Below are 288,358 nucleotides of genomic sequence, written 5' to 3'. Positions count from 1 at the left end.
GCCAGGGCTGTTCTGGCTTGGCTGGCTTTTCCTCCCTCCTATTTTAGATATAGAGTGTTATTAAATCACACCCAACAATTCCCACCACACCTCAAGCAATTAACCCTATCCCAAGGCAGTGCTGGCTGGGGAAAGCCCTGGACAATGTCCTGGGAGTCCCATAAAGCTGAGAGCAGTTCTGCCACCCGTTCAGTGGGGAGAAGGCTGGGCTTTCTGCGTTTATTTTTGGAGCAGTAAGTTATTTTCAAAGAGCCTTTCTGTCAGGCTTAGCCGAGTGTGAGCTGCCAAGTGAGCTCCTCCAGCTCTGTGGGCACCATTAGCAGGGCTGCCCTGTGCTGAAGTGATGTCAGCGCTTCCATTACAGCACCTTTCCCCTGCTCCAGCTCCCTTATAAGTGGACATAAAAATCCACTTTTGGCAGAAACACTCGAGCCAGCAAGGAAAACAGTCACCGCTTTAACCTGATCCTTGCTAAACTTATCTGGCTGGGCGGAGAAAGCAGGGGTTTAAAATATATCTTCTCCCTCCCACGCCTAAATCATGAATTTTAAAATCCAGCTGTATTGCACTCAAATTACTCACAGGGAATTTTTTTTAGGTTGGGTTTTTTTTTTCTCGTAACTTAGCTGTGATAAAAGGAGAAGTGATCCTTTCCCTCCTCCGCCTCTTTGCAAGCCAAACATTTGATTAAAAGTTTCCATTGTCAGTCCTACTAATGAAGGCCACAGTTAATAGTCATTTTAATTGGGCACAAATCCATTGTAGTGTTAAGAAAAGAGACTGATGTCCTTCTCATCACCCTTGGTGACACACAGCCACCCAGGGTGCTGGGGCAGGAATTAATTTAGCTAACGACTCACCAGGAGCTTCCAGCCAGCTCAGCCCAGGCTGAAACCACCCTGAGCAGGGGCACTGCTGGGTTGTGAAAGAGCAGATGGGGCTGGAGGGAAGCAGGAATGCTCATGGAACATGTTTTCAATAGCTGGCTTCTAGATCAGCTGCTGCTCAAGGACAAAGCAGCCCCTTCTCTTGTGGAAATGCTTGCTATTGAGTGGCCGTGCTGTCAGCCAGATTCATCCAGGCTCAAACTCCATCTTTTTCCTTTTATCTTGATTTTTCAGCTGGATCGGTTCCATGAGCACTAGAGCCAGCACACACAGAGTGGAGACAGGGGAGTGAGACAGAGGAGTGCAAGATGCCTGCAGCCAGCAGCACCAAGGACTGGGGGAAGTTTGTATCTCTGAACCCAGCACACAGCATGTGCACCATGAAATCAGCAGGCAAAGAGAAAGAGCCCATAGCCTTCTCTGCATTGCCACCCCAGATGTTAGAGAAACTGCAGGAAGATAACCTGTAAGAGGGAGCCTACCAACTCTTTCACTCTTGGAAAGAAGTTACCCCACTTCTGGTTTCAGTATTTACACATTTTCTAAGCACAGCATTCCTGTGTTACCCCAAAAAAGGCAAAGCCTGGAAACAGCTCAGGCTCCAGCCAACAGGAGCTTGTTCTGGTGTGACGACATCTGCAGCTCCAGCCCTGCTGAGGATGTTTGGGAGATGCAGAAGGTCGAGGTTCTGTGGAGTCAGGTGAGACAGCAGCCAGCCCAGCCCAGCCCAGCCCTGCCATCCTGTTTTCCTGGGAGGGAATGCTGTGCTGCACGTTCTGCCAGTGCCTGCTAAAACACTTCAAGCTCCAATGCCACATCCAACTGCCCCTGAAAGACGTGTTTTAGAACTGCAGAGAAGTTTCTACGTGTCTCCTGAAAACTCCATTTCCCACTTGACCCCCAGACAGTCGGGGTAGGAAGCCTGTGAGCGTGGCCATCTGCCATCCTGCTCAGAGGCAGCTGTCTTTCAGCCTGCTCATTAGTGTGCATGTCATCACATCACACACTCTGTGCTTGCTGTGGGGAGGGATTCTAGTAATACAGGACACAGATTTACAGGAAATGAGCCTTCACTTCCTGCTCATGGAGAACCATGTCCCATGTGCCTGATTAATTCTGGAGGAATGTGCTAACGGGTGCACATTCCACTGCAGGACACACATGATGCCAAACTAGCACCCCTGAGAACACTTGAAAGTGAAAACTGCTATTTTGGCTGCTGTGCTGCATCTCGAGCCCCCAGCAGGCTGTGCTGGTGAATGGCAGCACCAGGGCTTGTCCTTTTCCACCCAGGAGCTGCAGTTTTCCCTGTGCCACCCACTGCAGTGCATGGGGCATTTGGCAAAGCTTTGCTATGACTTGCACCTGGCTAAAATTCCAGCTCCCCGGGGAAGAATGACACATTATCCCAAGTAAACAAAAACCCTTTCATGGAGAAATAAATGTCAATATCAAAGGTGGGTGAGTGATTAAAATTGTGCTCAGAGGATACTGGCTTTCCCCGGAGACTTTGATTTCACCTCTGATGCTGTGGTTTGGCTCAGCACTGGAATTTATTCCTGTTAAATATGTACCTAATGAGACCAGTGACCTCCTGGGACAGTTGCATCAGTTTTCATGCCAGCTGTTCCAGCTTCTGTTAGAGTTTCCATTAAAGAACTGGTTAACATGTGGCCCACTGGTCCCATTTCCTTCTTCTAGCTGGGTCTGGGACTGCTCCAGCCCCTGAACATTTACCTGCTGCTGGCTGGGGAGATTTGCACAGGCAGGTCCACACCTCAGTCCTGTTGTCACTGTGAAATGCTGAGGTCCCCTGTGTGCCTCATGGAAATACCTATGAAATACAGGGGGATTAAATCAAAATGAAATGCCATTTCTCTGCCATGAACTTTGTGCCCATAGCTGAGAGGTGAATGTGGCTCTGCCACGCTGAGAAACAAAACAAACCCAATGGTTTTCCAAATCTGTTTATGAGATTGAAATGTAAGTCATGGCTTTGAGGTATGTATTGCAGGCTTTCTTCTTTAAACACATAAATATTTTATCAGTGAATATTCTGTTTCAGCAGTCAGGCATGAGCTCACTCCAAAGGCTGTTGCAATTCTGAGTTGTTGCAATTTGAGTTAAGCAGTCATTCCAATTGTGCAATTTCCTGGTGTTTGAGGATATCCTAACAGGGAAGAAACAACAGAAAATGAAAAATGTTGTTTTCTTAATCAATTCGATACCAGTAGACTTAAATCCCTCCTGTTCTGAGCCAAGGATAAGGATTTTTTCAAGGATTTTCTTCTTAAAAAGGAGAAAAAAGAAGATCTGCTTGTCTGGCAATGTTTTCTGTCTAGCACCAACCACAACAGGGCAAAAACATCTGGTATATAGGGAGAGGTCAGACCTGAAACCCAGCCAAAACCAACACAGAGTGTGAAAAGGAAATACATCTTTGTCATGTACTGCTTTGTCCACAGCAGTAAATTGGAAATGAGACTTTCCTATTGCAAAGAAAAAAAAATTAAAAACCAGAAAAAAACCACAAGAAAAATAAAGTAATGAAAGGGCTGCTAAAATCTGCCTTATTCAGTGTGTTAACAGCCAGGAGAATTGAACTACATCAGACATTTAAATTAAATATTCAGGACAAAATATAGCAAAAAATATGAGAGAAAATCCAACTAAGCTCCCACAGATCCATTTGGGGATCCCAGAGGACAAAGGCAGGAGAGCCTTATTTTACCACCCAGCAGCAGCAGCGTGAAGTCCTTAAATCTGGGGCCTGCTACATCGAACCCTAATCTATTTTAACACCCCTAAATCAAACCCTAATCTACTCTAATGACCCTAAATGAAACTCTAATCCACTTTAACACCCTGCCAGTTGCATGGCAATGCCCTTATCAGTGACTGGAGTTAATCCCACCCACATCCTCACCCATTCCCAGCAAAGCTCATCCCAGGGGCCTCATGGAGCAGATTGAGGGTGATAAAGGGCAGCACTCTGGAGTGGCTGGAGAGCAGCTCTGCTTGGGGATGCTGGTGGGTGTGAGAGTGGATGTGGCAGGCTGGACATGACCTGGCCATGTGTGGTGGCAGCCCACAGAGCCAAATATACCCCAGTCTGCATCCAGAGGAGTGTGGGCAGCAGGGGATGGAGGGAAGGAGGGGATTCTGCCCCTCTCTGCAATCCCCACCTGCAGAGCTGCCTCCAGCCCCGTGGGCTCAGCACAGGAGGGAATGGAGCTGCTGGGGCGAGTCCAGAGGAGGGGACAGAGATGCTGACAGGGCTGAAGTGCCTCTGCTCTGGAGAGTTGGGGATGTTCAGCCTGGAGGAGCTTCAGGGAGACCTTAGAGCCCCTTGCAGTACCTAAAGGGGCTCACAACAAAGATGGGAACCAACCTTTCAGCAGGGCCTGTCGGGATGGGACAAGGGACAATGGTTTTCAACTGTAGGAAGGTCGATTTACATTAGATACAAGGAAAAGGTTTTTTATAACGAGGGTGGAAAAACTGGCGCAGAGGTGGTGCATGCCCCATCCTTGGAAACATGAAAGGCCAGGTTGGGTGTGGTTTTGAGCAAGCTGGTGTAGTAGAAGGTGTCCCAGACCACGAAAGGTTCCTTCCCACCGGTGATTCTATGGCTCAGAGCAGGGGCAGCTCCGCGGGAGCCGCGGCATTCCCGGGATGCGGCGCCTCCCTCTCCCGTCCCGCTGGAACCCGGCTGGAACCGGGCTGGAAACCGGCTGGGAACCGGCTGGAAACGGGCTGGAACCCGGCTGGAAACCGGCTGCTGCTGCCCCCGCGCGGCGGGACCGACCGGCACCGACCGGAGAACCGAGCACCGGCCCGGAGAACCGAGCACCCCTGCTCCCCTCCGGGACCGGCAGGGCCAGGGCAGAGCCCAGTGCGGGGTCTGACCCTGCCTGAGAGCTGTGCCTGTAAGCTCTGGCCTCAGAGAGCCCAAGGGTGTAAGGATGGATCTATCTATCTATCTATCTATCTATCTATCTATCTATCATCTATCTATCTCTTTCCTGCCTCCCTGACCACCAGAGCAGGATGCCAGGCATTGTGGGCCTTCCCTTCCCTTCCCTTCCCTTCCCTTCCCTTCCCTTCCCTTCCCTTCCCTTCCCTTCCCTTCCCTTCCCTTCCCTTCCCTTCCCTTCCCTTCCCTTCCCTTCCCTTCCCTTCCCTTCCCTTCCCTTCCCTTCCCTTCCCTTCCCTTCCCTTCCCTTCCCTTCCCTTCCCTTCCCTTCCCTTCCTCTCATCTTATCACTTATTTCATCTTATCACTGTGGCACTGTCTTGCACAGCTTTTAGCATTCTGTAAACTTCTTGAAATAAGGGAAATATTCCCACCTGCAGCTCCCTAAGGGATGTGACAAGTGTGCTCTCCCTGTCCAATGCCAAGCTCCTCCAAAATCTTTTGTGTGTGTGTGTGTTATTTCTTCTTGGACCAAATGAATGCACACCCCACATGGAAGCTCTTTTAAGTATTAGATTTATAGAGCGTCACTAGATATATAACCCCAAATCACTGCAGTTAAACAGCCTGTGAAATTCCTGCAAGCATATGAGAGAACACATGAGGACAAAATGGTGAGCACAGCTTTTCCCTGGCATTTTGAATGCCTGCAGCAGGCGTTGGTTCCCCAGCAGTTGGTGCAGAGAGAGCTCCCTCTCCTGCTGAAAATTCTCTTTAGCCCCTGTCCACTCGTGGGAGATGTTCTATTACCCAGCATTTGCAGGGAACAGACCCGTGGCAATGGGAGATACCATTAAAAAAACACATTTAAATCGACATAGACACAGCACTGAAAATTTTGTTCATCTCCTGTATTATTTGCAAGAGAAAAAGTAAGTTTCTGATGTTTTTTCCTACTGCAGAAGGACTATCCCTGTCAACAGAAATCATCCAGCCTGCAAACAATTCATCTGAGAGCCTGTCACTTCACTAAAAAAGCCAGAATAGCCTGGAATAATCACATTGTCTGCTGCAAGGGATCAGTGATTTGACAGTTTTAAGCAGGTGAGATGCTCCTGTCCACAGGCAGGTGACCCCGAGCAGTGCTGAGGCACCAGGTTTGCACTGCCAGCTGCAGCTGACACAGGGAGGATTTTCCAGGAGCATCCACGTCCAATCTCATCCAGAGTTTCACTGCTACAATGTCTCCTATAAATAGGGCAAATGCTCCTAATAGGTAGCAAAGTGAGGGGGATTTCAGAGCAGCTGGAGAAATAATTGAGCCTGCCTGGAATGGCTGTGTTACACCAGGCTGCACTAGCAATTTCCACTGGCTATTTATACTCCTCTGAAGACTTTGCTATTTCTCACTTTTTTTTTTCTTTTTCATTTGACCTGATTTGTAACTAATAATCCTCGTTTTATAAAACAGGAGGTGTTGACGTGTGGTACATTTATAAAGCTCTCATTTCCAAGTGTCAGAAACCCCTCCAGCTTGCCAAAACATAGCTATGGGTGTAAATGCTCCTCAATAAAGAGGAGGAGGAGTTCAGAACAGCAACTTGGGGGTAGCAAGAGACCTGATTGTAATTACAAGGTTTTCACTTCCTAGGGACATTAATAAGGAAAAGAAGGAGCCAGTGACAGTAACTGAATCAGGCTGGAAGGAAAATTAGTTGATTTTTTTGGTGTGAATCAGCAATCCAAGAAGAGGATGCTCCAGGGCAGAGCTGGCAGCAGCCCTCTGCCTCCAGGATGCAGCTCAACCCTCAGGCTGTCTCTGCTGCAATGTACAACAAAACAGAGATTTGAGAGTCCTGGGCAGGCCTGAATGCTCAGGGGGTGCAAACAGTGAGGATCCCATTGCTGTAGTGCAGAGTGAGATGCAATCCCCCAGATCCTTCTATCCCCTCTCATCTGAACCTCATTTAAAAAATCCAAAGCTCTCAGCCCCCTCAAGGCCTCTGCCACCCTGCTCTGTGCCCATAGCCAGCTTGCCCTCTGGGTAAATCCATATTTTAGGAAGTATTTTTCATGGATTTAACAGATGGGTGAGCTGAGATGGGGGTGAAGTGTGTCATTGGGGGCAGAAGTGCAAAGGGAGGTTTGTTGTCCCACTCCTCCATCATGACCACCCTCTCCATCTGTTGACACTTCAGCACACGATGCCAATTCCAGTGTGACTCCCATTAGTCTGCAGAGTGCTGCATGTTGATGCTGTGGTTTGTTACTTGGAGAGCTCTGTGAAGATATTTAATTAGACAAAATTAATTCCTTTGAGAGCAACCTTCTGGCATCATCTTGGAAAGTGCTAGGAAGCTTCTTTTGTTCTGACACTTGTTAAAATTGGCATTAGCCATTTCCTAATTTATTTTTGAAAGGACAGTCAAGCCACATTGCTTCCCAGGTCAAATGGGAGCTGTGACTTGCCTGCCAGGAGTGCTATGAGAACATGAGGTGCCAGACCTCCTCACCAAAAGTCACTTCCCACAGCTGTTGTCACCCTGAAAGGTTTCCCTTCTGCCTGAGTGGTCAATTCCCCTGTCCCTTTTTTGACACTTTCACAGTGATTGTGGGGTCTGATCATGACAAGACAGACACAGGAGGAAGAGGAGCATCAGTGGTGACCTTGCTGGCCAGCTCTGCAAGGTGACATCCCTCACAGCCACCTGATGGGGAGTGGGAGGTGAATGGGTCCCTCTCTGCCTTCTCCTGCAGTCACACTGGGATATCACAATTTCTTGTGGGACCATCTGCTGCTAATTCTGCAAACCTCCTACACATAAGGGCCCAGAAGGGCAAAGTCTTAATATGATTAAACTCCAGGAGCCACAGAGGTCTGTGGCTGCACCTGGTTTGGAGTGAGGAAGGGACTGGTACAGGCTGGAAGTACTGTGCAAAACACAATTTTAACCTGGAACAATCCCTGTAAGCCTCTTCCCTTTAAGCCTCTTCCCTTTCACACTGCACCCATGAGGCTCTGGCTACTTGGGCACAGTTACAGAGCCTTTGGGGGCTGTGTCAAACTGCACATCCTCTCACCAGACACCTTTTCTTGGATACCCATTTTCTGTCCCAGCTTCCAGTCTCTCCTCTTCTCCCTCCAGGCATCCACATGGGTTTCTCAGCATCTTGTCCATCAATGTCTGTGCAAAATAAAATTGCCATTTTGAGTATTTGATGTGCTTACACTGGGACAGGACATTCCATGGCTGCCTTGTAGGAAGTGAAGGTTTGCAGCAGCACCAGAAGGGATGGTGCTTAGCCCTCTCCTGACACAGCCTGAGCAATGCAGCAGCACAAATGATGTCCATTTTAGTCCCTCTCCTCACTTCCTTTAAATTTCCTCCTTTTAAAAAGTCCATTCATACCACACTATAAAGGAAGAAGGAACCTATAGTTAAAGACTTCATTAGGGGATGTGTGCAGAGTGCTCTGCAAATGGGATGGCACCAGAGTGTGCTGTGCATTTGCCACTTAAATATAGCTGTATACACACCCCTGGCCTCCTGAAAGGCTGAAACCCTCCTCCTAGCAGGTGATCACAAGCCTTTCTATAATTGAAATGAACTTAATCCTGACAAAAACGTAGCAGCAGCTGCTGTGAAAGCTGTGGCTGCTCTCCAAGTATTTCTTACATTCCCCTGATCTGTATATTAAAGCGAGACTGATTGCTGTGCTGCACAATCCTGCCACAGAGTGTCTCTTACAAGGGAGCTGCTGTGGTTTAGATTTAAGGGCTTTGTTGTCTTTTTCATAAGAATGTTTTTCCTCTTGTGTGATGATTGTCACAGGAGGATCTGAGCTGCTCAGGTATTAATTACTTAAGGCCTGCAACAACACACTAAAGTTAAAGGTAAATATAGATATTGCCTCTCCTTCTCCTGTACACACTGTAGAGAGATACATGGGTGTTGCCTGAGTGGTGGGATGAAGAAGCAGAGCTGATTTTGGAGGTAAAGTGAGCTGCCAGCCCAGAGGATGTGTGCAGGATGCTGAGGAGACAGCAGCCAGCTGGAACATACAAGAAATGACTGTAGCTGCCCTCCTAATTTAACCTTCATGCCACAAATCTCTGCCTGAATCCCAATGTGCTGTGGAGGAGTGGGACAAGGAGCAGCTCTCTCTGTAATTCCCGATTTCTCACCCTTGCTGATTTTTCACTGTCTGCCTTGGCTCCTTTGAGTCCTTCCTCCTCTCCTGTCCCTGGGCTTTGCTGAGTGCGACCTGGCATTGAAGCAGCACAAGCAATGAGCAACCATCCAGCAACTTCATGGCCTCAAAGATGAGCAGACCCAGGGAAAACAGCAAAAAAAAGCAGTGAAAACCCAGGGAAAGTGTGGCTCAGTGAGTGTGAGATGGATTGTGCTGAGCAGCACCGAGCCCCTGCTCCCTCCTAAGCAGCAAGGGGGTCACAGCCCGTGATAAATCCCCTGAGCATGAGAACAACCCCAGAACCAAGGTGCCTCACCCCAAAGCCTTGCCTGGGAGAGATCTGCCCATGGATTCCAGGGCTGGCCGGTCCCTGCAGAGCTGGATCGGGCTTCCCATCTGCTCTGCTATCGCTGCTTTATGGCTCCGACTCCCAGCTCGGAAAACATTAACTCAATCTTCTTCAAACTGTTCTTTAGCCCCGAGCTAGCCCAGGCACACGCTGCCGTTCGCAGCGTGACATCCCAGGCTGTTTGAAGGGCAGGACAGAAGATGGTGCTGCCGAGCCAACATATTTTAACAAGGAAACTTCCCGGAGCTGCTGGGTTTTTTTGACAGCTCCTGTTCCAAAATAATCTTTGTTTAAACTAAAGAGTTGTCAAGGAGATAAGTTTAAGCAGCTACACGAGCTACAGAGAAACATCCCACAGCAAGATCAGGAGCAGATGTGGTGAAATATTGATGGACCAGGATCCCTAATTACATCTCCTACTGAGGAGCTGGCTTGAAATCTGGAGCCTTCCTGCTTTGTATGCGGCACCGTTGGGATGAAGTGATGGGATCCCTCGCAGGGCTGCATGGGCAATTGGGCTGGGATGTCTGTGCCTAATGAACAGGCGTCAGCCTTGTGGGAGCTAATGAAATGTTCAGCACAAAATGTGTCACCTCCAGGTACCGTCTGTGCCTCGCTCCTGGAGTTTAATCCTCCTCCCCGCACGCTCTCCATGCTCCCTGTTTGCTGAATCTTCTCCGTGTAAAACAACAGGGGCAGCGGAAACAACAAAAAGCACCTCTGATCATCAAACTGGGAGAAATGGTGTGAAGCTCTTAGGCTTCGTTTTTTTTTTTTTAATTTTTTTTATTAAGACTTATGTTACCCAAAAAAGGCAAATAATTTCCATCCATAGTGCTGGCTGCTTATTTTTAATAGGGAAACTTTAGCTCAAACTGAGAACAGGTATAGGAAACTGGTTTATGTTTCACATCCAGGGTACCCTCATACTTCACACTTCACCTGCCTGGGAATTTCAGTGGTTTAGTGGAAAGAAACATTCCAAATTCAGATGCCTTTTCTAAAACCAATTTACTTGGCAGCTGTAAATAAAGTGTCTATAAAAGAAGGCACTGCCTCACAGTATTTAATTTCTAACTCACATGGCACCTGTGAATGCAGCTGACACAGGGTGCTGAGCATTGAATGCACAGTGGGACCATTTTCTGCTTTGTCCCTTCTAGCAGCCCCATGCTTGGGGAAACGTGTGGTTGACAGGGCTGGAAATGAGAATTCATGCTGCCCCTCAGCACATCTCCTTCTGACAAATGAGGCCTGTGCTGTGAATTCCTCTAGGAAAGGTGCCACATCCAGGCACACCCATGGCAGGAGCCCTCACTTCTGGCCTTAACACCAATTTTCTGGGTGAGCTCTATGGAGACACTGTGTCTTCTTTTTTTCACTTCTCTGGCTGCAGAGCAAGAATAATATTTACCAATTTTACAGGTCACACTGGAAAGATCAATTAGCTAATGCTCATTGAGTAGTCTGAAGACACAAAGCAAGAAATGCACATTATAAAATAAATAAGAGCAGTAAAATCCTCACGCATCTTTCTTCAATAAATGCTTATATGCTGTTCTCCTACATCTTCTATCTATCAATGCAAACTCTGGCACTCTCAATATAGAATGGTCTGGAATTGCCTCAGTTTCCCCATTATGTCTCCAGAACAGCATTAATTGGGATGATCACAAGCTTTCTTATTATTTTGTCCCAGCATTCCTGAGCAGGATGGGATTGGGTGTATGCAGATCAAACACAGAGACACCAGGCTCAGGGACCTTGAGACTGAAATCCAAAACCACTTAACAGGAGCCTACATTTGTTAAACAAGACCATCAGTCTTCAGCTATTCCTAGAAAAGCTGAAAGGAGAGGAAAAGGCAGTGAATCTTTCAAAACATGACAGCATTAGAGGCCATCTTTTCCTGAAGCTCCTGTATTTCTCTCAGCATTTTCTGTGCAGCAGGTCATTATGAATTACTAATTACCAGAGCAGGCCAGGTGGGTCTGTCTCACTGCCCTGCTGTGTAAGCTGGGCAAAAAAATGGGTCTGTCCCCTCTGCATTGACTCCCTGTAAAATATGTGCTCTGAAGAGGCTTGAAGCTTAATACAGGTCTTGTTAAGTGTTCATAAAAGACAGTGAAACCCTTAGATTAAGAGGTACACCAGAGGAGAATGATAGGGTTATAAAATCTATTTCTGCACATAACTCATATTTATATAGGGCCTTTCAATCTAACAGATCCCAAAGTTTTTTTTCAAGCATAACGCCCTGATATACTGTGTTCACTTCACCTACCAGTTCAAGGCAACCTCCTCTGAAGTGAAATGTGGCAGCTGTTTAAAAGCCCTGAGCAGTAGTAAGTTTAATAATAGGAAGGCATTTATATGGTCTGACAAACTTCAAAGAGTTAATTCTCTGCCCCTTCAGGAGGCAGACAAGGTTTATTATTCCCATTTCACAAAGGCAATATAACAAGAGTGGACAAGAGTGGAGGAAATCTGCACTCCCACAGATTTATAAAGCAAAATTCTGTGCATGAGCCTGAAGTGCTTTTAATCCCACATAGAGAAAACATATCAACATGTCTTATTAAAAAAAGAAATCCTTTTCTAAAAATAATGATGTGGAGAGAGCTCTGATCTGGATTCTAACACCTGCCACTTCTGGTGAAAGAAAACCCTCCTCAAGCACGTGTTGACATAGAAACATCATGGTCCACAAATGCTTCTGTGCCATGAAACAAATTGGGCGCTCAAAATACGCTGCCAGGAATCAGACAATCTGTTTTAAGAGGTTCCAAGAGTTACTAAAACCCTCTTGACATACAGCAGGAGAGAAAGCTGCAGCAGCCCCAATCCCAGAGGCAGACTGGCATTGTTCTTCCACTGCATGTGGCCCCTCAGTTTTCCCCAGCTGGCCTGCATCACATGGCAATGGTGCTTCCAATGAGCAGGAAAAATTCCTTCTGTTATCCCCAGAGGTTCTGCAAGATGGTCCTGACCTTGGGAAAAGGAAGTCACAAAATTGCATGGGTTTAACCACTTACTCATGGGGAACTGGAGTCCCCATCCCAGGTGATATCACTGTTCTCAAGCTGTTTCTTGAGCCCAGTCCTGATGCAGGATGCAGTAGGAGCTTAAAAGGAGCAACTGATGCCTGGGTCCCACCTTTTCACTTGGTAGCACAGAAGTATCCAGCTTTCATTCTTCCTAATGTTTCCCAACACAGATTTCCCCTATTGCAACTTCCACTCTTATTTGCAAAGTGAGAAACACACTCTTTTAGACCACTTCGATCCCTCAAACTCTGCTTGTCTCCCCCAGACTACATAGCCTGTGTATAGTCTCTGCAGCCTCTCTGCAGCCCTGGGCAGCTTTCAGTTGGGGCTGCCAAGCTGTTTTCAGCTGTGCTGCCCAAGCTCCCAACAAATGGATCTGGAAAAACTTCCATGCAAAAAGCCAATCCCCTTGGTGCTTTGAGTGAGTCCTACAGCGTGAGCAATGCTCAGGGCTGCTGCAGGGTGAGCTGTGAGCTCTGTGTCTGGCAGGATCTAGGACAGGGAACTGGGAGAGATGAACTGACCCATGCTGAGCATCATCAATCCTCCAGCAAAGTGATTTCCATCACGGGAACACATTTGCTACATGAATCACGTCCCATTCATCACTGCTACTGTCTGGATGTAGCTCTGCCAGCCAGGGCTTGGCCTCTCTCTCCAAAAAGCCTCTGATGTGCTGTACAGCAGCTTCACCCTGCAGGACCTGGGTCAGTGCTCCTGCCTGACTCACTGCCCCCTTCCTCACTTCTCAGGAGCTGTGGGAGCTGCTCCCTTTCACCCCTCTTGCTTCACAGTCCTGGATAAACTGAGCCTCCACAGTCCCACTGCAGCCTCTGCTGTGGGAGGGTGGCCAGGGAAGGAAGGGAGGATAGTCAGGGGAAAAAGGATAACTTTAACACTGTTGGCAGGTACTGTGCCCTCCATCACCTCCCTGGAGCCCTGCAGCTGAGGAAGCTGATCTGAGAGCAGCATGTTACAAAAAGCTGCTGCAGGACCCTGCCAAACCACCTGGCCTGAATTCACAGCCTGAGGCTGACACTCCTTTAGCCCACAAATGGGGATGTAGAGCTCAGACAGGAAGTGTGGGCCTTTCTGACACTCTGAAACTCAAACCCAAGAGCAAAATCATTCCTTACTGCTGTGGCACTGAGCTCACAGCACAGACCTCTCACCTTCCCTACCATGCAAGTCAAACATCACCAATCTAGATGATGGCCCAGGAGAGGAGTCTCCTTGGCAGATTTGATGTTTTATGAGACAATGCAGATATCATGGAGGAGATCCTGTGACTTTGCTTCCTTGGCAGCCTCAGTGCCAGGAGCCTGAACATGCCACTGGCTCTGTGTGGCATCCAGCCACGTTCATCCAGTGCTCCAGCCCCAGAGAGGAAGAAGCCCAGCCCTGCTGGTGGCCTTGGTGGTGACAGCAGCTCTGTGCTGTCCCTGTTGCATGTGCTCTGTGATGTCCCAGCTCTGCAGGCAGTGCTGGTTTTGCTCTCAGCCCTGAGGAATGAGGGTTATGAAATGAGTTCTGCCGGCTCTGGCTGACGACGTCAGTTGATTTCTCAGGCTGACAGAGAGATTTGCAAGCTTAAGATGGCTTACAGGTCCTTATTTACAGCTCACAGGATGGAGCCCAGATCTGGGCACCCATATATTTGTGCTCAGAGGTTGAGCAAGTAAAGGAAATGTTTACATATCTCTCCCTCCTCTTGATTCCCTGCCTGTGGATGACTGTCCATCACAGGTATGAGTGTGAGGATGGAGCTCCCATCTCTCCTTCACTGATGGCTCCAGAGAACCCCTGAATCCACAGCATGGTGGGTGAGTCCCTGTCCTTCCCATGAAGAAAGGCATGGCACAGCCCTAGCTGGCTGAAATGAGGGGACACAGGGAAGCCTATGTGATTCTGGCCATAATTTATGGCATGAGACAGTGGAGCACAGGCACAGCATGCTCCCAGTCTGCAGCTGGTGTTAAGTCAGCAGCCTGTCCCCACCTGAGAAGCAGAATTTTTCCATTAAATAAAACCTTGCAGCTCTTTCTTTCTCTTTCTCCCCTTCCCTCTTTAAATCTGAAAGAATCCCATTTAATCTGTAGGGAGCTTTTCCTGAACAAAAATCCCCACCAGGCTTGACCCTGACCTTTGCAAATGGAAATATGATGTAGTGAGAATTGAGAACTGAGAGTCAACTGGCATCTTTGCTTTTGCTGCTGAAATAGAGCAGGTCTTTTCACATTTCTATTATGAGCCTCAGATAATGGGGAAGAAAATTAGGTAATTCCATTTTTTGGATTAGTTGGTTTTCTTGTCAGCTGGGAGATGAGATCTGCTGTATGTGGAGAATGACTGGAGGCACAGGATGAACAGAACAGCTGGTCACAGATATTGTTTGGGATTCTATTTCTGCATGACCTGCTCCAGAGATATCAAAAGAGATTGTGGCTGTCTCTCCTGACAGTTATACCTGTATTCCAGTGCTGACTTCAAAGCAGTTGCTCTGCATTTGCCCACATTTGAACAAGATGAGAATCTGGACCATTGTTTAAAGATAGTCTTGAAACTTACCTAAGCTTTGAAATGCTTGAAAATGAGTTATGCATGGACACATGAAAATTAAAGTATGTCAGGAACCCACAGGCAATAGCAAGATGTGCAGGACAGGGAGCCTTGCCAGAGCTGACAGGTATTTATGGAGAGAAATAGAAGCTCTAGTTCAAAGCCTGCAAATTGCTCCATGAAAGCAGGGCCTCCTCATCACAGAGACTGAATTCTCCACACAGGCACATGTGAAAAGAAGAGTTTGTAGAATCAAGAGCAGTGTTAATAAAAAAAAAAGGAAAAAACCCCAAAGATCACTGCATGAAACATCAACAAGCACAGCAAGAAACATCAGGATACCAGGCAATTTTTAATCTGAGAGAAAAAAAGACACAAACCAAATGTCTAGAAATCAAAGATTGATTAAATTTAACAATAAGTATTTTAAAACAAAACAAAAAAAGGGCAATATGTGTGATTAATGAAGTAAAGTGTTTGATTTTTCATCTCATGGGGTCTTCAACTCTGGACATTCTGGAAGAGATGCGTTAGCTCACTCAAGGGTTGAAAGGAGCAGGTTTGATGTTCTCATGCTTCTTTCTGATCTTAAAAATCATTGAGCCTTTTTGGATTTGGCAAAGCACTTGATAACATATCACAAAACTTAGCTCTTTGGATGATCTGAATACAATAATCCATGGACCAAATCACAGCTGAGTGGCTGCAAAGAAGAATACTAAACAGGGAGTGATTCTGTTACAGAATTATGTTTATTAGAGCATCACAGAGATCAGGTCTTTTGGTCTTTACTGACATTTTTATTGATGACTCTAAGGAAGGATTAAACAAAAGGATGACAGGCATTCACACAGTGACAGGAAGTTGAAAAGGATCAAAAACACCAGGGTAAGCTGAAAGATAATGCAAAGGAATCTGGATAGACTAGACACTTGGGGCAAAAATATCCCAGTGCAGTGAATCTCAGACCTGAACAGATTGAAAGTTTCATCTCAGCAGATGCCTATAAGCTTTAAAGGGGATGCTCATTAGGATCATGCCATGGGGTAAAAAGCCTAAAAAGTGCAGTGTGTGGGGAAATGCTTCCTGTGAAGCCCTAGAGATGTGATACAGCGAGCCAGAAGGAAAACAGAGAGTCCTTTAGCATTTCTGGCAGGCAGGTCATTTAATAAACATGTCCACCAAGAATCTTCTCTAATAAAACTCCATGTGTCATTTCCATTCACTGAGATGGTGTCATGTCTGCAAACTGCACACAGCTTTGTCTCCTCCATGCATTAATTTCCATCCAAATGCCCAGGCAGAACCTCTATTAGCCACCTTTGTTGACAGGAGTGGATTATTCAGGGGAGCGTAACTAACTCTCTCTTATTTCCCTGAAATCTACACTCAGCTCCTCTGCTGGCAGATGAAAATTTACAAGTTAAAATTCTACTGTGTTTCCTTTGGTTTAGGTGTTTGGAGTTGGATTTAAGGAGGGATTCTAGAGATTCCAAACAGGGTTTAGGCCTTGGAACCTGCCATGGTGTGCAGGCAGTCTTGAGTTCCCTTAAACCATCTCCCAGCAGCTCTTGGTTGGAAGAGCAGGGGGTTAGGACAGGGACAGGACTCCAAGGGACATTCTGAACTGAAAATTAATCATTGATCTGTAAACCCTGTGGAAACTGGGCAGATTTAACCAGTTGGAGCAGCTCTTCTGTGCCTTGCTGTGGCATCCTTCCCTTCAGGACACTGCCAGCAGCCAGGGAAGGGCATTCTGGAGGAGAGGCAGGATGGAGCAGTGCAGGGAGCTGAGACAAGAGCATCCACTGCCAGACTGCTTGAGATGGCTCCAGAGCAGCCAGTGCTAAAGGGTTTGGAGTAGGTGGGAGCAGAGGAATGATGATTGCCTGTAGGGTCACACCACTCTGCCTGGCATTAGCTAAAGTCCTCTTGCCTGTGGAAAGGCTGTCTGCATGATTTCACTGTTCTGTGACCTACAGGCCTGTCCCACCTTGCCCCTGACTGACGCTGGTACAAATCCATGTGCACAGCATCCTGTGCCATCACTCCATCCTCCCCTGGCTGGCACTGCTGCCCAGTGTGCCTTTATCTCTGTGAAATAAAGGTCATTTTGGTGTTCTGCAGGTAGTGAAGGCTTTGAAGAGAGGCTTTGAAGTACACTATAGAAGTAGACATTATTACTCACTGCCCAGGGATTTGGAGAATGTTTAGTCTGATTAAAAAGACTTTGCATTCTGCTGGCAGGAAGCATGACATAAAGTGGAAAATTTTTCTGAGCTGAATTCAAATGAGTTGATTTTTCTATCAGCCCTTCTCCTAGAGAATGGGTATGCTGTTCCCTGCACTGGATGAGGCTTCATGCTCTAGCAAGGTTCACTCTACCAGCAAGGATTTGAATTTTGGACTGAAGTTTTAAGGGGTTGGATTTGAAATGAAGTTTATGGTACACTGGAGGACAGTAAGTACATCTGGCTCAGGGGAAGGGCTCATAGGGCTTTTGGTGTTCAGGATTTAGAGGCATGGCAGATTTGGCAGGGACAGGAGTTGGAGCAGGGACTAAATTAGCAAATCTTCCTAGCTAGAACCCCAGTGCATCCTAAGGGAGGATTATATGTTCTGTTTGGCTCCAAATATTGCTATCAGACTCCAACTTCATAAACACCACATTCTTTCACAGGTGTTTGGGCTGGGAAAAGAAAATTGGGAGAAACAGGATAGGCTGATGGACTAGACATCTTTCATCTGAACTGCAGAAAACCTCTTAGCATCCCACAGGTGAGGAAGGGTTTGTGGCACTCAGCTGATAACAGCACTGACAGCAGATGTTTAGTGCCAGGCAAATTCTTCACAGCCAACATCATTTGAAGCGCTGCTTCCAAAAATCATCAGCTGTATTTGGGGTGATGCTGAAAATATTTTAAATGGTGTTTCAGGAAGCAAAACAAGAGATGGGTAGAAATTGCAGCTCACAAAGGCTGCTTTAAGTGACAATTTGTGTGGTAGGAAGCGACATTTATTTGGTTGGTTTGAAGGGAAACAAATATATTTTTACACCCACTCCTCTTGTGTCAAAATTCAGTTGAAAAAAACAGGTTTGCTGCTGAAGAACTAGCAAGACATTTTCCCTTTCTGCTTTGCTTTTTAAAGAGAGTGGAAAATAGGTGTAAGGTTTTTTTCACAGTGATGAGGTACCTGAATCTTCTGAGCAGCTCAATTCCTATCCCAGGTGTCTTTCTGATATTTTAATTAAATAGATTATAACAAGCAACAAGTAAATTTTTGGCAATTTAAGAAATAATCCTTCCTTTCCTGATTGCTTATCTTTTAGTTTTGGATCTAGTAAAGTCATAATCCTACTATTTCTTCACTCATCCATAGAGACCCTCCAGCCACACAAAGATAAGGCTTCATGATGCTAAAGTAAAACCAGAAAAATCCTTCTCTGGAAATCACAACAGAAACAACTAAACAAAACCCCCAGTAACAAACCACAGGGTTCAGTCCTTTTAGAAAGCAACAAACGGCAGAGGAGAGCTCACAGATTTCCTGCTGTCAGCACACCTTTTGGTCAGCACACCTTCCTCCTGATATCCATCTTGCCACAGGACAGTCTGAGGTCTGGCTCACACTGGGGATTTGGAAGCCTGGCTGCAGATGTTAACAGATGTTTCCCCACTTTCCCCTGAGAGCGGGTGCCACTTGCACATCCATAATCCTCTATGAGCTGATCCCTGTAACAAGATGCCACAAGGATTTAATCTCACAGCTTCCAGGGGAGCTGCTTCACACAGAGAATTATTCCAGGCAACTCAAGATCACTGTCATTCCAGGGAGAAGGCTGGTGCTGGGCTGACAGTTACAGGCAGGGCTCAGTTAAGCCAGGATTTAAAGGGGGATATATTGGAGGATAAAGGGGGATATATTGTGCCTCACCCCTGCTCCCTGCTCTGCTGCGTGTTGGCATTCTTGGGACCTGCAAACAGATGCTTGGCCAGGTGTGTGACTCCCAACCACTCCCTCTTCTGTAGCCCTTTGGGGTGGTTCACAATTTACAGAAGAGCACCCAGGAGCTCCAAATCACAGGAACAGTGTGGGAGAGGGAGAGTGATCCCCTCTCCAGAGGCACTGCCAGGGTGAGGGGCTCTGTGACCGTGTTCACAGGGGTCTTAGGATGAAGGAAGAGATGAGGATCTGACTCCATGTTTCAGAAGGCTTGGTTTATTATTTTATGATATATATTAAAACTATACTAAAAAAAATAGAAGAAAGGATTTCATCAGAAGGCTGGCTAAGAATAGAAAAAGAATGATAACAAAGGCTTGTGACTGACTGAGACTGTCCAGACAGCTAGACTGTGATTGGCCATTAATTAGAAACAACCACATGAGACCAATCACAGATCCACCTGTTGCATCCCACAGCATCAGATAATCATTGTTTACATTTTGTTCCTGAGGCCTCTCAGCTTCTCAGGAGAAAAAATCCTAAGGAAAGGATTTTTCAGAAAATATCATGGCTACAGTGCTCCACGTGGGATGGACACGAGTGACAGGGCACCTCTGTGCCCTCCAGCCCTTCTGGAGACCGGCTGCACTGTCCAGAGGGATGTGTGCTGGTGAGGGCTCCACAGACAGCCCAGGCTGCTCTCACTGCAGCAATGACCAACACGTGTTAGAGCAGCATCCTGCAAGGGCTCAGCTGGATTCCCTGCTTCTTCTGCCAGTGCAGACCTCTGAGACGTGGGTAAGTAGGTTCTGATGGATGAGAAGCACTATCACAGCACAGATATTTCCCCTTTGAGTTGGTCTGACTGATTTTCCTGCAATGACAAAATAAGTGCCGTGTCTGACGATGGTTCAGCTGCACTGGGAGATAGTGTAGAGGTTAAATCCAATTCTGTTTATTCCATATCCCAGTCACTTGCAATTCTGGATGGAGTCCTGCTACTTGGCAATCACTTCAACATCATCAATGAACCTCTAAAACCATATCTGAGGCTGCAACATTAGCCACTACCACCCTGACAAGTTTATTCCATGCAGCTGAAATGAAGAAAACCAGTCTAAGGACATCATTTGCAAGTTATCTTAAAAAAAAAAAAAAAAAAAAAAAGAAGGCTTGAATTATTTGTCAATTTCCTTCAGGTTGCACTTCAGCAGGCCAGCCAGGACAGACTGCATGAATAGGCAGTGAAGCAGTGGGAGGCAAAGTCCTAATCGGCTTTTGTGTTCTTTGATTATTGTTATCCAAACTAAACAAAGATTTGTGGTTTACTGCTGTCCTTCCTTTCCCTGTTTTCTTTAGATTAACTGCTGCACTGCAACATTCTGTGTATTAGCAATATTGTAGAACCTGCTCAAGAGATAATCTCTGCACCCCAGCTTAATGACTGCACCAACCTCATTTAAAAGGAATCTGCTGCTTATCACAGACTTAAATTACAAGCCTTTTGCAGCAGTAACACTGGTATTTAATGTCTGCAAAAAGCCATAAATGTTTTAGAGGGTTATAGAAATAACAGTCTAATGTAATGTGCTAACTAGGAATGTGCAAAGACTTGTCCAAGTATATCTGAAGCTCCTGCTTGCTCTACACCACTGCTCTTCACTTAGCAATAGGACATTTGCAGCCCTTGGACCACACTTGATAGATGAGGCATTGCAGTTTTACTGCACTGCTGGTTGAGGTTATCTAGAAATAGTCACTGGAGGAATGATTAAATCTTGCAATTACCCTGTGCTCTCTTGTCTGACATCCAAGCTCAAACACTCTCTGATGGAGAGGTGATTGCTCCTTGAATTTATATCTCTGCTGGTAGCCTGGCTTTTTGGCTTTGAGATGCCAGAGGTGGGCTCATGGAGCACAAATATCTTACCAGCTCCATTTTATTTCCTTCCTTACTGGACCCTGGTATTTTCCAGGAGGTGTATTACTTCTGCAGCAAATCCTTGGGAATGTAGTTTGCCTCATTTTGCACACATTTCATTTCTCTCACAGCAACACTTATTTATTCCTGCAAATCCAGCTTGCCCAAATCTGACGACTGAGCCAGCTTCCACTCCTTTGCTTATTTCTTCTCTGCACAATTTCTTGCAAATTTCCCCCTATTCCGAGAGCTAAAAATACATCTGGGTGCTGCCTGGAGGCCATCTGAGAGCACAAAGGAAGGGACAGCCCGAGCTTCATATGCATTGCTAAGCAGTGCATGAAGAGCCTTCCCCACAAACAGGGCTGCTCCTGTATCAGGCATCCATAAATACAGAAATCTGCCATTCCCAGAAGCAATTGCATACAGAAATGCTCACTCCTTCTATTTAGCCAGCACAGGCTCTTCTACAGAAAGTGCAATTGCTACTGTGAGCTCCAACTTGTAATGACACCGAGCAGGTGTAAACGGGAAGAAAACTCAGCAGGGAGAAAAGCTGCACCAACTCCCAGCCCTGCAACCCGCAGAGCCTTCTCCTCCAGGAGAGTGTTTGTGTCAGGAATGAAACACAAGCTTCATCAGAGGGGAAACCAAATACTTTCTGCATTTTTTACTGTCTGAACTTCCTCTGGATTTCTCAAAGTCGTGTTCTTCTACCAAAGCTCTCGGGAGTTCTGGCTTTCACAGCCACCACTGCTAAGGGGGAGATGAAACCAAAATCCTTCCTTGTTATCCAAGTGGGACTCTTTGTCCTACATACATGGAAAACATGACTTACTAGGTAAAATCTAAACCCCACAAATTAGTTCAGATCCCCAAAAGATGACTGTTCAGATAAAATGTTTATTAGAGAAGGGCTGGTAAGCTCCCCTTGCTCTCATTTATTACTGCTGTGTTCAGAACAAACCACATGATGTCATTGAAGAACAGAGTTGCGAAATCCCACATTCCAGACTGGGACCCAGGAATGATTCCCAAATTAGGCAAATTACATGGGAAATATCAGTAAAGATCTGAGGAGAAAAAAAAATAAAAATAAACCTACAAAAAGGCCAAACCAAAACAAGAAATCCTGAAGCCACTTGAAACAAATTATGCTCTCCAAAATCGTGCTGTTAATGGCTCTTCACCTCCAATATATTCACTCAAACTGCAGGAGGTGGTTCTTGTTTTGGAAGTCCTTTACACATCTTCCCTCATCCTCATCTTCCCCCTCCTGCTCTGCCAGGATGAATGCCAGAGGGATCTGCCAGAGGCCAGCAGCAGCTGGCAAACATCTCAGAACAGGCAGGGCCAGCAACAGGGTCAGTGTTTACAAATGATAACTCATGTGAGCAGCGCTCACACCAGCATTTGGGAAATAGCCCGCACCACCAATCTGACCTCCTGTCCAGATGGAATTTTTACTGATTTTTTTTTTTTTTTTTCTGAACAGAAATAAACCAAAGCCCCGTGTTGGAAACTGGGAAACTGCACAAAAGTCAGCAATGAAATAAACTCGGAACAATGCCCAGTTCAGACGGTGTAGGGGGCCTTCTGCACAGTGTCCATGTCAAAATTTCCTCATGCAAAGAATTTCCTGCAAAACACACAGGATGCTTTTATTACCGAGTGGGTGGCATTTGATACAGCATCCCAATTGGCCAGAGAGGCCAATGAACCAGGCATTATTCCACTGCCACCTCTCTGGAGGGACACTGACTGCAGAAATACACCTCTGTCATCTCCTGCACGGCTTAGTCACACATATAATATCGATCATACCCTGCCCTGCCAGCCGTGAAGTGCAGAGCTTAATAGGACAGAAATCAGCTCTTTCATCTTCCCCCTTTGTTTCACATAATTTCAGTGCCAACGTGCTCTTCTCTCCACATACAATTATTTAGCAGCAATGAAGCTCTTGCTAATATTGAACATTGAAAGCAAAAGTTAGTTTCGGCTGTATTATGGCACAGGCACTTTGCTCCCTCATTTTCTCCTCACCTCGAACACTGTCTGCAGTTTTAGGTGGTACAACAAAAGAAGAATATAAAACCACTAGAGAGTGTTCAAAGGAGGGTTATGAAGATGGTGGAGGATCTAGAGAAGGGTGGTTGGTCACTGGAACAGGGCAGTGGTCACATCACCAAGCCTGACAGAGTACCAGCAGGATTTGGACAATGCTCTGAGGCACCAGGTGGGATTTTGGGGGCTGTCCTCTGCAGGGCCAGGAGCTGGGTGATCCTTGTGATTCCCTTCCAGCCCAGGATGTTCCATGATTCCTATAATTATGCTCCCTGCCTGGCTTGGCTGATGGCACCACTCACATGCTCAGTGCCCCAGGACTGGAGAAACATGGCTGAGATTTTCTCACATCTTACATTTTTAAAGATGTGAAAGACCTTACCCTGGAAGCAGAGCCCTGGTGATCAGCGAAAAGGCAAAAAGACATAAATCTTATGTAGGAATTGTTGATGTAGCAGCTGGGCCATGCTGACCCAGCAGCTCGGGAGGTCTGTGCCCTGTTTGATGGCAGCATGAACCCTGCGATTGTTTTGCAGCTGGGCCGATGTTGTGTGTTGCAATTAAAAGTGGCCGTAGAATCACAGAAACAGAGAGTTTTGTGGAGGGGACCCACTATGACCATCGAAGTCCAACTCCTGGCTCTGCACAGGACAGGCAAACTGTCCCACCCTGTGCCTGAGACTGTTGTCCAAATGCTGCTTCAGCTCTCCCAGGCTCGGTGATGTGATCCCTTCTCTGGGCAGCCTGTTCCAGTGCTCACCACCCTCTGGGTTAAGAACCGTTTCCCAATACCCATCCTAAGCCTCCCCGGACCCCCAGGTTCTCTTGGTCCTGGTCTCTGGTCACACAGCGCAGAGATCGGAGCTGCCCCTCCGGAGAAGCTGCAGCCCGGAATGAGCTCTGTCCTCACTCTCCTCCAGGCTGAACAACCAAATGCCCTCGTATGGCCCCTCCAGACCCTTCCCCACCATCGCATTCCCCTTGCATCCTCTCTGATAAGAGCTGTTCGTGCTGAGCGAGGGAGCAGCGCCGGCCCCGGCAGCAGCGGGGCCCGAGGCGGCGGCGAGGCCGCGGAAGCTCCGGGAGCGGAGCCTGCGGAGGCCCCGGCCCGGCCCCGGCTGTGCCCGGCCGCGGGGCCCCGGCGGCGGCTGCGGCGGGAGGCGGCGCCTCTCGGGGGGCGGGGGCCGAGCCGGGCCGGCCGGCGCTGCCTTCCGGGGCTCGGTGCAGCGCGGCCGGAGCCGGGGCAGCCGGAGCGGGCAGGATGCGCTCCGCCGCCGCCCCGCTGCCGCTGCTCGCGGCCTCGCTGCTGCTGCCGCTGCTCCTGCCCGCCGCGCCCGCCGCCCGCGGCAGCCTGGAGCCGCCGGCGGGCAACGGCAGCCGCCCGCCCGCCGCGCCGGGCCCCGGCAACCACAGCGGGGCCCGCCTGAGCCCCGTGCCCGCGATGCTCCGCGACCTCTCCGCGCTCAAAGCCGCCGTCATCGGGGCCTGCGTGCTCACAGCCGCGCTCATCGGCTGCCTCCTGCTCCGCGTCTTCAGGTGGGCACCGCCCGCGGCAGCCGCGACCCGCCATCGGGGGCACCCGCCGAGGGGCCGCAGGGGGGAAACCCCTCCTGTTTGATTGCTTTATTATTTATAAATATAATACGTATCTTACAGATAGTCATGTATTATATAACCTGCTAGTGATGCCCGGTGTGTGTGGCTGGTCCCTGGGGAGCCGTGCGGAGCTGCCGGCCTGGCACGGCCTCGCCTCGCTCCGCTCCCGCAGGAAACCGGGGCCGGAGCTGGGCTCCCGATGGGATTCTTCAGCGGGGCTGCACCCGCTGTGTGGGGCTGGGCTGCGCACGGAGCGGAGCGCGGGAGACTCCGCTGGAACATCGGGGAATACGCGGGGCTGTTGGCGGGGATGGTGGTGGGACACTGGTGCCCAGGGAGCCATGGGGAGCCTGGCCATGGAAACACACAAAGCCCAGCCGGAGATGGGGCCCAGATGGCCAAGTGTCACAGCTCGGTGTCACAGCTCGGTGTCCGGCTGCTGGGCAGGGCCAGCCGGAAAGAGACAGAGGGAACAGCTGGCGCTCGGCGCCGAAGCCATGGCTCAGGTGACAGAAGCAGTTAAACAAGTGGAGCTGGCACATTCTTCCTTGTTCTGTCTTCAGGCAGCTCCTTTGTGCATGGCTGAATGCTCTGCATCCCCTGCTTTGAGCTAATTCCGTGTAGGAAGGGCAGTGTTGACGATGGTAGTATTCCAAAGCGTGGTCTATAAACCGAAATGATCAGGGCTGGTACTTTCTGAAGAAATTGACATTTAACTGTATTCTGCTTAAGTGTGTGCAGCAGCTGGCACAGGCAGTGCAAATAAATGTGCTCATAAAGTGATGTGGTTTGGGAGAGCCCAATAAAATGCTAAAGAGGTGTTTTTTGTTTTTTTTTTCAAAATGTCTGCTTTGCAGCTGTACAGAGTTGTCACATACAAACACCAGAATTGGTAGAGATTATATGAGCTAGAATTAGGAAGTCTATAACTAAGGCTTTTCATCCTGCACTAAGTTTCTACTCTTAGTTCCGTGTGATCTTGAAGAGTTTATTTTCTTTGCCCCAGTTTCTTCTGAGTATAAAGCAATATCTTGTGTCAGGGAGACCTGGCTGAATATTGGTAGCCAAAGAAGGCAAGCTGATAACCTTTAAAGGCCTTCCCTATACCATTATCAGCAAAAACAAGTCCAAGTTAAAGTCACCTTGGGAAGGATGGATTTATTCTCCCATGCCAGAGTCGTCATTATACAGCTGATCAGAGTTAATGCAGCATTAAAGATATGTTAAACACCCTCTGAGATGTCATGTGTATCTTTGGTAGAACCTGCTGGGGAAGTGGAAAATGAAGCTATTGGCTTCTGAGAATGTTTCTTTATCTGACAGAGCACTTGTTTGTAAACAGTTATCCCAGTTGCAAACGAGGCAAGAATACCAACAGGTATGTTTGTACAGCGTCACACTTGTAGCTGACAACACAGATCAGTGGAGATTCTGTTGCAGAAGAGATAAGGGATTTACCCTCAATAAATGTAAAGCTTTTCTCCATCAGAATACAAGCTTTGTTCACACTTAGTCAAAAACATTCTGATTTTTTTTCTGAAGAGTCATGGATTCTTATTAAAGAGATTTTGCTGAAATCCAGTCTTTCATTAAACTTTCACTGTGAAATTATTCTGTATTGCTGGAAGTAAATTGTCCTTTTATATGAGTTGTAGAGATGAAGTAAACCAGTGATTGGCCAGATACTCGTCACAGGCATCAGATTAATATTTTATGCATTTTATTTTTTATTTACATCTCATTTTTATATATTTTTTTGTTGATATTATTTCCCTTTTTTGTTTGAGTAGGAATAGATATATTTCTCCCGCTTTCAGCTCAGTTGTTAAGGCAGCACTCAGAGATTCCTTTTCATTCCTTTTGGAAATGTTATGCTCTGAGTTCATCTGATGGTTGTGTGGTTCAGAATGTGGTGACACCCGAAGTGGTCTGAATTTCCTTTCTCTCTGTGGCTGCTGGGGTCTGTGAAGGCCAGCCAAGACTTTGCTATTTGTCTGCATGTGGCAAGCTCTAATTTGCTATAGTATTTATTTATTTATTCTTTTTTGCAAGCTCAGTCCTGGGTTTGCTTTCTTTCCTACACCCGTGGGCTCTGCATGCTCCCAACCCAAAACCATTTCCACAACAAACCAAATTCCATGTTATTCTCAAGCAAATAGTTGGGTAGTTTGCATTACCAAGAAACACAGTGTCTTGCAACAGATGGTGTGTGGCTAAATGCACTCTTTGATCTGAGTTTTGGATTTTGCTTTTTTACCTCCGTGTTCTGCCCTGTTTCTCTCCCCTGGTGCAGCTCAGTTCATTCAATTTCAATGCAGTTTTTGGGATCAGCTCACAAGAAACACAATTTTTCAGATGTGGCCAACTGTGCTGGTGGACCGTGTGCCTTCTAGGGAAATCTAATAAGTTACTTTTGCTCCAGTGGGCCAGATGAGAGCAACCCAAAGCTTTACTTGCAGAAAACTCTGCTCTGTAAGTGTTTGCATCATGTCTTGACCTGCCCTTGAACAGACAGAATCCAGGCTGAAAATGCTGCTGTATATCTAGATTTTTAGAGAAAAACTACCTGCTTCTTTTGCATTTCATTGTGTTGGTTTTTTCTTCTTGTTCAATTTTGATTTCTTCATCAAATACCACTTTAAGCTTAGTTTTCCAGTAATAGCAAAACTGGTATAAATGAGATTGAGGAGAGAGGTTCAAGCATATGATCATAAGATACAAGACCCTTTGTTCTGTGAGCTGGGCAGTTGCTCCAGGCCATCCAAGGCTTAACCCCAGAGAGTTTTACTGATTTAAAATTAATTGCATTATAACCAGTTACAGTACTCCAGCAAAGACAAGGCTTTATGTTCCTGCCTGCAACAGGGAAGAAAAACTCAAATTAAATTATATTAAATGGAGAGGAAAAAATCCCAAAATCAACCAAATATCCAACCTTAAAAAATATATATATATATATATATGTATATATATATATATATGTGACCTATGTTGAACGCCATGGGCAGGCGGCAGGATTGATCATGGAATCACAGAATCACAGTTGGGTTGGGAGGGACCTCAAAGATCACCTCACAGTAAAAGAATTTCTTCCTAATATCTAATTTAAACCTGCTGTCTTTTAGTTGGAAACCATTCCTCCTTGTCCTGTCAGTCCAGAAACGTGCCATCTCCAGAAAACACATGAGGGCTTGGCTTAGTGCTTCAGCTTTGTTGTGTACAGCACCATCCAGAGAGCAGAGATAGCCAGAGAGATCAACAGGAATGGAATATTGCTGATCTCATTCATCAGCTGGTAGGAAGCCTGGAGTTTCCTGAGGTTTTTAGTTCCTTTTTTTTTTTAACTTCTAAGGGAGTCCATTAACAGGAAATAAATTGGTCCTGATTCCATTCTGCATAGAACATTGCTGCAGTTCTAGGAGGGACTGGCTTAGTAAGACTTTCAGTAAGCACTCTACTTAGAAGGGATAAGCTTTTTTTTGAGTTATTTGGGGTTTTTTTGTTGTTTTTTTCTTTCTTTCTTGCTAGGGGATAGTGGTCTCCCTCTACATCTCTTAGCAGGAGGTAAAAAATGCGGAGACCTCTCTCTCTCTGGGTCAGGAAAAGAATAATCTTTGAATGTCAGGGTTGTGGACTAAAATAGATTAGAGGCGTAAATAATACAATGAACCAGTGAGTTGATTCGAGCACTTAGCCCACCACATGATGCCTCAGAAAGGAGGATGAAGTGCTGCATATGACTGGTGCTTGATCAAAATAGCCTCTGGTCAAAGTACAGCCACAAAGGCAGCGTTCTGCTCTCTGTGTGTCATTCCCTGCTGTCTGGAGAGGGATGAGGGTGGAGCAGGCAGACCCTGGTGTGCTGTGTGGTGCCTCAGCCCTGGGTCTGCAGTGAAAGGTTCATATCCATGCCCCCAGTTAGCCTGGGTTTTCATTCCTCCTCATAATTCTGGGCAAGACCTGTAGCACTCCCTCCTAATTACTGGGGGTGGCTGAATCAGCAGAAGCAACAGGATTTTTTAAGTGGAAGATGGTTTTCTGTGCTAAACTGCTCAGAACCACTTCTACCCTAGGGAGTGCATTGTCATTGTGCAAGGGCCACACTCTGCCCAAAGCTTCCAGCTTGCTTCTTTTTTGCTTAAAAAAAACCCCACAAAATGAATGTGGCTGGAAAGGAGATGCTCTGTTTGCCCATGAGGTCTGATGTGTCCTGATCCTGTCCAGGAGGTGTCCAGAGTTCATGAAACATTTGTGTTCTGTAGTTCCTGCCCTGTGCTGCTCTGCTGACTCTGCTGCCTGGTCCCACCTGCTGAATAAAGTGCTTTTCCTTTTTGTGCTGTCATTGCTGATGGTTACAGGGATCCCACTGAGGTTCAGGGGTTTTAATGGGAAACAGTTTCCTGACAGGCATGTAGGGAAACTCCCAAGGCTTTCCTGCAAAGCTAGCTCGGGTAATTCTGGTATTTATGAAGCCTGGGGGAGCTGTGCAAATGAGCAAATGAGAAAACGGACTGCTGGAAAGCAGATTAATGGCAAATTAGCTAGATAATCTGGGCTGGAATGGATTGAGAAAGGGGTGGGAGGGAAAGAAAGACCTTTCTGCCTTATCAATGGCAAACAACTGGTTGTAGCAGCTTAGCCAAAATCCAGCAGCCAAATGAGCTTCCTCCCTATCCTAGATGAGCACCATCATTAAGTGAGGTTGTGAGGATTAATAGGTCACTGTACAGTGAGTTCTTCTCCAGGTCCTCTTGAAAATGTAGCCCAAATAGACTAATTAATGGCTGGAGGCACAAGGATTCTAGTTTCCTATTTCTAAAAATATCTGTTCTGCAGTAATTTCTTCACCCACTACATTATTAACAGTTTTAAGATGAACTCTGTGGAACAAGTTACATTTTCTAATGGGAGGGAATGTGGGAGGAGGGGTCTCAGTAAAGTGGGCCTGACACTTGGGTAGGATCTTAAATGGAACCCATGGAAACCCCCTGTAGCCTGTGAGTGCAGTGTGGTAAGGCTGTGCTTGGTTAGTTCTGACTGCTTAGTCTTGGTCTGTGTTTAGGCTTCCCAGCATGAGTAAATATTTCATGTAAAAACAATGTTTTACTTGCGAGAAGAGTCCTCCCTGCGTCACTTTGCTGCTAGTTTTTAGCAGGGAAGCAGAGTAACAGAGAAGTGGTTTCAAAAGGATTTTGAAGTGTTTGGGTTAAGAGTCCTCCTGTACTGGATATAAAATCACTTGTTTCAACAACAGCAGTAAAAGAACAAACCACGCCGTGCTCTGCGTGCTCTGCGTGACACAGCAGCCCAGATAGCTCTAAAGATAAGACCAGGAGGTGACTTTCTCCTCACTCCTGATGCAACCCCAGCCTTTAGAACGGGGAGGAAATGCAAACTGCTTCATCCCAAGGGCTGGGACCTGTTTGTTCAGCCTTGGACTACTGCCCAAAAGCCGAGCTTGGCAGAGGTACTGAGATTTCCACATCAGAGCTGGTCACTGATTTAAATTTCCTTAACTTTAAGCTTGGAAGGGACCACTGTGGTGGAGATGCACGCTCAGGGCTGGAGTCCCAGTGTCTCTGCAGTGCTGTGGAACTATTTTAAAGTCTTCTTGAGGCAAAAGCTGTGCTTTTGAATCTGGCACACCTCACATGATGTGCCGGGGCATGGCTTCTTGATGGTGAAAGTGTACTTGGGGTGTGCTCAGAGCTGTGATTACCAAAACTCTGCTGGGCTGCTTGCTTGTGCCTGCACCAGCTCCCTTGTCATGCTTGGCAGGTAGCAGTTTTGTTTGCTGAGAGGTGTAGGGGAAAGTTCTGCATTTTGTTAACCAAAACCATCCACTTTTCTCCCTGAAGGCTGGCCGAGTACACATCAACACGTTCTTGAATGCATAATCGCAAAAATGCATTCATGCATGAGCAGTGTGACCTTCCTAGTATACATGAAAACAGTAGGTGAAGTAAAAAAAAAAAGGACCCTCACAATTCAAGCTCGAGGCGGAGAATACGTTGAAAAGCCACACACAAAGTGTTTATTAATTGAAAGTAAGTGTTGGAAAATAGATCTGTCAAAACTGTGGGATTTGCAGGTGTGTGAGTATCTCCATTTACAAAGGAAGGTAAGGCTGGCATCTGTGGGAGGAGAGGCAGTAGGCACAGTTAGCTTTGAACAATGGTTGATTATTTTTCATAGCACCTGCACAGATGGAGCCTGAAACTGCTTCAGGTGAGACTCAGGGCTGTTGCTGTGAGAGTCCTGAGCTTGGCCTGACTGCAAGGAAAGCAGGCAGTTTTGTACCCAGACAGCATCACCTCCTTACTCCTAATCCTGCCTAGAACATTCCCATGGCTCAGCAGGGCTTAACCTGTGCTTTCTCATCTGAGCATGTTCACTAAACCTGTGGCTGCTTGAGCTGATTAAGCCCATGTCTCACTTATTGAGGGTGGCAGCAGGAGCACGTGGTGGCTGCAGCGTTCGTGTGCCTGCCCTGGGTGCCAGAGCACCTCTGGTTTGTCAGCAGTGGAAAGGCTGACATTGACCTGGATTGCAGCTGACCAGGAGCTGCTCCACACACAGGCACCAAGAGGGGCATTGGAAAGGCAGCAGGAGGGGACAGGGGCTGGTTCTGCAGCGTTCCTGTTAGGGGATCTGAATCCAGCAGAGTCAGAGCAGCTTCAGCCTCTCCAAGGAATGCTGTATAATGCATTTTATACAGAGTGTTTCCCCCCTCTGTGTTTCAGGTCTGGCAAGAGGATTAAGAAGACCAGGAAGTACGACATAATCACCACCCCGGCCGAGAGGGTGGAAATGGCTCCTCTGAATGAAGAAGACGATGAGGATGAAGACTCAACAGTGTTTGATGTGAAATACAGGTATTGCTGCCATCCATCCAGTTAGGCTTGCTCACTGAGCTCTTGTTAGTGAAAACAGCTCTTTTATTTCTGTGCTGGGCTAACTTGGCAGGGATGAGGCAGTCACAGTCTCCCTCTTTGCCCAAGTATTATCCCTTTCCTTTACACTCCTAGGGCTATTCCCAGCAGGGCTCTGTCCTCCCTGCTCCTGCAATAACCTGTCACTGCCCAGGCTGTCTGCACTCCTCTTTCCCTGCAGAGCAGCACAACGGGGTACACGTGTCCCAAATAGCTGACAGGGTCTGACAGACTGAGCTTCCCCTCTCGGGCAGCTGCTGGCAGTCGTTGCTGTGTGCTCACACTGGATGGAGGGCTGTGGATCAAGGGTTGTGGATCCAGGGCTTCTTTCCCAGGCTGTGAGCCTGGCAGGGAAATCAGAATGAATCTCCGCAAGATTTGTACCGGAGTGCTCCTGTGTTGGTCTATGACACAGAGGACTGTGGGCCCTCAGTGATGCTGATAGCAGTTACCCCTTAGCAACAAACTTTCCTTAAATATGTTTCTCTTTTTGAGATGGAAGTGGTGTGACAACCCCAAAGTTCTGCTGCCTATTCTGGGCCTGAAGATTTATGACAACAACTCAGCACATAAAGATGCTGCTTGTTGATTTATGGCATCAGGGTATCTGCATCTTTTATTTTTGTTTGCATCAAGCCATCCACACTATTCAAGTTGTGTTCTCATCCAAATAAGGCCTGCTCTAAAATCTGTCCTACTTCGGCTGAAATAAGCTCTCCTAATTATAAAAATGCAGATCTTGACAACTTCTAACTGGTGATTTTACAGACTTTACTCACAGTGCCCATCTACTAACTTTGGAAAAGGGGGAACACCACATCTGCTCTGAGCACGTGTGCCAACATCTGAACCACACCCCACCATATGCTCCACTGGTTGTTTCCCAAATCATTGCATTAGTTCTCTATAAAAATCAGGAAATAGTTGAGAGCCATGAAACAATGAAGGGTGTGAGTCAAGCCTTAGTGTAAACAATTAGTTCATGATTTGGAAGACTCCTATCAGTCCTTACCTGACTTTTGCCATTCCCTGTAGCAGTCCTGGGTTTACTCTGATAATTTCAGCTTGTGCAGTTTGTGCTTTGGAATCAAGCTTTGTTAAACCCAGAGTGCAGAGATCTGAGTTTAAACAGCCCCCATGTCCCACCCTTTTCCTTTTAACTCCATACTTTCTCTGTGAACTTTTGGAAATGGGATCTGAGGGTTTTTCCCCAAAGAGTGAGAACAGAAGAATCTCAGTCATGGCAGTGCTTCAGGACAGGATGTTTAAAAGTGAAGTAGTGGATGAACAAAGAGAGCTTGCTGGAGATCATTTGTCTCTTGAGAGCTGTGTTATCTGACGTTGCTTCCCTGGAGCAGGAATTCTGCTGCTATCACTGAAGGTATCAGTTCATCTTGGGTCCCTGCTCTTGGCCAACCAGTCCTCTTTTCAGCTGTGGGAATTCCTCCTTTCTGCCATAGTGCAGCAGCTATTAAATTGCACGATTTTTGCAGTCCTTGCTGTTTCAGGAATTCTTTTGTTTAGCTCAAACAGAGCTACTCATTTTGGAGGGGAAGATCATCTTACAGACAGCCTCTTAGCAGTGCTGGTTTTGGGAAAGCTTCTTTGAGGATGCATTTGCTGTGGAAGGTGTCAAGCTCTCTGCTTCCTTTGTGCAGCTTGGAGAGTGTATCCCAAAGAGTTCACAAATCCTGTCACCAGTAAAGAGACTCCTTTGCAAATTGGAGTCGCTGAGTTTGACCATTGAACTATTCAGGACTTTTTTCATTGGTGCTTGTGTTCAGATAGGAAGAGAAGGATAGAGCTGCAGAAAAAGCAGCTCAGACTTGCTCACAGGGAGTCACAGGACAAACTTCTAACAGATCTTCTCTTGATGTACCTGCCTGAGTCCTCCCCTGCCCCCCAAGCTGGTATTCATGGTGTGGGAGGCTCTGAGCTGGCTTATTTGAGATCCCCTCCCATTGCTGAAAGATCCGTGCTGGCACTTGCATCTGTATTTGGGGGAGTAATTGAGATTCTGTGCTCTCTCCCCATGTAATGCAAACAGCTCTCTAATTAAAAGGCAGTTGGTGTGGAGCAGCAACAGGGGAGAAGCGACATTTACCTCTCCAATTGGTTCTCGTGCAGTTAATTTTCTTTCCTTTAATGCTCTGTCCTTGTGCAGATTTGTTTCCAGTCTTACACGAGGCATCAAAGAACAGCAGACAGTGTAAATTGGGCTGTTGGATGAAGGTCATTGCTGTTTTTTCCTTTTTTTTTTTTTCAGGAAGCTTTAAAGTTTTAGGCTCCCAGTAGTTCCCCCCCCGACTTCCCTTGGGCAGTGGAGCAACAAGAAATAACCACCTTTCTCCAGTAAGGCAGACTAATGAGAGCACTTCAAAATCTTCCCCAAGCAGGGTCCTTTTTGTGGATGCAAAAGCCACCCACTGCTGCCTCTGTCAAATGTGTGCTGGATCAGATCCCCTCTTTGCAACCTGATTGCAGTAGCAGGGAAGCAGCTCTGTCCATGGCCTCTAATCCTGCAGGCACCATTTCTATGTGAAAAGAGGTGGAAAGTATGAAACAAAGATTGGCACTGAGTAAAAGTGCCAGATCACTTGGACATTGATACCTCCTTAAAAAGCTTTGTGGAAACCACTGTTTTAATATGTATGTTTCTCTATATATTTGCTCTGCTGTTGAGAGAGGCATTTGGATAAATAGCTCCGGAATTGTTCTGAAATTGCTATAAAGCTACACAAGGAAAGCAAACAGAGCAATGGAAAGAGTGTTTGCTTCTTGATCACTGATTCAGTCTGTGCTGAAGGCCAAAAAGTACTCTTGTCCAGTTGATTCCTGGACCATATGAACTATATTGGTCATCATTTCCCAGATGTCAGATAGTTTTTCAAGTTTTATGATGGGATTTGCCGCACATCTTCAAAAATGAGTTAGTGGAAAGCTAGATCCCACTCTCCATATGTGCTTTTTCTCATCCTACAAGTAGATTCTGATTTGAAGATTTCCCTCTCCTCTTTGCTCCTTTAGCTCTTTCTTTCAGGAGGGCAGGGGGAATTTGCACGGGTTCTGTGATCTCTGTGATGGAGCTCAGCCATGGATTCATCAGGCATTTGGCACTCAGGGATATTTGAGTAGAGAGCAGTGAAGTAAAGTAGGTTACAGGCAAACATCCCCAACAAACTGGTGTCCATCCCCCACCACAGAGCACTCTGCTTATTTTCTGTAATAAGAGAAAAGAGATTAAAACAGCTGCAAAAAGAACCAGTTTCTGAAAAGGTAAATAAAATTGTTAGCTTGTTAAGCTTATTAACTCTAGCGAGGCTCATTGGGGGATTTCTTGTCAGCTTCAATAGGAAACTGAAAACAGGTTCTGAATAAATTCTGTGGCGCCTTGCACATGAAAGGCTTTGAAAGCACTTCAGTAATCTGGGATATCAGCAGTGGCTCCTCTCCCTGCTGACTTGCAGCTGTTGGAGGCTGCGAGTTCTGCTCCTGCTTCGCTTGCTGGGCCCAGCTGGGGGAATTTCACAACTGTCCAGGGCCATGTGTGCCATGTGTGAGCCCAGAGCTGGGGAAGGAACCTGGAATTTAAATGCCAGTCCTGGTGTCAGGCTCCTAAATAAATACTGGTAGAAAGTTTTTCTTGGGGCAGACTGAAGCCTCTGTCCTTCCTGTCGGCTGAGTAAAATTCCTCAGTTTATTTTCCCTGTGGATTGTCATTTTTCCTCTAACAGCAGCAGCAGCACTGGCCGAACGTAGAAGTGGTTTAGGAATGCATCTTCCAAAGTGCTCTTGAAAGGAGAAGGATTTATGTGTAAGGAGAAGTGGCAGGCTGAGGGAAGTGGACAGGAATATTTATTTGACCATTGTGGGTCTAAAGGGCTTTTGAGAGCTTGCAGGATGTTTTAGAAAGATACACCACATGTAAGGGCTGCATCCTGGATTCATCCCTTTTCCAGGCACTGATAGCATTGAACTGTAGAGAAACATCTTCAGCACAGTTGCAGGGCTCAGCCTTTGATGTACCCAAGCCTTGGGAGTCTCTGTAAAATATGGGTTACACTCCTGGTGCCTTCTCTAGGACTGCATCCTTTCCAGATCCTGGCTGCGTGTGCAGCTCTGAATGGAGCATGGAATTGTTCTGTTTGTTACTGAGAGGTGTTCACTCTCAAGGGAGCAGCTCTAATGGACTTTTTTCCAGTGAAAGCTGCAGGCAATTCTGGATGATGCCAGGTGAATTGTACTGGGGTTTATAGCAGCTTATTTTTTTTCTCCCAGCAGGCAGCAGTGACAAGTTGTGTGTAAATGGAGGGGTATCATTTATCCTCATCTGAAGGGGGTGCAAATCACCAACACAGGCAGCAGCTCACTATAAATACAACAAATTGCCAAAGCTTTGGTGCTGCTGTTAAGGATTTCCCATAGGTCTACAGCAGGGGAGAAAAAGAGATAGTCAAAAAGCAATTTTGGCTGGGTTTTGAAGGCCAGTTCTTTCCTGATGCTATTTGACAGTTGTTGTAGAGCACACCATGTTCTGCTGCTCTTGCAGTCCTATGGGAGGGCTCTTGCCTTATTCCTGCAGTGTAACAGGTTCCTGTTAAGATTTTTTTTGAACCCTGAAGCAGTTAGGGCGTCAGGAGGAGCATCCATAGCAAGGAGGATGGTCCATGTGTGTTGATGGGTAAGGGGTGCACTGGTGTGCCAAAGCTGTGAGGTGCAGAATGTGGTTTCATGTGCCTCCCTGTGCACATTCCCTTCTCTGCTCTGCATTGTGAGTGACCACAGGATCTTCCAGCACCTGGCCTTTCCCTCATCTAAGTCTGCTTTTGTCTTCCCTTGGTATCTCTTCTCTGCCATGGCACTAACATCCCATCACTGCCACCAGATACACAAACTGCTGGAATCAGTGGCAATCCCAGGGAATGATGCTGCCTTTTCCTTTGTGCCCGTTGGGATTTTATTTCTCCACTTCACACGTGGGTTCTCATCTCTGCCTGTGAGTAATTTTAATTGCAAATCTCCAGCTGTATTAATTCTTCTGCTTTCCAGGTAAAGCAGCTCCGTGGAGCGTCAGTGCCCTGCCAGACGTCACTCTGCTGTCGAGGGACCTGCTGAACCCATAACTGTGAAAGGGGAGGCTTTCATCTCTGCACCTCCTCGAGGTGCTGTTTGTACAGCAGGCTGTGGATCTTCTGACTCAAACAGCACCATCTGGTTCCCTGGTGTCCCAGCTCCTGCGTTGGAATGACCAGAGTTCCTCTTTGCAAACTGGGCTCTCTTGCTTTAGGAGGGCTGCATTACAAGGTGCAGCTCCTTACACTCCAAATAAATTCTGCAGAAGGAGGAAGACAAGGAAGATTAAAGCAAGCTGCCCCAAGGACTTATTTTCTAAAATCCTAATTCAACACTCCAGTCACTGTTAAACGGATCATGTGTTTAAAAAAAAATCAAGAATTATTTTTGGGCCTTACAGAGGTGACTTAGGACTTAAGATGGTAAAAATGTAAGCCATGCTGAAATGCCACACTGTGTTTGGTGTAGGGTTTGGGTGGGAAGGGGTGGGGAGGTTGACTCATGTAGGAAATTTTCTTGACTTGCTACTGATTTTTTTTTTAAACAACAATTGCACTAAGTTTTCACAATGACACTCATTGTCCCAAGGAGCTCTGATCAGATCAACTTCAGTAAGTGAGACCACAGGGAAATAGGAAGAATCAGGCATGCTCTAAACTACAACAATCTTGGATTAAAGAAGATATATTTTTGTAATTTTCTGCCCTTCCACTGGGAGTAAAACCAGTGTTTTGTACTGTCCTGTGCTGACTGTAACTTGTCTACAATTCATTACCTTTTTCTAAGCAAAGTTAAGTCCTCATGTGGAATGATTGGATTGCAGAGAGAACATGTCTTATTTTTCATGGAAGCTTCATGTAAATGATCTTATTTTCTGTCAAACTGGAAGTTTTCCTTTACTACCTGCTTGACAAAGCTCATTTAACTCAAGGACAATTTTTAGCTGTTGTTCCCTGCTGTGCTTTGTGCTGCAGAGGTCAGAGCTGTGGGATGACACTGTGGGAATTGGATTGCAGCATCTGGAAAGGTTGGGTTTGGGAGACCACAGGCATCCAGGCATTCCAGGCCAGCGGTAGAAAGGGCAAACCTAACTGGGTTACTTTCTTTATTTGTGGTTTTCCTTTAGAGTAACCACAGATGAAGTTCAGATTTTACTGTTTACTGCACTCCTTAACACCTTCTATTTTGGGTTTTTAAGCTGGCTGAAACCTTGCTTTTCTTGGGGAATGCATATTTTCCAATTGTTTTAGGATTGTCCCACTGTTTGCTTGACCCTCTCCCAGCCTTGCAGTTGCAATCCCTCAAGGAGACTGCAGTTTCTGGCAAAGCACCAGCCTTGCAGCAGGCTGCCACTTTTGGGGTTTTTATCTGTTTTTTAAAGCCCTATTGAGATTTGAGGCTTGTTGAGAAACCACACTGCTTTGTCATGATACCACAACCCGCGCCAGTTCTGTGTGGTTCCCCTTGGCCCTTCAGTCAGTAAAAGGAGGTGAAGGGGAATTTTTCTTCCTTTCCAGCAGCCTTGTGCATTCATCCCAGCAGCTGCCATAGCACAGCTTGCTTTCCCTTAGCTGTGACTCAGCAAAGGCTTTGCAGACAAGCCAACTCAGCCTGGATGGAAAAATCCCAAAGCAGACTGTTGTGTTAATATTAGTCATCAAGGCACTATAAAATGCTCTGTTATTTTCATTCATGGAATAGTTTGAGTCATTCTGTGCCTCTGTTACCAAGCAATATTTGACATGTCAGCTGTGAGGTGAGGATGGGCTGGGCAGGTTGTTCTGGCTGGCAGGAACCACAGGGAGCAGAGAGTGGAACGATGCTGCAGGTTCAGGTGAGGTCTGGAGCTCGTTCCTCACCTCAGTAAAACAGGTTTCAGGCTCTAGGCTGGATGCTCCAGAAGGAAATACTGAGTTTATTCAGGGCTGCAAGAGTGAAGGCTGGCAATTGAACTTTGTGGGCAGACCAAGCCCTTTTGGAGTCGGAGAAGTGGCAATGCTGAGAGGAGAGAGGGAGGTTAAAAGCTTCTGTTGGCATTTGTGGAAGGAGGGGAGGGGATGAGGTGGCTGCCCTGTCTGTGCAGGCACCATGGCAACGTGTTCATGCCCACTCTCCTGCCACGCTCATTAGGCTGAGCATCAGGCACTCTCAGAGTGGAGACAGGGAATGAAACCATCTCTTTGCACAAAAAAAAAGGCAAGACCAAGTTGTGTAGGAGAGAGATGAGGAGAAAATAAGCATGAAGGGCACTTCTGCCTTCTGAGCAAGCTGGTTCTTGAAATCAGTTTTTCCAGCAGCTTCAGGTCACTTGCTGAGTTAGGCTGGCAAACGCCTTCTGCTCCCCTTGCTTGTAGCTTAAAAAACAAAAAAAATCTCACTATTTTCACAACGTGGCCAAATCTCAATGGTGGACAGGGACCGAGTATTGAAGGTGGAGGTGCTCAACAGCAGCTGGGATTTCCTGGCTCCTTGAGGAAGTCCAAACTGTGTGCCATAAGCTAAAAAGTGCTTATAGGGAAGCAGCAGCTGCTTGGTGGAAATAAAAGGTCAACCTGACCAGTTGCTCACTGTCATTAAAGTAATCCAAATGCTTTGTCTGATACTCAGTTGCTGTTGCAAATGTGAGGCAATGTTTACCTCTACAAAACTTGCTGTATGTGATTTAAAGTGTCTGGTTAAATATTCTATAGCTATATTTAGTTAAGATTTTAAGAGCACTTGACGTGACTCATCTAATAGTATATATATGAATATTTTTTTAATTGTAGAAATCAGTTTAAAACATAGTTTTAATAATTTTAACTGTTTGGTTCAGGTAGTTCTAGGAGTTCATCAGAGAAGAAATAGCCATTAACCACTACATGAGTTTTTTACCTTAATGTTCTGTGTATCTTACACTGCAGATTTAATCTGATTGTGACTGTAACGTGTCTTAGTATCTGCTGCTATTTTGTGTTGCGTAGTCAAACTTGCTTTGTTCAAGAGCATTTTAAAAGGCATATTTTTTTGTTACAGAAAATGAAAACAGAAATGTTATTACAGCTGTCTTGTCTGTAGCTCACTTACTGCTTACAGAATCCTCCAACTCCTGGCTGAGGCAAACCGAGTTTGTGAGTCAGAGGCTTTTCCCTTTGTGCATGTGGAGGGAAAACCCTGCCCAGAATTGCAGCTGCTTTGCTCCAGCCACAGCCCTGTCACCAGAGATTACACTTGAGAAGCCAGAAGTCAGTGTGCCATGCTTACCTGCAGAACTAAGTACACAGATAGCTTTGTGTTTTCATTTCCCCCCCTTTTGTTCCCTGGAAGTTGCAGAGATGACTGCAAACACTTGTTTAGCACACTGACTCTGTGATCCCCTGGTGTTTATCTTAAGACCAAACTTACTTGTAACAGTCTACAGGCACTAATGAAGCTTGAAAATTTAGACACTAATTAAGTCAAACATTTTGTTCATAACTGTTCCCTCTAATTCCATGTACATGGTATAATCTCTGCAGGGTGGAGAGCTGTGGTTTTTGTTAAAGATTTTTTCCTTGTTAGATGAGTTTCTGCTGCTGCAGTTTGTGTGTGAGGAGGTATCAGGACCATGTGTTCAGTTTTGTGCAATTGCTTTGAAGTTTTTTTAAAAAGAATTTGTCATTGTGACCAAAGCTTCTTTTTAAGGAAAAAATTGGTTGTGTTTGAATGGACTTCACGTGTTTCAGTAGAAACTGCCATCATTAAACATGTTCTTGAAACCCTTGTGCTGTGTGTTATGTTTAAGGCCAGGAGAGGGAAAGGGCTGATGCCTTTTGGAATGAGGTGGATGTCAGAGCTCCTGTGTGCTCTGTTATTAAAGGGTTGTGAGTCCCTTTGTCCTGACAAGGGGGAAACCTGGTTTTAGCAGCATGGTGGAGGAATATGTTTAAATACACAAGGTCCCCATCAGCCATCAGGAAGCTGGGCTTGCTGCTGGGATCCAAAGGCAAAATCCTCTGCAACAGGGAAGGGATCTCGGTGCCTTTGGTGTTTGGTACCTCAGAGCCCACGGAGTGTAGCCACATTTGTTGTGCCAGACTCTGAGCACACTGGGCCAAGCCCTGTCCCCTCCCTGGGGTGGCCAGGTCACACCACAGCTCTTCAGCAGCTTCCTTCCCCTCCAGACCTGCTTGATGAAGTTGCCCATCTCTGAAGCAGTTTTGCCTTTGGCTTTCAGGGCATGCAGTGCTGGTGATGAGGATCAGGGCAGTCTGAGGCTGCTTGTTCCACACTTTTGGCAGCTCTCAGGGGACTGTTTTCCTCCTGGATATGGAGAGCGGACACTCCTGGGCTCTGGAGCAGCTACAGGACAGACTGGTCCAGCACCCTGTGCATGGATCAGCTCTGCCTCTCTCTTCTGCCATGATTTCTGTGCCTTGATGTCTTCATCTCCTCAGGAACAGTCTCAGAGTAATTCAATGCTGCAGACAAGAGGCAGCTGCTGTCCCGCCTCTGCTTTTTGAATTACGTCCTGCCAGCAAAGTGAAGCTCAATCTAATTCAGAATACCCAAAAAAGAGTCAGCCTTGAGCCAGCTGCTGAGCAGCTCAGCTGGTTTGTGTAGGAAGCTGTAAAACCCCTCAAGGTAAGCCCTAGCCTGACTCTGGCTAAGCAGGACAGGCTGCAGGAGTGAGGATGGAACAGAACAAAAGGCAGAGGCTGCAGTGCTGGTGTACTTACCTTTCTGAAGGGGTCTCAAGTGGAAGATGAGCAAATTCCCTGTGGAAATTATTACCTGAGTAAGAGCTGAGTTTGATGGAGGTGATTGCAGCTGAGGCTGTGTGAGGAAAGGGCAAGGCTTAGCTCAGCCCGTCCTGAATTTTGACATGGGAAAACCCAAATTTGGGAAAACCTACATCTGAAAATCCAACAAAGATTTTCTCAGGCAAGTCTTAATATATTTTTTTCCCAAATGGATCCTGTTAAGGGGATGTTTCTGCATTATCTAGAAGAGTTCTGCATGGGGCAGAGTACAGCACAGCTTCCCCTCTGCTGTGGGTGGCTGTTGCCACCCTCGTACAAGCTGCTGCTCTTCTTGCTGAGTCTGTGTGCAGGAGTGAGGTTAAGTGAACAGAGCTAATTCACATTTACAACCCTGGAAAAGGTGTGGGGGTGGTGTCTTCCCTGTGTCTCAGTGTCAGTGATCTTTGGATGCCTTGATACTGATAACTGCAAAATTGTCAGTGATGTGTGGCAAATGCTATGAGAGACAGGAGCTGAGCCCTGAGATGATTGGAATCATGCCTGACAACAAGCTCTATTAAGAGTGTGAAACAGGAACAGCTCTAATTGCTTAAGACTGAGTAGTCTGTAACTAGGCTGTACAGAAGCCTTGAGGATAGTTAATCTCCCTATCAGCTGGCAATTACCAATGTTGAAGAGGCCAGAAACTCTTCTAGCTCTGGTTCCAGACAGACACCCACTCCAGGCTGGCTCACTCCTTCCCTGGCCATTTGCTCACAGCGTGTTAGATGAGCCAAATAAATTTCAAAACAGTACTTCTAATTCATGGAAAACAACTCTTGAGCTGAAGAAAGCAGCATGGAAGGCGTGGCCATTGCTTTTAAAGCTAAGAGGCGAAGGGTGTTAAAAATCCAGATGCTGTTTTTGATGGCTCAGGAGGCATAAGGCTGGTTTCTAGGCTTCTCTGTCCCCTCATGCTGGTGTCTCCAGCCCCCTTGTTCCCTCACTTGTCTCCACATTAGGGACCAGCAGCACAGGGGAGCTCAGTTCCCTCCAGCTCCATGGGGAGAGCCCATTTAGGCTGCAGATGGACAAGGAAGGAGAAGGCAGGTCCTGAGGAGCTGGAGCAGCTGCTTCAAAGCTTCAACCAGCATCTTTAATCTCTGTCTTGGAAGATGTTACAGTCCTAATTGCCAGCCTTCAAAGGCTGCCAGCCCTGGCTTGAGAACACACTCCTGGTTGTCTGTCTGCCCAGTGATGGAGGGAACCCACTGATCTGAGTGTGAGGCAAGGACAAGGACTCAGATTCCCTGGCCAGGCTTTCAGCTCTGTCCTGTGCAGATGGGGGACTGTTATTTGAAGGATGAGGAGGGATAAGGATTAGATGACCTGCTGCAGCACCTCAGCCAGGACAATTTATTTGAAGGCATTTCTGTGAAGGGTAACCCATCACCTGCTTAAAGCTCAGCCTAACTCCTCTGAGCTTCTTGGAGTGGCTCTTTGGAGATAATTTAATTCAATGTACATGTTGTTATTCTGTCCTATCAACAGTCTAGCACTAGATACCTGCCCAGGTCCTTTACCAATTCCAAAAGCCGCATAAACCAATTTAAACATCACTGACCTGTGTTGAACAGCACAGAGCATCCCTAGGGGGCTCCTCTGTCAAGTCTAAATGCCAGTGAAATAACTGTGGCACAATTTCCTCTTACATCCAGACTGGAAAGAGACTTTCCTTGGACTATGGGACCACAGAAGCCAACTCCCCTCCAGACTTGCTGGCCCTGCTCACAGTGAATCCTCAGCTGTGAGTTTCAGATGTACATTTCTTGCCAGGGAATAAGTCTGTTAAAGGGGCCTGTGTTGATGTAGCTGGTCCTCCTCAGCTCTGATGCCAGCCCAGAATAACCACTGCAAAAATAAACTCTTTGTCATCAATTCCTTCAAGCATCACTTCCAAATCCTTTGCCTCCCCCAGATGTTTCCCCTCCACGGATTTCCAGACTGTCTGTGCCTTGATACAAACATATTTATCTGAAGAGAAGCTCTTCTTTACAGACACATTTCTCTCTCTCTGCCCCCAATTCATAAAAGTTTAAGCTCAGGTCAAGAACATTTGACATTTCCCCACTTCATTTTTGCCTGGCTGTCAGCAGAGCTGTCTCAGTGCTGCCTTTTGGACAGTGTCTGAAATTACCTGGCTCTCTCCATCTCCTTGCATAAGGGCTCAGCACAGATCCCACTGGCACTGAGATCATTCTCAGGTAAACAGAAAAAAACCAAACCAGTCTGTTTGGGCAATGTCTCCTGTTTTCTGTTCTGTGTGTAGCCTTTTTTGGGTCAGAGCAGCTCCTCCTGCTGATGGTGCAGCAATGCTGTCAGAACTCAGCAGTGAATGTAGCGCTCCCTGCCCTTCTTCCCCTCCTGCCCCTTTTGCCATCCAGCTCCTCATGGTATTTCTGCCACCAAATTCCCAATTTCCTGACTCCCACCTCCAACCACTCTGTGTTACACATTAACGACACCCTTGTGGATAAAGCTGTGGCCAAGGAGAAATAAGTATCTTTATTTTGGACTAACAAGGCAAAACATTGCTGCAGCAACTTCCTGATGAGGATGGGTGCTGCTAGAAGGGCAGGGGTTACCCAGAGAAATGCTGAGATCCTCAGCAACTTTCCCATCTCTGACTCCATGGGCAGATTTAGATGCTCTAAGCACTCCTGAAGCTTGCCAAGCTTAAATAATAGAATGCTCCTGCTCAGGGTGCTCACAAACAGGGTGCTCTCACTGAGGAGCTTCTGTTTAATGAGCTGCTCAAATGTAGGACATACTCTGTCCCTCTGCTTGTACATAATGTTTTTAAAATCACATATTTGCAGTGCATTGTTCATTGCTCTTCAAGGAAACAAATGATTTGCTTTTAACATAATCATTATCAGAAATAAGTTATTCAGCGTTTACTGCTTGGAAGTTAAAAAGGGAATCTGAATTTCTTTTTAGTTCCTTCCTCTTTTTTTTTTATAATAGATATACAAGCTGCAGGGCACACTTTTATGCTCCTGTAGCCAAGATTTTATAGAATTGACTAATAATCTATTTTGCATATTTATAAACACTTTATTATTTATTAATGGTGCGTTTCAGGAGTAAATTTATAATCCTGCCATGTGATCTCAGCCTTTTAGAGAAAAATGGTTGCTGGTGTCAAAGAGCTGGAAATTAGAGCTGGCATAACAAAGAAATGAGTGAGAATATCTCATTAGTGTGAGAGCAAAGAGGCAGGAGCCTGTTTGGAGGAGGAATTCACGCACACGAGGTGCACGCACGGTGTCAAACGCAGAACACAGCACTCCAGATGTATCAATCCCTGCTCTGTTTGCTCTAAACCCACAAGAACACAGCGCAGCACTTCATTCTTGGGAAAACACAGGCTCAATACACCCAGTGCTCACTCTCCAAGCTGGCATTGCTGCCCTTGGCCACGCCAGCTCCAGGCTTTTTAAGCTTCAGGATTTTGCCTGAAGGTCAGACAGAGGCGACCAATAACCTCACTGCTGCTGGAAGGAAGTCACAGATCCCTCACCCTTTTCCAGGCTCAAATCTGGATGTCTCAGGCATCCCCTCTCCACCCTGAGCATTATCAAACACTAGGAGAGGGGTGCCAGGAGCAAACAAGCAGATGGACAAATGCGGTTTCTGATACCAGCATTATTTCACTTTAAACCAAAACACATCTGTGTGCTCAGAACAAATCCTCTGAGCTACTTTTTCTGCCTTACCTGTCTTGAGGAGATCTCTCTGGTCAGGTGTGGAGCTCTGCTGGTCTCCATGAGCTTGTAGCTAACAAATCATCCACCAACCACCTTGTACCACGTGCAGTGATTGCTCCACTTGTCTCTTTATCATTTTCTGGTCCTGGCCCTTCATCCCTTCAGTCTCATCAAGTGACCAAGCACTTGCCAAGTTCTGTCCCCTTGAAAGCTGCTGCTCACACCCCAGTCACTGTCCATGAGGCCTGGGTGGAGGAGGAAGCCCAGTGAAGATCCAAACAGAGCTGGCAGCTTGTGTGAAGACACAGCATTGGGCTGAAAGTTTCTTGAAAATCTCTAGAATTCTAGAATCTGAATTCTATTCAGATTCACCAAATCACATCCCTCTAAGTGCAGGGATGCTGAGGCTGCCTCAGTGCCTGGCCTATGGCACCATGGCTGTGCTTCTGGGGAAATGTCATTTTTGGAGCCCCTGAGTGCAGAACTTCACAATACAAAATTCTCCACCAGCTTCAGTGGCGCTGTGTGCTTTTCTTACCCCTCGAAGATGATTTCTCCTGGCTCCTTGCAGCCATGAAATGAATGACACTCCCTTCCCCAGTGCCAGGGCAGGGTTATTCAGCTGTTTAACTGTGGGGCTGGGCTTGGAATCACTGCATGGCTGGCTGGCTGGCTTTCCATCAGGCTGGGCTTGCAGCCTGAGCCCCAGGAAAGACCTCTCAGAGCTCCAGCCCTTAACCAGGGCTTCACAAGTTAGCTGGGCCATCACCACCGTGCTCAGAGGGCTGCAGAACCTAAAGCTCCCACAGCCTCAGGTCAAAATCCTGTGAGCCCCATCTGCCTCTCCCTCCAAAGCTGGCAGGCAGGGAGTGTGCAGTGAGGTCTGTCCTGGTGAGGGAGAGGTGATTAATGAGCCTGGCTCATGAAAGCTGGGAAGGAGAACTGAGGAGACCTGCCAGGCTCTCCATCAGCAGAGCAGGGCACGGGCTGGGTCTGCCCCTGCCATGGGAGCTGCTGTGCAACCTGCCCTGTGCCACAGCATCAGGGTGCTGCTGCTGCTCTGGGGCACAAGGCTCTGCAAGGCAACGTTTCCTCACCTCATTTTATTTTTCTGACAGGAGCTCAGGGCGTTTGGAGCTCTCTTTGATGGGATTTTCAGAGCAGAGCAAACTGGCTGTGCCTCACCCTCTGATGGGGAGCAGGTGGGGAAGAGCAGGAGGGGAGGGGAGAAGGTGAATGGAGCTGCAGCTTGGCAGATCTGAGTGTAGCAACATTTCATTAATGCCACCTAATTGTTCCCTGCACCTCGAATAATGGGAAAGGCATTAGCAGTAATAGCAGCTCCATTATGTTCCTGTTTTGATGTGCTGTCTGAAAAGGTGAAATCTGAGGAAGGACATGAGGAACGTGGAATTTTAGGCTTCCTTTGGCATTTTGTTTTTGTGCAGGACCTGAAAATACTTTATTTCTGCCTATTGAGGGCTAATAAAAATGTGTGCAAACAGAGAAAACATTTATGGAGCTCACAAATATGGAGTGTTCAGCAGGTGAGGGGTTAGTCAGTGGTGTAGATGCTGCACTGAGCTTTTGTTCACCATGTCTGTGACCCTCCCAAAAAGCCATGAACTGCTGGGTCAGATACCAGGAGCCCTTGTTCGGAGCTGCCTTTATTTAACAGTAATAATTCTGCTGGCTTAGAAGCCTTGCTGGGGTGGAGGAGAAGGTGCAGGGGAAGCAGCCTGGCTTGAAGCACTGGGGGAAGAATCTGGAATTGCTGCTGTGGAGGAGGTCAGCTCAGCCCCGTGTGTAACACGGCCAATACATTGAATCATCTGCCTCAATGGCCCCAGCTCCCTCCCCAGCACACTCCCCTGGCTGGCTCCTGTCACTGGGCTCTCTGGAGATGTGCTGTGGCACCTCCAAGCACACAGAGGATGTCACAGCTTGGTGACGCTCAGCCTGCATTAGCCTTTGGTGCAGCGCACACTGACCACGAGTGAGGGAGGAAGGGAGGAAGGGTTCCTGCCAAAAATGCAGCTGAGATGGGACAAAGGTGGATTTCCTGTGCTGCCAGCTCCCAGCCAGCAAGCCCTTATTCTTATTTTGTTCTCAGGACATGCGCATCTTGTTTTTGTTTTCTGACTTTGCCCACCCAGCAGTAAAAAGCCAGAAGGACGGACCCTGCTCCTGCTGCCACCAACGCAAATGTGGAGCTTGCAAGAATTCGGTGCCTTGTGTGCACAAAACAAACTGATTTTCCTTCCACCCCAGAGCACAGAGGGGAGGTCTCAGTGGCACTGGGGGTGATGGATGGGTGGCTGCACTGAAGATATTCAGGTGAGAGGCTGGAGTTTGTCACACTTCACCCTCTTTTCCTTCACTGTCACAGGGCATTTGCCATTGCTGCTGCCAGCAGATCTCCTGGCCCTGGCTGGGCAGCAGGGACTCGCTGAGAAGGAAGAGCTCAGTGTGGCAGCAGCCTGGGGCCATGGGAGGTGAGAAAATCCTCTGCACATAAGGCAGGAGGCCAAGCTGAGATTCCACAGTGTGCTGAGACATGGTCTTAGCAATGACCTACATTTGTGCATGAGATATGGGATGCAAACATGCACAGAGCGTGATGGAAGGGCTGGGGAAAGGCAGCAAGGGGATGCAAACATGCACAGGAGGTGATGGAAGGGCAGCAGGAAGATGCAAACATGCACAGGGCATGATGGAAGGGGTGGGGAAGGGCAGCAGGGGTGTGTGGCTCTAGGAAGGCTCTTTTGACCCAGCCCCTCAGGTTTGGGATCTGCACCAAGTGTGCTGGGCTTGAACCAAGCCTGCCCTGTTTTCCATCAGCCAAAACCAGCCTGGAAGCAGAGCCAGCCATGGCTCTCCCTGGGCAGCCTCTGGAAGCTGCTGTGGGAGGCAGGGAGAGAAGAGGAGCATCGATAGTGATTTGTGCGAAGCACCTCAGTCTTGAAATAAACCGTTCAGGAGAGAATTTGGGCTATTTCTGTCCCCACAGCTGTTCAAGCTGTGCTGTGTCCTTGATGCCAGGCTGTCCAGGATTTGGAGGCATTCCCAGGGAGAGCATCATTGCCCTTTCAGATGTTTTTGTGTCACTGAAAGGCCACCAAGCACAGCTAGGTGACCTGGTGGCTGCTGTGAGCTATCACAAGCCTTCCCCAGGGCATGTAGGCACCAGGAATGATGGTTTTTTCCATTCCTTGTCTCCAGAGCATACAAGGATGCTGCTTCTTTTCTTTCCCTCTTTTCTCATGCCATTCCTCCTCCTTCAGATTTTTTTTGTCTTTAGCCTGTGGAAGGAATTGCTAATAATAATAATCTAGGACCATTTTAAATATCCTCCTTAACTTAGAGAAAGTAGCAGGCATTTTCCTCGCTCTCTGTGCACAAGATCCAGTCAGTCTGACTCACATTTCCTGGGTGTCCTGGGTGCAGAGGTGATGTGATGGATGCTGACGAGGTCTGAAAGGATCAGTGGAAGTGGCACTTTTGTAAAAGACAGATGAAGCACACCAAGAATTCCCTCATGCACAAAAAGCACCTGACAGGTTTTTTTTTTCCTCACCTATGTTGATCTTTGAGGTCCTTCTCAACCCAGCCCAACCCAACCCAGCCCAACCCATCCTGGGATTCTGGGATTCCACCATCAGTACTGGTGCTGCCTCTCCTCAGGCTCTCGAGCATCCAATAGTCAAAACTTGAAAAGGTTTGAAAAGATCCCAAATGAGGCTTGTTTGTTTATTCATTAGTCCTTTATTGTGTTTTATGTTATGTCGTCTCCTAATTAACTTGAGCATCTCAGTGGGCAGCTATTTACACACTTCTCTGCACAGCCTGTCACCTGCAAGGGCTTCTGGTTTGGGGGTTTGGAAGTGAAAAATGAGCATGGGCTCAGGAGCTGTAGCTGGAGCTGCAGAAAAAAACTCCCTCTTTGAAGGCATGTGAGGCTCAGAGGAGGATCACAGCCTTCTGAAGAGGTGTGCTCAGATTGTAAGGGCATCACACGAGAGCCAGAGCTATCCTGCCTGCTGCAGATGCATCCTCCTGGGCTGTGTTTGATGCTGGAGAGCAGGAGCACGCTGCATTTCAGGCTGTGTGGGGGTCAGGAGCCAGGGCACAAACAGTGTGCTGGCAGATTTGGGCAATTAGAGCCCTTCCTGAGGCCCCAGCAGCTCCTCTGTGCATCCTGTGTAGTGTCACAGGGTTTTTCAGCATTTGCAATGGCCAAAGCCTTAGCAGGGGATCAAGTGTTAGATCCCCTGCTCACCTAGCTTGATGTTAACTGAAGAATTATTAGCATAATAAACATTTAACTTGTTTTTTAAGCCTTTGGTGCGGAACATTTTGCAGAATTCGACTGCAAATCCAGACCCCATGGCTTCTGTCAAAATACCAAACACTGAATTCTCTGCTTGCCTCCCTTCTGACATCATTAATGATAATAATCATCCCCCACAGCTGCTAATCCTCTTTGCAGAACGCTCTGCTGAGAGCTGAGTCTCTTCTGCCCTGCATATTCTGCAGTCATTTGTACCCATTTGATACGACCATGGAAACGACCTGGTGGGACTTGAGGCTGATGGAAAGGGCCATGGAAGGTGGAGAGCAGCAGAGATGAGCACTCACTGGTCAGGGATGGCTGAACCAGCTCCTGGAGCTCCTTCAGGGTGGGAGGGCACAGCCACGTCCTGTTGGGAAGGATGGAAGTTTAACAAGGAAATCTCACAGATATTTGTGCTTGGCAGACAGATTTTTGAATGTAGAGTCTGAGGAATAGAGATAGAAGCAAGTTTTGATATAGAAGAAAAGAATTGCTGAGCCAGTTTCACTGGCTAACCAAGGAGGCAAAGGGTATGTTAGTTAGAAGAGGTTTTTATGATTTAGAGCAAAGGATAAACCCACCCCAAACAAGAAGATGGTTTTACCAAGCAGAAAGATGGCACAGGCAAACAAGTCAGCAAATGTGGCAAGTAGAAAAAAGGTCTCAGAATTTTCCACTGCAAGAAAACTGAATAAGAGCTTCTAGCTTAAACTGTAATGTACTAACTAAGTGATTGGAGAACAGTAACATGACTGTGGTAATTACAGTAGTTATGATAGGCTATAGATAATAGTTAAGGTATAGATTGGTTCTATTGTATTAAGATGCTCAGCAAATAAAGTTATATAATGCATTGTAACCTAAACTAAGGATCTCCAGGCCTGCCTGCAGCTGGAGCTGACAGCTGTGGGCACAGCTCTGTCACCCATAATCCTGGGCTGCTGTAATGTGTTGGATGGAATAAACTGCATTTTGGAGAGCCCCTGGAGCCACACATCCCTCATTTCAGCTCTTACCACGTCCTGCCCCTCATGTGAGGAGAACCATGGCAGAAAACCCAGAGCAAGGGTATCCCTAAACCCCATCCCAAAGTTCCAGGTCCCTGACTTGCTTTTATTTTTAACATGGGCAGAAATGGAGTCTGGCTGCCGTGTCAGAAACACACCCCAGCAAACACAACCTGCAGGTGATTAGCCTGACCCCCTGCCTGAGAAACCCATTTATTTTTTACATCCATCTCCTCTTGATGTGCGGGTGTAAAGCCTCAGCTCATTTCATGCTCCCCTTTAAAATCACCTCTGAAGGGATGGGTCCCCTCAGAGCAGCACTTGAAGTGGTGATTGCAGATCTCTGGGACACGGGCTCACATCCATCAAGCACCAGTTTTGGTGCAAATTCAGCCTCACACGAGAGCAGCAGGACCTCAAATCCTCCCTTGTACAAGGGTAACGGGGAGCTTTTATTTAATGTTCAACAATCTGCCTCCAAGAGCTTTAACAAAGTGGGCTACGGTTTCTCCCTCCCTTTGGAAAATCAAGAGCTGCAGCAGATACTAAATTATGTCCTCAAGTTCACACATTTTAAGGGCTGCCCAGCACCACCAGGGAAATAATTCCCATTAAATATACTTCTGATGAAATTTTCAGTTCTGCGTGCCTGGAGTTTTCCATGGGAATTATATGATTTTTTGCAGATGTTCTTGACTGGGGAAAAAATCAAAATGACCCAACCTGCACATTTCAGGCATGTTTATCCAACCTGTGAGATGTCTCGTGGACCCCACAGAGCAGGAGAGGAGAACCCAGGGTACATTTGATCCAAACTGTGATGCCAGTGGGGCTTTTCTTCAACATGTGGGTGGATGTTGGACAGGCTGGAACCTTTTCAGCCATTCCAAATTCCCCCTCCCTTGTGTGTATTTGTGTCATTTTCTCATCTTTGAAATGTGTCCCTTTTGTCCCCATTCCACAAAAAGGGAAATGCTGAGATGCTGCAGTGGGAATGCTCTTCTGCCTGGTGGATGGGATGAAATTGTTAAAAGGATGGGACACATGGATTTTCCTGTTTGTGTGAGGTCCCCTGCCTCCTGCAATAAATCTGTGCTCCAAAAAACTGCAAATTTGTGCCCTGTCTCAAAGTTCTGAACTGCCCACTCACTCAATTTATGGTAATCACTGAGGTGTCCAAGGAAAAATAGCTTTTCCTTGTGGCCTGTAGAAGATTCCCAGTCTTAGTCCTTTGGCACAGCCTTTTCCCATTTCTCCCTCCTGGTTTATCACAGCCCTGAGACAAGGTCTAAAAGGCTCTTTTTTTTTTTTAATATTTTTTTGTTTTGTTTTCTTTATGAAATACCCTGTGGTCCTTTTACCAGCACACTGTAAAACCTAAACATGAATAATTAAAACTACAGCTGTCAAAATAAATGTCTGAAGTCCATTTTGGCACTGCTGTGAGATGTTATCCTAGCAGGCTTTTGGAATTCTGTGTGCTGGCAGCCAGAGCCTGGCAGTGCCCTGTGATCAGCACTGAGCTCCCCAGTCATTAGTCCAAATTAGAGCAGCTCTGATGACGAGCCCATGGCAACTCCAGAGGCTGAGCAAGGTGCAGGCTGACCCTCCTTGGGAGCAGAGCAGAACGGTTTATTCTGTCCCCATTTCAGAGCAGGGGAAGGGCACAAAGCACTTGTGTAACTCTGTGCCCAGATGGGTTGGCAGCCAGGAGGGCTGGGGCCAGCACTGAGCTCGTGGCTTTGGTCAGAGAAGCAGAAATTTCATCAGGAGCCAGCAAACCCCTGGCATCTGGACAGGGCTGGAGCTCCCACGTGTTCTGCAGACCATGGTCCCACTGTGCCCTTTCTTTGGGCTTCAGATCCACCCTTTCCTCATTTCCTCCTTTCAAAACAAACCTAGAGAGACATTTTTGCTGCAAGTTGATTTGGGCAGATCCAGTGCAGCAGAGTTTGCAATCAGAGCACCCAGCTTAGACACCACAGGGCAGGGAGGGGCACAAGTTCCCATTTGGGTCTTGCTCAAAACTGTGTGGGAGGCTCTGGCTGTCAGGCCCCCACCAGCACAGCAGCAAGAACAAGCTCTTAAGATCTCCTGAACCTCTGGTTTCTCTCCCAGCCATCAGCCTTAGCCCCTGGCTTCTAACAGTGAAAGTCCTGACCCAGGAGCTGCAGCCTTGCAGGAGAGGAAAATAAGCTCTGGGTGAGAGTGGGATGTGAGCTCCAGGTAAAAAAATAAGGGAAAGGGTGCTGTGAGCCTGAACTACTTTTTTTTTACTTTTTTAAAACCTTTTTCTTATTATTTTTTCCTCTTTTTTTCCCCCACAAGGCATGCTGTCTGTGGGGGTTTTTGAAGTCACAGCCCTTGAACCTGAGATTATTTGGGATGCTCGGCTTTCATTAATGCAACAAAAGCTGTGAGTTTATAGCCTTCAGGGTTACATGGGGAGAACTTGAAAAGAGACCCTGAGAACCAGGAAAAAAAACACAGTAAAATTAAAAATAGATGGCATACAGGAAAATTCCCACAGGTGTTACTCCAAAAGCATTCCCTTGCTGCCTGATCTGTGTTGGGTCACTCAGACCAAGCCACCCCAACCCTGTAATGCCCAAAATGTCATGTGCCAGCACTTGGCCAAACTACAGAGCAGCTGCTATCCCTGGACTCCAAGCTGCATTTTTAAATGCCTGAATTTGGCTGTGGAGATGACAGCACCCTCCTCCATGCCTCTGTTCTCCTTCTCTGTGGGGTGAGGATAACAGCATTGGCTCATTGTCACAAATCACACTGAGCCCTTCCTCTCAGGTGGGAGGGGATGTTTCTCAAAGGCCCCCAGGCATTTTGGAAGCTTAAGTCCTGGTGAAAATCAGTTTGCAATTAGTCTCAGATGATTTTTGAAATTATTATTTCTCCGCTTGGGGGTGAGGTCTCATCCCTTACACGGAGTTGCTGCTTTCACTCCATAACAGGAGCTTTTCTTGCAAAGGTTTTCACCCAGCTCCTACCCAGCTGCTAAACAAACCTTTTTCCAGGTTCTGGAGACCTGATGTTGGACATCTCATGGGTCCAGGGCCCTCTGAGCTCTGCAGATGCAGCTGCCTGCTCAGCCAGCAGCTTTCCAATCACTGCTGCTCCTGGATTTCTGTCCCCTCGTGGATCTCCTGAGCCCTCTGAGTGGCTTTTAAATGCCACCTCCCCTGGGACTTGTTAAAGTGCTCTATCAGTGCCCATCTTCCTCTGCAGGGATGACCTTTAACTCATCCCTGCTGTTGCTACCTGACTCAGATCACCTTGGAAAAAAGGTTGCCATGGCGATTTCATATTCAGCTCAGCCAAAAAACCCCAGCTTCTGTATCTTATTAAATGCTGCCTTTGGAGGGCCCTGCACATGGAAAGCCAGTGCCAGGGCTTGTCTTCATTCACTACAGCCAGGAGTTTGGTCACCAGGAATTTCCCTGCCAGCCAGCCTGGCTGCTCCTTACCCCTTTGCCAAGCCAAATGGATTGTTTTGGGTTTTGGGGTTTTTTTTTGTGCCTTATTTTTTTTTTTTTCATTTTAGGTTATAAGCTGGGGGTTTGAAGCCATTAGTATTACTATGAAAACACTCCTCTGCAAAATGTCAATCTGCCTTTTCGAGGGGATTTTTCACTGCTCTAATCTAAAACCACTCTGTCAAATGTCAGGATTGGGTGTTTAATGAGGATCAGTTGGAAGACTTAATTGGATGGGTATTCAATGGGCTTCCTTTTTTTTTCGGTTGTTGTTTTATCCTTGGGACGCTGTTTTCACAGAGATCCTTGTTAAATTTTAGAAGCTAATCTCCATTTAAACTCAACCTCAGGGAACTGTGGTCCTTGGGGGCTGCTGGGAGCCATGGCTGTTGGGGACTTTCATTGAATTCTGGAAGGCAGAGAGAAAACCCATCCAGAATGCTCCTGTGGGAGCTGCAAGGACCAGCTGGGGGCACAGGCAGGGCTCTTCTTGCAAATAAATGAAGTAACACACATGGAGAAAACAGTCTAAAGGCAACAGCGTCATGGAAGAGATGGAGAAGGAGCCCAGGAATGCTCCGGGGTCTGGCCCAGGGTTCTCTTTTACACTGAGAATGTGAACACAGAGACACAAGGAAGGAACCAGCTCACAGACATATCCAGATGGATTCATCTCCAGATGGATGGGCATCCCAGCAAACCCCTAATCCCATCCAAGGCCACGGACAAACCCAAACCCTCATAATCCTCAAAACCAGCCAGAGATGATGCCTGCATGGCCTGCAGCCGCCTCTCTGGGCCTCATTAACTCCCTTCCATCCTGTCCCAGTGTTTCCCTGCTGTCACCTCTGTCAGAGGCAACAGGTGCTGCACAAAGTGATTGTAGCGTGCCTGTCGCCAAGCACAAAATGCACCGTGCTCTGCAATCTCAGAAATTAGAGCTGAAACTCCTCAGAGCCATCCAGAGACCATCCCAGCCCAAATCCAACATCCTCCTCATCCCTCCTCCTGGCGTGAGATCCCGCTCCCAATCCTCTGGCATGTGCCATGTTCCTGGCAGGCTGATGTACCTGATGGGGACACAGCCAACTGGCAGAGCCCCACAGCAGCATCCCCCCTGCACTTTACTGTCTGTGCAGCATGTGCTTCCTGACAGCAAAACCTTTCCCAGGGGATTTATCTCTCCCTGTGAACTCAGTGTCCTGAACTCCTTTACACGAACAATTGTTCTTTGATTTTCTTTCCCCTCCTACAAAACAATTTATAACAGCTGATTGTTAAAACATCCTGGTTTCTGCTCGTTGTGCTTTTATTGCCTTTTTAATTAAAACCTTGGGAAGGCCGTAAAAGACACATCACAGATGTGAGTGTTTCCATGCCCTGTTTCACATTAAACACCCCAAAAATACCCACACACCCCTCCAGCTCCTCCCTGCCCCCTTTGGCCTGTGACACATTCAGGGGTCCCCATTTTTAACAGGCCCTTTGGCTTGGAGCTGGCTCCTGCTCCAACACACATGCAACACCTTCCCTCCATCCCTAATTGCCTTTCATTTAACTCATGCAATTACCAAAATTGCTTCTTCCAAAAATAAACCACAGAATGTTCAGAGCTGCCTGGCTTCTCGGATGGGTTTTTGGCCAAGAAATCTGTGCCCTCCTGGTGTCTCCTGGGGAGCCCAGGAGGAGGCTGGCATGCTTGTAAACCTGCCCCTTCCATGAAATCCCCAGAAAAGGAGCTGTGAAAGCCGTGCTGGAGGCAGGTGAGACACACAGGTTACAAATCACAGCTCCTGCCCGGTCATTTCCAGCCATTTGTTATGGTGTCTTAAGTCAGCAACCTCAACAACTCCCCTGGTCTCCAGCCAGGAATAAAAGTGCTGAAGGAAATCAGGCCACGGTAATTTCCCCAAACCCCAGAGCTAACATGCATGGCAATTAATTAATTTAGTGGAGAGAGGGGGTTTTTTTTCTGCTATGAGCTCTCCCAGGGGCTGCCACAATAGCCCATCTCCTTGGCGGTCATCCCATGGCTTTAATCGTGTGTCCCACACAGCTCTGCAGGAAAATTCAGCAGAAATGTTTCCAGCATGGGGCCTGAAATTCAGCCTCTGAGGCCCATCTTTCAAAGCAGAAATGTGACCTGAAGAAGGATGAAGTGGTGGTGCTGCTGGGCTGCAGTGCCTCCTGATTTCAGCGAGGTCAGGACCAGTCCCACCACACACTGCAAGAAACAGCACAGCATGCTAAGACTTGGAGCCTTTTGGGGCTAATTATTTGTTTTAAAAGAAAAGAAAACATCCAAGTCTGGAGCTTGTGGTTAATAAAGAGCTTGAAGGAGCAAAGTTCATTTTCCCTAGAGTTGTTTTAGTCGTGGAAGAACTTCAAGGGTTCTTTCTTCAGCTTCCTTGAGTTTGTCATTGAAAGTTGCCTGAATTATGCCTGCAAACATCTTTAAATCTGATCACAGATGGAGCATAAATGCCATGTTATTGAAGGTGAAGGACACAGCTTACTTTCTGGGGAATAATACACAGGAGGAAGCTGACACAGAATTACTAGTATGATTCTTGTTTTGTTTTCCTTTAGCCATGTTTCCTTCAAAGCTTCCATCCGCAGCACAATACTCACCCACCCCCGTAACTAATTCATTATTTTACAGCAAGTAAAATCAAACAGGAGACAAATGATTGTTGTTTAGTGCCATCAGTTTCAATGGCTTTGCACAATATTTGAGTCATTGGCTCTCGCCTTGCTTTGGAGGAATCCCAAATCTGGATGAATCTACGCGCATTACAAACCATCCATGGGGCCAGAGCAGGCCTGCCTGACAGATGGAGGTCCATATGCTTTGGCTCTGCACCCATATGGAACACTAATGTGCAGTCCAGGAATAGAGCATGCCTCTTCTCCTCTTCCTAGCAATCTCCATCCAAAGTTGTTCCAGGCACAAGCCGAGTTAAGCAAGCTCATCTGGAAGAGCTGCAGCAGGACACCACAGGACTGACGGTCCAAGCACAACATTTTCCTTGCTCTGTGCTTCCTCCGAAGCCTAAATTGAAACATTTTCTAGAGAGTGGCACGTGAGGCTTTCCAGAGCACTGGTTAAAAAGCTCATTATGCTGCTCTAATGTGCTTTAACCTCTGCTGCCTGGGTTGTGTGAGAACAGCAAGTGCTCCTCCAGCAGCTTCTCCAGGCAACCAAGCCAGCAGATAGCTGAGGATATTTCACAATGCCTCAGAGGCTTTGTTTGCTGGAGGCACAGGATTAGTGTCAGATGGCCTGCCACCATCTCAGCACAGGGGGACTTAGCTTTTATTGCTGGCAGTGTTCCTCCAGCAGAGCCATGGGTTTGTTCTGGCTGGGCACTCTGAGAGGGGACAACAGGCCCAGCTGCTTTTTGGCATTCAAGGACAGTGGTTTTTCCTAATCCATGCTCAAACCCTGTGCTTTTCTCCTGGATACAATCAACAGATACTGCTCACTTCTATTTTGAACATGAGAGCAGTAAATTCAGTGCCTTCCCTGTGCAGCCTTCAGCCTGGAGAGTTTGGTATCTCCTTTAGGATGACATCTCCCTGGCCATTCCTGGGGTCTGTCCTCCTCTCTTTAGGAGTTGGAGATGGCTGAAAATTCCTTCATTAACCAAGCAGGAGATATTTCCATCCATGTTGTTGCTTCACATTTGCTCTCTGTTCATGCACCTTAGGTCTTGAGAGCATCTCAAGGGTCAGTGAGTGCTGACCTTGGTTTTTCTAGGGGCATGGGTGGATTTGCTTGGGGATGATGTTAAGCAGCCAAATGCACCTGCCTGCAGCTGGGCTGTGAAGGGAACCAGCCTGTGACAGCTTTGCTCATGCACTGGGTAGGTTTGATGAGCAGGAGTTCACCAAACAGGAGTTATTCCAGCTGGAAAAGGAGCTCACTGCTGAATGTTGCCAATACTGGGAGAGAAGTCCATCCTCTTGGGTGGGTGATGGTTTTTTTAGCTGTCATTCAGGCCCCTGTCCAAGGCTTTTCTCAGTAATTTCCTTTCCTTTCTCAGTAATTTCCTACATGGGTGATGTGCAACCCTCTGGGGAGCACAGGTGAGACATGGAGTCCCTTCCCTGCTGCTGGTGGTGTCCACAGTGGGAAGATTTCCCAATGTAGAACCTGGACATGAGCACTGCTGGAGCTGCAGACAAAATTGGCCAGCTCAGGGGTGCTCAGTTGTTTTCACAGGGAAAAATAAGATTAAGTAGTAGTGAAGAAGAGGAAGGCTAGAAGGCATTTGATGTGGTTAAAAAGGTAGACCCCAAAATGAAATTCTGCTGTCTGGTGCTGAGGGTGATAGACTAACACAGAGAAATGAAAATATATGCTAATGAACCATTCATAAACATGAGAAACCAAAAAATGAAAGCAACCAAAAGACCAAAAGAGCTGAAAAATGTATGGTTTGACAAAGCATTACATTGGAGGCCGTGGTTATGTGCCTGGTTTTACCTCCTGACATTGGGGGGCACTCTGGAGTGCCAAACCACTTTCCTGCTGTCCCCTGTGGGTCTCTCAAAGCTTTAAGCTTTAATCTCCATAGTTTCAAGCCTCTCTAGCATGAAATTGGATTGTTTAAATTTTGAAAAGGAGTGGTGGATAAAAAAAAAATACAAAGCCAATATCTATGTTATGATTTGTAGATGGTGAAACCTTTTTGAGACTATTTTTCACAAAATTAAAAATGAATTTGTTTTGCAATCAACATAAATAATTTGTATCATTTGAGACTGTCTGAAGTGCTCAGTGTTATTCCCAAGAAGTATCCAAAATGCAGTGTAAAAATGCAAACAACTTTCATTACACCTTGAATGCAAAATATTGTGTCTTTCTGGTTTGCAAGATTGGTGTCTGGGAAAAAAAAATCAGTTTTTTTATAGGACTAAAGAAACCCCTCAGGCACCTTGAAAAGAAATTAAAAGGTAATTTGAATCACAGTGACTATTTGCACTTTGCTCACTAATTATCTGGGCTGGGAGTGAAGCAGAGGGTTGGTTATTGACCTGCAGCAAGTCCTGGCTGGAGGAGAGCTTGGGGGAAGGGGACAAACTCCATCCCTGTCCTGTGGGGCTGGGCAGAGTGGGGAGCACCCAGGGGATGCTGTGCTGCATTCAGGGGAGCTGCTGCAACTCAAACCATCCCAGTCAGCTCTAAAGAAGGCAGTGCAGGTATTAATGATAATAAATTAATGTTGGCAGTGGAGCCTGCAGACTCTGCAGTTTGACCAGAGGAGGAGATGTGCTTGGTGTCAGGGCCAGATATGGCATGATCTCTCCCGGGAGAGCAAGAAAAATTCATGGCTATATATATATAATACTTAATACTTAATGCTTAATAATTAATATATAATATATAATATATAATATATAATATATAATATATAATATATATTGTATTATATTATATATTATATATTATATATTATATATTATATATTATATATTATATATTATATATTATATATTATATATTATATATTATATATTATATATATTTTATATATATTATATATATTTTATATATATATTATATATACATTTTATATATATATATAATACATTATATATATATATATATATATAAAATAAATATACATTTTATCTATCTATATATATATATGCCAAAGCTGTAGCAGACTCCAAGGGTGGGATTTAACCCAGCAAAACATGAATAAAATTAAAAGACACGTGGGTTTCTCCCTGTGGTGTGAGGAGCAAGGAACACACAGCCCTTGTCCCCAAGCTGTTGTACCTGGAAGATCCCCCAGGGGCACAGGGTGAGATCACTTGACCAGCATCCCTTTTAGAGCATTGCCCCAAAAAGTCCCAAAATCTGGGCTTAGCCAGTTGGAGAGTCAAGATTTCCTCTATTTTTCAAGCAAGGGGAGCTGCTGCTGCCTTTAGGGCAGCCAAACACATCCATGGTGCAACGTGTGCACCTGCATCTCTGCCTAGGCAGCATCAATGCTCTCCTCTGCTTCACTCCTGATGACACAAGAGCCTTAATTGGCCATGAAGAAATCCATCAAGCAGCAGCTTGGTGCAGCTGCTGGGTCCCCACAGCATCTGGCAGCTGCTCCAGGGCTGCCCCAGAATAGCCCCAAAATCATCCACCCACCCCAAGCACTGCTGCAGGAGGTGAATCTGGATCTCTGCTCCTGCTGCTCATCAACAGCACAAGGGCTTTATGGCACTCTGGGGCTTGGTGGAGCCAGGTCCCACCTATTTGCTGGAAACTGAGATGATAAATTGTGTTTCCAACCTGAGGAGAAGCTCAGAGAACCAGACCAGAGGGCTTGACACAAAACACTGAAGCGAGGGGAAATTTTTAGTTGTTTTTGTGCATATAAACACAGCAGAGACCAGCCTGCATGGCAGCAAGGTGAAATGGGAGCTCAGCCAGGGATTTCAATAGCTGCAGGGCCTTGCTCATGGTTTAATGCATTTTTACAACGGGGGTGGAACAGGACCCATTCTGGGAATAGAAACATCACCAGCAATTTCATCCCCCTGAATAATTTGCTTATAACTTGCCTGTGCTTTGATGCAGCAGCTGCTTCAAGAGCACCAGAAAGAAAAATCCCTTCTCCCATCCCCTTTTCACCCCCCGGCACACCCTTGTTGTGCTGCTGCAGCTTCAGCTCAAAAATCCCTGCAGGCACAGTGAGAACATCCTGATGGCTCTGGATGTCCCCATGGCACAGCTCTGACATCCATCCATGTGGGCAAACCAGCCCAGCCTTCCCCTCTTCTTCACCAGCCAAAGGGGTTCCAGGGTCTCTCCTGGAACTGATCCCATGGCACTTCATGGTCTTGGCTCCCCTCTCGCCCTTTGATAAAAATACAGAATAAAAATGAAACCCCTGCACACTGATTTCATTTCCTCTACTTTTATTTAAAAAGAAGGTTTGCTAACAGCAATCAGTACCACGGCCCAGGCCCCTCCATACAACAGTTGGCTTTAGCAGTCCCTGCAGCTCCAGCCCTGCTCTGTCCCTCCCCCTGTGCTGGGGACAAACCTGGCAATTATCTGGCTTTAAGAACAACTCCTGAATAGTGGGAAGCTCCCTGGGATTGCAGATTACTTCCATCCTGCAGTTTCACTCTCTGTCTCAGCTTAAGCTGAGGTTCACAGCCAGGTTTAGCTTTATTGTAAAATTAAAGTCAAGTAAAAATAATATGCGGGGAGAAAAAAAAAAAGGCACCGGGTTTAAAAAAATAAAAAAGACATGAAAGAAACGATTTTCTGGTGCTGGAAAGAAACATCCCCTCAGTGGCAGATTAGCCCACATTTATCCACTATAATGTTGCTTATACCTTAATCTTAGCCATCTTCATCTGACACTAATTAGCAGGCTGGAGGCTCCTGTGGGTACAGTAGCTTTTACGGCCCAAAACATGAAAGTGAGCTCTTCTTTTTACCATTTGAAGCACTCAGCTTTTAAAGAGACAATGTCAAGTATTTCAGCCCCAAACTGTACACTTTTAAACTTAAAAACCACAGCAGCAGGAGGAGGCCCAAAGGTGATGATACCCAGCCATGGCAGCAGTGGAGGGCGTGCCTGAGGTCTGCCTGTGCAGTGTTATTTACTCTGCCATAAATTAAACCCAAACAGCCCTTGCTGAACCCTGCACTCACCTGCATTCTGGCACTGAGTGCTAATTAGGAGACAAACAGAATAGGCCACAGAGGCAGAAAATGAAACAGAATCATCAGATCAATCTAGTTGCTTCCTTCAAAACCCCCTGAAAATCAGAGAAAAGCAAATGTGGTTATAAAAAATTCTTTATATTTTGGGTTCTGTCTGGCAGGAAAAAAAAAAAAGAAAAGATTACTTCTGTGATGTTCATCACTAGGCAAGCATCCCATCAAGATCCATCTGACATCCTATTTAACTGTTGGGAGTGAGAGATAATTAGGGCTTGAAAGGACTGACAGAGTGGGACTCCAGGAATTCAGCACTGTGTGCTGGCTCTTCGGGGAGAAACTGAAAATAAATTATTTAGACTTGAAAAAGTCCCTTGAAGTCCTGTGGTCTTTCTGCTTGGCTGGGTCTAGGCCTATCATCCATATTTTGGCAGTTTTTGGAGGAGGAAAGAAGGCAGGCTGCTTAGAGGGAACAGTTGGGAATTTGAGGAATTAGACTGGATATACTTATGGTTTTCACAAGCCGTGACAGATGCTGGGTGTCCTTGTGACACGGTGAGACTGCTCAATACTAATGGTGCTGCTTTGTGGCAGCAAAGCTCCTTCCTCCTCCATTCCAGCATCTCTGGATGGATGGAAAAGGAAAGAAAAGGACAAGAAATACATTCAGCATCCTCCTCACCACATTCAGCATCCTCTTCTCCACATTCAGCATCCTCCTCTCCATCCCCCTGCCCAGCGCCTCTCTGGAGCCCCTCACACACATGTGAGTGCCACTGAGATCTGCTCAGCTCTGCTCCCTGCCACCTCCTGCAGCCCCAGAGGCTTCCCCTGCTCCCAAGGCTGTGCCCACCCTGTGTTTGGATGGATCTGGGCACTGATCCCTGCAGGGCAGGACCCGGCACCCGCTCGGTGCCATGGGACCCTGGGCTGTGAGAGCCACCAACAAACCTTCCCTGCCCACCCCCTCCCTGCCCCTTCCCCTTCCCCTCCCCGCCACGAGCACGGGGCCAAGGACACACCTCGCTGCCCTTGGCCAAACAAACTAACTACCAACCTGGCACCAGTCACGACAAACGGCTCACGGTTACCATCCCCAACACCCCGCAGGAACCAAGGCCACCTCCACACCTCTCCCGTGCAAGGCAAACACCCCTCGAGTCCAGCAAGCCCCACAGCAAGGGGGTTTTGCTCAGGCCAGTCCTGTGAGACGCCCCTGCATCTCTCCTGCCCCTCCCTTGGTGAACACCAAACAGTTATAACACTCAGGTCAATATATATAAGTACCACGTAGATATATTTGTGTCGCCCAAACGAAGATGACCAACCCCGCCAGGCACCACTCGTCCTTTCTGCCCCCTCCCTCCTCCTGTGGCTGTGCAGGAACGTGCTTGGGGACCAGCCTACGTGGCCCCATCACACTCCCCCACAGTCAGCTTCAAGGCTCCTTGCTGGTGCAGCGTCTTTAAGGCTTTGAACTCCAGGGGCATGGTGTGCGGGCTGGCCTGCGAGGTGTAGCCGTACTTGAGGCTGTCGTAGTAGTGGTACTTGACTGGGTTCTGGTTCTGGTCCAGGGGGAAGGGCCAGAAGCCATAGAGATAGATCTGGTTGCAGAAGCGGGTGGCCAGGGTGTACATGAGGAGGCCGGTGGTGGGGCGCTTGATGTGCACCTTGTTGGTCAGCCAGTACCTGCAAAGGGACATGGAGCCTGTTAGTCCCACAGCACATGGAGCCTGTTATTCACACAGCACACCCTGGAGCCTGTTATTCACACAGCACACCCTGCTCTGCACCTTTTCCCTCTCCAGCCCCTCACTGAGATGTATTGGTGATGCCAAGTGAGAGGATTCTGACCTTGTCGGTCAGCCAGTACCTGCAAAGGGACATGGAGCCTGTTATTCACACAGCACACCCTTTCTCTCTCCAGCCCCTCACTGAGATGTATTGGTGATGCAAAGTGAGAGGATTCTGACTGGCAGGGCTCTCCATGCCAAGGAAAAGCCTCTCCAGGGACTGCATGCTCCTGCTCTCTGCCTGCTGGTTACATCTCACTTGTTGCCATGGCACTGAAGCATCTCGTGCCTCGACAATCCTTTATGAAAAACAAATTGCTTGCAACAGTGGCCCTGGGTACTTCAGCCTACAATTATCTTCCAATCAACCCTGGAGATCAATACCACAGACCAAAGCATCCACATGTCAAGTAGACTCCAACAACCCCTCGAAGCAGACACAGTCAAACACATGCTGATGGCTTTCATTGATGAATGGAGATTTTGCTCTGACAGCAAACACGACAGGGCTAGAAAAACATCTGCCTTGGAACAAAGGGTCACCAGGCTGAAAGAGCTAAAATGCACTGCTGAGTTCCCATTACACCCAGCCACTGCTGCTGTGATCCTGGACCAAGATTCATCACCACACTCAGCAGCACGAGCCCATCAGACACACAATATGGCACACTGCAACAGAAAATGTGAGATATGGAGGTCAGCTGTGCTCACTGCTGGGAAACACGTTAGTTTTTATGAGGGATGGCAAAAAGAACAGGGGGAGCATGGAGGGATGGAGTGATGCAACAGCAGAAATGGTATCAGCTGTGGCATTTTGTCTGCTGATAAAAATTATTGCAGAATCAACATCCTGTAAGAAGATGTTTCCAGCGCGCCGTATATATTGCAAAAGCAACTTATCTGCTTTGCTCAGGAAAACACTGTCAGAGGAGCAAAATGAGAAAGCAAAAGCTTTGGGGAGGTAGAAAATATCCCCATCAGGCACAGTCCCTCCTCCCCCAGCATGTGTGATGCCAGAGCAGGCAGGGCTGGATCAGGCAGCACATCCCACTGTGCCACAGCCTCTCTGAGCCCTTGCATTATTTTTAAAGGTGAGGACTGGCAGCCCCTTGGACAAACAGAGCACCTGGCACTTCTGTGCCCTCTCCAGGTGTTTGGGATCCTGAGGCAGGTCCTGCAGTGGCAGTGGAGCCCCAGGAAGTGCCTTGCTCCTCATTTGCACTTTCTGCTGGGCTCCTGAGGGTCTGGTGCTCAGACAGCAGGAACCCTTGGGAGAGCTGAGCCTTAATCCTGCAAATTAGCTTTTCAAGAAAGCCATTAAAATATAGCAACCGAGGCACAAAACGTACTTGCTTGTTCTCGGCCAGATAAGAGAAGAAATTGACTTTTCTGGTGAATCAAATTCTGGAAGCAGAGTGACCTCCTCAGCATATGCAGGAAGGGCACAGGGACAGTTTTTTGGGGTGGCACATCCAGGGGTGTTCAAGCAAAGGATGAATATGATGTTTTGGGCAGGAGATCTTTGCCTGGCTCATGCTGGCATCCAGCACAAAAACAGAGCAAGAAACTGTGGGAAAAGCAGTATAATCAGCATTTCCTGTGCTTGCCCAGCCATGGGGCTGTGCTGGGGGAGCCAGCAGAGCTTTCTGCAGTGCCACAGCCACCTGCTCCCACAGGTAGCCATAAAGCAGCCTCCTTGATGAGTTTATGGGTAAGCACATTAGCCCCCCAGTGTGCAGAGGGAAATGGGAGATTATCACAACCATTTAACACCGTGAATTAGGGTCTCCTCATGCAGCAGGGAAGCCACCTGGGAGGAACTGTCAAGTCATATTAAGCAGCTGGCTTTGAGGGAAGGACAACTGTCATGGTTTGTCCTGCAGCTGCTTTAGCCTCAAAACTCTCCTTTCTATCAATTTACCAGCTGGGATACACAGAAAAATACTGGTGACCTTTTGCCCTCCCAAAACACTGACTTTTGTGTTCTGTTGAGAGGCTGTAAATACTCCATGAACATCCAAGGACCCTGGCAACAAGACGAAGTGATTCTTGTACAGAGGCACAGGCCATGCATGTGACCATGCAGTTTCATGCATATTAACAATGAGAAAAATGACCTGGGTCAGGCACTGAAGCACCCTATAGACACATGCTGACCTCTGCAGCCCAGCACACACAAAAAACCTCACCAATCCCAACAAGTGTGCACAAACTATCACCCTAAAACATCTCTAACACAACCAGCCCAGTGTATCCAAGTCACCAAATGCAGCTAGTGAGCACTCACTTGATAATAGTGGGTATTGATAATAGGGGTAGGGAACACTGACAAGTCATTTTTTTAATAATGAAAATTAAAACCTGGCTCTTTTGTCTGTGTTTCCCTCTGCTGCAGGCAGGGCATTTCAAAAACCTCACTCATGCAGCATTATAAATTCTCAGTGCAGCTTTGAGAGGGGGTGAGAGACTCCAGGCTGTCCCAAACCACCCACAGGGATGACATAACATAACACATAATGCCCAATCCACAAAACAGGCCATGCCACAGCTCCTGCAATTTGTTTCCTGCACAATGAAGGTGGGAAATCCTCTGCTGAGGTCTGGGAAATACTTTTTAATGACTGGTTTGTGATGGGAAATATGCAAGAACTTCCTCTTATCTCTGCCACCACTGTCCAGCTGAGACAGCAGCCACAACCCTGGTGCAGGAGGGAACAGCTGGGGATGGAAATAAAACCTAATTAATTCTGTAAATCCAAATGAGGTTGTCTGGGCGCACATGGGATGCTGTGTCAACAGCACACCTTTAATATGTGAGGTCCAGGATTTTAATTAGGAGGAAAGATAATCTCGAAGCAGGCAGTAATTATTTTTCAAACTGGCTACACCAATCACCATAACTATTAACTGCAACATTTTATGGAAAGAGACAGCAATTAAAAGAGAAGAGCAAAGAGCAGCCCTGAAACCCAATACCTGTGTTCTAAGAGCTGTTCTCCCAGTGAGGAGCTGGTGCTGTGTCTGTAAATAAACCCTCAGGGGTGGATGCAGGAGATAGGCAGGAGCCTGAGCAGGATCAGAACAGGAACCATGATTCCGTCAGGGAAACACTGCCTGAGACAGCTCTGGTTTCAGATCATGGTGGTGACAGATGGAAAATGCCATCAGATCTTCAAGGCCATCTTCTGTAAGGAGGCAGCCTAGACACAAGCCCTGACACCTTCCTGAACTGAGACTGAAGAAGAGCAGCTCAGAGAGTCTCATCCTCCAGCTGGGAGATGGTTCTGGCTGCTCCTCATCTCCTCATCCTCAATGGAGATGATCAGAAGGTTCCTAAGGCAGAACCTCTGCCAGGTGCCTTTTCTCAGGGAAGGAAACTGCTGTGCTGGGACCTCAGAGCCCGGTGGGAATCCTGCAGGAGGCAACACTGGCACTGCCCTAGGCTGCCACAGCTGCCACAGGAGCCAGGGAAGGTGGCACCTCCCCAGTGCACACCTGGAGCAGCTGCCACACCACCCTGAGAGTGCTCATCCTCCCCAGCATCACATGGGGAGAAGAGCCTGGCCTGGATCTGGGCTGGAATGCAGATCTCCTCCCTGCAGGCAGCATTCATGCTAGAGAGGGCAGGGGTCTTCTCCCTGCTCACCAACCTGACATGCCTGAGAAAAACCTAAACCTCCTGGTAAGGGTTAACCCACAGGATAAAATAAGCAAAAAATCCATTGCCCTGATGAAATGAATAAAAGACACAGGTCAATGAAGAAATCAAATTTCAGCAGTTATCAGCCGCATTATTTAATGATACAAATCAGAATAGCTGAAATAATGGAATTTGGGACTCTTTAAAAAAAGCTAATTCATAAAAGGGTGATATAAACACAGGCTGTTGTGGAGGTGCTGGTCCTTGAGTGGCAGCAGTGTTTTATCAGTCTGCCACACACACCCTGCTCCAGGAACAGCCAGGGAAACCAGGCACAGATAACCAGAGTGAGTGCCCTGACTGAGGCTGGTGCAGGGGGGACAGGAGCTGTGGGTGCTGCCAGGGAATAGAACCCAGAGCTGGGTGGATGGAGATGAAGTGCTGGAGCTCAGGGAGCAGCTGATATCCCCCATTCAGCTTTTTCCAGCCCTTTTCTGCCCAGGTATGGAGTTTCCTCTGTCACCTCCACCAGAACAGCCACAAGCAGTGATGAGAGCTGTGCTGGACAAGCAGGAATGGGCATGTCCCCATCCAATGCTAACACTGACTCCAAAAACTGCATCTGGTGTCAGCTGGGCTCTATCCAGAGGCTGGGCAAAGCCCAAACACCAAACCCAGCCCCCTTGTCTAGACTGGATCCAGACCATGTAGCCTGGTTCTGCCTTTGGTGACTTGGCACAAGGAAATCAGGTCTGAGCCACAGATAAAAAACTCTCCTCTCCTCCAGATCTTGAGCTGTGATGTTTTTGCAAACACGTATGGTACTCAATACCCTCAAGTTAAAGCTTTTCTAAACAGACAAAAAGGAAAAATAATTGAGAATAACCTTCTTTCTTTCACCTTTCCTTTCTATGCCTCTTCACTTCTTTTGAAAAAGAAAAGACTGAATCTTCCAGATTAACAGGAACAAATTGACTCTCTTGGGCCCCCAGTGCAGACACACCACAGCTCGGGTTCAAGGTGCCTCAAGTGCAGAAGAGGAGAGGATAACAGCTCACACAAGGGCTTTTTCTGCAGGATTTCCACAGATCTAACTCACACAAGGCTTTATGAGTGTCCACAGTTCCCCCTCACGCCCCACTCCAGTCACACACTTGTGAATGGCTGTTTTCTTTCCCTACACCCTTTGAACATCTTTTTGCCTCACCTGAGTGCAGGACCACAAAATTCCTAAACCATTTGTTTAATGTTTAGGGGAAGGGCTTTAAGGTACAAGACCCCAGAGCAGGTATTTTAGAGGATCCCCTGTAAACATGAAGCTCCATCAGGGAGGAAGCATGAAGGAGCTGCTTTGGAAAACCCACAAGTGATTGGTGCTGGCCTGACACTGCTGGGCACAGCAGAACCAACCCTGAGACAGAGGGTGAGAAAAACAGAGCTGGGAGAAAAAAAGGAAAAGAGAAAAGGAAAAGCAGGAGCTGAGTGATGTGTTAGAGAAAAGCAGAAGCTGTGGAGGGATGCAGTGGAAGAAACAGGTCAGGAGAAACTGAGGATTCTGAGTGCAGGATTGTCCTGAAGAGCACACAACAGCTGTCACAGCTGCTTGGATTTAAACCTAATGGGAGACCAAGCCAAGGAGCTGGAAGGTTTATTGATTTTTAATTTTTTTTTTCTCTCTCAAGGAGCCCTTAACAAAATCTTATGGGGCTGGAATTGGTTACTGCCAAGAGCCCCTTGTGATGGACACAGTGAGAAATGCTAGAGCAGATCAGACAAAGTGAAACAAGTCCCTGAATTCCCTGCAAGCAGTGACAGACAAACCTCCCAACACAATTATTTCCCCTCTCTGCCTGCATTCCATGTTATTTCTCTAACGAAAGCTGCTTGGCAATGGGGATTACAAGGATTTCTGGAGACACTAAAAGGCAACTTGTAAGGGTTGCTCCCCTTGCCAGAGGAATTGCTCAGGGGATATTTTATGGAACCACTGCAAAGCAAAGCATCCACACACCCTGAAACACATAGGAGCTGCCACCAAACTGTCCCCTCTCCATTCCTGGGGGTGACCTGGCTCCTTTCTGAGCTCCTGCACTGCAATGCTGAAGGCTCTCTCCTCTCTCCCCTCCTGGTGAGAGCTGAACCGTGTGAGAAGAGCCTGCCACGATCAGCAAACATTTAAAGCACCCTCACAGCTTGAAAGGTGATGTCTCAAATGATGCTGTTAAGGACAACAAAACCAAATGCTTTTTACTTATCTCGGCAATGCACCCTCTACAAATGCCCCAAAATGCACTGAAAATTATAGGAAAAAGGCTCAATTGCCACTTGAAATGAGTTTTGGTTTGAGGGAAAGCAGAGCAGGACAATAAATACCGTGGTTCAAGGAGGAGTCAAGGGCTCACAAATGTTTTTTGCTGGTAGTGGAGAAAGAAAAGGCAACACTTTTGTGGCCAAATTGAAGTTGGCTAAGATGTCAGCCTTTGTAGAAAGTGCTATTCCTTAGGAAAAAAAAATAAAAATAAAGGGGTGCCTTGGCTGGAAAACTTCGCCCATTTCTCATTTCTTTGTGACTTCCAAATCAACTCAAGGTAGATGGTAAAAGGTAGTTTTATTCAAAAAGGGAGAAGCTGGGTCCTCTCTGCAGCAGCAGACCACTGCAGCACAGAGGGATGTGCTGAGGGGATTTGTGGGTTATTCATTCCCTGCTGCACACCACAAGCCACAAAATGTATTTGTTTCACAAATCTCAGATCTGTCAAATAAAACCACAGTGCTATGAACCAGCACAGAGAGAGCTGCAGAGACAGAGGATGTTATTGGAGACCATAAGCAAAAACATGGGATGATCACAGGAACTGGACAGTGACACAGAAGATGGATAAGCTAACTCTAGTGATTCTGGTCCTGAGGGAGGATTCCTTCACCCCAAACCACATCACATCAATTACCCTGAGCAGATGGTCAATTGGTACCTGAGAGATTTCCTACACAGCACCAAGAGCATCACCCACCTCCCTGGGCTGTGCCCAGTTCATTCAGTTCTGCCTGGATCACTCAAATCCACCCAAGTTCCAAACCTGCACCAAGGAAAGGGTTAACACTGACTGAGAACAGCCCAGCACCTCACCCCCAGCCCTGGGTGAGCCCTCTGTGAGCTCCTGGGTCAGTGCTGCAGTGCTCCCATCAGCTCTGCCTTTCTGAGGGGGCTGCACTTCTCATTAGACTAATTGCTAATCAGTGGGCATCCTTGTTTTGCTGCTGATGAGTGTGAGAGCAGCAGGGCAGGTCAGGCAGCAGCTCCTTTGGCTTGGAGGGCAATCCCTGACGAGGATCAGCTCTGGCCCCTGTGGCTATAATTGAATTAGTGCTGCCCTGTGCTGCCAGGAGCCTCCTGGCCCTGCCCCAGCACGGTGAGCAGCCCAGGCAGGGCTTGGATGTGTTTCCAACCAGGACCCTGGGGTTTGGCACCAGCACCAGCCACTGTCCAGCCACTGTCCTGCTGCCACCCCCAGCACCCCCAGCTCCCTTCAGGTCCCTGCTGCCCTCACTGGCTGCCCCACTCTGAGCCTCTGGGGGTTTTGAGGAGCCAAAAACCACATTCCCTGCGCAGTGAAGTGCATGGTTACACTAAAACAGAAGGAAGGATTCCAATAAGGATTCCAGGAAGGAAGGATTCCAAGATTCCAGGAAGGATTCCAGGAAGGATTCCAGGAAGGAAGGATGGATTTCAGGAAAGAAGGATTCCAGGAGGGAAGGATTCCAGGATTCCAGGAGGGAAGGATTCCAGGAAGGATTCCAGGAAGGAAGGAAGGATTCCAGGAAGGATTCCAGGAAGGAAGGATTCCAGGAAGGAAGGATTCCAGGAAGGAAGGAAGGATTCCAGGATCCTAGGAAGGACTCCAGGAAGGATTCCAGGATTCCAGAAAGGATTCCAGGAAGGAAGTATTCCAGGAAGAAAGGAAAGACTTCAGGATTCCAAGATTCCAGGAAGGCACTGCTCCAAGCCATGTCTGCATTGCTCTGTGCACGATACAGCACTGAGCCCCTGGGCTTCTCCCAAAATCCCTGCACCTCCTGCAGCCAGGCAGCTCCTGCCAGCCACAGGTGGTGGCTCCAACCAGGGACAGCCAGCGTGCCAGCCAGCCCAGCTGGACCACAGGGACACAGAGAGGGGCCAGGGAGATGCTGTGAGCTGGAAGATAAGCCCAGCAGCTGAGCCTGTGGAGGCATCCTCCTCTCCCATGGGAAAGGGATGCCTAACCCTTGCCAACTCCTCTGCAAAGCTTCCTATGGGAACTTTCTGGCACTGGGAATGGTTGCCAGCACAGGATTAGCAGCCTGTTGATTTAGAGGGCTTATTACAGCAGCTTAATTCTATTTTGACAGATGAAAGTAAGTCAATTATGGCTAGAAATAGCTCTGAATTTGGGTTGTGGGATTTTTTTTTTCCTTCCTGTCTTCCCCTTCTGTGAGTTGTGGCATCATTTCCTTCCCTTTCTTTACCTCAAAGCCAGTGTTTTCTGTGAGAGAACTTCCCTCTCAGGCCCAGGGCAGCCTCTAACACTTAGGGCAGAAGTGGTACTTGCTGATTATTGCTGCCTGTGAGGCACCATGGAGCCACTCCACTCCTCCCAGGCTGCCCTAGAGCCCCTCCTTGTCTTGCTCCTGGCTGAAACGACCCCAAAACCTGTGCCCAACCTACCCCCAGCACTGACACAGCCTGAGCTGGGACAGGAAACATCAGCAGGGACCAGCTGAGACTCAGAGGTTGCAGGAGAAGAGCTCAAAGAAATCAAGGGACATTAATGCTGAGGCTTTTTAGAAGTGGGAGCACCAGCTACACCAGGAAATTGCCATCCTGTGAGATTAACGGGATCTGGTGAGGATCAGAGGACAACTGCTGCCATAAGTCATCTCCAGCAAAAGTCACTGTCTGCCTCAACTCTCTAAATGCCTAAAGAATCATGATCTTCCTAGAGAAATGAAGCACAAAAGTAAGAGCCTACTCCATTCCCAAGTCATTTACATGAAAATCTCACCCCTGGGGCTCTCTTTCTTTTATTTTCTTTCTTTTCTCATTCCCGCCACAGCTGTGTCTCCTGTACACCAGAAGATCAGGCAGAGAACACAAAGACCTTTTCCTTCCCTCACAGCAAACCCAGTCACCAGCACCTGGCCCTGTTTATGTGACCAGCAGGACCAGACCATGCCACTGTCCTCCCAGCCAGGCTCACACATGAGCTCCCTGACTTGAGGAGCAGTGTCAGACCTGTGTCACTGGAGCACAAGGTGACAAATCTCATGGCTAGCTCAGTGCTCACCCATTTCTCCAAGGAAAGCCCTAACCACATACTGGGAGTTCTGGTGATGCCCCAGGAAAGCCCTGGAGGTTTGGATATTGCTAAAAGCCCTCAAAGAGCACAGTGGAGAGCCCCTGCTCACAAGTTCTTATCTGTCACTGTCACATTTTCTGAAAAATCCTCTTTGCCCAGGATGCTTCTCCTGGGAAGCTGGGAAGCCTCAGAGAGGGATGAAAACAATAATTATCTAATTGCTTCTGTGTTTTACTGCTTTGGAATGTGGCTGGAGATTGTTTATCCAACATGAGAATTGTTTTAACTTAATGACCAATCACGGTCAGGTTGTGTTGCGACTCTGGAAGCAGTCAAGAGTTTTTATTAAAAACTTCTCTAAGTATCTTTTCTCTACTCTTTAGTATGGTTTTAGTATAGCATTCTGTAATATCATATAATATCATATCAATCATCATATAATATATTGTATAATATATATCTAATATTATATTATATTATATTATATTATATTATATTATATTATATTATATTATATTATGCTATTCTAAAACCATACTAAAGAGTAGAGAAAAGATACTTAGAGAAGTTTTTAATAAAAACTCTTGACTGCTTCCAGAGTCCCAGAGATAATAATATAATATAATATAATATAATATAATATAATATAATATAATATAATATAATATAATATAATATAATATAATATAATATAATATAATATAATATAATATAATATAATATATATATAATATATTATAAATATAATATAATGTAATATATTATTAATATAATATAATATAATATAATATAATATAATATAATATAACATATAGTTAATATGTAGTTAATATTTTAACATCTACATTAAAAATTTCTATTTGATATTACTAATTATAATTTATATTTAATTTTGGTGTTTATATTTAGTATTAATATATTAGTATATATTATATAATATATTATATTAATATATAATTTATATAATATTATAGGACATTATATGATATATGAGTTATATTATATTATATTTATAATATATTATATATTATTCATATCATAGCATATCATATCATATAATATCATATGATAATAAATCAGCCTTCTGAGAACACTGAGTCAGATTCTCAATTCCCCCTCCATCCTGAGGACCTCACAAACACCACACTTATCTAGGGACCATCCACCACCCCATCCTCCCTCATGGTCTGCAGAAGGGAACAAGTGGGGCTGTTCTCCTCCAGGAAAACAATCTGGGGATGCCTCAAGCCTGGGGATCCCACAAACCTGGGGATCCCAGAATCCCAGGGATCCCTTTCCAGCCAATGGAATGCAGTCTGGGAGCTCAGCAGAGCGGCGCTCACCCTCGGACCGCGTGCAGCAGGCGCAGCGAGGGGTAGGCAGTCCTGACGTTGATGTGGTGCTTCAGGATGAGCTCGTTCACCCACTCCACTCTCTCCTTGCCCCCCTTGGCCATGAAGGCAGGGATCCAGAGGATGCTGCCGTTGAGGCTGTGCAGGCGCTGCAGCAGCTTCTCCCGCCACGTCTCGTTCACCAGGTCCTCGAAGGCGCGCTGGATCACCGAGGGGTTCATGGTCACCAGGTCTGTCTTCATGCCCACGTCCTGGGAGTACTCCTGCACGGGGGCCAGGTTGCACCTGCAAAGGGGAACAGCCAGCAGCTCTGTTTAATGCACTGAGAGAGGGCACTGACAGGCAGGAGCGGGGAGTGGTGCCAAAAGCCAGGGCTGGTGACGTTGTGCCCGTTCGCCCACACTTTTGGGAGGAAGAGGAGGGAGAATGACCCTCTGCAGTAAATTAGTGATGATGAGCCATCTCCATCTCAGCCACCATCCCCATGTACACACATGTCCCCCTGGGACAAGGCTAGTGTCAGCCACAACTGTGGTGTCACCTGGGTGGTTTGCAGGGAGCAGCAGCTCTTCTGGTGCCTCGAAAAAATAACATCCAGCAACAAAGCTCCTGTCTCTGCTCCCATGGCAGATTTTACACAAAACAGCCTTTTCCACTTAAGGAAAGCACTTGCCTCTTAATTCCAGCCCTGCTGGAGTAACATTATCCCAAAGGCCTTTTCTCCCCTCAAGAGTGTCTGCAAACAGCAGACCTGGTGGCACCACGGTGATACTGACACCAGCAGGAGGGGATGCCAGGACATGGTCCCCACAGGGTCTGGCTGTCTGGAGGCTGTGACCTCAAAAAACACCTTTTTCTGTAGTGTTCATTGGTGCCACCTCTCAGATGTGGGTATGGGCCATGTATCTTGAGCTCCTGTGCCACAGCAGCGTGAGGGCTGAGGGCCTGTGGGACAAACTCCCAGCAAATCACCCTGGTTATAGAGTGGTTTCCTACAGCTCCTTGAGAGGGGTCATCTGTATCTGTGCCATGCCCATGGCACAGGGCAAATGGCACTGGGCACCAGCTGATGGGGAGATGCAGAGAGATGCTCACCCAGCATCCTAAAAAGCAGAGGCTACCCATGTGTTTGCACACTGAGTGCTCTGCTGTAGTGTTTGACAGTGAAGTTACAGTATTTCATGAGCAGGAATTGCTTCCTAAGCATCTGCCTTGATAATCAGATATTATTACTGTTTTCCCTACTTACAGATGGGAAAACTAAAGGAAAATCCAGCTACTGGCATGCGGGCCTTTTGATTGACTCATTACAGGAGTGAATTCAGTAAAAATAAACATTGGAGCTGTATCCTGGACACAGACCCAGTCACTGGCCACTGCCAATCCTGCTGAAAAGGCTGCCTGGATGGAGCAAACCTTCCTCAGGAAGATGCAGGCTCCAGCAGTGGCTCAGACAACCTACAATGGGAAGTGTGTCTGTGCCAGACCTGCACCAGCACATGGCTGGGGAGAAACTGCTCAAAATCCCCATCCTCACATCCAGAAAAGCTTTTATCCTGCAATTCTGCTGCCTGACATGAATGCCCCCCACTGAACTTTGCCAGAACCACAGTAAGCAGTTTTTCCCTCTGCTCACTCGTGTTCCAGTTGAGGATGATGCTCTGTCCCCTGTGGGATGCCAGCAGCCAGGCAGCTGGAGCAGAGGGGGACAGAGGTGACATTATCCTCATTCCCACATCACACCAGCACCGCCTCTGTGAGCTGCTGATGGATTGGGCTGTCCTTGTAATAGACTCACCAGAAAACAAATGTCTGCATGTACATAAATCATCTGTGGAATCCACAGCCTCTCAGCTAACAGGGGCATAGGGCTGGGAGGGCAGGAGCTCCTCCTCTCCACTTCAGACACCTCCAGAAGTGAATTTGGTGTGTCCCAGCAGGGCTCAGGATGTGCTGCTGCACATCCCTGGGCAGTGCAGCACTGGGGACAGAGGGGACACAGGGGACTGTCACACCTGGGCATGTGGTGCCAGGGCATCGTGTGGTGCACCCTTGTGCTGAGGGCAGAAGTGAATCAGGTTTCTGAGAGCCCAGGACGGGGTTTGTTTGCAAGAGGACAAACCTGAGAGAAGAGGAGGCTCAGGGGGTAAATGGTGCACCATGAGAAGAGACAAGGTGCACTTACAAGAACCTGTGGGGAGCACTTGGAGATGTGTGGAAGGGTTTCCAGCAGAACTCTGAGCGCACATGGGGATGTGAGGCTGTGCTGCCCCAGCTGACCTGGACTCCAGACCCCTGCACTGCTCCCAAAGCCCCTCTGTGTCACCATCATATTCTCTGAAAAATCCCTTTGCCAGGATTTCTTCTCCTGGGAAGCTGAGAAGCCTCAGAGAGAAATGAAAACAACAATTATCTGGTTGCTTCTCCTGTGTTTTGCTGCTTTGGAATGCAGTTGGAGATTGTTTATCCAACAGCTGGTTGTTTGATTGGTTTCATGTGATTTCTTTTTACTTAATGACCAATCACTGTCCAGCTGTGTCAGGACTCTGGAAGCAGTCAGGAGTTTTAATTAGTATCTTGTTAAGCCTTCTGTAAGTATCCTTTTTCTATTCTTTAGTATAGTTTTAGTATAGTATAATGTAATGTAGTGTAATGTAATGTAACGTAATGTAATGTAATATAATGTAATATATGATATGATATAATTAATATGATATAATAATATAAATAAATATAGAAATAATATATAATATATAAATATATCAACTCATCAATACAATTAATTATTTAATTATTAAATTAATTATTATAAGTATTGATTATAAATAACATAATAATTACATCAATATAAGTTATTGATATAAATATTATAGCTATATATAAAATGATATCAATAATTATATATAAATTATATCAATTATAAGTTATTGATTATAGATAATATAATTAATGATTATATCAATATAATATAAATATATAATATAGTAAGTAAGTAAATAAATAAATATAAACAACGTGTAAGAATAAAATAAAATGAAATGAAATAAAATAAAATAAATAATATGTAAAAATAAATTAGCCTTCTCAGAACATGGAGTCAGATTCATTTCCTTCCTGCCACGGGGGACCCCAAAACCACCACAGCCCTGAGCTTTAGGAGCAGTGCCCTCCCTACCTTATGACAAAGCTGTGAGCGTCGATCTCAGGGCCACAGCCACTGCTGAGCAGCACCCCCGAGTTGCCCACGATGGCACAGCTGGGGAACTGCTTGCCCTTGAGGGGAGAGGTGCGGGGCAGCAGCTCGTACAGGTTCTGGGACACGTTCATGGTGCTGTCCCTGTCAAAGACGTAGTGGATGATGTCCCCCGGCTTCAGCGTCCCCTTCAGCACTGAAATGTCCTTCTCGGCATCCAGGAACTTCAAGATCTGTTTTCTGAGCACAGGGAAGAAAAGAGCCTTGTCAGGTGAGGTGCAGAGATAAGCTGGTCAGGTGTGAGATGAGCTCTTGCCTCCTGGGTGCCCTGACGCTCTGGCCAGTCCATCTGACCGTGCTCTCCAGGCACAGCTCACTAAAGGATATCTCCACCTCACTGCCTGCTCCCTCTCCACTCATCCCTGCCTGGGCCAGGTACCACAGTCAGCCCACCATTAGTGAGGGTGCCTGAGTTAACTCAGGGTCTCCTTCCCTCTGTGACCCATCACCTGCACACACAAATTCCACTTGGCCTGAAAAACAGGGGCTCAAGTGCTCCTTGTTTTGTTGTTGCCAGGCCAGCTGGCTTAGCTGAGAACTCATTTCCAAGCAATCGTTTACAGATATGAAGCCTATCTCAGCAGGAGGTTAAGTCTTTTTATTTCTTCCTTGACTTCTTTAGATGATACACAATTTGCCAGCTTGCACTGGAGAGGACCAAATCTGTCTCTTGTCCTACAGGTAATTACCAGTACCTGATCTTCAAAGAGAGTGTCTGGTTGTGTCTCCATTTGGATGAGGCTGGTTTAATGTTGTGCTTAATGCTTTCATTACTTCTGTCAACAACAGCTGGAGATGAGGAGTCATTTATTACTACTTCAGCTCTAGAGAAAAGAAAGTCAGGGAGAGGGAGACAGAATCCGTTAGCATCCCAATGGCACTTCTAATCACCATCTTCAGCTCTGGCTGCTGGAATTCAAACTTCATCAGAAAAGCCAAATTGTAGTTATTAGCTAAACAAGAAGTGAAAGGCTGTTCCTATTCTGCTGCACTCAAGCAGACAGACAGAGATCCTTAAATACCCGCTTGCTTCCACGAGCACAGACTGACAGGCAGGCACAGCTCCACACAAAACACACCATTACACACTGAGCTGCAGGCAGGCATGCACAGAAAAACACACTGTGACAGGCTGGCAGATGGGCACTTGCAGACAAGACACCCCAAAATTCACTAAGAGACATCCTGGCCAAGCTGGCTGCCCTGTTGCCTTGTAGTCACACACAAACATCCCAAAGTGGAGGCAGCTCAGCTCCTGGAGAAGATTAAAAACCTCACCAGAGAGGAGCAACCCTCTCTTCAGCCAGTGGAGAAATTAAATTAATTCAGCTGAGCTGCTGGGTGCTGCTTGTGTGACTGGGCTGTGAGCATCCTGTACTAAGAGGGGCAGGCTGGCTCATTGGAAACTTTTTTCCTCTTTAGAATTGAGACAAGGATTTCAGAACTCATATCCCCTGTTCCAGATCAAGAAATGAGCAGCAGCCAGAGATCACTGGGAGACCCCAGTGTTTAATCCCTGCTCAAAGAAGCAAATCAGCCCCAGCACTTCTGTGACATTAAAATCAAACTGCATGAATTGAAGGAGCTTCCAAATATTTGGTTCCAGCCAGCTGCCCTCCAAAAAGAAAAGCCAAGCATCTCATCAAGAAATTGCGTGTGTATCTGCAGACCCAAAAAAGCCTTCACACTTCAGAGCACTCTGAAAAATACACAGCCAAAGCACTTGCTATCAGCTAAAGGGAATCTCCCTCTCCACTGCAAAGGGCTTCTTCCAGCTGGGAAATGCTTTGTAAATAAATGCATTTATATAAAGCACATAAACCCCAAGGAGGGAGCAGAGTGAGAGATGGGGCAGAGGTGGTGGCCCAGGCTCATGGACAAACATCCAGCTCCTGGGAAGGTATCTCCAGCTCAGGGAAAGGGCTCCCCAGGACACACTGTGGCTCACACTGTATCATGTGTCGGAAAGGCAAGGAAATGTGTTTATAAATGCTGGCTGCCAGTGTCCTGATGTGTGTGTGTACAGTTCCTCTCCAGAGGCTGCCAGTCTGTTGGATTTGTTTGCTTCTTGCATTTTGCTGCATCACTCATGTCTTGGAAACCTTACCTAGAAGGTGTCAAAACCCATGACTGAAGTAGTGTAAAGCAATCCAGGGAATAACTCTGGGTTTTTCTTTTGTCCAGTTTCTGTGTTTTGGTCATGGGTGGTGACATCACCACAGAATGATATCACTCTTCCTTGTATGCTGTCATGCAAACCTTTGCAAACATGCCACTTGGCAAGGCTGGGCTGACAGGGAACCTTTGTAAAAATGACACAGAGAGGCACTGAATGGGGCTGGGAATGACTCTGCCACAAAGGGATGTGATGGGAGTGCACTGCAACAAAACTGGAGCTCTGATCCCAAACACAGTGATTGCTCCTCTAATAGCACTTAGAACTATGGAAAATAGCAACTCTATCACTGACTTATTTTCACAATAAGTAAACTCTTTCTCATTCTCTCAATCACCACAACTTCCAGATCCTTGGTTATTTGCAAATGATTATTGCACTGAGCTGGAAGAAGGGGGGGGGGAATGATTAAGAAAATGCAAAGCAGAAGTGAAAAGGAACAGATACATTTGCTAAATAAGAACAGCACTATCCAGCGAAGAGGAGAAGCAGATTAATAGCTGCCTTACAGCAAAAACAAATGAACACAAAATCTAATTTACAAACCTATTAGATTTGCTATGTAAGCTGTTCACAGCTGATCTGATTGTACCTCTGCCTCCAGAACTCCTGCAAGACAAAGGAAATGCATTATTTATAATTCCAGCTCCTTTCTGCCAAGCATTGTTCAACAGTCAAGAGATCCTGCTCTGAAGGGCTCCGAGCAGAGACACTGCCACGCTGCCCATGTCCCACCCCATGAAGAAGGGACATGTCCTGATGCCTCTGAAGGGCTTTTTATCCTTTGTCACTGTGCCCTGCTGTGACCATGAAGCCATTCTGGCAAAGAACGCCCCGAGCCACCCCAATTAATAATTCCTGTGTGATCTAACCAGCCATCACAGACATCTGGTCCTGCTGCCACGGCAGAGTGCGCCCTACAGCTGCATTAAATACATCTCCGCTTCTCTTTACCAGCCAGGTGTTAGCAGTGCACTCAGAAGCTCTCCTCCATCTCCAGCTGCCAATGGGCTTGCCCTTTCCTTTTCAGGTGGGGACTGAATGATCTGGACAGATCCCACCGCTGTCTTCACCTGGGCTTTTAGCTGAGGACATCCAGTATCTCTATTTTACACAGATTTAATGACTTGTGGAGACCTCATATCCTCAGTGTACCCTCTTCCAGCTCCCAGGGACCCAGGCCAGACCCAGAGCTCCACTCCAGCCCACTCCAATCCTGTGAGTGCCTTCAAGCCCCTTCTCCCCACCTCTGGTGTGACTTGGCTGAAGGTCCAAGGCCAACTCACCACAGTCATCCACATGCTGGAGCTGAGACTTGAAGTGACAGCAGTGTCACTCCCATGGCCTGACACCACCACACAAGGACAGATGTCAGACCAGGCTGACCAAGACCTGTAGGAATGAGCAGCCAAAGTTTCCAGCACCTCCATGAAGCTATACTGAATAACAGGTTGGACAAGCCCCTTCAGAGAACCACACCATCCACAGGAGCTGTGAATCCTCAGTTAAATACACACATCTAGCTGGTTGCAGAGCTCCTTCTTGCCTTAGCTTGCTGTTTTCAGAGGGGTCACAAAGAACAAGCCACCCACCTTGTGATGCTCAAGGGAGCTGGGCTCCCATTCAGACACATTTTAACCTCCATGTACTCATTGCTCTGTTTTATTGTTCCCGTTGCACAGATATCCCAATGAGCACGCTCATAAAGAGAGCCAAACTCTCTTCCAGCAGAAATATTGCTACCCAGAAATATACACCTTAATGAAAATGTATCTCAGGAGAATGTATTTCTACCAGTTCTGCAAAAAAAATCCCAAATGCATTAGACAAAAACGAAAGAGGAAAAGAGCGTGTGAGTGTGCTTGGTGCCATTAAAAAGGATTTTCAGACTTGCAGGATGCCACATAAATCCCCTCATTAGTCTGAGCACAGCCCTCAGCACCACCTAACATCAAACCCTTGGAAATGCCACCATGGTTTTCGCTCTCCTCCCTCCTGCCAGAGACCATCCATGGCCAAGTCAGAGCGATTCCTGCTCTCCTCTGTCCTTTGGCAGACCCGAGAGCCTGCGAGCTGTTTCATTTTTTGGTGCATCAAGGGAACAGCAGGGCTGGCTCATTCCTGGAGCCTCGTGGCATTTAACAAGGCTCCACATTAATGGGGTTCACTGCAGGGTGTGGAGCAGGCTGGATTAGTGTGCAAACCACGCACCTGTTCAGAGACACCTCCTCTGAAGGAGCTTCCAAATGGGATTCACACTCCTTCACACTCGCTGTAGGACAGACAAAGCTTAGAGAAAGAAATGGGGGTTTTTTCCCTGAATACATGCTGATTCACATGTGAAAGAAAAAAAGGTAAATTAGGAAGTAGAGAAGACTGTTCCCTAGGTGTTAGTTCCTACCTCATCCATGTTTTGTGGCTACAGCAGGAAGGATTCAGAGCATCACAACGTATTACTCAAATGCATTTATCCAGCCTGGCTTCACATGCCCCCAGTGACAGCTCTGTGTGCTTCCTCCTGGAATTAAGGCAGGTGTAGGGGCTGGAGATGCTGCATGTGAGGAGACAAGTTGAGAGCATCTCTGCCTGTGTGCAGCAGTGGGGAAGGGGACTGGCTGCCAGCTGACTGCCTCAAGGACAGTGTCAGGGGTTACTCTCTCCTCCTCACACACTGTGAAAAGCAAAAATATTGCAATGCAGACAGAGGGTTCTGCTGTCATAAATGAACAGGGAGGGGACAGCTCACTGGTGGAGGAGAGCAAGGCTCTGCTAACCATCTTCCCACGGCACTGGGATCACTGCTCTGCTGGCCATGATGCTCTTTTGGACACCTGAGATGCTGGCAAGGACACTGCTCCCTGAGCCAGGCTTGGTTTCTCTCTTCAGGACAGGGACACTGCCCAAAAGTGAGACATGATACTTGCCTGAAGGTCTGAGCTGGTTTATGGATCTTAAAATGCCCCAAACTGTCAGTTCTTGGTGCTTTGTGTGCCACACTACAACTTCAGGATGCTTTCCCTGCAATCTCCCTTTGCACAGTGGAAGGCAACGTGTGCTGTAGGATGCTGTGGGGTCTCTGGCCCTTCCAGTCACCCTGCCCAGCCCACTGGTGGGTGCCAGCCAGACAAACCAGCTGCCCAAAACACTGAAACTGAACCAAGCACAGTATTCTCCAAGGTCTGCCACACTTCACTGCCAACACAGGCAAGCCAGCACCCCTGTATACCCTCATTTTCCTCTCCTGGGAAGAGGAAAACATTCTGAAATGGAAGGTACTAATTAGGAAGCACATGTTAAAAAAAGCCCAAACAAACCACAACAAAAAAAACCCAAAAAAAACCCCAGTCCATTTTATTCCACCTCCCTGACCTGGAGTTTCAAATCTCTTTGCTTCAAAAGGCAAAGACCAACCTCGATTAAAATAGCACAGATAGCATTGATTTTGAAAAGCTTTCTAGTGCTACACTGTGTTTGGACTGAATTGCCTTATTAATCTAGTTGTTATCAGTTTCATTGTATAGCCAGCTCCACAAAGTACCAACCTGCTTCCTAATCCTATTATTTACAAAACATTTTTCTTTGGGTTTCTGTTGGGATGTTTTCCAGTGATAAGTTGCATCTATATGTGCTAATGCCATCTTACTGACTTATGCCATCTTTTCTCATTTTCTCTGAGATTTTCAAGCTGCATTGCCACTATCTAGGAGATTATATAGGTCAAAACGTTCTGTGCTCAGATCTAAAGTGACACTGATTCATATATCAGAGGATGTCAAAGAAAATTGTCACATGGTCCAGGTCCTAATTTTCCTGGATGAATAATTTGTGACAAAATCAGGTATGCAAAGACCCTTCTATTCACCCCCTGTGAATGGGCCTGTTTAGGGGTTTTTATTTCCCTTTTCATCGTTTCCTGCTTCTTAAATGCTTCTCTTAATTGTTGCTAGGTGAGTTTGGTCTCGCTTGGAGCCGCTTGGACACATGAACTCAAAGCTGCTTTGACTGAACAAGTAGGTCACAGAGCCTCGTTGGGAGAGCAGATCTACACCAGCAGCCTCCACATGTCCACGTTCCCAGGCTCACTAACTAGAAAATGTGTTTTCCATGGCTGTTTTACAATGCCCACCCCCAAGTCCTGCTCCCCCCCAGCATTTGTGGCAGGCCTTACACATGGGAAGAGGGCACGAGAAACAGAAACTGGAAATTTCAGCCACACCCAACCACCCATTTCATAGCTCACAGAATGATTTGGGTTTGGAAAGGACCTTAAGGATCATCTCATTCCAACCCTCCTGCATTTAACCACATTTAACCATTCCCTCAGAGCTCAGCTTAATGTGAAACTCATTCCTGGTGGAACAAAACCTCTGCCTCTTCCTTGGACAACCCAAGTCCTCCTCTTCTCCCTCCTCCACATAAAAGATAATAGCCCCTTGGGGGATTATTAAGCTGAATTTATCCACCTGAATTCCCCAGGAGGAGAGTTCAGAGTGCCACAATTTTTACCTGAGGGGTTCAAAAGACCAACACCTACTAATTAGGTTTTCACAACCTGCTTTTATGTTAGGTGCATTTTATGATCCTTGTTTTACAGCTGGGACACTGGGGGTGAAGTGGCTTGGCCCTTAACACCAAAAAACGAGTTCCACAAGCCAGGAGCAGGCACTGTGAGCTTCCAGCAGATCTGTCCTCTTGGAAATGCTGCTCTTTACCTGCTGGGTGTGGCTCTTGCTGGGTGTGAGGACCACAGGAATTGATCTGCAAAGGTTTCACTGGCCCAAAAAGCAGCCAGCAGTCTCCTGAGATGGCTGCAGACTGTGCCCATTAAGGCAGTCTGTATCTATTTTGTATTTTATATTTTGTGCACTTTCCTGGCACTGCTCCCCTCCAAGAATGCTGCTCTTCCAGGCTCCAGCATCATCTCCCCTTCCTGCAACCCATTTCATTAAATATTGGGGAAAGCTGGCACATCAGACCCTTGCAGGCCATTCCTGTGCTATTTTACCAGTTGTTTTGGAGGCTCTCTCACCCTGGGATGTGGAGGAGATGTGATGGAGAGAAGTGGTGATTGCTGGGTGGTAGCTGTGGTACCCACACTCCCCAGGCAAGCAAGGGATTAATTGGAAAGATATTTCCAAAGCAGCTGTCTTTTAGGAGAGAAGATCCTGCAATAACTCTTGATGAGATATTTGAAATCACACTTCCATGTGTTTAAAAAATCTCACTTGATTATATTGTCACAGCTTGGCAGCCCGAGTGTCAAAAATTTCCTAAATATCAGGTGCTACTTTTAGTGTTCCAAGAAAGTCATACAATCACATTTAGGAAAGTGTGCCTGTATTATGGCTTTCAGAAACATCACCTGGGTCCAGCTGGGTAACCAAACCCCTGCCCCTGCCTTCAGCTCAGGGCCCAACCCAGTATGAGCTTCTCCTGAGCCACAAAAGTGTCTCTGGCACCTGTGGAGTGTCAGCTCTCACATCTACATGCATTTGCCACAACATCAGCATGGCCTGACTCAATCACGTCAAGATGCTCTTGTTCCATCACTGCTCTAAAGGCAGGCACTTCTCCCCTCCCCATTCTGCATACTGGCAGGACCTTATTCTCTCCCTCATCTTTAAAACATTATTCCTGGCATCAGCTCTTTTTCTCTGGCTGTGTTAATGAAACAGCCAGCAAAGAAACAGACATTGAAACAGGCAAAAAACATCCAGAGGGGCTTAGGACTGGGCAGGGTGTTTGTGTATTTCATATATGTTTGTGTAATTTACTTTCTTTCTCTGTTTTTTTTTTTTTCCTTCTGGAAGGGAGAAGGTATAAAAAAAGTTCAGACAAGATCTAGAAAATAGCTGAGACAAAAGCCTCACTGCTTACAAAACATGTCTACACCATCCATTTGTCCTGAGATAATTTTTCCTGCTAACAGCAGAGCTCTCAGGAGCACAAACAGCAAAGCATCAGGCTTGCAGCAGAACCTGTCACCCTGAGCATCCCTGCCCCAGAAACCAAAAATCCTGATGGCTCCTGCAGCATCTTGGGTGCCACACACCCTGGGAGATGGTACAACATGAAACATTCTCATGTGGGGCTGTGGGCCCCTGGGCTCATCCTCCCACACCCCTCTAATCTCTTTTCTCAGTGCTCTGGAATACTGAAGGTCTCAGGGGTTTCTTCTTTCCCTGTTGATGCAGATGCTGAGGGACCTCTCCTGAGCAGAGACACCCTCCTGGGGCAGCTCTTCTGTACGAGCATCCCCAAAATAACATAAATAACATCTGGAGCCTACACAGAGTGGGCTGGGAGTGCTTGGGTGAGAGCTACACCCCACAACCAGCAACTGGGCCATGCCAGGAACTTCACAGTGATGTAGGTCCCAGATCAAAATGCTGAGCTGCCAACTACTGAACAGTCCATGGTGGTTTCAAAGCTGGACCTCCTCTCACAAAGCTACATCATGGAAACTTAGGCAGCAATAAGAAGCTTAATCACTCACTGAGCAGCTGCTGGTTGCCAGTTCAGTGTGTTTCTGGGTGTCTGAAAAGGTGCTGGAGATGCCCCATGATGATGTTTAATCTTTGCAGGAGAAACATGGCCACTGTTGTAGCTGCTGGCCAAGAGTTGACTGATATCCCTAAAGGTGCTGGCAAAGCCTGGCTGTAAGAACCATCACTGAATTCCTTACTGCCAGACACATGGGTGATACCTGCAGCTGAGGATGCCTTGAGAGAGCACCCCAAAACTGGGACAAAATGTGCTTTTCAAGGCAGCCCTGCCCATGGGGAGCACTGCATGGGAGGGACAGAGTGCTCAGAATGAAGACAGAAAGCCTGAGCTGGGGTTTGTGCTTGTTTGGGACAGTCCCAGGGGGTTTCTGCATGCAATAACAAGGACCTGGTTTGCAAGGGCAGGAAGTATTCAGCCCTAAGTTTGGAAAGAGCTCTCACCCCACACCACTGTCACTGTTTCAGCAGTGCTGTGCCCATTTCCTTGGATCAGCCCTTGCACTTCCCAATCAGAGCCAATTCTGCTGCTGTTGATGAAGATGCATCTCCCAAGGCCACCACCAGCACCAAGGCTGCTGCCAGCTATCACAAGGATTTACAGTGGAAATGTGAAGAAAAAGGAGCTGTAAAGACACTCTTCTTTTTTTCCTCTTTCTTTTTTCTTTCTTTTCCTATTGCATTGCAAGAGACTGAAGCTGACACCTGTCTGCTCTGCAGTGGTGTTTGTTGAAGGACACCTGGAACTCTGCACCTCCAGTGAATTTACTTTGCCAGGGAACTTGCTTGTTTCCTGATGCCACTGAGGATAGAAGCCAGAGAAACAGCAAAATAATTATTGTCTAATCTTGTACTTTGGGCTTATTTCTTGCTGCTAAGGATGACCCAGGCTCAGGGGAAACAAATGTGGGAGGCAATTAGAAGTAGTCCAATTTTAGTTTGGTTTTGGAACAACTGGTTTTTACAGGAACTGTAAAATGTATTTAAGCAGTGCTATTCTCAAGGATGAAAAAGCAAAATACCTGTAGAATCACAGAATCCTATAGATTAAAAATATCCTTTAAGATCACTGAGTCCAACAGTCATCCCAAGACCAGAAAGTCCAGCATGAAACCATGTCCTAAGAGCCACATCTACACATATTTTAAATACATCCAGGGATCATGACTCCACCAGTTCCCTGGGCAGCCTGTGCCAATTGCTTGTCAGACCTCTCAGTGAAGAACTTTTTCCTACAATCCAATCTAAAACTCCTCTGGTGCCAGTTAAGGCCATTTCCTCATCTTATCATTAGGACAGCCTGCAAGCCCAAGGAAAGATAAAGGCACTGCTGTTAAATGCTTTTCCTGGAAGATCAAAAGCCCATCTGCCATGTGAGAGAAAAGCAACCCCTTGAGTCCATCCGTGCTGGGGGAAGGCTGGGAGGGGTGGTGGCAGCAGCAGGATCTGCTGTGTCACTGCTGGCCCTGGTCCCAGAGGAGGCTGAGTCTCTGAAGTCATTCAACAAACCTTCCCTAAGTGAGCCAGCACTCACAGCTCCGTGTTCTCTGTGGGACAGAAAGGCTTCCTCTGCACTCCCAACTGCAATTCTGCACTTGCAGGGTCAGAGGTGGGACACAAAAAGCCCACCTGGGCAAAAAAGAAACCTAAAGCCCACCCAAAAAGCCCACCTGGGCAAAAAGGAAACCTGGGAATTGCTTTATTGTCTCCATTGCTCTGGTTGCATGAACTAGTCTGGCTACAGCAATAGTGCATCCAAGAAAGGCTAGCTGGTGTTTTGCATCCCCCTGCCACAGCTCTCCTCACCAGCAAGGTCAGAAATTTCATCCTTGGGGGTCTTGTAAGCTGCTGACAACCAATGCTGGGCTGAGGAGTAACTTTTCAACAGACTGGAAATCCCTTAGCACTTTTGGCTTTTCCTTTTTGTTTCACTTGGGGGTCTGTGAGCGCTTTCCATCCTGCTGATCCCAGCCCTCCACTATGCCAGCATTCCCTCAGAGCTCAGCTTAGTGTGGACATTCCTTTCCCAAGCCTGCTCCAGGCAGGAGCACAGGGGTTTGGAGGTGTTTTTGTGGCAGGAGGTGAGGGAGAGTTTCATGGGGAGGAGAGGGAGCTCTGCAGCCAGCCTGGAACCGGCTGCTTGTACTTCAGGTTCTTGTCACAAGAGCTGCAATCAAAGCCTGCCCTGAGTATTTCCTTACTCAAATCAGTGCTCCAACGTTGCTTTTATTTTCCAGCCTGATGTGTCACAGAGCTTTTATTAGAGCCCTGCCATGCCCAAGGAACACAAAGCTCTCCTCTGGCTCCATACACATGAACACTTCCAGGATGTCTATGGGCTCCTCTCCTGTGGAGAGTCATTCCTCCTCCAGCCCAACCTGGATAATTGTTGCCCACTGTGTGAGGGCACAAAAGCACTTGTTGGTAGAATGCAGCACTTTCTCCAGCAAAACTTTCTGGTGGAAGGCAAGTCTTAGACTAACTCTGGGCTGGGTGCAGTGAATCACAGCCTGGAAGATGCAAGCAGGACATTTATACCCCATGGACCAACCCTGACAAGAAATGTCACGACTGCAGCCCGCTCACAGCAAGTGCAGCAGCCTCCATAAAGGACACAAAATCTCTTCCTGAGCTTTTGAAAGGCAGGTGTTGGAAAAGGGCACACGAGGAAAAAGTGGCAATTTACTGACAAGCTCCCAGGCAGGCAGGCAGGCCAGCAATATCAGAGACTCCCATCCGTCACTCGGAGCGAGCAGAACATAATTCCTCCTGTAATCAGGATGGAAAGGCGTGTGGTCTGGGCTAGCAGGGAAAAGGTTGGCTCATATTAAGACCAAGTGTCAAGTGCTCCCTAAGATGGCTCAGGCGCTAATTCGAGAAGTCACCTGGTGGCAGCGGGTCACCAGCTCCCTCTACAGACAACCAGGACACAGCCGGACCCCTGCAGAACTGCAACAGCAGGCGCACACTAACAAAGAGAGTCCCCTTAAACCGGAGCGGAATTCTCCTCCTCATCAGCGACAATAGTGACCCCAGTGGATGCCAAATCCTTTGTTTTGCTCTGCGGGGCCAGGTGTGCGGCGCTGCGCCATCCCGGCGCGGATGGAGGAATGGCTGCGATGCCATCAGCGCTCCCCAAGGCACACGGAGCGCGTCTTTTGTTCCCTGCCAGCCGAACAAAGAGCCGGAGCGCTGCATGGAAACGCAGGCGCCACCGGGCTGCAGGAAAAGTTCAGCAGCCCGGAACCAGCTGCCTGCTCGGAAACAAAGTGCCCAGACCGCTCAGCACAGCAATACCTCACGGAGCAGCACACACCGGCCAGCGTGTCCCTGCCCGCCAGCATCCCGCCTGCATCCCTCCAGCATCCCGCCTGCATCTATCTCGCCAGCATCCCACCGGCATCCTGCCTGCCAGCATCCCACAGCCCCGCCACACAAGCCACACAGCCGTAGGTGACACGTCCAGCCAGTGACAAGGATGTAGCAGGGGGAAAACCCGCACAGGTTTGGGAGGAACGGGCTGAGCAAGAGCGACACAGCATCAGGAGCGAGAAATTGCTGAATTCTCATCCTTGCCCCAACACCTCTTTGTTTCAGCATCGCCCGGCTGGGGGAGGTGGTCTAAGGATGTCTAGAGGAGTGAGATGGGACTGCTTAAGGCACAAACATCTTTCTCAGAAGCCTGTGACAGGCAGAGCAGCTCCAGCTGTCCTCGCCTCCTACCTCCCTTCATCTGCGAGGTGGGGAACTTATTGTCCAGAGAAACAGCATGGCTTTGGGCTTTTTGTCCTTTTGTAGTATTAGGACTATTATATTCTCTCTTACTTTTAACCTAATGAACGTTTTGTGTTTTCTTCCTGAAATTTCTCAGTGTTTGCAGGTGAGAGAAATCTGTTCCCCCCACTCCCACCCGTGCGAGGAACGTTCTTCCAAAGACAATCCAAATCGCAGGCAGGGGGCAGGGTACGTGCAAAAGTGGGCAAGCTGTTCGCTCCTCACAATAATTAGAGTGTTTCCATGCCAGGGAAAAAGAAGAAAAGAGTTGCACCTGCCTGTGTTTCCCCCAGTGCCACCAGCCTGCCAGGGGAAGCTGGGCAGCTCCTTCCTTCCCTGTGCACTGACCACAGCAAGGGTGGTCTGGGGTGTGTGAAGGAGGATGCTGAGCCACACAATCCTACAGCCAAACATTCCCGATGTACAGCACCTCCCAAACCTCTCACAGAGAGGAGCTGCTCCCTCCTGGACACACTGAGAGCTCCTGGAAAACTTTGGAAGGGTCTCTTCTCTACACTGCTGTGCACTTTTGCTTTCACACAGTTCCCTTTACCTACAGGACCTGTTAACAAAGCCACTATTATGTGGCTCCCACAACTGAAAACCCTCTATCATCCCCTGACTGGCTGCAGACCAAGCACTCTGCTTTTCCATGTCACCACAGCAATACATTTCAGCCAGGTCAGAGCACTGTGCTCACCATTCCTGGCACCATGGCAGCACGCAGGGATGGAGTGCCCATTGTGCCAGGCTTCTGTGCCAGGTGAGCAGTGTCTGTTGCTTGGGATGCAGGAGCTCATCAAACCCGAAACACTCCAGAGATGCAATGGGGAAAAGTGGGTGGGAGAGGACAAAGCAAGAGGAAAGGTTCAGTTTGCCAGAGTTAATGATTAAATAATATATAATTAATACAGCAGGGTCCCACCTTTGCTCTGTTTATCCCCTATGGGAAGCACAGCTGAGTGGACACTGATCTGTGAAAGGTTTGGTGATGATGTGCATCACAGGGCTTGGGACCCAGGACCCTCCTTCACCCCCTGGGTGCAGGGTGCTCCTCTCCTGTGCCAGTCCCTGCTACCCTGCCCTTCCTGAGGCTGTGTGGAACGAGCTGCTCGCTGTTCCTACAGAACTCATCTGACCCTGCTGCTGTCCCTGCCGCCGCACAGCTTGGCAGAACTTCCTCGGAGGAACTACAGCAACAAACTCAGATGCCAGGGTTTGGAGATAAGCAGCCAGCAAACAGCCAATTTCCATACAATGTATAGAAAAGAGGGGAGAAAAAATACACAATACTGGGAATCCCTAATGAACCAGGGTGAAAAACAGGACAAGTAAGTAACAAAACAGAATAGATTTTCAATAAGGGCACAGCAAGTTCTAGTGGGTAGATTTAGCAGATAGGGGAGGAGAGAGAAGAAAGAACAGAAGCCAGAAAAGGAGATGGGAAGAAAGCAAGGGGATCAGAGCAGCCTGTCCAATGGGGAGGATGCATCAGAAGATTTTAATTTCCTTTATTATTATATAGATAATGCCAGCTCATTGCAGAGCAACAATTCATCTGCCCTGGTAACCCACAGTCTGGTGCTGGATGTTTCTGGACAAGGCTAGTGACCTTTAAGCACTTCTTGCCTGTGGCACCCAGCATAACACAACAATGAAATAATAAACAAACATCACTGCATTTCATTTATCATCTCATAAAGGTGCTTGTTTCAGTGTAAAAACTGACAAAGCCAGCTGGTCCCAAACAGAAAGACCTTTGTGTCATTTGGGCGCCCCGAGTTCACACCTCATTACTGAAATTATTTGGTTTTCCACATTGCTGTAGCAAGTTCCTCAAGTTAATGCAAACCCTCCTCTTTGCATTTGTTCCTCTTATTATATCCTAAATTTCCAAGCAGACCTCAGAGATGGGGTGTTGCTCCTCAGACTGAGGGGCTGCTTTAGCCCCTGCCATTCATGGCACCTGCAGGTAAACACCAACCATGACAGTGATCACTGAGGGGTGATCATGAAGCCCCTAAAGCATCCCACAGGGACACACCAGTGGGTTAAGCTCTCTCCTCCATCACCCCCACCCAACTGATCCCTGCTCCATCCCTCCTATCCCATAGACTGGTCCCTTATCCACCTGCAGAGTGCTCTGTTATCCACCACTCCCATCAGCTGGTGCCCTCTCCACCACACCCATCTGGACCAGCAGTGGCACCTAAACCCCCTGGGCTGCAATTTGCCCCAGCATCACTGTCCAGCAGACCACTCACACCAATATCCCACTAAGGGACCTGCTCCATCCATCCATCAGCACCTGAGCACTGCCCGTGCCAAATCCCTCTCTCCAGACCAGGATCTGCTCCAACATTTCTTATCAGACTGGTACCCACTCCATCATCCTTACCCAGACCTGTACCTGATGGAGCATCCCTGGACCGGTACCTCAGCCTCTCTAAAAGGAGAGGTACCTGCTCTACCACATCTCTAAGGGGAGTGGTATCTGCTCCAGCATCTCTGCCTGGACCGGTACCTCAGTGTGTGTAACAGGGCAGTACCTGCTCCGGTATTCCTATCCGGACAGGTATCTCAGCATCCCTAAAGGGACCAGTACCTGCTCCAGCATCCCTCCTCGGACCGGTACCACCGCGTCTCCGGCGGGAGATGTACCTGGTCCCGCAGCCCTGCCCGGCCCCGTGCCCCATCCAGCCCCGTCCTGCCCGGCGGGCCGGTCCCGCCCGGGGCTCTCCCCGGCCCCGCGGAGCCGCGCGGGAGCGCAGCGCGCTCCGTTCCCACTTGGGCACGGCGAAACCCGGGAGAGCCGGAGACAAAGAAACTGTCCGGGCGCCCGCCCCCTCCTCCGCCGCCGCCGCCGCCTCCTCCCCGGTGCCCAGCACCGCTCCGCGCCCCTTCCCCGCGCGGGGCCGGGGGGATTTACCCGCTCTCCTCCTCGATCTCCGAGATATCGGCGAAGATGAGGAAACCGACGAGCAGCGTGAGCAGCGCCAGCGTCCAGCCCCGGCACGGCAGCGGCATGGCTCCGGGGCTGGGCCGGGCTGGGCCGCTCCGCGCCGCTCCGCGGGGTGCGGAGCCCGGCGCCGCGTCCCGGCTCGGCGCCGCCGCCGCCCGGCGGGGCCGCTCCGCCCCTCAGCGCCCCCGGCCCGCCCCGCCGGCGCGGGGAGGCTGCGGAGGGGCGGGGAGGGGGCGCTCGGGGCGGACTCGGCCCCGCCGCCCCCCGCCGCTAAAGTTTGAGGCGCGGCCCCGCGGCCCGCGCGTCCCTCACCGCGGCCCGGGCTGAGGCGGGAGCCGCCGCCTCCGCCGCGCCCTGCGAGCCCCCCGGCCAGCTCCTTCAGCCCCTGGCAGCCTCTCCAGCCCCTGTCAGCTCCTCCAGCCCCTGGCAGCGGGCTGCACTCCTCGCCGCTCCGCCGTCTCCTCCCCTGCGCCCACCGCGCGGTGCGGCGGGGTCGCTCCTGGCCGGGGAGGGGGGGAGTGAGCACCGCGCAGGCGGGGCGGCTGCTCCGCGAAAGGACAAAAAACTGCAATAAAATCAGACAGCGGGAACTCCCGCGCGCGGTGCCTTCTCCTCCTTAAAAACAACAACAAAAAAAACCCTGGATAACTTATCACACCCGGTTCTATTACTATCAGTTGTTATTTTAGCAACAATGATTCCTTGCGCTCCTATAAATACTGACCGTCGTAACCGCGCTAGTCCTGCCATGACTCTGGATCCCGCTGGAGTTTGTGCGGGCAGAATTTATTTAAGAACAAAACTGCAAGGTAGGTGTTCTGCTTCAGAGATGCTTGGCTGCATCTCAACCACCTTGCAACCCCTGCAAACATCCTCCTGCAGGCTACAGGCGCCCTTGGGTTTTGTTACGAAGAGAAAAAACTGCAGTTTCTACACAGAAAGTGTGTGAAAGCCGGGAAAAACACAGAAGTACTGGCTGGACCAAAGAACCGCCGAAAAACCACCCAGAGATGCTTTCCCTATATCCCTGTTATCTGTTAGTCCAGTGACAGACACGGTGAAGAGAGGCTTAGGCAATGCCAGCCCGGCACAGCCTCACCAAATCCAAGCACAACTCTTTCAGAGCAGAAAGTTGCTGAAAATCAGAATATCTGGTGATATATGCACTGCCGAGCTGGAGAGGCACGCGATAGATTTATAATGCAGCAGAGAGAAGCAGCACAGATGTGTTGAGAGCGAGAGATACTAATTGCTTACATATTTAAAACAGCATCTTTAGTCTGAATGGGAGGCACCATTAAGCAAAACAGAGCTATTAACTGGGGCCACTTGGAAAGCTGCCATTTTCCCTTCTGTGCACGGCTTTTTGCATCAATTCAGAAGTACAGTGTGGTACACTGTCAGTGTTGTGTGATTCCTGCCGAGGTGCCTTGCACCAGGATAAAGCTGTCCATATGTACAGGGATGCTAACACCAGTATAATGTATGGAGAGGCAAACTCAGCGCAAGACTTTTCTCTTTTATCTGGATTAAATGGTGGAACGAGTGTGTTATGGCCCACATGCTTTCCTGGGGATTCTGAAACTCTTGTAGAAAGAGAGACAAACAAATCACCATTACATTTATAGGTAAAAAATACGACACAGGTGAGTCTGGTACAATTATATTGTAGTGTGTATGTGGCAAATTTACACTCCAGTATACAGCTTTCATAATGGAGCACATCCAGGACCCTGGGGAGAAAGTGATTTTAGGTGGCATAAGTAGCCCCATAATTTACCTTCTGCGTAAATCTGAGAAAAGCCCAATTTTCCTCCTGTTTTATTCATCTTGGACTCCTTTTGCCCACCCTGTTCTGGAGCTCCCCAGCAGTGTGACTGGCCTGAGGATGAGGAACAGGCTCTGAGGTGACCTTGCTGGGGCAGGGATGACATTGGGGTTTCCCGAGATGCAGCGGGCACAGCACCGGTCCCCTGTGATTCGGGAGCACCACACCGCAGCTGCCTTCTCCTCCTGCACATCCTCCAGAATGCAGATGGAGATATCTGCTCCTGCATCTTTTTCAGCTCCATCCCAGGTGGTGTTCCAGCCTCTTTTGTCTGATCTTTGTGTTTCAGTTGCCAATCACAGTGTCAATGTGCAAGAGCAGAAATCTCGATGGAGGCTCAGGAATAAGAGGGGGGATCATTCAGTGCACAGTGGGAGTTGGTTTGCCTGGACAAGGACTCTCAGGGGCAAGGGCATTCTCTCTGCTGAGATGCTGCTTCTGCTGAGGAGTAGCTTTTCTTAAAAGACACGCTGGGATTTGGCTCTGCTCCTGTGTAAGTCAATGGAAATGCTGCTATTAAATGAAATTGAAAAAAAATCCTCCTTGCTGGGTGAGCTGAGAGTTAAGCTTGATGCCCTTCACTGGAGAGCTCCATTGCTAGGGGCTCACACAAAGAGCTCTGTGAATCCTCTACTTGGTGTCATCTGTTGCTTTCTTCCTCTGAAACATGTAGGTCAAAAAAAAAAGGTCATTCTTTGGCTGATTGGGCTTCAGACACAGGGACCAGGACCTTGAAGTGCAGCTGGTTTGAGGTGACGAGGGAGCAAGCTGGATAGAAAATGCAGGAACAGTGCAGCTTGCAGAATTATTTTGTAATCAATTAACAAAGCTGTGTAACACCACCAAGTGTGACTCTGCGATGAAAACCTTGAGATCTCGGTGCACTGCTGAGGGCTGAATTCTGCATGGTCAGGAGTCTTACTGCAGTGATAAGAGGAAATTAATATAATAATACTGGCTACAGAAAGGACAGTTTACTCTGCATTCACCCCAAGTCCATCCTTTACAGCGTCCTGGCCAGATTTGAGGGAGGAGCAAATAATCCACCCTGATAATGCACCAGTTTCATGCATTGCTCATTATCCTGAAGAACTGCAGACTGCTTTGGAGCAACTGCCATAGTTCCTCAAGTGTTAGTCATTCTGCAAATTCAATCCACCACGAATCTTTACATGATTCAGCTTAAACAGGTGCATAAATGTTGCAGGATTGGGTCCATAAGCACCCACAGCCTCAATTTTATGTCTCATTTGTAAGATGGGTTGCAGGAAGATGAGAGCAAACTGTCGCAAATAGACTGTTGTGGTAGAGTAATATCTTCTAAAACAGAATAAAAGCTGATTATATCTTCTAGTTCCTAATAATTTGAGGAAGTAATTCTGTATCTGGAACATTTGCAGTAAATACAATAAGGTCTACTTAAAAAAAATAAAATGTTAGCATTGCAGCTAAAGTAACTACACCAGAACAATATTGCATTTTCTGCTTTGTGAGGAGAAGAGAAAAGAAATGGCATTTTTACATTTTCTTTTGACCTTTGAGAAATATCAGGAATATGTAATAGCCACACTCAGCAGCAGTAGCTCAGAGGATTCAGAGAATAAGAGTTAAACACCTGGGGACATTTACAAACAACTGGCAGAGAGGTGATGAATTTAAGATGTGCGTATGGAAGGCACAGATACACAAAGAGTGCAAAAATAATACATAATTAAAATGCTTCTAATCTATGTGAGAAGCATCACTGAGGTGGGCAGTGACTCCTGAATAAGCAGAGGGGGGGCAGGGAACATGACCCATGAGGTCCCTGCTATGCTGTGCCAAATGCTGGGACCTGGTGCAGGGAGAGGTCTCAGGGGACCTTTCTCCATCAAATTCGTAATGCTGTAAAGCACACATAACCTTTATCGTATCTGTCAGCCAAAATGAGCAAAGTTTACAGCCCATTTTATACAGCTGAGCACTGCTCTGATGTGACAGAGGGGCACAGGAGCCTGGGCTAGCCGGGGTTGTCGTGTTCCATCGTGTCACTGCTGACGCCCAACCTGCCTCTCGCTACTCTCGCCAGCAAAACCCTCCCACGAGGGAGAGGTGACTCCCAGGGGCCATGAAGTGTCCTTTCCTCCCCAGCAGGTTCACTGGCAAGAGGGAAGGATGCTGACTCAGTGGGTTTGATGCCCTTCACCTTCTCCTGAATGCTCTTGCTGGTCTCCATGCTGAGCAAGGGATAGGACAGCAGCTCTGCTCATGGATGGAGGGTGCTGGTAACAGCCCAGCAGCTTCCAGAGCTGCCAGTCTCCTCACCTGGCTTCATCTACCCTTGGGTAAGTGGTTTCCAGCTGGATTCTGAAGTGGCTATGTCCATTACTGAAGTGCATTCACCTGGCTCCTGAAGGACAAGCAGTTTGTCCCAGGCTGGGGAATATAAATAGGGCTCTTTCTTTTTATTCTTCTTTTTTATTCTTCATAAGCAGAGAGCACTGAGTTGCAGCCCAAGCAGAGGAATTTAGACCTGTCCTAAAGTCAGTGAACCTGAATTTTGCCACATTACAGGGCTCCATAACATCCCCTATTGATATGGGTAAAGAAGCATCCTCTCGCTCCTCATCTTCTAGACAGGGAGAGCCTTCACATCCTTGCATAAAGAGCCAAAACTCTCCTGATTTTCTCTTTCAAGGATTTTTGCCATTGGAAGGAGGATGCCAAGTCTGTCGTCTTCTTTGTACCCAGACTTGTGTAGCAGCAATAAGAAAGCTTTGTTGAGTCACAAGAAAGGGAGAAGAAAATTAAACGGTATTAATTTCAAGCTCTATTAGGATTTTAAGAAAGTAAAATCAATAGAAAAGGATGGACTCAGTAGGGAATGTGACCTTATTTTCCCAGTGTCTGAAGGGGAAGTGCGCACAATAGAGAGATAAAAATACATCTATAAAACCAGATCAGTTTCTTTGATGTTGAAGAAAAGAAGTTAAAATGTTTATGTGAACTTGCATCACTTGACTGGCATTTAGGAGAAGCGTCTTAAAGATAAAAAGAGCAAAACCAAAAATCCCAACCCCAAATCCATCAAAAAATCCCCAAACCCCACCCCATCCATTAGTCCTTTTTATTTCTTTCTCTCTTGCACTAAATTGTAAAAATGGTGCAATCCGTGCAATATTTCATCAAATATGACTCGCCGTTGTCAGAGCAAAATGTTTGATATAAAACAAGAATGATATTTCTTTTCTTTTTGGTCAGATAAGCTGGTTTGGATTAATAAAAATGCCACATTCACAATGATATCGATAATTTGCATGTGAAAAGCCTTCCACCTGGTAATGAAAACAATTTTTCAGTTTTGCCACCACTAGTCAGGAGAGATAAGGTCTGCCGTCCTCCCCCTTGCAATTAACCACTGACACACAAAAAACGGAAAAGGGAGGAAAAAGGGAAAAGGCAGAATATGTGTGACAATTGCAAATTGCCTGTTACCTGAACCTGATGCCAAGGAATTGATATTTCCACCTGCAGCTGCACAGCTGGCTCACTCCCACAGCCTGGCCCTGCGTGCCTGCCAAGCTGGGCACCTCCAGGTTGGGAAGGCTGAGCTGGGTATGTGCTTGTGTTAAATTTGTACACCATGTTAATGGCATTTAGGGGAGAAAAGCCCACCCTAAACCAAGTTTGCAGCCCCCCTTTGTGGTCAGCAAGCCACTGGGTGGCAGTGCTGTGTGTGCATGGGTGTTGTTTTACACACACATTATGGGGGCCCCTCTTTTTTGGGGGTGTTGTGACTCTGGGTATGTTTTGCTCATTGTGTGAAGCCACTGTGATGCCCAGGGCAGAAGGCAGGAGGAGAAAGGAGTTTCAGCTTTGAAGAACGTGGACAATTGCGTCTCCATGGACCTGTGCAAGGCTCCACAGCTGAAGCAGGTGTGAGTGCCCAAATAACACCCCAGTGCTGGCATTCCACACTATCCAAGCTGTCCCAGCCTTTTCCTCAAACTTGCACTTGCAGTGTTTGTCTTGCACAGTCACCAGAGGAACAAAGAAACCATGTGCTGACAGCCATGGAACAGAAATGACTCAAGACTCTTCCCTGTTCCCTGCTTCTACCCTAACCCCCATGCTTCACCCCTTTTTCCCCACCTCACAGAGGAATAATTAACCCAGCAAGGCCATGTTTTCAGTGACTCAGAAGGTGCCCACGTTCTCAATGTGTATTAAAGATGCACATTTTTTGCACACAACCAGCAATGGTTTGAACCTAACAACACATCCCCCTGAGATAAGTCCAATGTGATATGTAATTCTCACTTATAATTGTAGATTTGAAGTGGCTGATAAACAGATGTAGGGTTCAGATGCCAAATGGAGACCTCAGCGAATTTCACATTTTGTGTTTTATCTCTGATTAAAGCTGCTAAGATATGACATTTCTTTCAGGTTTTTTTCTGCAGCACCTCCAGCATGGTATTCCTGCATTTCTTGACCCTTGAAGCACAGGTCATATTTGACTCTAGGTTTGACCTGTTTCAGACTGACAGGTTTGATTAGTCTTGTTCTATACCTGACAGAAAACCAATTACTCTCTACAGCCACGTTGAGGGGGCAAATCTACCTAGTTTGGATAAACAATCTCACATGTAGGATGAAGGAACAACCTGTGTACGGGCACTGCAAGGTGTGAGAGGGGGTTTCTTGCAAGAATAATTTGAGATCTCAGATTGTTCCCACCTGTGAGAAGTCAGAGGGAAAAAGAGTGACAACAAAGGAATAGATAAAGAAGGAGAAATCTTTATAACCCTCCTTTGGGCCATCCAAGACAGCACTGTTAACCACTCAACTCACCTTAGTGATGAGCACACCTGAAAAAAACTACAGGAAGGCTCTCTTGCTTTTTCCTCACCCTCTTAGGGTGCTTTGGAAAAATTTTTGATTGAAATATTTGCAAAATGTTCAGGTTACAACAGCAATTAAAACGACCAAAAAAAGAAAAGGAACAAAAAAATTCACATGCACACATGGTCCTTTGCAAATGAGATCTCTTCTGCCAGGAAAACACGAGATCTGACAATATGTTCCATTTAGCAAAGATGACAAAACCTAAAAGGGTAACATTAAGAATGTAACTTTTTCTTCTCTCCACCTTTTGCTAACAGCTAAAAAACTGCTGTGCAAAAGGCCTTTAATGTGAAGCCTCATTTCAGCTCTAGAAAGGCGCTTGATTTCTGTAACTACGGTGACTGTCGTTCTGCCCCCCATCAATAATAAATGCTTTTTTTTCCCTTCTCTTTTCTGCTAATATTTCTCATCCTTCTTGTGCTTTGTGGTGGGCAGAGCTGCCGAGGGAATTGCTCAGGCTTTGAAATGAAGGGAATTTTGAGAGAGCAAAGTAGGGCAAAAGGATTTCCCCTGGCAAGCTCTAGCCAGAAGGTGCAGGGAGGGCATGGCCCCCAGGTTAGGTCCTCCTGTGAAGCAAGAACAGAACTCATCTCTTGGTGGCCAACACCAAGAAAGAAACAATTATATCAATCCAAAAAACTCTTAAGGAATTGCGAATACCCCAATCACATTAGGAGCAGCCAGGAGAGGATATTTCCAAGATCATACTTCCCTTCTAGGTTGCAAAATGGGATTTTTGAGTGCCTGCTCCTGGCTGTGCAGCACCACACGCTCCAAAACCCTCCTCTGTTGGGAATCTGATTTGTCAGCTCAGCGAGCACGTTCCCTGGGAGGGAAAACTTCAGTGCAGCTCGTGCCAAAATGTGATTTTTGCTCTGATCTGGGATCATTAGTGTCCTGTGTGGTGAGGAATGTGAATGATCTGCTGCCAGATTACACCTAGCACAGAACAGCCTCTGGAGAGGGGGCTGCAGGGAGCACTCCTTGCAGGATGAAATGCTCTGTATAAATGCAGGAGGAGGGAGGAGAGAGAAAAAGAACCAGTGTGGGGGAGAGAGACCACAGGCATGCAGCAGCCTCCCTGACCTAGTGGTTTATTTATGGCAGTCCTAGAGGGGAAGGAGCCATGCAAAGATCATGAGCCTGCATGCTGCAGTAAGTGGTGGATATGTGCTGGCATATATTTAGCAAGCAGGAGTACAAAGCACAGAACCTACAGAGGATGGGGAAATGCTTCCAGTGCTTGCAAGGCAACAAGCAAGAGGAGAGGTTTATTGGAGGAACACAAAAGATTTGCCATGTCTTTTTCCTAGAAATAAATTACAGCATGATTATTGGGTTTGCTTCCTTGAAAGCCAGGGTGTTTCCTCTCCCTGCAAACACCTCACCATGCCTCACTCTTGGGCTGGCCAGCAACTTCAAAAGCCTCAGCAGGGAATTTTGGATGCTGGCAGCCCTCTCAGGTGTGTAAAAGAGGAGGCTGTGTGTGGGATGAGGCGCCTGAGAGGTGTTTCACAGTGAGCTGCTCTGTCCAGGGTAGGTGAACAACAAAAGGAGCATTGCAGGGAATAGGCCTCCAGTACAGCAGAAAAAAAGCAGAATCTGTGTCAGCTGCAACCAGTTGCAATGTTGATCACCCTGACAAATCCCTGCTCTGGAAGGTTTATAAAGCACAGTATTACAGGAGGGGACTGCACAAAGATTTACTCTGGGGAAGGGCCCATAACTGCGGCCACCATAAACAGAAGTTATTGAAGGGGTTCTCCTTCACATCCCACTGGAGTGAAGCCTGATTCCACCAGGATGGAGCAGTCAGTGAGACCTGGAGCAGCACAGTGCACGGGGAGAGCAGGGGGAACAGGAGGTGTTTGCAGCATCCATCAAACCTTGCACATCACAAAAATATTAATCCCTATGATTAAATGAGAACACAGTGTCACTTTAGAGCTCTTGGCTCTGTTGTCTAAATTAAACCTCATCAGAAATAGGATCTTAAACAAGAGTCTGTTACACCCTCTTTGGTTTCTGAATTTAGCTCCTGCTTCAGCCTCAGGGATTTCAGAACCCTGGTGGCCTGAGCTCCTGGAGATCTGTGGGACACACGGGGCACCAAGTGTCCCAGCTGCCTCTCCAGGCCTGAGGAAAGCTCAGAATCATCACTGGGCTTATCCTGTGGACCTTGATGGTCCCTGTGGGTTCCTCCCAGCTCAGCATATCCTGTGATTCCATCAGCCTTGACTTGATTTCAGGAGCTGGATTTGATTAGTCCAGGAGTGGACTTAATGCTTGGACTTGCATCTCAATCAAACTTATCTGTCATTCATAGATTCTAGTGGAAAAAAAAATAATCTCCGTTTATATATGGGAATATAACAATCAATCAAACTTTATAGCTCCTGTTTCCATTCTAGCAGCTTATAACCACATAATAAAAGCATATAATGAAAACATCATAAAAGCACACAGTAAAAACACATTCACCATGCAAGTATTGCCATCTTAGCACATCCTGGATAGAAATGCTGGAGAATTCTTGAGGCTTCTGGTATGTACTAATAGCCTCCATTACACTACATCACACTCACCCTTCCCACTTGAGGAGCGCTCTCTATTTAAACAGCAGTGGTTATAGAAGATGCCTGTAAATATTTGGATTCAGCACATTATGGACATGAAAGACCTCCGGAAGAATTGTGCTTTCCTGGCTTTACAAAGTTAGTTAGAAGATTCTATGAGAAAAGCCTCTTCAGCTGCTTTTGTTGTATTATAGCCCTTATTGGAAAAGCTGCATGAGGTGGGTGTTGCATTAACACTCTTCTTCCCTGTGGTTTAAATTAAAGTTCATCTTCACAGGCAGCTCCCTGCTTCACTTGAAGGATGCAAACAGCTCGTTCTGCCTCCCTGCTCTTCCTTCATTTCCCTGACACTTTTCCATAAATCCTTGCTCCAGCAGAGCGCGATTTGCTCAGTGTGGAGGAACCAACACCCTGAGATGATTCTGCACCCTGATAAAAGGTTTTGGGCCCAAAGTGCTGTGATTCACCTCAGCTGGCTCTCAGTGTGTGGCACAGTGGCAGGGCAGGAGCACTCTTGGAATTCTCTCCCACCCCATAGATGCAGCTCCTTTATGTGGGGAAGCTGCTGAGGTTAGAGCTTTGTGGATTTGCCCACTTGTCCCTCCACATATTTTCCAAATTTCTCACAAATTTGTCTCAGGGAGTGAATAAACCAGAAATTAATCATCAAACCTGTCACAGTGACTTTCTGTGACTATTTCACAGAATAGTCACCTCTCACTTTAATAAGAGCCTCTTGAAATCTTCTCACTTTCAAAGATTTTCATTTCGGTTTGAAGGAAGCATTACAGTGATACTATGGACCTAATGGCTCAGCTACAAGTTGATTTTTGTATTTTTTTTTAAAGCCACAGATGTTCCTGTAATATCTAAAATGACTGAACCTGTTTATCTTAGAGATTAAAGGCGATATAGTTCCCAGTTTTCCCCAGCTGCTTATTTTGTGGCTTTGGGAAGCACTTTTTACTCACATGGCTCTGCTTTTTTCCTCCATTACTTCCCTCTCCTTTGTCTGCTTGACACTTTCGTGCAGAGAGAGGGCAGAAACCTGAGGTGGACAAATATGATTTGATGACAGAGCTGGTGGGGGGCAGGTGCAGTCAATCACACTGCCATGAGCGCTCTTGTGTGCCATCAGCTGGGGCTTGTCTGGGGAGAGCCCCTTGAAATGATGCCAATCCAAAGCTGTGATGCCTTTGCATGGACTCTGAGTCTGGTGCAGTGTGTCACTGTTCCCTCCTCTGGTCTGCAGGTGTTAAGGCTGGAGGTTGATTTACCAAAATCAACCAAAAACTACAGATTGATTCAGCCACACAGCAGAAATTCCTGAGGAGTCCTTCAGCTCCTCTCACAAAACACAAACCCACCATCAGAGGCTTCTTTTTTTTTTTAATTCCAAGTTCTCAGCCTCTTCAGAGACACACTAAATTAACCTGAACTCCCTTGGCTTCCCTTAATCTTACAAAAATGCAAGAAGCAAAGTAACTGCACTACAGATGAAGGCAGCAGAGCTGCCCCCCTTACTCCAGCTCAGAAGCTGGTCCCTGGGATTTTAACTGTTCCTTTATCTACTGAAAAGGAATGTTGAAAAGTTTAATTGGCATGTAATGAGATAACTATAACAAGTTAATTAGTTCTCAATTAAATTGCGTTTACCATACGTTCTGAATATGTTGTTAGCAATTAACGACACCTAATGAACTTGCACTAGCGACTGAGTTTACTGTGATAAGGAAAATAATAATAATATTAATAATAATAATAATGCGCACACGTGGTTTCATAGAGCATTAGAAGCAACAAATGATTTAATAAGTATGTGGTTAACTCATCGTATCTTGTGCAGCCACTGGAAGGGAAACAGGCAGGAAATTTATTCTGGCACATCTAGCTGGGGTCTGGCAGGAAACAGTTGGCTTTTAGGATAGGTCATCTTGGAGAAAAAATTCCCTGAGAGCTGTTGAAGAACTGCAGAGGAAAAGGGAAAGCAGAGCTGCAGGATAAGGTGATTCAGTGTAGATATAAGAAAGCATGACAGTTCCAGGTTGGACAGGGCTTTGAGCAAGTTGGTTTAGTGGAAGGTGTTCCAGACCATGGTGGGGAGGCTGGAATGAGATGATCCTTAAGGTCCTTCCAATTCTGTCATTCTGTGATAGTTTTACAACAAAGAAAGATCATGAACAATTGGGATAAGATAGAAACCCCTGTGGGTAAGAGAAAAGGGTTAAATTCTTTTCCAAGATCACTTGAGCAGGTGAGTATATGGAGAGCAATTTGTCTCTGTGCTGCCAGTTAACCTCCCCTTAATGCTTTGTGCCATTAGAGTGTCACACTGAACAGGCATTAGAAGGAAAAAAACCCTACAAAGTAATTTACATTTTAATGAATTTTTAATTGAACCAAAATCTGTTGTTTCTGTTTAAAGATGCAGTGTTGACTTTGTGGTCTGTGCTGCTGAGAGCCAAGTGGGATCTTAATGTGATAAAAACAATGATAACGCTAAGCTTAATTAGGTTTGAAAGCATCCCTGGAAAAGTGGCGGGGAATAAAAACGTCACCTTCCCTGATGGAAGCCAAGCAGGCACGCCTGGGAGAGCCTGGACCACTTGGCCAGCCTGGCTGCCTTGAAGCACCAACCAGAGCTGCTGCTTCTTGCTTGTGTAAAGCTCAGCCTATGGCCTGAGTGGGCTCAGAGAGACAAACCTGACACAGTAACGTTGGTTCCATCTTTTCCTGCCATTAGATCCAGCGTTAATGATTGCCAGGACCTCCTGGGGTTTCTCTAATCACTTTTCCCTTCATAAAAGGGTACACTGAAATGCCAGAGCTGGCAATCACACTTCCCATGGCTGGCACTTGGAGGCATGGGCTCTCAGGCCCTTCTCTGTCCTGAGGCAAAATGATCTTACCCTCCTCTATGCACCCAGCCTGGAGACAAGAGAACTTATTCTCCTCTATGAACCAGAGCTTGGAGAGAATCTTATCCTCCTCTATGCACCAGAGCTCTGAGACAAGAGGACTCACTGCACTTGGATTTAACAAAAAATGCTCCCTAGTGTTGAGGTGCACGCGTTTGCTCTCTCTCTGGGTACCTGTAATCCTGATCCAGACATTATAAGGCATTTTATTGTGTTTTTAGTGTCTTGTACAGAGCAATTTGCCAAGTGGATCATGGCACGCACATACCCATGGAGCTCAATGAAATGGCAGCAAAGCAGCTTTTTAACACTAGTTGCACATCCTCTACTTTCATCTTTCCTCTGGCTGCCTCTGCTCCTGGGAGGATTGCTCTGTTCATAACATGCTCACAGATTCACATAATTAAACCTTGGTTTTTATTAGTTATCATTTATTAGGTTATTGTTGATTTGGTTGTAGCATGAGCATAAGCTGAATACACCCCTTACCTCCACAGAGAGCCCGAGCATCTGACACTCTAACGAGCCCAAATAAAATCACAGCAATTGAAAACAAGCTATGGCAGCAGGTTTCAAAACCTGTTAAAATCACTTTGTGAGCTTTGTCTTCAATATCCTGCTGCTACTTACCAGGTCTTGCATTTTGCAGCAATTTGCTCCACTCTTGGTCTTTTATGACACTGAATTTATACTGCACAGGAGTCCCTAGCCTCAATGCTCAACTTTGAACTTTACATTATATACCATGTTATTTTTGGCTTTTAAAAGTAAGGTTTCCCTTGACCAATTTATTTCATACCTCCTCCTGCTACCATGGGCAGTAATTTGATTCCCTGCTAGCATGGGCTGGAAATATATTCCTGTCGAAAGTGAGCAAGTTTGTCATTAAACATCTTTGCGTGCATAGTGGGTGCAGAGGAGTTAAGACAGAGACCTTGCACCTCATCACATGCCTGAAAAACTCCTAATTTCTACTACTCCTAATTTCTGCTTGGAAGCAAGGAACTTTTCACTGCTACATCAATTTTTCAACTGCTGCTTTCTCTTTCAGAGGCATTAAACTCCAGACTCACTCTCCCTGCCTTGCTGCCGTATCTGAGCTTCTTCTCTCTGGAGCTGCACCATCTGAGCAGAGAGAGCCACAGCACTCACTCCTCACGTTGCCTTGGCTTGGGAAATTATTCCTGCCTGCCTTTCCATGCCCTGGAACAGCAGGAGCTGTCAGAGCAGGCTGCTGCTGCTGGGTGTGATCAGCAGAGTGGTCCAAGAATAGCCCCTGGTCCTGACAGGGCATACTCCCAGAATAGCTGGGATGGCAGGAACATTGCAGAAGGGGAAAGAAGTCACTGAGAATTTTGACTTTCAAGCAGGGACACCAGGGTTCCCAAAGCCACATTGCTGAGGAATTGAGCACAGGACTCAGCAGCTCTTGCCCTCACACATCAAGGGGGGTTCACCTGCCTCAGGGAGGTTATTAGGACCTCTCTGGGCAGGGGGGTGCTGATGAGTGTTATCTCCCCAAGAGCAGCTCTGGAAGGGGTCAGAGTGTTTCCAGTGCATTGTGGTCCCTCTAAACTCTATTTCATCTTGGCTACTGAGAAGAGCAGTCCCAGAGCTGGAAGGCTGGGTGCAATTAGCAGAGCTGGGAAGCTCTCAGGGCACAGAGAGGGATGGAGGAGAGGCCTTTTTACTTGTCTTCCTGCTCTACTTGTACAGGAACTGTCACTCTCTGGCCCATAGGAGCTAACTATCCTGAAATCCGGGGAACAGCTGCTGAATGACAGAGATGGCTTTGCATTTATACGATGATCATTACTGGAGGGTGTGAACTCAGCTCCTGCAGATAAGCTCTAAGTGTGGGAGGATGCCACATCATTTTGCTTCTTCAGAAAGGGTCTTTCAACAAACTGTATCTTCTCTTCTCTTCTCTTCTCTTCTCTTCTCTTCTCTTCTCTTCTCTTCTCTTCTCTTCTCTTCTCTTCTCTTCTCTTCTCTTCTCTTCCTCTCTCTTCTCTCTCTTCTCTTCTCTTTTCCTCTCTTCTCTTCTCTTCTCTTCTCTTCTCTCTTCCTTCTCTTCTCTTCTCTTCTCTTCTCTTCTCTTCTCTTCTCTTCTCTTCTCTTCTCTTCTCTTCTCTTCTCTTCTCTTCTCTTCTCTTCTCTTCTCTTTTCTCCCTCTCCCTCTCCATCTTCCCAGTCCATTGCTGTGGGACATTAAATGTCAAGTCAATTGAACAATTTTCCATTTTGCCCTGACAGCTGCAGGCCCTTGAGATCCTGTGGCCCCAGGAGATGAACCAGGCCAAGGGACCAGTGTCTCTCTATCAGATAAACCCAAGTATGTCCCTGGCAGGTCCTGGTGAGCACCACACCAGAGTTTCTGCTTTTGTGATGAGATGAAAAATAAATATATTAAAAAAACCCTGGCTAATTGGCTTTTGCAGGTTTAGGTGACTGTGGCCCAGCTCTACAGAAAAGGCTTTTCTGAAGTGAAGCATCTCTCTGAGATTGTTTTTTTCACCATAGCTTTATGTAAAATCTCTCTTCTTCTTCCCCACAGTTGAGTCACATCATTGATCTTACACTGCAAGCTTTGCCTCTCCCTTTTCACCTGTTCCTGCCTCTGTTCCACACAGCCTGGTAATGATTCCAAGATACAAAAGCTCACTGCCTGCCTCATAATGAGTCCACTTCTGTCACAAAGCATAATTTTGGGTACCTGGATGGAAAATATTGTCCAGATCCCATTAATGAAAATGCCTTTAATTCTGAAATAAGGATGATTTTGTGGCTCTCTTTTGGAAAAAAATGAGGACAACAAAGGGAATTTAGTGCAGAAGGGCCTAAAAAGATCCATTCCACATGCTGCAGGCCACAAAACACTCTCCATCTTCTTTATCTAACTTAATGTCTAGAGGAAAAAATAAGCTCACAATGCACTGAGCTGCAAGATGTCTCCCACCCTTCTAAAGCAGCATGTCTGGGAGGGAAAGGCACCTGAAAGATGGGTTTATATGAGGCTGGGTTTATGTGAATGTTTCTGTGGTGGTTTAGGGTGTTGCCCCCTTCTCAGAAGAGCACAGGTGTCACAGACATCTTTTATGGAAAATCCTTTCCTTAGGATTTTTCCTCCTGAGAAGCTGAGAGGCCTCAGGAGCAAAATGTAAGCAATGGTTATCTGCTGCTGTGGAATGCAACAGGTGCATCTGTGATTGGTCTCATGTGGTTGTTTCTAATTAATGGCCAATCACAGCCCAGCTGGCTCAGACAGAGAGCCAAGCTACAAACCTTTGTTATCATTCCTTCTTAGCTAGTCTTCTGATGAAATCCTTTCTTCTATTCTTTTAGTATAGTTTTAATGTAATATATATCATAAAATAATAAATCAGCCTTCTGAAACATGGAGTCAGATCCTCATCTCTTCCCTCAACCTGAGACCCCTGTGACCATGGTCACACACAGGGACCTCAGCTGCATCTAAGCAGGCTCTGGCATCCTTCAGAGCCACCATGTGTGAGACAGACCTGTTGCAGAGGAGACTGAGGTGCTGAGCTTTGGCAGAGAGGCAGCAGAACAGCCAGGGGCTGTAATGTCTTAGGATATTACAGGAATTCACCTGTATGTATTCAATGCTCTGTAACCAGGAGGGCCTGGTGAGCTGGTGGCTGTACACCCATGCCCAGCAAGACTTAGGTCAGTTGTGATCATGTTGTTGCCCAGCTCTGTAATGTGGTTAGGCACAGCAAAGCTGTCTTTCTAAGTGGATTGATGTAATTGACAGAAGCAGGCATCAGAAATTCCTAGGAGACCATGAGTATCATCTTCTTTGAATGCAAATAGTTCCTAGCACAGCAGCCTTGACTTTGGTTAGCCCTAATGCAAATTAATAAGCAAAATAAATTATATAATGGATGGAAGAACTTCAAAAAAACACTTCACTCAAGAAAGTAGAAGTGATTTTTCAATAGCACACTGTCCAGGTTTTCATCAGGCTTCAACTGCTTTTTGAATAATGAAAGAGATGAGCAAGTAAAATACATATGCTTAAACCACAATCCTAATTGAAACACATTATGGTCAAACAGGTCGTGTTCTACAGAGGTGGAGATCAGTGTGATAAAACCAGGAACAAGATGGAATTGTGCTTCAGAAGTGTTTAAAAGCTCTTCCCATTCCGAAGGAGTGGCTCACATTTGCAAAACATTTATTCAAGTCTCAGCTGAAAATAAATCCTTGAACGCAGCGATGCTACTGAGAGGTTGCACAGTGGCAGTGGCCTCTTTAATCATTGTCCTATTCAAGCCCTAATCAGGGCAGCATATGCAGGAATGAGTGGTAGGAGCTGAGAATTCACCTCCTCAGCAGGGTGAGATTGTCTGTGTGTCTTCTTTCTAATTAGAAGCTCTATTCAAATGTTAATCAGTAACACCATGATTAAGGAGGATTAAAGAGAACACTTGGCCATCACTTCGCTGATGTGGCTAAAGAGGATTTTATTTTTTTCTTCCTTGTAACAAATAAGGATGTTCTGCTCCTGATGGAAGCCGGTGTTGTTTGACTTCCCCTCAGCATCGAGGATGCCACCCCTTTTCCACGATGCTGCTGTGATGGGAGGACAGCTGTTTTACTTCCAAGACCTTCTGCCATCCCTCTGAGCCACACCGGTCCTTGGTAAACACTGCTGATGTTTGAGGAGTGACAAGGGACTCGCCCACCACAGCTGAGAGGAATTTGGGAAGTACTCAAAGCAAAGATGGCCGAGAGAAGGTCACAGGAATAATGTTTGTGCCTCTCTGACATTAGCTTTGAGCTCTCTCCTTGGTTATCCAGTGCTTTAATATCCTTCTTATCCCATCCTCTCTGCCAATATGGGCTCCTAGATGGTTCTGTTTGGATTTTCCTTTAGAGAAAGGAAGAGAAATAATCACTGTCAGGGTAAGGTGGAATTAAATGAATCTGAGACAAATGGGAGAAGTCAATGAAGGAATAGTCTTATACCTGATGGAAATGGACATAACCCTGTAACTGGAAGGAACAAAACCACTGGAGATTAAAGCAGGATGACCCCAGACCAGACAGAATCAGATGAACCTCAGAAACAATGGGCAATTATCCACTCACAATTTCCCTGCTCTATTCAAAGGGAAAAGGTGCTACATGATTGGAGACCGTGTCCTTCTCCAGCACCCTCTCTGAGGTGCCAGCCTCACATTTCATGCCTTGCCCAGTGGTACCACGTCATTTCCAGTGCCTTCTCATGCCCACAATTAGGAGAAACAAAAAGCTCTCTTGTCTTTGTTTCTTCTGAGGAAAAAGCTCAGCTGGCATAAAATGAAACCATTTGTCTAATGGTCTTGTATTTGGAAAAAATCCCTTCAAAGGGACTGTACTGGAACTGGCTATTCCTCCAAATACATGAAATGATTTAATTAAAGGTGACAAGTTGAACAGAAATTTTAGTGCTTAGTGACCTCATTGTAAGTCTGTATTTTGCCTTTACAAAAAGTTAGCATCAGGTGAGGCTGCCCTGCCAAATCAAATGTCATAACCAAAGTCCCAACACAAAAACTGTTCTCTGAACTCCGAGGCTGGGGAAACTCCCTTAATTTGCATATTTCAAGGGAAAAAAAAATAAAACCAACAAACAAGAATGAGAAATTGAAAGCAATCAGCTCATTTCTGGTGGAGAATTTGGATGCTGCCTCTTGCATCCATGCATAATCCTCAGCACAGCATTCATTAGGCCCTGATGATTCATGACTGGCTTCTCCAGCTGAGACTCAGGATGGGTTCAGCCCTGAGCTGCCCTCACTGTCTGAAGGCATTTAACTCCAGGGGTGACAACACAAATTGCTGTATTTTGAGGCTGCCTCTTCTCTGTGGCAAAGTAAGGGTTGATTTCATCTGTGTTTCTGACAATGCCAAAGCAGGCAAGCAGAATTTCAATCTGCTGCACTATGTATTATATATTTATATATGATTGTTTGGGGCAAAAAAACCAACCAGAGTCTTTAATTCTTCTTGGTATTGTACAGGAAGGAAAAGTGGTGGCAACAATAGGCTGTGTGCTTGCTGAGTCCTTCCAGGCTGGATTCATTTTTAAAGTAAGCTGGAGGTCGGCTCAGAGTTGTCAGGGACTTGTGAAAATTAGGGGTTTTCAAAGCATCCAGTTCCCATCTTGAGATGCCGTTTGCACTCAATATCCAGCCCAAGCCTTCCAATATCAGCTGGGCCTTCAGCTCACCTTTAGTCACACTAATAGACATTCAGAGGCCAGACCCCACAGCTGAAAGGGCGACTCCTTGAACTGGAATGCTGTCCCATCTCAGATAGGCTGTAATCTTGGGAGGCACATCCGTGCCAGGTTTAATGCACATAGTGAAGGTCCCATGGAACAGACAGCTCTGTTTGCTGCACAAACTCTCAGTCCATTGACCCGTGGCACCCTCCACATCCCTCCACTGTCACAGCTCACTGGGACCTGCACTAGGTAGATTAAGCACAGCTAAATCAACCTGCTCACATGTCAGCACAGCTACACCAAAAAATCTGGGGAGAACTGGAGCTGCAGCAAAGTGTGCCAGAGGGAAGGTGAGTAGGAAACAATTATTTGCTGTTCTTGCAGCAGAAGAACAAGGGATCATTATGTGAAACTCTGAAATTGCAGAGTCAAGCAAATGAGCATTTTGCACACATAGTTAAACTGAAATATACTGCCACAGGATAATGTGGGGGCTGGAGATATTCATGGCCAGAAAAACCTGTCAAGAGTCATTAAAAAGAAGGACTTAAATATTGCCTGAAGAACTGCATACAGTACTACAGCCTGAAGGTGAAAGGACACAGAGAGATGTTCCCTCTCTTCCAATACAAAAAGCTTCTGCTGCTGTTCACTGCTAGACAGAAACCAGAGCAAAGCTGATGTCTGCTTCAGATGAGTACAGCCATTTTTATAACCTTATAAAAAAATAAAAAGTTCTGCTCATGGATTTGTCCTTTCCAGGGAAGGTCAGGATCTGCAGATATCTTTTCTGACAAATTTCGGAAAATAATCAGATAATCAAGTATGGCTTTGACTGATGCTGGACAAGGAGCACCTTCTTGGCTGATAGCAATAATCCCAAGAGTCCCTCCAGAGCCTAATGGATTGCCAGGACTCCCAAAGGTCACCTCCTACCAGCCGAGCTCTCCCAGGATAGATGAGCCCCACAATTAGCAATGCCATCCATGTCCTGCCAGGGCCAAGGTGGCAGTGCCTGCTTCTCCCCAGGCTCTCCTGTTCCAGCAGACTGAGAGGAGCCTGGCTCAGCCTCTCAGCTGCCCAGGTCCCTGACATTTCACTGTTGTCACTGTGTCTGAGCACCATAATTCAGCAGGGCTGTGTGAGCCAGCTCCAGCCAGGCAGCATCCACACTGCTGGCATCTGAGCTGCAGGCACGTGCAGCTCCCTGGCACTCCCCACCATTATTTCTACCCACTTTGGTGTCTCTTGCACCTTTGCTTGATTTTAATCTCATGGTGATGAGGTCAAACTTCCCTTTTCTCATCTCCAAAATTCTCACTAATGAGGTGGCTCTTCTTACCAAGATTGAGATCACCTGGTGCCATTTAGCTTGGGACACCCAGCAGCACTTTTCTTAGGAAAAGAGACTGGGAAGAGTTGAATTTCCTGTCTTCACAACTTTTTACTTAAAACATGGCTTTGCGTCAGGGTTGGGCACTTTCATCTGGCACTTTCTAGGGTTGGGCACTTTTCATCTGGCAATAAAATTCTCTTAAAGCATTTAAAATAAAAAACATCACAGAGTTACAAAACACCGAGGTTTTGATCTGAAATCATCACATTCCCACATGCTTAGTAACGTATTCATATTTTTCTCGCTCGCTTCTTTCAGCTAATGGTATCTCCAGAGGGGTTCTTCCAACCTCACCTACTTCTTGGCTTGCAAAGAAATAAAAAATCCTGATTGATGATCTGCAGGCAGACGTGATGAAAGCATTCCAATCAGAGGCACAACACTGGTGCCTGAGTAATGGGTTTCCCACGCCCACAGGAGGCACAGCACGCACCGAGTGATGAGGTTGCTCTTCTAGCAGGCAAAATTCTGCACCATCACATCTACATAAACAGCCACAAGTTCACGTCCCTGAGCTAAAAAACAGCAAATAGACAAACTCAGAACACCTCCCTGCACTTGTCTTTCCCCTTGTTAACATCCAGGCGTGAGCAGTAGCCTGTTGCAGGAGGTCATTTGTTTTAAGATTGTATTTGGCTTGACAGGGAGTCTAGACAGAGGAGTACTCAGTTAATCTGTCAAATTCCCATTGCTCTCCCATGCACTGAGCAAATCTTGGATGAGCTGGTGCCTGGAAGGTGAAGCAGGGAGCTGAGGCAGAGGCTTTGCCCCAAGGAAAGGTCCTGGCAGACAATGCCAGGACTGCTCTGGAAGCAGAGGAGGAAAGAGCTCATTTTCCTCTAGAAGCAGGGGAGAAAAGAGCTTATTTTCCTCTGGAGCAGAGCTTCAGGGTGCCATGACCACAAAACCTTTCTCCAAACCATGAGTGGAAGCACTGGTGAAGTTAAAGCTGGTGTAAATGGGATAAGTTGCTCTTCAGGGCAGCGAGACCTTGCTCTACAAATTTATAAAGGATATGTCTGTGTATAGCACTGGGTCACGGCTCAGTGGGACCCAAGCTGGGTCCCTTTAGTGCTTGCAAAAATCAGCAGTAGGAGAAAGCAGCTGCAGTTTTATTGTAGGGCTCTCCATGATGCTGTAATTCTCACTCCCAGGCTGATCTTTGCCACCCTCCTAGTGTGACATCTTTTGGCGCTTGCAGGTAACCTCTGCCATGAAGTGCTCACCAAATGGCTGCTTTCTTTTAGAAACATCCATTGCCACAGTCCCAGAGAGCTCTGACCAGCCAACACAAACCCTTTCGGGGGTCACCAGGGAATCTGGATGCCCATCCTGAATGCATGGTTAGGGAACAGGCAGCCCACCAGGCAGAGTGGTTCCACTTTTATGTCAGGCTCCTAAAACTGAATCTGTAGCTCTCAGAGCAGCAGTAATCAGCCACAAAACCTTGGAAAGACAGGCAGGCCAGGTTCATTTTAGATAAGGGAACTGTGAAAAATGACAGTGTGACAGACAACTGCACGAGGGAGAGCTCTTCACACAGCCAAGGCTTTACTGACAAAATGCTGCAACTTCCCTGCAAGAGCTGCTCAGTCACCCCCAGAGCTTCATCTGCTGGTGTTCCTCAGTTCACACCTGCCAGGTGGGATCCTCCTCCAAGCAAAAGGATACAGGGAGTGGAATCCATGAGAGATGTGGCTATTTTGGGGTAGAGAGCTCTGCAGGTCCTGGAAGCAAGGATGAGCATGCCCATGGCACTGTGAAATCTGGTTGTATTTTGCTTTGTTGGAAGATGCCAAGTGCACTTTCAGGGTGGTCATGAAGAGGGTGTTCATCTACAAGCACCCATCCTCTGTCTTCCCATCCCATTTATCACCACCATACATAAACCTTTCTAAAAATTTTCAAAGCTTGCTTCTGAGGGACAGCATGAAGTCCAAACCCCTGGAGGTTGGACAGGGCAGGGTGCAGCAATTTTTTCCTTTAGCTGCTCCAGCTAAAGGGCAGCCTGCAAAAACTGCAGAGCACTGGGTCAAGGCATGATGCTGGCTTGAGAAGCCCACACCTCTGTCCTGCCTGATCCTGGTCATCCCTTCTCTGTGTGGGATCCAGAGCTGCTGCACCCCTGAGGGAATGGGAGCAGGGGAGACCATGGAGGCAGCTCCAGACAACGATTTTTGGCTGCATCTCTGAACACTCCTCTGCCAATGAAATATTTATGATGACATGTTGCCTAGCAATGACCAGATTGCCCTGAACAGGCAGGAGATGAAATATACTATGGGATGTGGGAACTATGGGAGAGATTGTGAAAGGAGGGGCTGGGGAGAGGGGAGGAGGAATCAAAATAAAACCAACTCCAAATGGGCACTGATTTTGCCGGGTTTAGAACCTTTTACTAGTAAGAGATGAAAAATAGGTATTGTTCAGTAAAGAATTGGATTGGTCAGGCTGATTTCACCAGCTAGGTAGAAGCTTAGGAGGATAAAAGCAGGCAGTCAGGAAGCACTTAGCTGTTATGTAGCAAAATGGTTTATTTTTGTCACTGCTTGGCGATGTGTGTCCAGACAGCACTGTCCTGTGGTGTTTTCTTTCCTCTCCTTGTCAATGTGCCAAAGCTAATTAAAGTGAGCTGGGTCTATCTGTGAAGTGGGATTTACTGAAACAAACTAATCAGGAAGGCAAAAATAGCATGTATTTTTGTCATTTGGAGGGAATTGGTTGGCTGGGAAGGAGGATGGATGGGAGAGCTACTGCATGTCGTCTGTTCTGCCATCTGATTCTCCTCATTCATCCTGGAGCATATGCACAGCACTCTCAGGTTGTTTTTCTCTTTTTTCACCTCATATTTAACCCCATTTCCAGCAAGTTGAAGAGCCAACAGGTGAGCCAATGGTGTTTCTGGAAAACAATAATTATAAAAAGCTGGTGGTGTGTTTCTATTTGGTGGTTCTCGATGTAAAGAGGGGGAAAAAGGGAAAGACATGAGTTCTTTTCCTGTGAAAAGAGATCATCTTGCAACAGCATTTGTTTACTGGAGCCCTTGCAGAGGCCAGCTGTTAATAGATGGGCTGCATGAGCCTTCTCATTCAATTTGTCACCAGTCTTGCACAGAAAGATTCTGCTGCTTTCACGAGGGCAGTCAATCCAACCATCTCCCATATCTACAGCAGCCCTGATTGCTTTGCCATCCATTGCCTGGCAGTCTTCACTCTTCCCAGATCCCTGTGGGGAGGGGATGGTTGCTTGCTCCATTTTGCAGATTTGCAGAGGGGTAGTGCTTAAAGCCAGGCAGGAACTTTGCATCGCCCAGCCCAACACAGATTGGGACATTTCATCATTCACCTCAATTCTCTGTGCATGACTGATATTGTCCTTTCTCATAGCATCCCATTCCTCCACCAAGCTGTGGAGACTCTCTGGAGAGCTTCATGCTTTTGGTTAAACCTCCTGGAAAATTGTTTCATTTCAAATCAATGTATATCTAATTGAAAAAGTACAAAATAGAAAGGGCAAAGATGGAGGTTTCAGGTAGGTGCTTGGCAGTGTGGGCCCACTGGCAGAATGAATTTCTCAGCAGGGAAGTTGTGGTGTGCTGAGGAATGGTCTCCAGAAGGGTCAGGAGAGCCAACATGAGACCCTCACTGTAATAATCACTGTGATAAATAAACATAGCCCAAACAAATCCCTAAATCCATGGGAGGCACTTTCCTGGCCAGACCAGGCAAAGTGCTGTGTGTGAGATCAGTGTTTTCCTCACCCAGGTTTTGCCCGTGGGCTCTGGTTCCAGCAGACTCCTCCAAGCATTTTGTCAACAGCTTGAATTTCTGCACTGTTCTGGCTTCGTGGAAGTTTTCTCAGCTCTGTCATTTTGACATTTCTCCTTTGCTGGCTTTGCCAGGCAGAGGTGACACAACAAGCTCTAGTCGAGCTCCCAGCACTGTCTGCACAAAGCAGCCCCCAGGCACTCACCAGGGCTGAGCACTGTTTGCCAAACTTGCAGTTTTTCCCTCAGCTTTTATCCAAAGCAGATATTTAGCTGGGCCTTTGGGGATGTTCACTGCACTGCTTGCACTTTGGGAAAAAATTTCCCTTCCTCCAAGGTGGGTGATCACTGTGGAGCTGTACAATGGGGTGTTTGTGCCATCCTCTCACAGCAGGTTTGGGGACAGGGTTACCTCATTCCCTCTGGTTTACCAGTTCTCCACTTAAAGCAGTATTGGGGACTAATTCGCTGCCCTCTCCAGTGCATAAACACAAGGGTGATAAACCTTCAGTGGATCAACAAGATCTGAACTATAAATTGAACAGTCTTAAACACAACAAATTATATGGTCAGAAAGGAACAGAATGCGATGGCAGCTCCTGTTGAGCTGTTGAAATGGAGGGTGAGGGGCTGAACGTGACCCTCTCTCCTCCATCCAGATAAAAGGAGTTCAGGAGTGGGGCCATCACAGCTGGCACACCTGTATCAGGAGCCAGGCTCATCAGTTGCCACTGATGGGCTGTCAGGGGTGAGATATTCCCCTGCACACAGGATCAGGTAATGCTGAGTCAAACCACAGCCTTCAGGAGGCTTCCAAGGCTCCACTCCTGCCTGTCACTGCCATGAGCAGCTGCAAGTGTTGGATGCAGTGAGGAAGCAGCAGCTCCTCTGGGTTCAGTGGCTGGCTGGACCAGTGATTTGCTGGATGCCCTTGGAAAAGCCAATTAAGTTCTGCTGCCTTGGATTTCTCAGTTGTGCAATCCAGAGCTGTACTCAAGCATAATTAACTCATGATCTGACCGCAGTTTCGGGCATGTGGTTTGTAACAGGGAGGCGTGATGGTTAAAAAAATCAGGAATTGAAAGTATTAATAGAATTTTTAGGGCCTGAAGCAATGACTCTGCTAATTTATTTAAACAGCATTTGTTAACCAGACCACAGAACCTCTTCCAACAGTATCTACACTGCAGGCATGCCTGTGAGTCCTATCTGTGCATCTAAAGAGATGCTGAGTCTTGACTTAGGCATCTCAAGTGACAGAGACTTCATCACACCTGCAGGTCTGCTGCTGAAAGGTTTATTTACCTGCCTCTCTAACACACACCACATTGCCAGTCTGAGCATACCCAGGATGGCTCCCACTGTGATGGGATTAAAGAGCTGTAAATGTGAGCAATCTCTACCCCAAGTGGAAGGCTGCAGCTCTTTGCATTCTGCTGGATAAACTGAATAGATTAGGGTTTAAGCCACTCACAATAAAGAAGGTTTTCAAGGTCTTAAATCATTCTGGGAACTCTCTGCAATTTTCCAAGCACCTTTCTTTGAGTTTTAGATGCCCAGACTGAAGAAAGAACCAAACTCATCTCACTGACATTTCATTTAATGTAACATCTCTGCACTATTTTTAATCTCCTTCCTTATTCATTCATGGCTCATATTTGTCCCTTTAGCTACAGCTTTGTGCTGAGGGTTTGTGTTTGAATGGTTTTCTACTGTGATGCCCTATTTCTATTCCAACAGAGTTTTTGAGCACTCTCAGAATATCTGTTTTACAACCTGAGCAATGTTTAGACATAAGGATAAGATGAATAACTTGGTATTTTGATCTAAGGTAATGTAGCAAGTGCCCCAAAGTCAGTCTGTGTTGGAGAGAGGGAGTCAAATTCACAGCTGGAGTTGTTCAACCCAGACTTGAAAGGATACCCTGGATGAAGACTGGAATTAAATTTCAAGGTGGGGTTTGCTGTTGGAGCACATCAAATCTGGCATTAATCTTATGAAATGTGCTTCTTTCTTTTCCCTTCACTGTGGCTTTGAGCAAGAACCAGCTCAGGGAATTACAGGGGAAATGCTGCAGACATTCTAAACTTTTATTGCTGAAATGGGATTGTAAGGAGGATCCATGACCTGAGAGAGTAAACCAAAATATACCCAGAGGCAGATGAGTTTGGGATTTCCAGAGAGGAGAGAAGATGAGCAGGGAGAACTGAGTGTCACTGATGTACATGCCTCATGTGTTCTTTGCTGGCACATTATTTAAATAAAAAGCCTTTCCAAGTTGCTGTGGGACCACAAGTGACCTCCTGTACATCCAATAAGGACCCATCTCAAGTGCAAGGATGTGGGGCTACAACATAAGAAATTACCAAAAAATCTCTGAGTCACCAGGCTTTAAAAGTAAGTTAGAAATAAAGTGTGTCCATTAAAAAACAATTTTAAAAACTCAGCTGCTTCAACATGATAAAGAAGTTATGGCTCCAAGGAGCATCCATCAACAAAGCTGTTGTCCACGGAGGAGGACAGAAATCTGGAGAGGGAATGAAAGAAAGATGCAGGACAGTGGAAGAACAGACTGAGGAATGGTCTTGGGGAGAAAATTCTTTGCTAAGTGAAGGGTATTGGCAGGTAGAAAAAGGGAGTTTCCCTAAATAGAATGTAAATGATAAAAACTAAAATGCTCTACTTAAAAAACAAACAAAAAGATATATGACAGAGTGGCAGAGATGCTTGCAGAGAAATCTGGAGCTGAAAACTGCTTGCTTACATGAATGGCTAATTCCAATTAATAAATGCAAGTCAGGATTCCATTTTCTTGTCAAGTGGACCTGTCAGGCTAAGTAGGATGGACAGTGAGGAAAGAGAGTGGGCAGAAAATAAAAAAAGAAGACAGCATTCACTGAGTGTGAGGTGTCAGATGGATAGACTAGGGGCTACACCACAAAAACAACACATTGGAGTGTTTGCTTTTGAAGTGAATAAATGGGAAACTGGGGAAATGGAGACATAGAGATGAGAATTGTCCAAACAAACTGATGGCTGAAAATTAGGAACTGAAACCAGTGGAAAGGGAAGCTGAGGGGAATAGGGACAAAACCCTATTTGACAAACAGGGAAAGAAGAAAGGAAGGAAAGGAAGGGAAGGGAAGGAAGGGAAGGAAGGGAGGAAGGAAGGAGAGAAAGAGAGAAAGAAAGAGAGAAAAAGAAAGAAAGAGAGAAAGAAAGAGAGAAAAAGAAAGAAAGAGAGAAAGAGAGAAAGAGAGAAAGAGAGAAAGAGAGAAAGAGAGAAAGAGAAAGAAAAAGAAAGAAAGAAAAGAAAGTGCTGGCAGAGGTAGAAGGGAGAATTGCTGACAAGGGTGAAGTGGAAGTTCCTCTGCAAAGTTTTGTACTGAAAAATCATAATCAAAGATCTAATGAAATGTTTCAACCTCTTGGGAAGTCCCTGGGGAGCTTCACACAGAGTTTCAACTGCTGCGTTCAGATAAACAAACATCTTCTGAGAGGTTTTATATTGTGTATTTGTATCAGCTGGGATGGAGCTGGATGGAGCAGGACACAGGGCTGTGATTTACTGTGTCATACATTAATAGGATCAAATTATGGCTCTGTGGTTATTGGGGTATATGGTAGAATGTGTTTTACTCCTAGCAATAAATGTAGTGTTTGCCTTGGGATGTCAATCAATAAACTATCTGCCTTAATTGCTATCGATTTATTCATTCATTCATTGTAACACTGTACAATGAGAACCAGCACTCCTGGATTGCCACAGCCCCTGCAGCAACAGAGCTCCTGCCAAATCCATTTTGCACAGCAAAGCTCAGGGTCTGAGATGAGGACAAACCTCTGTGAACCCCCCAGTGACTCCAGCTCTCCCCTGGGACACTGAGGGGCTGCTCTCCATCACTTCTGATAGCCACAGACAGGGCATTCCTGCTCAATTCTGTCTCTTCCATGACCTGCTGCTGCATGGGAAGAGAAAACCTCTCTCTCCTTTCTTCCTCCCTCAACTGAGCAGTGGAGAACAGAGCTTTCCCTAAGTGGAGGTGTAAACGTGGATACCCCGTGGGTTCCCAGGTGTGTTTGATGCTCAGCAGTGCAGTGATTTGTTTAACAATGGTGACAGAAGCTGCTCATCCTGCCAGAGCAGCTCTGAGCCCTGCCCTGCACACAGGGCTGGGTGGCCCGGGCAGTGCTGGGGGGCTCAGGGTCTCTCCCTAAAGGACACTGGAGTCTGCTGTGCTGTCTGCACAAGGCCAGCGGGTTTTTCACGCTGCTTTTGGCTCAGTGGGATGCTGACACTGGAACAATATCTGCTCTCTTTTACCTGGAAGGAGGCAAAACACTCCAGTCAAAGGATTAACTCTGATATAGCTCAGAAGCTGCTCCAGAGGGGAAGAGGGGATGCATCCAGCCTGGAGAGCACAGGCTCAGGATGGGGTGAGGGCTGGTTGCTCCACTGATGGCTCGCTTTCTTTTAAGTTAAAAAATGATGACTGAAAAGCAGGAACTGTAAAAATCAGTGGAAAGGTAACAGGGACAATACCCAGTATGAAAACAGTGAAAGAAAAGAGGGAAGTGGGGGGAGGGAGAATGGTTTCCATGGGGTTTAGTTATAATGAATAAATAAATCAATCTGTTTTTTGCAAATTCCATACTTTAAACAGAGCTCAGGATACCAGGCAGTCCCTGAACTTATGGCATGATACAGAAAGAGGAACCTCTTTTCCTGCCTCACTGGTACCCTCAGTCATGGCTTTGTGCTTTGTTCTGGGGATGGCTCTCCCAGACAGAAATGTATGTGCTGGCAATTAGACTTAGCACAGACAATTACACTTCTGGGGTTTCTCTCTCGTCTCATCTCATCTGAGCAAGTCAATTAATCTCCCTGCATCTTGGCTTCCCTGCCTGTGGAACAGATAATCATGTGGGCACCACCCAGCATGGCTTAATCGAAGTGCTGGCATCTCCCCTGGCCGCAGAGGTGCTGTGGATCCTTTCTCTGAAGCAGGTAAAATTCTGCTGTCTGACACCTGCCAAAGCCCAGCAGCCTCTGCCCACCCCTGGGATTTGCTGGGTCACCTCCCAGCACCTCCTGCCTTCTGTGGCTCTGAGCCCTGGGAGACCCTGCTGAAAATAGCAGTGCTGGCACTTCTGCTCTGGATGCTGCAGTTCATCTATTTGTCTTTTTTAAAGAGCTGATTTTACTGACGTTTCTTTCAGGGGGAAAGAAAAAATGAGGGAGGAAGAGGAAGGAACTGTTCAATTAGGGATGAAAATAACGGCTCCGTTAGGTGGTCACTGCTGAATCGGGCAGGAAGGAGGTGAACTGCAAAGTCCTCATGTTGGGAGTGCAAAAAGTGCCAGTGTGATGTGAGAAGAGCAAGGCCACAAAGGGAAACAGCCCCAGAGTGATGATGGGGCTTGCCCAGGGTGGTGCACCTGTCTTGGTTTGGAAAGACAGGAGTCTGCTAAGGAAGGCAGGAGCCTCCCCTGAAATGGAGAATGTAAACCCTCCTCACCACTCCAAATTGCTATAAATTTTAAATTAAGGGACTCTCAGGCAAAAATATGGGAGCAGGAAATAACAGTTTTTAAATAGGGAAAAAGAATAAAAAGATAAAATAAACAATGCAGTACACTAGAACAACACTGACAGAGCCAGAACCCAACCTGACACCCTGTGGGTCAGGGTGTTGCCAGCAGTCCCATTGGAAATGTAGCTGCAGCCCTCCTGCAGTGTCAGGGGTGGTTCTGCTGGAGCAAGGGGGATCTGTAGAGAAGGATGTATTCTTCCTCTGAAGATCCAGTGGAAGGAGAGACAGCTGCTGTTCCTCTGGGGAATCCCGCCGTGCTTGTGTCTCAAAAACCTCTGGATTATATTTGGGTAGCAATGCTTGGCTCCTCCCCCTGGGCGGAGCATCTCACAGTGGGATGTTATCGTTCTTATCAGCCATGCAGGGACATTCAATAGCTGTTATCAGCAGATGTCCCCTCCCAAGGGAGGTGTGAATGTGGTCACTCAAAGAGAGACATAAGGCAAACTGCCCACTTGACAAAAGATAATCTGCCATACAAATGGTAATTGAAAACATCTTGCATTGCAATCTTCAACAGCACCACAGGTAGGAACAATGTGCATCTTTGCTGGGAGGACAGACCAACCCAGATCACAAACCTCTCCAGTATCTCCCCCACCCACAGTCATTCCTCACAGCACTACAGAGCATTACCCTGAGCCTCTTGTGCAGTGAAAAGCGACCCAATTATGTCCCAGGATGAAAATTTACCAATGAAACAACTTTTCTACAGAGGAAATTGCTGCAGATGTGCCATTTCTCTTCAGGAGGAAGTGTCCATTAATGCTAAATGTGCTGGTGGCCCTGGCAATGGAGACACTGATCTGTTTGGAGTGGGATGGACAAACTTCACCTGATTTCACTTTTGCTACCAAACAGACAGTGGCTGTTAATTATCTTAGCCACTAATTCTCTGTATCACAGTATAACCCACAACCCAGAGGGGAAATGTTTTGTACCCCATTACCATATCCCTTGCATCAACTAATGACTCCAAAGATAAACATGTTTAAATTAATAGTAATTTCTATTTGTACTTTGTGACAACTCTCTGTCCAGCATACAATCCTTATACACTCCCTATTTTTATGCAGAAAAGGTACTGTGTTAAAGCTTGGAGAGCTTTTTATTGGGTATTTTTGGTATGCAATGAGTGCTTTTCTGGAATTAGTCCATCTTATGCCCACTTGGATTTTAAGGAGAGACTAAGTGGCTCTGACATGAGTAGAGGAGGATGAGCAAATGGAAGAAAGCATAATTAGAGTAGATGAACTTTTCAAGAGTCAAAGAGGACTGTAAGAAGAACCACTCTAAAGTCTGGAAAATCCTCACATTTCCCAACAGCACCATACACCAAGAAAAATGCTTGGTCTGCAGCTAGTGATGGGTACACAAGCAGCACATGGCAGCTGTGTCAGGCTGAAGCCCTTCTTTGGAAAATCCTTTGTGTTCTCAGAAAACATCTCCTTCCACACAATGCATCAGCCATCCTCTCAAGATTTCCAGTTTTCATTGGGAAGCCACAGTTTTGCTTATAGAAATTATTTTTTTCTCATAATTTGTTGTTTAGGGGTGGGGAAAGGTTGATTTGCTCTAAAGTAATAATAAAACCCACCTAAACTCCACCTCTTCCCACTTTTTCATCCAGTTCCTGTTAGTCTGTGCTCATCCATATTAAAGCACAATAGGAAGGGTTATTTTGGGTGGGGTTTGGCATTTTTACAATGCAGCCCTAAAACAACATTTGGAAATCAGGTGCTGACGTGTCTGAATGGGTGCACTGAGCCTTCAGCACAATTTCTGTAACAGGCAGACAGGTGAGAGGGAGAAATCACAGGAGGATTCACACGTCTCATAAAAGGCAAGAACCAACCTGAGAGCTCACATGGTGCTGAAACAGATGGCTTTCTGAGAGGTAATCTGTTTTCTCAATTTGGTGCTGTGGAAGGCACATAAACATTTCCTAAGGAGAAGATGACTCCTTGTCTTTTGATAAAAGGCATCTGCCCTCCATGCAGCCACCGCCTGAACAAGGACAAAGAGAGAGAAAGCTGAAAAAATAAAATAATAATAATAAAAAAAAATCATGTTGTGTTTTTCAAGTCTTTGTTGGAAAAAGGATGTAGAGAGGGTGAATATTCCTAATTATTATCTGAGCAGCATTCACAGACAGTAGCTTTGGGGAAGCCTGTGGCAGGTTAAGAGAGCACATCAGCAAACGCACACAAATGAGAAGGTACCTGCTCAAAGGAAAACAATGCATAAAACATCCTGCTTATGCAAATGTATGATGATGACATTACCAGGTTCTGATTAGAAAATAAATCTGATTTGCTTAGGGCCCTTTTTATCAACAATCCACTGTTTTTTAAAAGGTGTCTGCCAGCTGTAACCTTGGCTCATTCCTCCGTATTTGGCTGTCCCCTGAGGTGAGGTCCAGACATTTGGAATTTAGCAGAGGAAGGAAGGCTCCTGCTCTCAGGGTGTCCTGCAAGTGAGGCTCCAGGCATGGCTGATGAACAGGCCAGGGTAGGTTTTGTGCTTGCCACAGGGGAAATGGCACTTTATGCATCCTGTAATCTGTGTTCCTGCTCCTAAGGATGCTCACACACACATCAGTTCCTCTCCAGCCTCCCCCCGTGCACCTAGTCATGCAGCATAGGGATAAATACTGAAACAACTTATAGAGCAGGTTGGTTAAAAGTCCACTTTTTGCTGTGTATACAAAGGTTAAAACTTTCCTGTTTTCACAGCAGGGGCAGAGACATCAGGACATGGCAGGAGCACTCCATCTGTATGGGCTGCTGTGCTCCCAGACACCAAAGAGCAGCACTGTCTCCTTTGATGGCAATCACTGCTAGCAAGATTTTTCTGATAAACACTGGCCATTAGCACATCCTGCAAGTGCCTTTTCTAAGCCCATCTCTTCTTGGCATCCATCACCTGCAGGGACTGGTTCCTAGCTCCACAAATTGGCACCGGATCACATTAACAGATGGCCTCGAGTACATGCGTGCCAGGACTCATTATACACCTCTTTTTTTTTTTCTTATTTTTTAAGAGCTGTGTATGGACTCTGTCCAAGTATGTGGCAACATCTCTCACATCTGGGGTCATGGTGATAGCTCCTTTCTTGTATAACAAAGGTGTGTCTCGTGTGTGATGTGCTCCACAGTCCTCACTCACACTCCAAGGGAGGGAAGCATCTGTCTGGCTGGAGTAAACAGCTGTGCATTCTTTTTGGGTAGCCTGGAGTGAGCTGCTGGCAGTCAACACAAAATGCAGCTGCTGGGATCCATCCAGGCCTCAGCACACTCCCAGCCTCAGTAGACCTTCCCAGCCAAAGAAAACCTCAAATGCTCCCTCAGCTGATATTCCTGTGGCACAGGGAACACAGGGCACGGAGGAGGAATTTTCTGGCAAACAGCAGCAGGTGGCCAGCAAAGACCAAGGAAAGGGCAAATGGAGCCTGGGGTCTCCTTCCTTGGTGATACTCAAAAGCTGTGTGGGCACAATCCTGAATAAAGTGCTCTCAGGAATCCTGCTTGAGCAGGGAGGTTGGACCAGGTGATCTCCAAGTCGCTTCCAGCCTTACCCATCCTGTGGATTTGTGATTTTACTGCTCAGGGCTCATTTCTGAGGCTGCCTCCATGGCAGAGCAGGTCAGAGAGCTTCTTAGAGGTGACAGCTAAAGAACAGAGATATCACAGCCACATCCTGATCCAACAAACATTGGTTTTGAAGCTTTTAGCTCAATTTGCATAACCTCAGGTCTGTGTTATTTACCTGATGGAGGAAGACTCATCCCTTTGTCTTCCTGAAGATCATAATGACTCTGCTGACTCCCCTTTGTGTCAACCTCAATTTTTTTTTTCCCTTGGGAAAAATATGTTGTGCACTGATCTGTCAGTCACTTCTTCAGGGATATGGAATCTATAAAAAAGAAAAGCCTGGTTTAAAATGACATGTCACACTAAACTGCCTCATTACGTCCAAAGTGAGATGAAATGCATTCTCTCTACATATTATTTTTCCCCCTACTTCTCAGTATTATTCTTCATTCATGGGAAAGGTGTTTAGCCAGGAAGATTATAGACTGGTCATAACCAAAGAAAAGGAGAGAAAGATTTACTCCAATCATGTCAAAGGGACCTCAGTGAGCATTAACTGATAAAGCATGCACAGGTCTCAGCACCTCCTCACAGCCCGCCTGCGAATTTATCCAGCTTGATAAATGGGAGCAGTTTACAGAGCAGGCAGGAATTGATACAGGAGAGGTTTCTATCTGGAATGCTCTGTATAAATTACTGGATGCTTATCTGTGAGTAATTCCCTTGCATATGCTAACTGTCCAGACACTTAGAGCCCATGGCAAAGACATTAGATAACCTTCGATTCACAATTGCTGGGGGCAATCTTCAAGCTAAATAAATAGTTCATCTCCTTCAGACCCAAATGATAGATCTGTTTCCTAGCACCACAACTACTGGTCCAGAAATGGATACTTCAGCTACAATTTTTGAGCTGTCCTTCCTTTTTATTTCCGTGCTTGCAATTTGTGTCTGCACTTTTATGTAATTTAGCAGCCTGCTACTCCTGCCTTGCCTATTTTATCCATCAGGTCTCTAATGCCCCCATCCAGGTGTCTGTCAGGTAGATGGACAGTTAAAAATGTGATTTTTAATCTTTCTCTTTTTTGCCATACACATTCTATTGAGGCCACAAACCACCCCAAGCACCTTCCTTTATTTGCCTGTTTGGCAATTTTGCCCACAGCTCTTCCTTGCTACAAACTTATGTGCTGAGCTGAAAAGGAAATATTTTTCTACTGAGCTTTGCAGTCTTAAGATCAGAATTCATCTGAGCAAAAAGCGAGGCCAGGATGCAGGCAGGGTGAAAATCAGGCAGCCAGTACATAAAGACAAGAGCATTTTCAGCACTCAGACAGGTGAGTGACAAATATCATCCTTTTCTGACAGAACTCCCCCACCCCACCTTAATACAGACATTGCATAGTGTTTGTTTGGCATCAGCCGAATTTATAGCTCTATTTTCTAGAAATAAAATCACTATCTCTTCCTGAAAGTCAGAGCAGATTTTTTTCCCCCTAGAGGAATTGCACTGGCACTCTCAGCCCATCGTGCAGCCCAGTGCCAACCAAGTGTAAATGAACCAAGGGGAGGAAATTCATGGCACAGAGAGGAAATTTCAGGCTGCTGAGAGGCTGCAGGCAGGAGATCTAAGCCAGATGGGTGGAAGCTGCTACTTCTCCACCAAGAGCAAAGCCAGGGATTCCCATCCTGTTTTGAGCCATGGAAACTTTCTGCCTCACTGAGGCTGAGCTGGAGCTGTGACCAGCACATGGCAAACACTACAGTGTGCTGGGAAATGAGACACATGGAGCTGCTGTCCCTGCCTGCAGAGACACAGCCCTCCAGGGAGGACAAGCACAAGGCTCAGGGGTCCCAGCTGCTGCTTTTGCTTTAAATCTGCTGCTACACTCCAGCCAAAACCTGCACCTTCAGGCTGAGCTGCAATAACTTTAACAAGATGGTCTGCACAAGCCTCCTCACCACAGCCATGAAACAAACTGGGAATTATTAAAACCTTAAGAACACTCTTCACCCAGCAATATTCTTTGCTCTAACTTTTGCTGCCTAACAAGCTGTGCTGGGAGGTGCAGCTTCCCTTGGCAGTTTTCAGTGAAGCTGGCTGTGTCTGTGTGCTGGGTTTGTATTTCTCAGCTCTGGAAGAGGTGCTGATCCCATGCCTCATTCTTGGCATTGCCAGGGTCCCTTGCAGAAAGCTGTGCACAGATCCTTCCACAGGGGAGTATTTCATTAATCTAGAGATGACAGTCCTTCTCACTAATTTTTTTTTCACCACATGATGGTCAAACACATAACTTTTGTTCCTGGAAGATGTTGCCTGCAGTCCTGCAGGGCACAACTGCATCACGCAGCCCCAGCAGGGGCAGAGGGTCTGGAGCTCAGTCTGTACCTGTGGGCAGGGGAGCAGTGCTCCCCAACACCCAGCAGGGATCTTGTACAGATGCAGAGACAGAGCTTCTTTGATTGCAGTCTTCTGGCAATCTTGTCTTTTGACAATCTTCTTCCACCTTCTGTGTTTAACAGCTAGTGACAGCCCATGGCTGCTGGTCAGAGCCCCTGTGTCAGAGCTGTGTCACCACCTCAGGCTTGGCTGCCCTCCCTCCCACAGCCAGAGTTAACCCATCCCTTTCTCAATTTTCCATGTGGAAGCAGCACTCAGCAGCTGTCCACATCTGCAAGGCACAGCTAAATATCTGGAGTCCATCCCACCCCCAGAATGGGGGTATCCCAAGATTTTACATGCAGGCAAAACAACTCTCTCATTTGCCATGGAATCCCTGGTATTTCACAAGTTTTTTTTGGCTGCCACTGCCCATTGAGCTGATGATGTTGGAGAAGTGTCAGAACTGAATCCAACTCAGCACGTGCAGAGATGGCCCAGATTGTTTCTCCCCACATTCATTATTTAGTTACACTGCTGCTCACATTTACCTATTCACACAGGTTTCTGACCTCCTTCAGAGGTTCCCTGCTGTTGTGATGGCATTTGAGGACCTGAGCTCTTCCCCCTGACTCCAGCTGTGCTGTGAGCAAAGGCACAGCTGGAGGGCTGCCCAGCTGTGATGGGCATGGGGGCAGCTCAGCCCTCTTGCACACCACTTCTTGCTTCTAAGAACCTGAAGGCAAATTTTACACCACAATTACTTTCTTTTCCCCCCTATAAAATGCTGACATCATTGATTATTAAAGGTCAGTGAGAGGAAGAAATATCTTTGCATTTGCCTCTTTAGCTGAAATCTGAGAGCTGCTGCCCATCTGCCAGGCTAGTGCTGGAGATAAGCCCAAACTCCAAACTCAGCAGCAAGCCACAACTCTTCTAGATCTGGCCAGAGCAAATAACATCTCCTGCCACTGCTACATGCCTGTGATTTGGGTCAAATAAACCTTTTGCTGCATGCTTGCAACCGTTGGCACAAATCTCTTTAGATCCAGGGTCCAACAAGTGCTCTGTGCAGAAGGGAAGTGGACACAAGTTTCTTTCTCTGCCTCAGCCGAAGCACTTCCATTTCCATCTCACAGGAGAGAAAATCTAGATGCTGTTTTTTCCTCCTCACGGCTTGTTGCAACAAGGACTCTCCCCACTACCTTTCCCACAGGGGAGAAGAGTTGCCTTCATTTCTAAATTTAGATTTAATGAGTGCAAAATGAATAAGGCAGCAGGGGAACCTAATCTGGTTAGCAGAGCAGCAGCAGAAAGCACAAGATGCCTGAGTACAGGGCTGGGTTGTCATTTCCTGTGCTGAATCCACAGGAGCATTGCTTTTGTGGATAAACAGTTGGGTATGAATTCAGCAGGCAGTCCTCAGTGCTGGTGATGAGAGCAGAGCTGGATTTGGCCCTGGGCAAACACACCTTCCTGCTGATCTTGCTGCTTGGATGCTGTGGATGAAGGGAGAGATGACACAGGCTGGAATTTATGAAGTTCTGTGTAAATTCACCCCCTGGCACAGCTTGCAGAGGTGCTTGACTCCTCACAGGCACCTCTGGCTGTCCCTGCCCTCATCCTCTCTCAGCTCTGGGAGGGCCTGGGTTTCCCCTCTCCTCCTCTCCTGTAGCACCGCAGGAGCTCTGGTCTGTTGGGGAAGATGGAACAGGAAAGCCTTATAAATATGATTGTCTGGCAAAAGATTTTGAGAATATAGAAACTATAAGAGAGACTGAAATGAAAGCAACCTTTGAGATACCTCAGTTACTGAACAATGGGAAACAATGGTGTGGCCGGCTGAAGGTGATCCCCTTTTGATGGAACAACACCCTCTGCTTGCAGACAGCTCCAAGGGTCAGAGCAGACCCTAAAGCTTGGCAGAAGGGGCCCAAAGAGGAGTTTTTAGGGTTTAAAATGTAACACAGTATGGTAATGTAGTGATTCTTATAGGCTGTATGTGAATGCTGTAGGATTTGTATCTTGTACTAGATTGGTTAGTGAGAATCAGAATATTCAACACAGAAGGTGATTTTTTGTATTGTAATGGGAACCTCACTCTCTTAGGCTTTTACTCTCTTCCCTTTTACTCTCTCACCCTCTCATCCTCTGTACCCCTCTCTTCTCTGAGGCCTGCTCTGAGCTCTGTCTGGCAGCTCCCAGCAGGGCCCTGCACCCAGGCCCTTTGCAATAAACCCCAAATCCCAGCAGGGCCCTGCACCCAGGCCCTTTGCAATAAAGCCAAGTTCCAGACCTGGCTGCAGAGATCTGTGGTCTCCGTCTGTCCCCACCGTGCTACCCCCTGGCATTTCTACACTGGTCAATCCCTACTTCAAAGCAAAATTATTTGCTGCATTCATTTTACTCCAAGACTCCCAAAAAACCTCTATCAACACACCTTAGTTTTGCTCCAGACCTGATTCTGCAAGTCCCTACTGATACTCTTCAGTCCTGACTTGAATGATCCATTTTATCCTTTCCATCCCTCACAGCCCAAAAGGAGAGTGCTGCTGAGCTCAGCTCCCCTGATATGCAATATATCTAAATGTATAGGATGCCCTGACTCTTGCAGCTGAGGTTCTCAGAAAATCAGGTTTCCTCCAAGAACCCAGACATTACAACCCCAAATTTCTTCTTGGGATCACTCTTGGGGAGTAGCTCCATGGGGAAAAAGAAAAAAAAATGCCATCAATGTAACCAAAGTAGCTTCACTGCCTAAAAGTATAAAGAAGAATGTGTACACAGAGATAAAATATTCAGATTCCACTGGAGGGCATTTTAAGGCAAAATTAGCACCTGGCATTTGTCAGAAATGGCAGAGGATGGCTCATGATGTTAAATGATCAAAGCACTTGTTTTGGTCTCATGTGAAAGCTAAAACTATCTTCAGAAACCATAAATTCTGCTAATCCTGTGCTGATGCTGCCACTTTCTGTGGTGTCCTGGGGCTTCCTTGGAGGTCTGTGGACCAGAGACACATAAAGGATGCACAGACTGAATTTCAAAAGCATCTCTGCTCCCACAATTTCTACTGAAGTCGTCTGAGGAGACTGCAATGCTCCAATCCTTTCCTAATTAGATCAGCAGTCTCATCACCCCCTGAGAGGGCTTGGTGAATCCTCTGGCTTTTAAAGGAATTCTGTATCAAAAGCAGAGATCCAACAAATTGGAGATTTCTCAAACACAGAAAGAAATGTAAGGAAAATAAAGATCTTCCTCCATCACAATTTTGAATAATGACAGCTGGAGAAATAACACTTGTTTGTAAATAACCCATGACCCTTTTCATCCAAAGGGATCTTGGTAGCAAATTAATCAATGCTTTTCTCAAGACATAGAGGGCATTAATAACATGCTTGGGCGGTTTTCTCACTCGAATTTTAACTTTTTCGAGGCTGTGACCACACATTCCCAGAAGAAGAAATAGATAATGTTATCTTTAATTTCTCACTAATTTACAATGGGCTTATTTTCAGGGGATGGAGCAGATATAATTTATTTCTATACACACTTTATTTCAGGGGATGAATGCAAACAGAGAGCACCATCAATTACTCAATCAAGCATGGAGGCAGCAAATCAGCCGGGTATGAGCAACCAGGGTCAATTATCCCCCCTGTAGAAGATATTTCTGCAGTGTATAAATTAATACAAAAGGCTGGGTTTGTGTTTCAGTGCTCTCACATTGCCTGGTGTCACACAGATATTGAATGTTTATTTGTCATTGTTGGGATGAGGGTTGATTTGTACAAATGGGTGCAAAGATGACCCTGGATCTGTGTCTTGTAGCATTTGCAGGGTGAGCTGACAGGACAAGGGGTATTGGAAGAAAGGAATTGTTATTATCCCATTGTATGGATGAAGAGCGAGAAAGGAATTGTTATTTCCCCATTTTATGGGTGAAGAGTGAAGTTGTGGGGAAACAAGGCTCAGTGGAAGTGTGTGAAGGACTGAGAGGTGACCCCTGTGCTCCAGCCACAGTTGTGTCTTCCCAAAAAGATCTAAACTTCAGAAATTCAGTGAGCAACTGGGAAACTGCAGCAGTGTCCTCCCCACCTCCCACAAAATGAACGGGATTAGAGATGCTCAGAGATAACAGGGGTCACCAGGGAGCCCAACCCTCACATCTCCAAACCCCATGGGTGAGATCTGCACAAGCCAAAATGAGCAAACAGCAGTGAAGTGTTTGTGAGGATTTATATAAATGGTGCTCGAGTGTTTTCCTTGGGGATATTCCTGACCTTTGCCACGAATCTTCATACAAATGATACTTTTGTGTGCAAGACCAATTGTACAAAGGAAAATGCTCAGAAATATGCATTTGAGTTTCACTACAAAGAAATCTTTGTGGTGTATAAAAGTTTCAGTCCCTCAGAGAGTGAATTGTAGAAATACAATCTAGGTAATACATTTTGCAAACCAGAAAATAGCAACAAAAGGCTGGCAAACAGCCAGGTGCCAGAGAAATGAACTCGAGGACTGAGATACATCACAGGCTGTGTTTGAATAAGCAACATTGTCATAAAAAACAAGCCTGTTCTTTCATGAATAATACAGGACCAAGGGACAGGTCTGAATTTGTCATGTAAATTATTTACTGTAACTATGAAATGGCCACCTGTCTGGACTTGTTGCAGCATTTGAAACACAGCCCATTAAATAAAAAAATAGGAAAAGTTGATTAAGCTGAAGAGGAACTTCTTTGGTCCTGCATAGTGGGATGGAGACCTGTCTGACAAAGCCAGTCTGATGAGAGAGCAGCTCTTAAAAACATAGCTCCTTCACAGCCAGTTGTTAAAGATGGAATAAAATCTACACTGTACCAAGTCTAAAAGACATTTTTCTGGGTTCTGGCTACACCCTTCCACACCTGCCCCACACCTGAGGCAGCTCCTCCATGGTGAGATGCAGCACTTTGCATCCTCAGCTCAGCTGCTCAGGATTCCAGTGTAGTCTTTTGTTTCTTGGTTTCATTATTTTTATTTTTTTATTTTTTTTAACCTGTTGCTCTATAAAGTGCATCCAAAAACATCCCAGCAGATCAATAATGAACAAGAGTTACTTCAGAAGGCACTCGGCATTCTTGTTTAAATAACCTCTTTCACTCCTCAATTGCCTTGTTTTTCTCAGGGTTGTCATAGAGAGGAAGATATTGATGAGATGGTGGTGTGTGAGGCAGCGTGGATGAGAGCAAAGTCATTTACTCTGCTCTCTAAAGCATTTATTTTTGACCTATTTATGTAGTGTGTGTAGCTACAAGTGTCCCTCTGCTCCTTCATGTCAGTTTGGTCATTGGGAAGAGCACAGACATGGTTAATGCTGCACTGCCTGGGACTAGAGGAGTGTCTGTCATGTTTAATACATCCTGAGAAAGCAGACACCTTGGAGCAGGCAAGTCAATAGGTTGTTTAGTTATACAGAGCTTCCAGAAGGCAAAAAACCTCATTTTCACCTCTCTAAAGAAGGAAAGGTCTTGGGTGTCTGTGCATTAGATCTTAAGAATGTCCCATCAAAACACAGGCTGCTGCAAAGGTTGTTGCCTTTTAAGAGAAATGTCTTACTGAAATCAGCAAGGTCTCTGCTCTCTCCTATGAGAAAGGAGATGAATGAAAGCAGGCAGTAGGTTCTAAGACTGCTTTCCCCAGAAATAACCCAAAACTTTTCTTCCTGGTGCATTGCACTTGTTTGCACTTAACTAGAAAGCTGGAGAAGAACTAAAAGGTGCAGGATGGCAGGCCAGGCTGTCTCTGAGTTTTAACCATCAAAAGGCTCCTTCAGCAGCAGTAGCATTATGAAAAGTCCAAGGCAGAATGTAGGATGTGGATCAAGAGCTACTCACAAACTTCTGGAAGCTCTTTGTTGAAGACTTTACTCTGGGTATTTTTTCCTGCCCTTGCTGAAACACACAGTTCTATTTCCAGCCCCCACATCACACTTGTCCTCTTCAGGTCTCACAATTCCTCTGCTCACACTGGCAGGCAGCACTGCCAGCAGAGGAGTTTTGACTGCAGCAGTATATTAACCAAACATCCTAATTAACTGATTCACCCTTTTACTGTCTCACATCTCTGCCATCACTGGGCCTGCTGTGCTCTAACAATGCTTTAAAAAGTCTAACTTGTTTTTTGTCCCCTGGCTTTTAAACACCCTGGCTTTCCCATCTGCAGCTTTGTATAGAGATACACATGCAAAATAAACAAACAAACCTGCTTCTTGAAGACTCCTTCACCTTCTCCTGCATGCAGCCCCCAAATGTGGCTGCCCTGCATGTTTCTAAAGCTTTAACCCAAGCTGTGACCTTATAAACACAGCTCCAGAGGTACCAGGAATCAAACACCAGCAATGGCAGGAAGAGAGCAGGGAAAGGAGGGAATCAGCTGGGAAAGGGAACCAGCTCAAATAATACTTTCTGAAAGGTGATCCTAAATGTTATTAACCTGATTCTCCTCTGCCATCAAAATTACACCAAGGGATCTCCGCTTCAATGAGATTCAGACCATGAAAGACCAACAAAATCCTTTCTGTTAACAAGCCCATAAACTAATGGCACTTGAGAAACTCAGCACACCAGGCTTTATGACCCGCAGTGAAACAGATTAGGAGTGATACAAAGGCAAAGAGAGCCCCCTAAAACCTTATCTTTAGCTACAAAGAGTGTTCTTTTGCTGAGCAGGTTTTGGTTTGCAGCTCAGCACCCTCTTCTGCACCTCCAGAGGCATTTATGGTCCAGCAGCATGTTTCCACAATATTGGAAAAAATTAAAATAAAATAAAATAAGTCAAACAGCTCTGTGTCATTTCAGCAAAGGCTGGGTTATGTTCTGGCCTCATGCAGATGTCTCTCAAGCTGCTCTGCTCCTTTCCAGACACATTTGGAAGTTGTGTGGGTGTTAGCACTGGATGAGTGCTGATTTCAGTGGGGAATTTGTACATGTCCTGAATGGAGAAGATGCTCTGTACACACCCAAGGCTTGCAGGACAAGGTCTCCAGGATTTCAGGTGAAAGCATTCCTAATTAATCCAAGGGGAAGGGTAGCTCCAGCGTGCTCTAAGGGTTGCCACAAAACCATCATCATGTCATTCATATTATTGCCTCAGCAGTCCCTTTCCTCCTGCACATGAAGGGAGGGTTGGAGAGGCAATTTTAAATCCAGAAACCATGTGTAAGACAGAAAATCAGGAGGATTTTCCCATCCATCCATCCCAAGCATTTCTTAGACTTAGATTTCTGCTTGCTGACTTTCTGCACTCATCTGCTGGCAACAGCCCCTGCTGACTTTGCCCTGCAGCCTTTGGGGCACATTCACTCCTCACGGCCATCCTGAGCCCACCTGAGAATAAGATGAAAATCTCCATCCCCTTTGCTCTCCTGCCTCTCAGCAGAAATTTTCCTAACCTGCTGCATAATGAGACCATTTTCATTCTTTCTGGCCATCTCCTAAAGGTGAGGTGAAAATGGGCCCTCTGCTGAGCATCAGCTTCCCAGGCTCAAGACCTTTAATAAAAACCTCAAATTCCTTTATTTAAGGACAGTGAGGTGACTAATGGACTGAACAGCCTGAGAGGTGGGGGAAAGGCTCTGCAGAAGAGCAGAGGAATTTCCTACTGGGAGCTCTGCATTCCAAAAAATACAGGCTGGGGTTCTGCAGGTTCATCCCCTGAACGTGGAGCTCCCAGTCTGAGGATGAGCCCTGCCCAAACACCTTCCCCTGCCAGGGAGGGAAGATGCAAATTTACAAAAGAGCAGACACAAAGCCAATTTTAAAACCAATGCTGGCCTCAAGCTAACAGGAAAAAAAAAAAATAAATGCACCATTAGCTTTGATTTTTAAATAGTTATTCTCTCAAAGGCTGGATCAATGGAAAAAGGGAGCTGAGCAATGGATACACCTTTAATTGCTTAGAAGGAGGATTCATCCTCATGCTGCCTGGGCAGAGCATGGTGGCTGTGTGCTCCTGCATTCCCTCACAGCAGCTGTGCCTGCTCCCATGTCCCAAGCAACCACCAGGCACCCAAAGTATTTTTCTGGTGGGGTCTGGATTGGAAAAAGGCATCTGTGAAAAGTTCCAGAAGGTTTATGCGCACTTGTGTCTCAGAATAGAACAAAACACTGAATTTCAGACTTTCCACAGAAGTGTAATGTTAAGCAGAAAATATTGCCTGAAGGCAATCAAAACATTTCATTTTGATAAAAGCCCAAATACTCCAATTTATTTTATATGCTGAAAAAAAATTCAAGCTACAGTTTCCCAAAGAAAACTCTAAATGCTCCAATTTCAACAAGATACTGCGAGCTCATCAGCTTTTGTTTGAATGAAATAGCACTGAAACGGAGATATTCCCACAAAAAGTCATAATTTGGAGGAAATTACATTTTTTTTCCCCTCACAGGGAATATTCTGACTGGCTGTATGTAGCAGTTGGGTTTTGCATTTTGCCTGCAGAGCCAAAGGCATTTGTGTGGAAGGACATTTGTCATAGGAGTGACAGGAAAACAGAAATGAGATAAACACCCAACTTTGCCCTGCCATGAACATGGGATCTGTCCCTCTTCTCTGGCAGGCTGAGAAAGGCTCTTCAAAGAGGGTTTGTGGTAGAGAGTCACAATTCTAATGTTGTGTTTTATCAAAACATTCCCAATTTCAGAGCATCATAGTGTTCTCTGCAGTCACACACAGCCTGGGCACACAACACAAAACCAAACCAGGTTCTCCCAAACCTTCCAGAGCACTCAGCCAGCTCAGGAGCACACAGATCATCTAAAGGATGAGCAAAGCTGGTGCAGGGCTAAGACCTTCTGCCTGTAACACCACAACCTTCTCCACTTGGAGCTCCCCAGAGATCATCACCAGGCACTGGGGGAATCCACAAAATCAGAGGGTTTTGGGAAAGCTGCAAAAAGCAGGCCTCAGAGACAGCAGAACTGTGATTAGAGCTAAGCAGCAGCCATGAGATAGGTCAGCAGAAAAATTGTTGAAAAAGTAGAAAAGAACAAATAGAAAAATGGTCTGTGTATTAATGCTTGTCTAGAATAACACTCTAAGCTACTTTTCTTTTAAGAAAAGTTTATCTAGCAAGATATTAGGAAGTTTGAAGCTTAAAAATGGAGTTCTGTGCATTGTGTTTTAAGGCTCACAAGCAGGTATTGTATTTGAAATAAGCAAGCATTGTTTTAACCAAAGGCACGTGTGCTTGTAGTGGTTGGATAGAACTACTGTCAATGTGCTTTTGCTTTGTGTGATTGGTCAAAAAACTTATAAAGTGAGTTGTAACATTAAGTTCTTTGTCTGCTGCCTGAGATGTGAGCTGGTGGCATCTTCCCATTGTCATAACCATGTAATGAGAATGATGCTGAAAAATAAACCAGCTCAAGGCACATTCTACAGCAGTCCCGTCCCGTTTGTGATTTGTGCATAGCCCCCAGCCAGCGATAGGCACTGCCTTAGACCCAGCTCAGGGTGCCTTAGGACGGGCTCCAGCATCCCTGGGCTGGGCACCACAACATCAAAACTCACCCAAGGAGGAGAAGGATCAGAGAAGGCTGGAAGGGGCAGTAAACTGATGCTGTTGATGTGACCCAGCTGTGAGTCCTTTCTAATTAAAGCAGGGCTCACAGCACAGCCACACATGGGCCCTGCTGCTAATTGAGGGAGGGCTGAGCACTGAGTGACACGTTAACCTCTCAGTCTCAAAACATTAACTTTACCAGGTGTAATCTCTTCTAGGTGACATAAAGGTTAATAGTCTGCACCCACAACTGAATTCAGCTCGGTAAATACCCAATTAACCAGATTCTGTTGCAGGCAGCAGCAAAAAGGAAAGGTCCAGGCTGGCTAAAGGTGGCTCTGGAATGCTGGGTGTGATGTGTGCTGCTGTGTCCCCCCTCTGCTGGGGACAGAGGACCTGCCAGGAATGGCCAGAGGAGCAAGCAGGAATGTTGTCTTCAAAATGAGCTTGCACAAACCTCAACACTACCAGGAAAAGCAATGAAGTGAAATAAATAAAAAGATTCTTCGCTGTCAACGTTTAACAAAACATTTTTTTCCCCAGACTTCCTCCCTCATTCCTCCTGAACTATTCTCCAAAGCCCCTGTTGTTGGAAAGTGAATTCAAAGCAACTGTGGTTGGATTCGACTCCTGTGCAACAAAATTGGTTTTTTTTGTTTGTTTTCTGATTTATAATCTTTGTTTTGCTCACTGCCTTTCAGAAGAGGGAACTGGAACAGGGGAAGATAAAAAATGGAACAAACAAGGAATAAGTGAATATTCAACTCAGTTGGAATGCAATTGCTTCATTTAGCATAATTTTGTAGAAGCTTCAGGAAAAAACTTTGATACACCAGATTTGAAGCGTTTGAAAATAAAGGGTCAAAGAAGTGATTGCTTTTATTCTGACCAGTACAGCAGCTGGAACAGGACGAAGTGTGTGTCACTGAATCCTCAGGAATTGTCACCCTCTGGGTGTGATCCCACTGATGGAGATGGAGAAGCTTCTGCAGCTGCAGGGGCTCAGGGTACATGGCAGGGCTCAGCCACTTCACTCAGCTGTTGCTATTTCAGCTAAAAGCTCTTTTTTTTTCCCCTCCACAGCTGAACTGACACAAAGAGTGTGAGACATATTCATCACCACCGACACATCCAGCATTTTCCTGCTCCAATCATGTTTCCTCTGAGCTCCTCCTTGTTTTAGTGTCTTCCAGGTGTTCAAGTTCCTCTGTTAGGTAGGAATTTAGGATGCCCTTGCTCTCTCTTTCCTTTCTTCAATTATTTTGCCCTTCCCAAAACCTGCCTCACCTTCTCTTCCACAATCACTCCTTCATTGACCTCCCCCCTGAAGGCACTGCACATTCACTCCCACTGTAATTTCTAGTAAACCTCCAACCTGAACTCTCAACCCTGCTTTTACTGAGGCTGAGAACCTTCTGGACCAGTCAGAGCACCAGCCCAGCCAGCCAACCTGGGAGAACCAAAGAGATGAGCCAGTGAGACAGGACAAGAATGAAAATAGTGTTTTTAATATCATTTACAGCAAACTTACAGTATGTTTTTCACATCACATATTTCTAAACTGCTCATCTGGAAAATATAAGCTGCAAAAATACAGAACACAGTACTCAAAATATATCGAGCATGTGGCTTCTCTTTTTTCTTTTATTTTTTTTTTTTTAAAGTCAATTGTACAGTGAAACATTTCCTTTTCCAAACCAGGTTTTGGTTTATTTTGGAAGTCTGAAAAATTACCAGCAGTCAATTTACCAGCAAAGTTCAAAGACCTTTCTGAGGACCACTTTCCCTTGGGCGGGGAAGGAAAACAGGAAGGAAAACAGAAACCCTCAGCCCAAGAAGGGGCAGTGGCATGTGGGCTCATCCAGGTGCTACAGACCATTTGTGGAGATGCTCTGTGCAGGAAGGACAGACCTCCTCTTCTCCAGAACCCACAAATGCTGCTCTGCCCAGGTGACTGTGGAGGACAGCAATGGTTGGAGGGACAAACACCATGGACTGCTCTGGTAGAGGCAGGTAAACACTCCTCCAGTGCTCTGCACCCTGCACAGAGCTCTGCAGGTGAGTTTCAAGCACAGGTGTGACAAACTGCATGGGGTGGTGTTGTTCTCCAACAAGACAATCAGTGTGGAAGCACTCTCCATGCTCTGATGGGAGATTGCTCCCACACACCAGCTGCAAACACTTGTCAGAGAAGCCCTGAGCTTCTGAAGCCCAGAAGAACTCCCACCAACAACCCAGTCAAGACATGCATCATGATTTGGAGGGCACATGGCAGCCTTGCCTTGTGAAAATGTATTATTTTCTTTATTTACACTATGGAGAAAGAGAATGATGGATAAGGGAGTGAGTTAAGGAACAAAGTAGATTCCTAATACTTACTCTTACTAGCCAAAACCCCAAGCCCCTCAATCTCTGTCAGAGACACAGAGGAGCCAGCTGGGCAAGAACTTCTTTCCCAATATGCTTTGAGTTTGCTCATGTGTAGCTGCCACTGAGGGCTGTCAGGGGTGGGGAATAACCAGGTTACACAGGCAGGGCATGGGCTGCTGATCAACCTGTGCAGCAGGAAAACAAAGAAAGAGAGAACAGCCACTGAAACCTGGCTGTTTCGCCACCATGAATGAGGCATGGCCAAGGACTGGCTGGGCATCTCCTCTGCCCATGAGCCACATCCAGAGCTGCTCTCCTCCTGCCTGTGTAAACTGATTTCAGATGGTGCTCGTGTCTCACCTGCACGGGGCAAAAGGAATTTCAGAACAGCCCTACTGCAACCATGCCCCATCTAATGCCATTTATGCATTGTTAGCTCCCACAACTCCAAATGTCCCCGTGCCTGGAATGTGATATAAGTACACACAGCAGGGAAAAAAAACCATTTCTGAAGACCGCATTTGACTTGTATCAAAATCCCAACGAACACCACATTTATTGTACTTTATTTACATGGTAGTCATGTGTAATATAATACAATACAGCGTTCCATTTGCAGTGGTAGGCACTATGGGTTTTAAAATGTCACAGCTCTTCCTCTGCTCCATCCCACCCCCTCCTCCCCATGGATGTGAGCTCCCTGTTGTGCGCTGCTCCAGCTTCCCCCTGAACCTGCCCTGGGATGGCTGTTCCCCAAAACCAGGTGAGGGAAGCTGCTCTGGGATGGCTGTTCCCCAAAAACAGGTGAGGGAAGCTGCTTTCGTGGGCTAACGTGGAGACTCCAAAGCTTTGGTGGTCACAGAACACTGGCAGACCTCAGGGGCAGTCATGTGCAGCCTCCTCACCATGCTTTGCACCAGAACACCAAGTGAAGGCAATGTGGGGCTGCAGCTGAGCTACAGAGCCCTAGCACAGGGAGTAGGCCACCCATGGTGATCACAGAGCACCATTTGGTCGTGCTGCAGTAAGACTTTAGGAGAACAGCTGTGAGTCTCCACGAGGGATCACCATCCTCCTCCTCCTCTGGTTGAGCAGGAAGGGTCACAGGTGAAGAGCAGGGGTCGTTTCTTCCTTTCAAGTTCACAGTTAGAGTTGTGAGGCACCAAAAGCACAGCACTGTTTGCTCTGAGGGGTAAATGCACTGCTGTTTGTGCGATGCCATACTGCAAGAGAAAACGGGTTTGGGGGCTCAGGTATCCGTGGCAGAGAACGATGCCTTTTGCTGTCCCACCCATGGGCAATTCATTTGGGAAGAACTAAGATATGTTAGGCCATATGCAACTCTCTTGATGCCCCAGAGGTTTCTGCTTCTGATCCAGGAGCTGTGCAAACATTGCAAATAAAATTTACAGCACCTGCTTCACCTCAATACCAATTTGCTGTTGCCTGGGTTCATACCCTTCTGGTGTTTGCTCTCAGCAATTACTCAAATGAGTGCTTTAACCAGTAGAGCTACTGAGAATTTCAAGCATCTGTGAGAGAATATTCCTGGGAAGAGGACTGTGAGTGGGAAGCTTTGCCTGTCCTGGAGCACGGGGTGTCCAGCCCACTGACACTGAGCAAGGATCATCTTACTCAATTCCTAATCACAGACTTTTGAGCTAAATATTCTTACTGATGAGAAAATTCCAGCTTAGGGAACTCAGGGAGCAGAAATAACCCCTGTGAGTTTTAAGTCCATCCAGAACAAATCCCTGTGTATGGATTACAAGAAAGCTTTTCCAACTTCTCCAGACCATAGATGATATGCAGAAATGACCTTCAAAATACACTGGAGGTCTTTTCTTGGTTTTCTCAGCAATTTACAAGGAAGAAATAAAGGGGAAGATTCATGTATGAAGTTGCTATAAATTATTTGCCAAGTTGCAGCTGACAAGTTTCTTACTGCTTCTTTCCATATGCAGACACCAACTTTGTTCAGAACAAGTCCAGCACCACAAACTGTTCAAGGTAGGACAAAGCTTTTCCTTCTTAGGGTTGGACACCCTGCTCTGCCACACTTAAATCTGAATAAATGGGGGAAAGATCACAAAGTCATCCCATCCCACAGACCCCATCCCTGGGGTCACTCCATTCATCAAAGAAAGAGAGATTGAAGCAAAGCTTTGACAAGCAAAACAACATTAACACTACAAATATCCTCAAGTCCTACTCTAAATAGATTGCTCTGTCCACAAGGCTTCTCCTGAATTCCCTGTGTCCTTTTGGGACTGAGAGATGCTCAGAGCCAAGCAGCCAAGGCAAGCCTGAAGCTGAAGGAAAAGCAGCCCATGTTCACACTCTGCCCCAGGAAACATCAGTATTGCCGCTGGGCAGGCACAGCCTCCCTCTGCTCCCCTGGATCCAGGGAACAGACAATGGCCAAAGATTTTACTTGGCATCACTAGTTAATAAAGAAGCACCTCATGTCTAAGAACTGCTGAAAGGCCATTTTTCAGCAAAGCAATTGTATTAAGACTCAGATTGGCTAGAAATGTCAATGGAATGATAGAGAACATCATTTGCAGCCTGAAGGTTATAGATTTAGGGGATATAAGCAGAACAAACTGTAACATTTTGAACATATGTAAAACTGAGCGAGACCTGCTGGCATGCCAGGCAAATTTAAATGCCTCTCAGTAATATTTGCATGCCAGGATACCTCTCTGGATACCTTGTACTGACTTGGTAGAGCCAAGCTGTGCTTTGCCACTGGGGGAAGGAAGAACTGGCTAGAGAAAGGGAGCTGATGGTTAGTTTGGAAGAAAACACCCACAAACCATGGGTCTGGTGGAGGTAGGGCTGTCCAGGAGCACAGAAGGGTGGATAATCCTTTCAGAGACGCTGAGTGGCTCAGTTACTTTCCTCCTTTCCTCCTTGGATCAGTCTCAACCATCAGATAAGCAGGGCTGAACCTGGCTCACACCACAGGCTCCCATCTTAAACTGCTGCCTATATTCCCACCAATTCTAAATTGGCTGCCAACAAAATAGGTGAGGCACAGCAGTAGGGTGGGATTCTGGGAGAGGTGAACCCAGATTTAGTAGGAAAAGCCAGAAGCCCTATTGCAAACCAGAGCAGGTCAGTATTATTGCTTGTAATCAGGGGTGCTCTGCCCCGTGCACAGGAGGCTTGTGAGCTCTGCACATATTAATCAGATCTGGAGAGTGAACAACAACAAACCTGCTGCTGTCCGCAAACACAGTTCACATGAAATTAGGGGGATAGATGAGCACAGCTGCATTTAAAGGCAGAGCAGGAGTAAGTCTGGGAACCCTTGTGAATAAAGAAACAAAGCTGTTATCACATCAGTCCAGTGAAGCATTTGCATGTGTCTTTTACACTGACAATTCCCCACATCACCTGCCAAGAATAAAGCAAGCATCACACCAAGAATGCCAAAGTCTGAAGAAAACACCAAGCCAAGCACACCCAGCTGTGACAAACTCTCTTATGGCAGCAACAGCTGTGGCTGGCCTGGGGGCTAAAGCTTCACAGTGCTGGTAGGCTTCAGCTTGTTGTGGGTTGGCTGTAGAGTGAAACTGCTGCTTGTGAGATGGAGTTTCTGTGTCCCAAAACCCCATTTACTGAGAAAAAAAGTCTGTCTGAGACACAAAGGTGAACCTTCAGCACATTGCCTCCACTGCAATGTGATGAACATAAAACTCTGATGGGGATAGAAGGGGGTTCAAATCACATTCATTCCCTTAATTTGAATTTTTTTTTTTTTTTTTTTTTGCAAGGCAAAAGAAGTAAATGCATCTCAGCCATTTGGAAATACTCCAATCACTTTCCAAATGTCTGCAGACCATCAGTTCAATTTGGAAGCATTCTGAAGTGTAGCTAAGTCAGATAATGGAAGTTAATTCCTCTCTGCATCTTTCCCTTCTCACCTTCTGAGCAAGGTGAGAGCCAACCATGATGAAGAGCAGCAGCACTGAGGAGTTCAGTGCATCTCAGAGGAGAATGGCAGAGGGAGGTCCCCATTATTGAGCTGAACTGCCAAGAATGGAAGGTTTGTGATATTCAAGTGGTAATTCAAGTGATGGACTTCTCAGTCCCAGTCTACATCCAAGATGTGCTGGGTAAAGTCAGAAAAATGGATTATTTCTATAGGTATTAAAAGAAGGTTCTGGAAATGCATCACCTTGTTAACAAGGATGCAAAGAAAACTATTCCAGTGTCATCTGCACCAATTTTAGATTGGGGTCCCCTTTTGATTCCACTGGGGCCATTCCAGAGTGGGATCTGAGCAAGGGAAAGGAAACCCCAACCTGCAGTCATGCAAGGCAACTGGTCAATCCCAGAGAGACTGCAGAATCTCAAGTAATTTGTTTTTCCAGACATCCCATTCCTTAGCAGACAGCCACATGGGGAACACAGTGCTTGGAAATGCCAAAAGAACAATTCTGCTGAGACTGAGGCCTCAACAAACCCCTGAATTTCAATGCCCTTGAATATGAACAAACAATTTCCACCACTGGATCTGGACCACACAGCTCAGAGCATGCCCGTGTTCCTGTTAATGGGTGATTTTCTAACTCCATCCTTGTTTTTTGAGTTTCCTGCATGGTTAAGGCAGTTGCAGGATGGAGGTGAAGCGCTGACAGCTGAAAGGCCCATAACACAGTTTGGGAAAAGGGGGGGATGTCTGACACTCTTCCTTTGTTATTCTGTAACAAAAATTGGGTTGCAGGCAAAAATGGCTTGTGGCTCTGAAATCAGAAAAAAACCCCAAAATGCCTGCTGGTGTGGATGAAGGGTTTGGTCTGTGTATTTTCTTTCAACTAAAGATCTGTTCTTAAATCTGTACCAAAGCACTGACAGCAAAGCCCTTCACAATACAGGCATCAGACCTAACCCTGGGGAAAAAAAAAAGAAAAGAGTGGGATGGGGGAAAAGATTTTCAAGAGTTCCATTATCAAAAGAAATAAAAAAACAATCATGCAGGAATTTCAAGTTACAGCTTAAAAATAACATAAGTAACCCCATTCAACTGCATCTCCCACACATACTAAGAGAAGAGATCAAATGAAAAAAGTAAAGAAAAACAAAAATGAAAATGTTATGTGCCCTGGAATCCTGTTTCTATAACTCCGGTCAAGGGAGACTTTGACTGCAGCAACAAGCCGCAGCTCACGAACACTGGGAGTTTGTTTTACATCATATCAATCAGCATGCTATTCTCCTTCACCTTGGACTTTCAGAGGGGAAAATCATGAAATTGTGAAAGGGGTTATGAAATTTCAAGCAATCAGGCTTTTAGAAAGGTTCTATTGTGTGACATTTGTGTTGGAGTCTGAAAGTGTGTGTATAGTATAAAATTATGAGCTAACATTTGGAAAGACAGCAGTCTAAGTAATAAATCTGCAGAATGGAGAGAACTGTACAGAATGATTTCAAAGGCTCATTCTTGACAATTATATGTATTTTATGAGACAGTTATGCACCCTGTGACTTTTTGGAATTCATTGTTTTATGGATGCAGTTTCTCTATTTTAGCAGATCAGATATACTAAACCAACATAATGGTCTAAAAAGCATCATTTACCACCCAACATAACAATGGCACTGCATAGCTTAATAGTTTTTTTTCCTTAAACTCCTTCATCAATTGAGTGATTCTTAATATGGCTGAAACCCAAGAATTAAATATCTGCAATTACAATATCTGTTGAGTATTTGGCACAACGGAGTTTATTGGATACATCCTTTTCTCCTGCCCTTATTGTTGCTGAACATGTAATTCTGTGCATAAGCTGCAAGCACACATATAAATTCAATCAAGTGGAAGCAGTTTGATACTCCACACCCATGTTACAAAGCCTGGATAAGAGAAAAGTGTGCTAAAAATGTGTTGAACATGAGTGACAAGTTATCAACCCTCTGTAATTGTGCCAGCTCTGGGGTGCCCACTGCACCAATGGACAAGGACTTGGGGAAGATCAGCCCCTCTGCCACCTGCATGGAAGTGGCATCCAGCATTTGACTCAACATGCCAGGTTACTGCTCTAAACATCCTCAAGTTCACAACAGCTTCAAAATTCACACAAAAAAAGGAACTCTTAATTATGATGCTAACCCTTAAAGCCCTTCTGACATTTAGTCCATTGGAAACAATTCCGGTACCTGGGAAAAAATCTCATCAAATGCCACCAATTTGCATTGCTTCCCAGCAGGAATGTTTTGGAAAACAAAAATGTGCATACAAAATAAGCCTGACCCCCATGTTTCTTGTTATCAGATGAAAGTTTCCCCATGGTTTTTGCAGGTTTAGGTAAGACTGCACTGCAGGGGCCAAGCCAAATCTGCTCCTGCATGGATGCTTTGTGGGGAGCTGAATGGAAGTTGGAGCTGCTCAGTGCTGGCCAGCCTCTGCTCCCTTAACCCAGCATTCCAGAGGGACTATTGTTTGTACTATTCCCATGTACAAACAAAATCTGGCATCCAGGAGAGATGATTCCATCTTCCTCACATGGCTTCCACTGAAAGTCAGTGGAATTTCTCAGGTGAAAAATAAAACACCAGTTGTGAGGGCTGAAGGATTAAGGTCAGTATTCCTCTCATTTGTACACACGCACGCACACACACACACTTTAAAGAAAACATCCACCACACAATTTCTAGATTGCAAATTATATATATATATCTTTAAAAACTGGAGAGAACATCAACAGCCTCTCCACATATATATGTATTCACTGAGTCACATAGAATATGAAAAAACTATATTATGTAAATCATCATATTATCTATAATTCTCCAACAGACAATTGTTTTTTATAGAGACACAGTGCATTCATTCTCTTCTTTAAAAACATATTATGTGTCTTCATTGGCTTGGTAGCATATTAGAATGAAGGCGTATGGATAAAAAATGCAGAGGATTAAACAAACCCCTTGAGTCACATTATGTTTGGGTGAATTAAACAGGATCCTTCCCCAAACTAGCATAAATAAATCCTCCTCATGGAAAAGTGTCAGCAATTTAAGGGTTAACACATACTCGAAAATAATTCCAAAAAAACCCATCTTATTAGAGGACTACACAGATAAGTATTTGGAACTCATCCCCCTTTAAAAATGACAGCACGTTTGGCAAGTGTGAGCAAACGTCTTGAACTCTACTGGGTTTGAGATCTGAGCCTGGATATTCACAGACAGCCACAGGAGCTGCAATCTGTGAATAAGCCAGGCCTGGAAGGACTTGGATACCCCTGACAGCATCGCTGGCCACTGGGAAGGTTTCCAGCAGCTTTCAAGGAATTCATCCTGGGCTCGTGGCTGGTGACAGAGTGTGACTGGTGGAAGGGCTCCAGCACCGCTCCCTCTTTGCCATTTTGGATGCAGCAGGTTGGAGCAGCACCCAGCCTGGCCAGCCCTGCAGGGCTCCACACACCCCATCCCAACTGGGAAAGGACCTATTGCTGTTATCAGCTTGCTGTTATCACCCTGCTGTTATCAGCTTGCTGTTATCAGCTTGCTTTCTCTACACCCCGTGCCAAACTCTGCTCAAACTCTGCAGGTGCCCTCCTTGGAAGCTCGTGCTGTCACCAAAGGGGCTGGTGCCCAGCCACAAGGGCTCCCTGCTTTCTCCAGCACCCTGCAGGATGTCACAAGTGATCCCATCAAAACACTCTGTTCTCAAGAATCCTCGCTGGGTCTGGCTTTGAGAAAAAGACAAAAGTTTCCTGTGTTGCTGTTGCTGTTTTGCAGTTGTTTCTTCTTCCATTCGTGCTCTCTCCTTGTTTTTATTAAAAAGGACCCTTGTATTATTAATATAGTTCACTCCTCCACAGTCACTATAAAACAGACTCCATATTTTCACACCACTCATGATCTTCAAGGTTATAGATAAATTTTGTCCTATGTGGTTGATTTTGGGGCACCGAGTCCCGCCCCAGATTGTCTAGGGTGAGAGTAGAGGCAAAAAACTCACTAGTGCTGAGACCACCTTCGTGGTTCTTGATGTATCTTTTATAGTTTTTCCTCAAGCACTGCCAGGTGGTTGTGTACAGGATGAATGCAAAGGACTTGAGGGCGATGGCAATGCTGACATACAGGTATCTGTAGACCACATTGTCATACAGTGCACAGGCTCCTTGCTCCCCACAGAACGTGCTCCAGAACAGACACGTGGAGTCAATCCCGGCCCCGAAGATCAGCGGAGGTGGGATAAAACCTGCCAAAATAAGAGAGACAAATCATGCTTCTATAAAGAGAGAGGACGTGACTGCAGTGAATGGAAAGAGGGTACTTTATCAAGGCTAACAGTCCCAGCTGCAGCCTGTGATTTTAATTTTTGAAGTTCTAAATCAACCTGAATGAAGTTTGTGGATGAGCCTTTAGCTTGGACTTATCTGTGGAAGAGACGTTATATCCTGCTGATATCAACATGCAGCAAGAATCTTATTCAAGTCTGAGTGGCTTTTATTAAGCTTCTTGTTTGCCTAATGAGACTAAGTGGAGGGATAAATGAAAGAGGAGGACAGCCTTGCAGCTCACCATCTCTAAACTGGCAATTCTGCACTTTAGAGTGTTGCCCTAAAGGATCTCATAGCATTCCAGTTCAGCACCTAAAATCAGCCTCAGCATTGAGATCCCGTTTTGGACTGTACCCTGATATCAAAACATAGCAAAAGGTTTTCTCTGGATCAAAGGAAAAGAAACAATAGCCCATAATAGATGTCAAAGATGCCATCAGAAAAGAAGGGAAAATTTTAGAGTGCCATTAAATGAAATATCACAGCAGGATTCTCCCACAGCCACTGCAGCTAACTACCAATGAGTGTTTCTCAATCATGGTTTGCAGAAGAGCTGCAATCTTCAAGCAAAGTAATCACTCCAATCTCATTTAACTAATAAAAGAAATGTTTTTCTTGTCTCCTTTCCCTCATCCTGCAGGGACACTGCAGCAACCCCCCATTTCCCATTAGCCTGATGGTGATTAGGACATCCACGCTCCAGCTCTGCGCTCCCCAGCCAGCCTGCGCAGCACTGGGAAGAAAATGTTAACATTCTACATAATGTAACCATTTCTCTACCTTCTGCTGTATTTATGGGCAGAGGCTAGAAGCAGAAAAACCCTGAAAAAAGCCCTGATGGATGAAGTCACTGCTGTGGGTTAAGGCAGTGAGCAAAGGGGAGCATTGCATCTCCTGAAATCCAACAGCAGGCAGGCACAACACCCCCCTGACAGTATCAATGCATCTGTAGGTGCTCTGATGCCTGAGACTCTATAAATACCTGTGACAGCAGACACAAGGAGTGCAGTTTTTAGACAGGAAAGTGTTTAATCTTGGATCTAGTTTCATCATTAACCTGGATTTCCAGGCTTAAAAAAGCTACCTTCCTTCAGCTTGTCACGAGCAAAGTAGTGACATTCATGACATGTATCCTAAGACTACAAATAAATTGGTTGTCTTCACTGTTCTCTCTGGTAACTGAGATCTCTTTATTTTATTTTCTTGATGACTGGAGCTCTGTAGATTTTGTTTGATCTTCCTTATATGTTGGTAAATGCAGGAATTAAGAGAGGTTATATGGGCTTTTGGTTCTCATTTGAACCAGTCATTAATAGCACAAATGTAGTAAGTAAAACCAGATGATAAAAAAGCAAGACAATCTGTTTGTTAGAAATACTAATTCCAGTCATCATATCTAAAAACCTATCTATGTTCTCGAAAAAATATCAGCACCAGCTCTGTGTTCATCATTTCAATGACTGGAAAATCCAGGCTGGGCTGGTTCTGCTTCTAAGTTCAAAGACACTTTTTTAGTTGAAACCTGTGAACAACCACACACTCAGCCTGGATTTTAAAAATTCAGCTGGGCTCCTGCCACAAAGAAGCAAGAGGCTCTGCTGCTGACTGCAGTTTGTGTGCCCAGTGCTGCTGGATGGCACCTCAGGGGGAATATCCACATCTGGCAGTGACTGAGGAGCCACATTCTTTCTGTAATAACAGAAAGCCACATTTGGATCATCATTTTGAGGTGAGTCCCTGCTTGTGAACATGCTGAGAGATGCTGACACAAAGCTTTGGAGATGTGCAGGCTGAGCTGCAGGGAGAGCTGCCATTCCCACCTGCTGGCTCCAGCCTGGTGTCCACCACAATTTGGCCTGGAAAGTTCTCCTCATAACACTTGAGGAAGGACCTGTTTCCCTTGAACTCCAAAGCTACTCCCATGTGAATGCAGTCATGTGGAAAACCCTTTAGCAACTAGTGAGTATTTCAGGCTGTTTTTAGCAGAGGAGAGGACGAGAGACACACAGGAGCAAGTTGGTGCTCATAACCCCTGAGACAAGGGAGGTGAGCAGTTGCACTGCACACCAGAAATTCCTTCTGAGAGTGAAACACTGTAGGGTTTTGTCATGTCAGAATAAGAGGCAAACAACATGAGCTTGGAGGAAAAAAATCTGAGGAAGTGCCCTGGTAAGCAGAGGCTCTTCCATGATGCATGGTGAACACTGAATTCTTTGCCATTCCAGACAAATCCATTCCAAACCTTTGGCTCCAATGGTACTGCTTTACTGTCTTCTCTGGGAAACTGCAGTAATGCTTTTATATGAAGACACTGTTAGGCTGCCCTCTCACAGCAGAAATCCTATGAAATGAGACAATATATGCAGGAGGATACTGGGAGAATTCAGTCATGTTTCATGTTATTACAGTGAATATTAAAGAGAGTCAATCATGTCCTACCTCTTACTGCAAAGTGTTGCAAAAATTTCTGCTCTCTCTATATATATTTATATATATTTCACAGCAGAAACTGTAGGGCTGCATAAAAAAAGGTGCTTCTGTCTTACTGAAATCTATTAGCTAGGATTGCACCTTCGGGTCTCATACCTCCTGCATTTAATTCTCTCCTTTGGTGTAAGAAGCAGCTATTATCGCTGTCTTCTTAAGTCAAAGCTTAAAGGTGAACTGAAAAGCTTTTAAAATAAATCAGTAAAGCTATTCTCAAACCTCAGGTTGATAGAGGCACAATTTGGATACCCTTGCTCATACAGAAAAGTATCTTTCTCTTCATTTTCCCTGCGTTCCAGCTACATTGCTGATATGCTTCAGGATGTATTGTCTTATTTCATGGGAATCCCTTAGTGACAGAGCAACATATAAAGATTTGGATTTAAATTCTCACTATGGCTTCTTTACTGGAATGAAAAAAAAGAAATCTGTTCAACTTAAGTATACATGTCTGAGCCTGGTTTTAGAGGAATTCAGGATGCTGCTATCTCAGGAGGCTTCTCTCTTTTGAAAGGAAAAAAGAAAAGATAAGAATCTCCCCCCTCTAAGTATTTTTCCTTTGGAAACAACAGCCCACAGCCATCTTCCTTGCACACTTGTCTGCTGAGACTCCACATTCAGCCAGTCACAGCTGAAGTCAGGCCAAAACCCACGAGCAGCACCAGCAGCTAAAGAAAATGCTGTGTTTGCAAGGCTTGAACCAGAGCTGACCTGGGTCATCCCAGAAACTTCCCTTTGAGTTATCTGAGCTCTGGGCACGTTAACTTGAGGGAGCTTTTTGTATGGCTGCAGTTACTTCACGAAAACCAATGGACATCTAATTGGCTTAATTGTAAACTGGCCTGGGAGCACGATTTCCTGTTCAGCTTATGGGGATTAAGGTGTTAAAAAAACAAGTAAAAAATGAAGTCACTTATTCAGAGCGATGTCTGGTACTGCTGGATTTTCAGTCCTGTACTTCCCAGTGCCTTGCTGTAGCCTAAGAAATGGCACTTTAGTCCCCAGCTCATTCCTTTGGGACCAAGGGAGCCATGCAGGGAAGGTGCTTTCTGTGCCTTGCTAAAAAAATAAGTTCCACTCCCAACATGCAGAAACCCTGGGCATGAGATGGTCCCACAAAACAATGGATCAGAGGATTTTGCCCTGAACCACTGAGACTAAAGAGCTGAAACAGAAGAGCTTTAAAATAGGAGCCACCTCTTCCAGAAGGGAAAAAAAACCAGCCAGAAACAAGCAGCAGCCTGGTATGTTCCCTTTAATTCATACATGAGCAGAACATGCTGGTGCAGAGGAGGAGCCATAAGCATTTTTATGGGATTTAAACCCACAGGAGAAAACAAGGACTCAGCTTGTCTCATTTTCCTGGTTTCAGATCTGAGACACCCAAAGGAAGGGGCAAACTCACCATGTAGCACAGGTCCTGTCCCTCAAAGGAGAGTGAAAATCCATATCCCTCTCCTTCAGCAGTATGCAGTGCAGCAGTAATTCTGCAAGCTGCTGACACGTTATTAACAGCTACAGAAGAGAGACTGGTTGTGTGGGACCATGGGAGAAACAGCCATTTCTCATGCAACACTGCATTTTCTTCCATTAGCACCACACAAATGGCAGGAAAAGTGCTTCAGGAGCCTTGGTGTGACATCCCTCATGGAGAGGGGCTTGGACCCCAGTGTGTCAGACCCCTTTCACAACAAGGACAGCACTACAGAGTAGAAATCAGAGACTAGAAATCAACTTCTGCAACAGAGTAGAAACCAACTTCTGCATGTTAAAAATTGAGTGTTCCAAGAGGGAACAAAGGGTGGGAGAGAAGGATGCACAACTTTTGTACCTACCAAGCAACCGGAGCAGCAGGAAAAGCACCCCCAGAGCGTAAGACTTGAGTTCAGGGCTCACAGTCCTGCAGGGAGGAGGAGAGAGAAATCAATTCCTGTTGTTCTGCTTTGATTAACACACCCCGTGGCCATTCTGTGCTGTCAGCCAGGATGCCACCAGCACCTCTTCAAAAAGTCATTAATGGGGTTTTTCTTCTGCCTTCTCCTGAACTGCCTACAGCCCCAAAAGTAATTGCATTGGTGATAGGCTCAGGAATTAGCCAAATCATTAATAACAACAGCTAATGTTGACATCGGATGTTTATAAGCTTCCCATCAAATTTTCAAGGCTGCAGATGTTGAGGACTGGAGAGAGAGAAAACTTTTGGTTCTGAAACCCCTCAGACTATTGGGAACAAGAGACCACCCTTGGAGAAGGGTGGATCAAAAGGTTCAGTCAGCTTGGTGGTTCAGTGAGGAAGTGCTCAACACTAGTTTTCATGCAGTTTGCAGTGTCTTCAGCTATGAACACAACCACTGTTGCATTAGGAGTTATCCTTCAAAGGTGCTTTGAAAAACTACTCATGGCAGGGGTGGTTCTCTGTATAAATACACTGGAGAAACACCAGCCAAAACTGATAAAACAGAACCAGTTTTTAAGAGAGCTTTTAAGTTAGGAGAAGATCCTTCTGATCATCTGCCCTCCTCTCACACATTCATGGGCCATGTAATATCACACCATGACTTCTGTGAGAAGCCTGTGACCTAGGGATGAATTGCAGCAGTTTCCAGGCAGACCCCCACACTTTATATCCAAAGCCTTTATGCCAGGAATTATATGACCTTGGAAAAATGTTCCAATGGTTAATGGGTTGGCTCAAATAGGATTCTTCAGTTGGGTGAGAAATGTAGGAAACAGAGCATTAAAAGTTTATTTTAATGAAAAAATAGATTATCACATGGAATATTCACAGTGGGCTTTTAACTGGTGGTGGTGTCCTTCCGTCCACTTTTCTATATTTAAGACCAAACTCAAACCCCATACCTTAGGCTGGAGTAAAAATTGCCACTTGGAGACATCTCCTTTTCTCACCGACTACAGCAGTGACCAAATGACTTGCTAAGACAAGACATTTAATTTGTAGACACTGAGTCCATTTTTAAATAACCATGGGAGCTGCCAGTGTCACTTGTCACTGCTCTGGACACCAAGGACACATTCATATGCCACAACTTTCTTTATGTAATGGAAGATGGCAGTTGCAAGAGAGCATGAGGTGCTATCTGGCTCAGAGCTCTCTGCTGTACATTTGGTACATTTTGTCAGCTATCAGTGATTCTGAGTGAAGTTACAAATCTGGATGTGTGAATTGTTTATTTCCTACAGCTCTGAACTGAGTATGTTTCATCTTCCCTTTGCTTTTCTTATTCCCTGGTATTCTTCTTCCTGGCTTATCTCATTTGAAGACAACACTAAGATGTCTCCATGTTGTATCCTAAAGGTGCTGGCAGCTTCCTTGAACAAAGAACTCTTCAAACTCAAAATTGCTTTTGTCACAATATTTATCATGAGGAAATTTGATTTCTCTTTAGCTACCGGAGATGCAAAGAGAGAAATGAACTAGTAGGTGGAATATCTCATTTTGTATCCTGCAGGGAGACATGCCCTCACAGAGCTGTTCTGTCCAAAATCCACTCAAGAGTGTGTTTCTAATACAGACCTTATTGATTGAATTTTATTGGAATTTTCCAGGCAGCAGAATGGATCTGCTATTTATGCCTCTGGTTATTAGTCTCAGTAAGTGACAGCTTGGACAGCTAAGTAATTTTGGATAAATGTGGGCTTAGATATCTATGTATATCATAAGGTGAAGTGTTTCATATGTCTGGAAATAACACAAGGTCAGTTATTTGAATAAGCTACTTTTGCCCACCTATTCACATTGGCTTAACTCAGACATGTCCTTCAGACTTCCAAGTTCCTTATGTTCTTGGACTTGGTCCAGGGTGAGAGAAGTTAAACTCCAGTCAGGGAGGTACTCACCAAAGCTAGCTTTAAATTTTTCTGTGGTTTCTGTGGTCTCCAGATCATCTCTAAAGGTGAGCCTAAGCCTCTCTCTAAGTCATTACATGTTGAGAACATGAGGTGGCAGTTCTGCCCCTCTCCCAATGCAGCTGTAACCTCTTTACTAGCTGGACTGGAAACTGCACATCTGTATTTCCATGTTAGTCCCAGAAGAACAACCCTTCCACCATTCTCTGCAACATCCCTGCAGGAATCTTGTCCGTTTGGGGGCCCAGTCCCACCTCACTCCCTCCACCAAAGGAGAGCTCGAGCAGCTCCTGTTTTCTCTCCAGCAGCTCCATACTGCAGGCCCTGAACTGGGGCCATGCCTGGCTAAACCAGGCACTAACAAGTGAAAAAAAATAGCTTAGGGAGAAAACAGCTTGAATGGAGGTTCAGTTCAAAGTCAAGGGTCTGGGGACAGTGAACTTGGTGTAAAAGGCAGAGGCCAGGAGATGTGGAGGACCCTCAGCTCCCCCCTGTGCCTTAGGGTCCCTCCAGCCATGATCCCATGCCAAGAGCAGCCCCATCTGATGAGGATGGTGACTGATGGCCCAACTTGGCGAGAATGATGACTGAAGCCCCCCCTGATGAGGATGATGACCAAAGCCCTGATGAGGATGATGACTGACACCCTACCTGATGAGGATGATGACGGACGGTGTCTGCGCCATGGCCCCGATCATGCTGCAGACACACATCACACACAGGAATGTCAGGAAGGCCTCTTCACACCCAGGGCTGGGGCACTTGCCAGGAACCACGGTGGCGTTTTCGGGAGGGACCGAGGTGAGGCACGAGCAGCCACTGAGGTTCTGCAGAGGAGCACAAGGAGTCAGCAGAGGGGAGAGCTCTGATCCCACCCTTTGTAACAGGGCTTGTCAGCAGCAATGCCTAATCCTCTAATGGTCAATTAAATAACTCCTAAGTGCTTGTTGGAGGGGGTTTGGAAACAGTTTCAGGAGCATCAGAGCTGACGCACGCTGCCAGCAAGGGAAAGCTGTCCCTTGGCTTGTTTCTTTTCTTCTGCTCCTTTCAAGTCTCTCCCATAAATGTCACAGTGACAGAATTATTACCCAGTTCTACCTCTTTGGAGGAGAATAAAGAAACAATCTGTGTCTCTGTGACAAGGAAGATTCCCCCCATTATGGTTCTAATTACTTTCTTATTTACCTCCGTCCTCTTGGCTGTTGCAATTAAACTGAAGCACATTAAATGCTGGTAAATCTGCAGCCCTGCTCTCAGACTGCTTGCAGCACCTCAAACCCTGGGCAGGAGCCACACACAATGGGTGCTGCAGCTCACCCAGAGCTGAACCACCACAGCCTGGCAGCAGGGAGGCTGCTGGACCTCAGTGCACTCCAGGGCTAATAAATGACATCTGGTTCAGAGAGATTTGTGTTGAGCTAAAAGCTCAAGTCAAGCAAGATAAACTTTATCAATATGTGATCAGAAGGAGGGTGGAATGACTGCATTTTGCTTTGATCTCTCCAGCAAGTGCAGGATGTGAAAAGAAGCTTTGTTTGCCAGTCACAGATTTAAGGATTTTTTTTTTCCCCTTATTTTCCAACTCGCCCTCCTGAATTTCTGAGTGGGGGATGTCAGTGCAATTAAGGCACACAATACTACCAAGAAATCCCTTAACGAACACAGAAAGAAACAGTCATTAATGATTCATGGCTTGTCTTCACAGGCCTGCTGGGTTTGCAGGTCACATGTCTGGATGAGGAGCAACGTCATAAAATATAACATATTGAAAAGCAGCTCAATCTCCTCCCCTTCTCCCCTACCATGTGCAAGCAGAAATTCCTTTGCTTTTCTGCCAAAGGGGTCCCCTTAGGACCATACAAAAGCACACTTTGTGGTTCACTGCCTCCAAAGATAAGGATCAGCAGGGATACCACTCCAACCTTTCTGACACCAATCTCTTTCTCCTGCACAGGAGTCAAATCATTTTTTTTCCAATTAAGTGCACAGAGGACAAGAGAGACTGTGGTGCAGAACTCTAGGAGAGCTGGAGCAGACATGCAGGTGCCTTTCTGCTGGCAAGCAGTAATTAAAATAACAAATTCCTGTGCTGTGAGTTAGAAGCTGACACCTGAAGGCTCCAGAACGGTGACAATTAGCACCACTGAGGTGGTGTTTGCACAGACAACAGGAATTTGTAGCTCCTGGCTCTTACTGCAGTGCATTGCCAGCCACCAGCCTGGGCAAGGCTGTGGATCAAAATCCATGTAAGTCTGGAAAAGTACACACCTGCACTGAATAACCTTTGGACAAAATCCCCATCACAGCAAACACGCAGAATTGGGTGTTTATTTTCCATGGGCTTTTATCAAGAGACATACAGTACCTGCTTTGGGCAGTGGTGGGGCACACTGTCCTCTCACAGGTATGATTTTTTTTTACAAAGCACAAGGCAGATTTTACTTTCACTGCCTGAAAATTTGCCCCTCAATCTGCTTTTTTGACCACTTTGCTTCAAGGTGCTGGCCCGAAGCAGTGTGAGTGGTTTGTAGCAACCACCTCAGCTTGCTTAGCACTGCACCTCATCCTTACCTGGCAGATCTTTGATCTTTTATTACTGACACAGTATGCAACTCACAGACATCAAACAAGGAAACATCAAAGATGGAGTTATGACTTTGTCCTGTGGAGAGGAAATTTTTTGCTACCAGTGCCAAACTTCTGTAGATCTCCTTGTCTGCAACCCCACTGCATCCAACCACTTGTTATCAGAACCTTCTGCTGCCCAGCAACCTCCACACCCAGATTTATGTGTACACAGATGCAGAGTTTACACCTTTAACAGCATCCTGACTTTGCTGTGATTATCCATGCAAATCACCCATGTTTTTAATTACTAATTTTTTAAGCTCTGGCTCTGACAGGGAAGGGACAGGCTGGTATTTCAATGCAAAATTGTAACTCCAGGCTGGAATTCATGTGTCTCCAGCCAAAATATTAGAGAGTCAGTGGCATCAAAGAAACAGGATGCACAGCCCAGCACGTGGTATGCAAGGGTCATTCCCAGGAATGGCTGGAAAGGAAAGTCCTGGGGGTGCCAGAGCTCTGCCTACCAGCACTGATATTCCTATGGCTTTTTGGACAAATGCACCTCTGAAATCAGCTCAGTAAGAGAGAAGGAATGAAAAAGAAAGAAATACCTGAGCTACACATTGCTTTTAGAAATTGTTCACAGAGGAAAAGTGAAGAGAAGCAGTCAGAAAGGTAAAATGTAGTAAAGTTAAATAAAGCATTCAGAGAATTTTATGTCCCAGTAAAAAGCAACCCTTGCCTCATCACAAGCACATAACATTCACAAGACCCTCCAGACAGGTCATTACCTGGATTATGGGTTTAAAACTTGGTTTGGCAATTTGGCTTTGCCTCAAGGCCATTGCATGGCCAAACTGGTCCATAATTCTTGATAATGCCCTTCCCAGCAGGTGCTATTGCTTCACCAATTTGTGTTCAAAATGTTACTGCAAAAAACCCCCACAAAACAAAGAGATGAGAAGAACCCCAAGGATGACAACAAAAAGGCAAAATGAGAAGGAGTGAGTAAGAGAGAGCATGAGGGAGAGTGAGTTTTTTTGCTGAGAGGTTTGTTCTTGCAGAGCACAAGGTCAGGCAGCTGCAGACTGAAGGGGCAGAGCTGAATTTTCATTACCATGCTCCTTCCAGCGGAGTCAGAGCTTTGCCCTGTGCTGCACAGATCTCTGCCATGCTCCAGCCACACACCACAGCAGCTGAACACCTGCTGAAGGCTTGGTGAGCTGGTGAGACACCATTCTGTGTGCCTGAAACACACTGGTTTCCTCTTAAAATCATCCTGCTGCCACCTCAGGTGTTGGCTTATTGGGAGGAGGAGGAGGAGGAAGAAGAGGGCAGGGAGGTAACACCTTCACATTGATGTGGATCCTTGTAGGGCTGCTGAAAGCTCAAAACTGTGGTGTGTCAAAGGGATGCCTGGTATCTCCTCAGAGAGGAAGGATGAAGCCTTGGGGGGATAATTGCACATGGTGAGCACTGATGTGTAGGCACAAACAGTGCCTGTGACCAGGCTGACCTCCCACAGACTCCACACAGCCCCAGGCAGTGAGCAAGGATGCAGGAATCCCACCAGTCCCCACCCACAGGAGCACTCATTTTCAGTGTAACCTAGAAGACATTAACATTTCAGCAGCAAAAAATGAAAAAGCTGGCTTTAAGATATTGTTAAAAATTCCCCACATCTTCCTTATCCAGTTTTATAGTTTATTCTTTATGACTTTTCTAAGGGAAAAAAATCTCTTAGAGAGAACTGAAAAATGCAGAATGTCTTTGGATGGAAACTCTGCTCCCCTGACAACTGCTCTTGCTGCTGCCTCAGAGCAAAGCAAGGAAAGAGAAATAAGCAAGCAGAGTTAAAGGAAAGCTTAAACAAGGGTGAATAAAACCAGCAACTGCTCACCACTGTCTAGGAACCAGATTGAGGGAAAGAGCAGGAGGAAAAAGACTGAAAGGGTTGGGCAGGGTGGAGAACAGGGGAGATGAGGAGTAACAGGACAAAAGAGGAGCAGTTTCCTCAGCTCTCCCTTCTGGGCTAGGGATCTCCTGCAGAGGACACCTGTGCAGATCTCCCATCACATTCCTTGCTTCCCTGCTGAGGAGGAAAACCAGGGCAGGAGGTTGTGAGATCCCATCCTGCTCCATGGGTGACCCTGCAGAGACTGGGCATGTATGGAACAGAGTGAAGAACAACAGGGCCTCAGCCCCACCAGAGCTGTGAGCTGAGCTTTTGGGAGTGCAGCCCCTGGCTGTGGGTGAGCTACCCCACCAGACACGCAGGAACCTCACCCACTTGAGCTCCCAGAACTGTTCCTACAGGTGAGAGGTCCCCAGGAAAGGCCACTCACCGTGCTGCTGCAGCCAGCAAAGCAGGCAGATAAGTATGTGACCCCGTCTGCCCCACACACTGGAGTGAAGGAATCAGTTTGGCATTCACAGTTGTTATTGCATGGGGAATATGGGTCCAGAGATGAGGTTGGAGTTGAGCTGCAAGACAAAGAGAGAAAGAAATTAATGGACAGCGTGGTATCAGCCAGTTTTCCCAACTGTTGCCTCACAAAGATGCCTTTGAGGGGGAGAGTTAAGGCAAACACATTAAAAAAAAGCAGTGGGCAGGCTAGCTGGGTTCCAGCTCTACGAAATCCAGGCTCAGCCTCTCCTTGGAGACTGAAATGCCATGGCTACTATCCCCTGCAAAAGAGAGTCTAATGCAAGGCTTGGGCTGCCCTGTTACCTCAACAAAAAGCCTCAAGGAAACACAGAGAGATGCTGTGGAGATTGCTCTGTGTTTTTCTGCAAGGAGCTGACAGGCTGATGTTGTCATCTAAAGAGCTGCCACTGCATACAGGAGCACTCAGGAAGAAAATACCACATAACTCTCTCCAAGGCCTGTGAGTGCAGGACAAAACAGGGTTATGTAGGTCTCACTTCTCACATTAAAATGGGCCTGCAGCCAAAAACACTCTCTCTTCACCATATCTGTATTTCCAGGCATCTAAAACCTGGTTCAACAAATTCCCCTCAGGCACTGAAATCAATGTAGAGAGCAGTGCATGTCCCTTACTGCCAGGACAAACCAGACCCAATGCTACAGAGATGCCTGTGGGTACAGACCCAGGTCTGGCACCTTTTGACTCAGATTGACTGAATTTCAGATTTTAGTGAAATTCTGTAGTCATCTGCAGGTGCTCAGGTCCCTCAGTGGTGAGTGGCATGGAAACATGCCAGATTAGGAGCCCACATCACACTGACTTCTCTGTGCTTGTTCTGTGGCTGTCTGCACTGCCTCTCCAGGACACTAACATGGATTTATGCTGGTAGAGCTCCCTGAAACTCTCCGTGGACTCACTTGTTTCCATAGGGAACAGTAACCCCTGCCACAGGTCCTGTGTCACAGCCCAGGAACAGGAAGGACACGTAGCAAGCTGTGGACACCAGGTTCACCAGCATGGCCATCCTGATGGCTCCCAGAGCAGACAGGCTGAGCTTCTTCACCAGGAGGCCACCCAAGAATATGCCCAGGCATGCACACGGGATTGCTGTCATCCCTGCAAGAGGAAAAAGCAGTTAGCAAGGCCAAGAACTCTCCAGCATCCAGAGCTGTGCACTGGCACGAGGAAACCTCGCAGTGCCCAACTGCTGGAGCAGCACCAAGCTGGGGCTGCCCAAAAAAAGGAACAGATGCAAACAGGCATGCTGCCTTGCATGGAGGAACCAGGATATTCTGCCAGTTCTCATCCAGGCTGGAGGCAATGCCAGGCTTGCTGAACTTGGCCCAGCCTGACCTAAGCAGCAGTAAATAAAGTCAGGAATTTTCTGAGGTGTCTGGAGGCTTTGGATGAGCCTTGCTGGTGAGACTCACAGGAGTCTGATCTTCAGAGACTAGGCAGGAGCAGCATTTGAAAATATGAAATCTCCCTAAAAGAATTTTCTTTAACTGTGAAATGCAAAATCACTGCCAGAAGTGACTCCCTTTCCAGCACAGACAGAAATTACCCCACTATGCTTGTTTGGGATTGCTTTTATCCCTTTGCTGCCAGTTACACTGCAGATCTCACTGCCTGAACTGTGCTTAGGAGAGAATCCCAGTCCTGGCATTCCTAGACTCCCTTAAACACCATGTGAGAAATCTGATTACAACTTTGTTTAAACAAGTTGCTGTGAGAAACATGGAGGTACCCAAGTGTCCTTTCCCCCTGTCAGGTCAGAAGCAGGTTGTGCTCTGGCTCATGGGTGATCTCCTCTTTGCTTTTTCCCTTCTCCCACTGGGTCAAGAGTGAAGTTACTTTCCTTTGCCAAGCCTTTAATTTTCAGGAAAGATGGAATTGCCTAACAACTTTGAGACCTCTGGCCTTCTGTCAAATCATATTAAAATTCACTAGCAAATTCCTGAATTGCTGGGGGGAGGCAAGGCTGACTGCAGGGGATTGTTTCTTTTGGAAATCCAGGCCAAAACCAGAAGACATCAATGAGTTTAATAGGGAAATAAACAACTGTCAGGAGAGCAGCTTGCAAACTCCTTGTTGTGATATGAAGATCCACCCATTTCCTGATGTCCCATTTTTGACAGATCACTGCCAGCTGCCCATCTGGCAAGCTGTGGCCACAGATCATCCAAGATCAACTTGCAGATATCTTAATTGGGTGCTGCTGAGAGGAGGGCTGTCATAAACAAATGGCTGGGCCTGCCTGCGATGAGCAGCAGCACAAAATAAATGAATATTCTGCCACCAGTGTCCTGACAGGGAACAAATGAACACTGAGGAATGTAGAACGTGAAATCACAGCAGCATGGAATGGTCAGAGAGAAGGGACATTTGAAAGACGACCAAGCTGCACTAACTCAGGTACTTGAAGTGCTCATTGCAATCTTGTCATTTCCAGGCCAAGGGGAAAGCTGTAGTGACCAACAGGAGACACTGGGCTTCCTAACCAGACTGAGATGGGCTGCAGAACTGTGGGGCACCAGAACCATGAGACAAGCAGGTCAATGGCCACACCATCACTGCAGTCCTGGGCAATCAGACAGCCCATTTCTGCTGCTTCCAAGGCTCTCACAGACTCTCCCATCCTGGCTGTCCCACACTGCCTCCCAGGGGAAGTGACGGCAGCAGGATGCAGTGGAGAAAGGATGCTGGAGCTCTGTTCTGGACCAGACAGCCATGGCACAGCTGAAGGCCAACCCTCCCACTTACAGACGCATCTCAAACAAGTCACTTTTTGGGCAGCCTAACCAGCAGAAGTTACCAGCCATGCTGAGCACTCCTAAATCCCTCTGGAGGTTTGGTGTGCCCGTGGTTACTCACCCAGGAGCTGGTTGGCAGAGGAGGTGGTGAGGTTGAACTGCTGCTCCAGATACTTGCCCAGGAAGGCGGCGAAGCCGGCCACCACGGCGATCTCCATGCAGGCTGCCAGGATGATGCAGGTGAACACGGGGTTGGACAGCAGGTGCTTGGTCACTTTGGGGATCACTGCAAGAGAGGAAAAATGGAGAGGTGTGTGGAGTTTTCATCACTCGGGGTCACCAATTGTGGTGGTGTTCACAGGGGTCCCAGGACGAGGAAAGAGATGAGAATCTTGACTCCATGTTTCAGAAGACTGATTTATTATTTTATTATTTATATATTATATTAAAACAGAAGAAAGGACTTAATCAGAAAGCTTGCAAGGAATAGAAAGGAAAATGGAATGATAGCAAAAGCTCGTGACTCTCAGAGAGTCCAAGCCAGCTGACTGTGATTGGCCATTAATTAGAAACAACCAACATGGACCAATCAAAGATCCACCTGTTGCATTCCACAGCAGCAGATAATTATTGTTTTTCTTTTCCTCAGCTTCTCAGGAGAAAAAAATCCTAGCAAAATGATTTTTCATAAAATATGTCCGTGGCAGAGGTGTTTTTGTGCAGACTTGAGGTGCTGGAGGTGCCTCTCTCCTCTTCTGTAGGGTACACTCATTTCACATCAGGAGTAATTTCCTGTTCTGCACAGACAAGCTGCTTGAAATGTGGGAATGCCAGAACAAAGTGAAACACCCAAACAGTGGCACTTAAAGATTCAAGAACCAAGAGGTGCAAAAAGAAAAAATCAGTGATTATTTACTCTTATAGAAAACTGGAAGAATGAGAAAAATTTCCAACATTGCTTCCTGTTTTCCCCATAGGGAAGTCAATCAAAACCCAGTGTGCTCTTTCTTCCCCTTCTCCTTTCTGTACCTGCTCCCCATGAACAAAGCTGAGCCAGCTGACAGGTGCCATCAGTGCTGCGTTCAGCATAAATCCTTGCAAGCTTTCAGACACAAACTAACCCAGCTCACATCTGGCCTTTCCTTCTCCTGCCATCCAGATTTGATTCATTTTCCTATTCCAAACTGGCTCACTCACTGATGGTCACCTTCTTGCAGCAGATGTGGGTGTTTTCAGCAAGCTGAAACTCTCAGGCTCAGCCTGGCCCATGGATACCCATGGCACAAGGGTGTCCTGCCTGGGACAGGCTGTGTGTTCCCACAACCTAAAGCTCCTCCAGCCTTCCATGCAGACCCTGCCATCCTTAAGAGGGTGCAAGAGGACGTGCTGAGCTGTTCACTGTGTGGGACACACACATGTGGCTCTGGTTTCATGATCCCTTGGCTCTCCCCTTCCAAATCATCATTGTCTAGAGCCCTCTCTCCTCCAAGCCCATCTCAATTTCCAACAGGCAAACAAGAGTTACCTTACAAAGGGAAATCTGTCTAATGAATCAGATTGCACGTTTTCTACTCCAGCGAGCATTTTAATTATTGTAGAGATAACACAGCTTGAAGAGGAGAGCATCCCAGTACAGAAGAGAGCCTTGCTTTGTCTCCATACCTGATGACTAATTTCTGCCTGAATTAAATGTGAAAATCATTAAGTTTGAAAATTACCTTGAAGTAGTGTAGTGAAGCCTCAATGGACCCCTATTTGCATTTTGAAAATCCATCCCCCAGATCCCCTGTGGTGTACCAGGGGCTGGCAGATGATGTTTCTCTGGTGCTGGCTCATGTTTTCCCTCAGGGATTTTTCTGCACTGGCCTCAGCAGAGAATGCACAGCTCTTTGTCAAGGCTCTGCTTGGGTGCCCTTGGCTCTTTCTTGGGGACAGTGGGAAAAAGGGTTATAATTAGGTTTGATCTAACATTTTTTGGAAGAGGTCACTTCACAGTTTCTGGTCTCTTTAAATCAGAAACATTTTTCCAAGCCGTATAAAATTTCTACTTCCTAAAGATTTACTGAACATAATTAAGGTGCAAGAGGCATAGCAATTTTTAGCAGAATGAGTGAAAAAAGAAAAGAAAAAAGGGGGAAAAATGCTGTGTGGGAGGAATGGGGATGGGGGAATTCAGATATGGATAAATTTCAGAAGCCACCTGCTGCTTCCTTCAGTTCTTTGGTGGCCACCTACAGAATTTCCCCTTCTTGCCAGGAAAAATATAGAAAATGAAAAGGTGGACTTGGCAGTACTAAGCTTGAAAAGCCATATTTAAGGTATTAATGACTGTTGTGCCTCGGGAGTTCAGTTTGTTCAAGATTAATGGATTCCTTGAGATGTAGCTTTGTGCCAATTTAAATCCAAAGACACTAAGGTCTAGCTCTAACTTTATCCACCAAACAATAGTGATGACAGCCTGCCTTTTGCAGGAGGGAGCTAAAGATCACGGACATTTATTTCTGAAGTTGGCACCCAACCATCGTGCGCTACCAAGGTCAAAATCCATTTTCTGGACAACAGAAAAATTTGCAGAGTTATTGCAGCATCTCACACAGGAGAGGAACCCCTCACAAGTGCCTTGTCTGGCAGTGCAGGGCTCAAAGTCACAGCACTTCATCACCCACATCATTTCCATCTGCAGGAGAGCTGGAGAGGGACTTTTGACAAGGGTGTGTAGTGACAGGACAATAGGTAATGGCCTTAAACTGAAAGAGGGAGGGGTTACATTAGATATAAGGAAGAAATTCTTTACTGTGAGGGTGTGAGACACTGGAACAGGTTGCCCAGAGAAGCTGCGGATGCCACTGGAAGTGTTCAAGGCCAGGCAGGACAAGGCTTTGAGCAACCTGGTCTAGAGGAAGGTGTCCCCATCCATGGTGAGGTGTCTGAACAAGATGACCTCTAAAGTCCTTTCCCACCCTAATCTTTCTATGATTACTGGATTCCATCATCATTTCTCCTTCCTGTGAGTTTTCTGGGACAGATCCTGTCCTCTGCTGAATGTCTGACTGTCTACTACAACTCTGTACCATCATGTGTGACACACAACCCAGGGCAAAGAGTGCACAGACAACTCAAGCAGAGTCTGGCAGCCTCCACCATCTCCTCAGCCAGGGCCAGCTCATTCTCTTTCATCTTCTAAGAGAAATAAAGGGAGGTTTCCCTATAGAATTCAATATTCTTTCATCTTGCTACTGCCATTTGCTAAGATCAATCATTTGACACCGGCTGCTGCCTCATCTGTCTCAGTTCTTGGGGTGAAATACCTCTGGGAAAAAGGTAAAAAGTCAGCAGCAAAGTTTAAAAACCTCTCAATAGACTAGAGTGACATGCTTCCAGCTGCTTGGCATATGGTGCTGGGTATGGAGTAGGGATGGAAACGCCTGATGGGCGACAGTGAAGCCCTGGGGAACACAACAGCTATGGATGGTGTTTCTCCACTGGAGCCAACCCAGTAGGGTGTCATGGTGAATGTTACCCTGCAATTTTACAGGCCCAAAGGTTACCTGAACACTTTGGAGCAGCCCTTTGCAGCTACAAAGCTCAAATGAAGTCCTTTTACAAAGTGGGAAAAGTCTTTTGAAGTCCAAAGAGTCTCAAAAATCTACTTGGAGAAAACTCACAAGGTGCAGCAGACAGGGCACATAGATAGACTGAGCCTCCCACTCCCAGAAGGACGAGCTCATTTCCCATCCTCATCCTGATCTACCTGACACGCTCCAGGATTCCCAGAAAAGCGATTCCCACCGCCCTGGCAAGATGCACTAAGGAGAACATAACACCTCTTTTCGCTGCTGAAAAGGAGTGAAAAGCACTTTAATCCCAACTCTTGAGACCATCCACATGCAGTGCTGGTCACAGGATCATCCATAGGTTGGGAGGGACAGGGTGGATGTCCCAAAGCTCTCCAATATTCCCTACAAATCCCTTGATTTCCCACTTTTTCCCACTCAAACAACACCGGTTCCAAAGCATCCACACCCCCTCCATTTCTCCTTCCATAGGTGCTCTGTGGATGACAGGCCAGGGCCTTGACAAATGCACACACTTATGTACACCAAGTAGCTTTGATTTGTCACTGCACATCGGGGAGTAGCGGGGATAATTGGCAACCTCATTACACGAGGTTTAACTACTCTCCAGAAACGACAAACTATAATCATCACGTTGGTGCTTGAAATGAATTGTTTGGAACATTACAATCACCAAGGCCCCTGTTTCTGGTTGGAGCACCCTACAGAGACATGTTTTCAATTTGCAGTAAAGATGAAGAACACAGAAAGCAAAGTAATAAATTAGAGGGAGGTTTACAGCCCAGTCCACCTAGGACAGAGTGGTGAGGGAAAGGCAAAATGTAGTACTGAGCCAAAATATGACTTTCTACTACCCAAGCCTCAGGTCTCAAGAGAAAGCAAAAGGCAAAACTTCCACCTGGCTTGAGGAAAAAGGGATGAAGAAAAGAGCACAGGCAGCAAGAATGAAACACATTCTGGAAAGAGGTGGCTTTTGTAAAAGAGAAGATGGAGTAAGGCAAGAACTGATGAAGATATCTCAGGTGAGGTTAGCATGCTGAAGTTCCACGTGGCCTTGGCAATATTATCATAATGGATATGAGTGAAAAGCATGACACATAAATCAAAAAAGCCTTCCAGACAAGATGCAAGCTTGAAGCAGCAGTTATATATTCAAGCATGGAAAGCAGGTCCTTCTACTCTACCATCTTCCCTGCAGGAACCACCTTTACTTGAGAGAAGGATACAAACCTCCCTCACCTGTGACAGAAGTAATAGAAAAGCATTTTTTGGAGACACGCTCTGCCTGCCTTCAGCTGCTGCTCAGCTTTGGCCCTGAGGTGTGCAGGCTGAAGGCCTTTCTGAATTTTTTAATGGTGCTGACAACAAGATGCTGGCTTGGAAATAGCCAAGAAAAACCTGACAACAAAATCTACACCCTCATGAAACACAAGCCAGAGAAAAAACTCAAAGACTGACAGAACCTGATGCCTTTTATGATCACCACCTTCTCACCTTTGGACTTCTCAGCAAGCCTTTAAAGTGTTTGCAGGGGGACAAGACCCAAATCCAAAAAGGCATTAAAGTCTAAACCTGGGCCAAAGCTTCACTGCTGCAGCTGTGAATGAAGGTATAAATGGAGCCCTCTCCAAAAGCGTGTCACTATCAGTCATGAGAAGCCAGGAGTTAAAAACTACCCTTGTTAGCCTTTAATCCTGCCCAATCCCATAAACTCCCACTGAGGATTACAGGCTCCCCATGGTCCAGGTCCTCCCTGCACAGCTGGGAGCTTCTGGCCCAGCACTGTGCTCTCAGTGAGCACTTTTTGGGAGAGAAATCCCAGATTCAGAGCAGCTCCATCCCTAGGTAATTCAGCAGATTGGTACACAGAGCAGGACAGAACTGAACAGAAGACAAGGCAGCTGTCAGCTGTACGTCCCAGCTCTCCTACACTCTTGAAAATGAAGCTGGAAAGAAACCAAAACGTTTCCAAATCGAGGGAATTTGCAGTTCTGAAATTCATTTAATTCCACAGTGAGTTTTCTTTTAATTCCTTGTGAATGAGCTTCCCTTTCCAAACCTGGAGGATTCCATATCAATTTCGATCCTTTTAGGGTTTTAATCTCTCCTGCTAGACAGAGCGGCAGAACGTAACGAATTCCTGGTTTAAATCACTGCAAAACAGAATGCATTTAGGGCAAAGTGTTTCAGAGGTGTTAAAGATCATGCAGAGGAATCATTCTGAAATCAAATTTCATCAGAACCGGCCGCTCAATTCGACAGATGTGACATTTCTGTGTGAAAAAAAAGGGAAGGTTTTTAATGAACTATTTCCAAGCACGTCCCAGAGCAGGTGGTGTGTCAGAGGCAGCGAGTGAGAGGGCAGATGTGTGGACAGACTCGAGCAGAGGGCACTGACAGAGCTGAGCATCTTCTCCGGCCCGAAGAGCAGAGAGGTGCCCAAGGCAGAGCAGAGGCAGGAAAGCAAAGCTGTGCCCCCCAGAAGAGCAGGGACTGCCCAGCCCATGGCTGAGGCGCTCTCACAGACCACACGGAGAGCACAGGGCTGGAACAACCCTGCCAGGCAGGAGCAAAGAGCAATGGCAGCGTTTATTCACACTTCCACTGCTGTTAATCCTTCACTTCTCCGCGCTCCCAAATGGATTTGCTTTGCTGAAATGAAATACTAATCAGGCAAAGCGGTGCAGCATCCCCGTGCCAGTTTAGCCACGGGAAGCAGCTCCCAGGACTGTCCCAAAGCTCTCCTGCCTGTGCTGCCATGCCCCTGTGCTGAGCCCCCTGCTGCCTCCACTGCCTTTGATTGCCTCCTCACCTCCTGCTCTTCAAAGGCACCACTTCCATTTCAAGTTTAGAGCTCCTCTTAAGGCTGCTGCTTTCCTGGCATGAAAATACCCCACAGGAAGAGATGCCAGGGCTTGCCAAAAGCTGGGCCCTCCCTCCTGCTTAAGATTTTGACGGAGATGTAAAAGATCAATACTTTGAGCATGTTCCTTTTATATTAGTCCTGGCTTTTTTTACGTGCTAAGGCTGGAGAAAGCCAAGGAATCTCAGCCAGCCCTCCATCTCACTGCCTTCCAGCAGATCTTGTGGTGTCTGGAGCATCCTCCCACGGGCCAGCCGTGCCATGTCTCTAGCTGACAGCCATGACCCAGCTCAGAGCTTGTCCCCAGCTGACACTGCCCTGCTCCCTCTCCTACCATGACCTTTCTCTTGTGGCAGTCACTGCAAGGCTTGGAAAAAAATGTAAAAACAAAAATGTAAAAAAAAATAAAGCTCCTTCAGTATCCAAAAAGGAGGTGCAGTTCATCCTCTGAGGATGTGCTGTTGATAAAAAGGGTGTTTGCATAACCAATCTAGAGAAACAGCTCTTCCTCCCCACACTTGCACAAGATCCACACATCCATGCAGGCATGGCCACACAGCAGAAACAGCTCTGGCCAGGACCAGCTGCACAGACACCACTTGCTAAAAATGAGTCAGAACTGTGGCCAAACAAACCCCAAGGAGCAACTCCCAACTCCCTGTGCAGGTAAATCCTCTGCTGCTGCCCAGAGAATCTGTGCTTGTCCCATCCCTGGAAGAGTTCAGGACCAGAATGGATGGAGCTCTGAGCAAGCTGGGCTACTGAAAGGTGTCCCTGTCCATGGCAGGGGGGCTGGAACTAGATGACCTTTAAGGTCCCTTCCAACTCATGTCGTTTTAGGATTCCATGGATTCTGTTCAACATCACAAATTCATGCAAAATCCAAGGTCATATTAGGACAGAAGACACGACTATGCATGCACATCCATATTTTTAACCTCTGTACATAATTAAGAGTCTTTTTTACCCTAGAAAAAAGCAGTCTTAACTTTTTCCAAGCAGTCTTAACTTTCTCCCTGAACAGTCTTAACTTTCTCCAAAGGAGAATCAACAAAGAAATTAGGGAGACTAAGATCTGCCACAAAGAAATGAATACAGATAATTCAGCTGCCACCAAAGTAATGTAGACCCACAGAAAGATTTAACCTCATCAGAAATGATGAGGTGTGTTTGCCTCACTTCAGCAACATGACTCTTGACCACATTCTGACTATGACAACAGTGGCAAGGGATTTGAAAGGAGATGTCAGCTACCGTGTCATCTGTGATAGCCTCAAAGGAAGAATTAAAAAGGTCATTGCTTGTCTTATTTGATGTCATGTAAATTTTATTTCAAAGTCCATCTCCAAAGAGGCTCCTGGAAAACTGACTGATCAGAAATGGGGTTACCTGCAGTGAGAGGGCTAACGTGGAGGCCTGTGGTGCCTCCTGATGTAATCAATACTTGAAGCATATGGATGTGGCAGTTTAATTTCTCTACTTCAATGAGCAACAGATGCTCAGTGAACCCCCCATGGCCTCCCTGTGTGCAAGATGCTCAGCACCATCCTCAGGCTGAACTGCTGCCCCTCCATGCAGCAGGGATACGTCATATTCTTTCATTTTTCTGTATGGAAACCTGCAAACATTTCCAGCGTCCACTCCAAAAGCTCAGTGGCCAGAAGCAGACAGCCTGATGTGTACACAACAAAAGCCACATAACTATCCATATGGACCTATAATGGGAAAAACCCATTTAAGAGAAAATCCTTGCAACAAGGATGAAACGATGAAGAAATGAATTTTACTCAGTTTCAAACAATTTATCCCTTTACCTTTCTTCTGAATTTCCTCATCAAGTCAAAATTTCACATCTTTGACCTTCCCTTAATGAACAACCACATCTAGTATTCAAGGCATTTTTATATATTTAGACAACACTTTTTTCCCCAAAGTCTCTTTTTCCTTCCCACCCGCACTTCGTTCAACTCCCAATTAAGGTGACTGCACAGGGAGTAAGTGATTTTCTCCTCATTTATCTAAATGCATCAGGCAGTAATGAAACCTGCTCCGCCACGGCAACAGGGAGTGGGAAGCAGCCACCAGTGCTACAGAAACACCCTCTCAGATGAAGGATTTTCCAGTACAGCCTAGAGAAAGGATTTCTGCCCACACTCTCCCACAAAATGCTGGATCCTCAGCTGACTTTAATTAGAGTCACCTCCATTTCCATCACTGCAGGACATGATGTGAGGTTTTCTCTCTAATTTGCTACAAATTATGCTCTGCCCTGCCATTTTGCTGCTATTCTGGGCTGGTATTTCCCTTTTCCCATTTCAGTTTAAGAGCTGTGGTGATGCCCAGTGCTCATTGCACTCATTGTGTATCTGGGATTGCACTAAGATGAAGTTCAGCTGCTGGGAGCTTCCAATTTCTTTTAAGTGCCCTTGCTGGCTCTCTCTCCATTTTGGGAGGCAGAGGGGAGTGGGACAATACCCTGGAGAGAAGTTCACAAACTGCTCTGGCAACTGTGCTCCCCTTCATATTTTTTTAGCAACTCTATAGGACTATCACACATTTCTCACAGAATTGACAGAATCACCAGGTTGGAAGAGACCTTCAAGATCAAGTCCAACCCATGCTCTAAACACTTCAACTAAACCATGGCACTGAGTGCCACATCCAGTCTTTTTTTTGAACACATCCAAGGCTGCTGACTCTATGACTTCCTTAGGTAGACCATTCCAGAACTTTATCACTCTTTCTGTCAAAAACGTTTTTGTAATATATTAGGAAATATATTTTATATATAAAAATATATCTATATATATATTAATATTTTCTATTTTTAGATATATTCTATATACTTTTATATATATTAAACATATATTATATATTCTATAGATATATCTATATTTTTATATATTTAATATAAGATATATATTTTATATATTTATGAAATATATTTATATATAATTATATATTCAAAAATATTTTTATATAAGAATTATATTTTATATAAAAAATTTATTTATACATATACATTATATTTTTCAGAATATATTTTCATCTATAAAAATTAAAATTATTCTATATATAAAAAGATATTTTCCTAATGTATTTCCAACCTATATTTCCCTTGGCATAGCTGGATACTGTGTCCTCTGGTTCTGTCAGTGCTGCCTGGTGAAAGAGCCCAACCCTACCTGACTACAACCACCCTTCAGTGAGATGTAGAGAGTAACAAGGTCACCCCTGAGACTCCTCTTCTCCAGGCTAAACATCTCCCAGCTTTTTTTTAAGTTTTGCAGCTCAAAAAAAATAAATAACCCATGGCTTTCAAGTGGAACAAAGTCTCTCTTTCAGACATGGGCAATGCCAGAGACAGTGAAATAGAAGTTAAGGACTGAAACTTGAGCCAGCTGATTTCTGGGGTGAATTTGCCCCAGAGGAGATGTGCTAGGCTGGCCTCACCTCGCAGCTGCTGGAAGCAGGTGGTGGTGGTGCTGTCCCCGTCGAGCGGGTGCCGCAGGACACCGTTGCTGGGCTTGTGGCGCTGGCAGTCCCTGTCGGGCAGCATGGCCTGCTCGCTGTCCCCGGCGCGCTCCGGCCGCGGGCCCAGCGCCTGCGGGAAGCCGAACATGGGCAGCGACGAGAAGAAGAGTAAGGCACCGCAGAGCAGGAAGCCTCCCCACCATGCTCCGATCCACCGAGGGTCGTCCGGGGTGATGTCCAGCTTGCCTGTGAGGGGAGAAAACACCAGTCAGGGGCTTGGTCCTGTCTGGGCACAGAGAGCCACAGGTAACCTTCCCAGGCATGGTGCTGGGAAAGGCTGCGAGAAACTCAGAGAAAAGAATGAGAAAAAATTCCATCTCCACTTGGTACACCTGATACCGTGAACATGTGGAATGGAGGTTTGTTTACCAAAAAGTGTTTTAGTTAAAAGACCAATCAAGATCACAGAAAAGAATGAGAAACAAATCTTACATCCACTTGCTACACCTGATATTATGAACATGTGGAATGGAGATTTGTTTACCAAAGGGTGGTTTCCTAAGCAATGGTAAGGGTGTTTTAATTAAAAGACCAATCAAGATCAGATAAAAGAATGAGAAACAATTCTTACCACCACTTGCTACACCCGATATTGTGAACATGTGGAATGTGTCGTGGAGATTTGTTTACCAAAAGGTGTTTTAATGAAAACACCAATCAAGATCACAGAAAAGAATGAGAAAAAATTCTTACCGCCACTTGCTACACCTGATATCGTGAACATGTGGAATGGAGATTTGTTTACCAAAGGGTGGTTTCCTAATCAGCCAATGGTGATGGTGTTTTAATTAAAAGACCAATCAAGTACACCTATATTGTAATAGTCTATAAAAGAGCAATGGGTTTCTTAATAAAGATTATTGTTGATCAATAATTATGCTGTAATACATGGAGTCTGTGTCATGCTCACCTGACACGTACTGGCACAGGTGAGAAGGACACCACAGCAACAAATGGGCTCAGGAAAGTACCGAAATAATCAGAAAAGGAAGAAAGGCAAAATAAAAGGCCAGGATATCCTGTATGCCATCACTCAGTAGAGGGAAAGCCCAAGAAGGGTCTGGAGTCAGTGTGAGGAAATACAAATAAACAGCAGGAGAGGAAAAACTGTTTTCCTAACAGCCACCTTGCTGCCACAGCCACAAGGGTGCCCAGTGCTGATTCCTGGGGGAGACCCAGGCCCACATGGCTGGAATAACAAGCTGCTCTGTTCATGGTGACTGTCTGGTTACTGCCACTCTGAAAAATCTGTCTCAAGTGAGGCAATCAAGTTGTCTCTCAAGCAGAGACAGAAGGAAACTCTTTTCTCCTTAGGGAAAATAACACGTAGCTCTCAAATACAGATAAAGTTTGAAAAATAGTGTGGTGGAGGGACTGGAATCTTCTGCTGTCATTTCCTCCTGCCTGACGTGCATTTTTTTTCAGGTTCTTGGGAACACAACAGTGTGAAGAGTCAGGCAAATCACAGTTTTCTTCATATTTCCTTCCGTGGCCAAAGCCAGCTGGAGCTGGAGTTTGGAGCACTGCACCCTCCTTGGAAAGTGCCTGACCCACAGCCCTTCCAGGCTTCTCAGCAGTAATGTTCCACAGCTCTTCTCTGTGGCTCAGAATTTCTCTGGGGCTTTTTGAGCTGCAGATACTGAGCAATTTCTTATGTTAAAAATGGCCAGAAGATACCAAATTAATTTTTTAGCTAGGTCAGCATCTTGCTTCTGATGGCAACCAACTGCAGCTGCCCAGAAAGCCTACAAGAATAAAGTCAGCATATATTATTCTTGTGGCTTGAGGGCTTTCTAAGCTAGATTTGGTGTCATGTTCATTTTTTTCATATATATACACTTGTCCAATTGCTTTAAAATCCATTTGGAGATTTTTAGCACCTTATGGTGTGGAGTTCCACAGCTTCACCTACTGGGAGATAAAATATTTTCTTCTGTACATTCGTATTTTAGTGTAAATGATACTGAATGGTAAAATATCAAACAGGATTCAAACAGCTCCTCTGCCAAACGAGGCTTTGGTAAAGCCAAGGAATAAAAAAGGACCATGTGGTGTTTGACCAAAATGCAGCCAAATGCCTCAGCCATCCCAAAAGATACTTCTTTCTCATTTGATATTATTTACATTTCTTCAGCTGCCATGTGCATTTGAGATCAAAAAAAGGCAGTAACAATTTTGCAGATTTGCACAATTCTGTTCTGAGTCCTGCAAGGTTCAACTCCATCCAAATGTGTCTGTGACAACATATTTACATCACAGGGCTGAAATACACCCTCCTCTAAGGGACAAAAACCCTGCATAAGGGTCTGTGGGATCTGATGGAGCTGAGAACTGTGGAAAAAGCACCTGAGCAATCGAGGGAAAGGAACGAAGCACCAGGTTTGCTGTAGGTAGCAGAGGGCAGGGGAGCAGCAGAGAACAGCCTGTTTCATGTTGCCCTCTCATGGCGAAGAACACACAGTGCAGGCAGCAAAAAAAGCAGAATTTGGTCTAAATGAACAAAAGGACAATTTGCAAAAGGACGATTTGCAAACAATCTGCTTTAACCCCTGTGAAGTCAAGGTGAGTAATAATTATTTAATGATTTGGAGGAAAGCAAAAACGCTGTGGGACTGATGCTGTCCATCCATCCCCTCCAGGGCCACGGGCAGAGGATGATGGGCATGGACCTTCCTGGTGTGCCTCCATCAGAACCTGGCTGGTTCCCCCACACCCTAGGGTGGCAGTGAAATCTGATTTCACTGTGCTCTGGACACAGCTCCCCTGGCATGACAATGCCACAGTGTCATTTCAAGGTGTCCTTTAAGAGCTGGGATAAAACTCATCTCAGAAAAAAACACAGAAGGGAACAAATTTTAACCATTAAAAATCTGTTACTTATCAGAACAGAGCTGAAAGCTTTTGAATCCCAGTCCTAAAACCCTTCTAAAAGTGACACTCATACATGCAAGAGGCACTGAAGATGGAATCACAGTTTCCTGCTTGTGAGCATCAACATTTTTGTCCTGATGATAAAAATTTAGTGTATTTGATTTGAAAGCAAACCCAGTTCTCCTTACTTGTGTCAATGAAGACAGCATCCACATAGATTTTGGTACAGAAGGAGCCCAAGATAAATCCACAGGCTGGCCCAAACACCAGCATGGTAAACAGGATCCCTACAAGGAGAGAGAAAAGAGAAGATTAGCACCAGGCTCTGGTTATTCATTGCAAGTTGTTCTGCTTGTCTGCTGTATTACCTTGGTGATGCCAAATAGATAGGGACAGTCTGTGCTGAATGCTCCAAGCAAAAGAGCACCCTAAATGTGTGTTCTGCTTTTCCATATCTCTTCAGGAAAAGGAACAGATGGAGGTGTGATAATGCTGAAGGATTTCTGTGGAGCTGAGGAGACAGTGTGGACATATGCTGTGTTTTGGTCGGCTGGCTGCTCTGAAAGATGTCTTACTCAACAGCACCAGGTAAAGCAGCCCTGCCTTCCCCTCATGGGCAACTCTGTCTTTGCCACCTCCAGCTAAAATCCTGGTAGACAGGATTTTCAGACATTAGGGATAGCAAATCTATGAAATGAGTGCTGTCACAGACTGCTGGATGAAGTCCCTTTGCAGAAGTAGGAGCACTTTTCCACATCTGTGAAGGCCCTCTCCCCATCAGACACACATGACAAATATTCGTGCTGTGTGGATCTTCCAGCCCCTCACAACTGCTTGTTCCTTCTGCAAAACCTGCATGAAATTGCCAGTGTAACGCCAGGAGAAGAACTATTATGAGTAAATTACTTATTTGTTTCAATACAGTATTTAGAAGCATTTATTTTCACTCCCATTTTGGCCCTGAAACAAGAATGCTACAGGCACAGTGCCAGCTCTCAATTATCCAGGGCAGAAAGGCAGGGGGACACAAGGATAATCCAGAAAGAGAAGCACCAAAGACAACACAAAACATTTGTAAATTAGACAATAAGAACGTATTAGGTACTTTCACGTTTGGGATAACAACAACATTTGGGAAAAACCAACAAAAAGTCCCCCAAGGACCCTTGTAAATGGTTTTCTGAAGGGAGCAGGGACAGACTGAGCAGTGTGGAGCAGAGCAAGAGAAATTTGTTCCCTTTGGGGGAAGGCATTGCCGATGGATCCCTGTGCCAGGTGAGGGGGAACCTCAGCAGGGATGTGCCAGCACCAGTCCTGTGTCACTGCACTGCAGAGATGGCCCACAAAGGAGTTTATTTGCATCTGGGTGCTTTGCTCACTCTCCTGATCTCTCTGTGGGTGTAGCCTGGCATCTCAGTGCATTTATAATGCACTTCATCACAGCTGTCTCAGCCCTCAAATTCCTTATCTGGAAACTTTTTAATTCCCAAGCTCCCTCTCTGTGCATTTCTCACGAGCTGGAGAAATTATCCAAGCTGCAAAAAAATTCCCAGAGACCCTCCCATCCCCAGGCAAGGCAAACCACACCTGCCAACAACAGCTTGGCCAAGCAGAATAAACTGGTATGGTCAGAGGCAACTTCACCTTCATTTTTAAAATGCAGGGTGCAAACTAATTCCTCCAGGCTGCTGGCACTGGGACCTGGCTGGATTAATAACCATGGACAAAGCAGAGGGGCCCCCAGGCAGCTGCTCACACAGAAATCCAGCATGTGAAAGCCTTTAAGGCTCTCACCTGGAGCAGCACGAGGGACAAAGGAAGGTGGTGAGAGGAGAAGAAGTGCCAGGTTGTGTGAGCTGCAGCGAGGGGTTGTCACAGACATGTTTTATGAACAATCCTTTCCTTAGGATTTTTCCTCCTCAGAAGCTGAGAGGCCTCAGAAACAAAATGTAAACAATGATTATCTGCTGCTGTGGAATGCAACAGGTGCATCTGTGATTGGTCTCATGTGTTATTTCTAATTAATGGCCAATTACAGTCCAGCTGTCAGGACTGTCTCGGTCAGCCACAAACCTTCGTTATGATTCCTTCTTTTTCTATTCTTAGCTAGCCTTCTAACGAAATCCTTTCTTCTATTCTACAGTATAGTTTTAATATAATATATATCATAAAAATAAATCAAACCTTCTGAAACATGGAGTCAGATCCTCATCTCTTCCCTCACCCTGGGACCCCTGAGAACTGCAGGGGTCACTGCAGTCAGGGCAGCACCAGGAGCTGCCAGCCCCCGCCCATCTCTGCCAAGCTCACAGCTGCAGGAATGGCCACTCAGCCCGTGCTGCCAGCTTAAATTAATCCCCAGGGTCTCTGCCTGTGCTGTCCCATGTCACAGGAGGACCCCTCCTGCAGTCACCTTGTCCTGGGTGCTGGTCTGTGCTCCATGGTCCAGCAGTGCACTCAGCAAATCTGTGCCTTGCTCCTGTAAAGCCTCACAGGGGACATCCCTGCCCACCTGCAGAAAGCACTCCATGGGATGTGAAATGAGGGAACAGACAGGCTGGGAGAGCAGAAAAAATGGGATTTCACCCCCAGCACACCTCAGCCCTATCTCCCCTCCTTCCCAGCCCCACTTGGAGCTTCCACCAGGATTTTATAAAATATCCGTGTCACATTTTTTGTGGTCAGTAGATGGCATCAGTGTTTGTCATTCAGCCCCCATGCGCCATGTGGGTGACAGTGCTGCTCAGCCTTGCTCCCAAAACACGATGGTGTTCAGGACCTGGAACACCATGGAGGGTGGCACTGGCGCAGGGCACTGTCAGCACCCTCACATCTGCCACAGACACACTCAGGCTGTGCCCCTTCCCTGTCTGCGTGCTGAAAATCACAGCTTTTAGGACAAACTTTTCTCTAAGTGTTAAGTCTTCAAGCACAGAGTTGAAGGAGGCATGTAGCAGAGACTACCACGGCTGTGATGAATGAGACAGCATTCAAATACCTTTGAAAACTGAACATTAATTTCAAATTTCTATGTAAATATGGCCAAGCACATAAGGACATGCTGGGCCCCATATCAGCTGCAGCAATGACAAATGGGGGCAGAGGGACAAGGACCAGCCAGCTCTACCTTCTAGACAACATCTCTGGATGCATCAGTGCTGGGCTGAGGAGGGATGGAAGGTTGTCCTGTGATGATCTCCAAGGACCAGCCAGTTCTACCTTCTAGACAACATCTCTGGATGCATCAGTGCTGGAAGTTTGTCCTGTGATGATCTCCAAACCACAGAGCTGTGTGACCATGTGTGTGCAGGAAAAACCACAGAACTGGTGTTTCCTTCATGGACCAAAGCCCAAAACAAAGAACATGGAAAATGATCCTTCACCAAAAGCAAAAAGGAAATATTTTCCCCCTTTTCCAAAAGCAGGGACCTGTGGCAGGTGATCCAGCAGTAGCAGGGAGATGCTTGCAGAGAGAATTATCTCAGAAAAAGGCAAACATTGTTTGTGGCCAGTGCAGGCACAGGTGACAGATGAACATTGCCCCTCCTCGTTGTATTGCATCTCAAATATGTCAGAAACCAGCCCTGTCCTCAGTATTAAAATACCTCATTCCATATCCTGGTGGCTGCTGGAAGGTTTGCTCTGCCATGTCCTCACTAGAGGGCAATGTGGGATAGAGCATCCACTGAAACACCTATCTAACATCTCACCAAAGCTATTAAATTATTATTCACCTCTAGGCTAGCTTTAAAAAACCATGTTAATTGTGTTTTCTCTTTTTCTGTAGTTTGTTCTAAAATCAAGAAGAAAACAACTGGCTCACGCCATGGCCTTTCTTATCTTTTTCTGAGACTCCAACAAAATCCTAAGGTTGCAATAATAGCATTTCACACTTTAATTCACAAATCAAGCAGATTGTGGAAAAACCCAAGGCATGGACTGTCACAATGGATACTCCAGGGTCTGCACAGAGCAGGACCATGCTCAAGGATCAATGGAGCATGCTGCTGGGCAAAAAACCAGGCTAATTGGGATAGAACCTGTGGTTGAACATCTATGCAGAACTGAGGACACAAGGGGAAATTAGGCAAGTTTGAATTAGCTTAAGACATCCTTCCTCTTTTGAGAAATCCTGCACAAGTGCCACCACCCCTGCTATCAGGAGAACACTTTCCACATCACCCACCTCACCATGCAACCACAAAGCTGCTGCTTAGCAGAGAAAGAGGCCTTGCAAAAGCCATTTTCCCAGTGCTGGGGCTGCTGCTAAGAATTAAAATGTGCTACGTTTGTGGCTAGCTTTAATATCACTTGCTTGGTCTTTTCCCATGCTTCCCTCTAACTTTTTAGTCTGATTTGATGGAGCCAGAGGACACTGATCCCAGGAGCAAACAGATCAAAGGCCCTATCCTGGCTCCACCAGGCTCCTGGGAAACTCCCACTGGTGCCAATAAAACCAGTGATCAGTACAGGTACTGAAATTTGATTTTTTTTTTAATATTTTTTTAATCTCTGAGTTATTTTTTAAAAATTCTTACTACATTATGGCAGTTCTTAGAAATACTTCAGAGAAGAGAATTGAAAAAAAAAGGCAACTCTGTCTTGGGACAATTCAAACTATTTGTTAGGTAACTCCCAAACACTTCTTTGCAGTTTGTGTCCTTTTAGAGCACAGTTAGATCTTAGCTTGAAAAGAGCTATTATTTTTCAGTTTACCTGCTCTACTTCCTTCATCAGTCTTCCTGCCTCCCAAAAAGGCAGGAAAGAAAAAAGGCAGCAAAGCAGGCTGCACTGAGAAATCAGAAATGTTTTCCTCCTCATCTTTTCAAATGGAGCAATTTGCCAAATCATACTTTGTCCTGTCAGGTAATATTTCCCCAGAGCTGAGGAAAGGATGGGGACAGAGGCCAACATTAGATCTGACATTTTGTGATGAGACTTCATCACCAGTAAGGCCCAAGCCTGACAATGCAGTTTTAGAGCCAAGGGAAGGAGCAGCAGCAGGTCCCACATCTGTGGAGGGGCACAGAGATGCTCTGAGTCATACAAAGTGCACTGGAACCAAATTGCTAAGATGGGGATAAAGGCTGTCAGTATTTCAGTAATAAAGAGCTGCTCCTTGGTGTTTCAAGCTGCTTTCCAGTAGCAACAGGATCCTGAAACATGAGCAAAGCTGTGCTGCTCACAGGGTGAAACAGGTGAAGCATGGACTCAATCCCTGTAATGAATTAACTGGGGACAGTAATTCCTAGGGAAAGCCCTCCTGGCTGGAAATAAGGCATGGAGGGGACACTGCAAGCCTTGCCAGCCTCACCAAGGTGCAGCCAGAGACACCTCAGGTGCAGTTCAGTGAGCAATAAGAGCAGGTTTATCGCAGACATCTTTTATGAAAAATCCTTTCCTTAGGATTTTTCCTCCTGAGAAGCTGAGAGGCCTCAGGAACAAAATGTAAACAATGATTATCTGCTGCTGTGGAATGCAACAGGTGCACCTGTGATTGGTCCATCTTGGATGTTTGTAATTAATGGCCAATCACAATCAGCTGGCTCAGACAGAGAGCTGAGCCACAAACCTTTGTTATCATTCTTTCCTATTCTATTCTTAGCCAGCATTCTCATGAAACCTTTTCTTCTATTCTTTTAGTATAGTTTTAATGTAATATATATCATAAAATAATAAATCAAACCTTCTGAAACATGGAGTCAGATCCTCGTCTCCTCCCCAATCTGAAAACCCCTGTGAACACCATCACACAGGTTCAGCACAGTCACAGGCTGAGGAAAAGAACTGTGGGCAGCTAAAGAACACCAAGACATTTACTTCAAAGCCTCAGCCCCACCAGGGGCTGGAGACATGAGGAGATTAATTCTGGAGAGCTGCCAACACACTCCAGGCAAAGGTGAGCTGGGTAGGTGAGACAGGAGGAGGGAAAGCAGCATCTCCCCCAGCAGGGCTGGCTATCAGAGCAGCAACCATCATCAGTGACTCACACAGCACTTCCCAACCAGGGGCAAACCCCTGGTGCAGCAGAGGATACTGCTTTATTTGGCCATGGAGCTGTCACTGCTGTCTGTTGGGTCCTCTGGAGCCAGGTTGTTCCTGCCTTGGCATTTCAATGAAATTAAAGAGTGTGGAAGATAATTCACTAAGGAGCAGCACACCTTCAGCAAAGCACATGGTCAGAGAAACACCTCCTCCCCCTTGCACCATCCCAAGGGACAGCTTTGGTGGGCAGAAAGCTGATCAGTTTGCAAGGTGTGGAAAATTGCTGAAAAACTTTGTCCTTGCACCAAATAACTCCATCCCTGAGGAGGAAGGGATCAAGGAGCTCAGTGTGATCTCTGTCAACAACTGGGTGCTTCAGTGACCATCACAAATCACAGATTTTGGGGTGTGTTGGGTAGGGCACAGCACAGACCCCCCCTGCCATGGTCCTGCGAGTGCTCTGTGGTCATGGCACAGCATCTGGCCAGGAACATCACCCTCAGCCCCCTGCCTGTGCAGGAGCAGGCTCTTTCTAAAAGCACAAAAGGAACTGGCTTTGCAAAGCACGAGATAATCTCAAAACCCTGCTTGTCCCACATTTCCTGCTGCATGGAGCAGGCCAGTGTAAAGGGATTACTGGAATATTGCAATTCAGGGGCTCTGTGACCTGCCTTTAAAGAGACACCAGCCCAGCACAGCCTGTGGGAACCAGAGGCATCCTGGTGCAGACTGGGGATGCTGCATCCTCCTGCACACCAGGGAATGGCTCTCAAGGGGAAAAAAGGGATAAACGTTCCACATTCACACCCAGTGGGCAAAGCTCCTCGTTTCAGTGGGTTTTCTCTCACTTCTACCAGTTGATGTAACCTCAAAAACACACAGTAAGGGTAGAAGGAGACTGTTTCCTATCCAGATGGCTGATTTGTACAGCAAAACCTGCTGGAGCCACCCAGCACTGCCCATCTTCTCTGGCAGACAGCATGCCCACAGGAGTGGAGGGATGCCTGCATCCCTGCCCAGCCCTTGGTCTCTCATTCCCAGCTTTGCTCATTTGCCCTGGAAAGACACAATTTTCCCTGCCACTCAGCTCCCTGTCCACACACCAGCTGCCAATCACCAGCTCCTGCTCCCTCACACAGCTGTAGGAAAGGTGAAGAGGTGGTGCTGGCCCCACGGCGTGTTTGGATTTGTTCTGCCTCCTCAGTGCACCCACCAAGCAAAGGGAATGTTCAAACAGGCTGGACAGATATTTCCAAGTGCCTGCAGCTGTTGATTAATGAGGAACAACTTTGGGACAATTCACTTTAATGTTTAGACTTTGTTCTGGTGGGGATCAAAGCAGCTCCAGCCCCGTATTGGCATGAGGTGGGGAGGAGAAAGGGGCTGGGGGTTCATCCCATCTGTACAGTAGCACACACATGATTTATAGTTCTGCCTTCAGGAGCTCAACACCAGCAGACCCCTCCTCAGACACCTATTTAGGGCTGCTCAAGTGATGCCAAAGACAGGCACAGATGTCCTGGCAGTCCCAAGGCAGTAAGAGGCTGAAATCCCTGCTCAGCCATTCCCTTCCCATGGACCATTCTCTGCATCTTGTTGCCTTCCTTACCTTTTAACTAAATTCAGTCCCTCCTTGTGATGTACTGCAAGATGCACAGATACTATGCAGTGCTTTAGTACTCAGGAGCACCAAATGTTTCACAACAAACTGAGTTTTAGTTCTGAGCTCTTCTCATTGATTCCACTGTTACACCTCACTGCATCTGTGTGTGCAACACAGCCCTTGGAGAAAGATCTGGCAGTGCTGTCCCAAGACATCCTATTTCTCACTGACAGACCTGCAGCTGCTTTTGGGCCAGCAGAGCAGCTCCAGAAAGCCTGCAAAGCAAAAGCATGGGATTGAATCTGACTTCTCCCATCTCCATGCAACCACTTGTGACGGGAAAGCCATATGGGGGTTTAGTTCTTTCAGCCAGTGAAAGAAATTATTACAGAGTTTGAAATCAGGCAGCCTTGGACATCTCCCATCCTCCCCTCTTCTCTGATCAAGCCTTTTATCAATATACCAAATCAGTTTCAGCAGCCTGTAAAATTTGCTCTTGCTTCTTGAATATTTGGGTTTTTAAAGCGAAAAAAAAAAAAACAACAACCCACTGCATGCAAATATTGCAGAATTACTTATTTACCCCTGTGTTTAATAGGACTTAAGAACTGTAGCTAAAGCTGGTTGGGGAGTTTCATTTACTTACTTACAAGAGGCAATAAAAACATGCACCCATGCTACAGATTTAAGAAACTTCTAATATGATTCTTCCAAAGCTGGAGAGAGCCCATGGTAGTGGCCTTTACCCTGCCTGCTGGAAAAGACAATTACTCTAATACAGTTTTTGTTCTAGCTTATATTTAACATTCAGATGCTAATACCTGAAGGGGTTGCTTGGCCTTGAAAGCATCTTACATGGAGGTTTCTCCCCAGACTATCAGGGTCCCTTTAAATATTGATTTCCATCAGAATTCGGGATTTCCCTAAAGAAATGTCTGCTGACTCAGAGATGAAATCTATTTTCTGTAAGCAGGCATTTTGCCTGGTGAACCATCCTGCATTTTCAATTACTACCAAGCCTTAGGTTTGTTTTATCAGCAAATCCCTGTCCTCAGCACTATCGAGGCTACATGTGAAAGGATCAGTGTTATACCAACAACTGACAGTCCCAGGGGATCCTGATGCACACACAGAATGTTTGTAGAGTGGCACAGGAGGGGATTTTTGCTTTAGGAGCACAAGCTCAGCATCCAGCCCCAGATTTTCCATAATGACTAGGTGCATTTGCAGCAGCTCAAAACACATTAATTACCTGGTTTGTGCCCTCATTCTGATGAGCACGGAAATAAGGAAAACCCAAGCCAAACAAAACCAAATGAAAAAAACCCTTAAAATATAACCCAAATCAGCCAAAATCCCAACCCAGAGTTGGTTCTATGCATATTGACTTTTAGGCTCCTCCTTTATCCAGCTGCTGAAACAGGATCACCAAAAAGATGGCAGAGAAACAAATTACACCACCGGAAAAGCTCCACAACCCTCAAACCCATGTTTGCAAGCAAAACAAAAATTAAAGCAGCCGATTTGTGAGATCTGCAAGGTAAACTGTGGGGATGTGCTCACTACAGAAGTCTTGGGATTTATTTGGTCACACCAGTTAACAGTGGGAACAAACTGTTCCCACTCCAGTTTTCCTCCCTACCATCTCACTCCCCTCCCAGGCAGTGGAGGGACCTCTTGCTGCATTTCTCTCCTTGCTGATGTGAAGCCGGAGAAGAAATTTGCTTATGCTAATCAATCCCTGGCACCAGCCACATGAGAGCTAATCCACTGGCAATCTCCATCAGTCTCTGCATATTTAACCAAAGCAGGGAACACTCACAGAGGATTATGGACGCAGTGGCATTGTTGTAGCAGTGTTTTCCTACTTGAGCTGCAATCACTCTGATGCCCTGTCTCTTAATATTTACACACACTCTACGCACAAACAGCGCGAAGAATCACATCAGTGCATGCAAGCAAGGTGCCTACAAAAACACACACACCACACAGTGATTTAATATATCTCCCTGCACCTAGTGCTGTCTCCACCCTCTTCCAAAATGCTCATCTTCATGGTGGTTATTTCTATAAACCAGCATCTCTTAAGATAGGCATATGGCTTAATCCTCACAAAGATTTGTCTCCTTCTGCAAAGCTTTTACAGGTAGTTGGACATGCATTGCAAGGGATTAGAGACTCAGGCTGAGTTAGGAGAAGTCCAGAAAAAGAAGCTCAATAGTCAATTTTTCTGCCACTTTCTGCAAAAAGGAAACAAAGAAATAAAGTGTGAACCCATGTTCTGTCCAGTCAGGTGTGTCACAAAAAGTCGATGCTGAGCGAGCTCTGAAAAATAAGGACAAGCCACTTGTTCCACCTACCCTGCTGGCTCACATTCCTGTCCCTGAAACTTGCTTGTTATCACTCCAGAAGGAGCCAGCTCAGTTTAAGAGGTGGGTACAAGCACGTTCCTAACTATAGCGTGCAAATCCAGGGCAGGCTATTTCCACCCTGACGCACGAGCCGCGGATCCCACACCTCCGACACACGGCGCAAACACACCAGCCGTAGCCGTGGGCTTCAACCAGCAATTTCCACCTTGTAAGCAACTTTTCCCTTGTGCTAATTACCTTGGGAGGCAGCCACCAAGGAGACTTTGGAAGGAAAAGAGCCACATGCTCCAACACCAAGTATGTTTTTTTCTGAAGGGCTGGAACCGCGTGCCTTCAAGCTGCGCTTGTCTCCCCCAGCCCTTAAACACAAACACCTGTTTCACCAAACCCACCATGCCTCTGCAGCCACAGATGGGCAGATTTCCTTGTGCTGTTTCCCAGGAATTGTGCCAACCGTAGGTTTGTATGGAGGCATTTTGCCTGGTGAACCACCCTGCATTTTCAATTATTACCAAGCCGTAGGTTTGTATGGAAATATACTTCTAGGGCATTTTTCTCTCTCTCTCTCTCTCTCCAGGACTGCAAGTCTGCTCTGAGTTTGCTGGCTGGTGTGCCCTTTAATACTGGGTGGTTTTGATCCTACAGAAGAGTGTAGGGGTGCATTAAAGATCTGCACAAAATCCTTCCCAGCCCTCTCTCCCCTGCTTGGATGAGCTGTCCACCCCACCTGTGAGCACAGCCTGTGTTTGCTCAACAGGGAGACCCTTTTGAGGCTCTTGCACATTTTAATCTCCATCACTTGAATTCTGCACAAGTCAAACACCTCCTTATACTCTGAAATACACTGGAAAAAAAAGCCCCCAACATGCAACTGAGAGTACAATGAGCGATTCCTACATGGTTCTCACAGCTTGTAAAATGTGAATTTTGGCATTTGGAGGCTGCTGCAACACCACCTTCCCTTTTTATTTATTTATTTTCAGCTGCGTACTGAGTTCAGAACAGACACAACATGTTGTTTTCAGGAAAGAGCTGCCAGAACTGCCTCCCTCTCTCTCTAACCTCAGTCTTAGGGGTATCCCTTCTCATCCCACATACCTTAAATGAGAGCATGTTCAACTTCTTACTGAGGTTTTAAGTCAATAAAGGCAGCTTGCTGCTTTTCTAAGCAACGATTAGTCAGGAAGAAAAGTTCAGCTCTTTTATCCCTACTGGCCCTCTGACATGTCTGCCTCACCATTTGAAAAACTCCTCTCTGCAAAATTCCCCTCTGCTTCTTGCTTCTCACCTGACTGCAGCAGAGGGCCACTGCTACATTTCCAGTCTTTTTCATGCCTCTAAAAGCATTTGCCATTTATTTCTTGAGCTGACAGCACCTGGGGATTTCAAGACCTTTCCTCTTAGCATCTTCCAGAGGAAGGATTTTCCAGGGCTGGATGACACAGACTCATCCACTCAGGTCAGGTATGGTGCTGGATACCCCAAGAGCACACAGCTCCCCAAATCCTGCTCCCCTCCCAGCTGATCAAGCTGTTACACACACACACATGAGTAATCCTCCATCCCAAACACAGCACCTGCTGCAGAATGTGGCGCTCTGAACAATGGGTGAGAAGTTCATATTCCTGCTGTTCAGGCATTTCCGTGCCAAGGAAACCCTCCCACTGCCCCACATCACCCCTGCTCCAGTGCTTCCAGCCCAGCTGATGGCTCCCTGGGAACACAAGCAATTCTAATTTATTTTTCTCCTTTTGTTTCATGTTTTCTCAAAAGGTCTTGGGAGGAAAAACTCAGAACAATTAAAGGCGCACTGTATGGTTTGTTCATCTGTGGAGGTGAGCAGGAAGAAAAGAGCATCCAAAAAGCAACAGTTCCCTAAGAACTGCCAGGGCAGCTCCTGCCCTCCCAAAAGCCATCAGCAAAAGGTTCACTTTTAGCAAGAGCAGTTTTCACACATTTTGAGATGTCTGTTCAAATCTCCTTCGCTTGGCTGCTGTGCAGGTACAGACTCTGCTGCAGGGTGGAGGATGACTCACAGGCAGCTGGCACTGGGTAAGCCCATCCTAAATTTCTGAGGCAAGGAGAGGCCTGGGAATCACCAGTGACGTCAGGCAGGCTGCTGGGAAGCCAGTGCTGATAACAGTTATCTGTACCCACCATTTAAGAAAGTGCCGTGGTGCTTTCCGCTGCACAATAGATTAAATCTGCTCTGGTAATGGCTGAGCTGTCAGGAAGGAAAGGAAATTGAAAACAAAACTTGTGTTGTTCTGCTTCCTCATACTGCAAACGCCATCAGAAAAAAGCATTTTCTCTTGACAATAGTCATTCTGTGCCCTGACCCAAATCTCACTGAGCTTAAGGGGAACTCTTGCACTGATCTTAACAGGCTTTGGATCAAATCCACTGTTTGCTTCTTAGAGCAGATAAATATTTGTTCTTACAGACATTGAGGGTGCTGGCCTGGGACCTGCCAGACTTGGCTGACACTGGTATCTCACACCTCCTTGCCACCCATCTCCTCCCTTTGAGGTACCCCACTGCAGATGCTGCAGCTCCAGCTGCTTCCTTTGTCAGGAATAGGCCAAGATGTCCCAAAGCATCTGTGGGGTCACTGTAGGGTTGTTGGGGATCACTGTGCTTTGTTTCATGGCAATGCTACTTCTCAACAAGCTCTATGTAAACCTCTCAGCAAGAAACATTTCGTAATTCTAAATATATATTGTTTATTGGTGGGACAGCAGTATGCTCCCACAAAACCAGATTCCAGGCAGGCAATAGGGATGATTCAGTCTGATAACCCCCTCCAAATATCCCCCCCAATTACCTCATGTGGGGAATCTGAGGGATGCCAGATGCCAGTCTGTTCTGGGGGATGGGGAGGCTGGCTGGATGCAGGATAATCCCCCAGTCTAAGATTACTTCCAATGTAATTGTTTAGCGATTGCTCGCACCATCAGCACAAACCCTGCAGGCTGGATGCAGAGGACTGTGCTCCTCAGAGAGTGTTATTCAGCATTTCATCCCTGGTGCACAGCCCTCCCTCCTCTTGCCAAAACTACAGGCCACATGGGTCTTTTCCTGAGGTTTCTTACAAACTCTGTGGGGAGCTGCCAGCCTCTTCAGTGCTGCTTTCACGAGAATATTTTCTTTTGTGCCAAGGAGGACCCTGTCCCTGAAGAGTCTCTCTCTGCCCAGGGGAGAGAACAGCTGCTGCTATCATTATGGGCTTGTCTCCCTCAATTAAACATCCACAGCCACAGCTGAAAGATGAAACAAAGCCCTTTTCCAGCCCTCCAGGAAAGGGGCTGGATGGTGGCTCTGGGAGAAGACATTCTCTCACAGTAGACCTGGAATTGTGTTTTAAGTTGAGAAATGAATTAAAAGCTGCTGAATATCTCATCTAAAATCAATCACATCAGAATGCCCTGGTTAAGGGAGTTTAGTGAGATGTTGCCCTTGCCTTAGGGAAGCAACCCTAGTTGGCCAAGTGGGAGGAACATAGGAAGGTCCATGATGGCCTCTTATTACTGAAACAGATTAATCAAAATTCCTCATATTACTCCTCCTCAATGACCTTTCAGGAGCTAGTCTCAATCTGCAAAGTCACTCTTCTGGGAGTAACGGCTTTAATCATAAATACCCAATTTCCACTTTGTTCAGAGAGGTCCACTTCGGAATTTGCTATTTTTTGATGGGCTTTATGTTTTCAAATGGGTGAAGGTGTGGATTTGTTCTGCCTTTTTTTCTTTTATTTGTTGGTTGGGTTAAAAAAAACCCCAAACAAACAAAAAACCCCCAAGCCTTTTAAATTCCAAACTTCTGGCTTCAAGTAGCTCTCTTTGCAAGCATCCCTTCATTTCTCTTTGCAGGCATCCCTTCATCCTGATTAGACAAAAATGGAGTTTCAACAAACCAAGTAACTGCAAATATCTCTGAATAGTATTTCTAAGAGTCTTTTTGGTGCTGTCACTCCTGCTCATCTCCAATGAGGCTCTTTTAATGAATTCATGTTGACTCTCTCATTTCTCTGTTTATTACCCCTCTTCCAGCATTCACCTCCTGGAAGGTGTTAACCCCTTTGGACTGCACAGGCAAATGAACTGCTCAGAAAATGAAACATAATTTCAGACAACCATGCAATTCTGGCTGGATCTGAGCTGGACTCAGAGGTTTACAGAACTTGTTAGCACCCACATGCTGCACATCCTGCCAGCTGAACTGCCAGTGCTGCCATTTCCAAGCCCAATCCTGTGAAGCAATCCAAGTTAAGATACTCATGCTTTTAAAATAATCCAGCTAAAAAAACCACTGCAGCGAGGAATCCTAGAGAGTCTGTGACAGGAAGCTGGAAACAGCAATTTCCAAACCAGCAAATAGAGCTGCCTCTTTTATCGTCATTTCACAAGGTTTATCTCTGCTGCCAAGTCCTGGTAGGTGGAATTGGTCAAAAAGCCTTTGATGGACCAGCGCACCACTGGAAAAATGCAGGGGAAGAAGTCAGCTTTATGAGACTGTGGCTGCTTATCCTTACTTCAATTTTTATGAGGAAAAAAAAAAAAAAAGAGGACAGGATGTTGAAAATTCCCCCCATGAATTCAAAACGGATCACGCTATTTAATTTGGGGTCAAAAAACCAGTCACTTCGCAGAGTGCGTGATACAGAGCCAAAAAAACCCCAAAAACCAAAACAAAAAAACTAAACAGAAGAGTTAAGAAAAATCATGGAGCTTTCAGACACTTTGTTCCCAAAATGCTCCCAAAATGCGTGGGAAGTTCCAAGTTCCAAGCTTGCCCCTTTCCCTGCAGCAGAGGAGCAGAGCCGCGGTGCGCGGAGCCGCCGCTGCCAGGCCGCACTTGGCCGGCCCCCGCAAACTGCCACATGTTTCAGCTGGTGTGGCTTTGGAACCATGATCTACTTTCATTATTTTTGGCAGAGTTTGTCGCATTCTTTTGGACAGTAATTACATTTTCCAGGGCAGGCTTCCTGCCAGAGCTCGCAACGATGACCCACAGGCCCTTTTTAACCACCTGCTACGATTCCAGCCTTGATTAGTTATTAATGTGCTGTGGAAACCCACTGCAAGAACCACCCTTTGTGGGTATCTTACCAGGCTGGCTTCAGGGAGAGGGAGGCTTGAAAGGAGAACAGGGAAATACCATAAGCAACAGAGACAGAAATTTTGAAGGTCGTAGAGAAACCATAGAGATTTTGTAGAATGGTACATGAGTGGGTCCAGTTTTTAAATGGCTTTTTCCCCATTGTTCCCACATCAGCTGGGATTGAGCAGCTGTGATATGAGCAGCCCAATGCTGATGATACCTTAAAAAAGAAACAAAATTCCTTGTAAAAATCTGAGGTCTTTTTCACCCAACAAATACCAGGCTCCCATTTCTTCTTGTATTTTAGCTGACTCTGGGGAATAGGAGGCTTGAAAGCATTGGGTTTCTGCAGGTGTTGGGGAGCCTTCTGACTGCCTCCATCCAACAAACATCAGCTTCATGGGCTCGTTCATATCTGACTGAGAGCAGGGGTCTTAAACACACTAAATTCTTATGACTGACATGAATATGTTGTCCTGGAATAGGTTTGTGCTAGCTCCCAAGTAGCAACAGCCTGGCCACAAATGTTGTCTATATTTACAGATATTGAAGATGCTTATTATAGGGTATCACAGAGCGATCTCAAAGCACAGAAGTTCATCTGTGGGTTGGTAGGATGTAGCAAGTTCAGCCTGGCAGGAAAACTGGTGTTTCAGTCTAAAGAAAACCTCTAATTTCCTCCACCTTTTAATTTCTACTGTCTAATTTTTACCATCTTATTGTTTCCAGAAAAAGAAATGATGGTTCAGTGGCACATGGGGATCAATCCTTGCATGAAGACAAGTCACATTGTCCCTTGCTAAGGGGAAGTAAGAGGCTCTTGTCATTACATATCACACACTTCAGGTATTTTCTTCATTAAACCACAGAGGACAGAGGATTGAGGCACCAAGAGGCTAAGGCACATGACCAAGGATATTTCCAGATCTTCAGGAAATGAGGATCCTAATCTTCCTCCTCTTTTCTCCTGAGCTGGTACCCAGAAATGCCCAGATTCCACATTAGGTACTTTAAAATCTGCTGTGATGGATCCCTTCTCACAGTCTGTGCCGTCACCCATTGAAGTTAATGTCCTTCTCCTTTTAATAATCAAGACTTAATTTTATTTTCAATCACTGGGCCCATAAACAAGTCAAGGGGGTGGCAAACATCACAGGCACAATGGACACAGATGCCTGGCACCAGTCAAAAGTGAGTAACCACAATTACACTCAACAGGAATTTCTGTTCTTCACAGGTACCAAATTTTAAAGGAAATGTGACCAACAACATTGCTCATGTCGTGCATAGCATCTAAAACTCAAGAAAAATCCCCATTAATCTGATTTAGGCCCAATTAAATGGCAGACTGTTGTAGTGTGTTGTTAAGTTTATTGTATTACTCCCCCATTTTATGTATTGTTTCCCCCTGTTTAATGTAAATGGTTCTGCCCTCCCCCAGTTTAGCCCTGTCAGTTATGTTATCCCTATGGCAACTCCCGCCATTGGGGTTGTCAGTTCTTTTGGTTATATAATTTCTCCTCCCTCTCCTTCCCTTATATGTAAACTTTCTCTCCTCCCTGGGCCCAGTCAATCACCCCCCACTCCTCCTAGCTTTCCAGAATCTTCTCCTCTCTGGGGGTTGTGGTTGGCTGAGGTCCCGGGGCCCCTCCCTTGCCTTATGCTTATTGGTTCTTTTACGCTGTGTGTCATTATAAGTTCACTCCCTAGTCTCCCCCTATTGGTTACTTGTATACCCCTCCTTTGTACACCCACCCCCTTTATAACCTTGTTTCACCCCCCCCCCCCCCCCCCCATTTGTGGTCTGTCCTTGGTTGTTGTGTGGGGTTGCATATTAAACCTGACTTGACCCCATCAAGAGTCTAGCTCCTTATTCCCCATCGCGTTGGCAGTGAGGTTGGTCCGCAGGCGAGCACAGCCCAAGGCTCTCAGACGGTGAGGGGTGCTCGCTCTGGATTGCAGCTGGGTGTCGGCCTACCCTGTGCTAGCCGGACACTGACCCCTCAGGCCAGATGCACCCTCGCCGCAGCAGACTTCTTTGTAGATTTGGTCATGATGATTGGTATTGTCCAGGGTGTATCAAGCTCTGACAATTCTCTCACTCCTTCAAAGCCATCAGGATTTCTCCAGCCAGGCTTTTCATGGCCTCCCTCCCAGCTGCAGCCTGCCAGGGCTGGTTTGCAGCTTCCCTCTGTGCAGATCTCAATAAAGCTACCCACAGGAGCTTGATAAAAATTAATGTGAAACTCTGTCTTATGCCACCAGATCTGCATCTTGTATGGGCTACAGGGAAATGACTGACTTGGTTTTGTAATAAAGCCTGACCAATGGAATGACCATCTCAGGGGAGCATTCCACCCTCACTTTCACTGTATTGTTTTATCACCTCCAGGAGGTTTTTAGTAACAAAGCCAGCACTATAAGGATCCAGAGCAGATACACAGAAGGCACTCAGCATTTATTGTGATGATTTCTGCTTTGCAAAGCAGCCATATGTCTGCCAGAAAACTCCCTGCTCTGCTCCTGCCAGTGTAACCTGAACCATGGGGAGGAAAAAGGGACTTAATTTTTCACACTATCCAGGTTTTACTCATTTTCTTAGCTCTAAAAGCACATAAAGTTAATTCTTCAATATTTTTCCTTTACCCAACCAAATCCATGATTTAATAAGGAGATAAACATCTACAGACACTTTGGAGGTTCCTCAGTGCACAAGGAGTTGCCAAGAGAAGGAAAGCACACCACCACTCACAGATTTAGGGGCTTGATTGTTCTGTGGAAGGTTTGGCAAAGTAACACAGTAAAAGGAAAACATTTTTCCATCTCTGTGAAAATAATTCCTTTAGTCCAATGTCGAGACAAATCATCAGCCCTTGTAATTTATTTTGCCAAAAGAAACATTCCCAAGACACTTCACTGAAATTATTGAAACATTATGTGTTGATAGAGGGGAAAAGTAACTACCAAGAGTTTGTTTCATCTCAGAACTACATTATCTAAAGAGATCTTTTGTCTCCATCCAAATGCATAAAGTTGACAACCTTCTGTTAAATATTTGGATAAATTTGATGCAAAACACTTCAATTTGAATGAACTTACCTTAAAAAATGCCACAGTGAGAAGCGTCCAGCAGACACAACAGCAATCCCTCTTGAAACCTGATGTGCCTTGTTTTCCCAGCAGTAAGGTGCAAGGATTACAAGGGGTTTCTGGTCTGAATGTGACCTTTATGAATATCCTTAAATATGGAGGATGTAGCAGAAATCTGATCTAGCAGAATTCTAATCACTGTATCTTTGCAAGACTATGCACAAGACTGTAGCAGGGCATTTCTTTAAAGGAAAATTACTTGGCCACTGAAGTCATGGAGTGTTTTCATCTCCAGTGACTAACTGAAGCCTTCAGGCAAATTATTACACCTCTCCACTTAGGAAAGATAAAAGTTTTCTTTGACACTAAATGACCATTAAGCATGTAACACTAATAGGGGACAGTAGCCATTCAGAATGGTAATTGAAGTGTGTGCCACGAAGGACAGTTAGGAAATAAGCAATTTTCACAGTCTAAATAGGTTAGAGTCCATCTAGTTTATGATTTCAGTAAGTGTATCACTGCTCTGCAATATTATGGCAAAGCTGTTGGGTCACATCTACTTTATCACCACAAGAGCAGTCAATGCAGGACTGCTCTTCCTGGCTTTTGCAAGGGGATTATTTTCAGGTGTCCAGATGTACAGTTTCACATTCATGCTCATTGTTAACACTGGACTACTGAACAAGGGGAGAAAATGAAGATAGGGAAAAAAATGTTGCATGTGAAAACCACTATTCCTTTCAGTAGCAGCTGTAACATACAAAGAGGGGCTGACTGAAATTCAAAAACCCTTCTGGTCACACAGAGATCTATGATGCTGTTTATAAAGGACCCTTCATCCATCCTGAAGTGACAACAGTGTGTTTAATCCTGCCTTTTGAGCTCTCTAGCACTGATCCTGCTTTCTGCACACTGCTGGGTAAGAAATGTTCTGCATCCTCCCCATCTGGCCATGGCAAGCAGTGAACAGAGCCCTGTCCCCCCAAACCAGCACTTTGTGCCACTGCTCCTCCTCCTCAGCTCTCAGAGCAAAGTGCTTGTGGTCCTGTCACAGCCAGGAAAGATAATGTGGAGGAAACCAGGTCACCTGCTGGTACACAGAGGAGACAAGCCGTTCCACAAACCTTTGCAGCCCTTTAATACTGGCATTTGAAGCAACTCTGGGCTTGCACAGAAGGGCTGGAGTTGAAGAGAGGTTTTAATGTGTTTGAAAGGGGGAAAAGGAGCTTGATGAGAGTCATGCTGCACATCCCAGATACAGCGCCTACAGATGTCCTCACTGCCCCTGACATGGGCACAGAAAGTCCATCCCTTTGCATGGGGGAGCTTGCTTTTGTTTCACTGCTCTCACAGCTTTTGCCATGCGTGATTATGAGACCTGAAAAACTCTCCAGACTGAGCAACTCCACTTGCAAACCTCCTGGGTGCTGCTCACTCAGCACTTCCAGAAAAACTGCCAGTGAGGATGGCATCTTTATAACCTGCCAAAGGATGAAGAGGCCACTTTACCATTATTAGCCCAGGTATTAGAGTATTTCTCCCTCATCTGCCTCCAGGAGACCTCATCTCAGTTGTTTCCCTTGCCAGGGAAGTACCTGTCCCACTCTCTGTCTGATCCCAGACTTTACAAGTGACTATTCCTGAACTGGAACCAAGCCAAAGGTTTCTCCCTAACTCATATGCTGGCTCAGGGTCTGATTTTTATTGCTCAGAAATTTTATTTCAGGGTCTGAATTTTATTGCTCAGAAAGCAAACCGGGACAAAGGGAAATAAAAAAAGAGGCAGGAACAGTAAAAAAAAAAAAAATCATATTTGTTACACACTAGAAATCCACCCTTTCACTAACGAGAGCTTCTCTCTCCACAGAGGTTCTCAGACACATCTGCATAAGAGGCTTGACTGAGCTTAGCTCTCTGGAATATGTGTCACAGCAGACCCAAATCACAGCACTGTGATGTCACGGCCAGCAGCAGCTCAATTCCCAAGACTTGCGTTTTTTGCACCAAAATAGCAGTTAAGCCTGAACAGGAAGTTCTGAAATATTCATAATGATGGAATTAGAGGTAACACTTAATCCTCATTACTCACTATTGGTATTTAGGCAGCATACTGTCTGCCTCGTGAATAATCCAGAGGCAGAAGGCAAAAGAAGTTAATGTATGTGAACAGGGCACTGTCATTTCTGAAAAGTGACTCTGTGCTGCCTTTTGGCTCCGTGTAATCTTTGTGGGCAGAAGCAATGCAAATTCCTCTCCCTTTACCTGTCACTGTAAGAGAAATTAGAGCTGGCATGAATAAAGAAGGGAGCAGACAGCTCCATCACATTCTGCTTGCAGCTGCCTGCTGTATTTACAGCGGACGAGTTGCATCCAAACTTCCTGAACTATTTAACAACAGTTTGGTGGGGGGTTCTCCATTCTTACACCACCAGCAGCAGCAACAAATGTTGCTCTAAGACTTAAACCACAGATAGATATTCCCTCTCCAGTGCAGCCATGCCCTCTTTTTTACTTCTCATTATGTTTTTTGCTAGCAGTCAGGGCAGCTGGCTGAACCACCAGTGCAAGGGCATCCTACCTCCTTCCAGGCAAGAGGAGTCAGATTAGCAAAGACCTGTTCATGTGCCCAGTAACCTTGCTCATTTTGGTTAGGGATGGATCAGAGGAGCAGCCCTGCCTGCTGGGATCAAGGGTCAGCATCTCTTAAATACCAGCTAGAGAAATAAACTGCAGCTGACACAGTAGAGGCTAGAAAGGTCACATCTCTGTGGCCTTGGTTTAGTAACAAGACTCATTTCAGGGACTGCACATTCCACAGCCCTTGATCTCAGATTATTTTGGGGGAAAAAAAGGTCAAAATATTTCCTTTCTCCCCTCTGAAGAGAGAACAAACTGAGAGCAAAATACCTACAGCTTTCCACTGCTGGCCAACAGCAGGGGAGACAACGCAAGCCAAGATTTTTGGGGTGTTCCCAGCACTCCATCACCAAATATCTCACACACTTTGTGCTGGGTACCGACCTACATCATGTTTACCTTCCTGCTGTGCTTTATCTTCCCTCTAATTCTACAAGGAGCTGAGAGCAGCAGCCAAACTGAGGGTCCATCTGCCCCATCACACAGATTCCTTACCCTTCAGCCATGCTTTTCTCTCTCTCTCTCTCCTGGATGAAAGCTCCAGTTTCATCCCACTACCAGGAAGGCATTTCACTTCCACTCAACCAATTAAAGGCCTTCAAGAATGGAGGCTGCTGCATTATGATAAAGCCAACAAGCACCAGGGTTTTGAGCAGAAGCTTTGAGTTCACCATCTAAGGCATCAGCATGGTGAGGAAGAGAGAGGGGCATCCACAGAGGCTCTGTACCAATAGAAAAGGCCTAAAAATGGACTGTCAGTTAGTAAAGCCCTTCAAAGAACCGCAGGGAAAGCACTTTTCCTTCTTATCCTCAGGCATATAAAGATTCATGTTTCAGTGCTGCCACTGTAAATGAGGACACATTGGGCACCACCACGTTCTTCACAGGTTCTGCAAGTCATCTCAGTGACAAAGGCACAAGTTCAGAATTGCCAGCACAGACAGGGCTGTGACAGAGTTTGACTAGAGCACAGTCACTCCAGCTGGCTTCCAGCCTGCCAGCACTCGTATCCCTGCACCTGCAGCCTGCCACGGGTCAGAGAACTGATCTCCAAAGCCACCTAAGTGATGAAAGTAAAACCTTATTCTCAGCTCGTGAGTCCTGGCTTGCATCAGGAAAGTTTAAAGGCAGTTCAGCTAGCTGTCACATGGCAGAGCAGCCTCTGTCCTGAAATGACAGGTGATGTGGGTCAGTGCTCAGGTACCTCCATCTGGTTGGGAAATGCTGTGCAGATGTGGGAGAGCAGGCAGCGTGACAGCTCTGGTTTGTGCAGAGGATGCTGCAAGGTAGCAGAGGAAAAAAGAAAAGGAGATGCACTCATCCGCAGCATGCAAGAGTGTCAGACCATCAGAGCCTGTCCTTGCCACCACTGGATTCTGCCCTGTGGAGACAGAGATCTGTGAGCACAGAACAAAGCTGGAGCTTCACCTCTGACATTACAGAAAGAAAAGGAGCAAAAAGCCTGCTGCTTGCTCCCAGCTCCTCTGGGCCATCCCTGTGGTGTGGGCAGCAAAAGCTGATTGCAGATTGCTAACAGAAGTCGCCACTGCCATCTTCAAAATTGCCATTTGCAAGTGATTAATTAATGCTGCCTGGGTACAGACTGCATTGTTAATTAAGCTAAGGGGGACTTTTCAAAAGCAATACTGGTGAGTGCTACACTGTGCTGGAAGGGCTGAACATGGTTGTCTTTCCCCTCCAGAAACAGGGAAAACAAACAAACAAGTAAAGTATAGACCTGAACAAAATGGGTCCTAGTGCATTTTTAAACAGATCACATTTGGTTAATTTCAAATAAATGCTATGCAATTTAATTTGCAAGGCCAGAGACAAGAATAATACAGCCCTGCTGTGTTGTCTTCATCTGTCTTCTAATAAACTGATTAGAGCCCAACACGTTAAAAGCCCTGTGCACCATTATCTATTATTCAGGTCCCTAAAAGATGTTAATTAACCCTCATGTTCTGAGGAGCTCCATTGTAACACACACAATAGGGAGCCACATGGCACAGTCAAAGCACGTGTTGCTTACTCATTTCGACTTAATTACATGGGCACAATGCCAAGGTGGTACTGGAAGAAAAAATACAGTATGGCAGAGGCAATGTCCACACAAACACATCAGCTTACTGTTCATTCTTTTACCAGGGAAAAAACCCAAATAAATTCACCTTTCTCTGTTCTTGGCAACAAAAAAAACCCCATGTAGCTTAGTCAGAACTAGGTTATGTCAGGAAACTTGATGTTAAACAAGATAAGTTTGGGTTCAAAAATTGGCACTCAAAAGAGCTGATCCTACCATGAAGAAGACCTGAAAGAAAAGTTCTTTTTAGGTCGAAATGCAAACTAGAAACTAAAGGAATTGCAGAAGGAGATGAATGGGGTTTTGACTCAGCTCCTGGTTCCTGAGCCATTGAGAAATGAGTGGAAGGACTAAGGACAAGAAACTTCTGCATTATCTCCTGCAGCTATGGCATGTGCATGCCCATCACAGATGAAGCTTCTGGAGAAGATGCATTACCCAGACCCCCACCAAACATATGAAATACAAAATCTTTCAGAGGTTCATCAAAAAAATAAAGTCTTTCAGACCATAAAGTTCAGCGTCCTTGAATGATTCAATAATGCTCTTTTCTAAGGTGACCAAACTCTATCACCAGACTGCAAGGCTTGGGAGTACATGATAACTCTAAGAATTATATTTCTATTTGAACATGGTAAAATAACAATGTGTTCAACCAAAAACACTGAGCCGCAGCTGTTTGCACTGAAAATTGAATTTCTTCCTAAAATCTCACCCTGAGGTGGACGCTCTGCATGGAAAACCTCAGGTCAAGCTCTGCAAGCTGGAAAAGCTGTAAGCACTAAAACCAACACAGTGCAAAGGTACACAATCAGCTGTAATGCTGCTGGATCCACCTCCAATACTGCAGAGCCAACATTTAACAGGACATCATGTAGACAGCCAACCTCCTGCAAAGCCTGAGGTACCCAATGGTGTTTTTCAAGCCCAGTCCTCAAACAGAGAGACGATCAATGCACATGGGGAAGGTGTCTGAACTGCTGGGGACTCATTTCCCAGCGTGGATTCTTTGATTTATGTGGTGGGCACTTGGTGCTGCACTGGTGAGACAGGCACTGTACTGAACATCCACACACTGCATGGGTTAAAAAATACCTAACCTGTGGAACTGAGGTGATGGATATCAACATAAAACACTAACAGGCCAGCCCAACAATCAACAGATAAAACTAACCACCTCTCAGTAGATCAGAGGGGATGAAAGCCAGCCCTGTGGACATTAACTCACCTCTGCCTTGCAAACCTCTCCCTTTTTCTTGTTTTGCAACACTTTCAAAAGAAAGTAAAAGTAAAAAAAAAAAAACCCACTCAACAAAATCACAGTCTTTTCCTATAAGATTTCAAGTCTCATGGGCAGGTGAGGCTGTTAGAGAACGCTGCAACCCCTGCAGGAATGCATCCCCCTGCTGTGATGCACCCCAGGTAACTCAGCAGGGTGTGGGCAGCAGCACCCCAAGCTCCTGTTGGAAGGGGTCACAAACAGCAGCTGCCCCCATGAGCTCTCTGCAGCCCACACCTGGCTCAGGGCTCGCTGATAAGGGCAGGACTTTGCTCAGGGGCAGGAACTGATGCTGTCCTCCAGGGCTTCCATGCTCTGTTTCCCTGCCATAAATCTCAGCCAGCTCCATAAATCTGCGAACATAAACTGCTGGTGGGAGCTGTGCAAACACAACGCATGCAGTGGTTAGTCTGGAGGGAGCCGACCTTTTGTTCATCTCCTAGTGCTGCTGGTATGTTTTTTTAAAGCTGTTTCAGAGCTGCTCTATCTGCCAAGCACTCGTGATTTCAGCCAGCACAACCACCCAGCCACTGGGAGCATATTACTTTGTGCCATACAAGACCTCCGTGATGGAGTTTCAGGTGTTGGGATTTTGTACTTAACTGAAGAAGGACAGCTTGTCCCTTGTTCTCAGGAAGATGGAATTTGAAGACATGGCAAAATTTGTATTAGAATTTTATGTTAAATGAAAAATCTGCAAAGGTTACTTAAACTGTCCTCAAACCCTTGTGTGTTCTACAGAAGCAAGAATCAGGGTCAAGTTATCCCATGTGGATTTACCAAAGATCTCATTCCTTCCTGATATACATAAAAACTTGGAGAGGAACAGGCAATTTGAGGTTCTCTTTCTGCTGAATCAAAGATTTCTCTTTGCCTGTTCAGCCCGTGCTTTCTCTAATACAAATGTCTCCCTGTGCTTTATCTGAAGCCTGAGATGTACCATTGGATTGATGATGGGTTTGACCTCTCCTTCAAAGAAACAAAAAAGAAAAAAAAACCCACAAAACCAGAAGAACTCAGTATTTGCTGAAGTAGCTACTGAGCAGCAGAGAAAGTTCCCATCCAAGGTTTATTCTGCTGGCAGAACTCTGAACGTGCAGCAGGTCCCAGGCAGGCAGGGAATGCACCAGCAACACCAGGATTTTATTCTATCTTATGCTAACCCTTCCCCACATCCACCCAGCAATTCCTACTGCTGACAATGGCAGTATTTTTATGGTGATCCCCCATCAATGCAGATGCCATTAATATGTCTATCAGTGTAAGTAATAGCACAGTGTTAATTGAATGGCTGAGCGTTCATTTCATCACGCATTAACACTGCTAAAAGTTATATAATTCAGCTCCCAGGGAACATTTTACCATACACTATAAACTACCTCAAGAAAAAAGAAGGCCAAAACAAAGCAAACCAGCTCCTAGGAGCTTCTCCCCTCTTGGAGGGCTGTTATTTAATCAGCTTTTATTTCCATTATTTATCATGTGGAAGCAACGGCGCCGTTTCAGCGGCTGTATCTTAAAATGTAATAAAATATGGTTGTGACACAACAATACCTGGATCCTTCAGCCAAAGCCTGCATTTCAGTGTCAGGATGTACAAAATATTAATCATCTGATGCAGCTGCTGCCTTCTCTGTGAACAGAGCATATATTTCACTGCACCCTGGCACGTCTCTTCTCCTCAGGGCTTTTATTAAAAAGAGCCTGTGAGTTACTGAACCATTAAGGTTTCCAAGCCAGAAATTTGACCCAATATCCAGGTTTATAATGCTCTTGGAAAATATTTAAATCAACAAGCAGACCCAGACCCTTAAATCACAGCAAAAGAACACCTGACACACCATTACACAACAAATCTTTTTTAAGAAGAGGCGGCTGATAAAGCTTAGCTCCTGGCATCATTATTTGCAATGTTTTATAACCAAGGAGGCCAGGTTCCCACTTAGGGATTAGGTCACCAGACAGAGTCAGAAAACATTAGGGCTGACAAACTCCTTCTTAGGCTTCATCTTTGAGTCATGAGTTTCACAACATTTTAATTAAGGAGAATATTAGCACAATGCAAGTCGGCAGCAGGAGCAATACTTTGCCTGCAGGGGAGCACTGAAGGGCCACATCTGATGAGGATGATGATGATGATGATGACGATGACCATGCACTTGGGCTGCCAAGGCTGGGTCAAGGGTCTGCTCTTGCCTTGGCCTGGCACAGCAGCAGCAGCCCAAGAGAAGTGGCTCCAGCTCCTTGGAGCTTTGGACAATGTTCACGTGCCTGTTCAACCCAGACTTTCAGAAAAAGGAACACAGAAACACAAAGGAGGATCAGAATGTTTATTTTGGTGTCAGTGTCACTCCTGATGAGAACTGGGTCATTGAAGAAGAGCTATTTCAGCTGTCTTACCTAATTACAAAAAGGAATCAGTATCTAAAAATAAAGTTTTGTTTTAAAGTGCCTGAACTATATTAAAGGCAGATAATTCACAATCAAATAGAAGAGGCCACCTTCCCCAGTTAAGTTGAGTCTGCATCTCTGCTGAGGTGTCACTGAAATGCATCTCTAATGTGGGAATTGCATGCAAAGGACAGCAGCCACAGCTCCTGAGGGGTGACACCACTATATGGAACCTCCGTTTTGGAGACTGGAAACAAAGAACTCTACAGCACTTTGTAATTACTGCTGCTGAACAGAACTTGTCTGCTTTGAATTCACTGGTATAACTAACCCAAGGATTGATCAAATATCTGTTATCTCTCTCCAGCATCCCCTCTGCTTAGACATGTAAACAATATATCCCTAGATACTCCATCCTCCAAGGACCAAGAAACATGCTCAGGGGCAAATGAGTCCACCTGAAACACAAACCACCCTTTGGCAATGCCTGAGTTGTCCCACAGGCTCCACACTCTGTCACCCTGTTTTTTTAAGATTTTCTAAGCCTTCTGATGTTAACATTCTTGTAGTGAACTTTCTCACACACTTTCTGTAAATAACTCATTGTTTTACATTCCTTCATAGAGGAGGAGAAAGTTGATGGACTGTTGGTTTGTTCAGTGCCATTGGAGAGGTGTCACTGTCACCCGCCAATCCACTGTCACTCTTAGAAAACCATAAATGTTAAGAGTCAGAAAATAAACTTCCCTTTTTTCCATCACCTTGAGAACAGCAGCGTGAGCTTGTGTTTTTTCATGTCCTATAGCAAAAACACTCGGCCTTCAAGCTCTGAAAAAAGTGCCACTGTCCCTCCAGAGGAGGATGCCTCAAAGCCAGCCTATATACCAACCTAAGTGGACACTGCCAAGCCAAACTTCCTGGTGGAAATCAGGAGCAAAATACGTTCAGAACAAGAAGGTGGAAAAGAGGGTGCAAGATTGCACAGCCTGCAACGGGAAGAGCCTCAAAGTTGGTTTGATTTATGCAAACATGCCAGAGATCAGACGTAGATTTGAGGCACTTGGAATTGCAAAGCTGGATTGAAGTCTCACAAAAATAATCTTCTTCGTGGTACATCTTGTTCTTCCTATTTCTGAGTGTGATGGAAACGCTGCAAGAACAGCCTCTGCCATCACAGAGCAGCATATTGTATTCCCAGGCCGTGCCACAACGGAAAAGCACAAGTGAATGGAGCAGAAAAAAGCATAACACTTTGGCATTATCACCCTCAGAAACACTCTTTTTTCTTTTCCTAGTGTGCCATTTGAAAGTTTCTTACACCCATTTTATCCTCAGACAACTTATCTTGAGGACAATTTCACAGAGAGGACCTAAAAAGTGAAATCAGATTTGAGAAATTCATCCACGTGGGGGTGGATACCCCATCTCTCCTCCAGAAAAGTGTGGATGCAATTTATCTGTGCAAACCCAAGAGAAAGGGCTGGGAGGACAAGAGGGAGAGACCCAGTCCAGCTGAAGGAGGGGCAGCAAACACATCAGGAAGAGCAGAACAGCATTGACACTGCTGGGGCATCATGGACTGACGGGGCAGTTCTTGCACACCTGAAGGAGTGCAAACTTAAAAACTGCATTTAGAGGATCATTATCTTATATCCTCCTCCTCCTGCTTTTAGTGAAACTCCTTCTTCTCCACCTCCTTCTGATACACAGCTCTTACACACCCTGTTCACCCATCCCTTTATCACACCCTGCTCTGTGCTCATCCCATCTCTTCAGATCCAACACTACAAAGATGCTCGTTACCTCACACTTGCAGGGTTAGCCAGACTTTCAAGAGCTTACAAGTGGGATTCAATAGCACCCAGTAGATAGGGAGTTGTGGGGAATCAGTGAGTGTTTCACACAGCCCCAATTCAGGGTAATTACTAATCACACATTCATTACAGATGCAACCTTTTCTGACCCAGTTCTCAACAGGCAGCATCTGTCTGCCTGCAAAAATGTGCATCTTGTATGTGTAAAAAAGGAGTCATTATGTACAAAAAGCTCCCCTTTTGGTCAGAAATCTTTCTACAGCTTGGATGGGTTTTGCCAATCTCTGCCTTCCCTCCTTTGCCAACAGTCAAGGAACTTGCAGCACATGTCAATGCTCATGGGCTGTCCTGTCCCACAGCTCATTCCTTACCAAAAACTTGCCCTTATAGTCTGAGGGATGCTCCTTCCAGGGCCTAAAAAGCAGAAATGTCAAAGCTGCTTCTGAGGCTGAAAGTTCTTGAAGGCAGGGAAAAAGAAGGGGAGGGCTGTGAAGGATCTCCTCCTTTCTGTTCCTCTGCAAACATCTCACAGCTCCTGCCAGGCTTTTCTGTGCTAACTACCTGCTAATCCAAATTTGCTCACTGCTCACAGGTCGGCCACCTCCTCCAAGATCAGTACTAAGGGGTATTAAAAGGAAGATGAAATTAACGTGTAGCCATTTTGTCAGTGGTTAACACAGAGCAATTACCGCAACGCTCGTGTTCCATAACAGGCAACAAGCTCTTAACAAAGTGATGCTGTGCAGAAGGCTCCTGCAGATCACAGCTGGGAGCAGGGCTGAGAGCTCAGAAGCACTCCTGGTTAAAAATAGGACAGTGGAGGTAGGATTTGTAACTTCTAAAAATAGTCTTCCCTAAAAGGATGCTCTTTACCTTGCTCACACATCACATGTGTATCAGACCTCTCAGCAATTACCAGCTGTTATATCAGGATTTTTGCCTGGTCCTAACTTATTACTTCAGAAACATGAAATCCTAACTCACGAATATTTAAAAAAATAACATATTTGCCATAATGACTCATTCTGAGAGCTGCATTCACAAATGCTCCCTTCACCCCAGCAGGAGACACATTCCAGGACCATGTGAGCAAGGAAACACAGTGGCAGTCTCCAAACAACACAGCCTCTGCTTATTTAACAATTTTGGCCAGCCTATGTTTCCTGATTCAGTGCTTCAGATTTGCAACAACAGAAGTGAGAGATTACAGAGCAGGTTTGTGTGGAGGCTGGGATAAATGTAGGTCGACCAAACTGAATTTCCTACGAGGTGCAGGAGCGCAGTGTTGTCACACCATAATGGTCTCCAGCTGTTATGCCACCAAAATACGCAGCTAACATTTAAAATACACACATATAGTGCTTAAAAGCATGTACAAAGCTGGCTCATCTGACAGCAGGTCTGCAGGGCAGAGCCACTAACACAGGGCTGGGTATTTATGGAAAGCACAGATCACTGGGTGAAGCTCTTTACATGGGGCTGATTCTGCTGTGGAGTACCTCAGCTAAATCAGACTGGGATGAGCAGGATTAAAAGAAATTATTCTCCCAATTCCTGCCTCCTTCTATTGCTCTGCCGGCATCCCTGCTGAAGTTGATGTTAATGCATAGCTTCAGAGCTGTTATTCCACAGGAGCAAGGGAAGAGCTGGGCAGGGAGAAAGGGAAGGGAATGTGACCCAGCAGACACAGCATGGAATTGGCAATGGAGCTGCTTCTCCCATCCCTGTGCAAGGAAACCTGCCTTTCTGTGCTCTAATTTCCCAATCTCCAAAGCCAGCCTTCTCTGTTAAGATCTTTCAGATCTGTGCATGATCAAGAGCTAGACTGGTTTCTAAAATGAGGGCAGCAAAGCCTCAGGGCCAATAAAAAGGCAGGGACCACCCAAGCAAAATGCATGAGTCAGTGGAATTCCTCCAGTTGTTCATCTGTCCCCAGTACCCAACGAACCATGCTGCTGGCAGGCTGCCACAGGACTCTGACAGCAACCACTAAAAATTATGGGTTTGGTTTTTCCTTGGTTTGGGCATAATGAAATAAGAGCACGGAATGTATTGATGTATTTTAAAACCAGTGCAGTAACCAGCAACATCTGACAAAAAGTGCTGGGCACCACAGATTTCCAAAAGCAAAAGCTGCCTCAGTCTGCACTGCCCAGAGGATATTTGCTTTGTCTCAGTGGGCTCCACAGCCCTGACAACAAAACAGGTGGAACTGCAGAAAACACAGGGTATAAAGGATACCAGAATTAGTGCCTTTCAAAACATAGCTCCAAAGACTCTTTTTATAGGTGCTCTGACTTAGCCTTTGGCAGAATAGGAAGGAAAGACAAATATAAGCATTTCTGTCTCTCCTACCTCCTGGGCTGGCTATATTTATACTGCCACACAGATTGCTGACAGGTTGGTTCAAATGTCTTCATAGGAATAACCTGAAAAAGCCTCAATTTTCTCAACAGCCGCCTTCGAGCGACAAATGAAGATAAACTGCACACAGTGATACAGCTGCTGTGCAACCAGGGCTCCAGGTTTGCACTCATGGCAGACAAGAGGGGCAGTGGCACTGTTTGTTCCTCCCACATGAACTCTAGGAGGTAGCTCAGGAAAAGTTCACCTGGTAGAAGTTGCCTCAGGAGTTTTCTTTTCAGCTTTTTTAGCGTTTTACAGGGTGGAATGGTCTGGGAGCAACTTCAGACACAAGTCAGTCTACATGTTAATGACAGAACACTGGAAGGAAAAGCACTGGCAAAGCTGATGTATGATGAGCAGCTTTCCTTCTATGCTATGTCCTGGCTCCCCAGTGACCAGTCTGGCAAAGCACTTTCTAGCACTTCATCATGCAACTTCCTCCAAGAGCCGAAAGATTGTTCAGGAATAACAAACAGTGGAGGTCTGAGGAAGACACCTGCAATTGAGCTTGCTTATTGCATTATGTTGGAAAAACCCCCAGAGCTATCAGCTCCACGTGGGAGGAGACATTTAGCAATTCCTTTGTCCTGTATAATAAGCTGGAAGAATCAGAGGGAATTTTCATTGGCCAAAACAAGTAATTGCTTGTTCCTGAGATAGGGGTGTAACTGAGGGCCCATGTTTGTATTTTGAGACTGAAAAACAGGTGTAGTGTACAGGTTGTACAGTACCTGTAGGCATAAACACCTACTGCATCTCATCAGATCCACCACTGAGACACAAGGCACCAATACCCAGCAGAGTGGAAAAAGCAGCAAGAAGATTTCTGAATTTTATTTGCCTTGGTTACAGCAACAGGCAAGAGCCTGGGCAAGCAGCTCTGGTGCCGTGCAAATCTGTGGCCTCCCCATGTGTCCAAAGGAAGTGAAAGAAAGGAATTCATTAAAGGATACAGTGACATGCCTTTGATGCTTCCAAAGCCACTCTGTCTGCCTCTGAACAACTGAGTCATCATCACAAAGGAAACTCTTCTGAAGTTTATTTCTCCTCTAATTTGCATCTTGTTTTCTTGTGCCTCTTTTGTAAGCTGTGTGCTTTGAAAGCACATTTCCCTGCCAGCAGCAGAGCGGAGCAGAACTGAGGAAAGCTCCCTCCCACCCCTGCCAGGATTCCTTTTGCTGGCTGCCCACGTGTCTCCCATGGCTGGGCTGACCCTGCCCATGGGTGGGCATGGGGAGCTCCCTCTCAGAGCTCACCCACACCCACCTGTGAGGGTTCTGCAGAGAGCTCCATTCCCCAACACTTGGAGATGAATTGTGCTTCATCAGAGGGACAGAAATACAGATGATTACTGCAGACTGACACGCACCCCATGGCTGTGGGTGTGTGCTCCTGGGCTCTCCTCAGCCTGGTTTCCTTGCAAACTGAGCTCAACCATCACAGCATCACATTTTTGGGCCACAGTCCCTGCATTTGGCTGGAAAAAAATAATACATTTAGCAGTCAAGTCATTTAGTGTGTAAGGGCAGCGAGGTACAGGTCTGTGATAAAGTGTTCCATTTATCTAACATCCTTTATACAGTGTAATGTGCTTACATCACAAATCCCAGCATCTCTCTAAGCCACAGGTTTTACTTTTGCTCTTTCTAAGGGGCCACCTTGCAGTCCTGAGGGTAATAGGGTGGCCCCACTCTACACCTCAACCCTTGTACTTGTGACTGTGGCCTGATAGGATGCGGTTCAAAACACATTTATTGTTTTCTGAAGGGATTTTAAATGCAACAGCATCTCATGCTGATGTATCCCAGGAGAAAAATTTCAATGGACAGGCATAATTTTTCAATATCTCTACTACTGCAGGCCTCTGCTTGAACCTAGAACTTGTTTTTATAGGAGGTCTATTAAAACAACCAGAAGACCATGACATAAAGATATTTCAGTCCTACTGTCTGCAGAGCCAGTTATGCCCTGCAGGACAGGATACTCTCATCTTCAAACTCCTCTTTCAAGGGGCTGGACAGAGCTGTGCCCATCTCTCCAAGTTCAGGCGGGATCCTAGAACTCAGTAAAACTCACAACTCCAAAATTATGCCAAGTTTTTGTCTGGGAAAGACAGCTTTATCCAGTTCCTCAAATCCCATTAATGGCTCCTTGACTATAGTCTATATATCTAACTCTAAATGCAGGAAGAAGAGGAAAAAAAAAAGAGTTAAAGAAAAATAAACCTTTTTGACCTTGAAATATTTTATGTTTAATTTTTCCATGAATAATGCAATGGCAGCAGTATTACATTGTGCCTTCTGCCCCCACCATGGTTTCTCAATCATCAGAATTCTAAAGGTGTCTATCCATCTCTCTCTCCAACATTCATAGGTAGATACTTGACAATTCAGTAAACTAAACTGAAATGAAGGCTCAGCAGAGCACAAAATTTGAGGCTAGTTGGAGCCTTTGAACCAGACCGTTATGATATTTTGGGTCAGTGAGTAGGAAAACAAGTTGGGATGGCGAAATGTCAAAGAGTAAAACTGTCAGAAAAAAAAAGATGTCAGAAACAATATACTCTCATTCCTCCCTGAAGATGACTCTGTCTGTGATACAATACCAAAATTATTTTACACACCAGAGATCCATGAAGTCCTTTCAGCTGGAATGGCAGCAACTGATATCTTGCTCTGGAGTGTGCACACTGAGCTTTGTCAGTCCTGATTTTGTGTTTCATGAGCTGACTTTGACCATGAAATTTTATTGGTAGCACAAAAAAATTCTTCAATAAAGCTAAGCTGAGGGTTTTGCACTGCTGAGAAAAGGAGAGATGTGTTTATTTTGATCATTTTATCTCCTCAGAGATAAAACTAAGACTTCAGAAAAAGATGCAAACATCAAATCACAGATCTTCTATGTGGATAAGATGAAAGTTAAGAGTATTTTCTTAGCTCGGAAAGATAGAACTGCAATGAATTTGATGAGCATTCAAGACTTGCAACAGTCTATTTTATTTTCTTGAACCAAAATCCAATATAGAATCTACAGTGTCATTGCTAGAAATATTATTCTAAGAAGGTAGAAATGATACTTGTTAAACCCTTTAGGATAAATTGGCACTCACTCATGTATTTCAATCAATGACGAGAGATAGAAACATCTCAAGTGATGCATGAGCACTGTGAAGCAAGTTGGCTGAAGTTTCTCCAATTAGTGCTGGGATTCAATAATTAACTTCAGCCATTCATTGTGTGAAGTGCCTGATGTAACCTCACTGTAAAAGAGCAAATAATCTGCAACTGGGGCAAGAATGTGTCCCTTGACAAACAATTATGAGTACATAAAATATGAGGGGAAGAGACAGCTTAGAGCCTCAGAAAATCACAGAAGATGGAGAGTTTCAGATTTCACAACATGATCATGAATAAACACCAGGGATCATGTTCATCCCATGGCTATTAATGGATTTATGTTAAAATGTCTATGAAGGGCTCCCGCCACAGCCTTGTATGCCAGTTCCACCAGTGCCAGGATGGTGTCAATGTCAGAATAAATGTGAAGAAATGCAAAGTTTGGGTTTGCCCTGGGAAGGCCACAGAGAGGAACATCAGCAGCTGCACGATGGAGAAGGACACTCTTCAGGTCAGACAATCTGGCACCCACGAGCATTAAACTCATTTCAAATAGTTTAAAATGACAGCTGTAAGTTAGCATCCATTTTCTTCTTCATTGACTACTAAAATGAGTAATCCCCTTCTTCAGGTCCCAGGAGAAAGGCAGGACAAATACACTTTGTCAATCACAATATATCATTCTGCAGCCCCAGCTTCCCTAGAGAACCTGAGCACACGAGTCATTTACTGGACTGGATGGGCCCTGAGAATGAATACATACTCTTGAAAATCATCTTGCATTCAACCCTGAGAGGACAGTTGTAATAAATATTGCCAAACTCTCATTTCTGTGGTTCCATTCCATGTACTTCTGTTAAGAAGATAAAAGGTAAGAGAACAAGTGGAGTTAAAATAGCCACTTGCAGGCAATGCCTACATTATCCATCCAGGTCAAGGATCCTGGAGCATAAATACAATACAACAGAGGCTACAGAATAATGGAATTGATTGTTTTCAAGTGTGTCTTTCTCTCCTAGGAGAACTGCCTTTAGGTAAGCCCTGGAAATGCAGTGCCCTCAATTAGCAGAAGCAGCCTTTGAGTGAATCAGTTGAATTTAATCTCGGATCTGCAAGTCTGCACTTTTCTCATGCTTATTCCCTCATCAGAGAAGTTATTCAGGAGGAGAGACCAGCAAAGACAATTGCCAAATGTTTTCATCTGACAGTGAAGTGACAAAGTGATGCTTTGTCACTCCACCCCACCCATGATCACACAGCCTGCCACCCCCTCATGGTGCCAACCAAACCAATGCCTTCCCAAGAACAGAAACACCAGGTATGTACCTGGCAATGCATTACAGGCCACTTAACTCAGAGGAAGACCAAAAACCAAGTAATCAAGCAGGGATGAGTCAGCTGCTGCTTGCAGATAGCTCAAAGGGAACAGTTCAGCCAATCCTAATATTTATTGTATATATAATACTACTATATATTTCCAAAGAGCTTAAACAAATGGAAGAAATTGCCTTTTTGCCCCAATTAATTTTGAAGTTGGGGAACTCACTGTCAAGTAATGAGCGCCAAAAGTTAAGATGGATTAAGAAAGCAATAGGATAAAATAAGAAATCTCTCTCCCTGCCAAGTAACACAGCAGACAGGAGAGAGCAGGGTTTCACTTCCCCTACTGTGAGATGGGGCAAAAGGCAATTCAAGGAGGAGTTAACATCACATCAAACCACCAGCATTCAAAATCCCAGCGCTGGTCAGTACAGGAATTTGAAGAGACAGACACTCATTTTATACAACCCAAGTGTACTCTTTCCCTTCATATTTGCTCAACATTTGGCCCATGGATTTTCCACCATGGAGAAGCTCTTGTGCAGCCACAGAAATGTGACAGCACACACAAGGTGTGCCCCTCCTGGTGACCAAATTTGTATTGATGGCATTGAGTCACAGGTTTGCTGACATTGGGGTTCTCCAGAATAGGCACTGGAGAACCCCAGCAAACCCCAGACAGCTTTTGGGAATAAAGAAGTACTAATAATTGTGCACAAACATATACAGGGCGAGCTATAGGGTCACAAACAAAGCAGTAGCACCACAAAACCTGGATCCCAGTTCAAGGATACTCAATCCAGTAATTTAGACATATCAGCATGAAAGCCCTTGAAGTGCATTCTGGCTGCAGCCACCGTGCTCAGAAGCTCTTTTCTTTGTCATTCCCCTCTAATCAAATGTTTTACTTCGCAGAGACAAATTACATTCCTAGCTTTTATTTACTCAGGAGCTGCTGTGACCAAGCAATCAACACTCTTCTGTCAGGTTTAAAATGCTGATGGTCAAATAACACAAGGGTGATTCATCTTTCAAATACATCAAGCTCTTGGAATTGCCTGACTGCTTTCCACACACCAAGGAATGGCTGGCTTAGGGGTCTGTTACTCAAAACAAACAGGATTTCTCCAAGTGACTTTCCCATACATTCCCAGTTATCCCACACTGTTACATATAGGCTCCTCTTGACTTACACTGCACAGGGGAAGGTATGGAAGTCATACAAGAACAGGCAGCATCTCTATAAAACAGTGAACAGGTTCCAGGGACAGCCAGATCCAAACACACTCCTGTCATCACCTGCACAAGATGCTGGAGCAGCCTCTTCTTGCTCCCAGCCACAGCCACACTGGACTCAGACACCACAACTGACAACAAAGTGGGTGAAAACCAGGCTACAAGTTGCCCAAAACTTTCCCACATCTTATTTAATTTAAAATAAGTTTTTTCTATAAAAGGGTAAAAAATAATTTCAATCTTTTTTTCCTAATGAAAACTTCTTAAGAGACAAAAAGTAATTATCATGAAATTTGAGTGGGGAAGGGGGACTGTCAAAAAGCTGTTTAAATGGCAGAAAGAAAACTCAGATTACCCCCTTCCTACTGCCATTGTGGGAGCACAATGCAGTTCACTGGGAGGCCTCAGTCCCACAGACTGGCTGCTCACAACCATTATTAAGAATGTTCAAGCTCAAGGTTCTTCTTTCAAGTGCTCCTTCCACCACAGAGGATGAAGCTGATGCACAAAGATCTGGATAGATGTCATTGTTCCAGCTGTTCAGTGGACAAAGAAATCAGGGCAAGCAATTAGTGCTGGCAGCTGGCACAAATGAAACCTTTCTTTTGAGATTGGGACTGTATGAGACAGCCTGAACCTCCATCCCAAATTCAAACCACTGCAAAGGATGCACATCAGAGGAGCTGAGGCTCAGCATATTATCTTAAACTTCTGCATTTGGAAAAAAATAAGAAAGAGAGTTCAGCACTAATTCTTTTCTTTATTAGAAGTCAGTGCAGACCATATGTGATCCAAGTTTCTGGACTCAAGACAGCCACCTGGCACCAAAGCGCTGCACTCAATTAGTGTGATGGATTGATTTCTCCAAGAGGCCAAATTAATGCAAAGCATTAGTGTTATCCAGCTTGTATCAGCATCTCACAGTTCACAGAGCAGGTGACACCAGCCTGGCAGCACTCTGAAGGCACAGGGGGAATGTGCATCCCTGATGCTGGCCAGCTGGTCAAGCCCACAGCCAGGATTTGAGGAAACCTCGTGAGGCTGTCACAGCCCCTCTGCTCAGGCAGGAAACTTCACCCAGCCCTTGGTGTCAGCAAGCCTGGCTGCAACCTGCTAGCAAACCCTGTCACTGCCCTCTTTCTCTTTCCTCTTACCTCACACTTCACCATCTTGACAAAAAGGATTTTCCTCCTCCTGCCATTTATGCACAGACAACACATTTCTCTGCTTCTCATCCTTATTATGCACATCCTTGGGGTCCCGTGTTTTGTTCACACAAGAAGTGCTCTCTGCAGGCAATGGAACTGGCTGAATTCACCTGCCAAACCTCCACGAGAGCAGGAACATGGATCACGCTCACAGAGTCCCCTGGCAGGTCACAAAGTCTTTTCAAACTACAAGCAGACAAAGAGCACTTCAGGAACTCTCACTCTAAGCAAAAATAGCTCTGGAGACCCAACTGCTGTAACAGCTCAACAGCTACAGCTTCAAAAATTCAGCAGAATTTTACTTCTCCATAAACCTAAAAGAACATTTATTTTTTTAATTTGTGAAGTCAAAAGTGGGAGCAAACCACACAAAAAGGAGTCAAGGCAGTAGAGTGGAGCTCTCCTCTCTGCTCAAGTTTGTAGGCATTGCTGCAGTAGACTTCACTGTAAAAGCACATTTTGGTGGTATTTTGGCTGCCACAGCCCCAGCTGGAGTGCCAACATGTACTGAAAGCCAAAGAAACAAAGAATAATGAAAATAAATCATTATTGTTTAAAAGCTGGAAAAAATCAATTTGAATATGGCATTTGTGTTTATTTTAATTTAAAGCTATGACAACTGCACCGGCAGTTGTCTTGCAACTTATTACAGCCTCTTCACAAATTCAGAGCAACACCAAATGTTAAATTATGACCACAGACCTGCAAAACTGCAGCTGCTGAACATACACTCAGTGAGTCCAGTTCATGTTTAAGGGTAAAGCCCTCCTGACATAGCTATAATTCAAGGGAATAACACAGATTTCCAAAGAACATTAATAAAAATATACTTGTTCTGCTTTTGATGGGTACACTTTGGGCCCAATCAGCAGGTACAGTAACACTGAGTCTTTTACAATAACTGATGCTGCAAACTATGCAGCACAGAGGCATTCTGCTCCCACCTTTGAGCTCCAGGCTCCCCAAAGTGGCCGCTCAGGGGTGATTTTGTAGTAGCACAGCATCAGAACATACAGTGCAGGAACCAGCTTGGTCCTTTTGGAGGAAATTACTCAATGTCTTATTACAAGAATCAGTTCAAGGGTAATTAATACTTCTATCAAAAGCTGATAAACTGGTATTTTTCCCATATTATCTTAATGGCACAAGAAAAAGGAAAGAAAATAGGAACTAAATAAAATAGGGTTTCACAAGCAGAATAATTTATTCAGGTATTCAGAGACACCCCATTAACAGAATGGCTTAGCAAGACCAGCCAAGCAGTGACCACCAAGCCAAGCAGAACAACCCCTAACATGCACTGCATTGTCTGAGGAGATATGGCAGGGGAGGGGAATAAGCATCACTTAGAAATGGAAAGGGGAAATGTATCGATGGTTTTGTAGCGCAGAAAAACACGAGGTCAGAAATATCTACAAATTTACACTTGGGTAAAGATCACCAAGGCTTCTAACTGCCATGCTTCCTCCTTCCTTCTCCTCTCCCCTGATTGATTCTTGCTAAAAAGGAATTTACAACCTCCTTGCAGGGCTTTGTTGTTAAGTGGGTCCTTGGTCTCCTGTTTTTGGGTTATTTCTGCCTAGCCTTGGCCTAGGGCGTATTGAAGCATTACCTCCAGCTGTTGCTCTGGCTCCCTTCTCCAGCTTGCCAAGAGAAATTAACTGTATTAGCAAAAGCAGATGGGAGGGTGCAACCCACAGCTATAACCTCCATGCCATCCCTTTTAGAGGTAAAGACAATAAAAACAACCTAGGTGCAAAGGTTCTGTCCCTGCTTTTTAATGCTGTGGTAACACCTGGCCACTTCTGCTAATCCTCTGTTCCCTGGCAAAATGGAAAACAGCAGCTTATCTACAGAGATCATAAACCAGAAGGCTTTTATCTCCTGGAAACTGTGCACACCAAGAACTGCCATGATGGAAAAACCACCAGTGACTGTTTGCAGAGCACTGACAGGAAAACCCCATCTCAGCCTTCCCACAGCTCCATCTGCAGAAACCTCTCTCTCAAATGCCAGCCCCTCATCTCTCAGCTTGACATCACCAATATCCCATCTCTGCTTTGCACTAACAAGATGCTCGCATTTCCCAAGCAGGGAATTCTTCAGAATTCCATCATGGGATGGGAGCATGCAGCTCAACAGCCAGCATCAGGAGCAGGACAAAGAGCAGCAACCACAAGCACTGAGGTGAAGACAGACGGACAGTAATGCTGCAGACATCTTTTATGAAAAATCCTTTCCTTAGGATTTTTCCTCCTGAAAAGCTGAGAGGCCTCAGGAACAAAATGTAAACATTGATTATCTGCTGCTGTGGAATGCAACGGGTGGATCTGTGATTGGTCCATGTTGGATGTTTCTAATTAATGGCCAATCACAGCCCAGCTGGCTCAGACAGAGAGCCGAGCCACAAACCTTTGCTATCATTCTTTCTTTTTCTATTCTTAGCCAGCCTTCTGATGAAATCCTTTCTTCTATTCTTTGAGAATAGTTTTAATGTAATATACATCATAAAATAATAAATCAAGTGTTCTGAAACATGGAGTCACATCCTTGTCTCTTTCCTCAACCTGAGACCCCTGTGAACACTGTCACACAGAAAGGCTGTGGAGAGCATCAGTGGGGACTGATGGGAGAGCCAGATGGTTACACAGCAAAGTTTTGCTTTCTCCTGTGGATAACAGCATTGCTCTGTGAGCAGCTCCAGTGTCAGTGCAAAATCCACTCTTGTTCAGGGTCTTGTTGATGAATATTTGCCCCCTGGTCCTCCCACACTGGGGCCATGTAATGATGCCCAAGCCCAGCTGCTGCAGTGGCCAGGGGAGGGGAGGCTCTCAGCCACCCACAGATAAAGTGTTTGTCTTGCAGTTTAGATCTAAATAAGCCATTTGGAAACTTTCCCTGGTGATTCTGGTATTCTATAGACTCTGCCAAACCCCTCAGTGAGAAGCCAGGTGCCTGGTTCCTATGGATGGGAAAGGTTTCCCTCCGTACATCTGTAAATACAAGCATGGCATGATCCAGGCAGCCTAAAATAACTGCCTTAAGCACTGCCAGTCAGAGGCAGATGTGTCTGATGACCTTCATACTGAATTTTTTGGAGGTCACAGTAAAACCCTTGTTTGAGTCTTAAGTCACTGTGATCTGAGGAATAACTGCAGAAATGGTCCAGTCAGACCAAACTTACACAGCTGTACATACAGGGTCACAAAAACAACAACTCCCTCCACACAACAGGATCTGTGATGCTAAAATACCATTCTTTTGTCCTGCCTTATCACACCCAAGGCCAAACTTAGCCTCTGGTAGTGAGGACAACAGAACAAGGGCTCTTGCCTTGATGCACACAAATTTGGGCTGCCATGAAAGTAAAAATCCCAGATTAAACCCACTGCACAAATTGAGTATCATTAAAAAATACTATTGACTCAAAAAAGCAAGTTCAGTATGTGAAGAAAAGTATTTGCAGTGAGTCAGTGGGGAATACATCCCTGCTTCTCATGCACAGAGGAAATGTTATTCCCACCTTGCAATTCTCCAGGACAAAGCTTCACCCCCTTCACTGGGAAAGCAGTGAACAGCACATTAAAATGGGCTGCTGCTCACAAAAATCTCAGGCAGAACTTGCAGCTTTGTGTCCACATTGATGCACCAGTGCCACCAGGGTCACGTGGGGTGTGTAAAATGACAGCTCTAAGATTACAGCACCAGTGATGATATAAATAGGTGGTGATGCACAGATGACGACAGAGATGAAGGGTCAGGGATTTATGTTCTGTCAGGTGTTGCAGCAGCAGCAGAGAAGCCCACAGGCCATGCCAGGCAGCTTTGATCCATTCATATCTCGAGCTCCACATCTGCTGTAAGAGTTTCCACTTCCTGAGCAGCTTCCCAGAATTGGCAGGGTGGTATTTCCTGTCCACACCAGCCAGAGATGAAGCTGCTGCCTGAGCTCAGACATGACAGAAGGGACGTGTCCAGACCCCAGGACACACTCTGAAGTCCAGTGCTGTGCATGACCTACATCAACCAGCCTAGCCACAGAGGCAGGCTGCTCACAGCTAAATGAAAGGCCTAAAAACTTGAAGATTTGGAGGATTACAAGGGAGATGAGGCTGAGTCAGGTCCTAATCCTAAGTATTTGCCTGATTTTTGTGTGCTAAAATGAGATCTCTGTGACACTATGTACTGCAAGTTTTCTAGTTTGAATTTGTTCCCAACCTTGTAGCATTTGCCACCTCAGCCTCTTTTCTTACCATAAATTTCAACACTGGAAGATGACACATCACTGGAAGACTAAGCAGTATGAGTAGGACACCCTTTGGATTCAGCATTATCTTGAGATAAGAGACCCAAACACACAAATCCTTCCTTTCCCTGCTGCTCTGATAATAGCGCTCCTTCATGCCAAAAGTCAAAGCAACAAAAATCCTCAGCTGCTGAGAAAGGTATAAAAAAAGTTCTTTTTCACAACATCTTCTCCACTAGGAACATGTAGAAACATCTTAATGAGCTAAAACAGGATCTTGAGCTGTATTCCAGAGGTGCTGGCAGAATACTGACTGCTCAAAACGTGTACAAATGGATGCAGCACCACATGGCTTAATCAGTCCTGCCTGACACCAGGCAGTGATCAAACAGTCCTCAGACTACGAAAATTTATTTAAACATCTTAATTAGACACTCTGTTTAGTCCCACATGTATAACAGGACATGCAAATACCAGTCTGCAGCATGGAAAGAGGAGGAGGAAGCTCAAGGGAGGAAGGAGGAGTACACTTAGCCATAAGCTGCCCAACTAAGGACAAGAAATTTAGAAGTGTGAACTTCAGTTTAAGCATCCTATTTCCATCACATTTTCATGGGAAAAGAAATACCCATGCTCTAAAGGTTCAATTACTGACAGGACAGCATGAATGTGGAAAAAAAAAAAACCCTGAGATTCCCAGAAAAGTCAGGAAACCTTAACTATGGTTTAAAAGCTAATCTGCCTTGTTAAGACCCCGATGAAACCTGTACAGGGCTTTAAGGCTTTCAAGGGAAATTTTAGACAGAGCACGAGCATTTCATGGATCAGACAATCCAATTTAAGGGTTTGCCTGTGCTGGAAGTTCACTGCTCTCTCTTGCCTGCGGTGTTTGGAGTGGCATCCTGCTCAGCCATGCACATGCCTCAATATGGGTGCAGTTGTGCATGTAATAGTAATTGCATTTGTAGGGCTTATTTGCCTTTTTTAAGCAAAATAAACCATTCTAAATAAGACAGTGTTCCCTTCAGCCCAGCACTGGGAAAACCACGGGTACAAAAATGAAATCCCATCTCTGACAATACGGTTTTTCATAATCTGTGTGTTCTAGCAGGCAAGTATCTGAACACTTGCAGAGACAGGAGGTGAGCAGAGAACCAGGAGAGAAGATAAAATACCTCCTTTCCAATTTGCACGGATTACTAGTGCCCCAGCAGTGATGTTTCATGGCATATTTCCCCCCAGGAAAGGAGAAAATGGGCTGACATCCCACTATCTTTCCCACCCTGTGCTGTATCACCTCCAAATTAGCTCTACATGGAAATAAACTCTCTCCTAAAGCGAATAAAATTTTTCCTCATGGCACAGTAAGTTTTCTTCTAGCTCAAGAGTCTGTAATTTTAAACACAAACTTGTTCCCTTTACACCAATTTCTTAACATTTATGGTGTGATCCACAGGCAGAAAACAGGATTCCCAATAACACCAACTCCTCGTGTAGCTTTGAACCTTGGTCAGGATGTCACATTAGCAGCTAATGATTTATTTGAGCCATTTCCACATGAGAAAACTTGTAGCAAACTGAAAGGGATGGTTTCAAGTCCTTTCTCTTTCAAAACATAGTTTGGAAATATTTTTTAATTGCTCCTATACTTTCTCCAAGAAGCCTTCAAAACAAGCAATACCATCTCTTCCAGTCTGAAACAATGTTCTGCTCAGAAATTTCAAACAAAAAGAAAAATTAAAAAGTAAATAAACATTCAAAATTATAACCTTTGGTTTAGTATTAGGAACCTGCTTTTTTCATCTCATCTCCTACCAAGTCACAGATTCATTTTGGAGGATGAAAGCAAAGCAAGCCAGAAACACCATCCTCCTGCTGGCTCTCTCCTTCACCCATTGGTTTCAATATCTTCTGCAGCTTGAGTTTTGGTGGGATTGGTGTGTGTTTGACTCCAGGCACCATTCAGCCTCCTTTCCCCCTGTTCCCCCTGCAGCACAAGGGGTCAGTGCTCAAGGAGCAGACAGAAATGCTGGATGCCCCTGCCTAGCCCAAATATCTAGAAAATATTTTATTAGCCAACATGGTTTCTGTGCTTATTAGTCTAACAGTGCCTTTCTCTCTCCAAACACATCCACACTATTTCTTTTACCTGCTGTGGCTTTTTGGATCCATACATTGCCCTTCCCCATGAAAACCCAGCCAGCAGGCAACACACAACCTAAAGAGCATCATCCTGCTTAGCTTTCTTCTTTGTTGTTGAACTGCTCTGTGTGTTTGTGGGATCCAGAGCACTCTGATCATTAAATAACATAATTAGCTGTTTGGACCTGCACACTATCATTAGTCTGCAATGTAACAATGCAGATCAGGAACAGCCCATGTGGATGTGGGGACTCGGATCACGGCTCAGTCTCAGCCCAAGAACTGCAAAAAGCATCCAAGTTTCGTGAGCACCCAGGTCTTGCCTGTGCCACAGAGCTGGACTCGGACACTGCTGGCCAGGTAGAATTGCCATGGGCACAAACGTGGGCTGGGACAATGGAGAGTCCAGACCCCACAGCAGACCCTGGCACAGTAATGGGCAAATTCAAAGTTTTCACAACTAGAGCTCTGTTCAAGTCTAAACTTCCTTTTGTGGCTTCTCCCTCCACCCCATCTGCTTTTGGGTAAGTGCAATTCTTCTTATCTAGATACCCATTTCTACATGGGTTTCAGCAGGCTGGTGGATGAGGTTTCCTCTTCCTCTGCAACCTGCTGGAGTGGGGAACAGAAGTGACACATGAGTAACAGACACTCAGGAGAGGGGAAAAAACATCAGGAAACCAAGCCAAGGCTCACTTAGCCTGCTGGGGTTCTTTTTTTTATTATTGAAGTAGGTTTTCATTAGCTGATAAACACTCTGACAGTGAGATTACTCCAAGAGAAATCATCATGCAGAACAAATCAGTACATCCACAAGGCTGCCTCCATTCTCCAGCCTCCACAGGGACCACTTCCCCCATCGACAAATGTAGAGGGAGAGGAGATGTTAATTCTTCCTAGTAATACTTTGCCTTTCATCTGAGATTTTCAAAGCACTCAACATTGAGCATTTGTTTTGTTAATGTTTAGAGGGCCCAGGAGAGTGGAGGCCTCATTAGGAAATTGATACAGACAAAGCAGCATCATCCCTGTGCTGAAGACTGTGGTCTGACCAGGCTGGACAGACCAGGGGCATCAGAAGAAATGAAGGCAAAGAAACCTGTATACAATTATCCACTGAGATGATTAGGAAGGCAATTCTGCTGCCCTGAGCCTCAGTCTTACTCACTGGATCAGACTGAACATCACAGACAAGCTCCCCACACCAGAGGCAGAATATCCCCATAAAACACACAGGAGAGGAAAAGGAACTCTGGTCTCCAGGAAGCACAGGAAAGCAAAGAACAGACATTTATTTCCCTGGCTCCTAAGGAAAGTGCCCAGATATCTTTTGGATAAGCCAAGGCTCAAATACATGCACAGAGACAGCTCCACCATAAATGCCAGGAAGAAATGTGTGGAAAAGCATATATGTGAATAACAGCCACTTCTCTTTTCCATTTCAGGGTTTCCTCCCAAAGGAGAATGTCATGTATATTACTTGCATCTATAAATAATTTATATGTCTGAAAGAAAGAAGGCAAGGTCTTACAAATTTAGGTACCATATGCCTCCATACACATATTTATGTATAGAAATATATCTGCACACACCACACTCTGCTATCCTGGCACTGGGATTTCTACAGACAGCTCATTTCTCTCCTCTCCTCCTCTGCAGGATCACAGTAATGAAGTTAGGCCTGGCAACATTAGTGAAGCACTTATTTAATCCACCCTTTCAAATTCAACTGATATCTGCCCAGATAATATCAAAAGAGCAGCTGAGGCCCCTTTGTCAGCAGCCTTGAAGGAGTCATAAGCAAGAAGATAATAAGAAATCTTATTACCAGCTTGGAGAGAAAGAGAAAATAGGGATTTGGAAGAGACATATAAGCCAAAATTGACCCTAGGCAAATGCATGTGAGTAAGGCTTTCAAATGCAGTACATCAGGAGAGCCGTAAAAACAGGGTTTTAAATGTGCACAATGCACCCACAACCAATTAAAATCAGATGCTGGGCAGCTCTGTCCCTGTCAGGACACAGAGGCAAATTTTTATCCTCAGCTATAAAAAATAATTGACCTTTTAGTTTCACCTCCAGGACATGAATTTTCTTTTGTTTGCTCCCCTTCTGCAGTATGAATGAACAAAAATGGCATTCTTGGTTTATGTATCTCCACAGAAATACAGAAACTCCTTGCATATATCTGGAGATGCCACCTAAATCTTAAAATTCATCCCAGAAGTTGGTTTCAGTTACAAGATGTTTTTGAAATAAGCAATCTTGAAGAGCAGCAGCACTACATACTTGCCTGCAAAGTAACTGAAGTTACTTTATTTCTTGGAATTTCGTAAGAACCAGAGACACGGCATATTTTTATGAATTATTTATCTAGTATTTCTCACAGAATATTGTTTTTTGGCCAATTTTAACCAATTTTTTATACTTGAAGCTGGATATCACTTTGAAAAATACGGAAGTTTTGTAGCCCTGCAAAGAAGAGACAGCCTGACCAATTTTCATATTTGAAGCTGGATATCACTTTGAAAAATACAAAAGTTTTGTAGCCCTGCAAAGAAGAGACAGCCATGTTAAGGAATTACTAACTGGTCATGGGATCTGATCAGCAGAATAACCTGCAGAAACCCTTCTGGTAACTATTACACCTGAATTTATGATTGCTTCACCTCAGTTGTCTTCCCTTAAAATAGGGCTGGCTCTCCAGGACCCATCTCCCCATAAAGCTCCAGTACACCATGGATTCACACATCCCAGATGGGAGAGGAACCTGGGCTGGTGAAGGCACAAGGACCCCTCTCATCTTCATCCTCACAGCCAAGGAGGATGCTTTGAGGAAAACCTTTCACTGAGATGAGCCTGAAGAGCCAAAGGGAGAAGCTGATGGGCTGTTATTAACAACAGATGGCTCTCAGTAGCGGATCTTCAGGGGAAATTGTATCATTTCCCAGTTTGGGGGCTTGGAAACCTGAGAAACCATGGAGGTGAGGTGGTTTGCCAAGGGGCACTCGCAGTGACTCTGCTCTTTCTGATTTATTAATAACTTCGTCTACACTGACTCAGCTGGAAAATATGATGGCCTCTAAAGGCAGATGAAAGCTGGTTTATGGCCCAGAAAGGTAATGTCAGTTGAGCATATTTCTAAGCCTGTTTCTAACACTGAAGTTATATTTAAGCACTCATATGTTACAGCTGATCTCGACCTAGAAGATAAAAGTCTATTGTGCTTTGCAGGGTGTCCCACCAGAGGCAGAAACAATGGTTTCAGTTTGGTTTTTTAAGCTCAAAAGGAGAATAAGCAGCATTTCAAGTTGACCCAAATACTTGGCTTCACATGACCTATTTCTGACGAGGATAACTGCGCAGCCATCGCTTACAGGTCACTGGAGTGTGATGTGCAGGGAGGAGCACAGCAGCTGCACAGCAGCCAGAACCCAGCCAGAATATCCTCCCATTGTGCCTGACCACTGACAATCTGAAGCCTCCTCATCACCACTGATTTTGGTGCAGGATGGACATTTCCAGCAGTTTCATTACTTGCAGATCAAGCATACAATTAGGACACGGATCCATCTGACCCACTGGCTTGGATCTGGCAATTCTCCTTAATTGTAGAATTTCAGCCTAGCCTCATCAATTCTCCTTTTGGTTGAATCTAAGACAATATAAGATTAAGCAAAGTGGCCTCTTCTGCTGCTCTGACAAAGGCCAACTAGAAGCATTAATGGCTGCAAGGAGCACAGCTCACTCCTGCCCTTCCATCTGCCTATCCAGGGGAAGGAGAGGACTGCTGAAGGATGATGGAACTTCTCTGCATCAGGTTTGGCATTTAAACAACAAAGGGTCAGATCTGCAACAGAAGTAATGACTGAGACTAAGCAATGCAAACACAGCACATGCTGTTGCAATAGGGCCTTATAGGGACTGCTATGCAACCCCAGACTGTTCCAGCTCCTGCACCAGCTCTACTCCTGTGGTCACATCTCTGCCCAAATACACTGGGGAGCTGTGCTGAGAGCTCAGCTCTGTGCCTAATCAAAATTGAAAGCCTCTTAGAAGCACTGCAGTCTGCCAAGACTTCAAAGGAAAGGTTAGTTAAACTGCAGGACTACCTGCAGACCAAGGGAAAGGAGATTTCCTTTTACTGCCATAACTGAAAGGCAGTGCCTGCATGTCATGGCAGGAATATGTGCAAAGAGCTCTTCTACCTCTCCATGCTCTGCCCAGCACTGAAGATTTATCCCCCACTCCAGATACACATCCCCAGCAGTTCTCTCCCACAGCTGCTGTAGCAGCAAGGCACTTGCACAGCCCTGAGCATCTGCTTCTCCTCTTCAGCCTCTACAGCTCAGAAGCACCACCTTTAATTGCTGACAGTATTGGTGGATTCTCCTCTCTTCACACACCCATCCCCAGCCCATAGTAAGGATTTCACAAGGTGCTTCCTGGGATCAGGAGGAATTGCAGAGCTGTGCAGCGCTTCTCCAGCATTCACATTTGTGTCCTGCAAGTGGATGCTTTTGAATGGTGTTCGAGAAGTTACTGCATTCACTGAAACGTTTTGACATTCTTCTATTGACATCTGAAGATGTAAATAGATGTAGCCTGGCTTTCATGGACACCATGCCCAAAGGGAGGTGACATTTGAGCACAATTCAGTGCAACAGCAGGTGCCACAAGCCCTCCTTATTCTTCTGGAAGCTTCATACCCTCCTGACTTTGCACATCCTTGCCTTCCACAGAAATTCACCACATGCCCATCCCTAACTGCAGTCTCCCTGACCAACTCCAAGTTAAATCTAATAACCAGCTCATGCCTAAATGTGATTATTGTCCATGAGTTGCAGGAAACAGGGAATGTTCTACAAAACTGAGATCAGGGCCAGGCTTGATAAAACTTGATAAAAATTATCTCTGGAAATAAGTGTAGTGAAAACAGAGGCTCCATAACAGGGTAAAAGCCTTTCCAGAGCTCTAAACCTCAGTCCTACATTTGTCCAGCTGGTATAAAGCCCTATGTACTACACGAGGAGTAAGACAACAGGTAGCAGTTTTATTCAAAAAGCTTTAGAGGGATGATAGAGCCAACGCAGGAGATAAAGACAAGAAGGAAAGACAAAGCATAGGGAAAAATAACAGATAAGCCACCACATCCAAGGAGCAGTCTAGCCATGCTGGTGCCACTGGAGCATTCAGGGAAGCCCAGTGAGTATCTGATACCAAGGAAGACCCTGAGCAGCTGCACATTCTGTCCCTGCCAATGGGAACAGCATTTGGGAATTCCTGACGTGGAATGAGAAGTCACCACCTTCATCTACACAGAAGGCACTCAGCCTTACTCTCATGGCCTTCAGAGTTGTCCAGAGAAGAATGCAGTTGAAAAAAAGGAAAATAAACATCAGCTTTTCTGTTCTGGAGCGTGGTTGCTTGCATAGCTGAAGTATTTTTGGCCGTATATACAAAATTCAATTTAGATGTTCCTCAAGTTCAGTTTTGACAATTAGAGAATTTACTTTTATATCCTGACTGACCCTGTATTTTCAGGGGAGGATTATGTTAGTTTTGGCTATAAAATACTGATTATCAGCTGTTTATTGCACAAGTGTGGACAACTACCCTAATTTATTCCCTCATTTATCACTAGATCCCTGGGAAAAGCAAGCTAGTGATTATGTAGTGATAATTTACAGCAGGAAAGGAGACACACACTAACACTGAAGTCCTGTCATGATACCAAGGAAACCTGGTCAGAATTAAGCTGGCAGTCTCTCCAAAAGCTTCAGCAGAGCAGAAGTGCTGGAAATGAAGCAAGGATGGGCTGGGTTTTTTTCTGTGCAACAGCTGGGAAAAATGCTACAAGCTTCTTTTCAAGGCCAGCCTTCATTTAACTGAAAAGATTAGAACAAAATCAAACAGTAAGCCACTCTCAAACTGACAGAGCTGGAGGACAGCACATGCAGACAAGCAGCCTGCCTACAAAAATAAGACAGCTGAAGAAGCAATTGCTGCATTTTCCTCCTAGAAATCAGCCTGGGGAGTTAGACACAGCTTGGCTCTGCAGAACTTTGGAGAATATCATCTCCCACAGCATCCTTTCCCACACCTTTCCATAGCATTTTTCCACAGCAGAATGAAAGAGCAGCTTTCAGAGGATCACTGTGACACTATAGAGAGGCAGCTCCATGGGAAGGCTCCAGTCTGGATGGCAGAATCCCCCCAGATCCCACCCCACAGCCCAGCTGGACCTCCCACGTGTGAAACCAAACTGGCTGGCAGCTCTGGGTAGAGTTGTAGGAAGCCAAGGAGAGGAAAAAAGCCATTTATAAAACACCCTGTTTGGGGAGAGCGACAGCATAGTACAGATTCACAGAGGAGCTGATTAAGCCCAGGCAGGACGCAGGAATTCTGCTCCCATTTCATCCTCTGTGCCAGTGCTACAAAGACAGAATTAAAAGCAGTAAATATGACAGCTCTGCTGCCTCTTTGGCATGAAGGATGCCCAGACTGTGCCACTAACTCATTTGGCAGCAGGGAATGTGACTCTTGGGCAGATGACAGCAGGGAAGGCACTGACTGCTCTGCTCCCTCCTCCCCAGGGCAGGGTGCCACTGTAGGACCATGGACAGCCCAGCAGAAAGCAGAGCATCTCCCTTCTGCTTCCTCCATCAAATCAGCTGAAAAATAAGGTTTAGAATATGGACCACAATAAGAACTTTTGGGACTTTCTCCCTCTTTTACAAGTCATCCAAATCACATCAAGTGGCACATCTCTGGTTTCAAGGAAGTGCCATATGTTGATGCACTTCAGGTTTTTTGCATTGACTGCAAAGCAGAAACCACATGGATAAACTGAATACCATTTATCATTGCCATGAATATCACTGCTATGCCCATTAAAGCACCTGACAGTATCCTAAATGAGAGCATTGCACCACCACAAATAAAACCTTCACTGAACACAGGGAATGTCCAGCACAGCCCATGACAAACAATGAGTAGCTGTGGTTTGACAGACATTTCCATCCTCGTAGCAACCCCTGCATTTACTTTGAAAATATTACTCAAAACCTGTAACACCCTGTAAAGTGTCATAAACAGGGAAAGCCTAATTGAAATAATTCAGCCATGGCTTTGGAGGAGCAGTGCCTCAGTTGGACTACAATCCAAGCAATTCTTCTCTAACCCTCCTCCCCAAACATGAGCTCATATTTGATTACGGAGGATTCACAATAACAATTAATTTTTGCACCACAAAAACCTAGCTGTCTTTGCTGACAGAGCTCCCATTCTGCACACTTTACTTTTGTGGTAGGAATGCAAAGGAAAATATCCAGTGAAAAATTAAACAGATTCTACCAAATGCCTTCAGCTCTGTACAAAGAGCAGATGTTAAAACCTTCAAGTGGTGTCAAAATATCTCTCTCAAAAGTGGCAGGTTTTGAATGGCTTGGTAATTAAAGACTCTGAAGATTGCTGGCTTTAGTTCAGCACACTTCACATTCACAGAAAGCCTTATTTCTTCCCTCCACAGTGCCAGATACTGATGCACTGAGATATTTAAAAAGCCAGTCAGCTACCAACTTCCACGAGAAACCAGCAAAAAAGCAGCAGTGCTAAAATCCCAACATCTGCAGAGTCTGTTCACAGATCATCAGCCTGCCTGGGCAATACAGAGACAGAAATTTGAGAAATCACATAAACCCACAACCAGCATTCACACCCTGCAGGCGAGGGGAGGGTTTCTCCCTGGGGGCACCAAACCAAGAGCAGGGGACATGGAAAACAACCAAACCCATGTTCCCAAGCAGGACATGGAAACCACCAAACCCCATCCAGGAGCCAGGTGGTGCCCAGGGGAAGCTGCTTTTGGAACACACTGAATGGGAGGCTGCAGAGCTGTCACACTTTGGCCAAACTCCATCACTATTTCAAGAGGAGATCTGTGTATATTCCTTACAGAGAACGCTGGAACATGCTAACTCCTCCATAAATATGCTATAGATCAAGGACAAAACCAAGTCCTTTTTTAACACCAGAAATGTTTTCCACACAAAAGCCATGTTATTAATTACAATTTTTTTCCTTAAGTGGCTCACATGAAGGGTTAGTCATATACCTCCCATTGACTCTAATGAGAGCCTTATGGTTATAACAGCAACAGCTTTTTCCAGAACATGGTGGGTGGAAGCAACTTCTATTTTAATAGGCCAAGAGTAGTGAGAAAGACAGAAAACCAGAAAAAAATTTCCCCATGCATTTTGGAAGGGGAAGAGATATGGCATATGTGTTCTCTGCCTCATTTCAGGGACCTGAAATGCATCTTCAAATACTTCTTGAAGCATTGCAACAAGACAATAAAGTAATTTTCAGAAGAGATGCTGACCTGCTCCTTCCTTTAGGATGAAAAACTTCCACACTGAAAGGACCACACCAAGATAAAAGCATGGAAGCTGAAAACAAATCTTGGGTTTGAGAAATATCTTAAAGAAAATTATAGACACTGCCAGTGGTTCAAGGCTGGCACATCTAGATTACCAGAGCTAGAGAGAAAAAATAGAAAGGCTTCTCCAGAAAGCCACCACATTTCAAGCTAACTTGAATTCTGAAATGGAAACTCACCCCCTCGAACCTATACTTAGAAAGAAAATCCCTAAAAAGTACAGTCTGAGATTTCATTTAGGAAAACTGAAAACAATCTTGTAACTGAGGATTTTCAAAACACTTCTGAAGCTCCTTAAAATGTCTAAAGCTCAGCTGTTTGCAAGCTGACAGGCTGGGCAACAGACATGAGAAATGGGTTGTGAAGGGTATTTTAAAGCACAGGAGCCTCCCATGGTGTACACCTTTGAACAGGAACACAGGAGCCCTACAAATCCCAGCTCCAGAGCAGCACACACAGTGAGAACCTGCAAACCCAGAAAGCATGAAGGCTGCTCAACTTCAAGCTGCTTTTCTTTTTTTTTTCTTTTTTTTTTTTTTTTTGACAGTTCTGTTATTCCACGTGGCCTATTAAGAGTAACCTTAATATTTGCATAAGGTTTCAAAAGTCTGTCCAAACATCAGCTAATCCTCTTAACAAATTTGTGAGGTAAGCAAATGGGTATTATCATTTGCATTCCATGGATGACAAAGCTAAAACATGTAAAGGAAGTTAAAGCCACTATTTCTAAACGAGCAGGTGAACAGAATGAATGAATGAAGGAATGAATGAGTGAACAGGCATGCTGAAAGTTCAAAAGGGATCTCTTCCTGTAAACAATCATATCAATTGCATGTCTGGTTAGATATTCATGTTCTTGAAGGAGCAGGGCATGCACACCTTCATGCAGAGGGTGGCACCTGACACTCATCTTCATGTGGGAGGCAAATTCTGCTTGGATTTGATGGCATTAAGCAAGAAGCTGCTTGGTGAGTACAGCAAAAAGTGGGTCTCGCTTCCAGGAAATACTGAAAATTATTCCAACAAGCACCACCTCAAATCTCCCTGGGAATGGCTCACACCTCAAAACCCAAAGCTCCTATCGGCTGATACACCAATTAAGGCTGGGCTGGGGTGTTTGAATCTCACCCAGGAGGGCTTTTCAGGACAGACTCCAGTGGTTCCTTCTTCCCCAGGTGGTCACCAGTCTTTTTTTCCTATCTGGTTTATTCTGAATATATTTGTAAGGGTACTGAAGTAATTGAGCTGGGCATTTTACTATCTTGCTCTTATAAATCCAAATAAACACCACATCCGCTAGAAAATGGTTTAGTTATCAAAAAATACAAAATGAGCAAACAAGAAAAATTTTTTTAATACCTCAAAACATGTCCAAAAGTCCTTAATGCCTGAAAGAATAAAACCCCAAAATAAACAGTACCCCAAAGGCAGCACAGGCTAATTTCTATGAGCCAAAAACCTTTTGTACAGAGTATAGAGAGCTGTGAAACAGGTTTGATCATGGGCCAAGTTGTGTTTCCTGGGCTGCTGTGTGATTATCCAGCATGACTTTGCATTATAGCACAAGGGCACGGGTGTGAGCTGCAGAAAATCACAGGTGAAGAGCCAAAGGTTAAACATCTTCAACAGAGAAAAAACCCTGCATTTCAAGTACACAAAGCTTTGAGTTAGTCCAGAGTTTTATACTGCGGTGACAGGGAGGAGAAGAATAAATGAATTGTGGTTGATTTTTACTAAGCAAGAACCTAGCACCTTATATGCTTTTCCTGCTGAAATGGAAACAGATTAGATATATTAAATTGATGACAATGACATTTATCTTGAGAGCCAAGACACAAAGCAACAAACACTGATTTGCTGTCACAAGCACACAGAGCAAGACCTAGATTTTCATAAATCTCAGCTGTTGCTCAGGCAACAGCCACTTTCAAACAGCTTCCATGCAGGGAGCATTTCCACAAGCCCAGCCTGGGGCATCTCTGACTCAGTTTACTTGCTGCAAGCAGGGATGGGAACCTCGGGGTGAGAGAAAGCAGCAAGAGCTTCATAGTCCCTGTGTGAGGAAAGCCTCCCTGGGGCCACTGCGAAAGCTGATGGATGCCAGGGAAAAGCTTTGCTGTTCAGTGTGTGAGCAAGAAGGGCCTGGATGAGGTCTGCTCCCCTCCCCAGGTGGAGGGATGATGTGTCAGGGATGCAGGGAGCACCTGCCCTGTGGCTCTGCAGTTCCTGCAGTTGTAAAAGCACCACAGAGCAGCCCTGACAGACAAGCAAAAGTTCTCCCTGAGCCCTGAGGCTACAGAGCCCCTAGAAAACAGCTACCAGGCAGGAGGAGAGCCTGCATTCCCAATTCCCTGCCTCTCCCTTTACTGGAGTGCAGCCTTTCAGTCCTCCAAACACATTTAATTCTCCTCCCTCCAATTCTCCCTGGCCATGGAGAAGCAGCTCCTTCCCTGGCAGCCTGTTCCCACTCACCTGATCCTTTTGTTTCAGCTCATTATGGCTGGCTGCGTGGGAAGCAGAGCTCAGTAAATGAGCACCAAGTGTGTTATTCTCAGATTTTTCTCTTTACATTTTTGTGGCAAGGTGGCACATGGAGATCAGCACGTTTTCACTTTTCTCGCTGAGCAGTTTGGACAGAGCCTCAGAGTCCTCTGGGATGGGAACCTGGCAGCAAAGCTCTGCTTCAGCCTGTTCTGTTCTCATAAAGCTGAATTTCTTCCCATTTAAGTATTGTACCTGAAATAAGGTATTTCTTGCAATAACCCTTAATGCTCAGTGTATATAGTGGCTTGCTTTGCTCTACTTACTGTAACAACAAAACCCTCCCATCTTTATTTCTTTCCTCTAATCAAACAGCAATGGAGGTTTCCAGACTTGGACACAATTAAAATCTGTATTCTCTACCAGTCAGTAAAAGGTGCATTAAGAAAGGGCTAATAGGGCATAAATGATTTTTAGGTGGCAAGTCCCACTGGTCTGTACAAAACACAGACAAGATTGGAAACTGTGTGACCTTATATAAGGGCTGTAATTTCAAAAACTGGAACAAGATCTCTAAATAACATTTGCAGAAGAAAAAGGAATCACAATCAAGAAAGGACTAAGTGTCCCTCTTGCCGCAGGTGAGACTGCAATAGGCTTGCAAAGCAGCCTGAGGCTGAGGCCAGGAGACAGAAGGAGAAAGGGATTTAAATGTGGAGCCAAAGCAAAAATACTCAACAAATGTTGCTTTGATTTGCCTGTGCAGCAACACTGCAGTTACCTGGAGTGACCCCACAGAAGGAGCCCAGCAGCAATGAGGGTTATGGGGAGATGCTGTGGCCTGATTGTCACAGAAATGCAGGGTGTTTTATCAGGTTAAAACACGCAGAAGGCAACACACGACAGTAAAGCAGCAGCCACCCTGCTGACCCCACAGAGGTAAAAAGGCAGAAAAGAGGAGGGTTTAGCTGAAATTAAATAGACAGTGGATTAGTGTGGGATTTTTATCCTTGACCTGGCTTTCTCTCTTGCTAACACCCAAACACACTGGCTAAAGAGATACCGGCAGACAAGTGATCCATTTTTGCTCTGGCACAATCAGAGGAAGGAAGGAAGTTATCCATGCTTTACTGTACACAAGGTACACATTATTTCCTGCAGTTACAGAAAAGCTTGCCCTTCATTCTTTCCCAGAAACACCTAGCAGTGCTCAGTGCAGCAATACCAAGTCTTGTACAAGTTTTCTTCCACTTCCTCAGGAATAAAGAGGAAACCAAACAAATTTCTCTTTTTTTTCCTCTTTTTAAATTCACACCCTCCCCAAATCCAAGATTTAAAATGCAAGATTTGCATTTGGAAACAAAGAGCTGCAGAAAGTGCTATGAAGAAGGATTCTCCTCCTCTCAGCCACTTCAGAAACACTCACATGAATCAGAAGCGAGCCCTAGGAAGTTTGCTGCCATCCTTTCATTCACAACAGGAGGCTTTCCCTTCCCCAGCCCCTTTTCAGAGGCAGAAGCTGCATCAATAACCATCCTGCACTCCAGGATGAGACACTGTGGGCAGGAGCTGCCTTTCAGTTAAACCCCTGGTACAGAGTGTTTGCTGCATTTATCCTGGAGCAGAGCCTGCAGCCCACCCTGTGCTGCCAGCCTGCACCAGCAAAGCAAAGCTTGCCCAAAATAGCTGTGGATCTTCTCAACTACAAACCAGTTTTGCTTCAAGTGCCTCAGAGACAGCAGCTACTTCAAAACTTCTTCAGAACAGGTTAAACTTGCAAGGTCAAGTGATAACTTTGGGGTTTTTTTAAAGCTGTGGCATACAAGAGAGCCTCACCAGCACTCCTTTCCCCATCCCAATCCCACGCTGGCTCTGCATCCCAGCAGGGTAAGGCTGGAGCAACCCCAGTGCTGCTGTGTTTGCACCTGTTTGGAACCCCAGGAAGGGTTTGAGGTCCCCATCTCACCAGGCACAGCAAACTTACGCAGTCAGAATAAGAGGTGGCACTAGGGCAGCTTTGGGAGGCAAAGCTCCACCACGACCACAGGGCTGGGAGATGGTGACATTCCTGCAAAGTGAAGGATGGTGCAGGTGAGAGGAACAGCATCAGCACAGCAGCCCTTCCATCCCAGGACTGAAGATTAACAGGTGTGCACTGAACTGAAATTGTCCCTTTTCTTTCTATCTTTAATTTTGAAACAAACCCTAGAAAAACCCTTGCTGCTGCCTTGGAATGTTCCAAGCAAACAGAACTTTGACATAGTTCCTTTTAAAGCTTTTTTTCTCCCCTTCTTTTTTTTAACCCTTGAAATACTGACTTTTTTGCTCTGTAAGAATGCTTGATCTTGCACATACCCCCACGTGTAGTCCTTCCTTATCTCCAACCACTGTGTGGAGTTTCAGTATGATGCTCCACCAGTGTTTCTGTGATGTTCCAAAGGAACAGTGTAAAACCAAATTGTGACCTGAAGCTCAGGACAGGATGCTCTCTGAGCAAGCTACACCTGCCTTTCCTGAGAATTTGAAAATAAGGATGACTTTGCTACTCTGTCACAAATCCCTAACCAGCATTTCATTTTAGTGGACTCAAATTGCTCTGGCACACAACGCAGCTGAAGGAAAAACGCTCCCCTGAGCAGCTGCAGTTGCTTGTTTAAAAGCAGAATAATCCCGTGTAGCTCCTCAGGATGGATCACTGGGAGCTGTGATTCTGTGATGTTAACAACCCATCCCAAGATGGCAGATGTAATCCTCTGGCCCTGAAACAAAAGCAAACTGAAGCACAAAGGGGACGTCCTCCTTCAGGTTCCTGCAGTCCAGGAAATGTTTTACTCACTTTCTGCACTTCAAACACTTCTGAGAAGAAGGGAAGCAGCAGACTAAAATCCCATATGAGCATCCTAGCGTGACTCTGAGGACAAACACAGCTCTAACATTTCTGACAGGGGGGTGGCAGAGGAGGAGAACTGCACAAGTGCCCATCTCCAGGGCTGTCCCCGAAGCAATGGCTCAAGATGAGCTCACACGAACTGCTGGAGCAGCTGAGCTTTCTGGGGTCAGAGAAGGAAATTCCAGTCCTTGGGCAGTTTTGTTTATGTGAGTCAGATGCTCCTGAAGCAATCTGTGTACACACACGTGCATTTTCACACGCAGCCCCTTGCCCACATATTGATCAGCAGCAGCATGTTCTGTCCTTCCCCCAGTTCCTTAATGCCAACACTGACTGCAATTCAGCCCTGGAAAATAGAGGAAGCTCTTACAAAGCAGGGGGGAATCAATATGTGACAACCATAATTCTCTGCTCAATAATTACACAGAATTTACACTGCTGAGTAGGCTCCCTCCATTGATTTTTACAAAAAAATATTTACTGCAGCAGGAATACAGGTGTAAGGCTAAGTTTTGAGGCTCTGTCTCTTCAGTGCATTGATTTCAAAATCATAACCAATTTCGTACTGTACAAAGCTTTAATACCTTCATTCAGAGACACACCTCCACACAGACCGTGCCTCTGCCTACAGCATTCTTCTCCCTCTCTGTTTCTCTTCCTTTGTTCAAAAATCCCAGTTTAGCAACTCTTGAGTACTTATCACAATCTCAGTAAGAAATGAGTCATGCTGTACAAGGCCTTGGGTCCAACAAGAAAGGACAACATTCCTGGAATCCTGTCAACCAACCCCACCCAGTGACACAACCGAGGGGCTGTGAAGATGTGCCAGGATGTCTCAGTGCTAGACAATGCTCAGGCTGTTAATTACACTCTCATAGGAAACAAATAAACAAACAAATCCATCCTGACACCAAAAAAATCTCTCCAAATGTGTTCTGCAGAACTTGAGGGAGGCAATTAAAAAGGGAAGAAGTCATTGTGATATCACCATCCAACTCCAGAGCAAACCTGTATCATATCAAATGTGAACATTTGGCCATCCAGCTTTAGAAACAATAGAAAAGAACTAGAAGAGACAGACAAGACAAGGAAACTAGAAATATGGAATGGAAATATGGAAGGACAGAACCACTGCTTTGGGAACTTAAGATTATCAAATTGTGTGGATGAGATGAACAAAACACTCCTATTCTGTCAGGGCTTGTGGGTACCCAGGCAGAAGCCATCAAAGAGATCTAAAAACAAGAATTTAGTTTGTGGAACTTGCTGCTGCAGGATATTTCAAGGCCTGAAATACAAATCACCCCACAGTCAGGTTAGATGAATTTGATTCACTTAATATGGCAATGGTCCAGATGGAGCCACCAAACCACTGACCAGCCAGAACTGGTTTCAGATACCCAGGAGAGGATCATCCTTGCATTTTTCCACACTTGAGCATTTGCTGCTGGTTACTATGTGAGACAGGCTAAGAGGGACTCTGGGCCCCAGCTGTCCCCACATTTAATGTAGCACAGAAATCCTTGAATTATTGCCAGTACCCATGGCACAAATGTGTGTGAGAGGAAGGACAGTTCAGAAGCACCAGAGAAAGATGGACACAAACTTCCCTCAATTTAAAGGAATAAAATCACCATTTAACATTTTCCTTGCTGTCCAGAGGGAAAAAAATCAAGATGAGCCAAAAATCTATGACTGCTTTTCCACAAAACATTGGTGTGCAGCAGCTTCTGTGGACTCAGCAAAAGATACTGTCCTTTCTCTTTAAACTTAGAAAGAAAAGTGTAAGCCTTCAAACCAAGAGCAGAGATCTGCACCCAAACTAATAAGTCCCACTGGTATACACAGAGGAAGGGTAGGTAGTTATATGACACTCTCTATTTTCCTTTTCACTGCAATCGATTTAATTTTTTAATTTTTCATGTGATGTAAAGAAACTGCATTTTAATTCCATGAGGAAAAAACTCCAAAAGACAGAAGGTCAATACTGCATAAAAAGTCTCACTTCTCTTGGTTTTCTCTCCTGAGAACACTGATGCTCCTAATGCACCATGAATTTCATAAGAATGACTCATTATCTAAGCAATGAAAGATTAAGTTTTTCTTCCCTCTCCCTAAACTCCTGCAATGGAGGGTTTTTCAAAGTGTGATCAGGGTGACTCACTGCAGAGGGCACAGGGGCCACAGCTGGACGTGCAGTGCTCCCATCTCACAAACCCCTTCCAGGTGCTCTGCAGAGCTGTGCAATGATAAATGGCAGATTAGCATCTGACATGCCAGAGGAGAGCTTGTAATTACCAGCAAAGCGGAAAGGCAGAGGCAAATAATTGCCTCTCTTCCAGGAGACAAACATTAGAGAGGTTTATTGAGCAATGCTTCTTAGGGTGGCACTGGCCTCTTTCAGCGCCTCCTGCAAACTCTTCTTCAATGTTCCCCAAGCTGGAGAACTCCAAAGCCACAAGATAAACTGTCACAGGAGCAGGGGAAGAACAGTAAGAGGAATAAAACCTGGATCCAGGCTAGAGAGTAATAAATATTTATTGCCTTTCCTTTCTGCATGTTGTGGAAACAGATGCAAAGTGAAGTTCACTGACTTGTGGGAAGTGAGCCAAACCCAGCTCTGCTGCTGCTGCAAGCAAGCAGAGTCACAGGAATGGCTCCTGGTTACCTTGCTAGGGGTGCAGAGTTTGTCTGTCCATCCAGGACCTCTCTGACATCCCTGTTCCACTCCACACGTACCAGTCCCCCTTGCTCGGGGACAGCCACACTGGCAAGTGTCCCCCTGAAGCACTTGGACATGGCTGCTTAGTCCTCAAGAACTGTAAAGACACAGGAGCTGTTGCTGCTTTGTCAGAAAGCCAAAATTTTAATAGCTTCTTTTGTCCAAGGTCCAAACATCAGCTCCTCTTCTCATGTGATGAGAACCTCTCCTTGTACCTTCACTCAGCATTCTCAAGGAAGCCTGTTAGCCTGTTATGTTCTCTCAGACCTTGTTCAGCACAGCTCTGTGCTAAGGAAGCTGTTTGTTCTCTTGTCACACTGCCAGGAGCATGCAAATACTACAAAAAGCCACACAGAAGAAACCACAACTGCCTTTTGTTTTCTGGCTTTCATATTTTTTCCTAGACTAAAGGCAAGTCCCACCATCCAACATGCAGCTAGAAAAAAGGAAAGGCAACTACAATATATAGGGAAGCGCCTAAGGACCAAATGATGTCACAAAGTTTCAATATAACAGTCCCAAAATCAAACTTGTCTCAAATTCAGTAACATGGCTTCAAAGGGATGGGTGGGAGTCTTAATTCCCATCCTTTCTTAGTGGATTTTGCTTCTTCTGTGTAGTCAATTCAAAACTACCACTTCCATGTAAGATCTTAAGTTCTTACAGGCTCCTACCTCATGGGGTGACACAGAGAAATAAATGGATATTTCCAGTTATTTAGCTGGTGATGCATTAGGCAGGGATTGAATCTGGAAAATTCTGCAAGCAGTTCAGGCTTTGAGCACCCCAATTATCAACAGGGTGGTGAAGTTTAGGCAAACCCCACAAAACAGGCAGGGTGAGGGAGAAGGATCCTTCTCCTGAGTGGCCATTCTAAACAGCCTCACTAAGAGACCATCAGGAAACAAGAGCTTTTTTCTTTGCTCCCAGAACATGATGTTTCTTCAAGAACAGGTGGGGAGACAAAACAGGCCATCTATAAATTGTTCAGGGTGCATTTCTTTCCTTAAATAAACGGCTGAAGCACACCACAGGTTACCAGAGGACATCAGAGAAGCACGAAATGTGATGCAGTCCAAGGAAAGAGAGAAAAACCTGGGGCAGGGCTCGGCAGTGCAGACACCAAGCAGGTCTCTGGGCTGGAGAGGAGGAAAAGCTGAACACAGTGACTTGTAAAAGTCTGCAGGTGCTATGGGAGACAGGTCAGTGCAGTCCCATGTGCTCACAAAAGGCCTCTGCAAACAGCAGCACCTGCCAGACGGAGGGAGCTGCTGCTCTGTCCTCATGCACACTCTGCCCACTGTTTCCTAATGCAGTTTGGCTTTTTTTTTTTTTTCCTCCTCCTGGTCTGTAACATCTCTAGTTGACTTAAAAAGCTGTTTTCTTTTTGTGGAAATATGAAAGCTCTCCATTATTCAGCACTTATTCCACATGGATGAAGGTCGACGGCCTCCTTAAAGAGCTTTCCTGCAGTGTGTAACATCAATAGCTGCACCAAGATGAAATTAATTTTATTTTCTGAGACCTTACTTTTGACACTGAACAAAGTGCGTGGGATGGGCAGGAACAGCAGTAACAATTCCTTGCATGGCTCAAGGGGAATTAGACCTCAGGCACCAGGACCAAACCTCAAAAGGTTACAGTTAAAACCTGGGACAACGAAAGCAGAAGTTAACTTTCATTAAAATTAAAAAAAAACTCACAGACCACTTCTGTCCTCTCCTCCAGGGCAGGCAAAGGACTCTGGGGTGAACTGGTCCACACTGGTCAGCCCCAAATCCCAAAATCCTGAATAGCTCTAAGTCACAGCCTGGAACCTTCTGTGAGTGGCCTTCACAACATGTGACTTGAGGAAGTCTTAAAAATGCTTAGGAATTTAATGAGGTTAATTACTAAGTTAAAAAGTACTTTAGTAATTAGAAACAAAACACAAGAAAAACTGTCCACTTAAAAGAGGGGAAAATGAGGATAAATTGCAATGATTGGTATCAGGTCCCTCTGCTCTCACTGAGGTGACATCTCCCATTATATGCCCAGTCTCAAGGGCTGGGTCCTAAAAGCTTCATCTCTGATGACCATAAGCAAGAAAAAAAGAAAAAAGGGCTGACCATCACATCCCCCAATACAGGTCTCATTGCAATGGTTACAGCATTCAGAGCCTGTGAGAGCCCTCTCTGAAACAAATCCATACCAGCTTTAATCCTTTCAACAACTTTAAACTTCTGAATCTGGGTGGTTTTGACCGAATGGTGACACAGCAGGTCCTGGTGGGATTCCTGGTGGGATGGGACATCCCCCATTAGTCACCCCCAGGCAGAAAAACACAGAGCCAGAGCCTTGATCAGGAGCATCTCTCCAGGAAGGCAAAGACAAAGCCACCAAGCCTATGGGGCTGCACACAAAACACACTCGGGGTGAAAAAGGAGAGAGTTTAGCAGCAGGGAGCTGCAAAGGAAAAAAGACTGAAGCAAAGCAATGTAAAGATTAACAGGAAGGTGGAGATTAAGCACTGCTGTGACCTGCCTGTTTTATTATGAATAAAGAAAGGGTACAAGGAAATACAACACCAGTGCCCTGCTTCGTGCTGTGCTGACCTGCCCCTGCTTAGGCCACCAGCATCAGATGGTATGAACAGCCCAAAGGAGATCTGCCATCATGGTGTAGAAATCATATGCCATTTAGAAATCCTGGAATTAAACTGACTTTGCAATTCAACAGCAAGCACAGAAGGAAGATAAATAAAAAAGCCAGTGGGTTAAAAGTCAGGATCTCCTTCAGTGCTGGGAACACAGTTTGATTTTAGCTGTGCTGCACAGCTCCAAGACTAAGGCTTAAGCTGTGATATTAAGGTTCATGCAGCTGAGAAGATATTGGCATTTGGGCAGACGTCAGCAATTCTTTCAAGCGAGTTACAGATACCAAGGGCTGGAAAGTCAGAAGCATTTCTGCTGCGTAAAACGTGACATGCCAGGCTATTTATTCTGTTGCAAATGATGCTCCACATGAACCTTGAAAGACTTGGACTTCTTGCAGCTGAAAATAAGACACCTCATCCTCCCAACACACACAGGTTTTGGCCCAGGTGTAATGATGCTCCTGCTGTCTGTGCTCATATTTTTTCCTAGACTAAAGGCAAGTCTCACCATCCGACATGCAGCTAGAAAAGGAAAGGCAACTACAATATACAGGGAAGTGCCTAAGGACCAAATGATGTCACCGAGTTTAAATATAATAGTCCCAAAATCAAACTTGTCTCATATTTAGTAACATGGCCTCAAAAATAAGACACCCCATCCTCCCGCCACACACACACAGGTTTTGGCCCAGGTGTAATGATGCTCCTGCCGTCTGTGCTCCCTCACAGAGCATTTGGGACTTACACAAGATCCTAAATTCCTTACACCATGTGGCTCCAGGGAGAAAAATTACAGGAAAATGCCTTGACATTAGTTATAATAAGGCTTGTGAGCACAGACTGGGTGACGAGAGCGTTCTACTAGCGCTGAATACAAATCAGAGGCAGCACACGACCACGGAGCGCCTGTGAAGTGATCATCTCCCGTTCTGCACTCCCTGCAAGGGCTTCTTGCTTCTGGAAGGGCACGTGGAAGAAGCAGGACAGAGAAGGGCAGCCCAGGACACGCTGCAGAGCTCCCAGCAGGAACGCTGCCAGTTCCCACGGCTGCAATGGGGACCTGGGCACCCCAGGGCAGAGCTGCCCAACCAAGGGTCCTCTGAGCCCCACTGAAAATAACAGCCTTTGTAGCTCATGGCCAAATACTAAATGTCACTTTCATACTAATTTTCAGGCTTGGACACAAGTGTTTGTTTTTCAGGGAACGCTCCAGAAAGCTTTCGCCTTCTGCACAGATGGGTACAGCCAAGATCTAGAAAACAATCCAGCAGAACTGATGAGACTTGATTTTTCTCCTTATGAGGAAAATATTATATATATTATATATATATAATATATATGAAATTATATATATAATATATAATATATAATATATAATATATAATATATAATATATAATATATACTATATAATATATAGTATATAATATACTATATACTATATATTATACATATAATATATTGTATATAATTATATATATAATTTTCTTATATAATGAAATATATTATTATATCTGAGATTTTTCTGAATATAAAAGGTTACAGTTAAAACCTGGGACAACGAAAGCAGAAGTTAACTTTCATTAAAAATTAAAAAAAAAAAACTAACCCAGAATGTTGCAATTACTTCTGCTTCACAAAAGGCCTACTGGAATTCAGAAATTATTATTCAAGTTAAATATTTGACTAGTTAGATTAGTTTTTTGCAGGGCTTGTTTTATTGGGTTTTCTTCCTTTCTGAAATAAACTCCCTCCAAATTGCTGCTAGAAAACCTTGAAATTGTGGAAATAAAAGGCAGCCAGTGTATCCTGTTAAGGTTTAGATCATATCCACCTGCATAAGAAGCACAGATAAACAGGAGGGAACAACTCAGGATTTTAGGCCCATAGGATGGATGTCATATGCTTGAGAAACACTTTTTGCCTTCTTGCCATGATTCCAGATACCACAGAAGGCAGAAGATAAAAGGCACAGCCCCTGTCCCATGTGCTGAGGCTGGATGTGCAAGGACACAGTCACTATTACCTCCCCTGCATTTAGCTCTGTGTCACCCTTGAAATTGGTCAGGATCAGGAGGCACTGATGAACCTTTGGTTTACTAATTTTTTTTTTCTGCTCTCTAGAGAAATTACACTAAAAGTAAAAAAGAACATTTTAATTTCCCTTGAAGAAATTTGGAAAGTCATCATTCCGATATCACTTTGGCATCCTGATTTTTTATAAGTAGTCTACAACTTCCTCTGAAGGGATAGTAAACTTCTTGTCTGTCAATGGAGATTTACTTGGTTAACAGTTGCATGCAAGTGGAATTAGACCTTCATCACCATTTCTAGAGCATGCTGGGTATATGCACAGCATCGCACAAATTAAGAGCTGCACCAGACAAATAACAGGTCGCCCATCCAAAAGGGCTTACATTAATTATGTTAATCCAGCAGAGACAGAGGAGTGTGATTAAACAGTCTCTACTGCCTGGGATTTGGCTGTTATCCAGCAGTAATCCTGCACAATCTGGGTTTGAAGTGTGTAAGGAGTGTACTCTAACCGCCTATACTCAAAACCAAAGCCAGTGACTTGGGTAGGCGATGGCAGCCCTGGATGCAGGAGCAGTTCCTGGAGAGCAGCATCTCCAGAGATGAGCCCCAAGCCCCCAAGCTCAGCTCCAGAGCAGCCACTCTCTCCCCTGACTACTGTGAACCTATGGGCACTGGGGACCTGAGTTAGGCAGAAACTGTAATTAAACCCCAAAAGCCTCGTTAAGGAAGAGCAGAAAGAGACACAGAAACAAACCTGGTGCCAAACCCTAACATGCAGCTGTTTCCTATGCACTTATGGGGGAGGAAGACTCAGCTCCATGGACCCTCCACTCATTCATTCGAGGTTATATCTGAACTCTAACAGAGAGAAATCTGTACAGGAGGTGCCTCATCCTCCTGCTGCACAGAGCAGCCTGTTAAACAACAATTGAAGTGTCACCTCCAGATCTCCCCTTCCCTTCAGCTGTTATGAACACAACTGGCTGGAAAAGGGATGCTGATTCCCGTGCAGCAACACAGCCTGGGGCAAAACAGAGCTACAACACACAGCCTCACATCACATGTTTGTGGCCAGCAGGAAAGGACAGGTCCCTTCAGGCAACTGAAGCCACTTTGTGCTGAGCACACAGGCTGTGACTAAGGTGTCCATAACCTGGGCTGGAGGCAGGAAGCCTCAGTGGTCAATACTGGACCTCCTGCTTCTCATCCAGAGCCTTCCACTGCTTCTCTCTGACCTCCTGCTTCTCTTCCAGTGCCATCCTGCCATGGGTTAGACAAGGAACAGAAGGTGCAGACCCTGCAGAACTGAGCCTGTGCCAGCTCCCCATGGCAGCAGCACACCAGCCTCACCCCAGAGATGCCACCCAGCACACTCACTGTCCCCAGAGGCACTGATGGTGTGACACAGCCCTTGTCACAGACATGTTCTATGGAAAATCCTTTCCTTTTCCTTGGGATTTTTTCTCCTGAGAAGCCTCAGAAACAAAATGCAAACAATGGTTATCTGCTGCTGTGGAATGCAACAGGTGCATCTGTGATTGGTCTCATGTGGTTGTTTCTAATTAATGACCAATCACAGTCCAGCTGTCTCAGTTAGTCACAAGCCTTTGTTATCATTCCTTTTCTCTTCTTAGCTAGTCTTCTGATGAAATCCTTTCTTCTATTCTTTTAGTATAGTTTTAATATAATATATATCATAAAATAATAAGTCAAGCCTTCTGAAACATGGAGTCAATATTCTCTCTCTTCCCTTGTCCTGGGACCCCTGTGAACACCACCACAAGCCCTGACCCTGCTCCTGCAGCAAAAGGTTATCTCAGCTTCTGGCAGCACACCCCAGACACTGCTGGGAGGACCCTGCTGATATACAATCCACCTGCTGTAACGAGAGCACAGCTTATTTATTCACTCTGTCTCTGGCAGGCTGTCTCCCATCCAGAGGCATCTCCAGGGAAAAGAAGCAAAAGCCACAAGTCACTGCTCACAGGGAGCTCTGCCTACCCACTGAGAAACCTCCTCCAGCCCTTTCACTCCTCGACATCACCTTTGGTGAGCAGGCAGGAGCTCTGTGCTACCTAGCACAGCTCCAGAGGGAAGCTGGCAGCAAAAACAATGAATCATCTGCTGAACCTTAACTTGTGATGGTGTGAGTGTGGACTCTGCTGAGCTGGATCCAGCCCAGGAGGCTGTGAGCAGCAGAACCACAGGCACAACTTGTGGGATGTGCAGTGGGAAAGGTCGGCTTCCGAATATCAAAAACCATTTCCACACTCACAACTGACCGGGAAGAAAATCCTTGAATCTAAAGAGATCCACTTAAATTCCATTCCTCTCGCCTGCATCCCTCTGAGACAGAAAGTCTGCAGGATACTGTGGAAAAATCAAGATACCCTCACAACAAAGGCTGAGGTCTCAACCCTCCTTTTCCCCATTCCACACAACAGAAAATGACAAGTGAAAATGCAGATCTGGAGAAGTGCTCTGTTTCCAAGTCTCCTGGACAGAAAACTGAGGTAGCAACCTCAACATACACACTCACAGAAGACGAAAAACACATCTACAAGCTATTTCTAAATTCTCAGTCTCATTTGCCAACTGAGAAACTACAGACAGCAAGTAATTTCTCTGTCTCAGCAGGGGAGACAGGACAGAAATCTGTAGACAAAGTGAAGAAATGCTGCTCAGGCAGGAATCAAAGAGCCAATCCTTGGGAAGTGCAGATCACAGTTACACAAGTCTGGTTCGCAATGTTTCTTTTATAATATAGTAGAAAAATCCACTCATACAAACAGGGAATAATGTCAAAATGTACCTATTCTACTACTAACTTTGTGTGGATAAAGTCATAAAACCCCCAAACTTAGGGGTTTGCTGTACCTGTCACTCCCACAGCCTCAACTCAAAGTGCTCTTTGATGATCTGCTGACAACTCGGTTGTTCAAGGTTTGTATTTAGTTTGAAAAGCTCAACATCCCCAGCATGAAAAACAACAATGTTTTCCTCGGGTCAGCAAAACAGGGCAAAGGCAGCTTTTATTTTTCACCCTAACCCTAGCTGGGAGATGTGGCTCACATTCAAAGGCACGAGCACTCTCTGCCACAGGCTGGGAATGAGTTTTGCTCTGTAGCATCATCCAATTCTCAGCTGGAGGTTTTCCAGTTAATAAAACGGCCATATGGGGCATTAAAAAAAACAAAACCAAAAAACCCAAAAAGCATTTCCTTCCTTTGCAACCTTCAGGCTCAAAAATCTCTCCAAAAAAAAAAGAAAAAAGGAAAAGAAAAATTAAAAAAAGGTAAAAAAAGAAAAAAAAGGGAAAAGAGGAAAAAAGAGGAAAAAAGGAAAAAAAGGAAAAAAGGGAAAAAAGGAAGAAAATGGACAAAAAGGAAAAAAGGAAAAAAGGAAAAGAATGAAGAAAGAAAAGAAGAAAAGGCAAAAGAGGAAAAAGAGAAAAAAAGGAAAAAAAATAGGAAAAAAAGGAAAAAAGGAAAAAAGGAAAAAAAAGGAAAAGAGGAAAAAAGAGGAAAAAGGAAGAAAATGGACAAAAAGGAAAAAAGGGGAAAAGGGAAAAGGAAAAAAAGAAAAAAGGGAAAAAAGAAAAAAAGGGGGGAAAAGAGGAAAAAGGGAAAAAAAAAGGGGAAAAGGGGAAAAAGGGGAAAAAGAAAGAAAAAAAAAGAAAAGTAAAGCAGCAGCCAGTGGCACTCCTGAAATTCAGGAGCATCTCTTTTCCTTCTTACAACCCTTTTACCCAGCAAAAGCACTATCAGCACCTTTGATGGCTGTGCTGCGGGCAGAAGACAACGCTGGGCTGGAGGCAGCAATTAGCATCTTCAGTAAACACTGGATCTCTCTGGGAACAAGGCTTCTGGCACACTGGCTTCCTGACACCACCCACACTCCCCATCAAACCACACTGTTTATTCACAAAACCAGCCTGCCTCGTGAGAGGAGGGAGATGTGAGCACCCTGTGGTCCAGGAGAGGCACACACCAACACCCTCCTGCAGCAGCTGTGACCCAGAAAGGACACGTTCAGCACAGATTCCACTAGGACACCTGGTTCCCAGGTGGGTGTTGATTGTTTGAAGAGCCTGAATTTTAATAAAAAATGGAAGTCTTTGGATGTGAGGATCCAGATTTCTGTAGATCAATGGAGATGGCCCATACCATGTTTCTGCTGTACTGGCTGAGCCCCTGTCTTAAAACTCTGGTTGCTTCAATACCTGATCCCCCATATCCAGCTTTAATATGTTTAATATGCTGCTGCACACATCAGCACTCCACCTCCGTTTCACCACCATCCTTGTTCTTGCCTGTCTTAACTCTGGTTGCTTCAATAGCTGACCCCCCATCCCTTAATATGTTTAATATGCTGCTGCTTACATCAGCACTCCACCTCCCTTTCACCACCATCCTTATTCTTGCCTCTGCTCAAGCAGATTTCCCAAATCCTTACCCCATCCTAAGCCACCTCCAAGAGCTCCCCAGTGCACCGTAGATTCAATTTCCAATTGCCTTCCTGGGCTGCAGTAAGCAGCAAGGACTTTCTCAGCATATCCTTAGTGAGCCCTACACCTCCTTACTTGACTCTCATTCCTCTGGCTCAGCTCTAGAATTTACTGCCCCTCCAGGGCTAATAAAACCCAAACTTGCTGATTTCAAGGCACAGAGTGTCTCTTCTGTTTACTCAGACTTGGAATACCACAGGACAGCAAGGCTAATTTATTCAGAAAGCTTCACTCAGCTGCTCTCATCTCCATGCTACCACAGTTTTGGGGGGTGCAGAATGTGAGATGAACTCGGGGGAGCTACACATGGGAGCATTTTGCACAGCAATCTGGAGAGCAGCACAGCTGCATTTTCACTTCTCTTGTTTATGTGAAATTTTCACTTCAACAGGTCTTTTATGCATCAGCAAAACCCATTAAAGACGGTATTTTTCACCTAATGGGATTCCCTGCCGTGATTTTTGCCAGCTGTGCCAGCCTGTGCCTTATCTCCCCAGCCCACTTTCTCACCAGTCCAAGGAATTTCATGTGCACTCCTCTCCTATCTGTGGTAGGATGTTGCAAGACCAGGGCGATGGCACAACTGCCAATTCAGCAGATTTTTGATAGGCAAGTGCAATTTTAAAATATCTCTACTCCAAGAGAAGTTTTGTGCCCACTTCACCACCTTCACAGCCTTAAAGCCAAAATCCTAAACATCCACTGAAGAAAGCAACAGTCTTGGGAAGAAAAAATGCACAGCCTATCTCAGAGATGAGAAAAGCCACAGTGAACTGTGGAATTTGCTCCCATTTTTGTTGTGCAGGCTGCAAGTGAGCTTCAGAGGGGACTGGACAAGCCTGGGATGTGCATCCCTGTGCTGCTGGCTCCTGGAAATGAGTTACAGTAGAGTGAGGGGTCTGACTGTCTTCAAAATGCTTCTTGCAGCTCACCAAATCAATCACAGGATGGTTTGGGCTGGAAGGGACCTTAAATTTCAACACAGCTTCCACTAGACCAGGCTGCTCACAGCCCCATCCAGCCTGGCCCTGAAGACTTCCAGGGACTGGGCATCCACCAGTTCTCAGTGACTCACCACCCTCACAATCAAGATTTCTCCTAATATCTAATCTAAACCTACTCTCAGTTTGAAGCCTTGTCCTGTCACTACACGCTCTTGTAAATAGTCTCTCTCCACTCTGCAAAGACAGTGCTGGTCTCAGTTTAATCACCCAGCTCTTGGAGGCAAGTTAAACATGGTTTGCAGAGGTGGAGCAGGCTAGTGCTAGCAGACAAAAAGGCAGGATCTGTAACCCCTCTGACGCTGAAAAGAATGGAATGTCTGCACCCATGGAAGATGCATTGCTTTGCAGGAATGCAGTGAAATGCTTTAGTTCTCAGAGCAATTGCAGAGCACTGGAGTCAGAATTCCTGGGGTCTATTCTCACCCTCTTACTAACTTGTTTTATAACCCTTGAGACATTCTGAGTAGGAGTATTTGCTTAACCTAAGCTTAATTTAAGTTTTGCTCCTACTTATAAATCAAGTACCTCCAGGACTCTAAGCTCCCAATGAGGGGGGGTATACAATTACAGAAGAGAGTGTTTCCATTTCCTAGGGAAGTCTCACTAACACATGAAGTAAAGCAAAGTTTGATGTGATAAGATGTTATTTTACCAGATCAGGTGACAACTGAGAAACAAAATGTAAATATTCCTGAGCATGATTAGTCACACTGATCAGAACAAGCTCCACCAAGCATGAACATGTGTGTATTAAATAGGTGTTATCTCTCCCTACAAAGCTCTTACCCTCTGGCACTTGTGGGAAACTCTTCACAGAACTCTCACCCAGAACCACTGCAAATAATTTTGTTTCCTGCAATGCTGCTTCCTGTGGTTTACAACACAGTGTGCTTGTCTCCCAGAAGCACATTTACAGAGGATGTGATAACAGAAATGCAGTTAAACATCTGTGGCTTGCATTCCAGGAGTGAGAGTTTTTATATAAAATGAGGAGGGGGAACACTGAAAACACACACACACACACAAAACCACAAGTGCCCAGAATGAACAGAAAGCCCACAGAGAAATGACAGCTCAGGCCAGTAAAGCATTAATCAGTGCTCAAGACACCTCAGAAACACAACCAGGGGACTTTGTAGCTCACTTCTCACATGCTACCACCCCTTCACTCTCCAACCCCAGCCCACAGTTTATAACTGTCTGCTGAGAAAAAGCTCTCTCTAACAGGTCTTATTCTTTTGATGATCAGCCTGATTGGATTAGGACATCCATATGTTGTAGCTGATGGCTAACAAGATAGAGGTGGTTTTTCATCACATGGGTAATTGGTCTCTGCAGCAATTACTAACACAGCAAAGTTGTCCCAGTTGTCTTTTTCTCCCCCCTAATATTATTTCTTTCAAACTCTAATAAGCAGTATCACATCAATATGTACAAACAGTCACAGAGGGACTGGTTTGTCTAACACTGAGGGCAGGAGTGCACAGAATACCACAGGGAAAAACTGAGGTAAGCAGAGGGACACAGAGAGGAAAGAACTGGTGCACAGAGCATCTTGCTCTTCTACCAGTTTGAGCATTTGAATGCTCACTATTGCTTTGATCTGCTGCCTTTAGCCAGATCCTGCTCCCTGTCACAGACACAGCTTTGTTTGGCTGCCCTCAAGAGCTCTGAGGTATTAAGTCAAAGAGCAAAGTCACATGTTTTTAACTTCTATCCAAGAAACTAAATCTCGCATTTCAACTGGTAAATAAAGGGCCAAATTTGGATTGTCTCCGCCATACAAAATCCCTATTACTGAAATCAAAAGGGGGCTTAGCAGGAGCAGGCCTCCCTCTTAGGAAAAGCCAAATACCTCATTAGCAGCATAGTTAATGGAATGGCCATACCCTGGCAAAAAGAAATCTGAGAAAACACTGAGTCCTTTCAGAAGAGCAAAGTTCGAAGAAGCAATTTTGGGAGCAATCATCAACTTTGACCAAAACAACCAAATTTGAGAAAGCAAAGCAAGAATTTCTCCAAACCCAAGGAGAAAGTGCTTAATAACCTCAGATGTATGGAAACGTATCATTCATGCAAAACAAATAAATCCATAAAGTTATAAACCTTCAACATTCACCAAACCAAGTAAGAGCTTCCACTCCACTGGCTACTAAGATGACCACAAAGGATGCAGAGGAATTTTATTTTTGTTTTACAAGGTACCCATCACTTTTGGCCACATTTTTTCCTCCAGGCTGGTGCCTGAGGGGTAATCAGATATTTGTAGTTAGTGATGCTGTACTGATGTTCCCACAACAGTTCTGCCACAAGTCCCATACTGCTGGGCCATCACACATTCTAACAGGGTCTGTGGTAATAGGACAAGGGATAAAGATTTTACACTACTACAGGGTCAATTCCTACCAGATATAGAGAAGAAATGTATTATGAGGAGGGTCATGAAACAGTGGCACACATGTCATTGACAGAGGGATGGTGGAGTGCCCTGCACAGTCTCCAGTGCCCAGCCAAGCCAGAATAAAACCACACTTTAACAGCTTTGGCTGCTAAAACCACACTTTAACAGCTTTGGCACAGTGCTGCCAGGCCTGTGGGTCAGCAGAGCTGCACGTTTGTGCCACGGCACTGCCTGGGACTTTGCAAAAGCAAACACCTTTAGGAGGTTACTCAAACAGCACTTTTTTGGCACACAAAGGGTGTAAGTGCCAGCTCACCCAGAACCCAGATCAGACCTGCAGCAACTTCTCCAAGTGCAAGAAAACTTGGTTGAGCACCACAGCCAGGCACAGGAGAGGCAGATGTGAAAGAGTTTGCAGGAACTTCTCTGCATTCTCCTACACACCCACACTAGCACCATGTCCTGCAGATAAGTAACACCCAGCCAGTGCCCTGAATTATGCTGGCAAAAGGGAAAATTCTGTGCCTTGTCTCACCATAAGAAACAGAGCACCAGCTGTCCGCAGTGCCACCCTGTAAACTGCAACCAAAACATCTGGGCACATCTGGGGCAACACGGATGCCCCAATTTATGTGCAGTAGGTTGGGGAGTCTCGGTCAGGTTCCCAGAGGAAGGGCCAAGACTGGCACACACCACTCCTGCTTGTGCCATCAACAAGGCACAATACACCCTTCAGCTTCTGACAGGGGCAACTCAGCACCTACCAATCTATTTAATTAATTTTATGAACCTCAGGACTCTGCATACATGCCATTTAAATGACAAGGGCACTGCACTAGGCAGGCTGTCCTAGGAATGATGTACCTCACTAGGTTCTCCCAGCTGATGACTATTTAAAGTACACCACAGAAAAAACCCAGTAAACTCAACAAATGGAGTGATTTTTACAAGACATCAGAATCAGCAAATCCCAATTAAGGCAAAAATCAGCTGCAGAGTACACAGAGAGCACAGAGTAACATGGAAACAGCTCCCACCCTCAATATGCTTTCACACAAAGTCATTTGGTTGGGCTCAAGCTTTATTTACTCAGCTCATAACAACAGGGAAAAAAAGCTACTAGCAGAAGGTTAAGGTAACTGAAACAATTGCTGTAGAATAATGGAGCCCACAATAGTTATGACTTCGTGCATATATTTATTTAATTGAATAAATACATCCATTCAGCTACTGCTTTTTGCAACAGCCTTCCTGCCTGCAGTGGGAAAGGTTATTCCCATTAATTGATTATTGTTAGTGCTCTAATACACCCTACACACTTGTTGGTGTTTCCATTTAATTTCCAGGGTATTACCACCAGCACTGTAAAAGGGGACATGTGTAAGGGAGCCAGCCCTGCTGACACACAGCAAATGAGAACACCCATCTCTCCCCAAAGGGCTGTAATTATAAAGGGCTGCCGGCTGTGGATGGATCAGTGGGTTAATACCAGGATATCTGCTGTGTAATTTCACCTGATCACAGTCAGTCCATGGGGGAGACAACCAGAGAATCCTTCACACAGACACCCTCAGTAATGAACAGGCATCACATCCCTCGTGCTGGCAGCAGCTCTCAGAGCTAATCCTGAGCCTTTCCCAGCCCAGGGGAGGCTGTGACAGGAAGGAAAGGCTCTCCAAATCACCCGTAGGAGGATGCATTCACTGAACAAAAGCGTTGCAGAATCCCGTCTTCGGGCTAAAAATATTCCACACCTATAAAGCTGCCTGTAGCAGCAAGGAGAAAAACAATTCTGGATTCTGTGCCCACGTGGGGGTGGACAAAATCACCAGGCAGCTGATGGGCATGGAGTGGGCACACAGCAAATACAACAGATAGGAGTCAGCCACAATCCACTACAAAAGAGCTCATGAAACAGGCTTTAAAAGGAAAAATGCACAAGGCTGGCAGGGCCTTGGGTGGTGAGCTCAGAGAAGCATGTTCCAGCAGGAAGGGCTTATGTGGATAAAGAACCCACGTTACTTGCAAGACCACAAACGAGCACAACAGGAAGGAGAGGGGGAAATGCTGTGAGGAGTGAAAGGATGAGCAGCCAGGATGGGCAGAGCTGTACAGACCTCTCAGGTGAGTCCTAAAGGCCTTCCAATCAATACACATCAACAGATGGCCTCAAAAGGCTGATGATATGACCTGTATGCTATAAACACACTTATTCCACTTCCTGTGGTTTAGAAATGTGGGTTCAGACATACATGGCAAGAAATTTGAGAGCTTTGGAAAGGATAGGACTGATCAAAACACTTTCATCCTCCTTGTAAGAGACTTTTCATCAGGTGGAGACAAAACCAGCAAACCTCAAACACACAAAATGTTGACTCAAACTCTGATTTCAGCAGCTTATGCTGATAACTTGCCATTAACTCACTAGCATAGATACTAACTCAGATTTAATTCTTGTCAGTTGAGAAAATGCTTTTCCTTCTCCAAAGCACAATGGCTGCTATCATTTTGACTGACGTAAGCTACCATAAATGATTTTTCAAATGGACAAATTTATCCCTGGAGACAGCAAGATTCCAATTAGGACATGTTTGTCTTTCACTGCAGCAAATCTTGAGCTGGTGCTTAAAGCAAGACAGAAGGCACCAGAAGCCGGAGTGAGCTTTCTCTCTGTCATCACAAACAAAAAGTGCTTCTACAAATTCCATGCAAAATATTCCCACACTAATACAAAGGTCAAAGCCAGCAGCTGCAATGCAGGGTCCCATCTTTCTTACAGGGTTAGTTAGGACAGATGTAGGAGCACACCATTCTGTTGAGTTCTCCTCTCACACCAAGGGTAAGAGCTGGAACAACCATATGATAAAACCAAAATACACAAAGAAAAGGCCAAATAGGTAAGACAGAAGAAAGCAGCTAAGCAGAGCTGAGTTATCCATTTTTGCATTCCTCTGCCCTGTCATGAAGCAGGCCAAGGACAGCTCTGTGCCCCAGAGGATGCTGTGCTCAGATACACCCTTGCACAGCAATAACTCAGGAGCACTCATCACTCCACAGCACACATTTCCTGACTCAAGACTTGTCCCTTCTGGGTTTCCTTTAAGCCATTCTTCACATTACTGCAATTCAGTGAGGCCCCCAAGTCATGGGGCCTGAATATGTGGGGTGTGTGCCCACAATGCCAAACACACAGCTTCAACAAATGCAAAGAGAAACTCTGAAATTCATTAAAGATCAGCACAGCATTCTTCTGAATGAGTCTCACAATCTGGCAGGGCTCCTTCCAACATCAATATCAATTTCCTCCATCAACTGGAGACAGAATAATAGCAACTTCCTCTGTTTAATGCAGCCCTTAATTGTCCCAGATCAAATACTGGCTCCCAGAGGCTATTCATTCTGCTCTGTAGGTAACTGTGTCCCAGACAAGATGCAAGAACTTTTATCAGCAAATGTTAAATGCAGCAGGAAGGCCAGAAGGTGTGTCTCAGGCTGCTAAAAACATTAACCAACCACATCAGTGCACTGATGTGAGTTCTAATGGAACTCACAAAGCACTGCTGGGAGCAGAACGGGCACTCCAGTGACCAAAAAAACTCTTGTAAGCTTATCTGAGAGGCAGCAAATCCATACAACCACTGTCAGATCAGGTTTTTTTCCCTTCTTTGTATCAGCTCTGATCTCCCTCCCAGTGACAAAGTCCTCACTGATTTCAAGAGAATTCAGCAAGACTGAGCAGAGAAAGAACTAAAAAAGGAAATGCCAAGTGAGTCATTAGTGGGTGGAGAAAAGAAGCGTAGAGTAAGTAGTCTTTACTCCTTTAAAATAAACAGTGCCACAAATTGAAGGAATCCTTTGACACCAGTGAGGATGGAGCAGTAACAAGCCCTGCATAGTCTGTAGGAATGATGAATTCCTCCACTCAAAGGAGTTACTTATGCCAGATGCCAATAAACACACAGGTAAAATTAATCTGTTAGTTTGGAAACCACTAGATGGGAGTTCCAATATTAAATACAAGCTCAGACTCAGAAGCAAGCAAACCAGCACCAAACCAGAACATTTTCCCCAATTTCAAACTGCTAAGAAAATTCCTTTATTTTTTTCCATCTTCTGTCTGCTACTGGCAGCATTATGACCTCTGAGTCAGATGCTGAGAACAGGAGGAGAGTTTCTTCCTGACCAGTGAAAGGTGTCCCTATCCATGGCATGGGTGGGAGCTGGATGATCTCTGAGATCTGTTCCAACCCAAACTGTTCTATGATTAACCAGAGCAGGCATGGTGCCATGATCTTTCTAACCCTGCTACAGCTCAGATGTGTTTCCTTTGGAACATCAGTATGTACTTTTCACACACTCATCTCTTTGCTTCACTTTGCCCTGGGTTACCAAAACAGCCCCTTTTTCTTAGGCCTGGTTACTACAGCAACAGAATTTTTTTGAGTTTGGTAGCAACACATTGCAGGCAGCAAAAAGAAAAAAATTAAAAAATCTGCCATTAGTGCAAGAAAGAAACATGAAGCTGCAAGCCATCAGCCCATGAAGAGAAATATTCCTGTAGTATCTCACCCCTGCCTGTCTAATTAAGAAACTCTAAGAATCCCCACCTCCTTGGCAGAGCACAAGCCAGAGCAACCCCTGACTTCAAAGGATGCTCAGCAGAGGTGCACTGCCCACAACCTCCTGTGTGCCTGTCGCTGCAGAGAAACCACAGGAAAAATCTGATGGGCTTCAGTGTTCTGAAAAATATTACACTCCACAGATGCTATTAGTTCCACTAATGATTAAAGCCAAAGCACCACTTTAAACTCCATATGGTATCACATCTGCATTCCTCTGCATACACATGAGCATTAACACACAAAAAAGAAGGTTTGAGGCAGGAGGTTCTTGGGGTTTGGACCTTTTTTAAAATAACCAGAGAAGCTGAACTGTATTGTTATTTCACTGCAAAGTGACTGTATTAGAAATTATATTATTACTCTACTTAACTTTCATACAACTTAGAAGGAGAAAAAAAAAAAAACCTCTTGTTGGTGCACACAGTTATTTCTATCTAATTCACTGCCTTGGGACATGAGGATTTTTATTTATGGCTAGTGCTTAGCTGTCAGGTTGAGAGACTGCTTCTAACCCTCAGCTAGTGTCCAGCCCAATGCAGCACACACAGAATCAACATAAACAATGCACTAAGGACCGCACAAACTGGTCAATCTGATCATCTCTCAGCAGCAGCCAGTCATTCTACAAAGTTCAGCCAGACTATTATCACTGTTATTAATTAGTTCCTGTCCTGAGAGAACAATCTATGCCAGATTTGCCCCTAATTTCAACTAAGGGAAGTTACCCAAAAACATTTCCTCTGGTCACACACGGCCCCCACTGAGTGAGTGTGCTATTATGAGAAAGCAAACTGATATAAATATAGCACAGTGACAGTATCCACTCTGCAGTTATTTCCTCTGTGAAACAGAGCAGAATGAAGTGGGTAAGCTGCTCAGCCAGCTTTCTTCTAAGGCCACTGAAAACTGCATTGATGACATCAACAAAAATAATCAGTTAAAGACAAATCTGAGCAAATAATTCTCAAACAACATTTAAACCGAGCAATCTGACTCCCTCTCAAGTATCCACCAATGTAAGATGACACTTCCACTTGTTACTTCTCCATTTATATTCATTCGTGGAATAGATTTTTTTTCCTGGTAGCTTTTATTTTCACTAGCAAAATTGATTGCAAGTTGATAGATGAATTAATCATCCAGTATCTGAAACCCTACCTGTGATTTATAGGCTAGGACAGGGCAGAAATTAAACTTCATTGCTGGTTGAGTGTGCATACACAGGCACTCCTCTGTAATCCACAATTCAGATGTAGAAATTCAGGTTATGATTTCCATAGCTAAAGCCAGAAAGCAAACAACTCCAAAATGCTTGGGGTTTCGTGGTGAGCTTTTTTTTGGTGTGGCTTTTTCTCTGTGTTTGTTTTTAAACTCCACATGTAGTAACAAATACGGTTAGACAACATCCTTATCTCTGCAGAAAAAATAAAAAAGCAGCGCATAGTAAGCAGAAATAATTTTCTGGAAGCATTTTCCCAGCTACAGTTGAACTGCCAACTTTAAACACGTTATTTTAGCATACAAGATGAATGTAGCTCAGGAAGAAGAAGAATCACTCTTCCTAATCCTCCTCTCATGCACCCTCCTCCAGCCTGTTCTCAAGATATGAAGCATTGCTTAAAAAATGCCCACGGAACAGACTGAAAGAAGTTGCTGCTCCTCCATATAGTTATTTATAATAGATAATCTTAGAATCACTCTTAATTCCAGCTCATCATTTATGGTTTTGGCACAGTTGCTCCAGTGAATTCAGTCTCATTATTCACCTTTGGGTTGTACATTATCTTGTATTTTATACATCATCCTTCTTTGTCCAGTGGATCCCTCACAAACACTTACAGAACCAAGTGAGGATGAGTAATGACCCAAGGACAAAGCTAAATGCTGAAATACTATGATTTTATGGCCAGCTACAGAAAAGCAGGGACATGTTTTGAATACACAGATGAAACTCTGAGTGAAGCAGCAATACATCCATGAGTGCCACGCTATGCAGTGACCTTCCACCAGGCTTCTGCACTACCCAGGACATTAAAAAGCACTCTGAAAGTCAGCAGGACTGCTCAGCTGTGCTCTCAATGGCCACACTCAGCTTGGAAACTAGATAAAAACATCTTTGGGAAAAAAACCCAAAGGGGAACAGGATCACCCATTCAGCTGAAAGTCACACCAAGGTGGGGATGATGGGACAAGTGCACACTTTTGGTCACCAGGATTATACCAACAATGGCAGCATGCACTCCACTGATTTATTCCATTGGAGCAGCTCACCTAGTGACAAATCCCACAGAAAAAGGAATGTGCCAAGCTGGTACATTTTTTCAAAGAAAACTTTGCCAACAACATCCTCTTTAAACCTGCTGGGAGGGGGAACTACTGCTCAAGCAGTACCCACAAGCACTTTACCCCAATAACTGAGATGCTTCACTGGGGAATCAAAGGCAAATTTCACAGCGTAACCATATGAAAGAATTTTGCAACATGATCACCAGCACCATGAGTTCTACTTGAGGCTCACTGTATCTCAAAATAGACCTCACCAGTTTCCACATCCCATTCCGTTACAGGGATCACATTATCAAGGTCCTGCCACAGCATCCTGGGCCGCAGTACCCACTCTGTAACTGGCACTTCCTTGCTAAAATGTGACAGTGCTAGTGACAACACGTGTGTCCTCTCAGTCTCCTCACACTGCAGTGATCACTCAGATGCTTTGGAACAGGATGAGAACTAGGGTATCATGTGGGGGGAAAAAAAACCAAAATAAAGAAGTCAATCATCATTACACACACCACTTGAAAATTCTTCAGCTAAAACTGAGCCATGAGCCATCAATATAAGAACTTAAAGCAATCTGGGCAAACACCAGAGAAGGAATGAGCATCTGCCCAGTCATCACAGCTGTCAACCTTTACTACTGCTGCAATATAAGCAAGCACTACTGTGCTTCCCTGCTGCTTGATGGAGACACCCATGCCAAGTCACTTTCACAGCCCAGCAGCACATGGAGAAGAGGCCTTGAGGCACTTCCACTGGCATCAAACAGGCAAGAAGAGCCAGACGCCAGCCCACAAGGAAAGCCTTCCAGGAGGAGAAGTTCATGGAGCCTTACCTATGTAAAGGGAGGAATCTTTCCGCCTCACGTGGTCATCGATGTAGGAAACTCCCAGGGGCTGGACAGGGGTAGCACCAATGCCCAGGAGGACCTGTGCCCCGATGAGCAGCAAGTACATCATGTTGGTGGCAGTCCTATTCCTGCAGATAAGGTCCGGGTCTGGTCCCTCATCGCTGCTGGACCCGTTGACAGCACACACATCCCTCCCTTCGGCTCCCCAGCGGATCTCCCCCGACTCGTACTCGTACTGGTGGGTGAGAAACTCAGGCAAGGCAGAAAGGAGGGCACCCAAGGCCATGACTATCCCTCCACATCCTATCAAGCGTGGCCGGTGTCCTCGGGCCCCGAAGTAGCTGACGAAGAGGATGAGGGCCAGGTTGCCAATCTCGAAGCTGCTGGCGATGACGCCCACGTCGGCGCTCTGCAGGTTGAACCGCCGCTCCAAGGTGGTTAAAACACTCACCTACAACAGAGAAATCCAGAGAGAATTACATTCCATGCCTTCCATTCTTCCCCCCATATGTACTGCTAAAATACAAATTTCCTTGACTTTTCCTTGGAGCTGAAACCATACCCCTCAAGGACATCCAAGTCACAGTACAGTAGCTGAGCTCCAAGCATGACCTGACTGTTCAAACACAGCCACGCCAGAAGGCCCTAATACCAAGTGACATTTCACAGCCTACCACCTGTCTGAGCACATGTCACTTCCGAATTCCTGTGCCTATCAGTGTGTATTTTGGATGCCTGCAGACACCCATGGTTCCATGATTCTGTCTCTGGGCTCCCTTTCTGTCTTGAAGGCACAACCTTCACGGTGCACTGTCCCACAGAACCAAGGAACAAACCACTCTGAGCTTCACACTCTGACAGGCACCCAGCCTTTCCCTTGGAATGAAATGCAGCTAGGGAGCAGCAGAAAACCCTGCAGGTTCTTTGCCTGCACACCAGCACAAGGCTATCAGAGACAATGATGTACAAACGGACAGTTTAGCTGGCATTGAATGCTTTTACTCAAGTATATAAATAAAATGCTGATCAAAGGGTTTAAACTGTTTGTGGATTAGTTAATGACTGGGATTGTCACAGAGTATTTTTGAGAAGACAGGCCAATTAAGGTTTACATAGAAGATTTAAATCCACCATGAAGAAGGGATGATTTAACAAATTGTGAGTATTTAACACTAGGAAGAGAGAAGCACATGAATAGTCTTCAAATATTTAACATTGCTGCAAGAAGGAATGACCTGTTCTTTGAATTCAAAATGGATAGGACAAGAAGTGACAAGTTTAATCTGCAGCAGAGATGATTCAGGTTAGATACAAGGTGGGGAGAAACCAGATTTTACTGGTAGGGATTGTGAGGCACTGAAATACGTGGAGAGGCTGCAGAGGTCTTAAGAGAACACAGGTCAGGAAAGACACAGGTATGACTGATCTTGCCATGGGGCAGGAAAATGAACAAGATCATCTCTGGAGAGCTCTTCCAGTCTTGATTACATGGTGCAGTGAAACACAATGTGGATTTCCTTGCAACAGTCAAGCACTGATCAGAGTATGAATGATGAACTATTAAGTACCCCACTTGCTGTCAGCTCTGCTCAATGGAGAAAACAGAGTATTCTCATGTCTGCAGCAGTGTCCCTCTTCTACAGTAAAAAAGCAACAAAAGAAATCTTGAATGTGTCACAGAAATGCCAAAAACTTTTACCTTGAATAAAAAACTATCTAGTTTTTTGGACTGCAAAGGATGAAGGTATTTAAGGTTGTCCTAAAAGAGGCAGGTTTCTCTATTCCAAAAAAAACATGATAAAGACCTCAGAGCAGAAGGTAGCCCCTGGATAGAACAAAAATAGCCTCCCACTGGAGGCACTGAAAATCTTTGCTGATAAACCTCACGAAGCAGGAGCCTGCCTGACCGACTTTAAAGGATTCTGACAGCAGTTCTTCTCCGGGGGCAGTTTGCCTCTGCCAGGGTACACCAGGGCACAGTTGGACAAAGACAGCCCCATTGGCAACAAAATGGAAATGGAAACAACCCACTTCTGCTGCTTTGCATAAGCAAAAGCTCCCAAACCTGACGGTGATGTCCAAGTCAGATGTCCAAAACTGGGCTGTGATAATATTTTCTGAAAATCCAGCCCTCTTCTCATAAAGGCAGCTCTGATTTTATACTGCCACCAGTGTAATCCTCCCCAACTAAAGAGCTGAGGAAGGCAAGGAGAAAGAAACCTAAAAATCAAATCCTATGAATCAAGGCAGAGCAAGAGCAGTAATTCCTCCCATGCCAAAGCCAGGTGTGTGTCAGTGGAGAGGAGATCACCACTGTGCCTGCAGCACCAGGTGCAGGTCCCTGTTGGCATGGAACAGCCCCGTGACTCACGAGGGACCAGGGTGTCCTCTGAGAGAGGGGACAGCACAGCCTGTCCTGCTCCAGCGGCCTTGGCAGGGCTGGAGCTCACATTCTGAGGGACACTGCTGCTCTGTGGGAGCAGGAGAGCACAGACACAGTTATAAAACATCATGCTGGTGTTCCCAGAGCAAGGCGTGACAAGGAGGGGGATACAGAAAACATCCCACAGCCACAGGCAGATCCACCAGGCACCCATGGCAGAGAGAACCATGAAATGGTTTGGATTGCAAAGCAACTTAAAGACCATCTGTAGTTCCAAACCTTCCACCATGGATAAGGATTTATCATCCATGGTTTTATTGCAAGGTGTGGTCTAACAGGGCTGGTGCTGGGGTCCCATGAACACCAACTCTGACATACTGGGGAATCTCTCCAAGTTCAATATATAACTCTGAGCATGCAAAATTATGTCTGTGGTGCTCATTTCTGAGCTGTACCTGGATGGGAAACTCATGATTACTCATTACAGCTGTGTAAACTGAGGTAGAGAGCCAACTATTAATGAGACAAGTGGAGTCAACAAAATTAATTTCTGATGGAATAATTTAGGCTGGAAGATTGAAAGCCAACAGAAGTGATTTCCCAAGGCCAACTGGTATTAACTAGCTTTGGAAGCCTCCATATTTCAACCTGGCTGCCTCATTTTAGGCTTTTATCATACATATATACAAGTGGCTAGAAAGCAGGATGGTGTTTAGACACATGTGGGTGCCAGATCTCAAAAGGGTCAGATTTTGGACAGCTGGATTTCTGATACAGAAAACTGCACCATTTCCAGGTGCAATTCACAGTGACAGAGACAGTAAAAAGGTGACAAACCTGGGAACTAAAACCAGAGTCCCAATTCTCATTCCACTCTTATTTCTGTGGGACTTCAGCCATTCTTTTCCTTTTTACAAACACTAACCCACTCACAGGAGAGAAAAACAGCCTCACCATCCCTAATACTTTCCTGCTTTAATTTGGGAAAAAGACTGAAACAAGAGCAGGAGGAGGACAACAACACAGGGCAAATTCCAACTCTCTTGATAAAAGCTGGCAGTTCTCCTTATTCCTCTGGCCAGACCACAGTGCATTTCCCAGTCTGCTCCTTCTGGCTGTAGCACTGCTACCCAGTGCTAAGTGGGTTATGATGAAAGGAGCTGTGGTGAAAGAACAAATCCATCATACCAGCCTTGAGCATCCAGAAGAAAATAGCATCCAAGTACAAAATGCTGAGACCAGCATCAGCAGAATAGCCTCCAAAACTGACAGTCACAGTGAGGGGAAAAAAAAATTCCCAAAATAAAAATAGGGCTGGGAAATAAACTGTCAACATGCAGATTCTTAGCCAGAGAACAACAAGAACAACAACTGCATTTTATCCAGGGTAGCTGCAGCCTGGACAGCACAGCCCAAACTCTTACTGTGACATTGGTTGTGACCTTACAAAGACCAACTACAAAATCAGCAATAGCACAGCACAGATGTTACCTGCATTCATGCAAAATAAACCCCTGCCCATGGCTAAAATCATTTCTCTACCCTTCGTGCTCCACTTTTATGGGACTTTCTGTACATAAGGTTTAACCTGACTAAACTTGTCATTTTTGTGTGGGATGTTCCAAGTGCCCTTGTAACTGTGGGATAAACACACTGCATTGCCTGCATTTCTTTTCACAATCCTGTTCCCCAGCAGACCAGCCATCACCACTCAGACACTAACTCTGTTTATCCAGAGTTACATAAAATGTTGTAAAAGACACCACAGGTCCCTGTAAAATACTGATGTCATGTGGAAAGGCGGTGAGGATTATAAAAAGTCCCTGTGTGCTGCTGCCAGGTCAGTCACTCCAGAGCACAGCCCACATGGATGCTGTTTGAGAGCAGGGATGTGGGCTATGGGATGCTGCAGCCTCACAGCAGCTTCAGATGGACAAACTCCTGCTCAAACACAGCAGGGAAACACCAGGAGCCCACAGCTGTGAGGCTGCTGCTTCCTGACTCCTGTCAGCTCACACAGCTGCTCAGCCAGGGATGGGAAGAATCGAATAAGAGGGGATTTGGTTAAAAAAAGCTTCTTCCAGGAAGCAAAGGCAGCACCCAGCAAAACTCATGCAGACAAGGTGGAGCAGATGAGGCAGCCTGAGCCCAAGAAGTCACTGGTGTGAAACCACCCACAGGAACAGACAGGTCCAGAGCAGGCTCAAGGACAGAGGCAGGGCCAGCACTCTATCCACCCAGGAAAATGGGAACAGCACTGGAACTGCAGCTTCCCGTGGCAGTGTGCCTGCCTGCCACCCTTATCTCACATCTGTGCTCACATCTGTCCCTCAGCAGGTCACTGGGGCTCTGACCAGCCAGTCCTTTAACTGCAGCACTGGACTCAGCCTTCTGTTGAGCCAGCTTGCTGCCTCTTGCATGGTTCCCATTTCACCTACCCCAGACATCTCCCACTCCATTTCTGACAGCAGCTTCACTAAATGCAGCTCTGAGACAGATGAGCTGTGTGGCTGCTGCTACTCTACATGTTCCTGCTCCTCCAGACTGCGTCTACACCAGAACAGTCAATGGACCACTGAAAACTACCCCAGTTTGGCACCTGCACACCTTGCTCATGCAGAAAGCAGGCTGGGCATCCAGAAAAGACCATGTAACCCAGCCTGGTGGCTTTCTGTGATCACACTGCAACGTACAGGAGCCAGAAGTGATTAAAACTTGTAGCATGCTTGCACTGTCTCCCCTTACTGAGCCACAGCAGGCTGCACACACACGTTTGGATCAGATGACTGACATCAAACAGGCCTGGGCTGAAGGGGCCTCCTAACAGCACTCTAAAACACTCTTCAATGATTGAAAAAGGAAAATATCTCACGTAACGCACACAGTGATAAATGACCCACATCAAAGAAAAAAAAAAGAAATAATCAATCACCACCTTAAAATTATCCAGCCAAAGCAATTTATATTGCAACTTTTGTAACTAAATCCAGGGAAGCTTATGCCATGCCATTCTGGACTTATTTCAGTAATACATGCTCACATTCATCATCCGTGTCTGTCCCGAATCTACAGAGCTCGGCCTTTCTGAACCAAAGTAAATTTGTTTTCTCTATAGGCTGTTTATTTTACATTAGTGCTCAGCAAAAATACAGTCCACAGACCTGCTTCACCCTATTGGCCCACTTTATCACTAAGAAATGAACTGAAGGCTGGGAGCATCATTATGGAGGCAGAGCCACAGTACATTGAAAATGAATATCATATTGTTCGTCTCTCCAATGATCAAGTCATTCACCCACAGAGTCTCCAGTTAAGTTCATTGTATTAATAATACTGGGTTATATATAGAAAACACATTGACTTTATGCCTGAAGGGCTTTTTCAAAAGGCTCCTTTTTAATGTAAAATACATTTTCTCAGTTATGTGGTAAGAGATTGGACTTGAAGAGACATGTCTGCAGTGCTACGGGGTGTAAAATAATTGCCTGGCAACTACGTTCCCAAAGGAAAACAAATACAGTCTCCATTACACAGCTGGGAAACACAGGGTTCCTTGCAGAGCCGAAGGGACCATGCCAAAAGTGCCACTCCTTCCAGGTGCCTCCACCCACCTCTTCAGGTGTCACCTCATCCTCTCTTCCAGCAGGATGGGGCAGACGTGATCCCATCACTGGGAGACACTGAACAGCTCTCTCCTGTAGGGATGGTCCCCAGGACTTGGACACCCTCCTTCCACTGCCACCAGGCTCAGGCTTCAAAGGGAATGATGCTGATCCTCTGCTCTGACATCTTCCTGCTCCACAATTCCACTTGTGGTTGAGCCAAACTTTTAAAAAGGCAGCCACGTCCTTGGCATTCTGCACACTCCTTCTCCATCGAATGGTGGGAAGAGGACAACAACCTTAATACTCTTTGCCCAAACCCAGGCAACAGCTCTTCTTGCTGCTCCTCATCCCACCAAAGTAGTGAGGGCATCAGCACTGCCTCTCTCAGGCTGCTGAACACCTTTTTTTGGTCCAGCAAAGCCAAAACTTAAAATACATTTTCACTGCAGATGCCAACACCTGTGCTGGTTTTGGGCACACATACAATTAAGGAAAGCAAAAAAAGGTGCTGATATGGGCACACCCAAGCTGGCTCTGCTCAAGGTCTGGAAATCATCTCTGCATAGAAATCTGCATTCACATGACAGGGATAATAGATGCCACAGCTGAATCCCTGCTGGAAGTAGGGTGTTATTAGCTTGGCTCGTGCTGCATGTGCCTGTGCTGTTTCTAGGCCAGCACTCGACAAATCTGCAAGTTACTGTACTGGTGCCATGAGGAGTTTGCAGATTGGATCTGTGCCTCACTGGTGTGAAAAATTCATTTTATATTCTAGTGACCAGCTCTGAGGTTACTGACACAGTCCAAATTCATCACACGTCCAAGGTCAGGATTTTCAGGGCCTGAGAAGAGAGAGGGTACTGCACCATGCAGCAAGAGAAACAGCATATCACACTCCTAGTTGAGGCAAGGCACAGGCACACATTTTTGGCAACCTTCTTCTCTCTGGCATCAAGCAGAAAACTTTCCTGTCACCTCCTGTAGCCCACTGTGCATCTCCTCACCACATTTCAGCAGCCACAGGATCCTGTGCCCCTGGCCCTTGGCCAACACACAGGGCACAGAACAAGTGTACCTGCGCACCTTTGGCAGGGTTTCACAGCTGTGCCACAAACACAGAGATGCTCCAGGCTGTTGCACACTGAAAACAGAGCAGAGAGTACTCAGCACCCAAGGAAGATATCCTGTTTTGGTCAGAAGCTGACATATCAAAAACCCACAATTTGTTCCAAAATAGAAAAAAGCCGCGCGCCTCTCAAAGGTAAAGGTGCACTTTCCACTACTCTAGTGAAACTGGGATCCAAATATGCTGTACAAAACCCTCACCCTTAACCCAGGCACCCACTGCAGCACGCAGCAAGGCAGGCAGGGCTGGCAGTACCTCCCTCATTTGTTTCCTGCAGATCCTGCACGGGACACAATGGGCTGACCCCCTTTCCCAGCTCCCCGAGGAAGGGAAGGCGCAGTGCCCCATTTACAGCAGCGTGAACAAAAAGATCACTGGGGTGTTGTTTGCAGCTACCCCCTCAAACCCACCCCAGGAAATGTAGGTTTCCATGGTGGAAAGTCAGCCTGAGTCACCAGGAGCTCAGACCAGACCCAGGTACAGAGCCAGGCCACACAGAACTGCCTCAGCAGAACTTGAAAGGCTTTTCTGTTGTTCTGAAACAGATGCACACCACAGCCAAAATCTAGTTTTTTAACCTTTCAAGTCCCAACCCACAGTGATATTATAATCACAACCACTTAGTGTCCACACAAGCTTTCTGCTGCTCAACACTGACCTCACTGAGTGAAAGCAGGTGGTATTTTAATCCATGACAAGGTATCTACATAAAATCACCCAGTGCCAGAATCCATTTTTAGCACAAACTTTCCCTTGAGTAGCACACTTACAACAAAGCCAGTAGGTATTTGAATCCTTGCTTATTTTTAAATGTTATGTCATCCTCACTGGCAGCCAAATAACACATCATAAACATGCATAGCGGCACAAACCTCAACCCTGTAGCTGCATTTCTGCATGCTTTAAAAACTGTAGCACAGAACAGTGCTGCTGGCACATTTCAGACCTGGAGGATGAAGAATTCCATGTGGAATAAATGCACAGCAGCAGGGGCTGGTGAGCAGGGGCAGCCAATCTCTCTGTCACAGTAAACAGCCAAGGGAAAGCTGCTGGAACATCTTTTGACACATTCAGAGATGGATTTTTTTTCTCCATGGGCAGCAAGTAGGTGTAGAAAGCCAGATGAAGAGGAATTCAAAGTGTAGAATTTAAATGTAGGTTCCTGCAGCACTCCTGGCCACATACAGAACTGACAGCAAGATTCATACATGGGTCTGGGACTCTGCAAACTGGCCACCATCATGCTGGGCTCCAGCTGAGAGAAGATGAATTTCATGTCACTGGAAGATTCTTTACAGGAAAAAACCCTTCCTATGTAGCATCCCATGGACTGTGTACTACCACTGGAGAGGCACAATCCCAAGCTGTCACACTGCAACACCCTCCCTTCTCCACCTCCACAACTGAATGCAGGTCTGGAACTCTGCAAACCGGGCACCATCATGCTGGGCTCCAGCTGAGAGGAAGAGATGAAATTCATGCTGCTGGAAGATTCTTTACAGGAAAAATACCTTTTTCTATATAGTATCCCATGGATTGTGTACTACCAGTGGAGATGCACAATCCCAAGCTGTCACACTGCAACACCCTCCCTTCCCCACCTCCACAACTGAATGCAGGTTTGCTTGTTCATCCCATAAAACACTTCCTAACACAACACCTCCCTGCCTGCAGAGAAGGCTTCCTACTATAACACAGAAACCATAATGCCCAGGAAATCAGTCACATGTAGGGCTTCATGTTAGCTTAATTTATGACCAGGAGCTGAACTCAGGGCTAAGAGTGCACCTGAGTTGTGCCAATGCAGATGAAGAAGCAAGGCCAGTGGAGCTGGCTGCTGGAGCATTCCCAGCTGCCAGGCATGAACCAGGGCAGAAGTGACACGGGCAGGACACTCTGAGGCAGCATTAATAAAAGCTCTGAAGGAAGCTGGATTCAGTTTTCACGGTTGGAAGGCAGCAGTGATTATATAAAGGCTGTATACTGGGAGAGGAGCTTTTCTGACAAGTCCCACGACTTTTCTCCTCTTCTGCTCTGGCTCTGCTGATATTTCTCCTGCTTTATCCCTCTCCAGCAGAGAGGATGCCTGGCTGCAGCAAATGGGAACTCAGCTTAGGGAGAAGTTTGAGGCTTTTCCCATCAACCAATGCATCAAATGCTTTAATTTAGTAAGCTTTGGGACAGAGGAAGCCATTTAAAAGGGAAACAACAAAATGGCTGCATTGCAATGTGCCATTCCACAGCACTTGTGGACAACTCATAAAAGAAATACTGAATTACACTTGTGCACGTGGAATTGAGGTCTCTCCAGCACCTAACCAGCAACACCTCAAGCTTGCCCCAGAGCCACATGTGCTGCTTGCTGATCCCCAGCTCACACCCTGCACCCACACAAGCACTGTCCCTGTCATCCTGCTTGTTTGCTAACTAACACCCTCCTCCCAAGCTGCTCACAAGGCACTCATTGCTCCTTTCACCTTGCCTCTGTGCAGTGCCAAGGGTACAAACAGGAGCCATGTGCTCCCCAACAAAGGGAGAGGCAGGCTGGAGGTGAGCAAGGAGGGCCATGGTGTAAAGCAGGCGAGTCATGGCTTGAAGGTGATCCTAAATCTATCTACAGCAGAATCACCAGAGCCTGAAAAACTTTAATGAGCACACACAAGGAAAACAGAACTTCTCACCTCTTCTATTTACCTGTCAGAGTCTGACATGAGCCAAAGCACAACAGGAGAGGGGCTCCCATAGAGGATCAATGCTCCTAATGATATGGCAAATTCTGGGAGGAATCCATCATTCAGACACTAGAGAGTGGGAATGGTTTTGGATTCAGCATTCAACACAAAGCAGAGACATCCACTAACTAATGGTTACTGCAGCCAACATGAGTGCTCTCTCTTCTCTGCTTGAACTTTTCTAATCTGGGTTCTCTCAACCTTCACAGCCATTTCAAATCCCATGTTTTCATCACCTTCCAGTTCTTCACTCATTCTTTGCAGACAGCTTCTACATGAAGTTAATTCTCTTCTCCCTGGTTCCTGCCTCCCCAAGGTACTAATTACAATGCAGTTTATTAGCCAGGCACATAACACTTAGACTCTAATTTTGCCCTGCTTTAGAGAAAGCTGGACACCACTGAGACAGTGCACTGGAGTCAGTAACAGGGAAGGGGATTTTTCAAAAGCACTTCAGTGGCTTTGGAACAGGAGCCCCATTTTCAAAGAGACACTTGGAGCACGTCACTTCTGTCAATGACAGTATAGCTCAGAAAACATCCTTGAAACTAATACCCTCAGGCTCTTTTAAAATCCATCACTTACCAAAGAGTGAGTAAAGCAGCCCCAAGCAGTCTTTTCCAGTGAAGCCTCAAAGAGCAAAAGGCCAAACATTTCAGCCCTGACATTTCAGGCAGGTGTGAAGGAAACAGGGATACCATTCAGCAACAAGGCTGATCATCACAGGTAGGATAGCACAAAATCACTAGCCCATTAATTAATTTAGTTCGGCCTGTTATGATAACTGCAGGTGACCTGCTTCAGGGCACAAGCACAGGGCACTCTCATCCCAGTTACCATCACTGGAGCAGCTCATGCCCATCATCCTACACCTCAAGATGACCACAGAACCTGACAATAGCACAGCTAGCACATTTGCTGATTGAGAGAGAAAGCCCAAAACCTGGAGATGTCCAAGATAAAGCCAGGAAATGAGCCCAAGCATGCCTGGTCTGCACCTGCACCACAAAATACAAACAGTAGCTGTTCTTCAGCCAACAAGAGTTACCCCATGGGCTAAGCTGTCCTCTCCCAAGTCTGCCACATGTCACATTGTCCAAATGTGAATAAATCCAGATTTCTCTGGGCACAAATTTGTCAGTCTTGGCTGATGAAGGGAGTCAGTTTGGACATGACAGGTCTGGACAGCCAGCTGCAAAGGAAGAGCTTGGCTTGAAAACATCATCCACATGTGGCAGGAATGTTCCTCTGTTCCTGCCAAGCTGCCACCATCACCAGAATCTACCTCACCAGTATTGGTTCAGAGGAATCAAGCTGCTGTTCCTCCATCATTTAATCTCTCACTTGCCTGAATAGTGAGGGTGAGAAGGAGGTCAGGGAAATTCACAGTGACAGGACTCCTGGAAACACTCAATGAACCTAATATTCTGTGACACTGTCTGGATACCAAGAGTCCTGAACGCAATCATGATGCTGAGAATCAAATTGAAAGTGTCTGAATCTATGCACTGTGAAGTACAGGAGGAAGATAAAAAAAAAATCAAATCTCATTTTAGTTTCATTTGCACTTCCAGTGTAGCAAAGTTCTGTGCACCTCTTAAAGATCCCATTCCTGGAAACTTCAGTGTGATGCCTAACAGGAATCCATAAAGACTTGGTCAACAGTAACTTGAGTACAAGTATTGGAGTAACACATCCATTCATGTCAAAAGGCCTGGTTAAGGCTAAACCAGAAGACTACACTTTGCCACAAGCAATCTGCAGAACATTTTTGTCCATTTTGGCCAACCACACCCCCAAATTGTAATGGCAACTCAGAGTAAGTCAGTTTGAACATGAAAATACAGAAGTATTGAGCTGGAAATATTGTAGGAGAAAAAACTTCCATGCATGAGACCACAGAACCTTATACCAAATCCCAGAAAGAACTCTGCATCCAGATTTACCTCCCAGTTTTTTACCCTGCTAGCCAATTGCTCACTGGATAGCTGCCCACAGATACCAGAGGTGCAGTCTGTTAATGTGGGAGTATCTGGAAAATTTAGATAACAACAAGGGACCCTGGGCACTGTTCAGGGATAGACTTCAAAAGTTTGCAATCTGAACACACACAGAACTGATTCTAGAGACTGCATCCAGTATTTCCCAAGAGTCATTATACACAACTACAGTAATTCATTGGGGATCTTACAACTACAGCAATTCATTAGGGATCTATTTAAATAAGAAGGCAAAATAAAAATTCTGGCAAAAAGCTTGTCCAGCATAGAACTAAACTGAATAATTCAAATCAATAAATGCCATTAAAATAAAATAAGGGAGTCTGCACCATAAGGCTGAAATGCTTCCACAAGAAACAGCAAGAAGATATTTGAAACTTCTGCCTTCTTGCTAAGAAAGAGCAAAAACTGAGATTAAGTGCAACAGAGAAGCCTTGATGCATCCTAATCCATGGAAAACCCTGAACTTCTGTGCAGTTCTGAGAAAGCTTGTGCAGTTGTGCCAAATGACACAGCAAACCCACAAAACTGTGCCTCTAGCACATGGCTTGCTAGTGTGGCTAAACTTCAATAGCCATCAAACAACTCCCAAGCTGATTTTGGAATCCACTCATTCACACAGTGATCTGTCAATGCAGAAGAGGCCTCAATTAAGTGAATTAACTCATGGAAGTGCACGGTTTATCCAGCTCCATGGAAGACTTGAATACTTTCAGCCTTTGCTCTCAAGCTCTCTGGAGTTGGTAGGTTTGAATCCCAAAGACTGTGGGAAAGCTTTTCAGTAACCCCAAGCAGCTCCCTTGAGTTACAATTTTTAATAGCATTAAATATTGTCGCAGACATCTTTTATGAAAAAACTTTTTTAAAAGACTTTTCCTCTCGAGAAGCTGAGAAGCCTCAGGAACAAAATGTAAACATTGATTATCTGCTGCTGTGGAATGCAACAGGTGGATCTGTGATTGGCTCATGTTGGTTGTTTCTAATTAATGGCTAATCACAGCTTAGCTAGCTCAGACAGAGAGTCCGAGACACAAGCTTTTGTTATCATTCTTTCTTATTCTATTCTTAGCTAGTTTTCTGATAAAGTCTTTTCTTCTATTCTTTTAGTATAGTTTTAATATAATATATATCATAAAATAATAAATCAGCCTTCTGAAACATGGAGTCAGATCTTCGTCTCTTCCCTCAACCTGAGACCCCTGTGAACACCGTCACAAAATATCACAGACTGTAGAAACAGAACTAACAATAATCTCCTAAACACAACCTAGACTGGCACCTTGTGACCCTTGGGCTCAAGGGCCATGGGGCTCAAGCAGCCATGTGGTTTTAGTATCACATTTTGATATCAAAAATAGAAACCTGTGGTCCAAGCACCCTCCTTTGGGCCAAAGCTGGAGAACAGAAGACAAGGCAGTTCTTGCAGGAACACAGCTGAGCTCAGGGGCACTCCTTGCACTGAGCACCTTGGATGAGACCATCTATGTGCAGGATGGATCATCCAAACAGCCATCCCTGCCCTTCACAAACAAGCACCCCAGGACAAGGCATCCCTTCAGCTGGAGCTCCTGTGCCCCAGCCAGCAGCTGCACTGGCTTCAGACATAGGGACCTGCATTACAACTAGCTATAGGCAGCAGCAAACACAGTGTGCATCTCATGCACAGCCTGAAAGGCTCATTGTAATTAACCACTCTCGGCCCTGTACGCTGGACAGGACAAAAACAAAACCCACAGTTTTCCTTTGCTGGTAAGCCCTAAAAACACTGCCCACTATTTCTCATAAAGGGCCTGTATGCCCAGCACTGTCCCTGTCACAAGCCAGAGCATTTGGCACAGGCTATGGGAAGGGTAACTCCCACAAAAATCACATTTTACAGACAATGCCTGCAGGACAGAAAGAACACCACCATGCTTTAGTCACACAGACATGCTTCTCCTTGGGCTGAACCTCGCTGCCCAGTGGGACACCACAAAAACCAGTGACTGATCACCAAGTGCAGACAGGACCCAAGCATAAGGGAAACCATTTACCCAGTGGAAACCAACATTCCTGCAAAGTGCACATCAGTGCCCAACATGATTAATGATTTACTTCATGGTGATGCTCTCCTAGCAGAGCACAGTGAGGATCTGACAGAGAAAACTCTCAGAGAGCCATGGAGAAAAAAAGGGGTGGGATGGGGGGAATATGGCGGTTTGGCTTTTGGCTTTGTTTTAAACATAAAAATCTATTTTAATGGGTGATGAAAGTTAATTTTCCCAGGTCAAGTCTGTTTTATCCCTGACAGTAATTGCTTTATCTCAACCCACAAGCTTTTTCACCTCATCTTCTGCCCCCACTGTGTTGATGAGCGAGTGAGAGAGAAGCTGGGTGGTGATCTGGCTGCAGACCAAGGTTAACACACCATAACATCTCACCAAGTAGGGTGGACATCCTTTAATAAGAAAAGAGTAAAAGCTTGAAGAATAACTTGGAGAAAATAGCTTTCCTAAATCACAACAATTACAGCTCCTCCTGCAGCTCAGTGAGATGATGAGAAGCAAGTTGTAGGATTGAAAAACTGAAAGTCTTAAATTGCACCTCTTTAAAAATCAAACCTTAGTTATATACTGTTATTTTCTGTTTCCAAATTACTGGGTAATAAAGGATTCATGCCTAACATGGCAACTCAATGCATTATCATATAACACTCAGGCCATGTCAGGATGAGAAGTGAGCATGTTTCCAGCAGATGAAACTCATTAGCAGGCACAAGAAGCAGCTGGACACCACTGGGGGCATTCCCCTTCCATGTTCTTCAAAATAATTTTCTTTCAGTCAGTGTTTTAGCTTCTCTCTTGGAAAGTTTTAAATGGTTGCCCTCTTCTCTCTTGGCATTTCTCAGTGTAGACAGGCACATGTGGTGTTTTTCAGATGTACAGGGACCTGCCCTGCTACTGTCCCAAGCAAGGCACATGCCAGTCCTCCTGCATCTTCCTTCAGAGATTCCATTCAGAGGTTTAGTCCATTCCAGCACCAAAACACTCCCAAGCAAATCTCTGGTCTCCTGCTAATGATGTGCCAAACCATGTCTGCATGAAGCTGAGAAGTGGAAAGAGGTAGCAACTATTTCATATCCTCCTTTTCAGAAGTAAAAACAAGAACTCCAGACAACCTTTCTGCAGCCCTTCCTGGTAAAGTTCCACCAGAGAAAACAAATACCATTCATTGTTTAACAGGACAGCCTGCAAAACTATTAAGTTATTTTGTTTTCTCACTCCCTGCTATTCCTTTGGAGGATTAAAGGGATGAAATAAATCTGAAACTACAGAACACTCAGAACTCTGTCCTGCCATGGCAAACACTATTTATCTATCACAAACACTGCTATCCTCTGGCTCTGCTGTGTTTGAACATAGGTGGTCCATCTAACACATATTCCAAGAAGACTCCAGGAAAAATACTTCCTTTTCACCTTAAACATAAATTCATAGAGTAATTACTCTATTTTAGGAATGTAGAGGGCACCACTACCTGTCACCCTCCACTGCAAAGCAATTCCACATTGTTTCATGCAGTTCTCCAGGTATTAAAATGCTAGGTACCATCCTTAACAACACACATTTCAAGGCTGTTTCTTCTATATTGACCCAAACTCAATGCTGATTTCAATTCAGCCAGAATTCTTCCAGTGGGAGACAAAAAAAAAGTATGCCACAAATATACCACTGTTCATCTCTGAAAATGAAAAGTGAAACATTTTTGAAAGGTTTCTGTATTCTTCCACACCCACACCACACATCTCAACAGCCAAACTTTCTTTCAGTTTCTTTATAACAGAGTTTGTAGTTGCATTAAAAAAACAAAAAAAACCAAATAACTAAAGACAATGTTGGATTTGGATGCAAACATCAAAGCACCAAAAAACAAAACTGCCATAGTTGCTTCAGAAAGTGGGTGAGTCATGAAGACCTCAATACAACTGAATTATCCAGGTTCTGTCAAAAACTTCACTGTCATTTGATGGATCACCACAAATCTAAATTTTAAGTCTTTTTCCACTTTCAGTAAACTAAGGAATTATGAATTATACCAGTGAACAGCATGGCAAGTGTTTCAAAAGGACACTCTAATATTAAAAATAAGCCAATTCCAGCAATCCTTGCCCAGGAAACAGATGTAGCATGAAATAACTCCTGTGCCCCCATACTGGCTCTCATAGCCACTTATCTAAGAGCCACTGTGCCTGCAAACATGCAGAAACCATCCAAGTGATAGCTGCAGACACCAAGATGATGTTAAAAAAATACAGAGAAATCAGCTGGCTGCTTGGTGAGGTTTGGAAAGGCTACTATGAAGGGAGAGGCAACAGAGGGGAAAAACAGAAACCAAAGCACATTCCTTTTCTTCTTGAAAATAACAATGATGATAAACATTCCAGCAAACCAGAAATAAATATTTTGCTTTCACACTCCAGTCATCTAAAATAACTGACTAGGTTCAGGCACTGCTGCAACAGAAGCTCAGTAAAAGATTTTCAACCTCAATTCAGTGGGTACTGTGCAATAGCAGGAGGGCTGCCTGCCTCACTTCAGCAAGGAATATTCAGGTGGCAAAATGCTGAAGCACATCAAATTAAGAATCAGAGTGGAGAAAAAAAGTTGCTAAATGGAGAGCTTAGAAAATCTGATTGTAGTTCTGAGGAGTCTCCTAGTTTGCTGAGTGAGGAGAGGCAGATCCAGACCTGTGCTCTGAGTCTACCTCTGTATGATTAGGACTGCTTACCCTGCTTAACATCTGGGAAAAAGGAACATTCCTTCTCCCCCTCCTCTCAAACAGAAACAGCTTGGATGCAGGACCACCTCTCTGAACACCACAAAATGCTTCCCATAACAGGGCAGAGCCCTCCCAGCATGGATGGGAGGAATGACAGACACTCCAGGAGCTTCCCCAACAGGCTCCATCACTATTGATACTATTGACAGCATACAGAGCAGGGCAGTGTGAAATCTGCTCCTGGAGCAGGCACCACTGTTTGCTTTGCACTGCCTATCTATCTACAGAGACAGAGCTTTTAGTGCCTGTTCCAAGGTGACCTGGAGACAGGGCTCTTGGGGTTCCAGTCCTGGTTTTGCTGCAGAGCTATAATGAAGCCTTGTAAATCAAAATCAGTGGCCCATTTTTCTGTGCAATAGGAAAAATTAAGTCTTTCAAACTTCACTGGAGCACTTAAAGGAGTTACTACACAAAGTACTATCACGTTTATTTAAACTCTTTTGGATGATGCTTAAAATACAACACTTGTGGTTTCATCTGGTGCTGATCAGGAGACAAAGCCACACTAATTCATCCAAGGTGCAACCTCACCCACTAAACAGCTTGCCATTGTTTGATCTTCCTGTGAAGGAACAGCAGGAGACCAAGCAGTCTACAAGTAAGGATTATAATACACAGAGGACAAATTCTTCTTGATGAATTGCAGAATAACCCTTCTGAAGCAATAAATGTGCACTGCTGTAGCAGGACAGAAGTTGGATTTTGGTCCTTTACAATATCCTGAAAGTAAAGGACACAAAAACCCATAAACCCATGCAAACCTGACAGACATCCCTTTCTGGGGAGCAGGGAGTATCTGCTCTGCCTTGCAGAGAAGGGGAGGGATCACAGCTCCCCTGAGCCCTCTCTGGGACAGGGGCTACAGGACCACTAAAAGCATCACACTGCATGAAATTCCCAAGCACAAATGGCACAGCCCTTCAGACCAGGGCATTCTCTGCTCTGATTCAAGACCCCTTTGAACCTCAGCTGCAGGAACACTGCAGAGTGTGTAAACCACAGTGTGTAAGCACTGCAGTGTGTAAACCACACAGAGCCTGTCACACAGGCACCCTGCAAGAGCTAGAGGGATTCTGGGAGTGAAGGCTGGCCAGAAGAAATGGGACATTGGTTTCACAGTGGACCACAGCATTTCTAACTGTTCCTTCTTTCAGAGCCTACAAACATCACTTGGCCCTTACAGAGAAATTGAAGAACTCCCAAACTTTCTGCTAAAAAATATGAAAACAGTAAAATCAATGATTTTATATTCAGCCATTAAGTGCATTTTGCCTTTAAATGGATTTAACCAAGAAGACATCCCGTTGTAAGTTGCACATAATACATAGTATCAGAGATAAGCATGTTACCACTACACCTTTTCACCTATTGGTAGCAGATATAAAACCTCGTTCTCCTAATCAACACATACATGCCAGTTACAAGTTTTGATAATCAAAAATCCACACTAGGATTGGAATTTGTTTCTATAACTTCAATAAAGTTTTTATGTTAATGTGTCCACGCCACACTCCTAACTCACACCCCACATGAGCCTGAAAGCATCAGGACCCAGAGCTGGATCTGGTTTCTGCTCCATCCTTCAGTAAGAGACCCAAAAAAAAAAAATCAGAAGGCTACTTTGAAAAGAAATATGAATGTAGTCAAAAGAGCTAGTTTAGAATAACTTTCTGTGCAACTCAGCTGCAGAACAGACAATATTCTCTAATGGGAAAGGCACACTAGAAACAACTTTCCAGAAATAACACTGCCAGCAAAGATATATTAAGGGAAAATGAACGGTAAGCAATAACCAGCCAATGCTTGGCAATACTCATCCCCACTAAAACGTTTATTTTTCACTCCATGGGTTTCTTCCCCTTTAACTACCCCAGTGACAAATAAATTATGAACATTACAGCTAATTTATTACTCAGCATGGCTGAGGATGGAGAGAAAAAAAAAAAGGCAGCAATATTTTCAAGCTGATTCTTATTCTAGAAAAACAAATACTTTATTAAAAACAATAGTAAATTAAAAAGGAAAAACTACTTTTGTAGTTAAGCCTGCCCATGCCTAAACCATTCAGGCTCTGCTGCTGCCAACCAATCAGATGCTTTATCAATACCTTCAGAAACAGAATCAAGCTCTTAATCTCTGCCTCAGTTTCCCCACCTGTGACACTTGTCCCACCCCATCCATTCACACTGCAAATACACAGAGGCAAATTCTACTGTGCAGCACCAAGGACAACAGAAAGCTCTGAAGCACTGCAGCACTCCCAAAACTGACTTTAATGACATCCTCCATGCAGATCTTGCCAGATTTCAAGGAGGGTTTGATCAGGTCTGTACCACAGAACAAAGTATTGCATTTGTTATATTTAACATGGGAGAGGAAGGGGTTGCACAGCAAAATAACTTTAAAAATCCAAGAGCCAAATTCTGCCGTTAACCCCTCAGTTCTCAGCTGTCCATCACACAGGGCCCCTACTTCTGTTTGTTCCACCAAGAACCCTTTGGTCATTAACTTCTGTATTTATCTTTGATACTTATCTTTTTCCTGAAGGTGGAATTTCAAGATTTTCATTGATATCTCAAACCCCAGCAGCAATAAACTCGCACAGAAGGAGTCTGTCTCATACACACACACACACTCACCTGGAGTCACACAGCACTAATTTTACTGCAGACACTTAGTTAAGAGGGTTTTTGCAGGCTGCAGTCAAACACTGCTGCATGGGCAAAGCTCTCCCTAGGAAGTTAAGCACAGCTCAAAAGTTTTCATTCAGCAAAACAAGAAACAATTTGGCATTCATTCCCACGCAAACACCAATGCACCCTCCTTGGGAGGGACCAATTATTTTCCTTTCCATCCCATGCTCAGGCCAGTCATCCTCTATCACTTGATAAAACACATGAATAGCTGCATTCAGAGCTGTAGCAAACAGAGACAGCTCAGTAAAGCTCTGTAAAAACAGCTCCCCAGAGCACACCACAGAGCTGGTTCCCAACGTGCTTCCCATATGCATGCCCTTTATCCAAAGGAGCCCATGGCTTTGGCAGATGTTGGATGCTTGCAACTAGGTCAGTTTGAACCAGAGTGAGCTGAGGCTAAAGGCCAGGGAGAGAAATTAAACTGCACTCCTGCTCCACAAAGTGTGGCTGTCAAAGAGAGAGCTCCGTGCCTTCTGCTCAAGCAATGATTTCACCACTGGCTAGGCACAAGATCTGACTGGCAGGGTGATGAAATGCCTCGGAGATGAACCATCAGGAGCGCTTGGAACGTTATTACCGGCAAAAATATTCCAAAATACAGAGCATGTAGGAATTCATGGGGAGGGAGGGAGGCAGACAGGCAGCAAAGTGTTGCCAAGGTATGTGAATCAGCCTTATCGAAACCCTCATCGCTGCATGGCTGGCATGACTGATCACACTGCTGCATCCACCCGAGAGGCACAGGGCTCCAGCTGGAGAACAGAGGCTTCAGCCCTCCCCTCCTCGTGCCATCTGCACCAGCCACCCTCAGCTCTTTAATCCACTGCCCAACACTGCAGGAGAGCATCTGCAGGTGGGAATCAGCTGGGCTTCTGAAAAGTTGCTGCAAAAATCCTGAGTAACTTCTGCAGCAGGGACGCCTGCAGACTACAAGCAGCATTTCCCCCACTGCCACTGCAGTTGCTGGGAAATTCAAGTCTCCAAAAGCACGCAGGAGTAATTAGATGAAGCCAAATAAATGTGTACACAAAACCTTACACGAATATGCAAATAATAGGGTGTATTCAGCAGCCCCAGAAATTAAAGCAGCAGCGCAGGCTTGTATTTGCATAAACTATGCAGGATATGGCACCGAGTAATTTTGGAACATGTGCATTTTGCAAACAGCAAGCATAATAATAGACAAATATTTTGGAACGTGACATTGATCAAATACTCCCTAAAACTTCACAAGAAGAACCTCAGAGACACTGCACTATTTAAACACAGACATCTACTGCTGGCATCCTGGGGTATTTTCACTGCTGAGTTCTGTGGGAAAAGAATTGGACTTTATATAGATTTTTATCAGCATTTATTATTTATAAAGCCCTGTTGGCAAGCAGAATGTTTTATGAACAAATAAAAGTGAATGATCCTTGCTTAAAAACCACATAATGAATGAATGTATACTTTGTATATACATGCAAGTGGTTGCTGCTAGTGTATTGCACTGTGAACATGGAAAAGGGGAGGTTTTTTACAACTCTAAAAAGAAGTAACAATAGCCACTTCTAAATGTACTGACATGAAAGCCAAGCCCAATCCAAACTGAGCTCTTCAATCACTCCTGAAAAGCCAAGCCCCTGGCTTGTTTTCTTAACAAGCTGAGTTTCTGCCCTCATGGTCTCCCTCAGACAGAATCTGAGGAAACCAACTTGTCACCGTATAAGGCAAAAAAAGGTTTCTCTTCCTGAGTTACAAATAACTAGGGAAAGTCACACATGCGGCCAAAGAAAGCAGAACTACAATACAGAACTCCCTCACTGCTGACAGGCTAAAATTAGTAGTTTATTCAACTGCTCAGAACTACGCACTGTGCCTGTCCTGTGCAGCATCTCCCTCTTTGCCTGCCCTGCTGTTTGCTCTCCACTTTGTCTCTCTTGCTGCTAATTTGTCCCTCGGGGAGCAGCCCAGGAGCCACCACCGAGCCCCGCTGGTCCCAGGAGCCCGAGCAAATGAATATCCACTTACAGCTACACCTGGGCAACTCTGCAGTGCCTCCCCTGATTCCACCCCACGGCAGCACCTGAGAACAGCACCTGGCCCCACGGGACACTCGGTCTGCAAAAACCATTAAGTGCTCTGTGCTTTCCAGCAAGCATCTCTGCTGGTCCTGCTCTCACTCCCATGCAGCACCTGTAAGCACAGTGCTGGGCAGACTGGCTTCAAACACAGATTCACCCTCCAATGACAATTCCACATTTGCATCTGCTCATTGTATGAAGAGCATCGTGGTATTTGCAATGACGGCAGATAAATTATACAGGGAACAGAGGAACACTTGCCCAGTGCAGCTGGGCCACTGCTTATGCATGCTAGGGATTGTTTTGAGTTTAGTTTGCTTTTTTTTCCCTTTTCCCCCACTGCCCAGTTGTCTGTTACTGCCTGTGGATCCTGCTGGCCATGGAGCTCAGGACACAGACCTGGAGAAAACAGAGAGCAGGTAGAGAGCTGCTGAATTTATCTCATCAGGGAGGAGGGAGGGCTCTGGGAATCGCAGAGCTCTGCGAGGCTGATTCGAGGCTGGGCTGTGTGAAACACAAAGCACGCCCCAGGAGTTGGGGAAAACAGGAAAAGAAACGCGAAACTGGCGAGGAGTGAGCAATGCAAAGGAGTTTGAGGGAAATGCCACACTGGGGGCTGATGCTGCCGATCCTACGCTCCAACACCCCAGCCAAGCGTGCTGATATACATCCCCCTAGCAGATCCATGCATTCCTGGCACACCGGTGCCCACCGGGTGACATCACCCGTGGGCTCTTCCCTGGCTATTACTTTGAGGAAGGATTATCCTACACTCATTCACACTGACAGCTCATTTTGCAAGCAGCTCATCGGAAACAATATATTTACTTGCTAAGGTGTTACTCACATAAAGCAGGCGTGTTCCTGTCAGGCTCCTACAAATTAAGTTATATCCATATATACTCACCTAGGGTATAGAGCTGCTGAATTTATCTCATCAGATGTGATGCAGTTTCCTTTGGAATTACAACTATGTTTCAAACTAAACTTCTGTTTTATTATATGGAGATGAATTCTAATTTCCATTTCATATTAAGAGGGAATATTAACCATGGTTAGTTTAGTCACATACCTTGAAAAATTATAGATCACGTTCAGTACAAATTTGCATAAGTAGTTTGAGCATGTGAAAGAAGCAATGCTAAATGCTGAATACAAGTACCAAATGCAGAGTTCTTACATTTACTGTAGAATATATTATGTGTATGGCCTCAAAAAGCCTCAGAGATTACGAATACATTTCTTTTCCATGGAAACTATAATTCTCAAATCCAGCAAGCTATTTTAAGAAATTTAAATCAACTATACACTTACATCTGCTGGAAGCAGAACATTTCCACAGGCTGTACACTTCAAGGCACAAGCACAGCCGTATGGACATCTTCCCAACTCTTCTACTACACTTCTGCCTCTGACACCACATCTCACTATGCAGATTTAGTGCTAAAGTCTTATTTGGATTGTTCTGCGCCCAGCACCGAGACTTTCGGGGCTGCTGCGCTTCGCACCGCCGCATCACTTAAGAGGATGAGGGAAAGCGGTAACGCGGGAGGCACGAAATAAACGCCCCGCTGGCTTGTGCCGGTATTTATTCAGCGTGAAGCGGGAAGGCTGGCGCTGGAGCCGGGTGCCCGGGCAGCCCGCGTTGGTGCCGGCGCTGCCCGGGCACGGCCGCGCTCCGGGCGCTCGAGAGTCCCGCGGAGCGGCCGCACAAGTTGGGCGGCAGCGGGTGGGTGACCCCTGGGCGCTGCTGAGTCATTTCAGCCGCCCAACGCCGGGCTGCCCTGACCCCCCCGGGCTGGGGGCTGCCCGCAGAGCCGCCGAAACTTCCCCCGCGCCCCGCCGCACTCACCAGGTAGGCTCCCACCGTGCCCTGGGCCAGCATCAGGGCGCACTCGGACACCAGGAAGAGCTGGATGCTGGAGAAGCAGGAGACCTTCCTCCGCCGCCTGCGCTGCCGCGGCGCGCCGGCCCCCGGGAGCTCGCTGCCGCCGCCGCCGCCCGCCGAGCCCCGCTTCCCCGGCATCCTCCCGGGCACCGCCGCTCCGCCGCCGCGGGATGGCGGGCCCCGCGGCTGCTCCGCGCCTTCCTCCTCCTCCGCCTCCTCCTCCTCCTCGGGGTGCCAATCACAGCGGCAACCCGCGGCTGCCTCTCCGCCCGCGGGCTGCTGCCATGGCCAGCTCGCCGCCGCCTCCGCCGCCGCCTCCTCGCTTCTCCCCTCCCCTCGCCCGGCCGCGCTCCCTCTCTCCGCCGGCTCCGCGCAGGCCGAATCCGCGTCCCCGCCGGCGAGGGGCGGGGAACGCGAGGGGCTGGGGCTGGGGCCGGGGCTGGCGGCGGCTCCGCGGCGGGCGGGGCGGCCCCGTTCCCGTTCCTGTCCCCGTCCCCGTTCCCGTCCCGGGCTGCGAGCCCGCCGCCCCTGCCCCGCGCTCCGGGCGGCGGAGCGAGCGGCGATGCTCCCGCACGGCGCCGGCTGCGCGGGCTCTGCCCGCAGGTGGAGGGCAGGATGCCCCCTCATCCTCCCGGCCGGCTCCCTGCCCGTGCATGTCCCCCCTTCCATTCGGTTTTAGGGGCCTCTTTGCAAAGGGAAACGGAGGCGCCACAAAGATTAAATAAATGTTAGAAGAAACGAGCGGCTGGAGGTGACTCGCGTCGCACCACCGCTGCCATGTGCGCCAGGCTTGGCAGTGCTTGGTGCGCCGGGCACCTGCCATCCGTGGTGCCCTTTGTGGTCAGCCCCACCTCGAGTTCTAATTTCAGGAGATGTCTTCTCTTAAAAACCACTAATCTTCACTTCTACTATTACAGATCGCATTCCTTGTCAGCGTAATTGCAAAACCTGATCTGTTTCACTCTTGAGATGCACTTTTCTTGTTCATTTCTGGATCCACACTGGGGGCTGCTGTTCTACTTCCTTGTGTTATTAAACTCCAAGTTATATGGAACTTTAAATCCACGATTCATTTAGTACTGGGATGCCCATGGCCTTCAAGAGGAAGAAGTTTTTGTGGAGACGCAGGTTACCCTTTTTAGAAATACCCCATGATTAGTATCCTATATTTCATTTTCATTTAGTACTGGGATACCCATGGCCTTTGAGAGGAAGAAGTTTTTGTGGAAGCAAAGGTTACATTTTTAAGAGATACCCCACGATTTGCATCCTAAATTTCATTTTCAAAGGTAGTTGAGGCTTTGAAGCTACTGAACACCTTAGAAGATATCTTTGAAAATGGAACTTGGGACCATTCTAATTTTCAGAGCATAAATCATTCAGCACCAGGAAGTCAAGAGAACTGATATTTTGAATGAACCCTTTTTTCTTCCCATATCCTTTCTGAGTTTCTTCTCCCAAAATATTATCACCTCTTGGGGGCTTTGTATTTTGGCCTATTTTTACGTGAGTAACCTTATTAAACACGATGCTGAAAATCTCTGAGCGGTGTCTCCACCCAGGCTGATGAATCTTTATTGGTGCACATTGCAGAACTGCAAACCATTGCTGGAGAGAAAATGCAGAGACCTGGCACAGTCCGTCACTGCCCTTCGCTCATCAGCTGCCAACAGGTCCCTCCCAAGCTGAACTTTGTCTTGCCACAGCTTTTCCAGCTGGTCTGTGCCACATCTACAGGAGTCAATAGTCCGCTCCACCTCAGGGGCACAGCCTCCACTATTAATGGCCTGAGGCATCGTTATCAAATAATTAGTGAGGAGAACAGCCCGGTGCTTGTAGATGAGTGGTCTTAATTTTAATGAGATACTCATCAGTCCTCCAGACATTGCAAGGCTCACAAGATGAGAATTAGAAGTTACCTGGGGCCTCAGCTCCCAAGGTTTTTGCATGAGCCCATGAGAAACTGGCTCTTCCATACAGGTTTCTGCCAGTCCATAAGGTGTTTGTTTTCCATCCTGAAAAAACTGGTTCTTCCACCAGAGAAACCCCAAAAAGGCAAGTGTTCTGGAAATCTCTTTAGACAACAAAAGTGCTCATCACCTTCCTAAAATGTTTATTTAGGCACCTCTTCTGTAAAAATCCTGAAGTTGGGAAACTAGCAAGGTCTCTATCTCTAGATGGGTGAATTCACAGACTAATTCAATTAGTGTGGCTAGACAGATGCTTTGCTCCAGGTGGATGCTGCAGTGCGTGATAAACAGGATGGACAAGCTCACAGACTTTTAAATAGGTGAAACCACAGTGGTGTCTCTTAAAATACTTGAACATACAGAGTTATGCTAGGGGAAGTCTTAAAATTTCTTGAAAAAAACCTATCCAACAGAACCAATAGAGATTTTTGGGGCATTCTGGTCTTCCCAGTCATCTTTTGCCTGCTCTAGGTTAGATGTTAAAGATCTAAAAACTCATCTAACTCATGGAGTATATATCTGGAGGCAGAAGTAAACTTCCGCACGTGCTACTGCAGTTACCAATATTCAAGTTGATGCTTTAAAGCTCTTCAGAATATATATATATATATATATATATATATAATATATGCAAATGACATCATGTGTCTCGATCACATCTTCAACATCCTGTTGGAAGAGTTTGTTCAGGCTGATACACTGCTTGTCTTTCACAAGGAAAACAGCTGCTAGAAAAATTTGACTCTAATACTAATTATCTGAAACATCTGGTTGCTTGGTTTATTGCAGCAGAATACAATTTTCAGTTCGGTTTCTGTCCAGAAGAGACAGAATGCCTGGGTTTTTTTCTCTTATTTATGTTGTATACCCACACTTTTTTCCTTTAGGAAAAATTCATCTTGGGTTGCTCTGCTGAAAGAAAGAATGAGAGTCTTGCATCTCCACTCCATTGGTAGACCTGAGTTTGCTTTTTGCCACCTCGAAACAGACCACATTCCTGAGAGATCTCAGTAGCATGCTTCAGGGATGGACAAGTGACCTGGTTGGATTTAATAGTTAATTATTGCTATACCCAAACAGCTTTTCTGGCCTAAATTGACTCAGCTTTAACTACTAATGTGTGGAATACTAATGTTCTTGGATTATCATTAGCCTAGAATAAAAAATGACTCTACAGCTAGAATAGTCCCTTCTCCTCAGGGCTTGGCAGTTTTGCCAACACAGTTCTCAGCTCTTTCCACATCCAAAGCAAGCATTTTCCCCACAGTAATTTCTACTAAAGCATCTTGCAGATACCTTGTCAGGTTTTCATAAACACTCTGAGATTCATTGCTGGCAGGCAGCGTGTTGCCCCAGATAAGGGTGGGCACTCCAACCTTAAACCAGCCAATCTTAAACCAACCAATCTTAAATCTCCTGAGACCATCTCATCACACCTTGGCTCTGGACATCTCCTTGCTCCTGGGCTTGTGGCAACATTCACCTCTGGGTAACCTTAGCAGGCAGAGTTTTCTTGGCCCATCACCTCGCTGAAACAATTTCTGCTTTAGTTCACTTTCCCCCCTCCTGTTCATGGTTAATATTACTCCAAATTAGCTGTGTAATCTTGATGCTAGGCAGGCACAACTTTTTAGATCCATATTCAGAGTCATTGCCTGTTGTTTGGCACTGAAGAACTGAGGGAGAGCTGTGCAGGGTGAGGACCTTAGTGAAGTACTTGACTGGTATCTTACACCTCAAGGGGCAAAAGTGCAAACTGAAAATCTAAGCTTGACCATCAGCAGTGTGGGTAACAGGAGAAGGAGCAGGAGAGGATGATTTCCCTTCAGCAGAGCTGGTGGAAACCACTCCTGTGCAATGTGCCAAAGCAAGCAGCTGAGCTCTGTCATTAGGCATCTCTACAATTGCCATTGGAATCGTATTCCCAAACCTTCCAGACATATTTTACAGTCCAGGGAGCTAATGTGTGCCTCACCCAGTGCAGCCCCAGTGCAGCACTGTTACCTATTCCTGCTGAGGATGTAGCAGGGAAAAAAACCCAATAACAGATGCTAAGAGAAAATGATGGTCTTACAGAAGAATTGTGATATATATTAAAAAAAAAAAACCACAAAACAACCAAAGCAGTGCTGCAACCATTGTTGCCTTTAACATTGCAACCATAACTGTTGACTTCTGCCACCAAAACTTTTCTGGATGTTTTCTGCACGGTGACTGCACTTCATTGCTCTCCTCTCCACTGCTGTAGGTCAGGAGCAGCTATTGCAGCCTGATACTCACCTCAGTGCCTGCATCCTCACCCCTGCCCGTGGCTATGCTTTCAGACAGGTGCTTGTGCTCTCCTGCCCCGTGGCCCTGGGTGCCAGCCCGGCTGTAAATCGCTGCTAATCTGAGATAATTGCAAGGGTGACTGAGGAGCATCATGGTGATGCCCTGGGGGCATGCTTGCTCAGTCTGCCGGGTTCTGACACCGGATCTGCCCCTTGCTCTGGCAGAGAAGATGCTCTCACCTGGCTGCGAGGATGTGCACCCCTGCATTAAGTAATGCCCCTGAGAGGTTTGCATTCTGCCCCGTTCAAAATCCCACAAGTGAAGTTAAGAATCAGGCACAGCTGTCTCAGACACCAGTCTCAGACTACATTTGGGTTTCTTTCCAGGACAGTGTATCTGTGTTCGGGCCAGTTTTCCTTTGCTTTAAGCCATTTGGATGAAAGGAGAGCTCATGTGCTGCCAAAGCAGATTTGCATGTAATGTAAATCATATCCCCTTGGCACCAGATCTGCACCCCTGACTGGTCCTGCCTGGTGCATTTGTCTGGGGGAAGGCTTACGTAGTAAGACAACAAGGAATAACTTCAGATATGTTCAAAGTACAAGGAAGAAAATGTAAATAAATATGAGATCCCAGGGCTCTGGCCAAGAGGCTTTTCCTTGGGATGGCTTTGAAATTATGTTTTTGTGATTCTCCAGTGCAAAACCCTGTGGAACAGCTGGCACAGGAGGGAGGGGACAGGAAGGGATTTAAATCACCTACCAGTGCAGAATGGGGGTGTAAGTGTGCCCAGCAGCCAAGGGTGTGTGGCAGTGAGGAGAACTGAGACTGGGGCAGCTTGTGGATGTATCAGCAGCTGTCCTTTCCAAGATACCATGACACTAACAGTTTTAAAGCAATTTCTTTCTATAAACACTTCTGGCTTTACTGCCTTGCTATTTTGAGTCCTGCTGGAGACTTGGACTCATTAAAAAGGCATTTCCTTTGGACAAGCAGATTAGATAGCTGTTCCTTCCCCCACATGATGAAAGGATGGAGAACACCTCACTGAAGCTAAAAAATGCAGAAAATTAGGACATTAATTTAACAAGAGGTCAAGGCTCACCTTGAAATCTCCACCTATAAAAAAGAGTTAACAAAAAGAGGATATTCCTAAATGCAAGAATTGGGTGTCTTGTCTACAATCCACATTGCATAAACCTGGCTCCTAAACTCTAATTATGGTTTCCCAAATAAATGAGACTTGGATCTGAAGGCAGCTGAGTAATCTCCAGTGCCCCTGACTCCATGAGACCTGAGGGCATGCAACACTTTTGCAGCAGAGCTAGGCACCCAGCAGGATCATGGTCTAAATGGAAATCCCAATGACTTTTGAATTAAAGCAATGTCATTTAGCAAACACAGTATAATTGTGAAGTACCTGCAAATATTGACATCAGCCTAACGCCTCATTTAGTAGGAAAGTTAATTTGCAGAATCAGAAAATGAAAAGTAAATTACTGGACAATAGACTGCTGCTTTCCTGACTATTAATCAGCATCCCATAAAGCAATGCTTGTCCAAATGGTAAGTCAATATACAATAAAAATATTTAATTTCTTTTTGTAAGGATGAGACCTTGAAACTCTTAATTCTAAAAGATAATTCTATTTAGTAAAAAAAAAGGAATGTCATCTGTATTTTATACATTGATGTACCTTTGTGAAACAACTAAGATACTCACTGTAGTAACACATTATTACAAATGTTCTGCTTTCCTGTCACTGTGACACTCTGAAAAATATTCTTGGCCAGACCTGTCCATGGCTGATGATGCAGCAGAAGGCAATGTTCCCTGGAGTCTGCAAGAATTCATCTTCCAGGTGGTGGGAGAACGGGAGGAGTGATGGTGACATCTTTTATGTGGGAAGTCACGCCAAGCTCTCACACAATCACAGTTGCTGGTGACACACAGAAACTTCTGCCCAGCTCTGGGCATTAATATTAGTGGGTCAGCCCAAAGTTCATTGCTCTGATTTAATTTTGACCCCTTACTTGGTAGTTTTTGTGGTGATAGCTTGACCCAATTTGCTCCTTCTATGTGTCCACCTTGTGAGTAAGTTCCTCTAATGGCAAAACGTAGCAGAGCTTTTATATGAGTTTGTGAAGCACTTTGGACCAAGGGAGCTATAAACACTTTGTAAGCAAGTGGAGTTTCACCCAGACACTGAACAGTTGTGCCCTGACACTTCTTGCTAGATAATGCCTTGATGGACCCATACTTGTAAATCAGACTGTCCCCTTGGTAAAGAAGTTGTTTACAGTGATGCTCAGTGGCATCCTGAAACCCAGCCATGGGTGCATCTGCTGACTTCCCCTGGAGCCTTTTATTTACTTGTCCATGACCTCGTTCTCAGTGGATCTCTCAGCTCGGTGTGAACACTTTCAATCAAACACTGCTTGCTTTCAGCCCAGTCATATTTTTTTTTCTCAAGACATAATGTAGAGCATTGTATTTGTCTCACTGTACTAGTTCCTGGGTTTGTTGAAATGAATGTTGTATCTCTTTGAAGAATAGATTTTATTAACATGTCTGAGCTGGTAAAAACCTGGCTTAGGGCTTTTCTGGATTAGCTGTTTCTTGCCAATGGAAGAGAGTTTCCTGTGTGATTTTGTGGTGAATCTGTAGTACCAGGGTCTCTCTGAGACACACTGTAGTCACAGATTAACTGAGCCACTGTGAAGGGTGTTCCATCTCTCAGGCTGAGGAAAAGGTGTTCATGAGAGAGTGGGAAGCTGAATAATTACAGATGATAATTAAAGTAGTGGCCTATGCTGTCCATAAAAGAATCAAGGCAATCAGCAAACACAAAGTAAGATAGACAGAAAAGAGAAGAACTTCACTGATGGCATTGTGATGTTGTGGAGCAGCTCTTCAAAACAAAACCAGCTCCCATAAACCAGCCTTTTATTGCCTTTTTTTATTTTTTGTTTGTTTGTTTGTTTGTTTTTGTCTGGTTTTTTGTTTTTTTGTTTTTTTTTTTTTTTTGGCCAGAACTGAATTTTCTTACCCCCTCAACTGCTGCATGACCCCAGTTCAATTCAATAAGTTCATCTTAGGAGCAGCTAACAGTGTTGTTGGGTGTTACTCTATATACTTATGTAATTTCAGTTGGGTGAGCTTGATGTAAAAGAACACCCTTTTGTCACCTTAGCTGTCCCAGTGCCTCTGGGTACCTTAAGGTCAGCCACAATCTGTTTTGGCTGGACACATAACCCTGAGTTGAGCTTTTAGGTTCATGTAGATTACTCACAATGTGCCTTTGAAAAATGGCAGCGATATGAATGTATAGTGAGCATTTTGGCCAAAATTAAATGTTTTTATTTTGTCTTATACTCTACTGTAATAGCCTGCTATAACTGAGTTTCAGCATTTTTGACAACATTTGGTCCTCAAAGGTTTGCACACAGACAAATGGAAGCAAGTAGGAACATCAAGAATGGAATTGAATTTTTTTTGAACTTATTTTATTGGAGGTTTAGTGGTTTATTTTGTTTTATTGGTTCAAGCTTTTCGAATTAAGAGAATCCCTAAATTATTTCATGTCTATGTGAAAATGAAATGTCTATAACAGCCTCTTGTGGTACGTAATGTCTGAGTACACAAACTGATATTTAAGGCAGTAGTCATCTGATATAAAGACTCAGCTGTGTTGAGCCTTTATTGAAGTCCTTGCAGAGCATTCCTGAGGTCTGCAGGCAAACTTTATCCAAAGAGCACCAGAGTCTTGCTGCTTTTCATCCCCTTGGTCCTAGAGGCTGAACTTCCCCTTATGAAGGATCCTTGCAATGTTTGCTATGAAGGAGTGCAATATCTCTGAAGCAATGATAGAAATGCAGTGATAGAAATGCAGGACCCAGGAATGCAGGGGAGAGAGGGGTTGTTGACCTCACTGGAACTTAGCTAAGTCAGTGAAAGATAAAGGGAATTCACTTGCTCTTGGCCTGACCTCCAGCATGAAAACAGGGCAGTGCAATGGGCAGTCAAAGAATAAAACCAAGTTATTTGAAAGTGCCTTGGTAAAGCAGTGAAGAGTTGCTCCACTTGACCTTAAAATAAGCAAAGCCCTCAAGGAAAAAATGTCCAATTCATTTGCTTACTGTGAAGCAAACAGAGCCCATAGTTTCTTTGACATAACAGAACAACTCTCCTGTAAAAAAAAGTCAGGGAAAAGAAGGTGTCATTAAAGGAGATTTGTGAGCTTGTTATCTTGAGGCTTGATGCTAATTCTAGAGTGTTCAATAAGCATGGAGAAAATGGAGCAACAGGAAAGGCAAAGCCTGACAGGTTCTTAACAGCGTTACATTCCTGCTCCACTTTTCATTGCTATTTTAAAAAGAAAATAATTGGGTTACAGGAAGTATCCTGAAAGCTCTCACATGAATGTTTGCTCCTTGGGTAGAGTGGCCTGCAGGTGAGCCCTCAGCAGTTATTTTTCATTGAGAAAAAGACAAAATTTCAATCTCCTGTATTTTTTTGGTGTGAAGGGCTGTCCACAAGCCAAGAATGGCATTCTGCTAATGCTGAGGGTGCAATAGTGAGGTTTGGATGCTAATTATTATCTCACATCGGAGCATGGGATGGCTAGTTCAAATGGATTTAAAAATAAGTAATCTCCCACTACTCATTAAAATGTTCTTCCTCTCTAGACCAAGAAACTAGCTCCAGCCTTTTATACTTATGGTGGGACATCAAGAGATGGGATTCATTCTGCCACTAAAATTGTTCATCTTCCCAGAAGAGACCATATGCACCTACCCAGGAAAGTTACAGACAGGATCTAATCTAGAGAAGGAAATGACCTTGAGATGTTGTTTACAGGATATTCCCTAGAGCTCAGTGGGATCTGGTGCCATGAAGACACCACAAGGATGGGAGTTAATTCCCACTGCCTAACAACAAACATTGACACTGTCATTCAGGATCCAGCTTTGCACCTCTACCTTAGCTCCCTTTCTGACTTTCAAAGTCTCTTTTCTGAGAGAAACATCCTAACTGTCAATTATGAGGGATATGTTAGGCTGCATAATTAGGATGAAGGACAGCTGTTCAGAAGGCAACTATTATTTTTATTTTTCTATGGTAATATCAAACTCTCCTGTGAATCAATCATAAATGTCTCTCCAGTGATTTATGACCAGTATGTGAAAGCTGAGAGATGGCTTGAATGCAGATTTTGTTATAAATTATTTCCTTGAGTTTTTGTCCCAAATGCAATAATTTACTAGTATTAATAGTCTGTGCACATCACATTGAGGCAAAATG

General features: G+C 45.7%; 3 protein-coding genes across 3 annotated transcripts; 1 reads left to right on the top strand and 2 right to left on the bottom strand.

Moving 5' to 3' along the window:
- Nucleotides 1-24,110: 24,110 nt before the first annotated feature.
- FAM174B (family with sequence similarity 174 member B) lies at nucleotides 24,111-40,221 on the top strand. The gene is made up of 3 exons (XM_064722325.1): nucleotides 24,111-24,421; nucleotides 31,225-31,356; nucleotides 36,463-40,221. Exons 1-3 carry the CDS (start codon nucleotides 24,147-24,149, stop codon nucleotides 36,464-36,466), a joined length of 411 nt encoding a protein of 136 aa, XP_064578395.1. The 5' UTR covers nucleotides 24,111-24,146; the 3' UTR covers nucleotides 36,467-40,221.
- A 22,510-nt stretch (nucleotides 40,222-62,731) lies between these two features.
- On the bottom strand, nucleotides 62,732-92,424 carry ST8SIA2 (ST8 alpha-N-acetyl-neuraminide alpha-2,8-sialyltransferase 2). The gene is made up of 6 exons (XM_064722386.1): nucleotides 92,225-92,424; nucleotides 79,565-79,627; nucleotides 77,538-77,666; nucleotides 76,765-77,022; nucleotides 73,581-73,874; nucleotides 62,732-63,160 (listed from the first exon to the last, which is right to left on the bottom strand). The coding sequence occupies exons 1-6, from the start codon at nucleotides 92,320-92,322 to the stop codon at nucleotides 62,875-62,877; spliced, it is 1,128 nt and encodes a 375-aa protein (XP_064578456.1). The 5' UTR covers nucleotides 92,323-92,424; the 3' UTR covers nucleotides 62,732-62,874.
- Nucleotides 92,425-138,595: 46,171 nt separating this feature from the next.
- On the bottom strand, nucleotides 138,596-279,026 carry SLCO3A1 (solute carrier organic anion transporter family member 3A1). Its single transcript, XM_064722719.1, has 10 exons — nucleotides 278,777-279,026; nucleotides 255,484-255,949; nucleotides 174,791-174,889; nucleotides 171,651-171,917; nucleotides 161,881-162,045; nucleotides 159,924-160,122; nucleotides 158,923-159,061; nucleotides 154,661-154,836; nucleotides 151,978-152,042; nucleotides 138,596-147,573 (listed from the first exon to the last, which is right to left on the bottom strand). The coding sequence occupies exons 1-10, from the start codon at nucleotides 278,948-278,950 to the stop codon at nucleotides 147,194-147,196; spliced, it is 2,130 nt and encodes a 709-aa protein (XP_064578789.1). The 5' UTR covers nucleotides 278,951-279,026; the 3' UTR covers nucleotides 138,596-147,193.
- Nucleotides 279,027-288,358: the final 9,332 nt, after the last annotated feature.

This window comes from Zonotrichia leucophrys, chromosome 10 (assembly GCF_028769735.1).
Source record: "Zonotrichia leucophrys gambelii isolate GWCS_2022_RI chromosome 10, RI_Zleu_2.0, whole genome shotgun sequence".
Lineage (NCBI taxonomy): Eukaryota > Metazoa > Chordata > Aves > Passeriformes > Passerellidae > Zonotrichia > Zonotrichia leucophrys.
This window is presented reverse-complemented; position numbering and strand designations above follow the sequence as displayed.

Bases quoted from the DNA above. Each gene is read 5' to 3' on its own strand.
- SLCO3A1 (XM_064722719.1), bottom strand. From the start codon at position 278,950: ATGCCGGGGAAGCGGGGCTCGGCGGGCGGCGGCGGCGGCAGCGAGCTC. The intron at 255,950-278,776 runs GTGAGTGCGGCG...TCTCTGTTGTAG, and splicing joins GCACGGTGGGAGCCTACCTG to GTGAGTGTTTTAACCACCTT. The intron at 152,043-154,660 runs GTAGGGTGTCAG...TCCTCCCTGCAG, and splicing joins TCCGTCATCATCCTCATCAG to GACTGTGAGCCCTGAACTCA.
- FAM174B (XM_064722325.1), top strand. From the start codon at position 24,147: ATGCGCTCCGCCGCCGCCCCGCTGCCGCTGCTCGCGGCCTCGCTGCTG. The intron at 24,422-31,224 runs GTGGGCACCGCC...TCTGTGTTTCAG, and splicing joins CTCCTGCTCCGCGTCTTCAG to GTCTGGCAAGAGGATTAAGA.
- ST8SIA2 (XM_064722386.1), bottom strand. From the start codon at position 92,322: ATGCCGCTGCCGTGCCGGGGCTGGACGCTGGCGCTGCTCACGCTGCTC. The intron at 79,628-92,224 runs GTAAATCCCCCC...TTTGTCTTGCAG, and splicing joins GAGATCGAGGAGGAGAGCGG to GAGTTCTGGAGGCAGAGGTA. The intron at 77,667-79,564 runs GTTTGTAAATTA...TCTTTTCTCTAG, and splicing joins TTACATAGCAAATCTAATAG to AGCTGAAGTAGTAATAAATG.